This window comes from Rhopalosiphum padi, chromosome 4, assembly GCF_020882245.1.
Source record: "Rhopalosiphum padi isolate XX-2018 chromosome 4, ASM2088224v1, whole genome shotgun sequence".
Taxonomy (NCBI): Eukaryota; Metazoa; Arthropoda; class Insecta; order Hemiptera; family Aphididae; genus Rhopalosiphum; species Rhopalosiphum padi.
The window spans coordinates 14,798,082-15,086,439 of record NC_083600.1 but is presented as its reverse complement, the minus strand read 5'-3'; the positions used below and the strand labels follow the sequence as shown (position 1 = coordinate 15,086,439).

At 27.8% G+C, this 288,358-nt stretch overlaps 17 protein-coding genes and 3 long non-coding RNA genes across 42 annotated transcripts; 8 read left to right on the top strand and 12 right to left on the bottom strand.

Annotated features, from left to right (window-relative positions):
- The first annotated feature begins 23,240 nt into the window (after positions 1-23,240).
- On the top strand, positions 23,241-54,054 carry LOC132928413 (palmitoleoyl-protein carboxylesterase NOTUM). Of its 2 annotated transcripts, none has more exons than XM_060993058.1 (12): positions 23,241-23,689; positions 45,400-45,501; positions 45,593-45,693; positions 46,436-46,488; positions 46,587-46,682; positions 46,757-46,817; positions 47,420-47,584; positions 48,713-48,993; positions 49,471-49,606; positions 49,901-50,241; positions 50,873-50,998; positions 52,674-54,054. In XM_060993058.1, exons 1-12 carry the CDS (start codon positions 23,675-23,677, stop codon positions 52,817-52,819), a joined length of 1,623 nt encoding a protein of 540 aa, XP_060849041.1. In that variant the 5' UTR covers positions 23,241-23,674; the 3' UTR covers positions 52,820-54,054. The 2 variants fall into 2 exon arrangements, with proteins under 2 accessions (XP_060849041.1, XP_060849042.1); XM_060993059.1 differs by lacking the exon at positions 23,241-23,689 and adding an exon at positions 45,301-45,320.
- Positions 54,055-54,275: 221 nt separating this feature from the next.
- Positions 54,276-56,681, bottom strand: LOC132928414 (B9 domain-containing protein 1-like). Its single transcript, XM_060993060.1, has 5 exons — positions 55,681-56,681; positions 55,495-55,606; positions 54,983-55,091; positions 54,754-54,872; positions 54,276-54,607 (listed from the first exon to the last, which is right to left on the bottom strand). Exons 1-5 carry the CDS (start codon positions 55,819-55,821, stop codon positions 54,510-54,512), a joined length of 579 nt encoding a protein of 192 aa, XP_060849043.1. The 5' UTR covers positions 55,822-56,681; the 3' UTR covers positions 54,276-54,509.
- Positions 56,682-56,822: 141 nt separating this feature from the next.
- On the bottom strand, positions 56,823-61,109 carry LOC132928412 (cyclin-K). Its single transcript, XM_060993057.1, has 7 exons — positions 60,732-61,109; positions 59,854-59,985; positions 59,672-59,777; positions 59,530-59,587; positions 59,149-59,321; positions 58,166-58,321; positions 56,823-58,058 (listed from the first exon to the last, which is right to left on the bottom strand). The coding sequence occupies exons 1-7, from the start codon at positions 60,948-60,950 to the stop codon at positions 57,112-57,114; spliced, it is 1,791 nt and encodes a 596-aa protein (XP_060849040.1). The 5' UTR covers positions 60,951-61,109; the 3' UTR covers positions 56,823-57,111.
- Positions 61,110-63,643: 2,534 nt separating this feature from the next.
- Positions 63,644-65,676, bottom strand: LOC132930486 (uncharacterized). Its single transcript, XM_060996394.1, has 4 exons — positions 65,224-65,676; positions 64,387-64,629; positions 63,861-64,079; positions 63,644-63,782 (listed from the first exon to the last, which is right to left on the bottom strand). The coding sequence occupies exons 1-3, from the start codon at positions 65,275-65,277 to the stop codon at positions 63,888-63,890; spliced, it is 489 nt and encodes a 162-aa protein (XP_060852377.1). The 5' UTR covers positions 65,278-65,676; the 3' UTR covers positions 63,644-63,782; positions 63,861-63,887.
- An 11,010-nt stretch (positions 65,677-76,686) lies between these two features.
- On the bottom strand, positions 76,687-80,640 carry LOC132930055 (exostosin-2). Its single transcript, XM_060995709.1, has 10 exons — positions 79,738-80,640; positions 79,467-79,676; positions 79,227-79,404; positions 78,985-79,124; positions 78,694-78,919; positions 78,453-78,633; positions 78,214-78,380; positions 78,016-78,159; positions 77,822-77,950; positions 76,687-77,759 (listed from the first exon to the last, which is right to left on the bottom strand). Exons 1-10 carry the CDS (start codon positions 80,223-80,225, stop codon positions 77,538-77,540), a joined length of 2,085 nt encoding a protein of 694 aa, XP_060851692.1. The 5' UTR covers positions 80,226-80,640; the 3' UTR covers positions 76,687-77,537.
- Positions 80,641-80,715: 75 nt separating this feature from the next.
- LOC132930056 (uncharacterized) lies at positions 80,716-81,921 on the top strand. The gene is made up of 3 exons (XR_009662187.1): positions 80,716-80,916; positions 81,707-81,753; positions 81,834-81,921. It is a non-coding gene; the product is annotated as an uncharacterized LOC132930056 (long non-coding RNA).
- Positions 81,922-95,286: 13,365 nt separating this feature from the next.
- Positions 95,287-106,086, top strand: LOC132928327 (choline transporter-like protein 1). The gene is made up of 15 exons (XM_060992911.1): positions 95,287-95,625; positions 99,622-99,695; positions 101,496-101,579; positions 101,655-101,797; positions 101,863-101,955; positions 102,040-102,130; positions 102,593-102,656; positions 103,077-103,185; positions 103,281-103,383; positions 103,456-103,575; positions 103,659-104,151; positions 104,636-104,802; positions 104,976-105,068; positions 105,126-105,218; positions 105,288-106,086. The coding sequence occupies exons 2-15, from the start codon at positions 99,630-99,632 to the stop codon at positions 105,342-105,344; spliced, it is 1,776 nt and encodes a 591-aa protein (XP_060848894.1). The 5' UTR covers positions 95,287-95,625; positions 99,622-99,629; the 3' UTR covers positions 105,345-106,086.
- A 3,783-nt stretch (positions 106,087-109,869) lies between these two features.
- LOC132928328 (T-complex protein 1 subunit zeta) lies at positions 109,870-114,137 on the bottom strand. Its single transcript, XM_060992912.1, has 11 exons — positions 113,861-114,137; positions 113,191-113,254; positions 112,746-112,880; positions 112,406-112,691; positions 112,236-112,335; positions 112,014-112,176; positions 111,744-111,923; positions 111,512-111,659; positions 110,389-110,529; positions 110,136-110,304; positions 109,870-110,070 (listed from the first exon to the last, which is right to left on the bottom strand). Exons 1-11 carry the CDS (start codon positions 113,995-113,997, stop codon positions 109,998-110,000), a joined length of 1,596 nt encoding a protein of 531 aa, XP_060848895.1. The 5' UTR covers positions 113,998-114,137; the 3' UTR covers positions 109,870-109,997.
- A 159-nt stretch (positions 114,138-114,296) lies between these two features.
- Positions 114,297-115,970, top strand: LOC132928329 (transcription factor MafK). Its single transcript, XM_060992914.1, has 3 exons — positions 114,297-114,846; positions 114,930-115,099; positions 115,306-115,970. The coding sequence occupies exons 1-3, from the start codon at positions 114,814-114,816 to the stop codon at positions 115,502-115,504; spliced, it is 402 nt and encodes a 133-aa protein (XP_060848897.1). The 5' UTR covers positions 114,297-114,813; the 3' UTR covers positions 115,505-115,970.
- A 1,707-nt stretch (positions 115,971-117,677) lies between these two features.
- On the bottom strand, positions 117,678-127,201 carry LOC132929498 (serine/arginine-rich splicing factor 1A). 4 transcript variants are annotated; one of them, XR_009662111.1, is made up of 6 exons: positions 126,629-127,200; positions 124,081-124,289; positions 123,671-123,843; positions 123,122-123,323; positions 119,822-119,998; positions 117,678-117,830 (listed from the first exon to the last, which is right to left on the bottom strand). XR_009662111.1 is itself a non-coding variant. In XM_060994881.1 (5 exons), exons 1-4 carry the CDS (start codon positions 126,787-126,789, stop codon positions 123,141-123,143), a joined length of 726 nt encoding a protein of 241 aa, XP_060850864.1. In that variant the 5' UTR covers positions 126,790-127,201; the 3' UTR covers positions 117,678-117,830; positions 123,122-123,140. The 4 variants fall into 4 exon arrangements, 3 of the variants coding, with proteins under 3 accessions (XP_060850864.1, XP_060850863.1, XP_060850862.1); XM_060994881.1 differs by lacking the exon at positions 119,822-119,998 and having other exon boundaries at positions 126,629-127,201; XM_060994880.1 differs by lacking the exon at positions 117,678-117,830 and having other exon boundaries at positions 119,742-119,998.
- A 1,149-nt stretch (positions 127,202-128,350) lies between these two features.
- LOC132928267 (dynein light chain 1, cytoplasmic) lies at positions 128,351-131,133 on the top strand. Its single transcript, XM_060992818.1, has 3 exons — positions 128,351-128,525; positions 128,672-128,802; positions 129,933-131,133. Exons 2-3 carry the CDS (start codon positions 128,695-128,697, stop codon positions 130,092-130,094), a joined length of 270 nt encoding a protein of 89 aa, XP_060848801.1. The 5' UTR covers positions 128,351-128,525; positions 128,672-128,694; the 3' UTR covers positions 130,095-131,133.
- LOC132928264 (2-methoxy-6-polyprenyl-1,4-benzoquinol methylase, mitochondrial) lies at positions 131,076-134,771 on the bottom strand. Its single transcript, XM_060992815.1, has 5 exons — positions 134,365-134,771; positions 132,289-132,438; positions 131,635-131,965; positions 131,459-131,570; positions 131,076-131,267 (listed from the first exon to the last, which is right to left on the bottom strand). The coding sequence occupies exons 1-5, from the start codon at positions 134,486-134,488 to the stop codon at positions 131,166-131,168; spliced, it is 819 nt and encodes a 272-aa protein (XP_060848798.1). The 5' UTR covers positions 134,489-134,771; the 3' UTR covers positions 131,076-131,165.
- LOC132928263 (U2 small nuclear ribonucleoprotein auxiliary factor 35 kDa subunit-related protein 2) lies at positions 132,447-134,358 on the bottom strand. Its single transcript, XM_060992813.1, has one exon. The coding sequence runs from the start codon at positions 134,310-134,312 to the stop codon at positions 133,059-133,061; it is 1,254 nt and encodes a 417-aa protein (XP_060848796.1). The 5' UTR covers positions 134,313-134,358; the 3' UTR covers positions 132,447-133,058.
- Positions 134,772-135,586: 815 nt separating the features above from the next.
- Positions 135,587-136,699, bottom strand: LOC132928265 (dnaJ homolog subfamily C member 30, mitochondrial-like). The gene is made up of 2 exons (XM_060992816.1): positions 136,532-136,699; positions 135,587-136,364 (listed from the first exon to the last, which is right to left on the bottom strand). Exon 2 carries the CDS (start codon positions 136,352-136,354, stop codon positions 135,734-135,736), a length of 621 nt encoding a protein of 206 aa, XP_060848799.1. The 5' UTR covers positions 136,355-136,364; positions 136,532-136,699; the 3' UTR covers positions 135,587-135,733.
- Positions 136,700-136,888: 189 nt separating this feature from the next.
- LOC132928266 (actin-related protein 2/3 complex subunit 3) lies at positions 136,889-138,876 on the top strand. The gene is made up of 4 exons (XM_060992817.1): positions 136,889-137,175; positions 137,918-138,100; positions 138,187-138,382; positions 138,457-138,876. The coding sequence occupies exons 1-4, from the start codon at positions 137,170-137,172 to the stop codon at positions 138,612-138,614; spliced, it is 543 nt and encodes a 180-aa protein (XP_060848800.1). The 5' UTR covers positions 136,889-137,169; the 3' UTR covers positions 138,615-138,876.
- Positions 138,877-141,209: 2,333 nt separating this feature from the next.
- LOC132929264 (uncharacterized) lies at positions 141,210-253,080 on the bottom strand. 19 transcript variants are annotated; one of them, XM_060994491.1, is made up of 41 exons: positions 252,749-253,080; positions 236,369-236,473; positions 236,169-236,301; positions 235,949-236,112; positions 235,730-235,885; positions 235,535-235,663; positions 235,258-235,455; positions 234,785-235,081; positions 234,447-234,644; positions 234,235-234,381; positions 232,154-232,303; positions 227,738-227,878; positions 226,295-226,450; positions 226,126-226,224; positions 225,686-225,886; positions 224,618-224,789; positions 222,080-222,160; positions 219,703-219,825; positions 219,477-219,582; positions 219,350-219,367; positions 218,722-218,946; positions 218,453-218,613; positions 217,753-217,958; positions 208,204-208,408; positions 204,372-204,561; positions 204,155-204,290; positions 203,776-203,958; positions 203,579-203,705; positions 203,301-203,504; positions 202,524-202,649; positions 201,891-202,454; positions 199,166-199,321; positions 198,941-199,072; positions 160,347-195,706; positions 156,703-157,921; positions 155,672-155,725; positions 147,394-153,171; positions 147,099-147,146; positions 145,770-145,883; positions 143,891-143,927; positions 141,210-142,086 (listed from the first exon to the last, which is right to left on the bottom strand). In XM_060994491.1, the coding sequence occupies exons 1-41, from the start codon at positions 252,776-252,778 to the stop codon at positions 142,044-142,046; spliced, it is 48,072 nt and encodes a 16,023-aa protein (XP_060850474.1). In that variant the 5' UTR covers positions 252,779-253,080; the 3' UTR covers positions 141,210-142,043. The 19 variants fall into 19 exon arrangements, 17 of the variants coding, with proteins under 17 accessions (XP_060850474.1, XP_060850483.1, XP_060850481.1 ...); XM_060994500.1 differs by lacking the exons at positions 147,394-153,171; positions 252,749-253,080 and adding exons at positions 154,553-155,149; positions 247,903-248,441; XM_060994498.1 differs by lacking the exons at positions 147,394-153,171; positions 252,749-253,080 and adding exons at positions 153,562-154,374; positions 247,903-248,440.
- LOC132929266 (uncharacterized) lies at positions 240,409-247,942 on the top strand. The gene is made up of 3 exons (XR_009662089.1): positions 240,409-240,713; positions 246,813-246,879; positions 247,284-247,942. It is a non-coding gene; the product is annotated as an uncharacterized LOC132929266 (long non-coding RNA).
- A 7,362-nt stretch (positions 253,081-260,442) lies between the features above and the next one.
- On the bottom strand, positions 260,443-268,300 carry LOC132929407 (dyslexia-associated protein KIAA0319-like protein). Its single transcript, XM_060994740.1, has 17 exons — positions 267,702-268,300; positions 267,507-267,628; positions 266,578-266,720; positions 265,821-266,067; positions 265,620-265,752; positions 265,356-265,547; positions 265,038-265,269; positions 263,981-264,209; positions 263,759-263,906; positions 263,573-263,684; positions 263,358-263,506; positions 263,045-263,235; positions 262,862-262,961; positions 262,471-262,788; positions 262,063-262,164; positions 260,996-261,160; positions 260,443-260,935 (listed from the first exon to the last, which is right to left on the bottom strand). Exons 1-17 carry the CDS (start codon positions 267,838-267,840, stop codon positions 260,787-260,789), a joined length of 2,871 nt encoding a protein of 956 aa, XP_060850723.1. The 5' UTR covers positions 267,841-268,300; the 3' UTR covers positions 260,443-260,786.
- Positions 268,301-273,377: 5,077 nt separating this feature from the next.
- On the top strand, positions 273,378-275,956 carry LOC132929837 (eukaryotic translation initiation factor 1A, X-chromosomal-like). The gene is made up of 6 exons (XM_060995436.1): positions 273,378-273,538; positions 273,699-273,782; positions 274,366-274,469; positions 275,465-275,597; positions 275,672-275,778; positions 275,850-275,956. Exons 1-6 carry the CDS (start codon positions 273,523-273,525, stop codon positions 275,853-275,855), a joined length of 450 nt encoding a protein of 149 aa, XP_060851419.1. The 5' UTR covers positions 273,378-273,522; the 3' UTR covers positions 275,856-275,956.
- Positions 274,468-278,112, bottom strand: LOC132929838 (uncharacterized). Its single transcript, XR_009662163.1, has 3 exons — positions 278,016-278,112; positions 277,839-277,953; positions 274,468-274,658 (listed from the first exon to the last, which is right to left on the bottom strand). It is a non-coding gene; the product is annotated as an uncharacterized LOC132929838 (long non-coding RNA).
- Positions 278,113-288,358: the final 10,246 nt, after the last annotated feature.

Genomic DNA, 288,358 nt, shown 5'->3' with positions numbered 1-288,358 from the left:
GGACAAATATAATACGAATATTTGACGCGAAAACCGGCCACCTTAGCCATTTGATATCAAATGATGTTTGGTCGTGAGAGAACTGCTCACTGGTCCACTGGGGATTTACAAAACACCGCTGAGCCAAATAATCAAAAATGTACAAAACTCCACCTGTATAGCATTAATATATAATATACGAGTAATACGATATAGAATATAATTATAAGGGAAGCATGTATTATATTATATTTTGTTGCGAGATCCTATTTCCGTGATCTATGACAACCTATAACGTATCCGGATCGCCGCGGTTAACTACTTATTAATAAAAATTATAAGCCCACGAATGAAACGCACTGATTTTTTTTTGTCATCTTATATTATCGTCGGGTTGGTATGACAATCGTAGTTGCTAAATTATAATATTTTGTGCAGATATTGAAATACATAGAAGTATAGAACAACGTTTACTATCTTCTTGGAAATAAAACAGAAACAACAACAATGAACATATCGGGTTACGAGTTGATCATAATATAATATGATACTATACCAAATCATAAGATTGTGAACTTTGTTTTTTTACTTGCAAATTAAAATTTCATAAGGTATTACTCAATAAATGGCTCGTTATAGTGGTGTGTAGTATAGTCATAATCACCAATAATTATCGGGTCAGTGCGTCACGAGAATCAGACAAGGCCATTGCTGCACAATTTGCAAAATAAGTAAATAACACTTGGAGCAGGTATATTTTATAATTTTACTTTACAAGAACGAATAATAATTTTAAGAATCACATTTTCATTAATATATTTACTAATAATATGTACATGAGATAATTCTAAAAATTAAAAAATCTGTTATTGATTGTGTTATAGTCTAAAGACACATATATAATATAAACTATATAAAAACACTACCTATTGGTTATTGCGTATACCTATATATAATAATATGATATAATAAATGTATATAAAATAGTTAATAGTGAAGTACAATTTATTTTATTATAATATAATTAAATACCTCACTACTATCTATATATGTATACTCGAATATTTAAACTTTTATGTTACTGTATTAAATATCCTATAGTACAAACAACTTTTATTTTTTAATATTTGCTACAAAATAATCTTACTTATTACTAATTTTTTTTTACTACTTTAGTCGACCTTAGTCGAACCATTATCGTAATGATAATATTATTATTCTAGAAAATGTTTACCCTACCCTTTTTTCCATGGTATCGTATATTCCTGTATGATGATTACACAAGTACACCACGTTTAAGTGGTGCATCCTACAATAAATTTGCATTGATTACAGTATTATACATAAAATATGGCACGAAAATATGAAATCACTTCAAAAATTAATGGTGAATTTCTCATAACAACAAATGTTTTACCCAAATCATTAAATGAAGTTAAATCGCAATACACTCTGGCCTCCTTTCAAGGTTAAGTTACGGACAAGTTCTTTGTCGATTTAGTAAATTATTAGAAAAATAAACGTTGATTTTTGTATAAACCTCAAAATTACCCAAAATAAATGTATAAACAGTTGATTTCTCATTATTTGAAATCGATTTAACAAATTTTATATTTTGATTGTGTATGACCATATACATAATAATGTATATAATATTATAATATCCGCTACCCTGCAGTCATTATTTTATCAAACTAAAATAACATTTAAATAAAATACTTTAGTTTTAAATTTATAAAAATAACAATATAATAGTTATTATAAAATTTCTAGCGTGAACCAATCAATTTTATTTCATCTATACTAGAATAGGTACATTCAGTAAATATATTATTAATTTAATAACAATTTGCGCCCTATTTCGAATGGTTAGATAACACTACTGACAGAGCTGTCGAATAATATTATTCACTAGTAAAAATCTGATTATATTTTGCATAATTCCATAATTATTATATTATATGTTATCTCGAGAATTAGATATTTGTTATACCATAGGTGCTTATGTATATATTTGTATGTATGTATGTTTCTATCCAGACACATTTATTTAAAAAAGTCACCATCATATAAAAGAAAAAAATTATTTTACTTAATACGATCAAGTTTATTAAAATTGACAATCTATTTAATGGTTATTCGTTGGATTAAAAATCGGTAATGGTGTATATTTAAGGAATTTAGTATAGGCAATATATAAAGTGTTCGCGTGCGTGACTTTTGATTACGTGTGTAGTAAATGATAATAATTAGTGTACTATGTACATGTCCCCCACAAGTTACCACCACGGCGTTGCTGGCGTGAAGCCGTGAACGATCCAGAATGCGTTTTTTATTTGATTAAAATTATGTGTAATTGTTATCCATCCTACAATTCGATCTAAAAATGCAATAATATTTCAGAAAACAAATCCAAATTCGTAATAATGTCTACTAAAAATTGGTCAGTCCACATTTTAAGATTTCTGATTTTAATTACGAATAATTAGCGTTTGAAAATACCTAAATTTTAAAATATTCGAACTAAATTTATATGAATTGGGGGACTAAAATTGGGAAAAGTAGACTGGCCGATCTCAAGTAGGCATAATTATAAATTTAAATCAATTTTCAAAAGTATTATCTCATTACTATAATAGGTCGATCAGTATGATGAACAAAAAACTGACATGTTTTGGCTAAAATAACTTATCGTGCCACCAATCCCCTTAATACAATGGATATTTTCAGATATCGGAAATACCTTTAGAATTCATAAGTAATAACTAATAAGTAATAACAAATAATATGTTTCTTCTTTTTATGTGTGTTGTTTGTGCACAGTAATTGAATACTAAAGTGATAAAAGTTGTTATTGGATATTTCATTAAATATTATTATATTAATGATGCCTAAAAACCATTTAATTATAATTTTTTTATACCAAAAATAGATAGATAAATTAAAGTTTAAAAATATATTAATTTCCCATAAAATTAAATGTTGTTACAAAATACAACTACACTTAGATATATTATACATATTATTCAATCATCATCAAAATACGATACTTTTTTATGCAACAGGTAAACCGAATAGTTATTTAAAGCTACTTACATTACTACGCATATTATACAAATTAAAAATTTGATCGTTACAAATATTTTATAATGTACGATCTCAAAATAATTTATAATACATTTCGTTTGTACAATACATGTAATTATAGTTCACCTACTCTTTGATTATAATACGATGGTATTAACTATTAATGTTGCATTATCACAAATATACAATATATATGCATAACCATTATATTTAAGCCTGGTTTTTAAGAATTTAATAAATATTATGATAATATTATCATCATGATTTATTAATTGTTTTTATAAATAGGTACAGTGAATATTTATAACGTATGAGTACTGAAACATGCGTATAATAATTAAATACTAGTTATATTTATTATAACCATTTAAAAAATAAAAAACATTTAAATATTAACAAAATGGTAGGGATTATACTTTATTAAATGAAATACTTATTATATTTTACAATTTCATACACAATTTAAATATAAATGTATACATATAATATATTATAAGTAGCTAAGTATGTACAATATTTTTCTGAAAATGTTTGTACGAAGATACCCAAACAAGTTACGCATTATTTATCAGCGCCTTTTCATTGCGTTATTTTCAATAGTTTATTATTTATAAACATTTAAAGTTAAGATAAGAACAAGAATAGTGACTTGTGAGGCAGAGAATTAATTATATACCCAACAAATTTTCAGTGTACCAATCCACAACCCTTAACGCTAAATGCTCATAAATAATAAACTATTGAAATAACGCAATGAAAAGGCACTGATGAACAATGAATAACGTGAGCATTCAGACGTAACTAGGTCTCCATTCTTTAAAAGATGTTGAAATGTTTAAATAAACATATGGCTCTTTAGCCATTCTGATTATATGTACAGCGGTTTCTGGCTCATTGGTAAATCTATTATATATTTTATATTTTATTTTGTGTTTTGGTTTTTAAACAATGTAATTTTATTAGCCTGGTCTGGTTAGTGGTTAAATTAAATTTAACAAACTAAATCGAAACGTTTTATTTTCCAATGACTAGTATGTTAAATTGTTAACACTACATTTATAAATACATATTATAATAATATAATTCACAATGTTCACATAATTGCAACACCAACTCGAATTTAACGAAATTTTATCTCGTGCGCCAGACACTGTCGAGTACCTATAACGTGGTTTTTTAGACTATAACCTATTGCGTTTAATAAATCATAATGATAATTTATGATATACCTAATTATATGGTCTAGCCGGGACTCTTTTCATTGAGTGCTGTCACTATATCACTTATCGAGCGATAAATTCAACATTCGTATGATATTTTATGCACTTATACGACATATAGAAACGTATATTATTATATATTCAATATTGTATTGAAACAAAAATCGTATAATATACAAAGAGGCGTGATACACGAAGCGAGTGATGACAACAAATGTACTTATTTGAAATTTTAAAAATCCTGTCAATACTCTTTACATATATGTAATAATAATATTATACGAGACTATACCCCCCCGCCCTAACGAATTAACACGTAAATGTCACGCGACCGTTTTTATATGCATCACCGAGTTATTTCGAATTGGCAATATTATAGATATACAATATTAATATAGGGGTTCACGTGTGCATTCGTTTGATGTGTGTGTGTGTGTATGTGTGTGAATTTGTTACCAACGCGCGCGCTCGCTCGGAATTGAAATCTCCAGGTGGGGTGCGGAATGCGAATACGGCGAACGCGTCGAAATTTTATTTTTTTATTTAGTGGAAAAAAATAGATGACACGACACGGTGCAGCGTGGTATTCTTTTGTTGTTGTCGGGACGTGCAATTTATTTTATTGTTACCTCGCACACTATCTAGCTTTGGAGTCACTTGTGTATACTTTTTTCCACGTAAACGCTTAGAATTATACTTAACACGCAAGTATTCGCTATCGCGGGCGTCTGCGCCAACAGACTGTACTAAAGACGCGCGTGTTTTGTGATAAAGGCAATGGTTGCATGTAGTATTATAGTAGTCCCTGATCACATACATACATTTTTATATATTAATATATTATACATAATATTACAACACACTACACAGTAATATTGGTATGTATATGTGGTACGATCAATGACACCCGCGTTCCATAATTAATATAGTTTTGTATTATGTATTATTTTATTTTCCCTACAAATCGCATCACCTATATCCGGTATTATTCAATAATATTATATCTACATTTACATTATATTTTTATAAAATTAACCATTTCAATATTTACAATACTTGCATTACATTTAGGTTATTCTCTGTTTGACACTAAAAAATATTATCGTCGCCGATGAGTTATATCAAACTTTTGTGAAAAATAATCGTTATCTTTTGGCTATGATTTTTGCATTTTTATAGGAAAGTATTAGTTTTACTATACTATTTTAAAAAGTTTTTTTATATTATATTCACGCAATAATCAAAATTCAAAATAGCTGAAATTAAGTAGAGGGAGCGAGTGTAATGGATAAGCTTAATATTTAAATATTATTATAAATTTAATATGTATAAAATACATTTACTTATTATTTATTTTATTTATTTAGGAGTTAAAACCCATAGGGTTTTATGAAATCATCAACTGTGTACATAGGAAATTTGAAAATAAAACAATTTTACATTTTATATACTTAACTAGATATACTAATAAATATCAATAATAAATTAAATAAAGACCATTTAAAAATGTTCTTTACATAAATACTGAAAGATTCAATAAATCTTAACTAAATTAAAAATAATAAAATAAATATTAAACATAATATAATGAATATAATCCACATACCATGCAAATTTGTACTGAGTTGACTTAAAAAATACAATGTGAAAAAATTAAATACTTTTTTTGTACCCAATATCCATAAACATTGATTTAATTTAAAAAATAAAGTAGTGGCATGAATTCGTGATTTAATTTAAGTTTCTAGAGTTTGATATGAAATGAGACGACCAAGTGGTTCTTATAGCCACAATATTTCAACTATATAATATTTGAAAATTTCATAAAATATAACATTTTGAAATATTTCAGTATTTTGATAAAAATATTATATAATATCTATAACTTATATTATAAATATATACTTGTATTTAGTCACTATGATAGTATAATCATGAAATTATTGCCATTATTATATCTATAACGACGATAAGCCTGGAAAAAAAAACAAATTTCGCAATAAATAAACGAAAACAAGATTCTAATATAGAAATTGTTCGAGTATTGTTGACCACGACACTCATTGCATTAAATATTAATTTAAATTATTAAAGCTACAACTTATGGATTATATTATTATTAATAAATAAATAATTTATTATCATTCATTATCAATATTTATAAAAAAAAAATCATTGTTTTACTTTTTGTGAAATATTTCAGATTTCAAACACTAGGTAATTTCATCATAATTTTATTACCTATTTATAATTTACCGCGATAAAATTCTAAATATGTAGTTATTTTTTATAGAATTTTTTTAAAAACCTTGATTAATTAAAACTTTAAACGTGCATTTTACCAGTATAATAGCCAATTTATGTTTGTAAAAATAATATGCATTTTACGTAAAATAATAAGGTGTTTAGGCGTTTAAAGGAATTCACGTTATTAGCACAAACTACAAAATAATCAATCATAATATTATATTGTTAGAGGTTATTGTTATTCATCGCCGTTATCTCCGTGTAATATAACATTAAAATATGGATGTTTCAGTGTTTGATTTAAACGAAACATCTTAGATTCTAAAAAGGCACGCAATAAATTCTCAAAGTTTTAACGCACATCATATTCAGGCATTACTCTTCCGCACAACTAATTTTATTTATAATAATTAATCATAAAATGCTACGTAAATTTTCAATTCAATTTTAATACAATATTAATGATAATTCAGCATTTCTTTTTTTTATACACATCATCGTTTTTTATAATTTATCGAAATAATATTATAGATAGCATAAAATAACAATTATGTTAACGATATTTAAGTTTCACATTTTGTTCTGTTGGGCGACCAAATTTCATATACCTTATTATAGCAATACACATATCATTTTTGCAGATATAACAATTTTTTTCAAAATGGTTTTTATCTAGTCTCAGCATTGGTGTATTAGCTTTTTAATTAAAAATTTGTTTTATATACATGCATAAGTTTATACATAGTTTAGAATAATTTATCTAATTTTAAAATATGAAAGATGACAATCAGATGTTGTGAGTTGTCCGGGTTGAGTGCTTTTTACAGGATATTGAATTTTTTTTTTTTGGTCTGAGGAATCATCGCGGAATTCAAACCAAGGATATTTGGCTATGCGGCCAACTTAATTAATTGTACCTATTCACTTTCCTCGGCTAACGCCGTACAAAACTATTAACTACAAATAGGTCACAAGGTTTAATGTATTGCTAGTGTAATAATATGTATAAAATTATATTTTTTCCATCATCCGCGGTGACTTTCAAACGAAACCGACAATAACATTGTTACAGATTTATTGTCACAATAATGCGCATATACCTATTTAATATAATACACAATAATACACGATGCGTATTATAACAGTCGTATGTAGGTAGTGTTATTTTATGTAAACCGTCTCGCGTGGTTCAATCGTTTATTATATATACAAAAATCGCATCGCGAAAACCTGCAACACAGAGTCATCCCCTCTGTCGGTATGAGCGTCGGCTTTGATATGACATTATTATTATTATTACTATTATGCCGGGTCGTTTGGTGAGCACGTCTTTTTCGCGGAAATTGTTTATCGAATAAAATTGATCGGAGACCAAAAAACACCGCCCCCCAAAAATTCGTTGGAAAAAAGAATCGTATATTTTCATTATTATTATTATTGCGCATATTCTGCAGTCATGTCGTTCTCTTCTTTCTAATAATATAATAACGCAAAAGTCATCTACGTGACGTGGGTGGTATTTTGTTACGACAACAATAAACGGCGGCGGTTGTATACAAAAGACTGCGGAAAAGGGAAGAGTGTCACCGTCGTCGGAGGGCGATGTTTAACAACATTTGAGCAAATATTTGCGCTAAATTTCACATCAAAGGGACAAAATCCTGTGCCGGCAATACAACTCCTCGGCCCTCGCGCGCACTTATACTGCAGCTCCTCCTCATCGGTCGTCCTGTACGTAGACAATCGTACATAAAACGTTGTTATATGTGCGTACACGCTACGTCACAAACGGACAGAATATTTCGTTCGGAATAGTTACCTATATAATACACACACACACGCATATACATACGCACAAGGCACATGATATTATTGTTGCGGGTATATAGGCACACAGTTGTAGGTAATGCGATATATGTGTACGATAATATAATATAACGCACGTCAAAGGACGCGACAATAATATATAGGACGTTATTTTATTATACCATATATGTATACACACATTATATTATATACGCGTCGGAGCAGTGACGCTACGATGATATACATATTATACATGTGATGCCATCAATAACGCCGACACGTCCTTTTGTCGAGCCGGAAAACGTTTTATCGATATAATATATAGATACCGCATGTCGTGCATTACCTATCGTGGTGTGTGTGTGTGTGTATGTGTGTGTGTACTCGTACGTGTATAATATTATTATGCTTGGGCGATTTTTTCGATATATTAGATTCTATGAATATATTGTATGTGTGTGTGTGTGTATGTGTGTATATATATAATATATATTATTATGTTACACGCTCGCACGTCGGACGCTGCGCCGGAACGACTACGAAAAACACGCGTCTCTCACACGTGGGATTTTCTCTCCTTTTTATCTCTCTCTCTCTCTCTCTATCTCGTCTTGTCGGAATCGAGAACCGATTACTCTCGTCCAACTATACTCGACGGCCCAGTCCTTTGAACCAGCGGCGTGCGCTCGCTCGAGTTATGACTATATAATAGTAACGTTTTCACATTTTTCTAAGGAAAAAAAATACCGTCGGCGTCGTCGGCGACTACCTCCCGCTAGACGGAACGATCGTATCTTGACGTATTTATTTTATTTTATATTTATTTATTTTTATTCTTCCCTTTCGGGAAAATATCCTTGTAGAGGCTCGCCGTCTCTTAGACCACCCAGCGGCCCTCGGCGACATGCGGTGCATTGCAACGAATCCCACCGTTTATTTAGACGGTCGGATAAAGCGAATGGCTATAGGAAGATACGAAAAATTCAAAAGACCTAAATCCCTCCGCCGTTGCCGCCACACACTTGTACGTGTAAAGGGCTCCGCCTTTCTCTCTGCGTGGCTCTTTCGAACAATATTAACGACTGCTGCAGCCTGTAGAAGATAGTGCGATGACAACCGAATAATAATATATAGTACATAATATTATAATATGGTAATGTGTACGCCACAAGTCAGCTATAGAATATTATTTTTATTTTTTGTCAAATTTTAGCGGTTGTGTAAAAAAAGGGTTTTTATACTTTTATATATATTATATGTAGACATGTTAGTTATTTATTTTAAACCGCGTTTTATATATTTGTATTATATTATAAATCTTAGTTCTATGTTATTAGATTAGGTTAGATTTTATTATTTAATTTTAAAAATTTAATTGTGTAGGAATTTCTAGGATAAAAATTTGTTCAACATTAAATAAATTTAAAAAATAAAAATATATACTTTATACGTGTCATATGGTCTCTTTGACTAATAACTAATAAGTAATAGGTATATTAAAATATATATGACTATTTTTTTTAAAAGTACAAAAGTCCGAAATTTCCTATATACTATAATATATCACTTGGTTGAAAACATTGTTGTAACAATGTAGCTGTACGATATACTTCGTTGCACTACAAAACGGTTTTCGGTATTTGTATATGTACATTGTACATATTATATCGTATATATATTAGGTACATATATTTCTATTTTGAGAGAAATCAATACAATATAATACCTACCGCACTTCTCAATTCGACACGATTGGCGATTATTTCGAGTTTCTATAGCAGAATATTCGACTGTCGGTAAATGCGAAGCTCATTCATCATATCTGAATCGGACCTTTTATTATAGCCAAAGATTTTTTTCTTGGCACTTCTAACAGACAGATAGTATTATGAGGGTTATTTACTATTTTTCAAAAACATTTATATTTTGCTTTGAGGTATTGGATGGATTCCAAGGCTTAGCACCCATACATTTAGATTTTGGGTTTTGAGTAGATTAGTAAAATCGAGCAGTTGTAAATACTATGGTTATAATAAATAAATCTGGACAAGATACTAAGGCCTAGTGTTACATGCAGTACATAATACATAATATATATGTATATAATGGTGTATTGTGATGATAAATTATCGTACTAGAAAAACGATTTGGAACGGGACTCGGTAAGACCACAATTACTGACATTTCATCAGTTAACGATAATTATATCTTCAATGTTCAGTTTCAAAATAGATTAACCGGATGTTAGGGTGTAAATGCTGATATTTTATTTATTATTGATTCGGATGTCAAATCTACCCGAGATCAAAATTCTAGGTATATGGGTGGTTTTAATTTATATGGTTGTTAATAGTATTAAGTTCTTAGTTGCGATTAATGCAAAGCGGAAAGAGTTACTAAACATTTTAATGTACTTTTTGTTTTATATTTTCAATATTCACTTTACATTCATTAAACTATTGATCCCGACAAACCACCTAACAACGAAGTAAAATATTTATATAAAAACAAAACTTCGCATTTTTGTATAATAATTATGTCGTTATTTTTCAACAAAACGTTTGAAATTATCCTTGACTTTTAGAAAGACTCGCGATTTATTTGAGTTACACGGCTATACAACTTAAAGGGATATAAAAGAGAAGGGATAAAAGAGAATTCACTAATATAAAAAAAAACTCATTACGACAGCACGTGCTTTTGGATCTCGTTTCATGTCAAGTATACCGTTATCATATCTTTATCGTAAAATGTGTTTTAATATTTTAATATGTATAAGGTATTACATATATATTCTGTATCCAAAATGTAATTTATAAACTAACGTAAATCTATTTTTCATGGTTTTAGTATAAAAATGAATAAAACATAAATAATAAATATATTAATAGATATATATAACAAAACCATTTATTCGTCGTAGATGGAAAAATTAGAAATATTGAATTTATTCAAGTAAAACAATGTTACCTAATAAAAACAAAAAAATCTAAAATTGTTTTAAGATGTTGACTTTCAACTAGAAAACGTTGTACCATTTTTTAAGAAAATCAAACTATAGAGGAATATATTGAATACAAATAGTACTTAATGTTTATTTTCCTGATGTAATTTGTAACAACAGTTTATTCAAACCTATTTATTATTTATTTCCCTTTTATAAAATCATATAAAAAAGCATAAAAACAGTCAACAAATAATGACCATACGACCACTGCTATCAACATTTAAGCTTAATAAAAAGAAACCTAGTACTTTATAACTCCAATAACAGCTTTTTATTGTTTTTTTTATCAATTATCTTTCAATTACTGTCTAATGATACTTTAAAATTTAAATTAAATATTAACTAAATAATATTATAAATATGTTTGTATACTTTGGAATTATCTTTAGGCTCTTATAGCCACGTCTATGCTTTAAATGGTAAATGGACGCATAATCGTATTATTACATTACATTTCGTAATTTAAGACGTCTCGTTTGTCGGTCGCATATTAAAATTAATTTCGATCGTTGCACCCGCGCGTTGATCATTATCACAGTAGTAAGTATATATAGATGTCTAAATGTCTTGTTGGGTATAGATCACTATAATAAAACAACTATATAACGTGAGTCGATTAATGGTTATGCGCTCGATATTTATGTACATAATAAGATACCGACAAAAAATATAAACCTCGTAATAAATTCACTGTCACCAGAGTAGTCGTTCTCCAAGATCGAAGCGAAGCTATCCTACGAAACATTGGCTTGTCCATTATCTGGAAGAAACATCAGAATTATTCGTATTGTTTATCCTTCGACTTTCAAGTTATTATAAGCCCGATAATAATTCGAAGAAAAGATAGAACAAAAATAGTATCGAAACATAAAAACAGAAATTAAATATTATTATCAAAATATCAATACGTAGTCCAAGATGTCGTATCTGTATGTGTTATTCAGTCTTACTTACAAATAATACGGCAAAATTTATGTTCAAATAATCTGTTTCATGCCGTAACACTATTAGTATTAAAGTAAATTGAGGTCAGAGGTATTATTAAATTTAAAGGTAAAAACATTATCTGTATTCTCCCATTGGTGTTTTACGACATTATACTATAATACCCCATACAGCTGAGGTTCCCAAACTGTGGGTCGCGATTATATTTTTAAATAATACATTTCTAATTCACCTATTAAATAAAAAAATTATAAAAATTTATAAAAATAAGGTCATTCATTGATGTTGTGGGTCGCTAAATTTAAATAAAATTCCCAAAATGGGTCGTACAATAAAAAGTTTGGGAACCTCTGTTGTAGAAGTTTTTTTTTGTAGAGCAGAAACGTTGTGTCTCTATTTCTAAAGGTTAAAAAAAACGTTATTTAAGGTTATATGTCACTATTATAGTAAATTATTTTTTTAGTAGTAATACGATATGTTACTAAATTTTCCAAAAATGTGGCATACATATTTGTTATAATAATTTATAAATTATAAATCAATATCGGCATACTTTATAAAACATTAGGACTAAGATTATGGTATAAATATCTTAAAATTAGTCTAAATATTTTTAAATTTCATTGTTCATATAAAATGATAATATAAAATTTAATACCGAAAAATTTTTAATTACAATAATAAGTACATAATTCAATCATAAAATAATTTTTCATTTGAATATCATATTTTGTCAAAATGTAAACTTCTAACTTTTTAACAAAATTCATTTTGTTTTTTTTGTTTTATGTAATTTAAAAATTAATATTTGTAAAAACTTGAAATTTCAACAAAACGTTAATATTAGTATTATCCAAACACGGTGTAAATTTCAAAATATGTCGGCTTTTTTCATTCTGTTAATAGATAATTTAAATATTCATATTTTTTAATTTAGTCTCTGTATTAAGTGTTATTTTTTTTGTGAGTAAAAAATATATTTAAAAATGTTGTTATTTGTAAGTACTTAAAACTTTTGGCCACTAATCACTATATATATTATTATCTATTTACAAGTTTAAACAATGACATTTTCAAAATATTATATAAAATACACATTAACATAGATATCATACATTGTAAGGCTAAAATAGTTCCACTTGGAATAATTTTTATTTTCCAGTTTTTCGAAATACATTATTTTAGTTTTACTTGACCGATACTATTCATATTTTGGTTTTTAGAATAGCCTATGCTTATCTAAAAATAGTTATAATAATTGTCATTTATTTAATTATCTTCAATTATCGAATTATTCAAATAATATTTTATTGTTTAAAAATATATCCCGAATTGTTTTTTATTTTTATAATTGACTGCATTTTGATATATTTTTAAATAACATGTTTTTTCAGTATTTGTATACCTACAGAAAGTCTTCAGTTAAGTTACTCTTCAATCTTTAGTCTATTACTTTTCATAAATATTGTTTTCATTTTTATTGCTTATAAAGTAATAATTTATAAAGCTAATACCTACTTATTGGCTATTTAAAATATTATAATGCATACTTATACGTTTCTAAGTGCTATAAAAATCTCTATACCCTCCTTTTCATTAATGTCTCTTAAATTGTACAGCAATCCCTTTAATAATTGGCTACCGAAGTTATAAAGAACCTCGATTCTTGAAAATACCCAGTTGTAGCATTTTCTATACCTATGTCCTACATGCCGCCCCATACATTTATGGTATGGTTCATTTTATAGCGTTTTTGTAGATATTTGTTCACCAAAGCCTTAAAAAATATACAATAAAAATTAATTGCATACTATTTTTCCAACTAAATAATTTTAAATGACTTAAGAAATCATTTGGTTTTATTCTTTGAACTGTATATGTGTATTTTAAGTATTATAATGAATCTAGTAAATAGGAAAAAATATGATAATGTTTATTTTATAACGGGTAAATGCCTACTACCTATAGCACGTAATTTCGTTTGGTGATAAGAAATTACAATTAATTTTTGTTATACCGTCATAAATATAAGATTTACATTCTGAAGGTGTATACATAAAAACTGTAATAACCAAAAAAGGTATAATATTCTATTATGAAACTATGTCATGAAGCACATTCTCCAATAATATATTATAGCTTTAATTATGTTTCGGGCCTATTATAAATATCAAAGGTAAACTTTTATTGTTAAAAATAATTGTTTTTACGGTCTTTGAGAAAAAAAAAATAATGACAATATTAATAATTTTTAATTGACTATTATACATTACAAAATGCACATCAGTTAACTGAAAACAAATATAATAATAATAATTATTTTACGCTATGTTAATGGGTAATTACTTTTTTGTTCGTTTCTTTTAATTGCTACTCATAAGCGGACCTACGGGGCATGGGCATATCATAAGCAGGTGCATTATGACATATAATTAAAACAAAATGAAAAATAATTAAGAGACGAATTTTTAGTTTTGTAAATTTCATTGTATCTAAGTATTAATAATAAATAATAAATTAATAAAAATCAAATGTACTGGAAAATATTAGTTATAACCATCATCGTAGTAATAATATTTTAACTTAAAAAAGGCCAATCACATATCGCCCATAGGCATGAATAAAGAAATAATAGTTTTGTCCAAATATTGTGGTTTTACCGGAGACAAATAAACACATTCACAAAATGTGCATAACTACAACTGTCTACAACTCAAGTAGGTACACAACATTCAACATACCCTAACACCTACATGATTCAGTACGACCTGGCGAAGACATCACTACAAAAAACAATTTCTTAAAATAATTCTTACTAAATACATTTTTCAGTATAAAAAAATGTATGTAATTATTAACCACTAATTAATCTATGTTAACAAAATAAATGTAATTTTATAGCACCAACAATTCAAATGACACTCATTCTCAAATACAAAAAAAAAATTAAAACAATAGTACTATAAATCTATAATATAGGATAATTCGGTAATTATGTCTTAACGATGGATTTTATATTTTACTTAATTTACAGAGTTATGGTCTTATGGAGCAAGTATTAAACAAATTATGTTGAATTTAAGGAAAAAATCTACGTATAGACTCTATAATATATGATTTAAGTACTAATAAGTAGTATTTATACTATATAAACACTTCTCTGAAAAAAAATGTCTTACTCCCCTATTTATTACGATTTTCGTACTCCATGCATAGAAAACATTATGGAATTCCTCTGAGTAAGCAGGATAAGTGAAAACCTCATATATATATATGTATATGTTTTATTCGTATTAAATATACACAAAGGTGGTAATGAAGTATTATCATAGAAGAAGTTTAAGTGAAATCATTTAACGGCATCCACAGACGACAATCGGCATACCTATATATTTGATTAAGAGACTGTTTTCGTGTCGACCACCGACCACATTTATTAATGATTTATATATATATATAATAACACGTACCAATATATATATATATGATATGTATATATAGTACGAATGCTTGCGTATGCGTCTATGTTTTTTCCTTTCAAAAGGGGTATTAATATATTATTATAATCCGCATACAACGACTACAAGAGATCGTAATCGTATAATTGTTCTTCTATTTCCAGAAAGGCCGCTTCTCTCTGCAGGATTAGTGTCGTCATCGGGTTATTTATTTTATTAACTACCGGTGAGTGCCGGGGACGAGACGGCATATGCTGCGGACGGGCCGACAAAGAAACGTGGAATACGGGACAGGTAATAATCTTAAATATTCTTTAGACCATCCTCTCGATTTACCTTTTGTGTTTAGACCCTGTGTGATGTTTTTTTCCCCGCGCGTATCGGATTTTTTCATCATATATAGGTATATATGTATTATATATTATACATCTACCCGGTTCGAATGTTATGCGTGCCGCGCGGGAAACGACGCCGATCTTATTCACCTGTCCCTCGTCGTAACGCAGTGCGCTTTATGACGACAAAACAAAACGATAAATATTACTGTAATAATATGGTGTGTATACGGTATATACCTAATGTTACGGAGGTCGCGCCACGGAAAAAAGCGCAGCGATTCTTTTGCCGCGAAATCGACTATAATATATAAAATAATATGTGTCTTTTATACAGGCGATTGTCATTACGCCATTGCGTCATCGCGCGCACAGCGATTTGGTATTATAATTTTATTTTTTATTTTATTTTTTAATCAGGTCTTGACTCTCAATTACCAATACATTATGTTGTACAGATGACCACGTCTTAAAGACGTATAGTTTAATATAAGCGTGTAACTCGTGATATATATATACCTCAACAGTCATCATCAAGCACCATAAACACATAATATTACACAAGCTGTGAATTGAATTATCGGCTTTGGTACTATTATTACGCTCATTTTAAAATGGTATACGATGGTGGTAAATATTTCTTAGTTGTATTTACTTATATTAGTTATATTTTATATTTATTTATTATGTATCATGTATGTATTATGTATATGTTCAAATGGGTTTAATTAAAAGCAGGTATTAACTATTAACTTAAATTACAATACAACCCATTAAACCAATACATTTTGGTTTTCAATTTTTTTATAGTGACTCTAATAAATAATAAATAGTACAAAAATAAACTCTAACCACTACTATGGTTTTTGCAGATATAAATAACGCAATAATAATAAAAAAGTATTTTAACAAAAACTTTAGTTCTGATGTTTAACCTATTCGAAATATGTCGTGCAATATATTGGTTTATTATAAATAGTTAATACAATAGTTTGAAATAATGTCGGTCTGCTGTATAGTAGTTGTCGCTATAGTATACGTCGTTCTTAAATAGATTACCGTTTTGATATGTTGAATTTGAATCCAATATCCAATAATGAAGCGGAGACGGTTAAGTTAATCGGTCTACATAAGTCTATATTAAGTAATTCATGATTTTAATGAATTTTGTTTTAAACATTTTAAATGAAAATTGTTATTATGTGCTTATTTTCGATAATTTTAATTACTGTATAAAAGAAAAACTTGTAAGAAATCTTATAGGTATTAAAATTTCAAGCTAATACTCACAAATAACAATGTTATCACAATATTAATAAACAGCACAAAAAAAAAAATACATATTTTAAATTAGATTGTGCTTATATTAAATGTTAATATAATTTATAAATATTTTGTGAACATTTCAAAGCTCTACAGTTATTATTTTTTTATTACAACAGAGAAAACAACTATGTTGGAAACTAATTTTGCATGAAAAGTTCCATTTTTTCATAACCTAAAAGTTTTTCCCGAATACCTTGAAAAGTACTGGGAAATTTTTACTTTTAATCCTCCTTACTCCTTAGTATCAATCAGATTTAATTTTCTACCAGTAATCGCCGTCAATGTTGAAGATTTGAACATTTAAGTAAAAACAAAAATAGTAATAATAAAACATAATATCATCTTAAGATCAATACATTCGTCGCACCGTTCAGAATCTATCTAAAATAAGATTTATTGTCAACACTATTATAATACAATGTATCATACATATACATAGAGACGTGCTCACTTGTATTATACTTATAAATGCCCATTGGAATACATCGCAGAGACTATATATTATTATATAGTATAATATATCCTGCAGTGGCGTACACTGGGCCAAAGGGCCACCCCTCTAACATTTTGTCATCCTATTTTTTTTTCTGAAAAACAGGTCTACTTTGGTTTTTGTGTCCAGTCTTTGATAAAAACCCTGTAACAAAATATAATGCATTTCACTGACAGCCGTATGCCTATATATCATATTATAAATAGTGTATACGCGGCAAGCCTTTTATACTTTAGTGAGCTATTTTTATTTCATATACCAACTCAAACCATAATCTCGATATATTATTTCGTTGAAATTTATATAGGCCCCGAATTCTATACTTTTTCCCGTTATATACTAAAAACTGTCACGCATTCATCATGTTATTGTATTATCTAACTCGAGCGCGCAAAATTTAATCTACCATCAGTCATCACGTACGCGCGTATACATATATTTTATACATTTACATGTTACAATAAAGTGCTAAGTTTTGTCAGTCTTTTGTACACAACTCTCGGAGATAAATAAACTTACGAATTTAATCTCTCAAACATGCGGTTTCCTGCAGTTGACGAATGGGAGGAATGCCTAGTTGTAACTTATTATATGAAACGGCCATCGCTGATGTATCGCAATGTACGTATCAATAATAAAATACTACATAATAATATAGTATATACATATTATTATTTATCGCGGTCGACCGTCGCTGCCGTACACACTACCGCCAAAATGCATAATATCATTGATTATAAATACTAGTATTTATAATCAATGATAGTATGTACAAATGTACAATCATGATAGGTATAATATTACAATAATAATATGTAGACCATTTCAATCTCTTAACGTATCGATATCGCTAATGTAATATTAATCAAGATAATGGTTTAAAAGTCCACATCGTTTAACTATATATAATAACCAGAGTAGATATACTGTATTAATGCACATAGACTGCAATATATAATATATCATAGCGGTGAGGTAACATAATACAATTATATATATATGCCTCTATATATGCGGAGAAAATGGTTGATAAAATATTTCCAAAGATCTAAAACACAGTAATAAGAACGATTATGAGAGTCACAAAAATATTAATAACTGTTATTAAAAAATCACCTATTTACTGCAAAATAAATTAAACTCGAGGCATAAATTAATATAATTTGTATCATACTAAAATATATATCTAAATTAGATTCTTAACAAATGAAAATACAAAATCAATTTTCATCAAATTTATACGTAAAGCAAAACCTGTATTTGATATTATAACGACCATTAGTTCAAAATCATTTCATAATCAATTCTCTGTATCTATATTGTTGTATGCTTTATTAACTACATTTTATAAATTAAAAACGTATAATAAATTATTTATACCGTTTTTAATAAGTACTTCATTAAAAATGGAACAAGTAATTATACGATTTTATTATTTTAAGGAAATACATTTAATAATAAAATTAAGTGTTTTTATATTTTATTTTATTTGTTTCAAAATAATAATATCTTAAATGTAATTTTTAATTTAAATTATACAGAACCATAAAAATATCGTCTATTTTAACTAAATAAATGTTAATATTTATAATAAATATTAATAAACATATTGGTTCAATAAAATACAATAATTCTAAAACAATATAGTTTTCGATAAATATAGATAAATATATCATTTTTAACAACTCCATTTAAATAGAAATTCATTCTTGTATATAAATAAACTAAATAGTCAATATATTAATATATTTTAAAACATTACTCATTTCGCAATAACAGTTTAATCCCTTAACAATGAAACATATAAATAACAAATTACTGGTGCAATTTTACAGAAATGCAACTGGTAGCAACTGGTATGATAAACTTGGATACGGGTAAAAGGGTGAATAGATGTGGCCAGTGTTTTATCTGAAAGCTTCAGAGTAGGTACATATGCTAAATTTACATAGAGTGATTAACTTAAATTGTGCAGAACTTGTTGAAACATTAGAAACCCATAAAAAACCAATAAAAAACAAATTTATAGATACATATTTCATTTTATTTTTATTTATTTTTATATAATATATAAATGTATCGTACATACACTTTAGATTTTGTATTTAAATCTAAATAAAAATATTTAGTATTCAGTGTATAAATTAATGCGACCAAAGTGCTTACTTAGGATTTAAGTTCCATTGTCATAAACAAATATAATTTAAAACGAACAATACAATCATTTTAAAAGCACAAACCCTTTTAACAAAAACCAACGTTTCGAAAGTAAACAGAAAAAAATTATTCAAGTGGCACTCTTTAAACTGCACTGTAAATGTCTTGTGCTAAAATCAATAAGCAATATTTATTTCGTATTCTATATATTATATATATATGTGTGTTTTTAATGCACTTGAAATCGGACAATCGTGTAATTGCGTATATAATGTATCGTGCCTGCTACTTTTAAATGCTCATAAATAGTGTTGTTTGTAAATCGAATAGCGCATTTGGCTTGTTTACAGTGATAAATCGAATCTGACCACTTGTACGAGTATAACAGAAGAATATATATACCGATTTGAAATTGACTCGTTAATACCATATAATGCGTGATAAACTGATAACTAATATGTTATTATTAACATTATAATAACTATAACAATGAACCTATACTTATATCTACTTCATTAAATTATTTATCTTTGTTTATTTCATTCGTTCCACCAGATGAATTTGATATCAAGACTAGTCGTTGAATATATTTTGGCTATTTTTATTGAAACTTATTTTTTATATATATATTTTTTTTTTTTAGAAAATGTTTTTACTTGCCCAACTCCCAATTTAAACTAAATTTATAAATAAGGACCAAAATATCTTTGTTAAGTTAGTATATTAATTAATATAGTTTTATTTTAGTAGTAGTAGTAGCCTAGTAGGTACAATTAATAAAAATACTTAATAAAATTGCCATCATAATTAGCTAGTATTCACTTTTCAATTTTTTTTTTTTTTTCGTATGGCGTATGTAAGTTCGGGAGTAAGCCCGGCGCCTGATTGGCAGAATTTTTAATGGGGCACCCGTAGGTTTCTGCCATGCCCCGGGGTGGGGGGGATGGCAGCACTTGTTCTCCGGATACCGTGACTTACCCGGAGAAAAATGCCGCCCAGTGGCCGAGGATCGAACCGGATCCAGCTGCTCCGCAGCCGACGAATTAGACCGCTCGGCCACCCCGTCCCCCACTTTTCAATAGGTACTTAACATTTAAATGTAAATAATCAGATGATCAAAAATTAATATTAATATTATTTAATATTATAAACATAAAAAATAAAATTTAATATTCTTTAACAAAAAGAACAATGTTAAATTCCAAACAATTATCATATTATAATAAAATAATATTTATTAATTATTTCTCGCATAATCGCATATAAATACAACATTATGCGTACGAAATTCGTTTCTTCACAATGATGACTGCTAAAAGGAGGTTTTCATACCAAAAAAATACGAAAAATCCAACTGCAATAACAAAACGTTATCGATGAATATTCTATTAATCACGTCATATTTTTAGTAAATAATATTTTAAATAATTTGTATGTAAGATAATTTATCACGTTAACCGCGCGTCTGTCGTCAATTATAATCGAATAAACGAAAAATAATACATCTTTCCAAATAAAAGAATTATTTTGTCGATTTTTTCGGAAAATTATAGCTTTTCAGGATATTTTATAAAGATGATATTCAATTATATAATTATTAAGAATTTTATATTTTCACTCATACACTATAATTTTTTAATTAAATTTTAAATAAATTACAAAACTAATATTTTTGGTTATTTTTTTACCTTTTTATGACACGTGAAGTGTTTATATTAGCTTTCATCACTAATTTTTTTGATATTACATTATACTTTTTGATATTTCAAGAAAATTAAAGTTTGGAACTAACAAAAATTTCAGATACATCTTATGCATTGGAAACTTAAGCGAATATTATGTCTAGATATAGCGTTATAGTGTTATACATCACTAAATTAAACCAAACTAAATTTAAATTTTTTTTTTGTAAAATTGTATTTATATATACAAATACAATATAAACAAATCAATATTATGTAACTACTACCTATTGAACATATACCTATATTCATAACGAAAAAATTAACCAAATTTAACGATTAAAATTAAAATTTTAATACTCACTTATAAAATTAATTCATTACGATAACGTCGATAACAAAAATTTACCAGAACAATTATAATATTAATAATTTTATTGTAAAGAAAAAAATTTACAATAAATAATAACGCCCTTTAGTACAAATACAATACTGTAATGAATACATTTTTTGAAAGCATATTAAAGAGAAGGATTATAAAAGTACTTTTATTTAGATTTATACCTACTGCATGTTTCTTACTTATTATTTTTATGGTTTAAATTTATTTCCGGAAAATTATTTATGCTTTTTATTTTATGCTTAGCTTAAAACTTACACGGTACAAATTAATAAAGATATTACTACCTATAAATAGTAAATTATTACATTTTTCTTCAAGTTCGAATAAAATAAAAAAACCATTACCATAAAAGTATAAAGTATAGGCAATTTTAATTTGACGACTATGAAACCCTCCAATAAAATATGTTTTTTTAAATAATAGTTTAAATAGTTTAGTTGCTTGAGTTTTTTTAAGATATACTTATTATTATATACCAGCTGGTGCCTACTTGCTTCAATATTCGTCTTAAAAATAAATAGCTTAGACAATTTTCAATTTTAAAAGTTATTGCTTGTGAAATTCGTTAATAAAGTTAAAAGCTTTTTATTTTATATGGTAGCTACTAGCTACCAACAAAATAATATAGATTCTGACAGAGCCATTGAACAATTTTAAAGTAAAAGTAAATTGCTTCGCACGGAGCTTAGCTATTAAGTGTTTGAAGCTTTAAAAGTGTCCTCTTTGAAATAATAATATTAATTCAATTAAAAAATGCAGTCACAGTATATGCAAATATCATAGTATACTCCGACGTCCTAGTCCTTGTTTTATATTAACGAATTAACGACGAATGCAATCGGTATACGCAGGGTGATAAAGTAAAACGTCCAAACCGGCAGATTTGTGGTTGTATGTGTGTGTTTATACATATAATATCATTACATAATAATATATACTTACACGTACAATATCATTATAATATTATATTATTATGTACCTATGTATAGAGGGATTTGCCGCCGCCACCGCCGCAACACGACGTCGATCGGACGAGGAGGGGGTAGGTTTCGTGTACAGACTCCGCGCGCCCATATGACCGCGCGCGCGCGTTATACCAGTTCGAACCAGACGTCCGCGTGTTCCAGTGGTACGCTGGCATTCACGGTCCATCCGTCATATTACATTATTATTATTATTATTATATTATTACTTTTTAATATACCGACCGCGACTCTTCTCATTTTGTATTTTTCTTTGCGACTGCACATAAACTCAATAATAATAATATTATTATTTTTTTTTTTTACATTTATATCCGACGATTTGCGACGCGTATACTGTTACAGCTACAGTCGTCAACTTTTTGACTTAATATAATTTTATACAATAATAATAGTGCATCGTTAACGGGTTATTTTTATTATTGTTATTATTTTTTTTTTTTTTGTCCCTTGGATTTTCCGATTTTCAACTACGCCTGGCCATAACGACACGCCAAGAGCACGTGCCATTTTTCCGGATGCTTAAATGAGAACCATCGCCCACACATGGATATCACACAAGTAAGCGCTCGTTATAACATACAAAATTACAAACCTAAGATCGGTATAGGTATTATAAGAAATAATTGGTAATCTATAAATATTAGATTTTACCATTGTTTTCCTCAAAACTTTATTTTTATTTTTACGACGCATCGTTTTACATAAATTCAACATTTTATCACAATTTTAGTCTGTTTAAATTTTAAAATAGTAATTTTCTAGAACGGAAACAATACTTTAAATAATAAATGCATGCAAATCCTATTTTTTCATTCAGCTTTCTTTCTTTATTCGTATATTCGAATATTTTAACAATGGTTTAAAACGACTTTAAATATGATAATATGTTTTATAAACTATAAATTTGTTTCAATTTTGAAAAAATGAAGCCGACAATCGTACCAAAATATGCTTATTCTATACATATTTTTAAAACGTTAACAATAAAATTACCAGCAATCATAATAATTATGCTTTTTATCGTTAATTTAATTGTAGGTGTATTATTATTTTATGTTATGTAAGTGGTGGTAGAAAACATTAGTATTATCGGCTTAAAAATTATTAACAATTTAATTTATATAGTGTATAAGAATTTATCAATATAGTAAAAATGTGCACGCAATTTTTCAAAATGATAAATTAATTTTTTTAAGCTAATACTATATTATGTTTATGAATGTAATATTTATGTATTTTTCTGAAATAATTCTATAAATAGACGTCATTCAGATTAACTATAAATAATTTTATATAAAATATTAGCTTTGTATATTTTATGATTTAGTGTTACTTAGAATTTTGAATATGAAAAAAATTAATATATATCTAGTAGGTAATTATATGTATGGTTTTTTGACAACTATTAATTTGTGAAAGTATTTTTTGGTCAATAGATAATCTTTGAGTATTATACTAGACATTTAAAAATACCTATATAAAAAGACATACTCTAATGTGCATATGCTTATTAATAATTAATATAACTTTAAAAAAACGCATTTAATGTAGGCTTCAATTTTTATTTTAGATTACCTATATATTTAACAGTATCAATTTATCAAAATCAATTAATAAAATTAGGTAGGTAGGTGTTTAAATAAATAGGTAATTAATATTATATCATGTAAAAATGTATTATTTTTTCTATATGAAATGTATATATCTTCTGGTTAGATGACTGTACGAAAGTTACACAAATTTTAATTTTATCTAACCAGTGCCATTGCGTAGTATAATTCTTTTAACTGAAAATCTGGCATTATTCATATTCCGTGTAGATGCGATAGATATGGAATACACAGTACATTGATATTTTACATTTTAAATCAACAATAAAAATGAATATAAATGAATATACTTATAATAAAGAATTAAAGAATAGAAGAATAGTAAAGTTATGTGATAATATACGATATAATATTTATTTACAGTAATTATTAAATATTTTAGCACAAAAATCTAAACAATCGTGTGAAAATTCATTCAAAAAAATTATTAGGATTTTTCACATAATAATTAATAATATTACTATTTAGTATTTAATCTCTTTAACGTTATTTTCCAACAATTTTTATAAAATAAGAATTCATTTAATTTTATATATTGAATTGTATTTGTACGGATGTATAAGGTTATGAAAAATATTTACTTTATGTTATGTCTGTTGGAATTATGTCGAACATTAATTATTTCGATCGCAGCAATGTGTATGAACAAGCGTTTTAAATATTTTATAATATATAGTATACGCATGAGAAATGGCATATTTTTTTACGTATAAATATATCAAAATATATTGGTAAATCGTTTGAGACGAGGAGGGATGTCGGTGCGACGGTGCCGGTATGGCATACTTTTACTTATAATATACAAATTACAAAGTCTAATATACTTATGGTTTTATTATTATTATTACTACTACTATATCGTCAATAACTCGGTATATCATGTATATATGACGTGCAATGTACATTATGTTGCTAGTAAATCGAGACGCATACGTACGTATACAGTCGTGTGTTATTATTTATTATTTATTATTATTATTATTATGTAGAGTGGTAATATTTTTAAAAATAACGTTGGTGCGTCTCAAAGAGATCCCGTGGACGAAGTGGCGGGACGGTACTACGTGGGATGACAGGGGGAGAACGAAGGAGAAGCGTCATACTGTATACTATCAAAGCGTCGGCAGCGGCAGCGGCGTCGTCTCCGCGACGGGGCGCCGCCGGTTCCGGCTGGCTGGCGGAAGTGCGTGCGGCGCGCACTCGTTCTCTCGTGCATCGCCTGCAGCTCGCACTATTTTTTTTATCCATCGCATAAGCGTCGCAAAATTCTAAAGCTGTTCGTTTCCCTCCAAAAATTCGTTCGCGGCTCTTTTTCAACGGAAATCAGCACGCGGCGGCGAGTCGGGATATTTGTAATCGACGACGATCGACGCTTAACAAAGCGACTTCATATATACTACTTATTTAATACACATGTAAAGATACGGCACTTTTGACGACAATCCGCTTGTCGCGCCCGCCAGCAGCACCGCCGCACGCTCGTATACACATTATTATTATTATAATAACAGACATACATATACTCGCGCGCGCGCGTGTGTGTGTGTATATACATATATATATATATATATATATATACTTATAAGTTAAGATCTATATAATATATATAAAGATCTTTACGGTGTACCGCCGCCGCCGGGCCGCGCGTCACGGTACAAATTATGTCCGGGGCCGAGGAGATACGCGTCCGTCGTATAATACACTTATTATATGTATATATAAATATATACGTATATAAGTATCTAACCGGCCCCGCTAACACAACTCACACACACACACTCACACACACTGTCAACCGGTTTTCGGGCCAGAGGCAACGCGCTCGGGATCAAAAGCGCCGCCACCGACACACACATACACGCACACGCATATATAAGATAACAGATATATCCGACGCGCCAACGCCACACAAACGCCGCCGCTCTTCTTCCTTTTTACTACTTATTATTATTTATTGTTGTTATTATTATTATTATTGTTATTATTATTACTATTACTATTATTATTATTATTATTATTATTAGTATTATTATTATTATAATCCGACAACCGCGTAGAAAGTCGAAAAACCATATATACGCGCGCCACCGTCCATCCGCCCAACTACAACATAACATTTATAACTTATAAGTTACCGCGACGCAGATAACACTAACGTAGATCGATAGCTGACGTTATATATATTGTTGTTTCCACGAGTTTAATATACCCATAATAATGATCAGTCTCAATACACTCCACAATCATCGTCATTTTTCATTTATTCGTTCGTCTCAAGTCGGATGCGAACTTCGATGACCTACGATTTCTAACCATATAGGTATATGTACTCGAAATTTGATTGTGAATTCGAAAATTATTGCCGTACGGTGTGCAGTACACAAGAATTTTACTTAATCAAAACCACATCATACTTACACGTTGTATGATTTTAAGTATTTATTTTGTTTTATTATTTATAAATTATAACTATACAATGTTCTTAAAAAGTTTAAAAACGTTTATCCTATAGTGACCGAGTTTTGTATGTATTCTATGAATTCCCATAGTTTTTAAATATATACCAAATAAGTTTCATAACATAATTTTGTATAAAATTAATGTAATTGAATATTTGTGTACTTGATTTCTAAATCAAAATCTCAACTCAATCTCTATATCCAACGAAGACGCGATTCCAACTAATAGAAACATAATAATCTGCACATTTATGAACCATCCTGCGAGAAACAACAACATTATAATATTGCTGGTATTAAATAAAATTATTCCATTTCCAAAATGTAATATTAAATTATAAGTTCGAAACTGGACCGAGAAAACGAATGTAGCAGAGCGCACGATAAAATCCTGGTTTAAGTGTGATCCAATTTTGCTCCAACGGCCTACAATTAATAATTGTTTACTACATCATTAGTTATTATGGCTGATAACTAATTTCGTTATTATACAAATTTCAATTACTATATAGATATCACTCAAGAGTTAAGACACTTATTGAACAATTTGCATACAAATTTTCCAGTCAAAAATAAAACTAGTTCTCATAAGTCATTGCTCGTCATTAAGTTATCGGGTATAAGTAGTTAAAGTCTATACATCTGAATTACCTTAATATTTTTTTGGATTTTTTGGCTGGGAAACAATGTCAGTGAATTGAATATAACACTGAAGTTTTATTATAAACTCCGAACTGAAGATTTGCACCATATAATATGCCTTGGTACAATAATTTCACTGGCGCATAGGTACATCGGCATTACGTCAGATCCTAAATAAATATCGTGCACGTTAAATGTTTTATGTTTATAAGGGCTATAAGTTTATAATTAATTGATGATGTATTATATATTTGGACCACGAATAATCGAGTAATTCAGTTGTACATATTATATATTACGTATGAAATTTAATCAGTCGTAGGCAATGCTGATATATAAGCGAACATAATATTTAAAATTTGAAGGGAATGGAGGGAGACTAAAGCTTAAGTTGGTTTAGCTAAGCCCTTAATAAACCCCCCGATATTCAAGCCTATGGGTAAATACAATATTCTATTATACACCATAATATACATAAACGTATATTTTATTCATGTTCATCGGTGTCTGATGCGTTTTCCTCGGTTTTCGTGTGTCAGTTGTGTATTGCCTGTGCGCGTGTATGTACGCGTAATGAGACGACGGACAGAGTGTGTTCACTGGGCGGGGGCGTGTTGTGGGGTCCGGGGGGTCCTCTATTAGCCTCTGCGTCCGCGGGGTTAGCGGGAGATCTAAATTTTGTTTGATGTGAGCCGACATCGCCGCCGCCGTTCTGTTCGTCGACCGGCTGCTGCTGCTGTAGTCGCCGACCGCACGCTCTTTTCTCCGTGTACCTATACAATATATATTATACAGGTGGTATTATCGTCACACGGTGCAGTATATAAGCGCGCGCACACATGACTATATTTGGTGGTTCCCGAGATCGCGTCAATCGATGGTGAATCCCTTTTCTCCACTGGAAGGGGCCCAGAATTGTCGAAGTAATATCAAACGTTCAAAACAAACACACTAATGTCGCACTATAAGAATATTATTTTATTTTAAGCCTCGGATTCACAAACGTCCACATTTCGTCATGATATAATACAATAATATTATATTATTATACTTATCAGTTAGTAGTTACACGCCAACTACGCTCTATAAACGTCTGTGCAGCATGATATGATTATGCATCATATAAAATGACCAAACGCTATACAGCATGTATTATGTATACATGTACAATTTGTACAATAACACGATTGTCGTCATTGGCCGCGGACATGTACAACATTTGTAAGCATATGCACTGTGCAGTGTGTCAGGCATGTGCGTGTGCGAGTGTGTTAATCAGTAGATCGGAACACAATGAAAGACGATTTTCTTTCTTCTATATCATATTATTTATTTTTCCTCTGCAATGTGTATACGATGAAAGTCATTTGTTTTACTTTTTCTTTTATCGTTGGTTTTTTTTTCAAGTATTTTTTCTGCCGGAGGGAACGAGAAAATGGTATCGCGTCATTCATTAAGTATGAGAAGAAAGTACAATATATGCGCGCGCGCGCAGTGTGGTGTCGATCACGATGATTATGACGAGGGAGGGTAGACGAGTGAACCGTCGAGCGGATGTTGGCGGCAAAATCATATAATATTATATTGTTCACAATAGACGTTGCCCGCCGCAGCCGATGATTAATTATTACTATTATCATATTATTATTATTGTTATCGAATAAAACATGTACAAAATAATATTGTAGTCGTGAGGGATGGATAGACGATGGGTGGGGGGAAATTTTTCATAATTGGAGTAATTATCGGCGTCGGTAAAATACAAAAGAAATGTTAGTATTATTATTTATCTCGTCCGACGAACTCTGCGGAAAACAGTGGCGCGGCGGCCGGTCGTCGGAACATAGCCGCGCACGCTTGTACACTTAATACCTACACTACTACACACACATATATGTACACATATATCCAGACTTATAATAGGTATATTACCTTCTCGTATTTTTAATAATGCGTTTTAGCGGCGATTCTATTACATAAATTACAATAATTAATAACAATTATAATAATATATCGTTCGACGCGTATCTCCGAAGTCTCGACAACTTTGTTAATCGGAATTTTACCCCAATATACATATATATGTGTATGCGTGCGTGTGTGTGTTTATATTATATATATTAATAGGTATTTGATATTATTGTTATTATATGGAAACGATTTCGCCTTGCACCGCACAACGCGAACACAGGTGCACGCGTATCATTATTATACATATTGGACGTTTTAATTTTTTTTAACCGTAAATTTAAGAGTGCAGTAATTCTATCAGTGTGTATATAATAATATAGTTGTATTAAAAACTATTTAAAAAATGTCAGTAGATAGGTAGGTATACGTTAACCACTGTGATCGTCACGAGGTAAAAGATCAAAGAAATATATAAATATATTAGACAATACATAAACATGTTGTAAATAACGCACGCAATAATAAATATCAGGTAAACAGAATGATAATTAATAATATTTTATATATTATGCGTTTGAATCCAGCTCGAGAATGCTCATTATTCTTGTAGTGTATAATAAAATATATATTATATAACATAAATAGACTGCACGCACAGACCGATATAATATAATATACGCATTCACAAGTTAAATGGCCAATTATAATATCATTTCATTTAATAAAAAGTATTATAATTCAATTTATGGTTTGTACTTTGTGTTGTACCAAAATCGTTTTGGAAATACGTTCAGTGTATTATTTTATTTTTGCACCACTTGTGCTTTGAAAACCGTTTGAAAATAAATGAAATATTTGGATAATGCATAAAAATGTTGAGGTTACCGGTACATGATTAATGTACTAGATTTATAATTAAGGTCTAAGGATTTATCTCAAAAATATTCCGTGTAAAATTCATCACACAATAGACAATATTATTAATATATATTTACATTATTTTTAAGCGTACATGATTCTAAAACGACAATAAAGATATTAAAAAAAAAAATCTATTATATGTACCAATTAGTATGTGCGTTCGACAAACTAACTCGTAAAAATCAGTTTTTGAACCGCAACGTCGTCGCAGTAGCCACTCAACAAAACGAACTGTATGTTTGTGTAAATATTTGTAGATACGTGTCGAGATTTAAAAAAAAAAGTAAACAATGTATTTTACGCTGCTTCTGCTCCTACCGGTCTCTAATTACCTACGAAAAGGAATTTTTCCCACAATATTTTTAATGATTGATAATTTTTTATTAGTTCATAATAAAACGGCGCTTTTAAAAATCATATATGTAAATCATGTCGATCGCAACCTCTGTTTATAGTTTGTACTATATTACAATAATAATATAATACGATACACGTATACGTAATACCGCCATGCGTATAATATATCTTTACGGTATAACGTAATACAATGATAAATATATTGGGTAATATTATATTATATACTTGGTAAGGAAGAATTGTCGAGTTGCGGCCACAAATTTGAATGACGACGGAGACGTATAGCAGTGTACTGTTATATTTTATTATTATAGCGTACGACTGTTAAGCGTATATACAGAATACAGATAATACTTTACTAGTAATAATAATAATGTTAAAATACCTTACCTAGACTGTTTTTTTATTATTATTATTTATTTATTCTGATTGATGACCGTCGTCCGTACGTCCGAGCCGATACGAATCTCCAAGAGAAACGGAAAGTGTGTATAGCTAGGCGGCGGCGGCGGCGGTATAAACGAACCGGCTGATGCGTACGAGTGTACGGGGCTTTTTGTCTGCAGAGGTTTTTTTTTTCTTTTCCGCCTTGTCGGCGACCGCTATAGACTAAAGTATATACTTCTCTCTTTATATATGTACGACATACGTGCTGTGTACCACAGTGTTTCATATATATACTATTATACTATTATTGTTATTATTATTCTTATAACTACAGCAGTCGGCATGTCTATTATAATCTATCTATAGGTGTATAAATAATATTATATGAAACGCATAATATGATATTTCGATTCCGCGTGTTAAATTATAAAGGGGTACTCGTATTATAGTGTATGTATATTATACATAAGTAATAATAATAATAATGATATACCGTGCGCGCGATCGGAGAACTACAAAAACGATCTAACGATTGCAGAACTGTGAATTCTGTGGAATTTTTTGAAATTTTTATACTCACAGCAGACGTCGATCACGTATTGTTCGTATCATATATTATTATTATTTTATCGTTGATGAAATAAACTGTGCATCGTGTGATATAAGTTCAGTATGGTCAAATTCCGGCGATATCATTCCACATCTCATTTTTACTGTTAATATTTCATCCCCCGACACCACACATATAAAATACGGGTGCTTAAAATTTTTTTCGAAGATTCCACTAACACTACACGCCTCCTTCACATCATGAGGTACTACTTATTGTGGTAATTTACAATGCGAACTGCTACAGTGTAGGGATTTGAGCAGCAGGAGTCAGCTATCATCGAAGTGAAATCGTCGAATATTAACATATTATTATATTGCATATCTAACCCCCTCTCCGCCACACTTGTTTTTAACCACTTTGTAACGCGCTCACTACACCGATGACTGGATTTAAAATATATATATAAATTATAATGATATAATAATATCACGAAGTAGGTAATATACATTATGTACAATAAAATATGTTAAAATATATAATACATATTATACACGTACATATTATAATAAGGTTTTGTCGGCGGCTGCTTTGACGGGCTCTCGGCTCGAAACGGTTTCCCAAAAATATTCGTTTGACGCGGTCCGCTGAGGCGGTGTATATGAATGTGTGTGTGTGTGTGTCTTTTATACATCAATAACGCCCGCGCGATCGACACGATATCGTGTGCGTGGAGGACCGCGATCGTTAACAACAATAATAGTAATTATAATCGTTTTCGGGTCGTCGAGGGTCGCGCGCCTTTGCGCGTGCCGAATCTCGGGCGTCGTGTTACACGTCGCACCGCACAGCGCGCGAGATTCTGTGTGCCACACATTCCGACAGATTATTATTTCGTATACGTATAGTATTTCGCGTTAGGCCCGAGTCCATCATCACATACACACACACACATACACACACATGCTCGCACAACCGATTTTATCGAGAAAATTTCGACATTGAAACATCAACAGGTCTCCTCGTGGTTTTTTTTTTATTGCGCGGTTCTCGATAAAACATTTTTCGAATATCTGCAATGATAGGTACTCGGTGTCTCTTTTACAATATAATATATATATTATATATATATATATGTGTATTTGTGTGTTATGCAGATCAAGCCAATTATTTATCTGCAGGTGTGTATATTATGTATTCATAAACGTAATTAGGTTGAGGGCATGTGAAAGAAGATGCATTTTGAGTCCTACGTCATAGTTTTAAACATAAAACATATATGTTTAGTCTTCTATTTGTATTTATTTTTTATTTATGAAATTATTAAATGTTTGACCATGTTTATTTTATTAATGCATAATAATATATATAATCTATATAAAACACGACTTGATTATATTATATTATATCAGGGGTGGCCAACATGACTATGTACGCGAGTCACATATATTAATGCAATTATAATATTAAGAGCCAAATTATCTAATCTATACTTTTATACCATAAAAATAATAAAGATAGCTAAAATTCGATAAACATATCAAATTACGAAATATGAAATTATAAAATAATAATAATAATAAAAATATTTTTTTTTTATAAATGTATGCAAAAAAAATTAAAATTTTGGTTTTTGTAAATAAGACCGCGAGCCTCATACGTCGATGAAGAGAACCGCAATTTGACCACCCCTGTATTATATAGTGATATGATTTATAAAATCGTCATGCCCTAATAAGAATTTTGCCGGACCTTTGTTCACGTTAATGAATACATAAATACATATGTGCATATATATATATATATATATACCATGTTAGTATAATTCGCCAGATAAAATGAAAAATGAAATAAAAATAATATTGTTATTAGTAACAACATATTTTCTGTTTGTTAAGCATTCGAAGTGGCACCGAATAAATGAAGGATATCTAGATTTCATAAATACTCTACGTCCGTTTCTCCATCTTAAACAAATATGTTTATACGTGCATTGTATATGTTTTGATGTTACAAGTTACGCTTAATTTTAGAAAAAGTTAAGCGAAGGGATGAAAAATTTAAACTGAAAAAAGTAGTGGGATTGCCCGGGATTTGAATAGGTATTCGAATTATTCCACGGCAGATTTGAGCCTAGAGCATCGTTCTTATGCGACGGTCGAACCACAACGGATAGTTACCTCCTTGCCGGGTATGATATACCTATAAAAAACCGGATTTCCTACTTCCGTCAATCGCCGCATCATTCGTCGGCGGCGGCGGCGGAGGCTGTCGCGAGGGGGTGTTTTTCATCACGCATATTTCGTGTTTTCTGTATAATTTAGCAAAAACAAAATAATTCTCGTGCGGATCGCTCGCACGGTGGTGGTGGCCGGCGTACGGTCGAGCGTCGTACTTGTATGCGCGCGCGTTATATATAGTGCGTATATATACTTATACGCATCGCAAACACCGAGTACATATACATAAAGTATATATATATATATACTTGCAGTGTGCGTGTGGACCGTGGAGGGCACAGCTGTCAGGCGGCAGAACATCAAAGGCGCGAGGCGACCCCTGCGGGCGCGTTCGTATTTTGTTTACATAGGCGGCACGCATTCAAAGGCGGCGAACCAATTGTGATTTTGCACGTCCGAAAGGAGCCGGCCGCCGCCGCCGCCGCCAACGGTATACACACACGCGCGCGCGCGTATATTTATTGTTCTTTATATTACACACACACACATGTGACGATCATATTAACCATTATAATATATTTCTCTCTCTTTCACTGGGCCGTCCGTTTTTTTTTTCAGCTCTTTTTCCCATCGCACCCTGCACTGCACACCACACGCACGCACACGATATTATAAAAGGAGATTTTCTTCCCGTACGCGCATAATAATAATAATATATAATATGCCCACGTCCCACATTATATTCTTTTGTATTTATATATATTATATTATACTACAGGTAGAGGTACACACACATATATAAATATATATATATATAATAAAATGATATATCAAACCGTTTATACGCCTCGTGCATATTATAATACTCCGCGGTGCCGACGTCGCGTTACAATATTATCGACGGCACATAATATTATCGCAGGACGTACCGCAGAACCGTGGTGTATAATACACGTGTCCGCGTACAGCGTCTGTCTTTTATGTGGTAGGCACCTACCGATGTGTGTTTCGTATCTCACGTAATATTATAATAATGTGTCATATAACCGCTCGTCGTAATACCCGCGCGCGATATAGTGTTACGCGTCCACACCTTTGTCGCGGCCACTATACCTATTACAGGCATTAATTAATATTATCGTGTACTTTTACGTCGGATTTCGAAGATGTCCCGTGAAACCGCTCGCCGGGCCCACCGATGATGTACGTCACGATCGTATACTTTGACGACGACTTAAATGCGTACACCGGGGTCGTGGCCGCCGCAGTTTCACCCCGTATATCTGATGCGACGGTCGTCCAGGGTGTAGGGGGTGACGTATACACCACCTAAATATACCGTCCCATTATAATAATAATATTAATATGCATGATATACCACCATTAAAAAGGGTGTGCAGTGCATGCGTTGTATATCATATAATATATTATATTAAACTGCAAGTCTCGTGACGTACACAGACGTAAATAAAGTTACGCGCGAGGCGTAATATGCATACGGTATGTAGTATATACACCTATAAGTGTAAGTACAATCTTTACATCTTTACGTACGTGCGTGAATAAAGTGTGGTTTGTGGATCTGTGCGTGCGTGCACTGCTGCAGGATCGACGATGAATGGGAAATCGACATTCTCGATGGTCGGTCACATTAGTGGCGGCAGCTCACTAAAAACGATTACTTACTCGAATTTTTCCATTAATAATGAATTTGTCCAAATTCTCATGCAAGTGCTAGAACGACCGTGAAGTCGTTTAATACAATAATAATGTACATTGGTACATCGACCGTTCGTCGATTTTATCTCTCTTACTCGCTTTGTATACCGCAACGTATCTTCAATAGTAGTCTCGAAGACGAGCGTTGCAGCCCGCTAAGACTTTCTTCTTGCCTGATGCCCCCCCCCCCAATATGATGATCCATGCGTACAAATAATCTATCTATATATTGTATGCGTACAAATTATAAATGTTAAGCATACATTTAGGATATCCGAAATCAGACTTAAAAATTTGAATGTTGCATTGAATATGCCGACTTTAAAGACACGTATCCTTAAAACCCACGAGCCCTAACCTTACCGAACTCAAATAATAATTTCAGCTACGCATATATGTAAGTAGGAGGGATGACTTGTGAGTTATGACAACACAATCCTTTTCAAACCATTTCAAGCCCTAAACAATATAGGTATTAATACTATTTTGCTACATTTAGTATTGATATAGTAATTAATTAGTTTTACGAATAAAATGTATAATATTTATTGACACAGGCATTATGGTGTTAATAGTATTACGCTTATATGTATAGGTGAAGCAATCAACAGTAGTAAACTGTATTTTACTTAAAGAATACTTTTCTATATTATAAAAATTTAATTTTCAAAACTTATATATGTTAACATAGGGTATATTAAACCATTTTCATTTTTTTCGATGTCGCACTTAAGATGAGCGCACATAAATTGTCGGCTCGTAGGCGATTTAAACAGTCCCCGATCCCTGTCAACCTTGCGTCGTCCGTTCGACACGCCGTAAACTTCATAATATATATTATACGCATATCTGGGATCCTCTATGCGTGCGCGGGCGTTTTAAATGTGATCGCGCAGCGGGAAGGCGCCGATGTCCTCCGAGATCACGAACCGTGACAAAACTCGATGGCGAAAACCACCCGCGCTTACGGCACCACATCGAATCGTCCAAACACGCCGAGCCGACCCAGTGTTGTCCGAAACAATAAAAATCCGTTGCACTTATATAATATACCGTTCGGAGTAGATATGACTACCATATTATTATTTATTATTGTCGTTTGAATGTTTGATCTATAGTGTATATAATATACCTAACCGACCGTGTGCATGGTATTATAGGTACTATAATTTTGTAATAAATATTTTATGTATAGTATAGTAAGCATACATGTACTGTACATAATAGCCATCAGAGTCTGAAGTGCCGCCCGAGATCGAAATTTATGACAGATCCCATACAAGTGCAATTTATGTTGGCTATCCATTTGATTTCTTCAAATTAAATTTTTATTCATAAAATCAATAAAATGTTCATTTAACATAGTATGTACCTATTATACTATATATGGTATAATATATAATAGTATAATATATAGTACATACTATAAGGATATGTCTGTATAATAATAACGTCTGTTCAAACAAATTCAAACGCATATACACGTAATTCCAATATAGCTCGTATTTTTTTGTAAGTATATTAATGGAATATATATTTTTAACTAAATTACCTATGTAACAAAAATAATGATGGCTATGTTTTTTAATGGCTTAAAAACATTATAGTGGTGACTAGTGGTACTTTTGATAACAACAAAAGAAAATTATACTGGTTTAGTACAATAGTTTGGTTAAATATTTATCTTATATCACAAAGTTAAAACCACAAGACGATGTAATTAGTTATATATTAAACTCATAAGCAATGATAAAGGCCGTACATTTATATTATACATACATATTACATAGTAATTGCGTGTACGTCGTATCATGCACCTGTATATACTCTACAAAAGGTACAGTGCTTGATATAATTTTTGCTTTTTTTAAAAACACTTTATACATATTGTTACAGACTACGTATTTTTAACATAAAAATTAATAATATGATCATGCCTGAAAGAGGACATAAGGCTATCTATGACTATTATATAATAATAATATATCCATTATACACACCTATAGCACACTCGCCTATACTGATGCGGAATAATACGGATTTCAACTCAGCGGACAACTGCGGGATGCACTGTATAATACTTATTATCTTATGATCAGCACAAAACTTTTTGCGTAGCCACTACTATTTCTACAGGACCATATATATATGTGTGTGTGTGTGTGTGTGTGTGTGTGTGTGTGTGTGTGTATACATAAATAAGATGTATAGGATATATATAAGGGTGACTGTCAAATAATTTTGTCGTAGTTTTAAACGATTTTCAAGCTTTGGAATAAGCAAGACAAGCTTAACCTCCTCACTATTTTTAGAGTTTTGCAATCATAACACCATTTAAAAAACTAAGAAACTTTCCAAGTCTTACATTGTGCTAATATTATTTCAACAATTTTTCAAATAAATACGCTCCGTATTATTTTAATTTCAAATAACTAGTGTTCTGGTGTTCATATTTTTAAACGTTGAATATATGAACGATCGAAGTAAACAGTATATTATATTTTTGAATATATTTTGTATGCCGTTCCTGTCATTCCGAGTACATCCTTAAAAATCTCGACGTTTATTGTCCATATAATAATATTAATATCGACATGGAGCAAAATAACGGGCAATAAACAAATATATTTTCATTCGAGTGTATTTTTTATTATTTCTTTTTTACATTATAGCAGGCGTTGAAAGTCACATTTGAAGTACTAATAAAATATTCGAAAGAGTGAAAAAATATATATAGATATTACCTTATGCACTCGAGGTTTCCGTTTTTACGTCACACGTATATAGCAAATTGTGTTTATTATATCATATTTTTTACGGGAGTATATAGAAAAAAAATGTTTATTACGTCGCTTTCCACTTGAGAAGAAAAAGTAACAATATAACTTATATACGACATATTATATTTCTCTTCTTTTTCATGCCTCGGGTGCAAAATATACTGCAGATATATGTGTACCGGTGTACCCATATAATATAAAATTATTTTAACTCTTTGCGGACTCCTGCAATTAAATTATTACACCTGTTCGGTGAAATTCACATCTGTTTTATATTTTGCTAAATAAAATAGTATATATCGTCGTTGGAAAATCAGATAGTTGTATTTTTATTTAAATTGTACGTATAAATAGAAGAAACACAAAATTTGAGAGGTTGGTATTTTTATTTACAAATCACTTTACTTATATCCAATAAACATTATTTATCACAATATTACTTTATTACTTTCTTTACACTCTATTGTCGAAAAATATCTGGTAAATCTTTGAAAATTCATAACTTTAACCCGAAAATATTAAAAATTGACTACTTGTTAGAATACAACGAAAAACGCTCATCCACGCGCATAACAACATATATACACACAGTACTATTGTGTTTTATGATTATATTTATTGTTAATATAAAACGGTAAAACGGCTTTCGAGTTTCGACTGTGACACGCCGACACACTACTTTGTACATGTTCATTTTTTCCCGCGTTTTACGACCTTTCGGCGGGCACAGTATTAAACACACGTCAAAGGACGTTTCTGATGAATGATGATAAACTGCAGGAGAAAAAAGGCTAAAATCATAATCTCTAGTACAATACAACGTTGCGGTCCAATGTATTATATAGTGGATCCATAAAATTTATTGAACCACATTTTTTTGCGGGACGCTCGGCCTCGCGCGTTTCTTTGACGGACATTTGTAGGCACGCGTGGAATTTTGTAATATTCTTGTTTACGTTGAAACCAAAATTTAAAAAAAAAAATCTTAAACTGGTATTATAATAATACATTTGATTTTACAATAGTGTGCACGTGCACGTGTCGGTACCTATATAGTATATTTTAATATATTTCTTTTGTATCAATTCGTGACGATTTACCACAGCTATTAACAATAATTGGGTCGTATATTATAATATAATCCATATGCCGAAAGAGAAAAGAATAGTTTTTACATGTCCAAAATACGTCGACGAGCTTTTGGGACGACGGCGTATGGGTAGGTATGTACTACGTAGTAAATAAAAGTAAACCAGTAAAATTAATTTTGCAGTTCTTAACCGACCCATGAGGTCAGGACACAAAGAGGAGAGTTATAAAAATAATTTTTTGAAGATTTGATACATCAATGTTTAATATTAATACAATGTTATGACATAGGTAGGTACATACTTCTAATTTTCTATAAATAGTATAAATTTGATGATATTTTTACATAATGTTACATTATATAATAGGTAATTATTACTGTTTTTAATATACGAGTACAATATACCACATGAGAATCGGACGAAGGAAACTTAAAAAACGGTTCGCTTAGGGCAGCAAAATCCTGAACGCCACTGTTTACTCAATGAGCACAGTTATTCAATGTGTAAATGGAATCACGAGTAATTTGTCGAGTTTACACGAAGTCGTTGTTATCGTCATTATTATTTTGTAAAATGTTGACGGTTCTGTGTCAAACAAGTCGCATCGAAATTGTTTTTTTCATACATGACGCACGATATTATTTTTCGTCGTTCTCTCTCTCTTTCTCTTTTTTCCACAGCTGCAATAGCTCGCGTCCGACACAAGCCTGTTATTCTATACCTACGTTATATCCATGAATGCGCTTAATGACTTTGGCGGCAAAATGAGCGTTATACACGTTTCGATTATTATTATTATTATTATTATTATTATTATTTACGTGTATAGTAGTAACTTGGATAGGCCGCCGCCGCAGACGTGTGTTGTGGTATAGTGTATATTATGTATTATATTATACCTGTATATAGTATAGACGCATAATATGCACGGCGGCGGCGGCGTAGTACACGACGGTGGGCGTTACCTCGGTCGGTCCTGTTTGGTACCCAATTAGCCGCTAAATTACGATCTCCCGAGTCTGCTACTGAATTTAACACGACACAATGTACCGGGAGCGCTTAAAAATCGAATGGTTTTTTTCTCCTCTTCGTTTTCTTCTATACCTCCTGCTCGTTTCACCGCTACCACCACCTTCTCATCATCGTCGTCGCCGCCGCCGTCGTAGTCTTGCGGTGGTATTCTCGCTCCTACCTAATTCGTTCGGAATCGGTTGTAAATTACACCCTTTGAAGTATCCGCCGATGTGCGGCCGTGTGTATAGCCGCTACTATAATATACGCTACGTATATATTGTACTATTATAACTATATATATATATAGTATACACCTACAGTGTAATACGACGATTTCGGGTTCCACGTGCAGGGCTGCCGCCGTCGAGTTCACGCAGCGCCCGTGATTAAAGTAACTTAAGACTTAGGAATTATGCGTTTTTGTAAATTTTTGTTTATCGAATTCCGAAACGAGCCGTACTTCTTTTTATTTAACAGTTTTGTTATACATATTATTATTACACAGTAATTTGTATACGGTCGACAGTCGTACACAACTCACACAACTACGATAAATCCCAGCGGTGTTAAGTGTTTAGTGTTTACGGTGTAATTCTTCGTTACTTGTGGCTTACAGGAAAAAATCCACGCCACTTCTAGGAATATTGTAGTAGTCAGTATGAAATAACAACCCCAATAAAAAAAAAAATACAAAAAGGTTCGAAACGAGTTAACATTAAAAGTTAATACAACTACACGATATAATAAAATTTCAAAAAGAAAAAATTTAGTGTCGAGTTTCAAAGAATATGATATTTTATATTATATAATATAAAGTAAAATGTAACCTTTGTTACTATAAACTCATCAGTAACATCGAGTGTATATATATATGTATGGTAAAGTGTATAAGAAACATATTATTATGGTTAATATTACAGCCATTTTTCGAAGAATTTTTTTATTTAAATAATAAAATATATAATAATAACACATTAATACTGTTACAATACTTAAAATAATATGTACACGCTCAAGCAAACCTCAATTATCGACCATAATAATAATAGTTTATTATAAACACAATAGAACTGCCGTACATATTTAATATAAATTATAATTAAATTATATTATACCATAGTAGTGTAGGTAGTGTATTTTTGAAATGAAAACTCCAAATTGAGATTCCAATTCAATTAATTGAAATACAAACACTTTGTTTATTTAAATATTGACAACGCAAATTATTTTTTTTTTAAATTGACGATTTTCCTACTTTTATATACTATACACGAGTACCTATCTACTTGGATTCTCAAGTGACCTATTTTTAAAAAAAATATGTTCTAACAAAAACTATACCTTGTCCATACAGAAATAATATGCAGGCATTATACAGCCTTGGGAATAACTATTTTCGTGTTGAAAATCCTCATAAAAATTATAATTACAACACTGTTGCACATGCGGTCGATGATGATGATGGTGATGATAATAATGATGACGACGATGATGATAATAATAATAAGTTATTATATTTCGGTCTAGAGTTCGTGGTTCTATAATACCTTAAGGATGACTATACAACAACAACAACAACAACAACGCACGCGTGTAGTTACAATATAAAATAAATTATATACTTGCATCTAACATATACCTATATATATTATAATTTACATTATATACAACTGTATACTATCACTATTTTCTAGTGGCGTGCCAATGACATAGTAGAAGAAGATATTTGAGATCTATACCATCATTTTTATTCAATATATTTGTATTTTGATTTTTCAAATGCATGAATGAGGAAAAAATAATGTAATATAAAAGATTTAATGGAATTTAAACCCTATCAGAGTACATATAATAATGAATATTTTGTAAGCACTGGACAGTGTCAACTTCGCGCTTTGTTTATATTGTATTACGTGAGCACTGAGCACCCTGAGATTTGTTCGAATAATTGATGAAAAGTTCACCACACCACTGCAGTCGTGTGCAAAGTGTAATACATATCGTAACGTGTGTGTTTCTTTATAAATGGAACGGCATTAGATGGAAAAAAAATAACAACAAATGACCGTTTTTGTTTCTGTTTTTTATTTTATTTCATTTTTTTTCTTTTTATGTCTTTTAATCGAGTGAGCGCACGCGTGCATGGTTGATATCACGACGGTGGTAGATACGTATATATTATTATACGACGTTAATGATCACCGACAGAGATCTATTCGGTGACATTGCGCGCGCGTTTATTATATTATTATGTTGTGCGAGCAGGTTTTCACTCGTACCGCCGCCACTGCCGCCGGCGGACAAATTACGCGCGTGCACTCGCGTGACCGTCGGTAACGGGAAACGAGGACGACAAATTCCAAAGCGGATGGGGAAAAAAAACACGAAATTCGTTTGCCGCAAAACAAGAGGAGTGCACGCGCGAGCAGTTTTTGAATTGAGAAGGAATAGGTTATAGGTCACTCGAAGTCACGGACTATACAAATTACAAAGTTACACTTAAGTCTAAGAAAAATCTGCTCTTCCCCTCTTATAGGCATTTCTAAGGGATACTCTAAGAGAATTAGTGTTGACCGATCCATTTATGAATTCCATTATCATAATACCCGCGCGCACAAAACGTTTTACTCTCGGGATCGATTTATTCTGAAGGTTTCGTCGAAATCGATTAAATTTGATAGTTATACATTTCGCGACTCTCTCGATCTCCCTAAATGTACCCTTATTCTTACCGTCGACATTATATCGATCATAATATATAAAATTATAAATATATAATATAGCATATATAGCTATTGCGGGCGCCTATTCCTCTTGGTAGATCTAAACTCAATTTTGGGTTGCAAGGGCGAAGGCTGCCCAGTGCCTATACGTTTGAAGGTTAGTTAGGATACTTAATTAATATACATTGAATGAACGATTTATGCGTAGTTATTTGCAAAGGTTATAAACGTGTTTAAAATTCTTACCGGCATAATATTATACCTATAATATATTATTTTACCTAATTTATTATTGCATTTAACGTTATCCGACGTTTTAATAATAATTTAGGCTCGTTTCATAAAGGCTCATTGGAGAACTTACGAATATTACTATTTACCAAACCGAGTGGCGTGCGAACGGAAACAATGAAGTGCACAGAACAATCGAATTCAAAAGACCCCTTTGCCCCTTTTTTCCGAGCTCCGCGGGATACGTCTTGTTGGCAATCCATTTCGGGGCATTCACGTCGCACCTGCACCCAGCTGCACCAGTAATATAATATTATATTATATGATTATAATAACGTGCGTTGTTTTCAAGAGAGTCGGTTGGGGCGCCACTGCAGAGAATTATGTCGAACGCGCGCGTATAAATCGAAATACGCACCGCAGAAACCGCGCGGAGAACTGCAAGCGCGCGCGACCATCACTACGGCGACGATTCGTTTAGGCGTGTAATTAACGGCGGCGGCGGCGCGTCACGGACTCGCGGAGGTCGCGGCGTTTTCGTCTGATGTTTTGCCGCCAGCGCGGAGTCACCACCACTCCTTCACAATATGCATATAATAATAATAATAATAATAATAATATTATAGTTACGCCGTCGCCGACACCGCAAACACATTCGTGTAATATAGCACGCGTACGACATGATAATATTGTAATAAATCACGTTTTAAGTAGGATTCATCTTGTACTTGTTGCAACGCGTCCGCAGCCGTAGAGGATTGTTTATAAAATTCTCATCTCGTATATACGATTCCGGCGGATTTATGTTCTTAATTTTACTGACAGATTTATTTAACCGAATTCCTATACTGTAATAATAATTAATATATTCGTCTTATTCGCGATTTAGATGTACATAAACTGCGGCCGAGCGATCGAGAGTATCCGTGACCAGCGAACCACGGTAGTCCATATGGACGATATACCACGACCGCGATGCAGTGACAGGTCGGCACGTGGTATACCGCGGTGGTATTTGTGTCGTATTGCCGGCGCCTGTCGCGCAATGACCGCGGTACAATGGTAAATACGTAGCATCGCGAAAAGAAAGACAAAAAATAAATTGAATTTTTCCGATACGCGACCGTTCCGTTTGTGTCCGTTGGTTCTGTTTTTTTTTATATACATATTAGAGGTACCCATATTCTTTGCATTCCGCACGAATCGTTTACCCCTCTGGCTGTCGTCGCACGCAATGCTGTAGCAGCAGTGTCGTGTTGGTATACGGCGAAACCGCTCGTTGTCGGTCGAATATAAGAAAAACAATTTACGATAAACAAATCACGCGAACGCGTATTACCGCACACGACAACTTCACTATTGATCGTTTTGTATATACATATTACCTACGTACCTATAGTATATTAACGCCGCGCAAATAATGATTTAAATAGTGTGTACATTTATAATAATATTCTATATATAAGTACTAAAGCGTTTGTTACAATTTACACCGCGCGTCACCTCTACCCTTCGCCACCATCAGAACCAGAAGACGAATACTATTTATGATTATTTTTGCGTTTTCGAAATCCGCATAAATCACGCCGTCTCATTTGAAGTAGAATCTTTACCGTACGAATTACGTCTTGTGCTGTAATATTTATCATAATATATTTATACGTTTGTACATGATTATTTTTTTTTATTTCAGGTATTACTCGTTGTATCAGGCGTTTTCCTAACCTGTGAACCAATCGGCGCCCAAGATGACTCGTCATTGACGTACCGAGTGTCTGCTGACCGAATTGTACAGGTGAATTTCTGAGCCAAAGCTGTATAAAAATAGCAAATCAACATACTGATGCAAATTTTCGTCTGACCCATGTATTTTGTGTATAATATAGGACACCAGTAATTATGTAGAAACTCGGAGCGCGGAGCAAAAGTTTTTGAAAAAGTATATGCTATCGCCTGACGTAACATGCAATGACGGATCCCCAGCAGGGTAAATACTAAAATATTAAATACAAAATAATGATAACAGACTTGATAATAGCACTAATTTAAATAATCATCACTTTTATATTATGTAAATAAAATGTCAGACTTATCTAAAAATCACCGATAAGGAAAAATTAGTCTGCCGGTTAGATAATTTAGTAAACTTACCATTACTATCGTTCTGTGATTGTGCGTTACCTCATTTTTTCACATCAAATTAATATTTGTGTATAAAATCAATTTAATCAACTACAAACCAAAATTTTAAATATAATAAAATAATTTAAATCTACTTCTACCCAATCAATAACAAGTTATCATAACTGTCAATATATTATCTTTATAATAAATATCCATAATCATATAACCAAGTATCATTAAAATCCCATCAACTTTTTAACGTAAAATATAAGACGATTCTTCATTATATTGTACCTAGCTATATATTATAAACTATAATGCGTTAAATTGTATATTTATAAATCAATATATTATTTTTTTTTTCTATGACTATTAACAATTGTATAATACGCTTTTTAATTTACCAGTATACCTATATCTTTAAATTTTGGTAAATAATATTATCTATGACGTCTAAACGAATTTACTTGTATTAATAAGGATTGCGTCGCTATAGTAAAAGCTCTATTTCAAACGGTGTTTAAAAATCTACCAATAGATTTGGACAGAAATGATTAATGAATATCTATTTATAGAATTAAAATTGAATATTTTTATTTCCATAGATTTTACGTGCGCCATTCAAACTATAGCAAAACGTGGATAGTGTTTCTTGAAGGTAATACGCAAATGAATATTAAAATACATTCAAAACACAATAGTTTTAATAATTGCGTTGTATCGTATATTTATATGAATATTTTTCCGTTGTTTTAGAGGGTTGGTGTTGTTATGACAAACAGAGCTGTGACGAACGGTGGTCACGAGCCGAGTACCTCATGTCATCAAAAGAATGGCCTGAAACTCGAACAGGTAAATTTTATTCCACGATAACGAAAAATTTCATAAAATTGTATTAAGCAAAAAAATTTTTAATTGCTTTCCAGTCGGAGGAATATTATCCAATAATGCAGCTGAAAATCCTTACTGGTGGCAGGCAAATCACGTGTGAGTTACCTATGTGTCATTGTATAATATTTACGCATATATGTAAAAATTAAACTTCTAGATATATATAGGTATTAATGTACCTATTATTATTATTAGTGATTAGTACGTAGTACGTATATAGGCACGTTAGGCACGTAGTCACGTATTGATGTATGTATTACGTATATATTGTAGGAAGAAGTCAGTCATTGAACCTTATAAATATCATATTTATTTTCCATACCTATACTTAAAAGTTAATGCAAATATATTAGAATTTAGGTTACTTAATCAAGGATGGTTATAAATATCTAAAAAATAAGAATGAACTAAATTATCTATTAGTTTAATATAGATGTTTGTATCTATTAGTTTTAAATATTATTTTTAATCTATACGAGATAATTTTAAAGAAGGAAAAATGTAGTTATTAAAACAAGTCTATACTTGAAGTAGTTTCAGACATCACATACTGTGCCAATGAGGGGAAGATATTGGAAAGAGATCTTATATTATATAGATGCTAGATTGTAGTCATTTTCGATATTAATATGAAAGTAATTTGTAATATATTTCAATAGTAAACTAATTTCGCTATGTAATTTATTTTTGTATTTCAGTTTTGTACCATATTGTACTAGTGATATATGGTCAGGTCGAAGAGCAGAACCACAACACGGGTCAAAATTCACTTTTATGGGCTCCATAGTGATTAAGCAAGTCATCAGAGAGCTATTAACTATAGGTTTGGCCAATGCCAACGCTCTCATACTCTCAGGAAGCAGGTATTATATTGTTATCTATCACTAATATAGTAGATACCTATAAATCAGCACAACTTTAACAACATGTTATTTTAAAGTTGTATTTCACAAGGAAAACATATAATTTTAACTATTTTATCTGTAAATTATTTTCTAATAAATGTTTTTTATTACACGTGTATTTTACATTTATAGATTTTTTATAGCATTTTAATTTTTATATTTAATAAATAATATTGCAGCACCCACAGATACTAAATGCATACATGAAATAATGTTATGATTTCGAGATTATATAAATTTCATCTGGACTCGAAAAAAAACATAATATATTATACAGACATGCAATACCGTGTTTATGGAATATAGTCATGTATTATATATTTATATAGTGATTGATAATCCCCAACTTTAGTCTAATTTATTTTTACATTTCAATAATTTGTAAATAAATAATAAATTTAAAAGACCGCAACACTCGCATGTGTTGTCTCCGTCTTACAAGTACGTTACGTACGTAACATAGCAAATTTATGCTCAGCAAATCACGTTTAGCTCCGTTAGTTTAAAAATTAGAGTGAATCGACATATTATGAAACTTGATGGTAAGAACATTATCTGTGTTTGTATGTTGGTTTTTTACGATTATTAAGTTTTTAAGTGAGTTATGAGTATTTTTAATTTACTCTATGTTATATACACATAACTTGCTAAAAAATTAAACTATCGTAAAAAACCAACATACAAACACAGATAATTTTCTTACCATCAAGTTTCATAATAGGTCGATTCACTCTAATTTTTAAACTAACGGAGCTAAATGTGATCTGCTAAGCGTAAATTTGCTATGTACGTACATGTAAGACAGAGACAACACATGCGGGTGTGACGCACTCTTAAACATTTTTAATTCGCCACTGATATATTTTATATAAATACAGTATATAAGTTACAATATTAACTATTAGTGTTTTTTTCAGTCATGGTTCTAAGTGGCCATTATACTATTTTAAAATTATAAACTTTTTAAGTGTTGTGAAACTATTTATAGGTTAATTATGTAATAATGATGTACATTTATTGTACCAAATAGAAAACACAGATATTCTTATCTTAAATTTATTAATAACAAATTATATTATTTTTTAGTGCTGGGGGTGTTGGAGTCATGTTGAATCTTGATCCCATTCAAAAGATGTTGAGACAGTATAGCGGTATGTCAGTTCACGGTATCACAGACTCCGGTTGGTTCGTAGACCAACGGCCATACCATTTTGAAGACGAAGGGGGTGCGTCGACATCGCCGATCGAAGCCGTGAAACTAGGCATCCCTTACTGGCATAGTCAGATACCATCCAGGTGCCGGAATCTCTACATCAATGAGCCTTCCAAGTGTTTTATCGGTTACAAGATTTATCCTACATTATCGGGTGAGTACTTTATAATTATTATTATATCTGCATAATATATTATACTATAATATAAACGGCAGGATATACCTCAGCAGTTCAACCTCTGTAAACAAGGAATTTCGCCTGATACACTGTATCTTCGCGTGCAGAGATTCTAATGCAAAGTTATACACTTTTACCTGTAGTGTGCATATTTACATTACCAAACTTAACACTCAAGGAAAGGGGAATCTTTAATGCAACTAAATTGTATCCATATTACATTATTCATAAGCCATTATAATTGAGTCTTCCATAGTGCGGCTAAACATTTTAATATTTTTTCGGATCATTAATTCACCATTATTTATTTTATTCCGCATTTGATCAAATCGATGTTGCCATGATTGTATACGAGGCTGCAGTATGCTCATTATTAATGGTTAATAATCTTTAGAAATTAATTATGTAATAACTAAAATAATCAACGAAAAATCGTTCGTTGTGTTGTTGCAGTCCCGTTGTTCGTATTTCAATGGCTATACGACGAGTTCCAGCTGAAAAATGACGTCGGCACACCAGTCACCAAACAGCAATGGGACTACATACACAAGATGGGCGAAGGGCTTCGAAAATCATTACTAAACGTCACGTAAGTGCCCTACGCATATATACTTACACCATGGGTTAAATATACAACATACAGTATATTTAATGTATGTTCTTACCTATTATTCGGAGCAGCAAGCGTGTACACGTTTAACAGACGAGATGTAATATGTAAAGGTGAAATCGATACACGCCAAACTTCCACGTGTGTCAGTGTCATTGTGACTTGTGGGACCTACTGCAATCGTCTGGCTGCACGTCAAATATACATAATAATATTATACGTGTTATATATATGTATAAGTACGTTTTTACTATTGTGCTCGTGTATACACAGGTCGGTGTTCGCCCCGTCATGTGTTTCGCATACGGTGCTCACGAAGAAATATTGGAAGAACATCAAGATCGACTCGGTGTCCCTCCCTACGGCGTTGCACTGTTGGCAAATCGAAACGAGGTTCGCAAAGATTAACGGAAACGGCAACAACAATAACAACAATAACAACAATAACTACAGCAACAAGTCTAGACCGGGCCGTGCGAACGGCAACGGCAACCGCAACAGCGGTACGGGAGGCCATAACAAGAGACTGACGAAAATAGATAGGCAGACGGCAGCAGATAATACTACCAAGAGGAAACAGAATAAAATGCACCGCAACGATCATCGATCTGGAGGTACATATATTAAACAAATATATAACATAAAATATAATACGTACTTACGTAAAAAAATTCGTTAGGTAATATATTATCTAATTTTTATAATATTATAAAAATGAAATGGGCGAAATAGGTGGGAGAGAGTTGTAGGACCTATAGTTTGTAAATATCGTATTGAAAAGCTCAAACCAAACTGATTTGAAATATTATTAATACTGGAAATGGCATAGGTAGGTACTGCAAGTATATGATGTATAAGAATAATCATTGAGTAATTGACACGTACCTACCCAAGCCCATGTGCAGGATTTCATAATAGGGGGAGGGGAGAATTTTGAGGAAAAATGTATAAAATAGATAAATTAGTAAATAGTATTATATATTTATATTCATTATTAATTTTATTACTATATTAATTATTTATAGAAAATAGTATTGATAATATATATTATGTTATGCATTATTACAAATAAGATTATAAAATATTTAATATAAATATAAAATCGATCAAAAATGAAAAGCACAATTTATATTTTTACGGTAATGGAGAGAAGGGGTTGAAATCCTACCTACTGCATTCACATATGTACATTATAACACGACTATTAACGTGATACTAATACTATAATTTGTTATACCTACGTAGCAATGGTTCATAGAAAACGCAGACGTCACCACAAAAACCATGGTGGCTGCAGGCACCAACACATACAGAGCTGCACTTGGCCGCAATGCAACAACTCATGTCCGAAACTTCAAAATCCAGCAACGGGTAAGATCATTAAATTAATCTGATATAAAATATAATAATATAAATTATAACTATAGTCTATAAAACTACGATTTAACCTTTCAAGGCAGTTAACTTTTTTAAATACGTCATCAAAGAAAAACTCAAACCAAAACCTAAATTAATAAACAATAGATATCGCTTTAACTACATTAATATTTAATATTACCTATATTTATTTAGTACGAAATAATTTAACACAAGGCTATTGATATCGAACAAGTTAAATTTTTAACACTAATATATATTAGGTACATGCTTATAGTTGTACCTAACTGTAACCGTTGATTGAAGACAATTTAACTTAATCTATCAGTATTTATGATTAAAGGTATAATTTATGTCACAAAAACAAATTTATATCTAAGACTTAATACATCAAAAATAGACGTATTACAGTTGAGTCATCTGTTCCTATGGGCCCAAATCTACACTTAATTCAGACCAAAAAAAAACCTATGATTACATTTAAAAAAATAGTACCTTCCTAAGAAGCCTAATTTTATTTTTAACATTTTCCTTCGCGTTTTCCAAAAGTAAACAGTACACAGTTTACAATTAATATAAAAAAACTAATTATGTTGGGTTGCATAAACAATCACTAAATTGTTATTCAATCAATAGTGAGTAAGACAATGGTACCTTAAACATGATTTTAGTGGCCTGTGGGCTGTGATTAGTCCATGAAATGTTACTAGACTGTTAAATTAATTAATTTTTCATGCAATCAAGCATTTAAATATTAAATGCTAAAAATTAATACCTATAATTATTAATAACAATTTAAATACATATATAGGTATTTTATTGCGATTTAATTTTTCTTATTCATCACCATCATCATTATTATTGTTATTATTATTATTATACACTACCCAGTACCATATACTATTGACTAATATTTCAATATTTGTATAGGTACAAATACTACAAATAATCCTTTAATCTTGCGGCTTACGCTATGGCTGCTTGTATCATTTTGTTAGTAATAAATTATATAGATACAATAAAAAAAATCAATATCAACTAGCTATTTCATCGAACGGAATTCAGTCATAAATATAATTCCAAGTCTTCGACTGAAAATCACGATATATTAGTTTTGTATTTTGTTGATTATTCAACTTTATTCATAAAAAATATTTTTTAATAGATTTTTAATTTTTTTAAGGCAATACTTGGACAAAATTATTTGTCAAATCTAAAAATATTTATCTCTATCTATAGGCAATTTAAAGGAAAAATGAACAAATTTGAATAAGCACCTAACATTGAAAAAATTATAGATTTGTTTAGTTTTACTATTTTGCAATACCGCAACTAGCGGGGGTGTTGGGGATGCCAAAGAAGGCTTATCATTTCATGAGAGGAGTCCCAAGACTGACACTAAATTATATTAATATATACATTTTGCCTGCACTTAGTCCCCCTGATCACTAGTTGCGACACTGCTGTTTAATCGATAGACAGATTTATTTAAACTAAATGCCTATATAACTCAACTCTATATGCTTTATTCAAATTATAAAAAATATTATTTATTATATTGATAGACATTTGTGTTTTGATATCGATACAAACAAAATATTCTTCTATCTCCAATACCCGTTAGTTTTTTAATTATTCTAATCGTGCTGCAATTGTATTTTATGTACAGGTGAAGAAGTGGACTTCATCGAATTGCTGCAATCGTTCGGGGTGAATATACCAAACCTATCATCCGAACTGGGAATTGACATGGAATCACTGATCCACATGGATCAAGAAGAGCTGCTGAACCTACTCACCCAGCAGTCCAATTAAACCAGTTCGGAATTGATTATTATTATGATTTGGGATGGGAGGGGGGTTGGTAGTAGTTCGGGGGACGGGGTGTGCATTATGAGGTGGGATAAGGGATGGGTCGACGCGGGATTTTAAATATTATTATATTTATTGGGGTGTTTTGTGTCTAAATTACTGGAACGTGTCAAATTTTACCAAAAAAAAAAAAAAAAAAAAAATAGAAAATATTAACATTAACAAAACCGTTTGTACATATATATATTTTTTTTTTAATTTAGCGTACGAAAAAAACAGTCAATTCCCCCCTTTTTTATGTAAATAAGTTATTTGTACATTTTGTTAAAGGAAACCAAGCTCTAGACTAAAACGTTGAAACAGTAATTACCTGTTTTGAAAGTATATGTGTACTTGAACTTGGTTACTTATGAGTACAATTATTCCTTTTTGGGGGGTCAATATATTTTTTTCCAATACACAACTGTATACCAAACTACCTGTTCCTTAATTTTTTAAACTAGTTTAACACCTAATGTTTTAATTATTATATATACTTAATAGTAAGTCGATATGATAACGTATTTGTACATTTTATAGATGCGGTTTTTTTAAATTTTAAATAACAATTTAAACAAACCATTAAATTAGATTTAACTAGCTAGGTACCTTAAACTTACGCACGTACTTGCACACTGCAAGGTCAAGTCATATGAACCGCATTTATAGAATACCAAACATTAAACAGTTTAGTAATAAGGAATACTACTATTTTAGATTGTTAGGAACTAAAATTCCTAAACTTCTGACTTAAAATAATCCATCAAAATTAATTGAAAAAAAAGTAGTTTTTATCTGCATTTATTTATTCTTTTTATATACAGCAGTTTTTAATTATTATTATTATTATTATTATTATTAAGATAAATTATTGATTAATTTTTATAACTTATAAAATAACTATTACCAACCGAAATTATTACTTTTGTACTTATTAACAATGAGTGAACAATTTTTTATTATAAATTATGAAACAAAACCTATGTAATCATTTTAAAAAAAAAATTACTATTTATAACATTATTAATTTTTATTATGATTTATGAGTGAGTGTATTGTATTGTACAATGTACATACAAATGTAAGTGGTGAGCATACATGTGATTGCACAACATGACTTAAAATAAAATAATTTACATACAAATTTTATGATATAATATACAAATACAACATAAAATAAAGTATTCTTAAAGCCTTGATAGTGTTTTATCATTTTTCATACACTGGCGTGTATTTGATGAAAATTGGAAAAAAAAGTCCCAGAAAAGTCAATATCACTAAATTATGTATATAACTATAATTTATTGTAGTTAATTAACCATTATACAAATATTAATATACTAATGAATACATACAATTAAAAATAATGTAATCACACTTTTTTTCTTTATATTATGAAAAAATCTATACAAAGATTAGGTTTATTTTCTATAATAGTATTTAATGACAATTTTGATTCATTCACAGAAATTTACATTTTTTTTTTTTTTTTTTAAATCCAAATAATTAACTATCATTCAGTCATATTATTTGTTCGGTAAGCTCCAACTATAGTGATTGTATGAACATACTATGAGGAAAATTAAAATATTGATAGTACTTTTTTTCAGTGATTGGGGCTTTTTTTTCACAGACTGTCATTGATAGCAGATGTTTAACTGTTATTATCGTTCTCAAATCCATAATGATGAAAGTCTTTGAACACAACATTAAATTGTATCCAAACACATCCTTGACTTCTAACTCTAGTCACTAAACAAAAAATATTAAATAGCTTAAAAATGTTTCCGTTTTAATAAGTTAATAAGAAAGAAAACAATCTATTTATTTATGAAAAAGAAGGATTTGTGAAAACTCAATGATAACAATTATTGTAGAACTCGACATCAATATTATACCTTCCCTGCCATCACCCCTGGCTAATAACCGTGCGTCCACGTACTCTGGTCTTTTGCCAGTCAACCATGAAGTCAGTTTTTGTAATGTCGAACTCGATTCAGGTACAAACGTAATCATCCTGTAAATTATAATAATTATTGTCCATTTAAAATGTTAAAACAATATTTCAATGCTGACAGTAAAATACGGTTTACTATTAGGCAGTCAAGACTCAAATCAAACACTTACTCTTCAGAAGATTGTCCATTAACAACTGGTAGGTGACACACTCCATAGCCTCTCACAACATCATTCCCAAAAGTGTCCAATCCATAAACACTAATGATTAGTTGTGGCCCTAAAAACGAGAAAAATAAGTCATAATTCAAAATCATACAAAAGTAAGTTGATCATAATATTGTCAAATCCAAATAAGTAGAATACATATAATAAATATGTTGTACATTTTGTTTATAACTGATCCTAAGCCAAATATTCTAGTCAAACATTTTCTGAGTTAACTATTATAATATAATATACAGTAAAAGCCCATCATACTAGATATGCCAAGTGACGGTGACATTGGTGTTTCAGTGTTTGAATTTATGCCTTCAGCGTTACATTCTAAACAAATGGATTTTAATCCAGTGCAGTTGCGTGGTGCTGTTGTGATTGTTGTGAATCACATTAAAACGTTTATGGTGCCCATGAAAGAGAAAAAAACAGATCTAATTTAGGAGTCGCCTGCTCGTAACACGTACACCCGTGAGGATTGGTACTCTTGAAAGAAACGTCTAATGGAAAATTCCAGACGACCTGTTGCCTTTCGTCTTGGCTCTTTTGAGCGATTTGGGATATGCCTTCTTCGATACCCTGTTTTATGGCAAAACACACGAATAAGATACAAAAAATGTCACCTCCGAAATGGAAGAATGTGGAAAACTTACAGTGACGATTTCCCAATCAGGTCCGTAGACGAATGCGTATTTGCAATACATATTGTCGTAGTTTGAAAAGTGGCCTTTCTCGATCTGACCGACGACAGAGACCAAAAACACGCCGCCCGACGTACTATCGTTACCCGACATTTCAAGTTTTAATATTAAACGAGATTTCCAATAAAAATACGAAATTCAAGACAAGAATATTGAGGATTTGGAGTTCCAATTACCAGGCAATATTATTATAGTTATTACATTCGAATATCCGATTTGATATGGCATCAGTGAGCGGATGATATTATCACGATTATCAGTAATCGTGTTTTAGAGGTGTGACCAACTGAACGGCAAGATCTTTGAAGACTGCAGATCTTCCCGCGGCATTCAAACGCGTTCGTCATATTATGTCAGTATTATATTTTTACCATAATTATGAAAAAAAAATCTGTCATTTGTGTCCTGTCCTAATGCGAAAAATATTAATAGTCTATTAATAATTTCATTACTTCATATATTGCATAAGGAAAGAAATCACGCGAAAAAACTACACCGTTCAACGAAATTAAAAACATATCTGCCACAACAATAATTGTGGTTCAACCCAATTTGTCATCCGATCTTCGCGTCTGAACTCCTACGATCAGTACTAACAGTTAGATTGCAATAGGAGTCCTATTATAGGACACGAAAAATGTGTAACTACTGAAAAAGGGCGTACCCGAACACTTAATTACCATGAAATAATTTGAAATGTTTGATTAAACAATCAGCTATCAAGCACTCACTATTCTGATAAAGTCCTAAAAATATTCAATCCATAATTATCATACATAGAAGATTAATACTCAGAATTCAATGAAACGTACGCAATATATTTTCAACTGTATTCAATATTAAAATTCATTACATCACATTCATACTCTACCACCATCAACACGGTTATTAATTATGTAAAATATAATTAATTGTACGTCTATAAACGCAAATGCCTAACTGTAGCATGTAAGATACTTTCAGACTGGTAATAACATTAATAAAGGACGATTTTCCCAATGAGCTTGATTAAAGACAAATATTTCTCTAATCGTGCTCATAAATTACCATTTAACACATATATTATATATAAAAACTGTATAAGAACACAAACATTATAAAAACACCAGTTGTAACTGTATTAAAAATTTATGTAAATTTAACCTATTTACAAAATTTATAATTATAGAATTAAGTCACTTACATTTCAGTCATTAACTAAAACAGAAGTATCCTATAATAGTGAGAGAAAAGTTGACAGATATATTATTAGATATAATATATCTAAATTCCAAAAATCAAAGCACATGCGTTACAGAATACATCTGAAATCTTAAAAATATTTGTCTATGTTAAGTGCTAAATTACCTTTAACTGTACATATACATATATAAAAGAGCAACACTATCGTCTTTGATATGGATGATGCCGAACTTGTCTGTTTTGATATTGTGGTGGAGGAGGTGGAGGTCGATTAGTTCTGGTATTAAAACCACGTTTATTTGGCGTATTTCCCCTGAACTGTAAATAAGCTGGATCTGAATAATGTTGACTCCCACCGTCGACATAATGCTGACCACTTTCACTGCTATAATGTGGACCACCATCAACAAAATGTTGAGATCCATTACCATAGCTACCACCAACAAAGGCACCATCTCGATTGAATGCACGACTGTCGTTGTATTTTTGTCTGTTTTCTTCGTATGTATCTTGCATATCAAATTCGCCAAACGGCTGTGGTGGTGGCTGTGTCATGTTTTCTCTTTGATTATAATTATCACCATAAGGCTGTCTTGGAGGAACAGAATCGCCAATGAACTGAATAGAACCCATTGTTTCATGTGGGCGATATTGCCCAGGCACTGAAGATATCATATTTGGAGGTTGAGAAAACATAGAGTTTGCGAATGATTGTGCTGGATTTTGAAGTGGTGGATAAGGATACATGGGGGGGAAACCAGCGGGTGGTATTGGTGGTGGTGGTTGCATGGGTGGTGGTGGCAATTGAGTAACACCTGGCGGCATTAACATTTGGTTTGGTGCTGGTGGAGGGGGTGGTAATGATGGAGGAGGTGGTGGTGGTGGCATTGTAGGCAGTGGTGGTCTTGTTGATGGAAGTGGGGGAGGTCGTTTTAGGGGCGGCTGTTGTAATAATAATTTTGGTGGTGTAGGAGGTGGTGGTAAAAATGGTTTTTGAGCATTTTGAGGTTTTTGTGGAACATTAGAAATTGACGGTTTAATTCCTGGTGGCATGGGTAATAATTGCTTGGCCGGTGAAGTATTTGGAGTACTTATCAATTTCACATTTTTCGTTATAGCTGCTTGCATTGCTTGTTCAGGTGTAAGCACTACAATAAAAACAATGATACAAATAATACACAAACACTATAGATCTAAAATAATCCATTTAAAGCGTTTTACACAAAATAATAAAAATATATAAACAAAAACTCACTGTATTTAGCAGCCATTTTTTGCAATAATAGTTTCTGATAAATGGATTGAGGAGGTACAACTTTCTTTGGAACAATAAATTTTTCTTGGCATGGAGGTGATGGTGGTGCATTTTTGTCTGGTGTTGAATAAAGATCTAGAACTTGATGACAAATATCTAAAAAATATAAAATTATAAGTTAACTAATAAATTATACATGATATATTGCAAAAATTCTCACAATTGATGACAATACAAAATTGATGCTGATAAATTTTTACAAAAAGGCAAGATTTGATTTTTCTGCTCCTATATCAATCGTTATTTTAAAAATTCAGCTTCATCAAAAAGAGCAGTTAATGCCACTAAAGGCTTGCCACCAGTCTTAAGACTATAGGTTCTAAATTATTATCGTATAAAATGTTTATATTATTTTCAATAAATACATTTTATGTATTTAATATAGACTACTAATTCTAAAAAAAAGAAAGATGGATCACAATTCTCCACAATTGGGGTTCAAAAATAAGGGTAAATAATTTATCATCATTATATTCTACTTAAAAGTAATAGTTCAACATTATTTTTATAAAAGTAGGGTTATTTACAAATAATAAACTAGTAATGAACTAAACAAAGATCATTCAGACTTAATTCAAATAAAAATAGAAAAAATTATATTAACCTAAAAACCATATGAAAAAAAAACTTGAAATTAAATGCACAAACTATCATAAATAAAGCATAACAACCTAGGACGATTTTAATTTTAATTGATGAATTTATAATGCACATGATTATTATTTAATTTTATTATACTTAAAAAGACTGTTTACAAAAATAATGCAAGCTCTAAAATATGATAAACAAAATTAATTTTTTTGATTTTATTTCTAAAACCATATGCATTTAACTTCTTAAAAACATTATACTCAAAATTAAAATTGATTTTATTGTACTCTGACTATTTCAATTTTTTTTTTTAGTGATATAATGTAACAAACCTTCAAGCAAATCCATATTCATTCCTTGGACAAACATATCCCACCAACGTAAATGATTTGGCGTACGACCCTGCCAATCATTGAGTTCAAATTTACTCAGTTTACATGCTAGATATATTAATGAAACTGCTATAATCTCTGGTTCCCACTGAAGACAAAGTGTTGTACATAAGCTGTAATATACAATACTTATTTTAGAAACAAATTTAATTAACTGATTAAGATCAGAGATAGACTGTAATTTTTTTTTGTACTATTTAGTGAAAATATTTTTTTTATAAAAATCATTAATTTGTTTTACAATCAAATTACAAATTATTTTTACATTAAAAATATATGCCATATTCAGTCTATCCCTGAAGTCAAATAGATAGTTTTTACCTATCATTTACAAATGTCCAAGCCATTTGAACCATTTTAGTTAGTTTAGTCTTATCGCCTGTTAAATAAAAAATCAAAACGATATTAAAACTATATTAAAACTATAAATGAAAAAAAAAAAATAATAATAAATATTTCCTACCTTTTAAACATTTAGCATACTTCAATAAAAACTGATATGGATGATCAACTTGTAGATCAAATTTAATTGTTTGCAACAATATACGTTCAAGTACCATTACTTCTTCCTAAAATATTTGAATATTTATTGACAACCAATAAAGTGGTACAAAATACAATATTTATTTAAATAAATAAATTAACCTTGGGATCTAATCCAAGGGTTTCATATTTGTCCTCAGGTAATATTGCTTTAGCCAACTTTATTATGTCTTTACATTTCTTTGGTGTTTCTTCTACTTTGCCCGCAAGAAAAAGACAACAGCAAGCAGTAAGCTGAAATAAAATATGGCACATAATATAGCTCAATTGTATAAGTATTATACTAAATGACAAAAAAATTCTTTAAAACTATGAAAAATAAGACATACTAAAAAGTAATTGATTGTAACACATTGCAGTATACTTTCATTTAATCAATAGTATTATCTCAAGAATTCATAATTTAATAATAAAAATTAGTGCAAACAAATATATGTTAAATAGTGTTCATTAATTGGCATGTATTATATTAAGTTAATAATTAGTGTTATTCAAATGCAACAGTGATAACCTAAAAGAAATTATTCTACGGGTAATGGGAAAAAATTTAAAAACAAACAATGTATGGATACCAATGTAACACATGGTGGTTTACAAAAGCTTTGATAAAAGCATGTACTTAATACACTTTAAGCACTTCAATGTCTTATTTTTTATACTTTTAATCAATTTATCTAAATGTTACATTCTTTACAAATACTGCAACATAATAGTGTAAATCACATCCTCAGTACCAGGACGGCAACAAAATACAGCCGGATATAATTTACCACCATCGCAGCAATGTATGTGGGAGATATTATCGAAGAGAATTGCATTGCACTACATTGATCGTCTTCCTAGTAACAGATAGTGTTGCCGAAACAAATACTATTTACAATCCCCAAAACAATAATCTTTAAAAGTTCTAATCTATTATTTTGACAGCTGAAATATCAATAAAACAGAAAGGTTGATAGATTTACTCAAACATTACTTACATATCTAGGAAATGTTTTGAATGAATGATACATGTAAAAACGATGAAAGTAAACAACACCAGTGGCCATCGTATTGTAGCCCAAGTCCATCTTCGTGCCAGCGTCTATGATGAACCTTGCTCCTTCTTGGCGGTACCTGGACTCCCTCTCATGCGGTATGCCGTCTTGAGCAGAGGCGGTCCGATGGAGCTCGTCCTTGTCAAAATACCAAAAGGCCATTGTCGTTGTATTCAGCGGGTCTGCAAGACATAAATTGTCGATATGCGGTTGTTTACACTACAGATGTGGAACACCGAAAATCAAAAACTTGAGTACAAGTCACAAGTCACCAGACGTACATACCTCGATAGACAAGACGACAGTGCAAAAACCTAAAAAGCGGTTTATATCTCTACAAAATAAACGTTGTTTATCAATGTCATGGAATAGAAATATCATTTGATCCAAAAATGGAATAAACGCGTTTGATTACTTTATCGTCGACCGCCAAGTGTATTTCATTTAAATTTCAACATTTTTGTTTGTTTAACGCACATTATGAATTGTAGTATATTATTATTGATTGATATTCGTTTTTTTGTATAGGTGCACCACGCAAATATACATACTTATCAATAGACGATGTTATTTTTTCAACCGGAAGTCAGTATATATACATAGTACAGTATATATCTATTACCTATTGCATATTATATTTTATGTAGGTATTATTTGTAATCATAAACATATAGTGATGCAAAATCAAAAAAAATGCATCAAACAAACAGATATTCGATCTAAAAACTGTGAACATATTTCACCATGTTTATTAGTTATGATAGTAAAACTTATAGGTAATACTTATTACATATTATAATTATAGTTGACTGTTGGCTAATCAAATTGTCATACAAATAAATTGCTAGGATAGATTTAGCAGTGTAGAACATATACCAGAAATTTATTGTGAAATAGAAATTTTATCGAGCAATAAGATATAAAAAAAATCCTGTTATGTGGAAGCTTGTGGCTCCCTGAGGGTTTCTATAAATGGTTAAAAACTGACTCAACATAATCTTGTTATACATTTAATCATTTTGAATGTTATTTTTATTTTATTTTCATTAATATTAGATAAGTACCCATATTTTATTATTTATTTATTAACGGTTATTGAGTAAATTGACTATACTTATTAATGCAAGTATACCTAATGTCAACAGTTTTAACTTTTATAACATTGTTATTATTTTGTACATTGCGTACATGTGATAGTTATAAAAGTTTTTGGTATTTAAATTGAAAATGTTGAGGTTTTGTATAAAAAAAAATATGTGATACATTTTAGCGATTTAGAATAATTATTAAGCGAAAAAATCAAAAGGAATTTTCAATATTGTAATTTTATTAGTTATAAAACTAATGTAACAATACATTATTGATCAAAGCAACTAAAATTTTTAAATTCTATTTAAATAGAAGATTTTAGCCCCCTTCTCTCTTACTATAATAATTTACCAGATTTAAAACTGAGTTGAGTTCTGAGATTTTCCTAATTTTGTCTTAAGGATAAGGACTTAAATAACTAAATTTTCTGTCTGTATGCCATAAGGACAAAAATGCTACTTAAAACTATCATCAGTATAAATATTAGAGAAAATATTGTGCTCTAAAGTATATAATTTAATACATAACTATGTAATATTATATTATATATATTTTGTTATAGAATGATAGATGATAAATGGAAGTGAGTATTATCAATATTTATACTATATTTTAATTACTTATATTACTTAGAAAGATCAAGTGAAGAAGTCAGTTTGAAAATAGCAAGTTGTTACTTCCTAGTTCCTATGTCCTGACAATTGCACATTAGTACAGTGTACTATTAACTGAATATTTTTCACTTTATCGTCTACAACTATATTATAGAAACTTGATAAACTATATATCTATAATGTAACAGGCACTGAATAATTAAAAACGACATTTTATAATGTATTTATAGTATTATTACTAACATATCCATGTTCTCAACTCAGTAACTTTTCAGGCATATCTGGGTCTTAATATATTAATATCTATAGTTTATTGGTAGGTACTAAATTCTGTTGTTAGATATGTTGTATGCATACATGTAAACTATGAAATAAAAAATTGGTAAAAAAAATAAATCTGACAAGTATTACAGTTTAATCATATTATAGTGTGTACTAAACAAATTAGATATACCAAAAATTTAAGTATACAATAGTTTTAATTTATTGAAGTCAAACAAACATTGAAAAGTATCAATACAAAACAAAAGTTCAATGAGTACTAAAAAAAAAAAACTACAGTGGGTCTTAAATATATAAAATTTAAAATTATTTGCCAAACAAAAAAAAAAAAAAAATAATAAAAAAATTAGAAACAATAAAAATAAATCTAATTATATCACTACGCAGTCTCACTCGTGTATATAAAAATGCTAGATTATTGATAAATCTTCACAATTGCTAAGCATTTAGGTATTGTTTTCCAATTGCAGTAATATAAATAGTTAAAAAAAAAAAAAAAATTATAACAAAATGAGATCTAATACGGTAAATACAGCCTTTTAAATCAATACTTAAAAAAAATGTGTTTAGAAATCTAACATAAACTTATTTATTTGCTGTAATTTTTTTTCTGTCTTGTATTTAACTTAATTTAAAAAAAAAATGTACATAATGTATAGATATTAAATTAAATCAATGTAAGTAAAAATAAATATTATAAAATATAAAACACAAAACTATAAGTCTTGGAAAACAGGTAACTTTTAACTCTACCACTATTAAAAAGGACCCAATACTATAAGCGATGCTTATGAAAAACATTAAATATTGTTTTAATACTACAATTACTATTATTTTTATAATTATTATAATTATTATTATTATTATTATTAAAATTATTAATATAATTATTATTATTAGTATTATTATTATAAAGATAGCACAGACAAGCATCAAGATAGGTACTTTTAGACTGATTTTCCATGAAGACTATTATATGTCACGAGGAGACGTTTAGCAGCACTGAGAACTGTAATGAAAATAAAAATATCATTAATACACAATACAATGTGATTAAATAATGTGTGTGTGTGATTAAAGAGCTTACTTGTAGTGATGCAAAAGATATTAATTGCTATTTATCCATATCAGATTCTTGACCAGCAGAGAAAGTGCCTTTGCCTAAGCATCTTTCGATAACCGAGATGCATTCTTTGGACATAATATAAGGACGTAAACGTGGAGAAGCAAAAATAAATTTGCGGCATTCATTGTTTGCAATGATAACAAGTACCTCACTATTGGGAGCACTTGACAATTCATAAGCCTATTTTAAAAATTATTAATAGTTTTAGTCAGAAAAAAGTATACAACATTCTATATTATAGTTTAAATCAAATAAATTTTTTCTTTTTAAATATCAATCTAATATCTACGAAGATACAGCGTTATTTAAAATCATTGAAGATATTATGTCTACCGAGTTAAATACATAAATCTAAAACGTATAATATTATAGTAAGTATTAACATTCTTTAGATAGTTTATTTGTCAACATACCAAATCAATTTTTTACATGAAGTCAAATAAACCATAAAATAATTAATAAATATACAGATTATACAAAAACTTACATTGTCTTCAACCAAATCAATATAGCGTTCAAATTCTGTAGAAACAAAATCATTTGCAACTGTGCAGTCTAGAGCAGGACGGTATAGCGGTGGACGATTAAACATCATCGAGGTGAAACGACAAAGTTCAGTAGTCACAATAAATTGTTCAAGCTTGTGTGTGCCAAGTAGTGTTGTACCTTCTGCGTGTGAGAACATCATTAATACGACATCCATACAATGATCTGCAGAGAGGTTCCACACCTATACATCAAAATAATGTATCAGAATAAAAAACAAAAACAAACTTTAGTAAGATATTGTTAGTTATTATAAATTAAATAATGAAAAATAATGAAATAAATGAAACAATCGATTTTCCAGTATTAAATTGCTACTACGGTGTAAACTACCCCTTTCTCATCTATCATAATATGTGAACTATGTATGTTACCACATTGGCCATTTTGATTATGAAACATTTACAGCGATAGGTATTAACAATGTAACACAGAAGTTAATAGTTGATTAGACGAACAAATGTATTTAATTTATTTTTACTATTTTATAACTAAAAACTTTCGTTTATCATTCTTATGGCTGTCAGTTTGTTGAAAATTATAATCAATAATTTATATTGAATATGATAATATATTAAAAGTTTTATGATGGGGCAGATATCCAGGATGTCTAGAAGTTTTGAAGCATAATAAACGAAATTCCATTGTGGCGCCTATCTACCTGTTACAGAGCGAGAGGGTACGTTACAATATGATAGGGGTAGTTAAAAGCGGCGGGTCAAGTTGGACACATACATACATGCGATAAGCCGATGAGATCATTTTTCTTTCAATTTACCTTTTTGAACAGTTCGTCCTTGTTTACAGTTTCCGATATGGTTTTCAGCTTCATTTCAACGGTCCAAACACAGCGAACATAAGCCGCAGAATCCGTACGCGGTGTGTGAGTGTGTGCGACGAATGACGATAAATATGTTTTTTATTCCGTTATTATTATTGGCACTTAACGAGTATAAACTTTTCGTCGCTATGGACCCCCGAAGAGCGGCGCTGCTGTTGCACGGTAACTGGCTCTGGCCCTCTGGGCGCTCTGGCTGGCTGCGGCGGCGACAGACAGCGGTGACTGGTGAGCGGCGGTGGCGGTAGCGATACTCGTAAACAATTCGATTTTTGAAACTCTCGCTCACTCACCGGTAGCACAGCTATAGATATATATAGTGTAAGGGGTTGGTGGCGAACGGGGTGGTCGTCGCCCTCCACTGATCGTCCACCCCTTAGCATGGCGGAGACTTTGGGTCGCGGCGGCCGGCAGTCGCAGTGCCGCCGATTTGAACGGCCCGAAAATGTGCGGCCGCCTACTAGATTATTATTGTCGTTATTTTTACGGGCATCACGGGTGCCGGTCAACATTTTAACCGAAATAGCGAAATCGTTGCCTCTACCGCCGCGTTCAAAAGGAAAAGAATTGTGGAGATGTGGACCAACAGGATGGTGTTTAAAGGACTTGTTCACAGTTTGCAGTTGAGGCCGGTTAAATGCGAATTATTTGTGGCGGTGAAAGAGGGTGGGATTTGCTTGGAAAAATGTCACCGACAAGGCGACAACAATTTACAGGACCTGCGCATCCGTGAGATGTCTACTTGTGTACTTGAGATGTGTACCTGACTATATAGCCCCGCACAAACCTGCTGTCGCTGTGCTCTTTAGACATAATAATATTAATATATATATTATGGACGTACATGTATGCTACAGACTTTTATGTGTTCGCTGTAGGCAATCGCAATCTCATGGAGCACCCGATCGTTTTAATCGGATAAAAACACATTTAATGTATTACCTACTATACATTTACTCCTACGGTTACGTTTCTAGGTATATTTATTAGAAATTTCCTGACGACACTACAATATGTATATTAATATTATATTAGGGATAAGGATAACTATGAAAAATTATGTTTTCAATTTTTGAGTATATAAATCAAAAGGTAATCATAATAATTATGTAGCCTTGTAAATAATATTAAAACACATAATAAGTACCTACTTTTATCGTCCAATTATTATTATTATTGAGCAGAGGAGATATATCACAATGGTTGAATCAATCATATAATAACCATGATGGACGACTTCATTTTAATTTAAGCTGCATCCTGCATATAACAAATTTGTTGGTATACCTAATCAACGTTCCTTTTTATGCTTTTCTTTAATACGGTCGTTGGATGTTGGTAGTCAAAAACCGACGTAGAATATATTTATGGACATACTAACTATTTCATTTAAAACCTATTTCTTAAAGGCGAGTCTATTGGTCTATACATACGGCAGGGATTGAAATATTACAATTAGTAAATGCAAATCAGCTTGCTGCTGCAAAAGGCCAGTCAATTTCTCTCCGATTTTTGCATTAAATCCTTTTATCCCTACGGTCCTAAAGGCGCCGAAAATGTATTGATCAGAAGCCGATTATATTATAATAAAAGCACGTCGTATGTATATGTATATACAATATACCTTCAACGAAATAACAAATTTAATTTTGTTATTCAGTTTGATTATACCTGGCTACAACCTTCCAGTCGAATTCGGCTTAAATCAATTATGTCGACGTGACAACGAATTTTCTGTATAAATTATAATTTATAATATTTATGCATATACTTACCTCTATATATAGCTGTACAACACTACAACTATTAAAACTACATATTTATAAGCTGTCAGGCAGCTTCTATCATCTTTACGGCAGAGTGCGTCCATATTATTTATGGGTATATGGGTACCTATTATAATTATATTTATCAGATACGTATATACCGAAAAACAAACGCTGATGGGGAACGAAGTTAAAAATCATAAATTATTACAAGTTAAAACTTATATAATAGGTATTTAAATAAGAAAAAAATCCCTTAACACCCACCCCCCGTTTAATAATACTGTTACGTCAACGTCGGGGATGGGTTGGAGAGTGAGAAAAACAGACCTTAACTCACCTGTACCCCAACACACCTTGAACACTTCTCCATTTTTTTCGGATAAACGTACCTGGTGCCTATATATACTATACCTGTTATATAATATAGTTATTCAATCATTTAATTGTAAGCATTAATGCATTATATAATATACTATTTATATTTTATAAGTACTATACATATGAATATGAATATATCAATATATGATAGTGTTTCAAAGTTTCGATGTTTACCAACTTTAAATTGTACGTTTTTACTTATAATATCGACGCGACGTCTAGATAATATATTTTAAATCTAAACTCTAAACATAAGTAGATTATATATTAATGTGAGACGTGAGTGTATAATATCTACGATAAAGGTAGTTTTATTTTAATAAGCTGTAATCTATCTTGAATCCGGGACATTGTTAATAAATTAATTATATGTATATTTAAAAAAAAATGGAAGGGAGACATTATTTAATATGATATATTTTAATTATTTTTATCTTCACTCTGGTCTCTGGAATTGTGATGCATGCGTGATTATTACTATATATAATTATATATATATTATTAATAATATATAGGTACATCCGTTCACGAACCGCTTTTGTGCAATATATAGGTGACTACTATACTAATTTTCCATAGGTATTATAGGTATATCGAAACGCGATATTCATGTCCACGGCATAATATAGTGTATGATAAATATTATAGAAGATAGGTATATATATATTGTCATATTAGGTATGTTATATATTATTATGTGTACAGTACTATATAGTGTACTGCGCACCTACCTATAGTGTGTTTGTCGTTTTAGTGTGGGTTTATAATACTGTGATGTAGTTATATATTACATATTATATATAGATATACGTATAATGTACCACCCGAGTGTCAATAAGAGAACAAAAACGAATAATATTGACATTTGACAGACTGCACGAACACATACAAATTATTGTCATTTATCGTATTCGTTGCATGATATAGGTAACTGCACACACACACGTATGTATATATAATATAATATATGTATATGTATGAATTATATTACCCTTTTTATTTTATTGTTTTACTTCCTATTAATACGTCGACGTTATAATATATTATAATATACTACTATAGATACGATGTGTGTAATGCACAAATATATATATATATATATATACGATTATACGAATAAAGAATATAGTGTATTATAGTATACCTATATGTAGAGGCAATGTGTGTTTAGCTTCCGCAAGTAACCTGCAGGTGCAGACTGCAGATTAATAAATATATTTTGTATTCGATTCTTCAATTCTGCGCTAAATAGAATCGACTGTATATCATAATGGTATCAGCTATACCTGCTATACATAATATATGTATATACAATATACATAAGTACCAAGTACGCAACAGTATGTTTTATGTATTTGTTTTCATCCGCCAATGCATGCACGGCTTAGTTCACGCACGGTGCACTATTTGTAACTAATGCAAATAATAATAATAATAATTGATAAACAATTCTACAATAAGTTCTGCTTTTTAGTAATAATTTATTGTTTGGTTGCTAATTTGCTATTATATAGCTAGGTTCAAAAACAGCAACGCGCATAACCGTTTAAAATTGTAACTCGGTGACCACGAGTGATTTAGTTAGTATAGGGGTACAAATACATTATGCTAAATATATTCCATAAATTTATTTAGGTAGGTAATATACTAATATATGTTTAGTATACAATATATATCAATACACATATATATATATATATATACTATATTATAGTATAATATCCTTGTCTCGAGTGGCTTTGTGTAAACTACGCTGTTCCATCGATTGGCGTCAAGGACTGTAACTGTAATAATTAAAAATATGCACAGCCACACAGGCCACAGGGGTTGATGTTTTCAATCCTTTTTTTTGTATTATTTAACAATGCTGTTTTTGCAACGTATACATGTTAATAGGTAGGTATATAAATATATTATCACGTATAAACTGTTTTTTTTTCAACACAAACTTCGACATATCAGTATGGCAGTATGTCACTCTTCCTCTTCCTGGCAATGTCAATAAAACGTAATTTAATATACACTGTACTTATACTAACAAAATATCATTTTAAACTGTGGTTCAATGGATGAATTGTGAACATAAAAGTATGCATTTTAGATTCTGAGCGGAGTGAAAATTAAACTTAGTTTGTACTTTTGAGTACAAATTTTAAAAACATAGTGTTGTTTTAAATAATCGGGAAAAACAAACAAATAAATAAAGACGAGATTAATTATACGTCAAACCGTTTTTTTATAAATTGACTTTGTTTTTTGGTTTAATTAAAAACGAATAATAGTAGATCCTTATAATGTTTACAAGTAATAAATGCATTTTCTATAATACATATATTTTTTTTAACAATTAAATAATATTATAAATACAAAGTCACAATATTGTTTTATAAACGTTTAATGTTAAAATCTTTACAACAATTATCAAAAACACGAAAATTTGGTAACTTTTTTGTACTTAGAAATTTATAAACATTTTTCTTTTTAAACCTAAGATTTAAAAAATTGAATACAAGATTCCTTATGAGATGAGTTTTTTTTATCTAAAATAAACAAAAAAAAAAGAAAATTAAAGGAAGTATATTAATTTTTTACGATTTTTCAAGTTTTATAAGATTAGATATTCACCCGTGTTATAACTAATTCTATAGTTAAACGATTTTTGATATTTTGCTGTGATTCAAAAACAAATAAATGAATATATTTGAAATATTGACTAAATGTTTGTATGAATATTTTCTATACATGATAATATTTTCAAAATGTTTTGATTTTTTTTCAGTTATTCTCTTGACTCTTTTACATAATTTTTTTAGTATTATTTCTATAAATGTTGATAAAAATATTTTTTCTTTATTAAAAACTTGAATAATCAATATACAAGTCGAGATCTCACACAAGTTGTTATTATAGCTTTATAAAAATATTTAAAATGCATAGGGAAATTTATTTTTATAATAATTTAAAGTTCTAATACGAAAATACGTAGGTAGGTATATAAACAATGATTAATGATGTTAATTATTAATTATTAAGTTATAGTTCAAAAAACATTATTGGTGGAGAACTAATACTTTTACGTATATTATGACTTTATGAGTGTTACTATATGCGCAATGGAATTTTCAAATATAAATAATAATAATATATAATATGTAGATTAATTTATAGAGTATAGATAATACTTCTTTATACCGCATGAACCTATTTACACTGTTTTTCGATAAAGTAATAATAGTATAAAGTATAATATTGACACAAACGTTAATAATAATAATACAATTAACAATATGATAAAAATTAATATTAATATAAATTAAAATAATTAAATAATAATAATATTTTTAAATTAAATGTTTTCGTCAACAATTAAATCAACACCTACGGGCTACGACCTACCGATACTAGTATAGGAAAATAAATTACTTTAATTATTTAATAGAAATAATAGCCAATAGGTACCTATATCTACAAAAACATTCATAATACTGATATACTTAGTGATATAGGCGTATTCGCGTATTAGCTGACAGACCGTCTCCGCTCAAAATCATTTTTCGTATACAATGATAATACTATGTATATATATATTAATAATTAATATATATCATTGAATTTAAATTTAACACATCTATTAATCTATTACAATTTACAGTGACCATCTCGATACCACCTACTGACAAAAATTATAATACACATAACACATAAAATAAATGAGTTACGTTACTAACTTAGATTTTTCGAGCACAATAAAAATAAAGTATAGGTACATAATACTTATTACATTATAATATCCATACGTGTGTAAATCTGAAATATAATTATGATGCAGGAGGATTCTTTTAAATATTATTAATATTTTCTTTAATTTTATCAGAAAGTAGGTATTAACCTTTTGGCTTTTGACTTTTGTAAATACTGTTTTAATATAATTTTAATTTCTTCATTAAAAAAGTAATAAGTTTAGTCACAGTTTTAGAAAAATATTTTATTTTGGAACATGAAATTAAAAGGATAAGGATATGTTATTATATAATGATGACAATTGAAAAATTTGTTTCGTAAATCGTAATGACCAAATTATTTATTTAAAAAATACTTTTTATGAAAATTAGTGTTTGCTTTTATAAGAATAACATTGTATAGTTGTATATGCAGATAATATACATATAAGAGAGAGAAACGTTAGAAGCGCTGCGACGCAATTGGGGTAACTACCCAATATAATTAAGTACCCACGGGTCATTGCTCCGGCGGCAACTTAATGAATAATGCATTTTCATATTGTTATAAATTAAAATATACACAAAACTACAAAAGTTGATAGGTACTTGATTCGTGCAATATGTATTTTTGCTTTAAAAATAAACACCAATGTTCTGCCTATTATGTAAATATGCATGTATTTAATATTATAATATATGAGTTTCATTTAAATAATCTGTTCCTGGACGAATAACAATTTAACAATGACACTATATTTTACATAATACATATTAATATATACGCTACTGCAGCTAACAACGGGGTACTAGGGCGAACCATACTGCAATCGGGGCTGTTCCTTATATAGATTCTTAATATGTAGGTACTTGTTTTTACAGGATAATAATCAGTTCTCGAATTGGCGGGAGATGCAGGCCGACGGAGTCCGCTTTCATTTTTTCATAGATTTCAGCGTCCCCCTTAATTTAATTAAACAAGAAAAAATACTAGCTTTATAGTACCTTACTATATGTGCAGGAGTGTGGGGGACGAAGTCCACAACGGGTTACTTTACAATTTATCTGCTATGGAACGGTGTTTTCTGGACTAAAACCAGCGTCCGTCCTTAATTTCTTTTCCAATTCGAGCACTGGACTAATAATAGAAACAAAAATATACTATTTAGGCGCGATAATATCAAGAACTGTATCCTGTAATATAACTGTACCTAAATGTATGAGGTACCTACGACGTAGGTATTAGGTATGTATAGTAATAAATAATAATATTCAATACATGAAAAGAGTTAATTCTATACTTCGTGGTGTCTCCTAACAGTCCTAACACATTTATAGTTAGATAATAATATATAATATAATATACCTACAATATAATATCTCATAAGGCATAGGCTGTACATTGAACTATATATGACTAACTAGTAACTATATAACATAACATATGATATCGTGTAGTTCAATGAGGCTGTATATAGAATTACTATAGATATTATACATTGTACATATTGATATTTCGATTACTGATTATATAGTCTTAATCCTTAGACCTTAGTGTTCATTCATAAAAATAATAAATATACACATATCGTATCCGGAAAAAGTGGCAGATGAATGTCGCTCATGAGTTTATGATAATATTGAAATACAAATAATACCATAATATATACCAGCTAATAACATTTTCTGAATATAGTAGGATGCAGAAGTGCAGAACCTATTTTTATTCATACGATAGAAGTTTTATGGTTGATCGGTATGTTATTCGTGTAACTTAGATCGACAGATGGTAGATCGTATCATGATGATAGTAAGTTATAACTTATAATAATAAAATGGATAGTCATTAATTAATGTCTTAATGAATCAAATGCTGCAGGTATAATGGTAAGAATCCATAGTTTAAATGAATAAAAGTTCAATTCGTTTCAAATTGATCGAATTTTTTCTGCTTCCCGGAGTAGTTCAGTAACCTTTATATACTCCACCCAGCGAAAGACTACACAGATTCTGTACATATTATATGGATGTCAATATTTCATGGCCTATGTCCTATAGCAGGGATGGGCAACTGGTAGCCGGTGTACCATTTTTAATTGGTTCGGTGGCCCGTGTTACATTTCAATAACTTACTTTATAAAAATATAAAATGTTAGGATATTTTGGTATTTTATTTTATTATATTTATAAAACCGACATCGTTGATATTAATTCTTATCTATTTAAGCATTTATTGAACTATAAATGTAAATTATAAATTTTATTGACCTTTTTTTGGTTTTTTTTTTTGGCCCACTAGATTTTCACTTTCAAAATATTGGCCCTCTATAGTAGCATTGAGTTGCTCATCCCTGTCCTATAAGGATGTGACACCCTGCTATTGAGATCGGTTAGTTGGGCGAATATGAGTTCCTACACGAGAACCAGCAGGGGAAAAATACATATGTTAGTTCCTACACGATAGAATAAGGTACTTATTAATTATTATGTAAGTTTCTATATGGCTACATTACATGTATTATAATATAATTGTAAAAATATCATATTTTATATAATACTATAATTTATAATTTATCAATCTGATGATATTGCCATATATTTTAATATGATAAAAAAAAATAAAAATAAAATTATATTTTATGTGGTTTATTTCGGAAACTTATAAATGTTTAACATAATTGCATTGGTTATTTTTAATTGTTGAATACTTTACAATGTTTTCATTTGTTAAATTGTCTTTTACGGCATATTTTTAACTGATTTTTGTTGTGTGACTATAGGTATCTGGCAGTTCATATTTTTATGGGTCTTTACTTGAAATAGTTTGAAAATTACAATAAATAGTTTTGAAATATTATATTAAAATGTATTAAAATTAAGTGTATTATGATATTTTAATTTTTTTATTACAGTATCGTCAGTTTGATAACACATTAACACATATTATATAAAATAAAGTTTATCATTCTTTTTGCATATGTACCTTTCTTTCGTCGACCGTCGTGTAAGAACTAACATACGTACCTTTTTTATACCGTATAGAAACTTACACGTCACAAATGTAGGAATGATCGGATTTAATTTTTTACCTGCTTCTCTCGTGTAGGAACAACTTACGATTTCCCGTTTAGGTTTGGTGAGTAAAAAAGTCGATTTTCGTCGGACCACGGCATTTTCATCACCGGACAGATTACCTATAAATTACTACAATAATACCTACAGATTATTCAAGTTATAAACTCACCAGTTCATATTTATAAATCTTAAAAATTCTTTTTTAATCTCAAGATTTTTCGAATTATATAAAAATAAGGCGCATTTTAGTGTAGGTACATACTACAGTACTTATTACATTCAAAATAATTTTAATTAGTAAAAAGTGTACAAAATCCTAAAATTTACCCTTAAATATAAAATCTTCAAAATATGCAAAATAATATTTCATAAATAAATACGGGAATCATTAATTTATGAAACACGTTTTAGTATAAACTATAAATTATAAAATAATAAAATGATGAAGAAACAAATAGGTACCTAAATATCTGACATATATTACTATTATTATATTTAACGTCTTTACCTTTGAAGGTATCATCATGAAATACTTCGATCCAATACTCCAATGACTTCGAATTGTTATAGTGTTTTCAGGAAGAAATAGAGAATACGAATACCTATAAAAATACACAATTTTTGATGATTTAATTTTAAATTGTTAATCCTTTCAATTTGCCGAATCATACTTTAGAAATAGTAACAAGTGTTTTCAATACTATAAATCTATAATTGTAGTGTTTTACTGACTTACACTGTTGTACCTTAGTACCTATATTTACTTCACCAGTATTCTGTCTTGTATAATAACGTATTGGACATTGGTACCTATATATTTTTTATTTTTCGGTGCATATTATATTTGAGTGTTTTTGAAGGTTTACCTCAGGGACAAAGAATGTCAAACCATCCCAAATATATAAATATATATATGTAAAAAAATGATAAAAGCAAGACCCAATTTTATTAATAAAATAAAATATATTTTTCTTTACTATGCTTAAAAATGTGCCAGAAATCATCAACAGATACTGTGATAGTCGATAGAAAATAAATATATAATCTTTAACATAAAATATTATTAAATTAAGTACCTAATGCCATGTTTACATATTAACTATAAAAAATTAATTATTATTTATTTATTAGCTAATTGAATGTAGATGAGTTCTAATACCTAACAACCCGATATAACGTAAACATGATTTGTAAAAATTGGGTAGGTATTATATGTTATAGAATAAAACAATTATACCTACTAAACTTGTATTTTCTCGGTACCTAATTGATATCCGACGATGTCAATTATTATAAGGGCCTTATATACATAAGCAGGATAAGCTATACTTTCAACGTTTCAACTTACTGTTATGAATTTAGTTATAGTAATTTAGTAAATAGATTACTTGAGAAAGAATTTTTTGATTCGAATAAGAAATAATAACTAAATAACCTTATAAATTTCAAAAACAATAAGATATGCATAAACACTAAACAGTACCTAAACACTGATGCTTACAGGAAATGTAATAACAATTTTCATTAAACTAAAATAATTTATAGTTTATACTCGAGTCAATATTAATAGGCAGCAAAAAAGACGATTAATCAGCATTTTCATATACCTAGGTATATAATTTAGTTTTCTACAAAATTATTATTATATTTTCTAAAACCTTTTATTAATTTTATCTTATATTTGAAATAATTTATGTTATAATAGTATTATGGAACTCAAGGCCGGAAGTAGGTACTTATGAAATATGCATTATGCATAGGTAGGTATATAGCTATATAGTAGGTAGATGGTAGGTACCTATAGGCTATTCTATTTTAAACACGATAAAATATACCATCACTGATTAAAAGCTTAATTCTTATCACAACTTAAATTATGTCCTTATAACATAATATACCCATGTAATCTGTATTTAGATACTTTTATATAATTATAATCATTTGAATATTGAGATGTCACAATAAATATTTATATGTTTTGCATATAGTTTAATAGTTAGATACATGGCTTAAATATTTAAGCCATGGTTAGATACTAGTTGGGTTGCAACCAGAGTACTTAGATACCTGTGTTAAATACAATTGCATAGGTATGTTATACATTATACTTTATATACAGTTACCTTTACCTAATGCGATATTTTGTTAAAGCAACTAGTTACTTTTATTTAATATTTTATAATGATGTTCAATAATTGAGATAAAATGTAAAATATGTTTTTTGAATAATATCTACTTAATTAAGTTGTTAAGTATAATTATAATTATAATTGTTATGAAAAACAAGTGACAACAGTACTACTATTAATTATTATTATGATTGGTTTGATCAAGCTATTATTCAATTTTTAGTTTAGTCCTTGATTGAAAATTAATAATTAATATAATAATTTATAGCTGTTGGACAATATTGATTAATAAAATACGGAAATTCAACTATTATAAATAATTAAATAACATAAAAAAAACAATTGTTCTGTATTAAATTTTTAACTTACATTTTTTGCTAAAATATATTATAATATATTTCTCATGGCCAATATTTAGTCTTGTTTACAAATTATTCAACAATATAATCTTAAACATAAATAAAAACATTTTTAAAACAATAATAGCCTAATTATAAAAAAATTTAAACCTGTACAAATACTCATTTTAAGTTTGTGATAGTTTACATGGAATGACATTTACAATTTTAAAATTATTGTATTATATTATTTATTACATAAGTCGTTTTTGTTTCATTCATATATAATTACATATTTATGCTGATTAAATATAACACAGTTCTTCAAAAACAAATTAAAAACAATTTATTATCTAAATAATCTAAATAACATATTGTATAAAATAGGAAAACAATCTAGTGATGGCTGAATAATTGAGACAGGAATTACCATGGTATTATGTAAAAAAAATATACACAACTAAAAACATTCAAATAAATAACAAATGAATTATTTCAATGATACAACCAACAAGGAAAGTAAGGCTATGTATTCTTTTTAAATAAAAAAAATGTTATAATATCAATAAAATAAATCTTAATGGTAACATAAGTCTATAAATGCTAAACTCATTAAAATTAAAATACAATAATGCATAAAATTAATTCATTTACAAATTTTAAATAATATCTAATGTTGATCGATTGAATATATTAATAAAATATATAATAATAAACATTTAATATATTATAGATTGACTTTAAAATTATGATGGAAAAAAAAGAAACAAAGAATAAAAAACTTAAAATAATAAATGTCACATGATTTGATCAAAAGTCTCAAAAGTCGATATAGCACAATAATGATCACAATTCTCCAACATTGTTGTATCTCTTCAATTTTTTTGGAAATATATCTCTATACAGAACTGGATCAACTCTATACTCCACAGTCTTTAACGGCATTCTACCATAAATAGCGGCAAACATGTTCACACATGATGTTCTTGTAGCCATGTGTCCTTGGTCGGCTGATAACATTTCAGTGTTTTTACATTGCGGACACTTAAACTTCTTTTTAGGAGTTACCTAAAAGAAAGTTTGAATAATAGAAATTAAAAGTAAAAATAATTTATGTATGATAATATTACTTTAATTGGAGCTTTGTTTGTAGTGTTAGACACTAAAAAGTTCATTGCAATATCTTCACAGTTCATATTTTCATCAACCCATTGTTTGATATTATTAGGCATGATATATGTGTAAGCTTGATTCCAATACTATAAATGCATTTAAAAAATTTTAAATAATGGTTTTTTTTTTTATCAATAACAAATGTTTTTACTTTATGGTAAAATGCTGCTCCAGTCAATACCATGGATATTTCATTTTTCCATTCTGATTCATATTTCCAAGTATTAGTTTTATTATTCCATACATGAGTTCTAGATGGAAAACCTACTATGTGATCAGGAAATTCTTTCCAAACCTAAAGACAGCAAATGTTAAAAGATTTTACATGAAATTCTAAATAGTTATTTACCTGAAATCCAAATTCAATTTCATCTAAAGTCAACATAAGTATATCATCATCAAGAGATAAAATTGCTTCTGTTTCAATTTCTTTATATGGGAAAAATCTATTTGATAGTTTATTTGCTGTTGTTTGTACAACCTTGAGAGATACATCAATTTTTGGCCACTCTGAAACTTTATTAAGTAAACACTTTATAGATCAGTAAATCATTATTTTTTAAATATGTTGAAACTTCAAATACTTACAATGTGGTGGAGATTTTAATTGATTATTCCAAACAACAATAATCTTTTGCAGACTTGGTGCTTTACTGATCATATTTATTAGTGTAAACAAACTATCTATTCTATCATAAGATAATATTATTGCCGTGAATCCTGAAGAATCTGACATATATGGAAGGAATAATGGATTTCTAGCAGATACCTAAATAAATTAAATATGAAAAAACTGCTGATAGCTATTAAATTATTAAATTCAACATACAGGATTTGGTCTTAAATTCCAATTTTCATAAAAATCTGAACTATGTGGATGTAGTCTTTGGCTTAGTATCTTAAGAGTAGTCATGGTAATTATTTGTAACGATGATAAATATGTCTGATATAGCCAACGGCCTTGAGCTGACATATCTTTTCGTCGGTCCAAAGGAATACCAGAAACTACGTCTAGTAAAGTATTCAATTCAGTTTCACTCCACATAATTATGGCTCTATCAAAGAAAAAGAAAAATTTTAAGTTTTATTAAAATAATAATTTATAACAGTAAATACAAACCTTTTCCAGTCTATAACTTCAAAAAATGGTAATACAACATGATTAATAGCTACTATTGGTATACATCCTGCAGCCAGTGCATCAATTAAAACTGTATCCATTAACCGTGGACCAGGTAATATCAAACAAAACACACTGTCCTGAAATAAAAAACACAAAATTAAAAACAAAAATCAGCAACTAAAGTTAATATATTTTTTTTTTTTATACAATATAAACATTTTTTTTTAAGTAATACTAACAGTGAAAATATCTGCATAGTTATAAGTAATATTTTTATGGCAAACTATTGTTTTGTTTTGTCCACTATGTGAGCAAGGTTCTATAACTCTAATCATTGATTTTTGTTTCTCAATTGATTTCAAAGAAGTAATGAAATCATTATGAAGATTTGTTTGAACTGTGGTGATAAATGTTGTCCTGAAAAATATTAAAAATCTAAATAGTTTATTGTATTTATTACAATTAATTTAATTATTTACCTGTATTTAAAGGTATAGTTATTACTTAAAAAAATTGCTAAGCTGCTGTAAATTGCTATTGAAATATCAAAAGATGATCTATATGTCCAAGAATCAAAACCCACACCAGCAACCATGGCTTTACCAATGGACAATTCAACAACAGTTTTATAGTCTGGTGCTGTTCCTGGTACCATATTAAATATTAAATGGTTCTGACCATCATTCCAACTAAATAATATAAACAAATTAGTTGAATAGTTATTTTATTATAATTATAAATCTAACTCACTGTGGTAATAATGCAAGGGCCTGTGATGTTTCTTTCACGCGAAACCGGTTTTGATTTAATGTATCGATCGATGACACAAAAACACATGCTTCTTCCGGATTATTTGTATAGTACTGACTTTCTACTATTGCACTCAGTATGTTATGATATTCTTTGGACATTTTCCCCCCAATAGGTATTAAATCTTGGTCAACGTGTCTGGCCATAGGATAAACGTAAACTTTAAAATCTCCATTAAACTTATGGCCACACCTGTATATATTGAAACAATCGTAGAATGTACAACGAGAGTTTGTTGGAACAATCGGACTATCTTCGGGGATAACATACTGATAGACTTCTTGAATTTTAGGAGGTTTTTGGAGGAGCTTAACTGCATGTGGTAGAACAACTACATACACAAAGGACAGAAGAAATGAAATGAATATAGAAATGTAGATCAACTTTCGGTGTCTCAATAGACGACAACATGCTAAACGAATGAACATGATTTTGTCAGTGACGGTCGTGAGGCAGACGCCTCATGGAGTAATACGAGCGTTGGCTCGTTGATGGTATTTTCATCATTGCAAGTGGCTCAGCCATTAGATGGTCAATTTGTTTAATGACATATTTGAATAAGGTATAAATTAAAAAAAAAAAAAAATTATAAAAATAAACACTTTTTAAGTAAACACACGTTATAATATTGCTTTATTTTCCGCGCTAATTGACCTGTTAACTACGAACGCATTAGATTCAAGTTGTGGTATCATTTTATGTAAACAAATAAAATTCACGTCTAACAATTAAAAACATTAATTTTTAATTTAAGTAAATAGTAATATTATTATATAATTTAAAAAAATTAACAATAGCCATTTTTTACTACATTTCAAATGCGTCCTAAGAGAATAATATCTTATTATTATCTTTATCAGTTATCATACTCACGGCAAATAAATAATTCCAACTTGATGCACTGCGGATCCCCCAGTGCATGCCAACCATAGATATTTTAAAACATTTCAAGTCGTAAAACTATTTTGTTTTTGTTTTGAGTTAAATATTTCATTCCAAAGTACGAATGGCAAAAGTCAAATTGCATAGCTATAATAAGATCGATTGTTATTAATCTGAATATAATAATCATAAGATATCAATACATTGGTTTGGACGGTTTGGTTCAAGTAATGGACGGTATGTACTATCACTATGACCTATACTACTGTATAGCATAAAAATAGAATAAAACTATAAAAGTAGGTACCTTAGTAATAAAAGAAAAAGAAAAATCTTATATTTTAAAATTTTATAACTATTTCAGACTTGAAGCATGATTTTGAATTTAATAATGTTAATTCGGAAAAATTACTGAAAAATATAGGTACAATAATAAAATTTTAATTTTTCATCTTATATACTCATATCTAGGTGATACTAACAGCCGATAGGTGCATATTATAAGTAAACGGGTAAGTAATAAGTATCTTATTAGTTTTATCCTTTTATCATTGATTTAATTGATAGAATATTCTAAAATCAATGGTTTTATCATCAAATTCCCATTTGAAATTATAAGCGTACTGCGACTACTGCGTACACCTACACTCTAAGTCTAAGATAGGGGTCACCAACCTTTTTTTATAGCTGGTTCGTGAATCAAATTTTTTTTAAATATTATAGTTACTACTTACTAGGGCATAGTGGGCATAAGTATCTAAGATAGAAGTATATGATCATGGCTAGTTCCATATCCATAATATTATAGTCATGTTATAGAGACATAGAGTAGATACAATAAGGGGAATTAAGTAGCTTAAGTCGCCTTTACTACAAATTAATACAATACAATAATATAAATGCATTTATTGATAGAAATATATTTTTTTAATAATTAATTATAATATTCGAATAATTGAAGTAGGTATTAAAAACTTTGTATAATTTGTAGTATACATTTTAAAAATTAAATTTTTTTTACTTCTAGATCCACAACGCTTATAATAGCCAGTAGGCTGCCAGGCACCAGCATTGGTATATACTTTATGAATTTACGTCACAACAAACTACAAATAGTTATTACTTATTACATGTTTTTACATTTATACCCATAGGTATACTGTATACTTACCTAACGAGCATTCGAGCAGCTTATAATTTATATAGTAATATACTTACAACAATGATATATAAACAGCGAATTGCAACAGCTATATACGAAGTAAGTACCTATACAAAATAATAACTTCTATATTGTAATATAGTAAACCTAGGTAGTAGGTATACGTCTTAATAATAAGCCAATTAGGTATTTAGGTACATACAATTTGGACAATATTTTTGAATTTGTAAGTCAATTATATGTGACATTTGGTCAACACAATATTCAAAATGGATCAATATACGTATGTACAAGACAACTACCTATACTAGTTACTACATACAACTATACAAGACACAAATATAGATTTACTAACAAAAATAAGTATATTGTGTGTCTAATGTCTATATATGTGCCGCTGTGACGCTGTCCATTAGGCACTAATATACAATATGTATATATGCTCTTAATTTTTATAGTTAAATACATTATAAGAATATAAGACTATAAGAGTATTAGTTATATAATTTCGTAAGATTATTTACAACATTCGCGTGGAGCTGGTTTAGACTTATGGCTATAGTATCTAAATTCTAAGCAAATAGTATTTATAGCACACAAAAAAATTAAGTATACCCACCGGTTCCTTTATAATAGTTATAACTTATAACTCACAAACTCACATAATACTAAAATAATCACTAAATTTGATACTACACCTAAAATTTTAGTTTCTAAAATGAAGATATTCATGTCCCTAAACATATATAATATATTAATATATATCGATACTGTTAAAAGATAGATGCCTAAAATTTGCTTTCCAAATGCTTACCCTAAAAATTTCCTAAGTTGGACGTTTCGTAAAAACCATAATACATTTTATATTCTTAATATAATAATATAGAACGCAATAATAATTTCTTGCCATATATTTCTCAATTATTGTGCAAGACTAATTCTTTAACGAATTTCTACAAACATACTTGTTAGTACCGAAGTCGATAATTTACGATAGTAGGATCTTTATTATCTAACAATTTTCCCCGCTATACTGATATCGGTTATATGCAGTGTATAACAAATATAACATGTAAGTTAGTTCAAATGTGAATCCCCGTGCGAACAATACATAATAACTATTAAGTATTATCTACTATTAGAAACTCTATTGATATTTGCTAATTTATAAGTCACTCTAATTCTAATACCAACATGGACAAACAGGATATACCACTATGATAATTTACTTAAAATTAAATTTAGATAAAATTCAAGTATTTCAAAAGATAAAACTCCGCAAAATAATTAACGTTCCACCCTTATTGTCTTTAAAATAACCCTTCACAATGAATTGTCTTATGAGTTATGACATTTAATCAATTGAGAATGAAGTTGCGCATTTTTACAAAAGACCGAACAAACCACTTTTTATTTAGTAAAAATTTTAAAATTGTAATAATTCTGTTTTTTTTTTAATATTACTAATAAATAATAATACTATTACTATTTTTTTTTTTTTTTTACTTAACATGAACAATTGTTTTAAATTGTTATCTAAACTTCAATACTTTAAACTTTTTTTGGTTGCCTATAACACGCGTGCCCCAAAAACCCTGTCAGTTTCGGCCTTGAAAAACTGAACATATTACACGAGCAAGTTATCGTATATATTCACATTAATTTTATAATATACGAGTAAACAACACGCCATGGGTGGGCGGGTGGTAATAATAACCGTTTATGTATGTTTATCTATTGTATATACAATTTATGAACTGTAAGTTCTACAATCATAATTTCTAATTTTTAATTAGTAATTAGTAATTACACATAGACCAATTCTATTAGGTTATTAGGTAGGTATATAGTATATTAGAAATTAGGGTGTTTACATCTTATTATCTTGACTACACAATTGCCTGGCTCGCAATACATGAGTGTCCCAGGGGGCAGTGACCGTTCGGCGTCATATGATAGTACCTAAAAACAGTAAAAACCTTTTTTAAAGAAGGTGAATCTAACTCTTTTATTTTTTTTAGTTATGGGAAATTTAACTTTTTTTAAAACAAAATCAAACCATGTGGTACACATTTGATGATGTATCTTCAAACATTTATTTCAAATTTTTTTTTTTTAATGTTGAAGGTGTTTAATATATGCTATAAACTAACATACACAATTAAACTACAAGTGTAAAAATTATATTTACCTATTAAGTTAAAAATATTAAAAATAAATTGTCAAAAAATTAACATTTTTGAAAGTAAATCGCATCATAAATAATAATTCTACAAAATACAAATAACGCCGTATTTACTATACCTATAATAGTTTTCATATTTTATATTATTATTCCATTAAATAATACCTAAAATACCTTAAAAGTTTTGTTTACATATTATCTTCTAATTCATCTATGATTCTCCTCGAGGCTCGAGTCACACGCTGCTATTATGTGTGATTAGTTTAGAAATCTCAGAATCGTTAATCGATTTATGGACAGGGTAAATTAGACATTTTTTATTTCGTGGTTGGTTATGACGTATTGATATCATATTATCATAATTAGTTAATACTTAATTTTGTGTCGAATGTTTGTTAAATTTTAGTTGGTCTCCGTTAGACAATAGTCAGCAATTAATATGCGGTAATAAGTTCGGTTTTGTTTAAAAAAAAGTTAAAATGCCCATAATTAAAAGAATAAAAGAGTTAGACTCCCCTCTTTAAAAGGTTTTTTTCATAACTCAAGGTCTATTATCGTCTATTGGTCTATCATAAAATATTTTAACGCCGGCCATTAATTTCCTGTTGGGGAAAATTGTATATTAAAATACTATGCGCATAAGCGTAATTTGAGGGGATCTTGGGTGGTGGGCTAAGCCCCCTTAAAATCAATCATAACCCCCCCCCCAAAAAAAAAAATGTTTTGTTTATATCCTCTTTCACTTTTATATGTCTGCGCCTATGTGTAGTATCAAATTTAGTGATTATCTTAGTATTATGTGAGATTGTGAGTTATAACTATTATTATAATATATTATTATTATAACTATTATATTGCGATAAAAAACTCAGCGAGAAGAATAACACTTGGTACATGTAATGTTGTGATGCGTAGGTAAATTTAAATATTATAATAAATGTACTAAGTATAGTGAATCATTTTGTTGATTTTATTTTATCATAATATGCAAGTCCAATTATTTTTGAATACCCTCTGATAACCTTTGACCCACCTTGCCACATTTATTACGTTTTATTATTATTATTATATATAGATTATACTATATATAGTGGTATTTTTTATATTGTACCTCTCGTTTCCATGACTGCATTAAACATACATTATATACTTACAAATTACTAGTACTTATACTAAATAAAAACATACTATATAAACTGTGTTTTGTGAAATTATATTTAACTAATATAAAAATACTATTGTTATACTAAAATAGATATTATATTATATTAATAACACGAAAAAGTAGTGGTGCAACTATGGTGGGGGTATAATATTTTATAATATTCATTATTAAGGGGTTTTAAGGTTTTAAATATTTTTTTTTTTTAAATTATTAATTTTTGATAGATATACGATATACAATACAATATTCTATATAAATGTATAATATATATGGTGTCTGATGAATGAACTATGAAGATTGGAATATAAAGGAAAACATAAATTTACATTGCAATGGCGATTATTTAAGTGATATATTTTTTGAGAATTGTTAAAAAAAGTCATATGAATATAATGTAAAAAATGTAGGTATATATATTTATAATAATATTATGTGTATTATATAATATATGCCAGCCGTGTTAGGTGAATAATAATTTATAGTAAAATGTATTATAATTTACTATTAATAATAATAATTATTATTCAACTAAGTAACGATTTTTAGCGTAGTGTTATTTGTTTAAAATTGATACATTTATTTATTTATTATAAATGTCTGAAGTTTAATGTTTACTTTGCATTAGTAGATTTTGTTTTTAAGTACTCAATCCATATATGATATAATACTAGCCTTGTGATACAGTCTGTTTGTAATATAATATAAGCATATGGAAAGAATACTTCAAAAATGTCATAATATACCCACTCTAACGATGGTAAATTGAACACAGATGGTAGCAGCTCGCATAGGGTAAGAGTATACTCTTATATATACTCTCTTTCTCTCTCTCTATATATATATGTATATAAGTAGTTATATATTATATGTCTATAGTTAAAAAGCCAAGAGGTATAATTTATATTTTATTTTAATACCATATAGTTATTTTTGAACAAAGTAGCAAGAAATAAGGGAAAATAGGTAAGATATAAAAATTAATATTAAAATTATTTACAGTACAATATACTAAGTACTCAGGGTTGGGCAAGATACTGAAAAAAAAGTATCATGATACATGCATTTAGTGTATCTAGATACAAGATACATTGTGAATGTAGAAAAGATACAAGATACAAGATACATGTATCTTTATGCTTTTTGATACATGATACTTTTATATTTCCAATTATTATCATTATTGTTTCATTTATCTAAGTTTTGAAGGTCGAAATCGAAATTCAAATTTCTTGGTACTATTCAGTACAAATATATACAATAATAGTATCTTCTAAAAAATGTATCATGATACAAGATACAAGATACAATTGTATCTTTGATACTGCCCAACCCTATAAGTACTTATAACAGTTATAACTACATGAAATAAACGTTTTCGGCATTCTCGTCATATTTTTATTATTGAAAAAATATCAACTGACATATAAGTTCAACCTGCAAGCATCCCGAAAGTGGAATTTTGGATTTTTTTTTTATTCATTAGTAATCAATTTGTAAAAATTTGTGATTCTGATTTTATGGTTACAAATTATCACACATTGATTACTAATTCAAAAAAAATTAGTAATTACGAAATTTGACGAACTTACCTGACGCAGTGGTGCCTTACATTATTAATTATAATGTGCAGACATTAGAAACTTTAAAAATACATATTAAACTAAATAGTATAATTTGTATTAACTAAAGGTATTAAGTTTAATTAATATTACATTAGTTGCTATATAGTTAGTTACTACTAAATTATCTTAATACGTATTCAAGACCGACCAACAGTGTTGATGCAACAAAATATAATTTAATTTTTAATATTTATCGACTCATATTTTTATCTTTCGATAGAAGTGAGTAAGTAACAGAAGGTGGTTTATTAAATTATTCAGCAATGTAAGTGACTTATTTTTTTGTATAATATATTATATACTAAACCTAATAGACCTGTTATAGTAATTAAAAAATCATAGTACAATAATAATTAGTTTTAATGAGGAAAAATCAGTCAATTACATTAATTAAAATAAATTATAAAGTAATTTTATTATTTTGTTACAATTCAATAATATTATTTGTGAGAACTTAAAACCATTATTATTATGAATTTTACTATAAATACCGCAATGATATTTTTATTTTTTATTTATTTAAGATATTATTAATTAATTAACTTTTTCTTTTTCCCTTCTTTTAAAATACAGATACAACTAAAAACTATAAAAAATGTAATTTTATTTATTCATTTGTCATTATATTATACTTCTAAACATCTACTACTATTTATTAACTCATAGTTATAAATACAAATAAATATAAATATACAATTAAAAATTTATTTAAATCATTGTAAAAACCATTGTGCCATACTGCCATCACATGTTAGTGTGTCACTACATAAAAAAAAAAGAAGTAGTTTTATACATTTATACTAACTATACCTGTTGAATACCGGTTAACCCCCCCCCCCCCCTCCCGAATTTTTTTTTTGTATACGTGCCTGTGTGGTTGTACCTATAACTTGCAGTCGGGATCAAATTGGTAAAAACAAAATCCAAGTTGCTAGCAACTTTTTTAATTTATATTTTATTGAAATTATAACTGGTATTATTATACATTTTGAAAATAACAATATTAATATATTATATTATTTATGATAAGTTCCAAACTCAATGAATAAAAATATTTTTATTTATTTATCTATGTCAATCATATCTCTGTTTGTTAATGTATTCAAAAATTAACATCCTTCTCTATTCTAAACGAATTACTTTTCTTGGCCTTTCCGAAATGATAATTCATCAGCTTTCCTTTTTACAAAGTAATTTACATTCTATCTAATTAATATTTGAGTACTTATCTAATTCGTGGTTTGTATGATCATTTGTCGTTTTTAAAAATATATGTTTTTCGCCAATAGTGTATAGTTTTATACATTACAATTTTTATTAGTGCAACTCGAGGATACTTTTTCCGTTTTTAGACGACGATATTGTATAAATTTAGAATTATTTAATAAAAGTGAATATTTTTCTTTTTCATTATCAATTTTCGAAAATTACATTTTTAAAATTAAAGTAAATATAACAACGTCTTGCTACAAGTTAAAAGATATAACGCTGACTGACTGAAATTTGAATAAGCGTTCATTGGATACAAACTGAAATTAAGATGGTAATTTTTCTTTCAATAATATCATAATTGCGTGACTAAAAGACGGATACAACGGGTAAAATGTTTTATATATTTTACTAAAAACATGTCACCCTTTTTGACCTTATTGAATTTTCAAAATTTAGTTTCTCGCAGTAAGGAAATACAATACAATTTTCCATTTATTTTTTGTAAATTTAACATAATAATATTAGATTAAATTATCTATTATTTATTATACTAATTCATATTAGATTTGTAAAATCATTTACAATATTCTAATGACTATTTATCTAATTGAAAAATGTTGTTAAATTTGTTAGCCACATATTTTATTACTGCATATTACATATTTACACACTTATTGAAAAAAATATTTTAAAAAAAACAGTTGGTAAGCCATGAACGTATTACTCATTATCATTTTTCAAATACGGTTATTTAGCATAAATGTGTGTACTAAAGTTAGTGCGTCTGTACAACATTGGCTTATATTGGCATTTGGCAACCTTAATCAATTAGTTTTTAAATCTATTTAACATTGTACAGAGGTACCTACGGTCAAATCGATCAATGATGGTAAATTGTACTCGGTACATTTTTATTTTATCTTGAATGATATAGTCCATTAAAGTTATTATTTATTATAATTTATGATATATAGGTGCCTACGCAGTATTGCAATTTGCAGTATAGTATATTATTATACTACTGCAGTATGCTGTTTACCGTATATCGACTAAATCTGACATCGCATATACTTCATCATGATGACAAAGGCTGTCTGTTCAAGAGTAGGTATATAACTATAATCACTTGTATGTAGGTTATAGGTATTTTATGATTTAAACCTTTTTTGGTCTAAAATAAACAAATAAAATAAAATATGAATTGTATAAAATATATCTATACATATTACATATAGTTTATAATTTTATATCATTCAACGTTCAAAATACGTAATGAATATTTTTTAAAACTAGTTAATTATATTAATTATATTATATTTTAACTTCAGCTAAAAAAAAGTTTTGTACAAATTATTTAATGAAAAACTTTTTATAAATCGAACGTTTATATTACAATAATGAGTATGTAAGCAGTAAGCACTATGTACATTATAATACATATTAATACCTATATTTTAGAGAGCCTTGATCAATAAACTGCCTGTCTGTCTACCTCATATGGTCTACCTGTAAATATGACCTATGTACAATAGACTATAAGTACACATACATGCAATATTGCAGTGAGCGGGAGATGTATCTATTATCTATTGTGCCTATACTGTACAGTATAGGCACAATGCACTGCTAGACTGCTATAATATGACGTATAAATGTATAATGCACATTATACTATTTATACTACGTTCACATTAATTATTTATAATTTATAACGTTTTAACTAATAGAGAGCTTTCTGTGCATATTATTATTAATTAATTATCTTGCAAATTCTTCTGTAGTAAATTATATTATTAAAATTATACTTGATAATATCAATAATACTGCAATTCTAATTTTATAATAATAAAATCATTTTTTTTTTTAATTAATAGGTATTGTAAAATTATTATTCATAATAATTTAGTTTGTATGATCAAAAAAGATATGTTTAAATTAAAGTTGAATATTAATTATTTTCTAAGTGTTACTCAAATGATACTAACAACTAACAGGTAATAAGTATAACCATCAGTTTATAGGTGAGTGGGTATATTACCGCTATTATACCTATAGGTTATAGTCACTAGTCATTAGTCAATAGAAAATTAACGAATTTGACTATTTTAACAAGCAATAAGCTTAAAGGTTATGTTTCAGAACATTGACCCTTTGTATAAAAAAAATAAATATCATAAACACCTATATTGTATATTCGTATATCTTCATGTATAGTACTTTTACTAGACTTCACATTGTCATTATGCTTACTTAAAGATATCATTAATCATATTAATCATAAATACATTTATGGCAAATAGTTTATTTTGCATCAAATATATATATATATATATATATATTATATTTATATATGTTTATTATAGAAAACATTTTGTTTAAAGTTTAAAATTTATCTAAACATGTATATTCTTAGGAAGTGTGAACATAACATTTATTAAGATTTAATTTTTTTTAGTAATATTAGTATACTTACCTATATTATTTTTTTTTCATTTTAAATTTTGTTAATATAAATGAATTAAATAATTTCGTTTGAAGAAAAAATGAATTTTACAAATAAAATACTCGATTTATATTATATAAAGATGAACCCGCAAACAACCATACAGTTTCGACAAAATAAATTCTATGAGTTAATATTTAGTAAAGCCAAATTAAATAAGTTAGTGTATTTTCAATATAATTCAACAGAATTAGATCATTGCACATCATAATAAATATTTTTGGTCCTAAATTGAAAAATAATATTAAACTATATATTTTACAGTTAGAAATAAGAAAACGAAGCATAAATATTATCATTTGGAAAAAATTGTTGTCTTAAACATTGTTAAAATACAGTTCATGATAACTAAACTTACCAAACTAAAGGACAAAAACAACGAGGAATTTAAGTAGGTAAATACATATTGGTTATTAATTATATCACGAAAAAAACTATTAACTCTATAAATAACCTTATATGGCTACATAACAATAGGTACTATAATCATCAATGAATCTTTATATTTTAGGTATACAGTTGCTTAATAGTAAAAATTATATGAAAGGATAAATGATTATCATTTCGAACAGCTAGGTCATGTGGAAATGTAAAGTTGTGAATGTCTCTAGGTAGTCATTAAATACTTAATACACTATTCCAAAACCCACGATTTAATTTTTTTTAAATACATAATAATTTGTTTTAAAATACCTATTTGTAAAATATTTTCTTAAAAATAATAATAAAACTAAATTTGTAAAATTAATTATATATATTTTTAGTTGGATAGATGGAATAAAATTTAAAAGTATAACTATTTAAGTATTTTAGATCGTTAATAAGGACATGCAAATGACGGTACAAGTTTTCCGTTGACGACGGTTTAGGTATCCACTTCACGAAATTTTATCCATATTGGGTAATTACGCGTAGTAGAGAAGCCGCAGTTCCATTTCGTAAAACATTAAAAAACACGATAAGGATGCAACATATATATATATATTATATTTTAATACATACTTTCAATATATGAATATCATATTAGACATTAGTATCTCACAATTACTCACATATAATGGTATAATAAATAAATATACACTCGTTTAAAATATTATTATTATAATAAACAAATGATTATTTGCACTTCGCGACCAATCTACTCCAAGAAAATTTCAATAGAAAAATATTACTTACAGTGGCGCACACTCAAATATTAATAGGGGTAGCACGTTCAATGGAAAATATACAACCCACCCAACAAATCACTTTCAAACATTAAAAATAAATGGAAATTAGTGCAATAACGCTTCTTCTAATATGCTGCTATTATTGGGAAATGTATTAATTATAGTGTTTGTGTAGTACTCAATGTGAGTATCATTTTTGCACGAAAGTACCATTACACTTTCAAGTCAAAAAATTCAGGGTAGCAGACTAGCAGCTGATACAGCGATACCCTAGAACCCTCTATAGTGTGTGTCACTGATTACTTATATCGGCTGTATCTCGCCATTGAAGTAAAATGTTATGTATTTTAACTTTTAAGTAAGTATTACATTACTAGGGCCCGGAACTTGATGAATTTGCATCTTTTTTTTTCTAATGCTCACATAGTCACGCATTACTCACATTCGAGGCTACTCTTTATACAGAAATTTGATTCGTAAAGTATAGAATTTAATGGTACAAATGGTACAATTTTTATTTTGCATTTTTTGTATTTATAGGGAATTTTATGCTTTACGGTAATTTTTTAGTATTTTTGATGAATTTTATTCATTTTTGTAAATTTTTTACAAATCTATACATTTTTCTTGTTGAATGTTACATTTTATTGTAACGCATTCAGTTTCCATTAGCTTGTCGATTTTCGACTTCATTATCTTTATCGTTTGTTAACTTGTTGTCACAATCTACGGTTATTTAATAAACTGTAGGCAGTTACTATTTTAAGCCCGGTGCACACGTGTGTTAAAATTTAATTAATAATAATTACGATTTATGATAAATTAATTGCATTACACATGAATTTTGTAAAACGTAAATTTTTAAAAATGTTGAATCATTTTTTGATCTTTATAAATAATTTTAATATTTTTTTTGTGTGCATTTTTAAAAAATATTTTTAGGTCATAAAATTCTGGGCCCTGTACATAGTACATTACTATATTTTATAAATGATAGATTGATAAATATAATAAATGTTAAATAATCATATTATATTATTATAAATTATGTCTACATTTTAAAGTAACCCAACCAACACGGTGTATATTAGCCCAGTTGAGTAGTGAAATAGTGAATATGAATCTGATAATTATTATTTATTTCAAAATAACAACCATTGAATGGAAAAAGTACATTCGTTCCATAATAATAGTCAAACATAGTGTATAATATATACATTAAAAAATACCTCATACCTATTAGGTACCTACTTCCCTATGACCCTATACTATCCCAGCTGGAGCAGGTTTAAATATTTTGATACTCTTTTCAATTTTAATATCGTAATACTAGATCTAAAACATCTCAATAAAATTGAATTTTGGAGAAACAAATTTTATACCATTATATTTACAAACAATGCCCCTGTTGAGTATCAAAACCGAATTTACTTTACTGAATACTTATTACTTACCATACCTTAACATAAAAATAAGTAGGTAATAACTAATAATATAATATTTAATCACGGTACGATGGCCGGATGACATAATAATCCACTGAAATGACAAATAAGGCGCATCTAAACTATCCATACGTCCTGCGCGTTTCCTGTTTGTATATGATATAGATAATAACATAAGTCAAGTACTATAATGACTAATGACTACATAATATGTAGTGGTATGCATAGTAATATGTCAAATAGGCACCATTATACATAGCTTAAAAATAATTCCACATGACGCGAGACGCACGAAATTCAGTCATCAAATATTAGGCATATTATATAGTCTATACTCTATAGAGTAGTCGTGGTTGAAACATAATAATATAAACGACACTGTAATAATGACATGTTTCGGCCGGCATCTATCTTCCATCCCTATATTTATATTCATCATGCATGGACAAGTCCTTGTATAAAAAGGGTGAGCACTGAATCGTAGCTAGTATAGATATACAATTCTAGATTTATTTGCCTCTTTAAATTCTAAGGTGACTTTAAATATCTCAATGTTTGCAGCAAATATTAATCAGAACACGAAGGTCATAATGTATATTGAATAAATGTATTATATCATTATAATACTATGCGTGTTAGATCAGATTATTTAGCGATCATATATTATGTAATATGTGCAATGTGCCATCACTTTAACAGTTTAACTGAATAAGATTCATTTTTATCAACTTTATTTATTACAATTTCGAATTTTACTAATTTAGACTAATTTTAGACAATGAATGGGGATATTATATTATTATTTTATACATAGTAGGGTGAGGTTGTCATATTTTATTTTGAACAAATATTATATGTGAATGCATTTTACGAGAATAGTTGTATACTTGTATACCTTTATAGGCTTTAGGGCTATTGGGCTATAGTACACGTCCATACTTTACACACTGATCAATGATCAGTACACTTTATGATTCAAACTGAAACAAAATTTTCAATCATATCATAATATTTTGTTGTTAGCTTTAATATTAGTCAATATATCTATTATCAAACATAAAGATAATAGTATAATACTATTATCTAGGGCATCTCATAGGCTTTTATTGATATTTTAATTTTTAAGTGAGTTATGGTTAAGTAAAATATTAAAACTTTAAAATGCTTGTAACTTACTTAAAAATTAAAATATCATTAAAAGTCTATGAAATGCCCTTGACAATAGTATTATCTTTAAGTTTAATAATAAGTAAACAGGTAAGTTGACAACATTAAATTAATTTTGATGAACGCAAATTTGCCATGTTTTATGTTCGTAAAACGGAGACACATACCCGGTTATGAGGTCCTTTTAACGATAAGCGATGACAAATAATGTTGTGGGAAACAGGAAAACAATGTATACTATATTATAACCATGCGTCTTAAAAGCAGGGCCAAAAATACCTATTTCCAAACGAGAAATGAATAATGTATAATATTATAATATCGTGTGTTACAATTTTACAAGACGGGCGGACCCGTTTCAAACAACTCGGGGCGTCTTGAAGATTTCGCATCGTTGTTAATATTATTCATAAAATACGCGTCTATATTATGTTTGTCGACACGAGACGTCGAGACATCATCGAGGCGATCGGCATGATATCCAACAATTCAATATAGGCATTATATTCATAGTGTTAGTGCACAATATTAAAATATCACACGTCGTTGTTTAAGGCTAAAATATGTAAAAAAAAAAAAATCACCAAAATAATTATTACAATAGTTATTTCATGTTACGCGTGTGCCGCCCATAGCGTATACTGTACGGTGCCGCCGCGGCGTCTATTCGAGGTCACCGCTCACCGCGGACGGGTTACAGCACGTGAACAGACTATTTTATTGTATTTTGGACTGCATACTATAGTAGAACACAATGCATCTCTCGGACGCGCACCAACTCGCGAGCAATGTTTTTTACTCAAATCTTTGACTGGGAAGGATGCGTAAGGGGTGGCGGCGGTCTGTCTTCGTTGTTTGACGAATTTCTTGTTGTCACGGCCGCGATGACGTCAGTGGCTGATGGGCGGTCTCGTTTTCCGCGCCGTCGCGTCGCGGTCGGCTGTTATTATTATTATTATTTGTATTTTGTATACAAACCGCCGCGGCCGTCGTTACTCGCGGGTCGCGTTTTCGGTTACTCCGCGGTACACGCGCGAGTTCCTCGTGGTGGGAGACGTGGACGCCGCCGCCGATTTGTTTTTATTTTTTCGACACTGTGGCACTGTGGCCCAGTCGCACTGTTGCTGCCACCACGCCCTGTCCCGTTGCCCTCACGCCGTGTTCTATCCGTTTTTGTTTTTGTTTTTGTTCTTGTTCTGCATTAGTTGTTGACGTTGTCAACCGGTGTTTTGATAAAAAAAACCGGTTCGCCGTCGATTTACGGGGATCACCTCTGAAGCCGTCCTCGTGTGTGTGTTTGGACGTGTAGTCCAACGGTAAGCGAATCATGTTATTATTTAATTCAATAAGCATTAAATAGGTATAACTGTGTTACTGTATTTCCATTTCAATTTCCCGTATGGTCCTCTCATACACGCATACAACACATATTTTTGTTTTCAGTTTTTACACGTTTTTAAGCATTTTAATTTCGCGATTGTCGTTTTCTAAGATCGATTTACTTCAGCAAAGTCACCTAGGTATAACACAATACACTGAACAGATAAAATTTCATTATTTTCAAATTTCATCTATATTATATAATATTATTATATTTATAATACTTACTATCATATTATTATGAAACATCGGTGCCTATATTATGATGATAGGTCTTAACTGTTTATTTAACACAGGCAACTCATAATTATTAATATGATATCGTCGACAGTTATCTGTAGTCAACCCAGTAAATGAAATTTATTTTACAGTAAACTAAATTGTACGTTGTTTATAAGCATTATTATCTTTCGAGGACGATCTGTACCGTGAAAATCTTTTGTCGGTCACTGATTATAAGTGTATCACGATTCGATCTTTAAAATTCTGTGGACTTATGTTTACAGTTTATAATATATGTTACGAGACTTAATGTCCTAAGGATGTTGTGTTGTGGCGTCGGATAAATAAAAAAATTATTCATGGCCACGTTTCAACGGGCTGATCATCTCGGATGAGGGTGAGGGAGCATTGAACAGTTTTCGTCTCGAACCTCAACGATTGCATGCGCCATGACACTATACAAATGTTATTATTTGGGTTCCATCAAAGGGCAAAGGCTATAGAGTTCTCAAAACATATAATTATTCTTATTTTCGTTTCGACGCCACTGCAGGACGTACAGGTATTTTTCATTTTTACTTCATAAGCTATTCGACGAGTTCCGACGCTAACTTTCTACTCGACTTTCTATAATTGTACCTACGTGGTTAGGTTCATGTTGACTAGTTTATTTCGAGACACTTTCGATTCTTAATATAGATATGATTATTATTATAATGATGGTCCTTGCGTTTATCGTTACATGCATAATTGCAGTTAATTTTAGACCTACCTGTTGACATATACCCGGTATTATTATAGCTGCTGTCGATGGTAGGTACAGAAAATTTACTGAGCTCGGCGTCGTGTCCGTCGGGACTCGGGACTGTAGTTAAACAGTGAACAGTTGAATAACACGGTGTCATGATGCCGCATTAGAACGCTTATATTATAGTGCTTACTATTTTAGTATTTTGTATGTTTGGAGTGTTCGGACCGATAGTTGACGCTACAGGAAAATTGTACCTTTATTTACGAATATTTTCTGCTCACACGATTGTAGTTACAATATAATATTGTTACAATAATATTATTCCCCGACATTTACATATCTGTATATTTCTGCACAAAGGTTGACTGTTGACACTTAACAGCCACTTTTACTTGGGTTTCATATATGACACGCCGGTAGTTAAACTATAAAGTATTTGAAATCCTGGTAGGGTTAATGGCATTATAATTTATAACGATTAGCCATTAGCGTGTATTTAGTATTTACCTCCAAAACCTAATCGGTAATATTAATTAACATAACAATAATATTCTATTTCATTATACATTGTTCTCGATGATGCACTTTTTAGTTTTTTGTCTACCCTTTGGCCTTTGTTTCCAAATTTCCGATTGCACAGTAGAAAATCTGATAATTGTCAGCGGATGTGGTGCAACCAATGATGGGGGGGGGTTAAGTGGTTGTAACCCCCCGAAATTTATCCGAGGCTAGTATAATAACATTAATAACCTATATACTTATCTTCTGTATATATTATATTGTAATAATGTACCCCCCTCGAATTTTTTTCTAAAAAAATATTTACGTTCTACTCATTCCAGTAGTATAATTAATAATTATGATCATATTATTGAAGTTTTTTTTTTTGGTGGGTTAAGTCTGTTAAAAATATTTACAAATACAAATCCAATCGTAACTTAACTTCCCCTTACTTTTTGCATTATGTATTTTTTTTTTTTTTTAGAACTGTAAACCCTAATTTATTGTTTATAATATTAATAAATAATAACTAAATACTAATACTACTTATAATATACTTATGAACATATGCTCTAGGTTAGCTTTAATATAAAACCACGATGATGTATTATGATTTATGATATTGATATATTATTATGTATTTATCTTCTGTGTACAGTGTACCGGTCATTAATCGTATATAGAAATTATCTATTCAACTTGTTAGGTTATAGGTGATTTCTAGTGTTTAATTTTTAACCAGGGTGGCAGGGTTAATATGATTTTTCAGTGTGTAGTGTCGTCACTTTGATAAGGGATAGGGTTAAATTGGATTATATAATGTTTGCATCCCCTTACAAGAAGCTGAAAAATAGCGCGAATTTTATGCGAATTTAATACCATCGTCCATGTATCAAATAATAAAAAATATTTTTTATTTGAATTTTTTGTGGGTTATATCAATAACATTAATTTGATAATTGACCACTGATATATAATTCATAATCATTTTATAATAATAATAATAATTGATCCTATAAAATATCTAATAAATGGTTCTTAATGTTTATCTTTAATATGTATTTAATATTATAAATTATAATTATTAATCTAATAATAAATAATACAATTTTAGAAATGTCAACATTTATCAACAGACATAATAAATCAATGTGAACAGCTTATCTTTTATTTTTATGTCACTATTAAAATAAAATAAATACCAAGTCATTGAAAAGACATATAAATTATGTTTATAATTCACATATATGAAAGTAGATAAAGTCTTATCTTTTATATATAATAGTAATTGATAAATATTCTATATTTTATCTTTTATTCTTGTTAATTAATTTGTGAACAGAAATATTTTTATTATTTCTTATACTTGCAAACATACTATATAAATATAATATTAGTTATTACCATAAATGATCAAATTGAAGATCTAATCAAATATTAATTTCTATGAAACATTTAGTTGTAAATATATACAAGAAGTGCTTTGGTACCTACTGAAGTATAAAACTAGGGAGAGTCCAATAAAATAATAAATAAACCATATTGTAAATATTATTTTAGTTTAAAATAATATAAATTAATAATATGAACATATATTATGGCATAAATTAAAAGTTAGTTACTATGGAAAAAGACAATTAAAAAAGTTAATTATTTAATTTTTTAATCACCACCTGAGTTATATTTGGTGACTGTGAAATATTTATATTATGTAGATAATAATTAGGTAACCATTTTGATGAAATACTGTATTTGTGTATATCAAGCATGTCAAACATGGCTAATAATTTATTTTTATGCAACCCAACCAAATTGAAAACAATGTGAAAACATTAATTATTTATAGGATTATATATATTTTTTGTTTACAGATATATTGTCCTAAAATGCTTTGAATTTGACATACCTGTTATATACTCACTAAATTATTAACTTGAGAAATATTAAATAACACAAAAAAAATAGTTTGTTTAATTAAATTAGTTTAATTTTATTTAAAACGGTTATATATGGGTTATATAATATATGTGGTTAAACAAAAAATATATTAAGACCATTTTAAATTTATTACCTACATAGCTATGATTATTGCTTAACATTATATTAGACTTAAACTACTTATCCAGTTATCTCTAGTGTTTCCCTCAGTGATGAATTCCTACATTTTTACATTAAAATTTCATATTATAAAATCAACATTTTATTTAAATTTATTTATTTTATAATAAAATAATTGTATTTCAGAATAATTTAGTTTAAAATACTTCTCATCACTGAAAAAAATAAGTTTAATATAGTATATATCAAGGATATGATTGAATTTTAATTATTTAGACAATTGAGTTATGAAACATTTTATCATTAATTTTAGAGTGGTAAACTAAAAACTAGGTACTTTCTTTATAATTGTAATAAACATTTTAATGAAACTAATTATTTTTTGTTTTTATTGTTTTAGTTCATAAAATGGGAGACTTATTTAGTTGTTGCAGTTCTTCGGACAGAGTTGAACCATCGTCACCTGATGCTAAAGTATGTATATAATATTATAGCTGTTTGTTATACTGGTATAATGTAGCTAAAATGTGAAATTTAACATCTATAGTTTTGCACACATATTACAACTATCCCTAATAACTATCAGATTTGAGCTGTTGAAGTAATGCATGTAAATCAAATTCTTCAATTTTTTTTTAAAAACTAAAGGTAGAGTGACATAGAGATCACAAATCATAAGTATTAAGAGGCCGCAATATATGCATGTATTGTCTCCGTCTTACAAGTATGTAACATACCAAATTTATGCTCAGCAAATCATGTTTAGCTCCTTTAGTTTAAGAATTAGAGTGAATCGACCTATTATGAAACTTGATGGTAAAAACATTATCTGTGTTGGTATGTTGGATTTTTACGATTATTAAGTTTTTAAGCGAGTTATGAGCATTTTTAATTTATGCTATGTTATATACGCATAACTTGCTAAAAAATTGAACTATCGTAAAAATCCAATATACAAACAGATAATTTTCGTAATAGGTCGATTCACTCTAATTTTTAAACTGATGGAGCTAAACGTGATTTGCTGAGCATAAATTTGCTATGTTACGTACTTATGTAAGACAAAGACAACTCATGCGGGTATGACACCCTTTTAATTTTAGAAAGTCTCCTGACTCTAATTTTTGAGCTACTGAAACTTAACACTACACAGATACTACTTATTCTTTTAGAGGAGGAGGAAAGCGTCACTTTTCACGTACTATCACTAACCATTGATATAATAATACTATATAATAGTATAATTAGAAACAGTCATGGTGCCAAGGGGGCCCTAGCCCCCCCAGAAAACAATTCAGCCCCCTCGCTAGCCCCCCACTGAAAAATATGTACGATATATAATAAAGTCATAAAACATTATAAATTACGGAATAAATTGAATTTATTATAAATTATTATAATAATTCGATTAATGAGGTTTGAACAAATGACATCTTTGGTCTTTTTATCATGGATTAATCTACTAGTATTGCCTTATAAGGAAAACATCTTTTATTTTTTTATTATTACCTTTATTGAGTACTAATTACTGGATGAAAATAAACAAACAAATGTATCCCATTGCATTAAAGTTGAGTCAAACAAATTCATCTGCTCATTACTAAACACAATTACTTTAATTTATATTTATGAAATGTAAGTAAAAAAACATAATCATTCATTCACAAAGGTTTGTAATATTGAAGTAATAAAGAAATTGTCATTTTTGTACATCATTGTTAATATAGTTGTTGAAGGTCTGTGATTAAAAATATTTGTCATTATTTTTAAAACATTTTTAACTATTCAAAAGTTTGTACTGTATAGCTAATAGCTATATTATGTTATGTTATATGATAAGAAAATATTTATATTTTATTTAAATAACTTCATTGATAGCTGAAAAAACCTTAGCCCGTGTAAAAAAAATATTTGCCCCACTCTGCCCTGCCTGGAAAAGAATTCTAGTACCGTGCTTGATTAGAAATATACTATATTACTATTTAGTTAATGCTCTAATCTGAAAAAAACAAACAGAAATTATTTTGTTCATTCTATTTTTTATTCTTACATAGTCCTTTAAATGTGATATATTGTTGAAGTTTCACTGTGTTGTGAGTTTGTGACTAATGCAACTAATTTATATTATTATTATGGCTGAACAAAAAATGTTTTTATTTTACATTTTAGTGGTACCTAATATTTAATTAATTTCAACAGAATAAGATTGAATGATTAGTTATTTGATTCAATTTAAACTTTTTGTAGACTGATATTATTTTTACTTTTTTATAGGCCAATTTTAAAGGTCCTGTGAAAGGAAGATCTTGTACAGATTGCTCATTTTTGGTCCTATTTTTGTTTGTATTGATATCTGTGGTAAGTATTCATATTTTATATTATTAACTTTATTGTTGCTTAATTAAAATTATTAATTTTATGTTATTGTATTAGTTTGGATTAGTCATCTACTGTACTTCAAATGGGGATGTAAATCGCTTATTTTATGGATTTGACGAATGTGGTGACATTTGTGGATTTAAAAATAAAAACTTAGATCCAAAATTTTGTACTGGTAAAGACATGACTAGTAAACCGTAAGTTAAACAGTATTATTTTAAAATTATCACTATTAACTACATGTGAATTACTTTATTTTTAGATTCTTAAAAATTGATGCTCCTATTTATAAAGTAGCTGATTTGAAATACGTAAAAAGAGAATGTGTTGAAAGGTGTTCAGATTATAAAGATTAGTATGTATTAATGATTATTTTAAAAATAACATAACTATTTTATTATTTTTAATTTTAATTTTACTATTTAATTTATAATTTTAGCCAAGAATTCTTGCATAGATGTATTCCAAAAGGTAATGAATCAACCATCAACAATATTTTAAAAAATTCAACAATTGGTAGCCTGTTTACAGTAAGTTTTATTAAATTATGTAATTTTTCAATTATTATCTATTATCTATTATTTTTAAGTTTTAATTTAATTTTAATTATGAAAACAGTAAATTATTCAGACAATCCAAGCTTAATAATGTCTTTGTTTCTATTTATTTGTTGAAAAAAATTATACTTGTAAATATTAATATAATTTCAGGACTGTAATTACAAAAAATGTCGCCAGGGGCAACATATAATTTGCTGCCCTCCCCCCCCAAAAGGAAAAAAAATATTTTAATATTTTGTTGCCCCTAAACCTAGTTTTAATGTTGCCGTCAGGGGCAATTGCCCCTCCAAGCCCTCCCTTAAATATTGGCCTGTATAATTTACAAAATACAATTTCATTAACATGGATAATTAATCAATGTTTTGATTTTTCTGTATTTATAGTTTTATTTAGTTTATATTAACAATAAATATGAATTGTTTTATTTTACAGGAGGTGACTCAAGATTTACAACATACTAAATGGGATATAATATACCTTTGCATATTTGCTTTTAGTAAGTTAATATGAATAATATTTTTCTATAATTTTCATACAAATTTTATTTTATTTCTAAGATTTTTTAATAAAAAAATATTTTTAAAAAGTTTTTCCATGAAGGACCTAAATTTTTGGATAATTAACAAAATATTGGAATTAAAAAAAAAAAATGTTTTTGTGTGAAAAAATCTAGGATCAATCAAAAATAAATATAAAAACCAAACGATTTTTCTTAACATTGAAAAAATGCAATGTTTTATAATTTTAATGTGAAAACATTTTCCTTGATTTTTTAAATTGAGAATAATTCAACTATATTAATATAATATTTATTTCATTTTTGTGAATTTTTCTATTGTTGTACATTGTTTTTTGTTAGTTGACCCAATTTTTAATATGATTACTAAGTTAAGTTTTGTATTTTGATTACTTGCAGTCACATCACTTGTCATTGTTTTTTTGATAAGATTTGTAGCTGGTATTGTTGTTTGGTTTGTACTTATTGGCGTTGTTGTGGTCAGCATTTCAGCATCTATTTTCTTATGGTAATATATTTCACATTTAGGATGAAATAAAATCCACCTATGTATTATCATTTTAATGGGTTTATTTTGACTCATATGAACATTTTATTATGTAGGGTTACCTGGAAACAAAAGTCTGATTCCGAAATTAAAGACCAAGTTGCACAACAAGACGTTAATACTTACTTTGCATTTGCGTTAATCGCCACAATATCTACAGTGAGTACATGTCTTTGGATACAATATTTTTATTATTATTATGTAAAATGTATGACTTTTTATTTATATTAGATAATTATCTTATTAATCATTGTGGCTATGAGAAGCCGTATTGCTCTTGTCGTACAATTGTTTAAGGAATCTGGTAAAGCTATACAAAGCATGCCATTGTTACTCATCCAACCAATAGTGGTAAGCTTCAAGTCAATTATAAGTATTTTATTTGTGTAATAAATAAAAATTACTTATATTTAATATTATGTTTATCCATACAGACATTCTTATTCCTGTGCTTGGCCATCATTCTGTGGAGTTATTTTGCTGTTCTCATTCAAGCATCTGGATCCCCTGCATTTGAACCGTTGAGCCATAATGTCTACTATAAAAAGGACCAGTTGATGAAATTTGCCAGAATTTATAATATTTTGGTATTAGTTTGGGTTATTGAATTTATCATTGGCTGTCAACATATGATTATTGCTGGTTCTGTTGCTACATGGTTCTTCACTAGGAACAAAGACAACATGTCATCTCCAATTTCAACATCTATTAATTACTTGTTCAACTACCATTTGGGATCTGTAGCTTTAGGATCGTTCATTATAGCCATTCTCCAAATAATTAGAGCTATTTTAAATTTCATTGATGAAACCCTAAAGGAATCTAAAAATGAAGTAGCAAAGTCGCTGTATAATGTATTTCAATGTTTATTCAGTTGTCTGCAGCAATTTTTACAATATTTGACAAGAAATGCTTACATTGAAATCGGTAAGAAATATTTAGTTTCATTCTTATCATTGTATGAGATTTTAGTTTGCATTGAAGTTTTTATATTATTAAGATGCAAACTAGAATATTGAAAACATTATGCTTCACTTTTTATGTTCTAATTAAACTTATTATATATTTACATCACATTAACTTGTAACTTGTGTGTGTGTGTGTATATATATATATATATTTGTTGTTGAATTTCAACAAATAATATTCATTTTATAATTTTAATCTATCCATTTTTCACTAAAAAAAATATATAACAAACAGTTTTTACAATTTTTATGGTTGAAGACCATTTAAGTATGTTACATTATGTAAAATTGTAATTTATAATAATAATTATTGTTAGACATGGTTTTAAAATTTGGATTATTAAAATATACTTACAGCATATAAACGTTTAAATAATTATTATTATTATAAGTCTTAAATTTATTATCTTCAAGTAATTAATTATTTAATTTTTAATTTTTAGCTATTTATGGTGATAACTTCTGCAGATCTGGACAACAAGCTTTTAAAATGATAACTTCAAATGTATTACGTGTTGCTGCCATAAATTCTGTTGGAGACTTTGTGCTTTTCTTAGGAAAAGTACTTGTGGTCACGTCAACTGTATTATTAGGGTTCAAAATGCTTGAGGTATTGTTTTGTATATTGAAATTTATTAAAGTCTAAGATTAATTAGAAATTTACTATAAAGTTAGTTTAAATTTTATAATTAATTTATTATTTTTATGATATTGTTAATAAAGTTTAATGACTTTTTTATTTATACCAATGGATTATTATATTAACATTTTAAATTTTTTTAGACTAAACCTGGAATCCTTCATTTGTGGGTTCCACTTACAGTTGCTGGAATTTTTGCTTATTTTGTTGCACATTGCTTTATTTCTGTATATGAGGTAAGATATTGACTAAATTGTTATAATGTGTGTACTTAAACATTATTAAATGTGTAGATGGTGATTGACACAATATTTATGTGTTTCTGCGAAGATTGTAATCTAAATGATGGAGTCACTCAAGAATATTACATGAGTAAAGAACTAATGGTGGGTTAAATTATTAATAGTGTTTACAGATCAATACTAATAATATAATTATAATTTTTTTTTAAATAGGATTTTGTTGAGAGCAGCCAAAAGGTGTTAAGAGTCGGCGATGGAGCTACAAATTAATTTAAAACCATGAATCTGCAGTTACATTAATAATAATCTATTTATTCATATTTATCAACTAAGGAAAAGTAAAATTATTATTGCTTCAAGTTGAGCATGTGTATTAAGTAAACTATTTTATTTTATAATTTTTTGTATTGCCATTATTATGTATAATTTTTAAACTTTAAATTTTACTAAATGCTAAAAAATCATTAGAAGGACTAATGTCTTTAAAAAGAACAATTTTTTTTCATACATTTATATAGTTTTTTGTTATCTAAAGTAATTTTATTTTTTCCGATTAATGATAATTTAAATAATATTTCATTTAACTTTTATTAAAAATGTTTTATTCCTTTTTAAAGTAATTTAACAATGTTATACAATTTCCTAATTACAATTTTTAAATATATATTGGTATTATTTAATATTACTGTCCTTTAGTGTTCTAATATTTATTTTTGTTTTATACTTGAATTTAAATAATTATATACATGTTTATTATGACCAAAGAATATGATATTTGAACTTATATTTATAAAAAATAGATTTCAAGCGGTGTTTAAAATGAATCAATTTTCTAATGAAAACATTCAAATTACAAACTTAATGATAAAATATTTACTATAATTTATATTATATTATATACTTTGGACACTACATAAACTATTCCATAATATTATGTGCTTTTTATATTAAAATTTATTTTTATATCTTTTTTTATTTATATTTACAAATATATACTATTTATGATCTAAAACTATATTATATTTTTATATTTTCTTATGTTTTAACGAAATTATTAAATTCTTAATGAATTTTGTTTGGTTGACAAACATATAACATACATTATACATAGCTCAATACTGTGTAGTTTTATTGGAACTAATTATCTAAAAAAAATATGTATTACTTATATTATCAGTATTAAGTATTTAAAAATATTTCAAGTAGTAATTTCATTTTCTATTCGATCAATTAAATGAAGTCTTGTAGTATTATACTTTTCTTATTAAGACCAAATAAATATTTTTTATCATGCAATATGTATAGTTGATTGTAACTATACTTGAAATATTTTATTTGTTGTAAAGTAAATAATATTTTAAGTCTAATAAAAATTGATCACCATAAACGGTTTAAATACTTAAATGCCAAAAAAAGAAAAAAAATTTTTATTTATTTCATTTAAAATAATTAAATAATTTAAGTGTGGTTTTAAAAAAATTACTGCTGTATCTTGGAAAATCATTGTCACAATGTCACTTAAATAAAATAAACAATCAAATAGATGGTTGTTATAGGATTACAAATATTTATTATATTATTATATTATGTATTTATTACATAAGTAACATAAAATATATTAAATAATATTAAAATGTTATTTTTGCAATGAAATTTATTTGCATGTAGCAAATTAATTTTTTTTTTTTAAATGTGTATTAGAGAAATTAAAATATATCTGTGGCGAAATCATTAATAACTCAATTTTAAAATAATATACAAGTCCTGTCCAGTGTAGTGTGTATATAATTATAACCTAGTTTTTCGTTTCATTTATACATTTTTTTTAATACTCCTCCCTCCAAAAAATAAATAGCTGGATATGCCGTTGGTGTAGAGAAGAGTAAAACTTTTAATAGGTTTGATTTGTTAATCATTTGGTAGCAGTGCAAATGAATAATTTTTTTATTTTACTAGCTTAAAATATTGGAAATTTGATTTTAACCTTGGGCAGGATTATAGTTTGGAACAAAAATACAAAATTTAGGTATACTAAAAAAATAAGTTTATATTTTAACATTTCACAATGAATTCATTATTAAGATACATACTGGAAAAAAACAACTGTTAATAAATTGTACAAAACTAAAACAAAAATTGATATTTAATTTAATTCTAAAGAATGAAAAGAGTTTTTCATACGGTTCAAACTATTCAGTATAGATTCAACATCATTTGGAGAGACACATTTCATGTTGGAGAGATCTTTTTCAGCTTCATGTACAGATGGTCCTACTTTGGAAATAACCCACTCTGCTAGAACAGTGTCAGTTTTCAAACGGCTCTGCAATGCTAACAGACTTTGAAGACGTTTCGTTCGCTCAGCAACCTTTGTTTTCAACTCGTTTAGTTTATCACTTGAATTCCCAACAGGATTCTCCACATTCACAGATAATATGTCTGACAGCTTTGGCTCTAGACGTTCGATGTTGACCAAACCTTTTTCTAAGTAGGTTAAATACAGCTTGCACAGCCGTTTACGATACACTTCGACTTCTTCATCGGTTTTGCAGTGTAATTTTGTCTTACGGTACATACCATCAATGATAGCACGAATCGACGTGTCCATTATGTCTGCTATGGAACCGATAATAATGATGTGTGAGAAACCAAATACCTTGTACGTGTTCTCAGACTCTTGCAGACGCTTAGCAAAACTTTCACATATGTTGTCGTCTTCCATTTCGTAGTTACAGTAAAATAGTAAAATAAAAAATGTGTAGATGAAAAATAACTGATCAACACTTGCAAAATACAATTTATTAGACCTACGATCGAAAAATTTGACAACATCAACAACTTAATATTATGATATGATTTTTTATGATGCTAATGCCAATTGCTATATTTTGTCGAACTTCGTTATTTTAAAAACTCTATGACGCCATGTCTGATTGATTATCATTTATCACTTATTGTTATCAATAAACCATATTCTTATTGTTGATACCATGGTTACCAACTGATGATCATGGTGATTTACTCTAACAAGACTTCAGAACTGTGGATTCATATTGGTACGTCGTCACTGACGGCAAATACCTACTAAATATTAAAACTATCCATATCAATATTTAATAGAATTTTTAAACATTTTTGACATCATGACCGAAACTTTAAAAAATGTGTTGATATTATTAAAATTTAAATGTAGGTAATTAAAACCACAGAATTAATAAAATGTAAATAAATAAATCACAAATTAAGATTCTTAGTGTATATTTTTATTGCCTTCAATATTTGACTATCTTAATTCAGAAGTATAAAAGGCGAAAATTAATAAGTGTTTTTATGCGAATATTATTTTATACAATTCTGTACTTGAATAGAAAAAAAAACTAAATTGTATTACGTTTGTGCATACCGGAAGGATTAAGTTTTAAATTTGTCTAAAAGTGTATTTTTCTAGTTCATTACTTACTCTTAACGGTCCTTTAAAAATTGCAGCATATTTATAGAAGTCTAACAATCACCGTACACTCTTGAAAAGTATATAATTAGCTTTCTTTTTTAAAAGCTGGTCTGCAATGCTTTTAGGCTTACCATTTTAAATTGGTTGGCTTATGTTATTACTAATTATTCATCAAATAATGAAATAAAAGTACCTAACTAATTCTCTTGGGGGGGGGGGGGTAGATAAGATCGATAAATGTATTATATTAAATGATTACCATTGACTTTAAAAGACACAATATAGTTATAAAATTAAATATTGACCATGTCAATTGTTTCTTTATTCTAATATGCTAGATTACTAGGGTAGTTCTGATAGTTTCTAAAATAATAGTACAGCAAAGTTGACACTTAAACACTTAAGATTATCAATGTTTTAACTGAATCAGACAATCAACTATTTATAGTATATTGTCATTATATTATTGCTGGTATTATTATTATTATTATTATTGTATATTATTGTTGGTTCTAAGTTTATGGTTCATGTAATTAATATAATTTAATTTGAGAATTTCCAAATAAGTATGTAAATTTAAAGTAACTTAATATTTTAATATAAATTGTTTGATATTTGAGTAATTCAAGAAATAGTTACTCAAACTTAAAAAGTCGCTATAATTAATGTTGACTCAGTCTTACATAGCAAATTTATGTTTAACAGTTCACGTTTAGCTTTGCTACTTTAAAAATTAGTGAATGTGAATTAACCTATTATAAAAGTTACGGAGAGAACATAATCTGTGCTGATAAGTTGAGTTTTTATATAGCTTAATTATTTAAAAGCATTAAGAATTTTTAATTTTATACACACAAAGGAGAAGCCTAAAACTGATATTTTTTTCAAAACTTTAACAGTATTAGTTATGTTTAAATAAGTATTAATAATAAATCATGTAAACATCTCTTATGTAAAACAATATGGCAGCATAATTATTCTGGTCAAAGATTCCAAACTATTGATGTCACATATATACAGATGATTACTATTTGATGTAGGGGTGATAAGAGATAATTGTTTTGAAAAAAACAAACTTATTAGGATTTATTTTGGCAATACATAAAAGTATAAAAAAATATACCTTTTTTTGTTACACAACAGTGTTTTATGTTTGAAAAAAAGATTTGCAACATTTTGTTAATTTTTATGAGTAAAATTTGAAATTTAAAATTGAGTATTATATTTTATCTATCTAGTAATAAATATATTTCATAAGATTAATCAATTTTGAATAATACGATTTTTCAAATAAATATAACACATTTTTCCAAATTATTATAAATAATGACATTAAAACACAAATAATGTTTTAGAAAATTTATTAGAATTAAATTGTAATCAAAGTAGAAACTTTATGTTAGAAACTTTTTAGTAATATAAAAATTAGGTGTGTATAAGCATAATGGAAAAAAACAAACAAATAAGCATTATTATCCTTTGAGTGATGACATACCAGCTCTCATTATTTCATCAACAAGCAACAAATTGCTAGCGATAATAGTACTAAAAAAATAATAAATAAAATAAATTAGAAAATTTAAACTTTATATAAAATATTATGATCTTACCAAGAGTTCAGGATTTGTTTTTTAACACAGTAATTATCAAATATTCCAGCATCAACTGGTTGAAGAACTTCACCGCTATCAACATTTACTCCTACTGGACCTACACTTTCTCTACACTCTTCTTGTAATTTAACAATCATATCTTGAGCATCAAAACCACTGTTGATTGCTAAAATGTTTAAATCATAATATTAAAGGCTAGGTAAAATAACCAATCAACATCAGGCAAAAAGTTTGTCAAATATATACTTACAAATAGTTTTAGGTATGATTAACAAAGCTTCGGCGTATGCTTGAATTCCTAAACGGCTTTTGCCTTTAATTTCATCTTTAAATTTTTGAAGTTCTTGCCAAGCAAATATTTCAAATGCACCAGCACCTGGTACTACAGCACCTGCAATTTAAATAATTAATAATTATAATATATATAATTATATTTGTTTAGGTGTTTGTAAAAATATTTATTTATAAAAATATGTAATTATTTGTAGGTATTATAATTTATAATATATAATATTATGAACATTATTATTAATTATTTTAAAACCAATAAAAACAAAAATCAGAAGTAGCTGTATGCACTGTGATAACTGTTGTTCAGAACTTATGAATACAAGATATTTTTAGTCTAAAATACAATGATCACAAAAGATATATAATAGTATAAAAACAAGTAAAAGTATGATGTTAATATAATCTTTTAAAAACCTTATATTTATAAATTATAAATATAAAAACCAAACAAATATGAAATACAGATACATTATTACATTAAATCACATGGATAATTTATTAATACAAAGTAGTTTAGAGAATAAAAGTATAATAAATTCAAATTATTATCGAAGCTAAGTTAAAGTTTACATTACAGTAATTTTGAGTATTTAAAAAATATTCAAATATGTTAAAGAAACTAAATAATTCCCTAACTCCTGAAATAATAGAAAAATCAACTTTTTCTACTAAACTCCTCTATGAGATAATTTACCACTCATAAAATGCATAAACTGTATACACTTGGTTGATACTAAAAACTTAGTCTGAACCCTACTAAATTTTTTTTATCATCTTTCTATTTTAAACCGGTTTAATTATTAATTTATGTTGCTCATTTGCTGCTCACCATTAGAGTAATATGTAAATTAATAATTAAAAATTGGAATTTATTTTATTATTATTAAAATAAATAAAGACATTAGATGAAATGTACTGGAAATAATGGATATATGGAGATTGTGTTCGTTCAATGTTACAAATAGATAGTCAATATAGTATTGAAAAGCCTAATAGCAAATTCTACTGTTATGAATCAATAACAAAACCTTACTTATTATTTGAAACAATTCATAAATAAGTCAACAAATATTAATAATTACCATCATCAATGGAATTCTTGATTGCTCTTAAACCATCATGAATGGCATCTTTGATCTGAGTTAATGTGTACTTATTAGGAGCTTTTATTAATATGGTGACACTAAGAGGATTCTTACAATCTTCAACAAAAGTGTATTTATTTTCACCCTAAATGTAATTATTATTGAATTAATTTTAAATATACAAATTACATAATAAATAATAATAATAAAAAAAAAAAATAATACATACCAAAACATATTCATAAACAGATCCTGCATAACCAAGTACATCTTCAGTTAAATCATCAACACTGTTGACGGCAGATCCTCCACATGCTAATGAGAGACGTTCCATATTACGCCTTTTGGCACGCCTTAAGCCAATTATACCTTCTTTTGCTAACATATCCAAAGAATATGGATCAATACCCTAAAATTCATATAGTAAAACACATTAAAGTAAGACAAATATACATATATTATTTTACAAATTAATTAGATTCAACATATAATAAAATACCTTTTGATTTATGACAACAAATGATTTACCAGATCCAGGAGGGCAAACTTTCCGTTTTAATTCAATAACTTTTTTAACTCTTTGTTCAATAAAATCACGTTCAGCTAATGCTAATTTTTCTCTTTCTTCGGCAGTTTTGTAAAAGAACCCAGAATTCACTTCACTGAATAACAATATTTAAATATAAATAAAAAATTAAAATAATAATAAATTATCTATTACCTTTTTTCATATTCCATACTAACATTACAAGTTAATATATAAGCGTTTTCAACTTTTCTTGGCATATCTGGATGCCTAGAACCATGATCAAGAACAAGGCCTAAGACAAGTTAATTTTATTAGTACATATTATTTATAATTTAAATTTTAAATGAGTAAAATAAATTTACCTCTAACAAGAGTAGTTGCAGTAGATGTCTTATGTTGCATTTCCATTAATTCAACCATGTGTAAATCAATTCCATCTTCACGTTGCACATTTAATACAGCATCAACACATATATCTGCCATTTGATCAGCTAATTTTCTATCAACTTTAGTACGAAGAGATGTAGTAGCTACATCATACAGTCTTTGGCGATCTGGTTTTCCTTCAACTTTAATTTTCTCCAAAAGTTCCAATGCCTTATCTCTGGCTTTAATCATGCCTTCTGTCAACACTCTAGGATGTACACCCTAAAATAAAAGTTTAATTATTTAAAAGTTTTATTTTATATATCTAATATATACCTCAGAGATCAAGTTTTCAGCTTGTTTAAGAAGTTCACCAATGATAAGAACAGTTGAAGTCGTACCATCACCAGTAGCATCATCCATAGCAGTAGAAGCTCTGGCAATGAGACTAGCAGTTGGATGTTGAATTTGCTAGTATACCAATAAATATAATATGTTTTAAATACAATGAACATAACTAAGGTTGACATTTTGGGAGGGCTACAACTCTAACCAAAATATTTTACTTTTAAGATTGTAAAGAGGTTTGAATATTAGCTGTTTAATTTTCAGTTATACTAATAATCAGACTATAAATATTATCAAAAAATATGTATTTAATTATCATCTAAAGTTTGGAAAATTATTTTATTAAATATTATTAATAGGTATAAGATATTAATGTTATAAATAATTAATTAAAACAACAGATTAAAACTTAGATTAAAAGTATTTATATTACCATTTCATGTAAGAGCACATTACCATCTTTGGTAATTTTAATTTCTCCAGCTCCAGAGACTAACCTATAAACAAATAATTAATGTAATTAAAGTTTATTTAAAATTTTAAAAATACTAATGAAACAACAAATCTAGTTCATAAGATACAATTCCTCATACCTCAATTATTAATTTAAATTCATAACATTTCATCCACTTAATATTATTGCTTTTAGGTTAAATAAGTTTATGGATTTATCAATCGTTTACTTTACACCAAACATACATTCATATTTTTATTATTAAGCATTTATTTAAATTCTGATTTTTTATATAATATACTTAATACCAAATTTTGAATAGGTAAATAGATACTTAACTTCTTTATATTATACACCTGTGTACCTAACGAGTGTCATATTATGGCAAAAAAAATTAATTTTATAAATATTGATATAAATTCAAATTAAAATTAAAAGTTTCTAAGATTCAAGCTTTATGAGCTTAGGATAATATTTGCAAGTTTAGCAGATAATTTATATGAGGGCTATTATGATTTAAAAACTATTGTGATTAACCTATAACTAATTTTTAACTGTAGAAACTATATGAATATAGGTAACGACATCCATGAGAAATTTATGGTAAACATAATGTTTAGCAAATCATTTTAAAATTTAAGGGGCTTACATTTTCATTGTTCCTTTTGGTCCCAAATTGGTTTTCATCACATCCTGTATGCCCCTTGCAGCCGAAATGTTCACCGCCAACGCTTGAGCGGCACGAGCAAATTCCGCCTTGGGATTTAACAAGCTTATAGCAGACATGGTAGATTTTCAAAAATGTTCGTAAATAGTTTATAAATTATAAAAATTTCTTTTCGACAGGGAAAAAACTCGTGTTTAGTAAGTCGGATTTGAACACCTGAACACTACGGCAGTACGGCACTACCCACTACAAAATGAAGGTATGAAATAATCGGAATAATTGTTACTAACATCAGTTCACAAGGAACTTGTAAGTTTTACTGTGAACATCTGTAATCTCATTGTCTTATATTACATTTGATAAAAAAGATAGGTAATAGCATGATTAACTAACTAGTTAATCATGGGTACATAATTTATAGAATGTGGTAAATGGTAAATGCTATTATTACTACACAACAAAGATAGTTAGTCCGCGATTTATGTTCATTTTGTACTTTCTATTTTTCTGTTTTTTTTTTATTTCGTCTAACACTAATGCAGTAAAGTTACTGTCACCTGTCACTACGATTATAGATAAACCTTATCTATGTTTGCAAATATAGCTATTGTAGTAATAACTATTTACCATTATAATATTGTTCACCACTCCGACTACAACCACATAAGGAATAGACAATACACAATTGAGTATAATTCTTACTCTATGGTATAGACCGCGATATTGTGTGTGTAATGATAAAGACTATAAATTATGTATAGAGTATAGACGAAAAATAGAAAGGAAAAATTAGGATTACTTGCAAGTATAAAAACAAAATTATTAATATTTCGTATTTGCGTTTAATTATATTTCTGTTTCCGCTTAAGTTAGTCATTTTTAAAAAGAAAATTGTCTAGTAATTATTATTTGTAGTCGAATTAATTTCAATTTTAATGAGCATGTCTCCTTTAAAAAGAGAATACTTGGTGAGTAACCTATTGACAGATCCAAATTTTACTTGAATAATATGCACAAAACTAAGTTTGTTACCTTATGCATTGGTTTACAGCCACCACCGCTGTCGCCAAGTCCAGTTTTGGATATAAGCGACGATGAGTTGGTCACAATATCTGTACGTGATTTAAACCGTCAACTAAAGATGCGTGGACTAACTAGAGATCAGATAGTACGTATGAAACAGCGCAGACGGACATTAAAAAATCGTGGATATGCTGCTAGGTAATTTTTTTTTTAAGTCTGTAAGATAACATAATATAATTTTATACTTTGTTAAAAAATTCAACAAATTCATTGTTAGTTTATCTGTCTAGTTTTTATATTTTGTTATCATTTATAAAATTATTATTAAATAGTCATACACTTTATCTAAGCATTGATTTTTGTTACCTACTTTTGACACAACAATTACTTCTTATGTATTTCAGTTGCCGAATCAAGAGAATTGAACAAAAGGATGAATTAGAAACAGAGAAATCTCAAGAATATCAAGAGCTAGACGATCTGCAACATTCAAATAATATGATTAGGTCTGAAGTTGAAAATACAGTTAGACAATATGAAATGCTAAAAAGATTTGCTGCTACTAATAAAGTAATGTTACCTCTAGAACTTCAATCATTATAATTGAAGTAATTTATTACTTGTGTATTAACGTGGGCCTAACAGTATTCTTATTTAAAAATTATTGTTCAGTAAAATTATAGATATGAATTATTTATGTTTAGAACTTCAATTGATATTAATCATTATTTTTTAACTAGGTATTTGGGAGTATATTATATTTTTATGGTATTTATCAATATATTATTTTAATAGATAAAACATAAAATCTTGCATTGTTTTTAATATTGAGTATTGAAATAGATATTTATTTAATCAATAAATGTTAAATATTAAGAAAACACAAATTATAGAATATTCTAAAATGTATTATCTAAATATATTTTTTCAAATTTACATATACTATGTTCCTTAAACTATTTTGTATACTATTAGTATGATGTGTAAGATTATATTTTTAATCTTAATTAGATTTATTTATATGGTTTAATTACAAAGTGGTAATAAATAATAAATTATTTTTCTTAAATTGTTTTGATATTATTTTTAAGATTACCTCTATTACAAGAAGAAAATAAGTTTAAATTTAAAAAGGTGGGCAAGTGGATATCGCTCTGATGTATAGTAGACATGGAAATGAGTTGGTCACTATATAATGAATGTGTTAAATTTGAATTTGAATGAAATGACAGGTATCATTGTATACGAAGAACGATTCTGTACGGAGATGAATTGTAAGTCTAGGATAATTAGTAAAATATATTATATTATTTTCTAAATTGTAATATATCATTATTTTATTCAATTTCGTAAAAAAATAAATTTCATACGCTCATAAATTTTTTTCTATATTGACGCTGGAGTTTTTTTTTACTATAACAAGAACAACATATAATAAACCTTGTATTAAATTTTAGAAAATCAAATTCAATGGCCAAAAAATAGTTTAAAAAAATTCTAAATATTTTGAAAATTTAAATGTTAATAGATAACGCTAATATAAACATTTGGTGAAAATTTCAAGTATTTACAATGATTCTTTTTTGAGTTACAGCAAAATCAAAAAATTGATTTTGTCAAAAAGTGGTCATGCGTAAAAATTCCCGTTCTTCCGTTACTTTTTCAGGGTTTTTCCTGACGCTTTTAAAAACTACTGGACATTTTTTACTTTTGAACCCCAAAATATCGACTAGATTCAATTTCTTTTTCAAAGAGGGACAGAAGTCAAAAATCAAAGCACTATTACTACTCCAAAACATGATGACAGACAAAAAAAAAAAAAAACACATTGTTGTAAAATCAATACATTCATCACTCTGTTCAGAATCTAAAATGTACATCTGATTATGTTTTATGTATATCTAGAACACGTTCAATATTAAAATTCTTATTCAATTTCTATTGGTATGCGATTTTCATAAAAAAATAAACTTTTAACATTGTTCAAATGTATAAGGTTTTCAATAATTCTAGTATTACTGTGGAATATTAAATCTATTATGGTCTATAATAGTGTTAAAATGATTTGGTTCCATTAAAATAAATAAATATCTATATAAAATGGACTAGTTGGTCCACCTTAAAATAACTTAAAATTTGATTGTATACGTGATAACTGAAAATTAATTATTATGTTGAGAAGTAAAAAATATAAAACAATTTATTATACAATGTGTGCATAGGCATGCGCATACTTTAGTATTTATTTGGAGGATATGCAAAAATTAAAAATAAATAAATAAATGAATCCTCTTTAAAAAAAAAAAATACCATATTTTAATCACAAACTATTGTTATTTAAAATATGTGTACAATTTTGTTGGTTAATTTTTATAAAAAATATTAATAGCGGTTTGAACTTGTAATTAATTTCTTTAGTATCTATTTCTGTCTTTCAAGGTAATTATTTGAAGACTATAAATAAGTATTATGTGTTTAAAAAAAGAGCCTTCAATTTGATGTACATTTCATGGAGTATGCTGTGTTATATCCTGCTTACTTCAAGTTCAAGCATACATATGTGAATTTATAGGGAATCCAGTTATAAAAAAGGACATTCATAGTTCTAAGATTATTTTATTACTGTAAATTTTTAAGATAAGTAAATAATTAAGATGTTTTCATATAATAGGTAGATATTTTTAGTTTTCTTGGTCAGTATTAACACTTAGCCACTTGTTTTTAAACTAGATGATTTTGATATGATACATAATAAATGTTTAATCAAAAGATAGAATTAAACCAATTTTTATAAGTTATTTTTATTCAAAAATATATAAGGTATAAAAAAAAGAAATTTATAAAATAAAATTTTAAAATATCAATATTGTTTGAAGATAGCTTCTTCTGTTCTTGCCAGATGGTATTGTGGTAGCAAGTAACAACAGAGCTGAAAAAATAAATAAACTATATAAAAAAGGTGCACATATATTTTGGTTTGTTATAAGTAATATCCAATACTAAAACTCACGAAGAAAAAGAGGAAGTAATCAAAGATATTTTAATTTATTAGGTTAAGACAGAAGCATAACAAATCAGTAATAAAACTTTTGTATATATAAATATTTATAAGGTTAATAATAGGGAGATTTGAAATAGAAGAAAAGATAGAGTAGTACCATGGTATGTATATTATGAATGAAATGTGAATAATAATCAAAAATTCATGTTCTTAATATTAATAAGATATATTTTATCAAATGAAATAATAATTTTGAGAACAGAAATTTAAAAAAAAATTGAGGAATCAGCAGCACTTATTACTTTAAACTTCATCCAGATTATTAGAAATATTACTCTTTTATTATTTATGCTAGTATCTTCTAAATTGTCTGTACTTATTAAATAAAATATTTTCTGTAATTAACAATTTTAAATTCCATATAGTATTTAAAAATAATTACTAAAATCTAATATCAAACGATATATGTTTACACAAGTTCTTTTGTCAAGGAAGGTATGAATATGGAAGTCCCTGGGCCTACTATAAATTTTTCCTTGCTATAATCTTGATGTGTAAACAACCTATAAAATTAATCCTAACAAAATCATGGATGTAGTTTTATTAAACCTTTTATCATATATTAATTATAATTTAAACAGTTAGGTTTAACAATAAAATATCTACAGTTTTTATTGCATCTCATAAAAAATAAGAAAACAAAAATAAAAATGTTCAGATATTTAAATTGTATAATATGTGTAATTGAATAATTTATATGGTTGATTATGTCATAATTTTCACAGAATAAAACAGGTGAAGCTTTCAAATTATTAGTAAATATATATTATAATACAATATAATTTTAGTATTTAATTTGTATAGTACATTTTGATTTTTTTTAAATATATATTTTGATAGAAAATCTTGTACATGACTCTCCTGTGTGCACATGTATATCTATTTAGTTTTTTAAGTATAAGTAAAACAATTTAATACATTTTAAAATTTAAAATTAATATACATATGTCATTTTAGTTTATACAAATAAATTTTAAACAAGATAGTGAAGATAATTACAAACAGTTAAGGCCTGTGATACAATATATAAGTAGGTATTTATTTTATTTTTAATATTTGAAATTTTAATACTGAAATCATGTAAATTTTAATAATCAATAAATACTTTTATATTATGAATCAGGGATCAGGAATAAAGTAGCTAGATATATTATCTATAAATATTTTATAAGAGTTAAAATATTTAAGTGAGGCAAATAATGCATTGGAATATATTTTTAGATAGCTCGTTGGAATGACCAAACAAAACCACAAATCTACTAAAAATGGGTTTTAGAAAATATTGATTATAATTTATAATGAATGTAGTATTTTCTAAACATCAAATGTTGCTTTATTATGAACAACTATGAATTAATCAATTTCAGGCAAAAATCATTTAATTAAGTTTACTTAATTTGTAGTCTTTCCTATTCATTGTAGGGTTTTATCTGGACAAATAATATAAGTTAAAATGATATTTAATAATGCAACAAAGTTTATAATAGATAATTATTTATTAACACCCATAAACAATTTTAAATTCCAAAATTTATTTAATATTATTTTAACATAAGTGATATAAAAAACATAAAAGGGTAAGTGATCAAGTATAACTATTAATTATCCTACAATTACAATTATAATTTGTGTTCAATTTTGTATTATAATTTAAATAATTATGAATCTTCATCATAGTTTCCCAATGTATGTTTCAATATGTATAAGTAATATCACATATTATGTCTAGATTAGGTAAATTAAAATTTATAAAAATGGGTTTGTATGATTATAACAGTATTCAATATTAATAATTAATATATTTCAAAAGGAGGTTTTATGATTGTATCATGCAAGATATGTTTATAAAAGAAAAATACCAATAAAATTATGATGTATTGATCAAATGGCCAGTGTATAGTGATATTCATCGACACAGTGAATGGATTGTTTTTGTCCACCGATTAAAAACAAGAGGACAAGGATGTTGTCCAGTATAGTAAGCAATACATTTTTATCATCAGAAAATTGTTTGCCAATGAATTGAGACAGGCAGTCTAAAGAAACATAATTAATTTAACCATAAACAATTAAACTTATAAGAACATATTCAATATATTTTTATTTCACTTGAGAGTTTTGGTATCATATAAAAACAAATATTCAGTTGAAGTTGGTACATTAACTCTACTTTTTCATTATCTTTTACAATGATTTTAATTTTTTAATAGATATATTATTGATATAGTGTAAATTTTTGTATCTTTTAACTGAAAAATAAATGAATATTATTATAATTTTAAATGCTATTTACAATTTAAAGTAACCAACAAAATAATAAAACAATTGACTCATGACAAGTCAAATTTTATTACTTGAAATTTTCAATTTCTCAAAATAATAACAATTTCTTCACACTTGATTTTTCTTTGAATCAAAATGTTCTATAATTCAATTTCTGTTGTATTCCATTTGAATTTTGAATAACCAATTAACAGTATAATATTTATAATAATATATTATTAGTAATAAAATAATCTTATACAAAATTAAAACTTATTGTATACTAGAGAAATTTAGCTTAATATATAAATATTGGTTTTGTAAAATTAATTAATTTTAGTACATTCTGCCATTAATGTATATAAAAAAAAATAACATAAATATATTTTAATTATTTAAAAACTAAAACACATTTCATTATTTAAAACATACTTACATAATACTTACATAATATAGACGAGAACCAAATAAACACATTATATGTAATGTTTAATGATGTTGTTAATCTAAGTATAATTTCATTTTATAAACAACACTACTTTCAATTATAAAAGCATATAAATCATAATAATAACTGATAACAAATTTTTTTTAAACATATTTAAATTTTATTTTCACTTTATTCTTCATTTGTAAAATTACAATAATTTGAATAATTAGTATCTACATTAAACACCAATATTATTTATATAAATAAAATAACAAATTCAACTGTATAAACTGCAATATTTTGTTTGAATATTTAAAAAATATTATTTTTATTTACATACCTAAAAAAATATTTTTGGATGATTTTTTTAATTTTTAAAATATAACAAAACTTACCCAAAATAATTATAGAAGAATTTTAATTCAATAAATTAATGATTTTTATTTTAGGTATAGTATTATTTATTATTTATTTATTTAATAGTCTGAAATTTACCAAATGTTGTCTTTTGTTTTGATTTATAATAATTATCAATCAACTTTAGTATACATTTTATATAAGTTAACAATTTTTTTACATACAATAATATTATCATATATAAAATAATATAACATAATAAATTTAATTGATTATATTATTTTCTGAGCCAATTACCAATGCTTATTAGTTAAAATAAGTTTTAGTTTTTAGAAATGTTTTACAAGTAAATATACAAAATTAATATTGATAGGTTCTTATTCTCATACAATTTCAATCTTTTTTATTATTATTATTATGTAATAAATATTTTTTTGTTTTATTGTTTAATAATTCATAAGTATTTATACATAATTAGTCTCCTGTATTTAAATAAAATCTAATATTTGAATAAGATGTCATACCTGCATGCATCTCCATTAAACTATTTCATAACATAGTAATTATACGTTTAGAATAATTCATTTTACTATGTTAATTAAAATATTATCATTATAGGGACAAGTTATACTAATATTAAAAATTACAGTAAAAAGATTATTTTGTATCAGTAAGGTGGAGATAACACATGCAGTTACAATATCCTTTTAATAATTTGGAAACCAGAAAAATTATAATCATAAATGTGATTTTTAATTTATAGAGCTATGTTTAGATTAATATTTTATAAATTGAATCACATTATAATACAATTTATATGCAGGTTTTAATATTATATACAATATATATGATACACTTTGAAACATTAACTTTTTGAATTTCTAGTTAATCAGTATTTTTTAAATAAAATCTATAGTTGTATTAATTAGAATTGTGTATAAGTACTAAACAATAGCTTTATAAAATATGTATAATTATGCCATTACATAATTATTATATTATTGTTAAATATTTCAACAATTAGTTAAGCAGAACTATGTAATGCCTATACGTAGAAATTTTTCAGCATATAATCCATAACAATTCCTTTTTGTCCTATGGTCCAATATTCTCCTTTTAATAAATCCACTTGTAATCCATTATTTATGCACTTTCAGAATAATCCATTTTAACTATAATGCTCTGCCCCGATAGTTATACTTCCTAGGTCCTGGATGTCCAAATAAAAAGATGTTCCAAATTCTGATCCATCCAATGAATAATGAATATCCACCAATGATAAAATAATTCCATTTGTTAGTTTAAAAAAAAACTATAAATCCTACGTTTGTGTCCTACATGAATGTGTTTCCTGAATGTCTTCGTTTTCAACAGTTTTTAACAAAAGATCCAGGGTAGAAAGTCCATTTGAGTAATGTTTTTAATTCATAAAACAAATACATAGTACTTAATATCATCCATCTTTTTTTAAATATATTGTGTGTTTATATTCCTACATGTATCATTATCACGATAATTAGTATAAGGAGATGAATTTGAATTTGAAAATCCAAAATCCAAGTATTACATATAGAAGATTTCACACGTGTGTTGTATGCATTGTATTCCTAAATAAGGTTGTTTCCTTCACATTCATGCCCTTTGCATCCATCATGTGAGGCAAACGGGACTAATTCCATTTAATCTAGTAAATATTATAATAGTAATGTTATTTTTCACAATAGTTATGTCTTTTTATCCATAACAGGAGTTTTTTAAACTCATAATAATGGTCCATTTTGTTTCACATAATAAAATAACATTTTCTAATTTAAATCCATTTGATGAGCATCTATTTTCCAAATTTTGACGACAATAGGTGGCAAATAAAATCAATTAGATATCCTTTGTAATTAATGCTATGTGTCCTTTATTTGTGTCAAATTTTCAATCCAGTTAAAATCAGCTACAATATTAATGTTATAAAAAATGACAAAACACTTTTAACTTAGTTTAACCCTCGTATTAAAATTTGTCAAAAAATGTTTCTAATCAAAAATAAAAAAAAATAATAAGAAAAAACACTATAATAATGGAATGAGGGTCAATTATGTATTGTAGCATGCTTTACCATTTGGTTATCCTCAATATTATGAACGGGAACGAGATCTTGAATAACTACGACTTTTTCTAACTGGAGAATATGTTGGTGTTCCACGATCTCTAGGTGAATAGCTTGCGGAGCGACTACGACTACGACTATTATAATCACGACTTCGACGACTGCTTCCACCGCCATAATCATCTTTTACTCGAATATATGTTACTTCACCCTAGTCAAATAAAAAAAATTACTAACAAATATTTATATATGTACATAAATAGATAAATGATATTATTCTATAGAATAAAATTCAATCAGTGTTATGATAAAATATTTATTTTTTCATAGTGTTGCAGAGAAATATTATTTAATATATGTGCAAGTTGTACGCCAATAAGTTTGCTAAGAGCCAAAAAATGCAAAAAAAAATAGAATTTTAACACATGTAAACTTGTATACAATTGATTTACAGTAAACGTGTTAAAACCATAGTCACAGAGAACCATACTTCAATACTCTAATAGGTTTGACACACAAATTTAAAGTAATATTTAGAATAATAATTATTAAACAAACCTCATGAGACCTGAATCTCGAATCATCAAGCTTACGAACAGCATATTTCATATCATCATAACGTAAAAACTCAACAACCCCAGATCCATCTTTGTATACATCTGCATAACACACATCTCCAGCTTCACGCATATGATCTTTTAAATCTTGCCAACTTCCTGATGCTGGTAATCCTTTAAATGTTTAGATAATATATATTTTAAAATTAATAAATAATAACTCAGGTTGTTATGTAAGAAAAATAAATAGTTTTACTCTTCAAAAAGAAATTGGAAATTTAAAATAGATGAATAAAATCATTAAATGTTGATAAGTTTTTTTTTTTTTTTAATAGTCAATATACACAAGGTAATTTAATCACATAAAAATTAAAAAAAAAAAAAAATAATAAATCCAAATTAAATACTTACCAGTAACAAGTACTCTATATTGAGAACGCCTCGCCGGTGGACCTCGGCTTCTTCCACTTCCACCACTAGCACCTCCTCGATTGTAACTTCCACCACCACTACTACTGCCACCACTTCTATGTGGACCGTTACCACGTGGAAACTCTACACGTAATCTATAGCCATCATAATCATAACCATCTCTTGCATGAACTGCATCTTCTGCATCTCTAATTAAAAAAGATTAAATTATCACTAAAAACAATTTAATCATAATGACATTATAAAAGTTGTTTACAATTTATTTTTTAATAAATCTTTTGAATACTCAATATACTATGAAGTACCTTTATTATACATAAGTTATATTACAGTAATAATCGTCCTTAATACAATAATACAGCATAAAACCAAAAATTTGTAGAAAGAACTATTTATACTATTTTAAATAAGAATATACCAGTATTAACTATGTACCATAAAATTAACAGTAGTTAGAAAGACATTTTTTCATCCCCATGCAATAAAATTTAATTCATAACTTAGTTTACAAATTGTTGATAGTAATTAATAACCACAGCAGGTTGGTTAGTCAAAAAAGTAAAGATTATGAAAGGTTATGTAATGTATAACAAAATCTTGGAATTATCTGGTGTATTATTTTTATGGTTAGGAGGTTAGGTATAAAAAAAAGTAAACCAATAATAATTTTACTAGAAAAATATTTTATACTACTTAATAATACAAAATACTGTTTAAGAAAATTAAATAAATATGTTAGATTTTTGCAAAACATATTTTAAGAACTGAATAAATTAAAAACACAAACCATTGATATAAATATTTGTAGTATAGGTACTTCAAAAACAAATAAAAAAAGATGAAAGCATATTATTTTTAAATATTAAACTTTACCTAATTCAATTTAATTATTCAAGTTTTAAAATTATTTTATAGTGTAATTAATTATTATAAAGGAAAGTTAAATCTATAAGAAGAATGCTTAAAATTAACTGTAATATCTATACAGTAATCCTTACTCAATTGAATAGTATTTTGATTTGTGTATAATAAATGTTCTGGTAAAAGTATATTTATTAGTTTGAATTCAATTACGTATAGTAAGTTATCATTAATGTGTGCCTAATACAGGATAAATTAAATAGAGGAGTGTATGTTCTCTAGTGGCATATGTATTGATAAGGTTCTACCCCTTCAATAAAAAAAAATTACTTTACTATTATACTAAATACAGAACAAAATGGATTAATCGCAATACATTAAAATTTCCATAAAATCGAGAATTTTAGTTTCAGACGTTTCAGTTTACTTTGATTAGATTAAATAACATTGCATTTTTTCTTTCATAATCAATTTTTTAATTATTACCATGCTAATAACCGCCTGAAAACTAGATGACTAGCTAGGTTAAATACTCTATAAACATAGGATACATTTGAGAGTAACTCTAATTTGTTATAACTAATTAAACAATATATGTTTTGAAAAAATAACATAAATACAATTATAAAATAATTTTTGTTTACATTTTGAATAAGTAAAATCTATTTAATATTAAATTATATGACCTATATTCATGTATTTATGCTTATTTTGATAAGTTAATTAACACTTTTAAATTTTTATTTTTTTTTCAGATTAATTATAAAATATCATAGTTAAAATGAGCACCAAAAATAAGCATTTCAAATAATTTTTGAATTTTAATGTTGATGCTATTTATTAGTTTATCCAGGGTGTGAACTTCTATACTCAAGGGCTTATAATCAGTGGCATCAAACCCTGTGTTAAGGTCGGGCCATGGCCCGACCTCTTTTTTAAAAATGTGGCCAGTTAGCCACATTATATTAACATCATAACTTTATTATGAGTAAATGTATATTTGTACACCCCTCCCTTAATTGAATATTTTTTTTTAAGCCGATGGGTAATGATGCCGAGAAGTATTGAAATTGCTCGACCACATTTTAAAAACTTTGGCACCACTGCCTATAATTAATATTAGATCAAAACTCTAAACAAACTAAAATCCTGCATAATGTTTCTGGTAATCCCAAGTGCCAAAAGAGGGGGACAATAGCGAATACCTGGTATTTTTTCTTGAGAAAAAAATCAAGTCTATTAAATCTTCTAATACCATAAAAAATTAGCTCTTGGTTTTCTGAATTTAATAGGTATGTACGAGTTTATTTTGAATAACAATAAGTAGTTAACATAAATTGTCCACATAATAATGTATTATATTCTATGTTTTAGTTTACTAAAAATGTTATAATGTTGAACAAGTTAAAAATTATTAGAATAAATAGTATTTAATTTAAAACTCAAAGCATTATGATATAACCTATTATTGTACTTATTAAAAATCAAAAACATGATAAGTAGTAAAATAGTTATAATAGGTATTTGTTTTAAATTTAACAAAAATAATGATAAATGTAGAAATTTAGTTTTAATATAATAAAATAAGCAATACAAATGTACATGCTAACAATAAACTGAAATTGTAATATAAATAGGTATTTTATATAATTCAATGAAATATTACCTAGGATCGTCGAATTCGACAAATGCAAACGGTGGTCCTCTCTGATTTTTCAAATCCACAAACAACACTTTACCGAATTTGTAGAATAAATCTTGTATGTCTTTCGTGCGTATGTCAGGCGGCAGGTTTCCCACGTAAATTCTACAGTCGTTGTTGGACATTTTCCCAAGATGGAACACAAGTTGTCAAAATGTATCACTTGTGCCTTGTGCGATTTATTAGATAAAAACCGTTCCGATATTGGTTATGCACGGAGGAATGTAAAAACCTTATGAATAACTAAAATAATAATTTTAACGCCTTTTAGAAGACGATAATGGATATTGACACTTGACAGTAGCAGCACTGCAGCAGTCGGTGATGCGACTAGGCGAAGTAAACGTGCGCGGTGCACTTGATAGAGATAATGCCGTAAAAGCAAATTGCAAAACTGAGCTGAGTATTGACTAAAAAAATAAATCAATTTCCCGAAAATAGTTTTAATATTGTATAGCAACAATAGAAAAACTGTAAAAGTATAGGACTTATTTGATACACTATTGTCAATTACATACATAAATTAAAATCTACAACTTTACTTATTATTTATGACGTTCGAACAGTTATCGATAACGATCGTTGGCGATATTTCAACATCGATGTTCATAATGAAATTTTTAGGGACTTGGTGTAATCATGTTCGATATATTATAATCGTTTTACGCTTCCACTATTAGTGTCTAGCTTAGCATTAAAAAAATTTCATGTTCAAGGAATATAATAATTAATAATTATTGTTTTTACTTTGGAACGTAGATACGTAATTACTATTCTTTCTAGTTTTTAGCCACGATAGGGTATTACACTATTAATTGTATATAGATTGAATATAGAAATCTGTGGTTTGAAGTTTGAACGAATAAACGATATGCCTAAAAGTTATACTGGTAACCGGTGAGCGAATGACTGATAATTTCAACATCGATGAAGAATAAATGGAGATTAAATTATTGATTTATTTATTAAACTCCAAATGGCAATTTTTTGATGTGTGTGTATGTGTGTAATATAGGTACAATAATTTTTAAACAAAAATATTCATAAATTATGTAATTAAAACCAAGGGGAGAATTTGATTCTTAAGATTATAGCGTTAAAACCACAAACTAAGACCATCTCATTCCGTGGTTAAAATGGTTTGAAATTCCTAGATTCTATTTAGATTTTATTAGCTTTCCTATTGATAGTTATTTTATTAACTATTGTAAAAATCACGGTCTTATAATATATATATATATAACCGTGGTAAAAATATTAAATATTCGTGGATATAAAGCAAATTTAACGACATAATTTAAATTATAAATGCATATTACTATATTAGTGTTAAACTACAACTATAGTAGAGTAGTCAGTAGATTTGAATATAATAATTAATTTTATTAATCCAAAATGGCAAAATTATATTTGATAGAAAATGATATACTATAAAACTGTGTATCGATATTCGATGTTCGATAATTATTACAACTTACAAAGTTCATGTTTTTTTGACATGCGTGCATTCATTCGATAATACTATGTGGTCATATAGAAGAATTGAGATTTTGTTTTTTTGGAGGCGTCATGGAAGAAAAAAAACTTTATCGATTCGCTGGGTCGATGGTTCGACGATAGTAGAATGGCTGATAGAAACCGCCGTCTCCCAACCAATGAAAGCCGAGAGTTTTGCTCAAACAGAGTTGTTAACATTACTACTCCGACATTCATTTTATCGGCGAAATTTGGGAGTTATTGTAACCGAACGATAAAATATATTGGTGTAGCAAACAGTTTCATCTAGGATTTTCAGCCGTTGAAGGAGTTCATCGAATTAGTGCGAAAGCACCAAATAGTTCCTTGATTTTTTCGTTTAAAGGTATGTTATTGCTAAGCGTTCTGAATGTTCAATTTGTTTTGTAAATTATCTAATTTTTAATGTAACTAATAATATTATTAAAATTGCTAATCGTTTGAAATGGTTTTCACCACTGAATTTTTAAATTAATCATTATTTTTTTTTAGTTGATTTCTAATACATACTAAAGATGTCTGATCGCAAGGCAGTAATTAAAAATGCTGATATGTCTGAAGAGATGCAGCAAGATGCTGTTGATTGTGCTACCCAAGCACTGGAAAAATACAATATTGAAAAGGTAAGATTTTATTACATGAATTAAAATGTGATATATGTCTGTTGATATTTCATTAATTTTAATTTTCTGTACTGTATTTATTATATTTAATTTTTTTGTTTAAATACTGATGTTGTTTTTAGTCTGGAGTTTTATTGATATTGATATTTGTTATTATATAGTTGGAATCATTTAATTATTTAGATACCTAAATAATAATACTGATCTACGTATACTTTTAAATTAAATATATTAAAATGACATACCTAATTTTAATAGTTAAAACATATTGCTTTCTATGAATACAATTTATCTATCATAGTGTATTTGTTTTTACCTGGAACTTTACTTAATATTTATTCAAATTGTTGAAATGCAAAATTACTAATCCAAGTTCAGGGTGATTATTGGTATTTAACATATATTTATTTGAGAACGTATTAAATAAAGAGACACTGATAAATCATTTAAATTAAAAATTTTCTTTAACTAGTTATTACAATTAAATTGTAATAAATTAAAATATAATTAACATAATTTTATTTTGTGTTTGATTATGATAATTTATACTACAAGCTTGTATATTTTATTAATTTTATTGGTAAATATTCAGTTAATTTATGTAATTGTGTTATTGTTAGGTAGAATTTATATACATTTAAAAAATATTTTAATATTTCTACTCAAAATTTGTAATTTATGTTTGCATATAGAATTTCTCAATTTATCTATTAATGTTTAATAATTTTATTTCCACTAGATAGATGATTGTACTTACCAGATTGACAATATATTGAAGAGTTAGTAGATTTAAATTATATTTATTAGCCACTTTTATTAAACTATCCAACAATCGGAACTTTTTAAATTATAATTATCTGATTCAAATTATAAAATAAAGATATTGAATGATTATAATTCATATCCAAGTTATAGATATAATTTCTTATAAATTTTAAAATTTAAAAACTATTTGTTTAAACCCATAATTAATATAGTTATTTATAACAATAAATATACAATTTAGTAGAATGTGTAAAATATTAAGATATGATGTCTTAATGTTTTAATTTAATTTTAAGTATTCTTCCTTAAGTAAATCAATTGTAATTTCTTGATAGTAATAATAATTAACTTTCTTGTTAAAATAGGACATTGCTGCGTATATTAAGAAAGAATTCGACAAAAAATATAATCCAACATGGCATTGTATCGTTGGCCGCAATTTTGGAAGTTACGTCACACATGAAACGAGGCACTTCATATACTTCTATTTGGGCCAAGTGGCCATACTGCTATTTAAGAGCGGTTAAACTTTAATTGACTATTGCACATGTCCCCTTCCAATATGCAAAAATTAATTAAAAATAAAACAAATATTTCACCACCTACTCTTACAAAAATAAATATTTTTATGTGCATTAGCCACTCGTTTTATTTTTTTTTTTTAATTTTTGATTACCAAAATTATACAATATTTATAACATTCCCCGTGCATTTTTTAAATTTATTATTTATAAGAGTTAAATGACGATATTTATTGGAAGGGCTTGACAATTTTTCTCATTACTAACTATTTTTATTATTTTTTTTTCTAAACTAAAATGTGCGAGTAGCTTTTAATATATATTATATATATATGAGTGTGCCATCATCAACAATGGCTTATACTCTTTTTATTCCCCTCGCCGTTTTTAACTCCCTTCATAACAGGCTACTCTCATTCTTGCATTACTATTTTATTAAAAATATGTTAACTACACAGTAAACAAATATTTTATTAGTATTTTCATGTCCTCAAGTATATTATTATTGTAATTATTTCTAGTCCATTAAAAAGCAAATATGTAATGAAATTTGGGACTGTATTGTGTATAATTTAAATAGTTACTTAGATTATGTTGGGTTGCATGTATATTCATAATATTAAGAAAACTTTTGTAACCAGATAAACAGTTTTTAAAATGTTTTGTAAATTATATGCAGTCCAGCATTACAAAGATAATAATATAACATTATTTTCAATGGAATGAGAACACGTCACCGACATAGATAACAGTTAAAAAGTGGATTATGTTGTTATTGTTTACTTATGTATAATTTTTTTTTTTATTAATATGTTTATGATACTTATAGATCTTTGAAAGTTTTTTTTTTTTTTTAAATAATTGGTTTATTTATTATTATTTTTTTTTGCAACATAGATATATGGAAATTATTTTGTGTTCTTTGACTGGTGTAAACAAGAATGTTTCAAGTAGCGTCTTAACATTAATGATTAATAAATTCTAAAATAAAATTTTAAATTAACAGTTCTATATTCTCACTTAATTATAGTATCATAATTAATTATTTCAATATTGTTTTTAATTTAATTATAAGTTTTATAATTTGAACCCTGAGTGAATTGCTACAACACCAAATGTTAAGTTTGAGTATGTGACACATCTAAAGCCTGCTGATTCGATCATATATTTGAAATCTTCCTGTAAAAAAAAAAAAAATAAGAATATGAATAATGAAGTGTTGTATTATATTTGAATCTATAATGATTTCAAAATTAAATCATAAATTTAAGAGATGTATGATTAATAACTGGATTCAATTAATTTTAATACATCTAACCTATATTCATATTTTATGATTTGAATATCTTAATGTACAAACAGATTATTACCTGAGATGGAAATTTTCTAATGCTTTCCACTAAGTATTGGTAAGGTTTCCACTGTCCAGCAACTACATGGCCCATAACAGGGATTACATTAAATGAATATTGATCATATAACCTTAATAAAAAATGTTTATAAATCATAATGTCAAAACACACACACAAAAAAAGAAATATTTTACCATCTTAAAGCTGCTGGATTAACTTGACTGAATTCTAAACAAAGAAATCTGCCACCTGGTTCAAGTACTCTATATGCTTCATCCAAAGCTCTGTCAATGTGTGTCACATTACGAATACCAAACGCTATTGTGTAAGCAGAATAGGAATCCGATTCCATTGGTAAATTTTCTGCATCACATTCTACCCATGATATACTGTCTTGGTTTAATTTCAAATTTAATGCTCTTTTTTTTCCTTCTTCCAACATTGAACCATTAATGTCAGCAATTGTCACATGTCCATCTCCTTTCATATCGGATATATATTTTAAATATCTAAAAGCAATATCTCCTAAAATAATAATGTATCAGGTTTATTAAGATAAAAATAGTTTTAATTAAATTATTTAATTTAAGAATTCATTTATGTAAAATTAAACTAAATTTTTGTACTTTAAAATAGAGTATATTAATTTATTTTAACTTTTGTACAGTCATATTTTTTTCAATATCTTACCTGATATCAAGAATTAATGTATATTCAATGAAAAAATTGGTTTAAATAATGTAACAATTGTTTAATTTTAGGTTATATAGACTCCCTAAATCGGTTTCAGTTATTACTAGCATTTATTAAAATAAAAATAGACTATTTGTATTATGTAAATATAGTACCTGTTCCGCCAGCCACATCCAGTAATCGTGTGCGTGGACTTGGATCCAATGTTTTCATCAATTCATCTTTCCATAATCTATGTACACCACAACTCATAACATCATTCATAGCATCATATGAATCCGCAACACTTTTAAAAACTTGATGCACTAAAACCATCATTATGATTTTTAAGTTCCATAATTAATATAAAATTGTTTAGTTAATATTTACTAAACTATTTATTCGTCCATTTTAATTAAAATATAAAATATATTGAAATACAAAATATGATTTACTTATATAAATAAAAAATAATTTATTTAAATCTATTCTTTAAAAAAAACATAAGTTTCATGTTATATTACAAGGTAACTAATGAAAAAAATGTAGTTTTATATTATTTAAATATTATCAAAAAATATGGCAGTCAATTTGATCATATTAGATCATAACTAGATATTTGGAATTTTAATACAACAAATATTAATCATTTACTTAAGATTATAACTAAAACCACAAATATACAATTTTTATTCATATTACAATAAATTGATTAAATTATTGGTACTTTGTTATATATTTAAAAAACTAAATACATAACTTACATAATATAATATACTTACATGTAAAATATTATATTATAATCTTTAATTTAATTACTTGTTATATAATTCAATAAGATTTTAATGGACCACCAAAAATTTACTAATTTGAAACATGTAAGATCAACAATTTTATTATCATATGACTTTAAATTGGTCGATTTTAACAGATCAAATAAAATTATTCAATCATCATCACTGTCCCAGTTAAGTGATCTATAACTTTTATTTTGTCGATCTGGAGTGTTATCCCATTTTGGTGTATTTAATTTTTCTCTTTGAGACGAGCTATCTATTGATCTCTTCTCTCTTTTTGAACTGTTCATTTTTTCTTTACTTGTTCTTAGCTGTGGTTCTCGTTCTGTTTTAATAGAAATATTTTTATTTTCTCTATGACTTGAGTTTTCATTTCGATTTCTTTGAGGTTTTGATTGATATTTACCCCCAGGATTTTTATATAAATGCAAATAATTACAATTTTTTCCTTTTGGACACATTTTTCTAAAAAATAACCCACATACCGCTTCAGACCATGAAGGAATATTACAAAATTCAGCAGTTATCTTGCGGCCACCATAGAAACGACCACACAAGTTTCTATATGCTTTTAAAGAATGTCGTCTACTTCTATATTGGACATAAACATTGCCCATTAGATGTATTTCTTGATTTCTACAAACATTAAGTTCGATTATCTGTCCATAACTTCTTAGTTCAACTAAAATATCTTCAAAAAATTCATAAAATTTTTCATATGCTTCTTTTTCATCACATTCCAAACTAATATCAATATCAAATTCACGTTCATAGCGCATGTTCAATTCAAAATTTTTATAAAAAGCAGGAATTAACAATGTGTTACTAATACCTGGCCGAACATGATTTCTGGAACAATTTTCACGGAAGCGACAAGCTGCAACTTTTGAAAAAAAAGGACAAAGTGGTTGATCTGGTCTTGTACTTGTACTAACATTAATAGATTCAGGAAGCGGACCTAGATTGTTTATATACATTTCAATTTCTTCAATAAATTTAGCATTTTTTTCTTCTCTGAGTTCTTCTTCTTTTTTTTTATTTTCTTCTGTTTCTTTAATTTTCTTCTGTTCTCTTTCCCATTCTAGTTTAATTAATAATTCTTTTTGAGCTTTTTCTTGTTTGATTTTTTCCAACTTATTTTGTAGAGATTTCCATTCTTCAATAGCTTCACGCTCTCGTTCAACCCATTTATTATATTGTATAATAACAATCCGTTCGTTTTCATTTCGTTCAAACTCCTCAACCTCTTCTTGACTTTTTAGCCATTTTTGGTATGTTGGAGAATTTAAACGATTTTGTTCTTGTTTTTTAAATAATTCTTCTCGTTTTACTGCTTTTTTTTGTCTTTGAAGTTTACGACGAATTTTTTTCCATTTATTACGTAATATCTTATGTTTCTTCATAACTGGACCTAGATGATGTGAGAATTAACACTTAGAAAAGATTTTTAAATACCTTTTTTTGATTTTTCAGCTTCGTCGACTGTTTGAAAACCAAAATGTGTTTGAGTTGAGTACAGTGCTGTGAACTTAAAATAATGTGTAACACATTTGTTAAATCTGTTAAATATAATACTCATTTTCAAAAATTAGCTAAAAAATAACGATGAAGAAATAATAATTCAAACCACTTTATAGTTCATTTCACTTAAGTTAACGCGTACTGCTGAATAATTAGTAGTACTTAACAGTAAACACAAACTTGGTTCTATGATAACGGTGACTAAGTTTTTCAGATTTAGCATATAATTGCCTATTAAAGTACTAACAGACAACGTACAGTTAACAATTTTTTTATAGTTATTATTTGTTTGCTAGTGTTTGGTTGGTTTTGTAATGTAATTCATTAAATTTAATCAATGGTACAGATTATCTGTAATATCTATTAATCTATTCTGTGATAATATTAAATATTACATTTCTTTTTTTTTTTTGATAATATAATATGTCGTCATTCAAACCATTTATATTAATGATAATGTTTATCTATAGTACTAATTAAAAAAATAGAATTATAGAAAACTTAGACCTTATACTAGTAGATAGAAAATGACAGAAATAATAATTACCAGTTATTATTTAGTATTAATAATTACTTATAATCATGACAATAATTGTCATGTAAATAATAATGATTGTCTTATAATTGTTTCTGTGATATTTTCTTGATTTGCGTCTTAAGCCATAACATTTTGCATCTAAGTGGTTCTAGAAACAATTTAATAATAAAACTAAGAAAGTTTAATTTTTGAAAATAAAGTTTATGTAACCTTGGAGACAGAAAGTTTAATGAAAAGCAGTTCCTAGTATACGAGAGCATCATAATGTCCATTGACGTCTCGAGAATAGTGAATTTTTATCACGGGTTTAGATAGAATTTATTCTATCTAAAGCCACGATTCATATTGCCCAAGAAAGATAGGAGTAGCAATAATTTTTTTTTTGGATTTAACAGTTGTGGGAGGGTTAGGAAGCAAATAATGAAGAAAATTTGAGCAATAAGATGTATTATCTAAAACACAATTTAAATTCATAGGTTTATAGTGAATGTGAATGCATCAATTTTTTGACAGATGAATATCTCCAAGGCCCAAAGCATTAAGATATAAATAATTTACTATTTATAATTTTAGTAATAGATTGAAACCAATTAGATAATCAACCTGGAATAACAGATATGAGATAGGTACACACAATTTAATTAAGACTCAAAATAATCACATAACAATATTAATAAATATGTATACAGAATTTATACTTGATTCTTCAATCAAATTTAATAAACTAATTTAAGAACTATTTGAAATTTAAAATAAATTATTATGTTAATCATCTTGTTCATCTATTTTATTAAATTCATTTATTCTTTTACGTTCAATTAGTACTTTTTTCACATGATCAAACATTGTAATTAAAATAAAAAGACTTGAAAAAACCATAATTGTTAATAAATTATAAGAATTTAGACGTGTAGCATATTCTTCATTCTTTTTATTTCTAGTATGTCTTTCTCGAGTTTCATATTGTTGCCTAAATGCATTTGTATAATGAAACTTAGACCACTCTTCAAAATTATAGTCCCTGCTACGGACATTGGTTTTATAAATATCATTTTTTGTATTCATTGTTTCATAAGGTTGTTGTTTGGTAGTAAATTGAGAAGATTTTTGATTTAGGTTAGCACCACTGTCATATAATTTTCTTTGACGCACATTTCCCAAGACTTCATATGCTGAAGTTATATCACGGAAAATTTTTGCAGCTTCTTCACTTCCTTTATTTTTATCTGGATGATATATCATTGATAGTCTGTAATAAGCATCTTTTATTTCTTTGTGTGTGGCAGTTTTAGAGATATTAAGTGCTTCATAATGACTTTTGTAAGCTATACAAATAATTGTATTTACACTAAAACCATTAAATAATCTTTTGTAATTGCTCCACATAATACTACAGCTATAAAAAAAAAAAAAAACAAATAATAAATGTACAAAATTATAGTAAATGTAATACTAGGTATATATTATAATAAATACAACATTATTAAAAATATATTAAAACTATTAATGTAAAAGATGTCTGTGTAAATAAATATACGTTATTTTGTAAGTTTGAGAACTTACTATGTTTCTTGATAACATTTTGTAATTTTAAATAATTGTATCACTTTAGAGTAAAAAGTTCAAAATCACGGCCTATAGATATAGCTATGGCCGTGTTCAAAATAATTCCTACTTTTTCAAAAAATGTACTTAAAACCGTGATAACAATTTTTTAATTATCAATTTGTATCATTTTTCTGGTATTTTGAATATTGATATAGAGATAACAGATATGAAAATTGTTATCATATAAAAACATGTGTTTTCTATATTAATCTAGACTGTGTTTTAAACCGTGGTAAGCTCTTCGTCCATAGAGGTAATACCCATAGAGTATTTAGACTACAACTTACTCTATGGTAGTACCACAGAACAATATGATCTAAGGAGTAGTATATAAATATGGTGTTTGGTGATAACTGATAAGATTAAAGATAATATACAATTTACAATTTTATAGTGAGTACTGAGTTCTGTAAGTTCTGTTAACTTATATATATGTTATTGATATTAATATTAACTTAATAACTTAATTATTTATTAGCTATGTTCATAAAATATAGTTTGTGTTAGTCATAACTCATTTTTATTAGTCATCAATAGTCACCCAATAATATTGGCTTGTATATTTTCATTTGTCTTTGAAGCGGTGTAGCATCATGCCAGTAAGTATAACCAACTAATTTTTACGTAGGTGCTATCTATCATTTTTTTGATACCTAATGTTATACCAGACAGATTAATGTCATGGACTGTTGAACATATTGTATTAAGTATAGAGAGTTTGTTAACTTTTGGTTGTATTCTAAATATTACCATTATCTTCTTTATAATATCTTATTAAATATTTATTAAATGTATATTGCAAATATTTAAAAGAAATTTAAAATTATTAACTAAAAAAGTTTTACACAGGCTATTTATGGCATGACTGTTAATTACTTATAAAACAAAATCCCATCCTGGCGTGAGTCGCTTAAAATAAAACATTTTGCTTACACTTCTATTATGTATTAAATATGCTTTCTAATCTGAAGAGAGTCAAGAGTTTTTAATATTAATTATATATGAATAATTGGTTAAATTAAATTTTAAAATGTTTGTTAGACTAATAATTTTTTATTTATATTATTGTAGTACGATTGTACAATAAGTATATAATTTGTTTATAGTTCATAAACTTTCAACTTCGTTTTATGTAAGAAGATCGTTAATTATGTTTCCTTATCTATTTATACAATAATAGATTATCAACTCCATTTAATAAAGAAAAATATCAACAAAAACTATAATTTTAATGAATAATATTATGTTAATTATTATAAATATTTTAAGTATTCAGGATTATTGAAATAGAATAGAATACAATTAAATAATCATAAAATTATTTGTTATTTCTTTTATCAGGCCTATCATTCAAGTATAAAAGATTACCAACAACTAACTGGAAATATGGCAATAGTTCCAATAAAGTCACAATACAAAGGTCCTGCACCTTTGCTCAGCCCAACAATTGCAGACATGGATATAATTGATGAGGCTTTATCTTTTTTTAAAGCAAATGTATTTTTCAGATCCTATGAAGTTAAGGTATTCTATAATTTTTATGGTAAAATATATGAATTAATATAGTATGAATTACAATTATTTATTTAATGAATTTGATTATATTTTAGAGTGAAGCTGATCGTGTTGTGATTTATATTACTTTATACATAACAGAGTGTTTAAAAAAACTTCAGAAGTGTCAAAGTAAAGATCAAGGAATGTCTGAAATGTATTCATTGGCACTTTATAGATTTGATATACCTGGAGAGGCTGGGTTTCCATTAAACTCAGTTTATGCTAAACCGTCATCAACTGGTGAAGCAGGTACTTTGATGTTAAATCATTTATTTTTTAAAATATAATCATTTTTGAAAATTGTTTTTAATATTTTTAAATAGATGTTATGCGTCAATATTTGGAACAATTACGAAAGGAAACTGGGCGAAGAGTTTGTGAAAAAGTATTTTCAACTGACGATGGAAAACCATCTAAATGGTGGTTGTGTTTTGCTCGTAAGAAGTTTATGGAAAAATCATTGCTTGCTCCTGGACAATAATCTACTCAACATTTAACAAGGGCTAGCGTCATAATTTTTATTGGCTGAGCAAACTATTGATACACATTTTATTTTTGTATTTATGTCTGCTCTTAATCAATAATTATTTATATTTTTTTATTTTTAAAACATAATTTTTATTAATTTATCTTAATATAATTTAGTAATTGTTTAAATATTTAATAAATACATTTTTTTTAATACAAATATTAATCTATATTCATTTTTATATACTTTAATAAATATATAATATACCTTCTTATGTGCAGTTTATAATTATTTCTATAACGTTTTGTAATTTAAAAATGTTTTAATTAATACTGTTACTGTTAATGAATTTACTAAACTTAAGAGCATTGTAATTAATAAAATTAGTGAACCACAATTTATGGTTTCACTATCAACATTTTCAGATAAAAAAGATCCATTAGTATCCATTAAAAATTATACATAGTTGTTACCATTTAAAAACATTAAGTCGATTTTGCTGTTGGTACAACTACATACTTCAATATTTTGTAATAGTGATAAATAACTTACCACTTCAAATTAAATATTAACCTTTTCTTTCTAATGCTAGAACAATTGCTATAAAACTATTTTTTACAGCTTATTCAATATTCACAGTTTCGGTACCTGAAATTTCAACGTGTGTCACACTCATTTAACTTAGAGATTGCTAATTTTTGTATTTCAAAATTTGTCTGTATTTAATTTAATTATATTATTTATATTTGTTATTTATGCTAGGTTTTGAAAAATACACATACAGTGCCCAGTGTCTCTAAAGTATTCAAAACATTTCACCACTAACGAGTGAGATTATAACTAAAAACTATATATTTTGTAAAAAATAAAACTGAACAGAACGTACTATTTTTTTTTTATTAGTGTTTCAATTAATTCAATTTACACTCATTTCTCTTCTCCGATAAATTGTGACGATTGCCGTTTGCCATGCAGTCCCGTGCCGTGGGGGGGGGGCTAGGGGGCATGCGCCTTGGTGCACGGTTAAAAGGAACGTCAAAATTTTTTATAATGTATAATATATATAATAAATAAAATAGGGGGCGAATATTTTTAATTTTGCCCGGGCGCCAAATATTAACGGCACTGCTCTGTTGCCTGGAGTACCTACTACCTACTAGATTTAAGATTACATTGTAGGTAGTGTATAGGTAGACCATCTGAATAATATATAGATATTATATAATATTACATACCTATCGAAGAATTTAAGATATAATTTTTCATACTATTATTATTAAATGAAGTTCATTGATAGAAACCACTTATACTCTACAAAAACATTTATTCATTTTTCTAAAATTATCATTACTTAATGTCTAATGTGATAATATAGATAATACTTAGGTATAAAGGAATAATTCCCAAACTACAAAGTTCTTTATGAAGAAGGTCGAGAGGAAGGTCATAATCAGGGTGTGGAACAGTAGGTGAATGCGCTCAGAGAAAGCACCGTGGACCCTCCAGTTCATACCGGATGTTGCAAATTGCCTGGTGCCCTGGTGGATAAACCGGACGGTCCTCAAGGTGCCCTGGACATACCAGATGACACAGGACCTTTCCGGCCACGGTTGCTTCCAACACTATCTCCACCGCATGGGCAAGGCTCCCAGCCCAAGGTGCATGTCGGACACCGCTGAGCGGCTGAGCACACCCTGTTCCATTGCCCTACATCCTCTATAACAGACCAGTTTCGAGGACCTCCCTAGCTGTAGACCAACAGGAGAGGTGTCTCGCACTAACGGGGGTGGAAGAAACGTTCAGGATCTTCTATAAGATGGTGGTGAAGATGCTGACGCTTAAAGAGCGGGAGGAAAGGGTGCGGCAAGCCACCGAGGCCAATGGACGGTGAAGATTCAGAACGTGCGTCGAGGGTGGCGGGCTCAGGCCGACCCGAGAAGAGGAGCTCAGGACGAGACATCTATAAGACGGCTGGCTTAAGCCGGTCCGCGAAGAGGCTCTCCGAACGAGATCTCAAGGGCGGCGGACTTAGGTCGGCTCGAGAAGACAATGCTGCGCAGCCGTTGTATATATTTATTTTATCATTGTTTGTTTGTAAGGGGATAACGCAGAGCATGTCCCGTGTATTCCCATTTAAGTTGTAATTTCCTGTTCACTCTTTTGGGCCGTGTTCTACATATACATATCAGCGTTCGCTGAGGAAGGTAGTTTCCGTACCCTCGAGAGCTTACCATATTGTATAAATTGTATGATTATTTTCATTTTCAATAAACGATGCTGCATGGGGACTAAGCAATGTGAAAACAGTTCGGCCCTCATGTAGTGATTTACAAGGAAAAAAAAGATATATAGGAATAAACTTTAACAGGAAAATTGCGGTCTTTTTAAATTAATTAAGAAAAAAAATTTTAGTATAAAAATACTTGAAAGAAAAAGAGGTAGCTGCAACTTCTTGCACTTCCTATTGTGTATGACTATGTTATACGTACCGATATTATACTATCCACTCACTTTTTTGGTATTTATTTAGTTTATTTAATTATTTTCATTTGATTTATTTAATTTTTTGATGACAGGATATAGGCATAAACAAAATAAATAAACACATTTAATGATTATTAAAAGCATCATATTCATTCATCAAAAATAACGCACAGCCTATATAGATACAATAACAATATGTTTTTGCCTATTCATTTTAATTGCAATGGGCTGTCATTTTATTTAAAAGTAAATTTTATACAAGATGACAAAATTTTATTAAGTATGACATAAAATAGGTAACAATGAATTATTTTGTAGTTCAAATAAAAATATCAATAGTAAGTTATAATAATGGGATAATATGAATAATAATAATATGTATATATATTATTATATATACATATTTATTATATATATATAAAATTAAGTATAGGTATAATAGGTTTGACTAACTTCTATATTATGTAGCCATGTAGGTAGGTATATATATATAGTAAAGTATTTGTAAGACAAACGAGACAAATGGTAAGCGATATAACATAAATAAAAATTGTTAATTTCAATGTCATATGAAATACTCGAATACATATAATAATAATTATCTAAATAATAATTCATTATTTTAAAAATAAATATTCAAAAATATGCAAATTATGTAGGTACAAACAATAATGTACCTATTCTTAAAATTAATTAAATTGCAAAATGAAATGAAATGGTATTTCTAGGTAGGTATAGGTAGTACTGGTAGTAGGTACCTAAATGATGATAACTTATTATATTTATTAATGTTTTAAGTAAGTACATGTATTCAAATATTCATTGGAATGTAGCTTTCCATTTACATATATTTTTCAGATTGATCTACTAAATGTTTTTACATTATTAATAATATTTTCTAATAATAATAGTGATGAACAATTTATTATTAAAATTCAAAATCATATTACATTGTCTTCACAGTTCAGATACATTTTCTTTCGGTTTTGATTTTCCAGTCCTGAAACAATAAAACGTTTTTCATTACCAAGTTTTATATTGTTAATACAACAAGTCAACATAAAGTCATAAAATATGGTCATTTATTTATGAATTATTTTTGTATGTTCATATTTTATTTGTATCTAACATAATAATACTATTTAATACTATTTATTGATCGGTGACGTTGCATCGCGGTTTATTCTAAAAATATTTCGTTGTATTGTACCCCTGTTGTGCCTCGTATCAAAATTATGTGTAGGACAGGCACGTAAACAAAAAAAATTATGGAGGGAGGGGTTGGGGGGTTACAAAATATAGCAATAAAAATTGTGCCATAACATAATAAAACAATTTTTTCCTCGTTACTCGAAATTATTTCAGCGGGAGGGGGTGGTTGACCCCCCCTTTGTATACGTGCCTGGTGTAGGAATACGGTTTAACATACTATTATTTAAATATATATATTAGGTTTATAATTATTATTATATCTTTATATTGTTGTGAAAATGAAAGATTGCAATGTCTACACGATTATACAAATGGGTATCGTGATTCGCGATGTTTTGGTGATTCTAAATTTATAAATAGGATAGGTAGATAATTATTATAGATCGCGAGTGGTGACACCCAGATAAAGAATTATTGGGGTCTGCTTTAAAGTTAATTGTCAATATCTTTATAAGGGTACTGGGTACTGGGGATTGTCGGTAAAAAAGGCTGCAGAAAAAAAAGTATATCCTGGTAAAAATAATCCCACGGAAATAAAAGTCCGTTAATGACATAGAATAACAATGATAAAATATAATATTTTATGCAAGCTGGCCAAGCTGTATTTATGGGTAGAACCATGGACATATATTATATGGGTCGAACACGATTGAGATTTGAGAACATTTATATATACGCTAACTTTTATGTAACGTTGGCGCATTGATTAAAAATACAAAATAGTATATCTGATATTAAATTTTCATATAATATATTATTATTAATATTTGATATAGATTTTTTTTGTCATTTAAAAAATATAGGTACAAATATCAATTATTTGTCAGTTTAAGATACAATTTAAATTTTTTTTCCAAGTATTTATTTCCGGTTATTGTTAGATACTGCATGAAGTCATGATATCTTTAGTTTGTTCAAACGCTTAGTAAGAATTTATCGTAGAAATAATATGATCATAGTCATTAGTCATTACTGGCCATGGTTTTGATAATATTGTTTTCGATCTATTCATTATTGTCACGGTTTGTGTTTGAGTTTTCTTCAAAACAGAAATCATTACATGAAGATGTTTGCTAAACAATTAGATAAACGACATCGTCGCTCAAAAAATCGTTCTCAATCGTTTGAAAATAAGGTATGTACAAAATATTATTTCTTTGATTGGTCGAAAATCATTCTCAATCGTGTTACTAAAAAAGTTCTAAAAACGTTCTCAATCGTATAACACCGGTATTTAGTAGGTAACACTGTAATATAAAACCTCTATTTTTTTCTTATTACCTAATTAAATAATATTAAACATAAAAATTAAAAAAATAACGTGAATTTTTAGAAATTAGAACATCAAATGTTGAAAAATTGTACTACCAATTATTAAGGGGTAATAATTGTGTATTTGTGTTTAATGTTTAATCCATATAATTTTTTTACTTGAGTTTAAATGTTGGTTTTTTCTGTGATTCCTTTATAATTTTAAATATTATGCATATAATGTGGTAATAATAATGGTAAGTGACATTGTTTGTATTTTAGGTATTATTTTAACTAAGCACCAATTTAAATATTGTATTATTATACACTTGTATACATACCATCCAGATGTACTTGGCTTTGTTATATCATCAGTTTCTAAAACAAAAATTATTTATCTTCAGTTTACAGTTTTTACATAAATTTATGTATCAATTGTTTATATATGACCTATACTATTAAATAAATCTTCAAATTATAATGTGTAGGTATAATATGTATATTGTGGCCAAGGTTAGTTAAAAAAAACATTATCTATTTATAAATAAATAATTAAATAATTTCAATAAATGCTTAAAAGTTTATTTTAATTAGTCGTTACTAGTAAGTATGTATAGGTATGTATAGGCATCTTTTCAATTCAATCTAATTCATTAATTAAGTAAATAGGTAATATATTTCAGCACTTTTGTTGGCAGGTACCAATGTACCACAGTAAGTTGTAGTTAGCATTAAAAAAATTAATTAATCTATACCTATATATCAGAAATTCTCAACGTTTTTATATTCAAGTACTTCCTTTGAAAATGTTCATGTACCTACCACTTAAGAACTTTTTATTTTTTGCTAGTCAAAAAATGATCATTTGAACAATTTTTTTATAAAGCAAGATCTCCTTAGCATACCACCTATGAGCTATCTGTATATTACTAGGTGTTATTTTACCACAAGTTATAATCTATGTAAAATTGTAAAGTAAGAATATATGATTATAGTAGCTATCTACAACTACAACCAGGATTAGTACTACCTATAATAGTAGGTACTAGGTAACATAAAATTATAAAATAGTGTTTCTTTTGTAATTAATTTATAAAAGCTACATTGTATAATAATAGCAGTACAGAGCAGTAACTGGTCTGAGGTACCAAGGTCTATTGATTATAAAGAATCATTTTAAAACAGAAAATAAGAAACTGTTATAGTTCTTTGTTAAACTAAGGTAAATTTACTAGTTAATTTTTTTTTAAACATTTCTTATTATCTACCTATGTACCTATTATAGGTTTCCTTTTTTTTAGTCAAGGATTATAGTGCTGCTATTTATTTTACAATCATGTTATATGTTGTATAGGTACTATGTATCAGGGGCGGCGTTTCCCCCTAAGGAACATCCCCCCCACCAAGACATCTTACTCTTTATTTTGTCAAATATTTAATCGATTTGCAGCATGAAAAATAGAAATTTATATTTTATATTCTAAGTAACAAAAATTAAGGTAATCTAAATGTGTAATATAAATCTTATGACATTCAAAACTACAAGGCAAAGAACTAAAGCTGCCCCCGCTATGTATAGGTATTATAGGTAATAGGTACGTGTGTATGACTTATAGTTATATGTTAAATACTATAAAATATATTCAAGTTATAAGTGCTGATATAAGTTAACTTATATAAAAATACTAACCCAATTAACATAGATATAGATTATATTTTTAGAGAATAGAAGTTTGTATTATCATCAGTATATCTTAAAATGCTATAAAAACGGTATGCTAATTAAAAATATTATGTACCGATACCTATTTAAACCTATAAAATTCTCAAATTAGGTAAGTACTAATTACAAAAAAAAAAAAACTCCTGTAAGAACTGAATTTAAGCATACAAATGGGTTGAGCATTCTAAAAAAATTAAAAAAATAACCCTTATGTATACAAAAGTATTTTTAATCTCTTAGGTTAATTATATTAATTGTAAGTATACTTTATACAAAAAATATTCTATTATGTTTTTAAGAATTTTTGTAATAATAATTAAGATAATATAAAATGTATGCGCTTGATAAGTATTATACTTCTATGATATTGAGTTTTTAATAATATAATTAATCATAAAGAAAATTAACTTAGGTATTGTTTGAAAATTAGGTAGGTAATAAATGTTAAAAATATTTTTTTGTTTTAAATCTTATTATTTAATAATTTGATTATTAACCAGTATTTATTTGATGTTGAAAGCGCCAGTCATGCTCGCGTAGATCTATTTCTGTATCGTCGTCCATACTAATTTCACACTTCAATTCCGGTTTTGATGCAGCCACTTGCAACTCTACCAATCACCACAAAAAAGCGTCTAAATCTAATTACTAATATAAGTATTACTAATATCTAAGTACTAAATACTAACTTATATTAGATTTTATATAGTTTCATTATCTAATACTGTTTTTTTAAATATTTATATTTTATATAACTTAATATATACATGTGAATACTATTTATATATTATACTGTACTAGATATTTTTCAAAAATTATATCATACAACAGCGCCCCCATATTAATTTGTATGTTTGGAAGAGAGAGAGAGAGAGAGAGAGAGACGAAAAGTAATGATTTAAACATAGTTTTTGCGTTTACCTAGTTTTTATTTGCTTATTAGTTATTAGTTATTATAGTTATTTTAATATAATTATTATAATTTATAAGTAGGTCATAAGTGTTTTACTTACAAAAAACATGGAAAATTGTATGTTAAGAATAATCCATTTTACTTTTACTCCGTTATTTTAATCTTTTAGTATTATCAAATTTAAAGTTAAAGATAATTCTACGTAGGAGTTTGTTGATATTTTAATTTTAAAGAGAATTATGAGTATAGAAGATAAAAAAAATTATAACTTTAAAATGTTATCATAATTTGTTTTAAAAATAAATAAAACATAAAAAACATTGTGTGTGTCAAAAATAATATTCATATACCTATTTAGATTTTATAATAAGTCAAATTAATTGAGTAATAAAACAATAAAAGCAAGTGTTAAATGGGTTATAAGTTATAACGTAAAATATTTTGTGTTATGTGTTAGTAAGATAAAGACCATACATTAATAGGTATGTTGTCCTTTTAAAAGGTTGTGGATAAACAATTTATGTAGTTACATATTAATATATTATTAAGATATCAAATATATACGCCTAATATCAATGTATCAAAAATTATCCATTTAATTTATTATTAGTAATTCATAATTCATTTGTAGTTTTATTAATATTAATTTAAGAAGAAACATTTCATTAACAAAAAAATGAACTATTAACAACAACTAAGAAAATATGAAAATATTTTAAATAGCTACTATGTCTGGGAAAGGCAACTGACCTCTTTGTCTCTCTTGAATACACCCCTGTTTTTATATGTATAACTTAGTGAGCTACACATCATGAATTATAAATAAAATATACTTTAATTTTTATTGGGTATTAACTAAATTTTTTGTGAGTTATTTTTGATTCATGCATTTGTTATTAGTCAAATTATTTACCTTTTCTTGTATCATTATTTGATGCTTCTGTTATCTCTTCAGACGAACCTATAACATTTAAATTATATTATTTATCTAAAATATCCATGTTTTAAAGTATTAATAAAAGTGTTTTATTTTTGAAAAGATGTTATTAAAAATTCAAACATTCAATCGAAGTTTTGTTTTAAAGGCATGCAATGGTTATTAAAATATAGGTTTATGAAGAAAATAGTACTGGAATAGTAGAGAAAAATACAATGAGTTTATGTACAGATGAAGATGACCTATATTACATATCTAATGCACATAATACCTGAAATATGTGTTGACGTTTTCTTACTGATTTCAAATCCACTAGGGGCATCTTTAGAAAGTTTTCTCAAACATTCGTTTAATTCGTCTTCAGAAACACCTTTATTTGCTAGTTCTTCAGTATCAAAAACCATTCGTTTTTGTACAATTCGTGTGACAAATATATTTCCATGCTCATCTGTACGTTCTATATCCTCTTGGAATTCACCAGGTGTAAAGTATTCTACAAAATCTTCAATAATTTTTTCTTTTTCGGGTCCTTTTGCCGTTACTTTATGTATTTCAGCAGGCAATCGTATGATTTTGTGAGTGAATTCTGTTCCACCTGAATCCTTTTTATATGTTTCAAAAGTTTCATTTTCGTCAAACCAATCGTGTTTGTTTTCAGTTTTGTCTAGGCCTTCCATACTAGATACCATAGTATTGGAACCTCCACTTGTGAAACTAGAAGACATGTTAGATCCGGTTTCACAGTGGTAAGTGGCATTCGTCGATGTGGAACTTATTGGTCCTAGTGAATCATTACTACCTAAAATTAAACTGTTTCTGTATGATGACTCTTTAGAATGGTCATCCATAATTGGACTACTAAAACCACGACTTGAAACACTTGAGTTCATGCAGTCATCATAATCAATTTGTTTTCCTTCAACACACCCAATATTTGGCATATGCTCAAGAGAAGCTGACACTTTCATTTCAGTAACAATTGTTTTTAAGTCAAGAGATTCTGTACTAGTTAAATTATCATCTTCTGATATATGTTTTTCAGAATAATCTTCGTTTTGTTCTAAGTTTATCTCAGCTTCTTTGATTATTTCATTAATTTTAAACATCCCCTCTTCGTCATCTAATGATTTTTCAGTAGCTAAAGCCTTGTTTTCAATCAACTCAGTTTTAAAACAAGCTGCTTCTATTGTTTCAAAATCTTTAAGAGAAGTTAATGATAAATCATCCTTTCTACTATTAGAAGAACTTGTAGTAGATGCTAAAGATCCCGAAGACTTAGCTTTCATTGATTCAATTCTTACCAACTGCTCTAACCTTTCAAATTCTTGTAGGGAATTCACAGATATATTATCATTTTCTAACGATTTTCCTAAGTATTTTTTACTTTCTGGAGTGCTGCTAAACGATTCTTTCATGCTACCAAAACTATCAATTGAATGACTGACTTGACTGCCAATACTCCCAACTTTACTGCTTTGCAAATCGTCTGTATCTTCTTCTTTGATATCTTCAAGAGGGGGTCTTTCATACTCTATATTATATCCATATACTTCATTTATAGTGTTGTCATCTTCAAATTGAAGTTCCACCCATTTTTGATTTGTAAATTCCAATTCAAGTTGACTTTTTGATCCTGGACTTTCAGAGTCTGATTCATGTTGAGGTGAACTAGTGATGCTTACATTTTTATGAATGATTTTAGTTTTTCTTTCAATTTGTATTGCTTTTCCTTCAGAATCTTCTTCTTTAGCTTCTTTTCCTATTTCTTCTATAACTACAAATTCATCTTCTGAGCTGTCTACAAGATTTTCTTCAATATTATCAACCAATTCGAAAGATTCACTTAAAGAAACAGATTCTTTTTCTTCTATTTCTTCAACATTTTCAAGAACTGTTTGTTCCTCACCAGTCCATGAAGGTTCTTCGTGTGGGTCATACTCTTCATTTATTATGTATTCTCTACCCTGATCTGTATCTGATGATTCTTTACTACTAATTGATGCAGGGGTTTGTGGGGTTGATGATTTAATTTCGAGTTCCTTAGCTTCTAGGTCCAAGTCAGGGTAATGAAAACCTCGATCAATCAAAGGAGCCATATGTTCTGTTATCATAATATTAGGAACCGTATCTGTAGAATTGTCTATTAAATCATCCTCATCTTCTGAAAAGGGATCCTCTGGTATTGTGGGAGGTAAAGAAGCGGGTATTGCTGGTGATACATGAGGTACCATTTGAAAAGCGGCATCTGATTCGGCAATATCATCAATATGATCAAAACTATGTTTATCAGATATATTTCCATGCATATCAAAATTGTGTTTATCATGTATTAAAGGAATTTCTTTTTCTAAATCCAAAATATGTGCATCTTTTGATGGTATATTTTCAATTTTTTTTTTAGATACATCTTGAATATGGTCTGAATGTTGGTTATAAACTGTACATTCTTTTAATGCATCTGTATCTACAATTTCTTTGTTTTCGATAGTATCCAAATCTTCCATCAGTATCTTACTAAATGAACTACTATTTCTTCGGTGTCCTTTTTTTTGTACATCTTCTGACTTTGTAGTCATTTGAGTACATACATTATGATTAATACCATATTCTGTTGGTACTGAGGATGATAGAATTGTTACACATTTGTTGTCATTGTCATGATATTCATCTTCATTTTGTATAGTCAAAGTTTCAACAGATTTTGTATTTTCATCACTGAAACTAAAACTGCATGTTCCAGATTCAGGAAATCCATTCATTGCTTCAACAACAGTTTGGATTGCTTGGCCTTCTGTACTTGATATACTCATACTAGCATCTTCACTAGAAAATAATTTTTCTTCATGTGATGATGAATCGGATAAGCTGTCACTAGTTATATGTTTCGGCATAGGATGAAAAGTCATTTCATGTGATCTTTTCATTTTTTGCATATTTTTTTCACTATTAATAGCTGGTTGAGAAAATGGTTGAGTTTTATACATGCAACTGTACTTCATTTCAGTTAGCTCTGCTATTATTGGTAAGGATTCTCCTCTAATTATATGCATAGGTATTTCTTGTTCGTATGGTTCTATTTTATCTTCATCTTCTAAAATTGAGTTTGTACCTTCTTGGTCAAAATCTAAATCTCCAGTTGATGCAATAAGTGTTTCAGATGCTTCACTGTTTTCCACTGAAGCAAGGTTTCCAGAGCTTTCTGAATCTAGAGATTTCATTGATTCTCTTGAGCTCAGCGAACTTATTGCTGTGTGATACTCATTTGATGGTACTGAAATTGCAGATTCATATTCAGAAGATCCAGCTAAAAGCCCATCCACGTCTGACGAACATGGTCTGCTAGATGACGTGAGATCAAATGAATGATAATGGCTATCACTTGAACTGGAATCTGCAGGTTTTTTTGTTGATAGTTTATTTATATTAATAGAATCAGCTTTTCTTAAGACAACGGTGTCAAAATTCACTCGTTTTTCTTCACGAATATCAACCGAAGATGATGATGGGGAAGTTGGTGAGTGTACAGAATTTTCTTTTGAAGGAGAAGATTCCGTGCTTAATTGTTTGGTCAGTGACTTTGATGAACATGGCTCGAATTCTTTTATTAATGTTACTTCGTTTTTATAATCGTTCACAGTTTCTTTCAAAATACAAGATGTTGCTCGGTATTCTTTTCTGTCTATATTACAGATTTCCAATCCATCATCTGTGATTTGTTCTGAGTGCTGTTTTTCTTTTATCAATTCATCATCGAAATCTTTTATCAATGTATCAACGTGTTTTTCATTGTTAATAATATTTCCAGTCTTCCCATGTATCACTTGTTTATTTTTCACTTCAAAACATTCTTTAGAGTGAAATTTATGACTATCATTTTCTACAAAATGTTCTTTGACTATTTTTCCTTTTTCAGTATCTGACGTTTTACTCGTATTAAGAATATCGTGTACACTATTATCATCATTGGAATTGTAATATGACCCAAGCTCCTGTGTTTCTATTTTTTGATCATTTACATTAATTATTTTATTTTCAAGAACATCAGTTTTAGTATCTTTGTAGTAATTACGAGACATTAATTTATGATCAACCTGTCCACTCGAAAAATAATCTTTTTGTTGAGATTCTATTCGTTTATCGTTTTCATTTTGTTGTTCTTTTATATAAGCTTCAATAATTAAATTATCGTTTGCCTCTTTATAATAATTTTCTTTTTCATCATGTGAAGATTGTCCATATTCATTAAACATATCCGGGTCTTTATTGGAGGGATTTGTTTTAGATTTTTCGTAATCACTTTCTGGAATAGTATGCTCAGTGATATGTGATTTTGTTATTCCTTCGTATTCTATTTCAAAACCACTGCTTTTTAAATCCTCGTCTGTAATTTCAATGCTTGAAGTAATTGTATCATGTTTTGATATACTTTTTAATTGGTCCCTGGATTTTTTTGCTAATACTGATTCCATAATTTTTAATTGCAAATCTTCTCCTTCCATATCTAAATATCCACTATTTTCTAGTTGTTGAAATTGATCAGGTGACATCATTAAATGATGTAAGTTGGCCAACACATCGTGACGTTTTGTAAGCTCGATTTCAATTTCATTAATTAATTGTTCAGCTATAGTTCTCGCCAATTCTCCAGTCATTTCTTTTTTTGTGTTTTCGAGAGATTCTATAGAATCGACTTGTTGAACAAAATTTTGATGGAAAAGACATTGATCTTTGATATCAATGTTCTCTAAATCTTGTTCATCCGTTCCGAGTTGTGTAACTTCCCATATTGTGTCTGGAATGTGTTCTTCTGGAGTGTGAATAATACGATCTGGTATGATTTGTGAACTCATTTTTTTTTCGTTTTCTATTTCATGATGTAATTCGTCATCAATCATTGAAGAGTCAATTGATTCAGTTTGTAAAATAGATTTTTCTTTTTCTTCAATAAACGAACAAGTGTCAGAAGGAATTTCATCAATATGATCCTGAGTTAAACTTGATGAATTTTTGTCTTTTGATTGTTTTGAAATGACTTTGTTTAATTTAATTTCTTCCGGCAAATCATCAAGAACAGATGATTCAGCAGATTCGGTTTTTGTAATTGATTTTTCACTTGTACTTCCAGAAATTTTATCAGATGACGAATGTATTGAGTTTATTGAAATACTTTTTTCACATTTTAAGCCTAAATATTTTTCTTCTGGTATTAATGAATCTATTTGCTCGTCTAATTCATTAGAAAAAATGTGTTTATGAATTTGGCGATTAATAAGAACTTCTTGGCTTGGAGATTGTTGATGTGTTGTAGATTTCAAAGATTTATGTTCAGGTGAGGATTCTTGTTCCATTTGTATACCTTCCATTTGTGGTTTAATTTGCTGAATATACTTTTTAGAGGAAACATGTTCAATTTGATGAGATGGTAATGACATTGATCTATTTTTTGTGTCCATTTTTTTTTTATTTGAAAACTGAGAATTTTCCGTTTTAGTGGAAATTTTATCATCAAAAACATCTTCTTGAAACCCTTCATTTTCAAATGCTAATGATTCTTCTCCATATTTAATAATATATTCTGTTTCAGAATCTAATCGTTTAGTTTCTTTAACATCATTTGTTTCTAGTTGTGGTATATGTGGTTGTTCATCGAGTAATTCCGACTTCAGACAAGTGAACTCAGAAACTACAGTTTTTTCTGTAGTTTGGTTACTTGTCATTGGTTTGTTGATCATTTCAGGCACTTCTGTATTATCAGAAGCACCGAATGAATTTTCGAAGAGTTCTAAAGAAGCATTTTTCGTTACAGTTATTTTTGAATCTTTTATTGGTAATGAAATACTATATCTAGGTTTTGGTAGAGGAGGTTGATTAGTTTTGGTTATTTCTTCCCAAAATTGTTTTTTTGTAGTATAGTTTACATCATCTTCATCTAAAGAAGCCGTAACACTACTGTCAATGGAATGTCTAGGATTTGGTTTAGGTGGGATTTTATCTATGGAGTTTTGTAGTGCTAAGTTGTTGGCGTTAGTTGTTAATTCTGGGCTGCGCTCTGTACACACAAATACATACAAACAAAATACAGGATTAGAATATTGGTTATTTATACAACGGTTAACTAACTAACACAAACTCGCCAAAAAGATCAAGTCCTAGGATATTTATGTATTATGGATTTCTATTTAAATTAAAAAAAAATTGTTGGTAGATCAAACATCTACAAAGAAGCCTGAATTTATAGTGCTTTATTTTGTTTTGTTATACGTTGATTTATATTTTGATATAAAATAATACAAATACATAAATTAATTTATTTCATAGAAATCGTAGTACCATGAGATACATTTTACTGCCAAGTTTAATATACCTTTATTTTTATATATTGTTAGTATTGAAAGAAGCGTTATTATTCTATTTAGCTTCTAAATGTAATTAAATTTACCAGCTCCATCCCATATTTGATTAGCAACATCGACCTCTTCATTTGATAACTGAGAAATTATTCTATGATATTCGCCTTCGACTGCTTGTTTAGCGATTGGGCTATCTTCTAATGTTTCCGAAGCCATGCGTTCAAATCTTCTCTCTACCCTTTTTAAAGTTTTTTCTCCAACATCTGTATCCATTTCAAATTTCATTTCTTCTATGACACTTGTTTGATTAATAGCTGATATTGACATATTACAGTCGTCTATGTCGTTATCACTGTCACTTTGTCCCGGATAAACAATTTCATCATCTTCTGATTCCAAACGAAATGTAACTTTTCTACCCGGTAATTTCTCTGGAGGTTCAGTTACTATGTATTCATAATCATTATCAGATTCACTATCATCTTTGTGAATTTCTCTAAATGTTGGTCTTTGATGTGTTGATAATCTTTGAGAACCACCGACTCCATTTCTTCGAATTTTTGGAGAGGATATTATTGGGATAGGAGAAGGGCAATCTGATAATTGTTCGACTTCAAGAGTTTCATGAGGATCTGAATCAGAGGACCCGGAAGATAATTCTCCAGAAGCTGCTAATTTAGCAGTTTCTTGTTCAATTAACATATCTATGAGCAAATTAGTAAGAGTTTCATCGTGGTTACCAGGATCACTCAACATTGTCTTTAACTTTTCTTGTACAGTATCTGGAGATATTTTTGAATAATCAACCGATTTCCATTCATCTAAGTGTTCATAATCGTCAGGTACAGTATTTTCTGAAGGGGTTCTAACCATTAATGGTCTTATTTGAGTACGATCGTTTTCTGAAAACGATTATTTCTCAAAAAATTTATACATTAATTATACATCAATTTTATAATTTTTATTTTCTATTTTATTTTTTTAATGTGAGGAATTTTAAAGGAAATAGGGAATTAGCAGTTAGTAGCTTATTGTTATAAAAAACAATCCAATATAGTACTCGAAAACAACACACCTCACCTGTTTTATTATGTGGTAGCCATATACAATAACCAGAATTTTGATTCTTTGACATTTTTGATACTGATTTTTTATTCTTCTTAGGAGTAAAATAGCATATTTGAAATGATTCAGTCAATGATTCTTGCGAACCTGATAAAAATATATGTCGTTCTGACAATGGCAAGCAAGGCATAGACCTATTCCACCATCTATATGGCAAGCTCGCGGTATTAAAATTACTACGGAAACTTGGTCCTTGAACTTCTTGTATGTTATCGGATTTTGGAAATCCACAATGATTTATTGTTTGCATAATGTCATTTAACGAATGTCGTATTTGGTTTTCTTGATTTTGAACATCATTTAATAGTCGATAGATTCTTTTTTGTACATTTTCTATGCAACCAACTCCATTAGACGAGCTTTCTGATTCTAATACTTCGGCTTGTAAACTATTTGTTAAATTTTCTTGTTTTTCTACTTTATTTTCCAAAATTTCCACAGCCTTTACTAATTTTGCTAGTTCTTCTCTACTATTGCTAATTGCGGTATTGATCAATACATTTTCAAAATAATCTGACCTTTTTTGACTGAATAATTCATTTGAAATATAATCTATGGGTCATGTTATGTTCATTAAATTATTTACATAACAAAAAAACAAAAATCAAACCATTTATACATAATTATATATTATATTTTACCATTATATAATACATTTTTATTATTATTTAAATACAAATAAAATATATTACATAAAAATCGAAATTTAATTCAATTCAATTATAAAATAATTGCAAGTATTACGTAAATATAATTTGTTATTTTGATTTATTAACGTTTTCATTATTATCTATTGTTAAAACAACGTATAACAAAACATATTAGTGCAAAATTTTACATTTTTAATATTTATTTTTAAGCATTAATAGTGTTTTTTATTCTAAAAAAGCCTTTTGATTATATTAAATAAATACCAGTAAAATGAGCAAAGCAGGGAATTGGCGGTTAGTTAGTATCACTTGGAAATAAAGTTTGTATAATCTTTTTTGCAAGTTTACATTAAAACTGTGTAATCTTGTGTGGTATCTAATTTTCTTTAATCTAAAAATTATATTTAATTAATTAATTGCTTACCAGAATTATCTATAGACTTTGCATTTTGTTGTTGAATTTGATTAGCTTCATTCCCTACAAAATGATTAAAATTAAACAATATTTACGAAAATCAAAATATAAAAACAAAAATGGTTTTATATTAAATAATATTAGTATATTACTGTAGTAAATGAATGTAATTATGTTGGGTTGCACAATGATTTAATAAATATTTAAACATTTAAAATTTCATTAAATACAAAGTAGTTATACATTTTTATTGACAATTAAATCTATTAAATTTTGTACAACCCATTATTAGTAGATTAGCTATTTTATTATTATTAATTTTTATTAAAACATTTATTATAATATTTATAAATGCTTTTCATACATTTTTGATTATTTTGTGACTTACTTATTTTTTATTTTGTGTCTTACATAATATTTATTTAAATGTTAGTTTTGACCGTCACCTTTAATATACTTTAGTTGGTAATTACCTATAGGGGTTTTTTTTTTGATACATTTACAGTTATTTTTTTGATTTAAATCACATAATGTTATGTTACTATCCAAAGTTGATAATGGTTTGAAATTGAATTTTCGTTTCAATTTTGGACTACCGCACATACTTTCAAAAATATTTATTACGTCAGAGACATGTTTTGTAGGTTCAAATTCAATTTTCTTCTGCTCTGGTTGTTTTTTTGTTTCTTTTTGACTAAATATTTTGAACGCCGATAGTCGTGTTATAGGCGAAGGGTATAATCTTTCTACACTTGTAAATTTGTCTTTTAGGGAGTATACTTTTACCAGAGGTTTTTTGACCATTATTATTTGTGTTTGAAATGGTCTATTTATATATAACTGTACTATGTTTACAGGTTGAACAACAGTATATACAGCAATATACGTAAAATATTTATTTTGAAAGGTTTTAGTTGTTCCGTACGTAAATAAATCTACTTCAAATTGTCGTTTTGGATCATATAAGCTACTCTTAATAAAATAACCGGGTTCTAATGGCTCTAAAATATTTTCATTATTATAATCCGATATAGTCCTACCTGTCATTATTCCATCATTAAACCATCTCATTGATAAATTTCCGTAATCCCTACCAACGCTTAATAATACCGAATTCTGACTTTGAAAGTCAATAGAAATACTAAAACCATTTCTGTTGTCATGTATTATAAATGTATTATTTTCTTGGTTTTTGATTTTATTTGTCTTAATATTTTGATCTTGTTTAGGAATTGCCACATTGCTTAAAGTGGGTTCAGACATGTATTTTGATAATGTTTTTTTTTTATTTTCTTCCGAACGTTTTTCAAAACTTTCTTCTATTTCTGAATTACATCGATTTTTTAATCGATATCGTTTTTTACCAAATTCTGCTTCAGGTGTTATATTTTTTTTTGATGCCATTACTCGATTTCTATATTTATGTTTACATCGATCTTGTTTGACAGTTTCTATAGATTCCACTACACCTACATCTATATCATGGTAATATGTATTATTTTTATTAAAACATGATTCTGTGTCTCCGTGTTCTTCAACTGTTATAATTTCTTCTTCGGATTCAAAACCTTTAACTTCTTCGTTTGGGGATTTGAGCCAAATAGGGTTTGATTGTTCCGTTGATGATAATGCACTTATTGTCCCATCTTTTGAGTGAAATAATATTTCTCTATGTGGCTGTGGAAAATAAGGTATTGATTCTAAAGAGGGTGCTGTGTGTTCGACTTCATTTATTATACCTTTATCATCAGTGAAATGTTCAATATCAGTAAGTTCATCTATAACCTTATTGTTTTTTTCATATCCTTCATCTTCACTTAAGTCTTCGACATCTGTCAAAATGAAATAATCTATAGGTCCTGGCGAAAGATTAGGAGTTCGAATATAATACTTTTCATCATCTGAATCAGATATAACTTCAACATCTGTATAGCTATTCAAATCTGACAAACAAGGAGAAAGTGACTTTTGTAAATGTGTTGTAATGGGTGATTTCAATATAATTCTTGATTTATGTTTGTTCGGTTTAGGAGAAACTGATCGTGGTTCTTGTATCTTAGTATTATTTTGCTCATTAGCTCCATTTAATAGATTCGTCACTTCAATATCTTCCTCATTAGACTCATATGCAGTTATTGCAATCTGGGGTAAGTTTATTTTGCTTTCTTCTGACATTTCATTAGATAATGAAAATTGAGTTGAATTGTCCAAAACTAAATTCAATTCTATTGATGAATCGTCAAAAATGTTTGAGTTTATCTGTGGAAATAATGTGAGGTTAAATGAAATCATGAGTTTAAAAAAAAAACACTTGGAATTATCAAAAGAGATTTTAAAGCTTTACCACATTTTTTAAATTTATTTCTTTTTAATTGGTCCCAATCGGTCATCATAGAGCCGTAATTGTTAATATTATTGTCACGTATAAGTTATACAATTAAGAAAAGGCTATGCTAATAATTGTTAGGAGAAAATATAACTAAAACATTTAGATGATTTTGAAAATGTGGATCTAGATAAATTTGGTTTTGTTTGGATTTTTTTCTAAAGAAATGTTGTTTAATGTTCAATAAATACTTACTTAGTTTTTAAAAATAGAAGAAATAAATACATATTTTTACAACATTTTAATTGCGTAATTAATATATTAAGGCAATAATATATTTTTTAGATATTTTGTTTATATATTATGTTTCTTTTTCAATAAATGTTAATCATTTACAGATTAAATTCAGAGAAGTACTAAAATATAGGTTCAGGGTAGTTTATTTTTTTTTTTTCGTATGGCGTATGTAGTTCGGGAGTAAGTAAGCCCGGCGCCTGATTGGCAGAATTTTTAATGGGGCACCCGTAGGTTTCTGCCATGCCACGGGGTGGGGGGATGGCAGCACTTGTTCTCCGGACACCGTGACTTACCCGGAGAAAAATGCCGCCCAGTGGCCGAGGATCGAACCGGATCCAGCTGCTCCGCAGCCGACGAATTAGACCGCTCGGCCACCCCGTCCCCAGGGTAGTTTATAAAAATAAATCATACATTAAATAATATGTTGAAAATATATTGATTTTTGAGTATTTTTTTTGTTTGTTTGTTTCTATTTAGTATCCTGTATTACCTATGATTTTACATTTTTCAAATGTATACCTTATATATTCTCTGCGATTACGATACTTTATTATGTATCACATCAATTTTAATATACAATATATACGACATATATATGAATTATCTTTTGAATCATTTTTTCACATTTTTGAAGATTTTAGGTTTAATACTTGATTTAAAAACAATTCTCTGTACACACTTTTTAGAAACAATAAAATCCAATTTTATGTGTTTAACCAACATATTTTTAAAATGGTTTATTAAATTGCATTTTGTTCTAAACACGTATAGGTAAAGACATAAATAATAATCATAATATTAATACGAATACGATTGTCCATTTAAATAGCCATTTTTTAATCCTAGTAATTTTTAAAATCTGAGCCTACGAAAGTCAATTAAGTGGCGTGCAATTTCATTCTCTTGAAAAACCGATAGGGGTCGAGGCGAAGTGATGCGAAAGTAATCCCGACTTAGTACTAGGTTCTTTTTAAAACAAGTTAGAGAAATAGGCAATAGCCATTTGTCAATACATTAAGGTTATATTATATTTTTGTTTTTTTATTGTCTTGAAAACAATAGCAATTAAGCAGTAAGCAGTACCTATAAATTGGAGGTACTTGTACGACGAACATTCACCTAGCATAGAATTTTTTATCTTGCATATTCAAGAGGAAAGTACCCATATGTTGAAAATTGTGATGTATTATATAAAGGATTGGTGTAGGAGTCAAAATATTTTATTACTCTGAAGTTTTTATTTCTATTCTGCTCTTCTAAACTTAAAATATTATTGATTAGTGATTACTAATACGTCTTCAATTATACATTTTACTATTTTTGAAATGTACAATACTGCAGTTATATCTTTAAATACATAGTATAAAATATGTTAATATTTGTACACTAGAGATTGTTTTATAAATAGTGGCATTACTATATTAGGTTATAATTATTCGGAAATTTAAAATTTATAGCTATATAAAAACAATGAAGTTTTCAATTCCTATTTATGTATGAATTGCATGTATGTATGCATGTATGTATGTATGTATGTATGTATGTATGTATGTATGTATGTATGTATGTATGTATGTATGTATGTATGTATGTATGTATGTATGTATGTATGTATGTATGTATGTATGTATGTATGTACGTATAAGTATGTATGTATGTGTATGTATGAAAATGTAAAATTTTTTTATTATTAGAGAAAAGAAAAACATTCTATACACACAATTTGTACAATAAGTTATTATGTTTTAAAAAATACGTGTATCGTAGTATGAACGTTAGGGAATGGAAGTTGATGATAGAGGAAGTTGCGAATTTGTATACTCCCCTAATTTTAATTTTTACAGCAGTTTTGTACACTTTACATAGTGTACAACTCTAAATTATGTATTTAAACCTAATTTAAATAATAACTACATACCTACAAGTTTTTACGTATTGTAAGTTTTTTAATCACTATTTTTTTTAAACAAAATCATTTTAATCGTATATTTATGTAAATTGAACATTTTGTAGTAATTGTGTTTACTTGTTGATTTATTTTAAAAATAATTGTGTATATACCTCGGAATCTCGATTGGTGTCTGAGGTTGAAGAATGAGTAGTTTCCTCATCATCTAATGATACTGATTCTGTTATAGAAGCAGGTTGTTGTTCGGACATTGATGAACAAGAAGAACGTTTTGGTTGCTCATATACTAATTCTACAGATGAAACACGATCTGAGGAGCTTGAGAAGACTTCTGATGTAATTAATACTGAACTGATTTTTTTATCAGCCTTTAAACACCTGTGAGCCGGACTTACTGGTAATGATGTTGGACTTATTTTTCTAGGTGAAGACATAAAGTCAAAACCACTTCTTTGTGACGGAGCACTTAAGACTCTTGGGTCCGAAACAGATGCTGATCGTGTATCCAAAAGTGACAAATTCTTTTTAGTTGTAATTTTATTTGAATTATCTTTAATAGGTATTTTTGACGGAGACGTAGGAACTTTCTTTTGTTTATCAGATATTATACGCTGATATTTTGTTGAAACATCAGATGTTTTACTGTGAAAATGAGAAATATTTTCAAGTTTTCTATTGCGAGATTCAGTAGACGCCATATAACTTTTTAATTTAGGTTTGGGAGAAGTTTCGGGTACTTCCAACACTTGTTTATTTTTTAATTTTTCATTTACAGTTGTTTTACGATATTTATCTATTTCTGGTTTATTAAATTTTTTATTTAACATTTTATTTGTGACTGATAATTTATTATTCGTACCTTGTGATTCAAGTGGTGGATGTAAAACACTTGTCAAAATATTACTTGATGAACGTTTTGCATCTAATAGCTTAGTACTTGAAAGTTGATCAATTTTTGAATAGTTTTTTTTATTTACGGTGGTAATTGATTTTGTTGATGATTCGTTTGATATTTTAGTTGAAGTTGAAACTTTTATTGAAGTTACATTTTCACGTGTTTTTTGATTGTTTTTAATTTCAGGATTAAATTCTTGACGGATATTTGACTTTTTTGTAAATGACTGATTTAAAGTTTGGTTCTTAGATATGAAAGTTGAAGATTTGCATTCACTGTTATCTACGGTTTCAATTTCAGATCCAAGAGATGATACAATATTTTGCGTTATTTTTTTAGAAGAGTTCAATGATTTGAAATCTGTCAATTCAGTATCAGCTTTTGTTCTTAAGCTACTTGAAGATTTTATTAAATTGGATTTGGAATTAACAAATCTTCTTTGACTCGATACACTAACATTATGCATCGATGATTTGGATTCAAAAGATGAACGAACAGTTTTTGTACTTTCAGATCTCGTAACTTTTGATTTATTAGATGCCATAGATGATTTAGATATTGTAGATGTGTAAGAACGTAATGAAGAACTACGTGTAACTCCAATACTTTCGGGTTTGATAATTTCTTTTAATTTAGTATTCCTTTTAATATATTCATTTTTAACACTATCTAAATCTTTTGATTTTTTAGAAGAACTGAAGCTTGACATTGTAATATCTGATTTTCGAAGTCCATACGATTTTTTACTTACATATTTCTCTTTTGTATTACTATCAATAACATTAACTGAATTATTTGATGGAGCACTATCAGTTTGAGGTGTAGTACTACTGGTGGAGGACTTTTCAAGAAAGTCAACATTTTTCAATTTATGATGTATTAAAGTATTTTCTATATATTCATTACTAACGTTAGAATTATAAAAACCAGTTTTTTCCTCTGTTTTAAGCTTCACACTTCTATTTTCACCATTCTCGGAATCATTCAAGCTATGATCAAACTCAAAATGATCTAAAGTTGTAGATGTTACGTTCATAAACTCGCAAAGATTATCACTTAATTCAATATTTGACTTTTCAAAAAATGTATCTCTTAAATTATTTAAGGATATATCTCTACCTACAGAAGTTGATGTATCAACTTCTAAATTATCCAAACAACATATTTCAGTACTACCATGGTCATCATTAATAATAAAGGAATCATTATCATATTCATTAGTAGATAAATGAGATGAAACAGAATTATTGATCTCGGGCAATAGAGATGTGTTATTAACTTCGGAAATAGTCTTAGTGTCGAATTGGTAAGAATTAGACGAAGTAGCTAAATTATCGAAATAAGACACTTCAAATTTATTCGTAAGACTATCAAGTGATATGTCAGGGTCTAAAGAATCACATAATTTGAGATTGGAGCTCAAAAAATTCTCAGGCTTGCTTCTTACGATTTCATCAAAACTATTTTCACTACAGATTATTTCATTAGAGTAGGACTCTGTTACAGCAGTAGATTCAGATAAAGGTTTACCGGTAATTATTTCATGTGAAAATATTTCTGTAGTATTGGTTTCAATATTTATTAATTTTCGAGACTCATCGAAAGTATCAAATTTAGAAGTGTCAGATTTTTCGAATATAGGTTTAATCACCGTAGCGGAGTCTGATAAAGTTTTAGGTAAATTAAATTCAACTGGCTTAAATTGAATAGATTCATTTGAGTCAGATTTAGTTAAATCAGTTAAATCAGCTGTTGGTATTTTGGGATCTTTATCGTCAGTTAATAATACTGTCAAATCTTTTTCACTAGTAATTGATTTAATCGAATCTTTCGAATCAGATTTAGTCAATTCTAGTATATCTGTTATCGGTTTGTCAGTTATTATTTCATGTTTGATAATTTCAGTAGTTTTGGATTCAATATTTATTATTTTTTCTGATTCATGTTTTGAATCATATTTAATAGTACCAGATTTTTCGATTGTTGAATTATCTAGAATAGGTACATCTTTTAGAGTTTCACGAATGTCCTTCTCAACAGGTGTTAATTTAATTGTTTCTTTTAAATCAGGTTTTGTTAAATCAGTTTTAACAGCCGTTGGTTTTTTGGTATCTTTATCGTCAGTTAATAATTTTTTCAAATCTGTTTCACTAGTTATGGATTTAATCGAATCTTTCGAATCAGATTTGGTTAAATCAATTTTATCAGTTGTTGGTTTTTTGGGATCTTTATCGTCGGTTAATAATACTGTCAACTCTTTTTCAGTAGTTAAAGATTTTATCGATTCTTTCGAATCAGATTTACTCAATTCTAATATATTACTTATCGGTTTGTCAGTTGTTAATTCATGTTTGATAATTTCAGTAGTTTTGGACTCAATATTTATTATTTTTGCTGATTCATGTTTTGTATAATATTTAATAGTATCAGATTTTTCGATTGTTGGTTTATCTAGAATAGGTACATATTTAAGAGTTTCATGAATGTCTTTCTCAACAGGTGTTAATTTAATTGTTTCTTTTAAATCAGATTTGGTTAAATCAATTTTATCAGTTGTTGGTTTTTTGGTATCTTTATCGTCAGTTAATAACCTTTTCAAGTCCGTCTGACTAGTTATGGATTTAATCGAATCTTTCGAATTAGATTTGGTTAAATCAATTTTATCAGTTGTTGGTTTTTTGGGATCTTTATCGTCGCTTAATAATCCTGTCAACTCTTTTTCACTAGTTATTGATTTAATCGAATCTTTCGAATCAGATTTAGTCAATTCTATTATATCTGTTATCGGTTTGTCAGTTGTTAATTCATGTTTGATAATTTCAGTAGTTTTGGACTCAATATTTATTATTTTTGCTGATTCATGTTTTGTATCATATTTAATAGTATCAGATTTTTCGATTATTGGTTTATCTAGAATAGGTACATCTTTAAGAGTTTCATGAATGTCCTTCTCAACAGGTGTTAATTTAATTGTTTCTTTTAAATCAGATGTTGTTAAATCATTTTTAACAGCTGTTGGTATTTTGGGATCTTTATCGTCAGCTAATAATCCTTTCAAGTCTTTTTCACTAGTTAAAGATTTTATCGATTCTTTTGAATCAGATTTGGTTAAATCAATTTTATCATTTGTTGGTTTTTTGGGATCTTTATCATCATTTAATAACCCTTTCAAGTCTGTTTCACTAGTTATGGATTTAATCGAATCTTTCGAATCAGATTTGGTTAAATCAATATTATCAGTTGTTGGTTTTTTGGGATCTTTATCGTCAGTTAATAACCCTTTCAAGTCTGTTTCACTAGTTATAGATTTAATCGAATCTTTTGAATCAGATTTGGTGAAATCAATTTTATCAGTTGTTGGTTTTTTGGGATCTTTATCGTCAGTTAATAATAATGTCAACTCTTTTTCACTAGTTAAAGATTTAATCGATTCTTTGGAGTCAGATTTAGTTAAATCAGTTTTATCAGTTGTTGGTTTTTTAGGATCATTATCGTCAGTTAATAATATTGTCAACTCTTTTTCACTAGTTATTGATTTAATCGAATCTTTCGAATCAGATTTAGTCAATTCCAATATATCACTTATCGGTTTGTCAGTTGTTAATTCATGTTTGATAATTTCAGTAGTTTTGGACTCAATATTTATTATTTTTCCTGATTCATGTTTTGTATCATATTTAATAGTATCAGATTTTTCGATTGTTGGTTTCTCTAGAATAGGTAAATCTTTAAGAGTTTCATGAATGTCCTTCTCAATAGGTGTTAATTTAATTGTTTCTTTTAAATCAGATGTTGTTAAATCAATTTTATCAGTTGTTGGTTTTTTGGGATCTTTATCGTCAGTTGATAACCCTTTCAAGTCTGTTTCACTAGTTAATGATATTATCGAATATTTCGAATCAGATTTGATTAAATCAGTTTTATCAGTTGTTGGTTTTTTGGGTTTTTTATCGTCATTTAATAACCCTTTCAAGTCTGTTTCACTAGTTATGGATTTAATCGAATCTTTCGAATCAGATTTGGTTAAATCAATATTATCAGTTGTTGGTTTTTTGGGATCTTTATCGTCAGTTAATAACCCTTTCAAGTATGTTTCACTAGTTAATGATATTATCGAATCTTTCGAATCAGATTTGGTTAAATCAATATTATCAGTTGTTGGTTTTTTGGGATCTTTATCGTCAGTTAATAACCCTTTCAAGTCTGTTTCACTAGTTAATGATATTATCGAATCTGTCGAATCAGATTTTGTTAAATCAATTTTGTCAGTTGTTTGTTTTATGGTATCTTTATCGTCAGTTAATAACCTTTTCAAGTCCGTCTCACTAGTTATGGATTTAATCGAATCTTTCGAATTAGATTGGGTTAAATCAATTTTATCAGTTGTTGGTTTTTTGGGATCTTTATCGTCGCTTAATAATCCTGTCAACTCTTTTTCACTAGTTATTGATTTAATCGAATCTTTCGAATCAGATTTAGTCAATTCTATTATATCTGTTATCGGTTTGTCAGTTGTTAATTCATGTTTGATAATTTCAGTAGTTTTGGACTCAATATTTATTATTTTTGCTGATTCATGTTTTGTATCATATTTAATAGTATCAGATTTTTCGATTATTGGTTTATCTAGAATAGGTACATCTTTAAGAGTTTCATGAATGTCCTTCTCAATAGGTGTTAATTTAATTGTTTCTTTTAAATCAGATGTTGTTAAATCAATTTTATCAGTTGTTGGTTTTTTGGGATCTTTATCGTCAGTTGATAACCCTTTCAAGTCTGTTTCACTAGTTAATGATATTATCGAATATTTCGAATCAGATTTGATTAAATCAGTTTTATCAGTTGTTGGTTTTTTGGGTTTTTTATCGTCATTTAATAACCCTTTCAAGTCTGTTTCACTAGTTATGGATTTAATCGAATCTTTCGAATCAGATTTGGTTAAATCAATATTATCAGTTTTTGGTTTTTTGGGATCTTTATCGTCAGTTAATAACCCTTTCAAGTCTGTTTCACTAGTTAATGATATTATCGAATCTTTCGAATCAGATTTGGTTAAATCAATATTATCAGTTGTTGGTTTTTTGGGATCTTTATCGTCAGTTAATAACCCTTTCAAGTCTGTTTCACTAGTTAATGATATTATCGAATCTGTCGAATCAGATTTTGTTAAATCAATTTTGTCAGTTGTTTGTTTTATGGTATCTTTATCGTCAGTTAATAACCTTTTCAAGTCCGTCTCACTAGTTATGGATTTAATCGAATCTTTCGAATTAGATTGGGTTAAATCAATTTTATCAGTTGTTGGTTTTTTGGGATCTTTATCGTCGCTTAATAATCCTGTCAACTCTTTTTCACTAGTTATTGATTTAATCGAATCTTTCGAATCAGATTTAGTCAATTCTATTATATCTGTTATCGGTTTAGCAGTTATTATTTCTTGTTTGATAATTTGAGTAGTTTTGGATTCAATATTTATTATTTTTTCTGATTCATGTTTTGTATCATATTTAATATTATCAGATTTTTCGGTTGTTGGTTTATCTAGAATAGGTACATCTTTTAGAGTTTCATGAATGTCCTGCACAACAGGTGTTAATTTAATTGTTTCATTCAAATCAGATTTAGTTAAATCAGATTTATCAGTTGTTGGTTTTTTGGGATCTTTATCGTCAGTTAATAATACTGTCAACTCTTTTTCACTAGTTAAAGATATAATCGAATCTTTCAAATCAGATTTGGTTAAATCAATTTTATCAGTTGTTGGTTTTTTGGGATCTTTATTGTCATTTAATAACCCTTTCAAGTCTGTTTCACTGGTTATGGATTTAATCGAATCTTTCGAATCAGATTTGGTTAAATCAATATTATCAGTTGTTGGTTTTTTGGGATCTTCATCGTCATTTAATAACCCTTTCATGTCTGTTTCACTAGTTATGGATTTAATCGAATCTTTCGAATCAGATTTGGTGAAATCAATTTTATCAGTTGTTGGTTTTTTGGGATCTTTATCGTCGGTTAATAATAGAGTCAACTCTTTTTCACTAGTTAAAGATTTAATCGATTCTTTGGAGTCAGATTTAGTTAAATCAATTTTATCAGTTGTAGGTTTTTTGGGATCTTTATCGTCGGTTAATAATTCAGTCAACTCTTTGTCACTAGTTATAGATTTAATCGAATCTTTTGAATCAGATTTGGTTAAATCAATTTTATCAGTTGTTAGTTTTTTGGGATCTTTATCGTCAGTTAATAACCCTTTCAAGTCTGTTTCACTAGTTAATGATATTATCGAATCTTTCGAATCAGATTTGGTGAAATCAGTTTTATCAGTTGTTGGTTTTTTGGGATCATTATCGTCAGTTAATAATATTGTCAACTCTTTTTCACTAGTTATTGATTTAATCGAATCTTTCGAATCAGATTTAGTCATATCCAATATATCACTTATCGGTTTGTCAGTTGTTAATTCATGTTTGATAATTTCAGTAGTTTTGGACTCAATATTTATTATTTTTCCTGATTCATGTTTTGTATCATATTTAATAGTATCAGATTTTTCGATTGTTGGTTTCTCTAGAATAGGTACATCTTTAAGAGTTTCATGAATGTCCTTCTCAACAGGTGTTAATTTAATTGTTTCATTCAAATCAGATTTATCAGTTGTTGGTTTTTTGGGATCTTTATCGTCAGTTAATAATACTGTCAACTCTTTTTCACTAGTTAAAGATTTAATCGAATCTTTCGAATCAGATTTGGTTAAATCAATTTTATCAGTTGTTGGTTTTTTGGGATCTTTATCGTCGGTTAATAATAGAGTCAACTCTTTTTCACTAGTTAAAGATTTAATCGATTCTTTGGAGTCAGATTTAGTTAAATCAATTTTATCAGTTGTAGGTTTTTTGGGATCTTTATCGTCGGTTAATAATACAGTCAACTCTTTGTCACTAGTTATAGATTTAATCGAATCTTTTGAATCAGATTTGGTTAAATCAATTTTATCAGTTGTTGGTTTTTTGGGATCTTTATCGTCAGTTAATAATAATGTCAACTCTTTTTCACTAGTTATAGTTTTAATCGAATCTTTTGAATCAGATTTGGTGAAATCAATTTTATCAGTTGTTGGTTTTTTGGGATCTTTATCGTCAGTTAATAATAATGTCAAATCTTTTTCACTAGTTAAAGATTTAATCGATTCTTTGGAGTCAGATTTAGTTAAATCAGTTTTATCAGTTGTTGGTTTTTTGGGATCATTATCGTCAGTTAATAATATTGTCAACTCTTTTTCACTAGTTATTGATTTAATCGAATCTTTCGAATCAGATTTAGTCAATTCTATTATATCTGTTATCGGTTTAGCAGTTATTATTTCTTGTTTGATAATTTGAGTAGTTTTGGATTCAATATTTATTATTTTTTCTGATTCATGTTTTGTATCATATTTAATATTTTCAGATTTTTCGGTTGTTGGTTTATCTAGAATAGGTACATCTTTTAGAGTTTCATGAATGTCCTGCACAACAGGTGTTAATTTAATTGTTTCATTCAAATCAGATTTAGTTAAATCAGATTTATCAGTTGTTGGTTTTTTGGGATCTTTATCGTCAGTTAATAATACTGTCAACTCTTTTTCACTAGTTAAAGATATAATCGAATCTTTCGAATCAGATTTGGTTAAATCAATTTTATCAGTTGTTGGTTTTTTGGGATCTTTATTGTCATTTAATAACCCTTTCAAGTCTGTTTCACTGGTTATGGATTTAATCGAATCTTTCGAATCAGATTTGGTTAAATCAATATTATCAGTTGTTGGTTTTTTGGGATCTTCATCGTCATTTAATAACCCTTTCAAGTCTGTTTCACTAGTTAATGATATTATCGAATCTTTCGAATCAGATTTGGTGAAATCAGTTTTATCAGTTGTTGGTTTTTTGGGATCTTTATCGTCAGTTAATAATACTGTCAACTCTTTTTCACTAGTTAAAGATATAATCGAATCTTTCGAATCAGATTTGGTTAAATCAATTTTATCAGTTGTTGGTTTTTTGGGATCTTTATTGTCATTTAATAACCCTTTCAAGTCTGTTTCACTGGTTATGGATTTAATCGAATCTTTCGAATCAGATTTGGTTAAATCAATATTATCAGTTGTTGGTTTTTTGGGATCTTCATCGTCATTTAATAACCCTTTCAAGTCTTTTTCACTAGTTATTGATTTAATCGAATCTTTCGAATCAGATTTAGTCAATTCCAATATATCACTTATCGGTTTGTCAGTTGTTAATTCATGTTTGATAATTTCAGTAGTTTTGGACTCAATATTTATTATTTTTCCTGATTCATGTTTTGTATCATATTTAATAGTATCAGATTTTTCGATTGTTGGTTTCTCTAGAATAGGTAAATCTTTAAGAGTTTCATGAATGTCCTTCTCAATAGGTGTTAATTTAATTGTTTCTTTTAAATCAGATGTTGTTAAATCAATTTTATCAGTTGTTGGTTTTTTGGGATCTTTATCGTCAGTTGATAACCCTTTCAAGTCTGTTTCACTAGTTAATGATATTATCGAATATTTCGAATCAGATTTGATTAAATCAGTTTTATCAGTTGTTGGTTTTTTGGGTTTTTTATCGTCATTTAATAACCCTTTCAAGTCTGTTTCACTAGTTATGGATTTAATCGAATCTTTCGAATCAGATTTGGTTAAATCAATATTATCAGTTGTTGGTTTTTTGGGATCTTTATCGTCAGTTAATAACCCTTTCAAGTCTGTTTCACTAGTTAATGATATTATCGAATCTTTCGAATCAGATTTGGTTAAATCAATATTATCAGTTGTTGGTTTTTTGGGATCTTTATCGTCAGTTAATAACCCTTTCAAGTCTGTTTCACTAGTTAATGATATTATCGAATCTGTCGAATCAGATTTTGTTAAATCAATTTTGTCAGTTGGTTGTTTTATGGTATCTTTATCGTCAGTTAATAACCTTTTCAAGTCCGTCTCACTAGTTATGGATTTAATCGAATCTTTCGAATTAGATTGGGTTAAATCAATTTTATCAGTTGTTGGTTTTTTGGGATCTTTATCGTCGCTTAATAATCCTGTCAACTCTTTTTCACTAGTTATTGATTTAATCGAATCTTTCGAATCAGATTTAGTCAATTCTATTATATCTGTTATCGGTTTAGCAGTTATTATTTCTTGTTTGATAATTTGAGTAGTTTTGGATTCAATATTTATTATTTTTTCTGATTCATGTTTTGTATCATATTTAATATTATCAGATTTTTCGGTTGTTGGTTTATCTAGAATAGGTACATCTTTTAGAGTTTCATGAATGTCCTGCACAACAGGTGTTAATTTAATTGTTTCATTCAAATCAGATTTAGTTAAATCAGATTTATCAGTTGTTGGTTTTTTGGGATCTTTATCGTCAGTTAATAATACTGTCAACTCTTTTTCACTAGTTAAAGATATAATCGAATCTTTCAAATCAGATTTGGTTAAATCAATTTTATCAGTTGTTGGTTTTTTGGGATCTTTATTGTCATTTAATAACCCTTTCAAGTCTGTTTCACTGGTTATGGATTTAATCGAATCTTTCGAATCAGATTTGGTTAAATCAATATTATCAGTTGTTGGTTTTTTGGGATCTTCATCGTCATTTAATAACCCTTTCATGTCTGTTTCACTAGTTATGGATTTAATCGAATCTTTCGAATCAGATTTGGTGAAATCAATTTTATCAGTTGTTGGTTTTTTGGGATCTTTATCGTCGGTTAATAATAGAGTCAACTCTTTTTCACTAGTTAAAGATTTAATCGATTCTTTGGAGTCAGATTTAGTTAAATCAATTTTATCAGTTGTAGGTTTTTTGGGATCTTTATCGTCGGTTAATAATTCAGTCAACTCTTTGTCACTAGTTATAGATTTAATCGAATCTTTTGAATCAGATTTGGTTAAATCAATTTTATCAGTTGTTAGTTTTTTGGGATCTTTATCGTCAGTTAATAACCCTTTCAAGTCTGTTTCACTAGTTAATGATATTATCGAATCTTTCGAATCAGATTTGGTGAAATCAGTTTTATCAGTTGTTGGTTTTTTGGGATCATTATCGTCAGTTAATAATATTGTCAACTCTTTTTCACTAGTTATTGATTTAATCGAATCTTTCGAATCAGATTTAGTCATATCCAATATATCACTTATCGGTTTGTCAGTTGTTAATTCATGTTTGATAATTTCAGTAGTTTTGGATTCAATATTTATTATTTTTCCTGATTCATGTTTTGTATCATATTTAATAGTATCAGATTTTTCGATTGTTGGTTTCTCTAGAATAGGTACATCTTTAAGAGTTTCATGAATGTCCTTCTCAACAGGTGTTAATTTAATTGTTTCATTCAAATCAGATTTATCAGTTGTTGGTTTTTTGGGATCTTTATCGTCAGTTAATAATACTGTCAACTCTTTTTCACTAGTTAAAGATTTAATCGAATCTTTCGAATCAGATTTGGTTAAATCAATTTTATCAGTTGTTGGTTTTTTGGGATCTTTATCGTCGGTTAATAATAGAGTCAACTCTTTTTCACTAGTTAAAGATTTAATCGATTCTTTGGAGTCAGATTTAGTTAAATCAATTTTATCAGTTGTAGGTTTTTTGGGATCTTTATCGTCGGTTAATAATACAGTCAACTCTTTGTCACTAGTTAATGATATTATCGAATCTTTCGAATCAGATTTGGTTAAATCAATTTTATCAGTTGTTGGTTTTTTGGGATCTTTATCGTCAGTTAATAATAATGTCAACTCTTTTTCACTAGTTATAGTTTTAATCGAATCTTTTGAATCAGATTTGGTGAAATCAATTTTATCAGTTGTTGGTTTTTTGGGATCTTTATCGTCAGTTAATAATAATGTCAAATCTTTTTCACTAGTTAAAGATTTAATCGATTCTTTGGAGTCAGATTTAGTTAAATCAGATTTATCAGTTGTTGGTTTTTTGGGATCTTTATCGTCAGTTAATAATACTGTCAACTCTTTTTCACTAGTTAAAGATATAATCGAATCTTTCGAATCAGATTTGGTTAAATCAATTTTATCAGTTGTTGGTTTTTTGGGATCTTTATTGTCATTTAATAACCCTTTCAAGTCTGTTTCACTGGTTATGGATTTAATCGAATCTTTCGAATCAGATTTGGTTAAATCAATATTATCAGTTGTTGGTTTTTTGGGATCTTCATCGTCATTTAATAACCCTTTCAAGTCTGTTTCACTAGTTAATGATATTATCGAATCTTTCGAATCAGATTTGGTGAAATCAGTTTTATCAGTTGTTGGTTTTTTGGGATCTTTATCGTCAGTTAATAATACTGTCAACCCTTTTTCACTAGTTAAAGATTTAATCGAATCTTTCGAATCAGATTTGGTTAAATCAATTTTATCAGTTGTTAGTTTTTTGGGATCTTTATCGTCAGTTAATAACCCTTTCAAGTCTGTTTCACTAGTTAATGATATTATCGAATCTTTCGAATCAGATTTGGTGAAATCAATTTTATCAGTTGTTGGTTTTTTGGGATCTTTATTGTCAGTTGATAGTACTGTCAACTCTTTTTCACCAGTTATTGATTTAATCGAATCTTTCGAATCAGATTTAGTCATTTCCAATATATCACTTATCGGTTTGTCAGTTGTTAATTCATGTTTGATAATTTCAGTAGTTTTGGACTCAATATTTATTATTTTTCCTGATTCATGTTTTGTATCATATTTAATAGTATCAGATTTTTCGATTGTTGGTTTCTCTAGAATAGGTACATCTTTAAGAGTTTCATGAATGTCCTTCTCAATAGGTGTTAATTTAATTGTTTCTTTTAAATCAGATGTTGTTAAATCAATTTTATCAGTTGTTGGTTTTTTGGGATCTTTATCGTCAGTTAATAATACTGTCAACTCTTTTTCACTAGTTAAAGATATAATCGAATCTTTCGAATCAGATTTGGTTAAATCAATTTTGTCAGTTGTTTGTTTTATGGTATCTTTATCGTCAGTTAATAACCTTTTCAAGTCCGTCTCACTAGTTATGGATTTAATCGAATCTTTCGAATTAGATTTGGTTAAATCAATTTTATCAGTTGTTGGTTTTTTGGGAACTTTATCGTCGCTTAATAATCCTGTCAACTCTTTTTCACTAGTTATTGATTTAATCGAATCTTTCGAATCAGATTTAGTCAATTCTATTATATCTGTTATCGGTTTAGCAGTTATTATTTCTTGTTTGATAATTTGAGTAGTTTTGGATTCAATATTTATTATTTTTTCTGATTCATGTTTTGTATCATATTTAATATTATCAGATTTTTCGGTTGTTGGTTTATCTAGAATAGGTACATCTTTTGGAGTTTCATGAATGTCCTGCACAACAGGTGTTAATTTAATTGTTTCATTCAAATCAGATTTAGTTAAATCAGATTTATCAGTTGTTGGTTTTTTGAGATCTTTATCGTCAGTTAATAATACTGTCAACTCTTTTTCACTAGTTAAAGATATAATCGAATCTTTCGAATCAGATTTGGTTAAATCAATTTTATCAGTTGTTGGTTTTTTGGGATCTTTATTGTCATTTAATAACCCTTTCAAGTCTGTTTCACTGGTTATTGATTTAATCGAATCTTTCGAATCAGATTTGGTTAAATCAATATTATCAGTTGTTGGTTTATTGGGATCTTCATCGTCATTTAATAACCCTTTCATGTCTGTTTCACTAGTTATGGATTTAATCGAATCTTTCGAATCAGATTTGGTGAAATTAATTTTATCAGTTGTTGGTTTTTTGGGATCTTTATCGTCGGTTAATAATAGAGTCAACTCTTTTTCACTAGTTAAAGATTTAATCGATTCTTTGGAGTCAGATTTGGTTAAATCAATTTTATCAGTTGTTAGTTTTTTGGGATCTTTATCGTCAGTTAATAACCCTTTCAAGTCTGTTTCACTAGTTAATGATATTATCGAATCTTTCGAATCAGATTTGGTGAAATCAATTTTATCAGTTGTTGGTTTTTTGGGATCTTTATTGTCAGTTGATAGTACTGTCAACTCTTTTTCACTAGTTATTGATTTAATCGAATCTTTCGAATCAGATTTACTCAATTCTAATATATCAGTTATCGGTTTGTCAGTTGTTAATTCATGTTTGATAATTTCAGTAGTTTTGGACTCAATATTTATTATTTTTCCTGATTCATGTTTTGTATCATATTTAATAGTATCAGATTTTTCGATTGTTGGTTTCTCTAGAATAGGTACATCTTTAAGAGTTTCATGAATGTCCTTCTCAATAGGTGTTAATTTAATTGTTTCTTTTAAATCAGATGTTGTTAAATCAATTTTATCAGTTGTTGGTTTTTTGGGATCTTTATCGTCAGTTAATAATACTGTCAACCCTTTTTCACTAGTTAAAGATTTAATCGAATCTTTCAAATCAGATTTGGTTAAATCAATTTTATCAGTTGTTAGTTTTTTGGGATCTTTATCGTCAGTTAATAACCCTTTCAAGTCTGTTTCACTAGTTAATGATATTATCGAATCTTTCGAATCAGATTTGGTGAAATCAATTTTATCAGTTGTTGGTTTTTTGGGATCTTTATTGTCAGTTGATAGTACTGTCAACTCTTTTTCACTAGTTATTGATTTAATCGAATCTTTCGAATCAGATTTACTCAATTCTAATATATCAGTTATCGGTTTGTCAGTTGTTAATTCATGTTTGATAATTTCAGTAGTTTTGGACTCAATATTTATTATTTTTGCTGATTCATGTTTTGTATCATATTTAATAGTATCAGATTTTTCGATTGTTGGTTTATCTAGAATAGGTACATCTTTAAGAGTTTCATGAATGTCCTTCTCAACAGGTGTTAATTTAATTGTTTCATTCAAATCAGATTTATCAGTTGTTGGTTTTTTGGGATCTTTATCGTCAGTTAATAATACTGTCAACTCTTTTTCACTAGTTAAAGATTTAATCGAATCTTTCGAATCAGATTTGGTTAAATCAATTTTATCAGTTGTTGGTTTTTTGGGATCTTTATCGTCGGTTAATAATAGAGTCAACTCTTTTTCACTAGTTAAAGATTTAATCGATTCTTTGGAGTCAGATTTAGTTAAATCAATTTTATCAGTTGTAGGTTTTTTGGGATCTTTATCGTCGGTTAATAATACAGTCAACTCTTTGTCACTAGTTATAGATTTAATCGAATCTTTTGAATCAGATTTGGTTAAATCAATTTTATCAGTTGTTAGTTTTTTGGGATCTTTATCGTCAGTTAATAACCCTTTCAAGTCTGTTTCACTAGTTAATGATATTATCGAATCTTTCGAATCAGATTTGGTGAAATCAATTTTATCAGTTGTTGGTTTTTTGGGATCATTATCGTCAGTTAATAATATTGTCAACTCTTTTTCACTAGTTATTGATTTAATCGAATCTTTCGAATCAGATTTAGTCAATTCTATTATATCTGTTATCGGTTTAGCAGTTATTATTTCTTGTTTGATAATTTGAGTAGTTTTGGATTCAATATTTATTATTTTTTCTGATTCATGTTTTGTATCATATTTAATATTATCAGATTTTTCGGTTGTTGGTTTATCTAGAATAGGTACATCTTTTAGAGTTTCATGAATGTCCTGCACAACAGGTGTTAATTTAATTGTTTCATTCAAATCAGATTTAGTTAAATCAGATTTATCAGTTGTTGGTTTTTTGGGATCTTTATCGTCAGTTAATAATACTGTCAACTCTTTTTCACTAGTTAAAGATATAATCGAATCTTTCAAATCAGATTTGGTTAAATCAATTTTATCAGTTGTTGGTTTTTTGGGATCTTTATTGTCATTTAATAACCCTTTCAAGTCTGTTTCACTGGTTATGGATTTAATCGAATCTTTCGAATCAGATTTGGTTAAATCAATATTATCAGTTGTTGGTTTTTTGGGATCTTCATCGTCATTTAATAACCCTTTCATGTCTGTTTCACTAGTTATGGATTTAATCGAATCTTTCGAATCAGATTTGGTGAAATCAATTTTATCAGTTGTTGGTTTTTTGGGATCTTTATCGTCGGTTAATAATAGAGTCAACTCTTTTTCACTAGTTAAAGATTTAATCGATTCTTTGGAGTCAGATTTAGTTAAATCAATTTTATCAGTTGTAGGTTTTTTGGGATCTTTATCGTCGGTTAATAATTCAGTCAACTCTTTGTCACTAGTTATAGATTTAATCGAATCTTTTGAATCAGATTTGGTTAAATCAATTTTATCAGTTGTTAGTTTTTTGGGATCTTTATCGTCAGTTAATAACCCTTTCAAGTCTGTTTCACTAGTTAATGATATTATCGAATCTTTCGAATCAGATTTGGTGAAATCAGTTTTATCAGTTGTTGGTTTTTTGGGATCATTATCGTCAGTTAATAATATTGTCAACTCTTTTTCACTAGTTATTGATTTAATCGAATCTTTCGAATCAGATTTAGTCATATCCAATATATCACTTATCGGTTTGTCAGTTGTTAATTCATGTTTGATAATTTCAGTAGTTTTGGATTCAATATTTATTATTTTTCCTGATTCATGTTTTGTATCATATTTAATAGTATCAGATTTTTCGATTGTTGGTTTCTCTAGAATAGGTACATCTTTAAGAGTTTCATGAATGTCCTTCTCAACAGGTGTTAATTTAATTGTTTCATTCAAATCAGATTTATCAGTTGTTGGTTTTTTGGGATCTTTATCGTCAGTTAATAATACTGTCAACTCTTTTTCACTAGTTAAAGATTTAATCGAATCTTTCGAATCAGATTTGGTTAAATCAATTTTATCAGTTGTTGGTTTTTTGGGATCTTTATCGTCGGTTAATAACCCTTTCAAGTCTGTTTCACTAGTTAATGATATTATCGAATCTTTCGAATCAGATTTGGTGAAATCAATTTTATCAGTTGTTGGTTTTTTGGGATCTTTATTGTCAGTTGATAGTACTGTCAACTCTTTTTCACCAGTTATTGATTTAATCGAATCTTTCGAATCAGATTTAGTCATTTCCAATATATCACTTATCGGTTTGTCAGTTGTTAATTCATGTTTGATAATTTCAGTAGTTTTGGACTCAATATTTATTATTTTTCCTGATTCATGTTTTGTATCATATTTAATAGTATCAGATTTTTCGATTGTTGGTTTCTCTAGAATAGGTACATCTTTAAGAGTTTCATGAATGTCCTTCTCAATAGGTGTTAATTTAATTGTTTCTTTTAAATCAGATGTTGTTAAATCAATTTTATCAGTTGTTGGTTTTTTGGGATCTTTATCGTCAGTTAATAATACTGTCAACTCTTTTTCACTAGTTAAAGATATAATCGAATCTTTCGAATCAGATTTGGTTAAATCAATTTTGTCAGTTGTTTGTTTTATGGTATCTTTATCGTCAGTTAATAACCTTTTCAAGTCCGTCTCACTAGTTATGGATTTAATCGAATCTTTCGAATTAGATTTGGTTAAATCAATTTTATCAGTTGTTGGTTTTTTGGGAACTTTATCGTCGCTTAATAATCCTGTCAACTCTTTTTCACTAGTTATTGATTTAATCGAATCTTTCGAATCAGATTTAGTCAATTCTATTATATCTGTTATCGGTTTAGCAGTTATTATTTCTTGTTTGATAATTTGAGTAGTTTTGGATTCAATATTTATTATTTTTTCTGATTCATGTTTTGTATCATATTTAATATTATCAGATTTTTCGGTTGTTGGTTTATCTAGAATAGGTACATCTTTTGGAGTTTCATGAATGTCCTGCACAACAGGTGTTAATTTAATTGTTTCATTCAAATCAGATTTAGTTAAATCAGATTTATCAGTTGTTGGTTTTTTGAGATCTTTATCGTCAGTTAATAATACTGTCAACTCTTTTTCACTAGTTAAAGATATAATCGAATCTTTCGAATCAGATTTGGTTAAATCAATTTTATCAGTTGTTGGTTTTTTGGGATCTTTATTGTCATTTAATAACCCTTTCAAGTCTGTTTCACTGGTTATTGATTTAATCGAATCTTTCGAATCAGATTTGGTTAAATCAATATTATCAGTTGTTGGTTTATTGGGATCTTCATCGTCATTTAATAACCCTTTCATGTCTGTTTCACTAGTTATGGATTTAATCGAATCTTTCGAATCAGATTTGGTGAAATTAATTTTATCAGTTGTTGGTTTTTTGGGATCTTTATCGTCGGTTAATAATAGAGTCAACTCTTTTTCACTAGTTAAAGATTTAATCGATTCTTTGGAGTCAGATTTGGTTAAATCAATTTTATCAGTTGTTAGTTTTTTGGGATCTTTATCGTCAGTTAATAACCCTTTCAAGTCTGTTTCACTAGTTAATGATATTATCGAATCTTTCGAATCAGATTTGGTGAAATCAATTTTATCAGTTGTTGGTTTTTTGGGATCTTTATTGTCAGTTGATAGTACTGTCAACTCTTTTTCACTAGTTATTGATTTAATCGAATCTTTCGAATCAGATTTACTCAATTCTAATATATCAGTTATCGGTTTGTCAGTTGTTAATTCATGTTTGATAATTTCAGTAGTTTTGGACTCAATATTTATTATTTTTCCTGATTCATGTTTTGTATCATATTTAATAGTATCAGATTTTTCGATTGTTGGTTTCTCTAGAATAGGTACATCTTTAAGAGTTTCATGAATGTCCTTCTCAATAGGTGTTAATTTAATTGTTTCTTTTAAATCAGATGTTGTTAAATCAATTTTATCAGTTGTTGGTTTTTTGGGATCTTTATCGTCAGTTAATAATACTGTCAACCCTTTTTCACTAGTTAAAGATTTAATCGAATCTTTCAAATCAGATTTGGTTAAATCAATTTTATCAGTTGTTAGTTTTTTGGGATCTTTATCGTCAGTTAATAACCCTTTCAAGTCTGTTTCACTAGTTAATGATATTATCGAATCTTTCGAATCAGATTTGGTGAAATCAATTTTATCAGTTGTTGGTTTTTTGGGATCTTTATTGTCAGTTGATAGTACTGTCAACTCTTTTTCACTAGTTATTGATTTAATCGAATCTTTCGAATCAGATTTACTCAATTCTAATATATCAGTTATCGGTTTGTCAGTTGTTAATTCATGTTTGATAATTTCAGTAGTTTTGGACTCAATATTTATTATTTTTGCTGATTCATGTTTTGTATCATATTTAATAGTATCAGATTTTTCGATTGTTGGTTTATCTAGAATAGGTACATCTTTAAGAGTTTCATGAATGTCCTTCTCAACAGGTGTTAATTTAATTGTTTCATTCAAATCAGATTTATCAGTTGTTGGTTTTTTGGGATCTTTATCGTCAGTTAATAATACTGTCAACTCTTTTTCACTAGTTAAAGATTTAATCGAATCTTTCGAATCAGATTTGGTTAAATCAATTTTATCAGTTGTTGGTTTTTTGGGATCTTTATCGTCGGTTAATAATAGAGTCAACTCTTTTTCACTAGTTAAAGATTTAATCGATTCTTTGGAGTCAGATTTAGTTAAATCAATTTTATCAGTTGTAGGTTTTTTGGGATCTTTATCGTCGGTTAATAATACAGTCAACTCTTTGTCACTAGTTATAGATTTAATCGAATCTTTTGAATCAGATTTGGTTAAATCAATTTTATCAGTTGTTAGTTTTTTGGGATCTTTATCGTCAGTTAATAACCCTTTCAAGTCTGTTTCACTAGTTAATGATATTATCGAATCTTTCGAATCAGATTTGGTGAAATCAATTTTATCAGTTGTTGGTTTTTTGGGATCATTATCGTCAGTTAATAATATTGTCAACTCTTTTTCACTAGTTATTGATTTAATCGAATCTTTCGAATCAGATTTAGTCAATTCTATTATATCTGTTATCGGTTTAGCAGTTATTATTTCTTGTTTGATAATTTGAGTAGTTTTGGATTCAATATTTATTATTTTTTCTGATTCATGTTTTGTATCATATTTAATATTATCAGATTTTTCGGTTGTTGGTTTATCTAGAATAGGTACATCTTTTAGAGTTTCATGAATGTCCTGCACAACAGGTGTTAATTTAATTGTTTCATTCAAATCAGATTTAGTTAAATCAGATTTATCAGTTGTTGGTTTTTTGGGATCTTTATCGTCAGTTAATAATACTGTCAACTCTTTTTCACTAGTTAAAGATATAATCGAATCTTTCGAATCAGATTTGGTTAAATCAATTTTATCAGTTGTTGGTTTTTTGGGATCTTTATTGTCATTTAATAACCCTTTCAAGTCTGTTTCACTGGTTATGGATTTAATCGAATCTTTCGAATCAGATTTGGTGAAATCAATATTATCAGTTGTTGGTTTTTTGGGATCTTCGTCGTCATTTAATAACCCTTTCATGTCTGTTTCACTAGTTATGGATTTAATCGAATCTTTCGAATCAGATTTGGTGAAGTTAATTTTATCAGTTGTTGGTTTTTTGGGATCTTTATCGTCGGTTAATAATAGAGTCAACTCTTTTTCACTAGTTAAAGATTTAATCGATTCTTTGGAGTCAGATTTAGTTAAATCAATTTTATCAGTTGTAGGTTTTTTGGGATCTTTATCGTCGGTTAATAATACAGTCAACTCTTTGTCACTAGTTATAGATTTAATCGATTCTTTGGAGTCAGATTTAGTTAAATCAGTTTTATCAGTTGTTGGTTTTTTGGGATCATTATCGTCAGTTTTTAATATTGTCAACTCTTTTTCACTAGTTATTGATTTAATCGAATCTTTCGAATCAGATTTAGTCAATTCCAATATATCACTTATCGGTTTGTCAGTTGTTAATTCATGTTTGATAATTTCAGTAGTTTTGGACTCAATATTTATTATTTTTCCTGATTCATGTTTTGTATCATATTTAATAGTATCAGATTTTTCGATTGTTGGTTTCTCTAGAATAGGTACATCTTTAAGAGTTTCATGAATGTCCTTCTCAATAGGTGTTAATTTAATTGTTTCTTTTAAATCAGATGTTGTTAAATCAATTTTATCAGTTGTTGGTTTTTTGGGATCTTTATCGTCAGTTAATAATACTGTCAACCCTTTTTCACTAGTTAAAGATTTAATCGAATCTTTCGAATCAGATTTGGTTAAATCAATTTTATCAGTTGTTAGTTTTTTGGGATCTTTATTGTCAGTTAATAACCCTTTCAAGTCTGTTTCACTAGTTAATGATATTATCGAATCTTTCGAATCAGATTTGGTGAAATCAATTTTATCAGTTGTTGGTTTTTTGGGATCTTTATTGTCAGTTGATAGTACTGTCAACTCTTTTTCACTAGTTATTGATTTAATCGAATCTTTCGAATCAGATTTACTCAATTCTAATATATCAGTTATCGGTTTGTCAGTTGTTAATTCATGTTTGATAATTTCAGTAGTTTTGGACTCAATATTTATTATTTTTGCTGATTCATGTTTTGTATCATATTTAATAGTATCAGATTTTTCGATTGTTGGTTTATCTAGAATAGGTACATCTTTAAGAGTTTCATGAATGTCCTTTTCAACAGGTGTTAATTTAATTGTTTCATTCAAATCAGATTTATCAGTTGTTGGTTTTTTGGGATCTTTATCGTCAGTTAATAATACTGTCAACTCTTTTTCACTAGTTAAAGATTTAATCGAATCTTTCGAATCAGATTTGGTTAAATCAATTTTATCAGTTGTTGGTTTTTTGGGATCTTTATCGTCGGTTAATAATAGAGTCAACTCTTTTTCACTAGTTATAGATTTAATCGAATCTTTTGAATCAGATTTGGTGAAATCAATTTTATCAGTTGTTGGTTTTTTGGGATCTTTATTGTCAGTTGATAGTACTGTCAACTCTTTTTCACTAGTTATTGATTTAATCGAATCTTTCGAATCAGATTTACTCAATTCTAATATATCAGTTATCGGTTTGTCAGTTGTTAATTCATGTTTGATAATTTCAGTAGTTTTGGACTCAATATTTATTATTTTTGCTGATTTATGTTTTGTATCATATTTAATAGTATCAGATTTTTCGATTGTTGGTTTATCTAGAATAGGTACATCTTTAAGAGTTTCATGAATGTCCTTCTCAACAGGTGTTAATTTAATTGTTTCATTCAAATCAGATTTATCAGTTGTTGGTTTTTTGGGATCTTTATCGTCAGTTAATAATACTGTCAACTCTTTTTCACTAGTTAAAGATTTAATCGAATCTTTCGAATCAGATTTGGTTAAATCAATTTTATCAGTTGTTGGTTTTTTGGGATCTTTATCGTCGGTTAATAATAGAGTCAACTCTTTTTCACTAGTTAAAGATTTAATCGATTCTTCGGAGTCAGATTTAGTTAAATCAATTTTATCAGTTGTAGGTTTTTTGGGATCTTTATCGTCGGTTAATAATACAGTCAACTCTTTGTCACTAGTTATAGATTTAATCGATTCTTTGGAGTCAGATTTAGTTAAATCAGTTTTATCAGTTGTTGGTTTTTTGGGATCATTATCGTCAGTTTTTAATATTGTCAACTCTTTTTCACTAGTTATTGATTTAATCGAATCTTTCGAATCAGATTTAGTCAATTCCAATATATCACTTATCGGTTTGTCAGTTGTTAATTCATGTTTGATAATTTCAGTAGTTTTGGACTCAATATTTATTATTTTTCCTGATTCATGTTTTGTATCATATTTAATAGTATCAGATTTTTCGATTGTTGGTTTCTCTAGAATAGGTACATCTTTAAGAGTTTCATGAATGTCCTTTTCAATAGGTGTTAATTTAATTGTTTCTTTTAAATCAGATGTTATTAAATCAATTTTATCAGTTGTTGGTTTTTTGGGATCTTTATCGTCAGTTAATAATACTGTCAACTCTTTTTCACTAGTTAAAGATTTAATCGAATCTTTCGAATCAGATTTGGTTAAATCAATTTTATCAGTTGTTGGTTTTTTGGGATCTTTATCGTCAGTTAATAATAATGTCAAATCTTTTTCACTAGTTAAAGATTTAATCGATTCTTTGGAGTCAGATTTAGTTAAATCAGTTTTATCAGTTGTTGGTTTTTTGGGATCATTATCGTCAGTTAATAATATTGTCAACTCTTTTTCACTAGTTATTGATTTAATCGAATCTTTCGAATCAGATTTAGTCAATTCCAATATATCACTTATCGGTTTGTCAGTTGTTAATTCATGTTTGATAATTTCAGTAGTTTTGGACTCAATATTTATTATTTTTGCCGATTCATGTTTTGTATCATATTTAATAGTATCAGATTTTTCGATTGTTGGTTTATCTAGAATAGGTACATCTTTAAGAGTTTCATGAATGTCCTTCTCAACTGGTGTTAATTTAATTGTTTCATTCAAATCAGATTTAGTTAAATCAGATTTATCAGTTGTTGGTTTTTTGGGATCTTTATCGTCGGTTAATAATAGAGTCAACTCTTTTACACTAGTTAAAGATTTAATCGATTCTTTGGAGTCAGATTTAGTTAAATCAATTTTATCAGTTGTTGGTTTTTTGGGATCTTTATCGTCGGTTAATAATACAGTCAACTCTTTGTCACTAGTTATAGATTTAATCGAATCTTTCGAATCAGATTTGGTTAAATCAATTTTATCAGTTGTTAGTTTTTTGGGATCTTTATCGTCAGTTAATAACCCTTTCAAGTCTGTTTCAATAGTTAATGATTTAATCGAATCTTTCGAATCAGATTTACTCAATTCTAATATATCAGTTATCGGTTTGTCAGTTGTTAATTCATGTTTGATAATTTCAGTAGTTTTGGACTCAATATTTATTATTTTTGCCGATTCATGTTTTGTATCATATTTAATAGTATCAGATTTTTCGATTGTTGGTTTATCTAGAATAGGTACATCTTTAAGAGTTTCATGAATGTCCTTCTCAACAGGTGTTAATTTAATTGTTTCATTCAAATCAGATTTAGTTAAATCAGATTTATCAGTTGTTGGTTTTTTGGGATCCTTATCGTCAGTTAATAATACTGTCAACTCTTTTTCACTAGTTAAAGATTTAATCGATTCTTTGGAGTCAGATTTAGTTAAATCAATTTTATCAGTTGTTAGTTTTTTGGGATCTTTATCGTCAGTTAATAACCCTTTCAAGTCTGTTTCAATAGTTAATGATTTAATCGAATCTTTCGAATCAGATTTTGTTAAATCAATTTTGTCAGTTGTTTGTTTTATGGTATCTTTATCGTCAGTTAATAACCTTTTCAAGTCCGTCTCACTAGTTATGGATTTAATGGAATCTTTCGAATTAGATTTGGTTAAATCAATTTTATCAGTTGTTGGTTTTTTGGAATCTTTATCGTCGCTTAATAATCCTGTCAACTCTTTTTTACTAGTTATTGATTTAATCGAATCTTTCGAATCAGATTTAGTCAATTCTATTATATCTGTTATCGGTTTAGCAGTTATTATTTCTTGTTTGATAATTTGAGTAGTTTTGGATTCAATATTTATTATTTTTTCTGATTCATGTTTTGTATCATATTTAATATTATCAGATTTTTCGGTTGTTGGTTTATCAAGAATAGGTACATCTTTTAGAGTTTCATGAATGTCCTTCTCAACAGGTGTTAATTTAATTGTTTCTTTTAAATCAGATGTTGTTAAATCATTTTTAACAGCTGTTGGTATTTTGGGATCTTTATCGTCAGCTAATAATCCTTTCAAGTCTTTTTCACTAGTTATTGATTTAATCGAATCTTTCGAATCAGATTTAGTCAATTCCAATATATCACTTATCGGTTTGTCAGTTGTTAATTCATGTTTGATAATTTCAGTAGTTTTGGACTCAATATTTATTATTTTTGCCGATTCATGTTTTGTATCATATTTAATAGTATCAGATTTTTCGATTGTTGGTTTATCTAGAATAGGTACATCTTTAAGAGTTTCATGAATGTCCTTCTCAACAAGTGTTAATTTAATTGTTTCATTCAAATCAGATTTAGTTAAATCAGATTTATCAGTTGTTGGTTTTTTGGGATCTTTATCGTCGGTTAATAATAGAGTCAACTCTTTTTCACTAGTTAAAGATTTAATCGATTCTTTGGAGTCAGATTTAGTTAAATCAATTTTATCAGTTGTTGGTTTTTTGGGATCTTTATCGTCGGTTAATAATACAGTCAACTCTTTGTCACTAGTTATAGATTTAATCGAATCTTTCGAATCAGATTTGGTTAAATCAATTTTATCAGTTGTTAGTTTTTTGGGATCTTTATCGTCAGTTAATAACCCTTTCAAGTCTGTTTCAATAGTTAATGATTTAATCGAATCTTTCGAATCAGATTTACTCAATTCTAATATATCAGTTATCGGTTTGTCAGTTGTTAATTCATGTTTGATAATTTCAGTAGTTTTGGACTCAATATTTATTATTTTTGCCGATTCATGTTTTGTATCATATTTAATAGTATCAGATTTTTCGATTGTTGGTTTATCTAGAATAGGTACATCTTTAAGAGTTTCATGAATGTCCTTCTCAACAGGTGTTAATTTAATTGTTTCATTCAAATCAGATTTAGTTAAATCAGATTTATCAGTTGTTGGTTTTTTGGGATCTTTATCGTCAGTTAATAATACTGTCAACTCTTTTTCACTAGTTAAAGATTTAATCGAATCTTTCGAATCAGATTTGGTTAAATCAATTTTATCAGTTGTTGGTTTTTTGGGATCTTTATTGTCATTTAATAACCCTTTCAAGTCTGTTTCACTGGTTATGGATTTAATCGAATCTTTCGAATCAGATTTGGTTAAATCAATATTATCAGTTGTTGGTTTTTTGGGATCTTTATCGTCATTTAATAATTCTTTCAAGTCTGTTTCACTAGTTATGGATTTAATCGAATCTTTCGAATCAGATTTGGTGAAATCAATTTTATCAGTTGTTGGTTTTTTGGGATCTTTATCGTCGGTTAATAATAGAGTCAACTCTTTTTCACTAGTTAAAGATTTAATCGATTCTTTGGAGTCAGATTTAGTTAAATCAATTTTATCAGTTGTTGGTTTTTTGGGATCTTTATCGTCGGTTAATAATACAGTCAACTCTTTGTCACTAGTTATAGATTTAATCGAATCTTTTGAATCAGATTTGGTGAAATCAATTTTATCAGTTGTTGGTTTTTTGGGATCTTTATCGTCAGTTAATAATAATGTCAAATCTTTTTCACTAGTTAAAGATTTAATCGATTCTTTGGAGTCAGATTTAGTTAAATCAGTTTTATCAGTTGTTGGTTTTTTGGGATCATTATCGTCAGTTAATAATATTGTCAACTCTTTTTCACTAGTTATTGATTTAATCGAATCTTTCGAATCAGATTTAGTCAATTCCAATATATCACTTATCGGTTTGTCAGTTGTTAATTCATGTTTGATAATTTCAGTAGTTTTGGACTCAATATTTATTATTTTTCCTGATTCATGTTTTGTATCATATTTAATAGTATCAGATTTTTCAATTGTTAATTTCTCTAGAATAGGTACATCTTTAAGAGTTTCATGAATGTCCTTCTCAATAGGTGTTAATTTAATTGTTTCTTTTAAATCAGATGTTGTTAAATCAATTTTATCAGTTGTTGGTTTTTTGGGATCTTTATCGTCAGTTAATAATACTGTCAACTCTTTTTCACTAGTTAAAGATTTAATCGAATCTTTCGAATCAGATTTGGTTAAATCAATTTTATCAGTTGTTAGTTTTTTGGGATCTTTATCGTCAGTTAATAACCCTTTCAAGTCTGTTTCAATAGTTAATGATTTAATCGAATCTTTCGAATCAGATTTTGTTAAATCAATTTTGTCAGTTGTTTGTTTTATGGTATCTTTATCGTCAGTTAATAACCTTTTCAAGTCCGTCTCACTAGTTATGGATTTAATGGAATCTTTCGAATTAGATTTGGTTAAATCAATTTTATCAGTTGTTGGTTTTTTGGAATCTTTATCGTCGCTTAATAATCCTGTCAACTCTTTTTTACTAGTTATTGATTTAATCGAATCTTTCGAATCAGATTTAGTCAATTCTATTATATCTGTTATCGGTTTAGCAGTTATTATTTCTTGTTTGATAATTTGAGTAGTTTTGGATTCAATATTTATTATTTTTTCTGATTCATGTTTTGTATCATATTTAATATTATCAGATTTTTCGGTTGTTGGTTTATCAAGAATAGGTACATCTTTTAGAGTTTCATGAATGTCCTTCTCAACAGGTGTTAATTTAATTGTTTCTTTTAAATCAGATGTTGTTAAATCATTTTTAACAGCTGTTGGTATTTTGGGATCTTTATCGTCAGCTAATAATCCTTTCAAGTCTTTTTCACTAGTTAAAGATTTTATCGATTCTTTTGAATCAGATTTGGTTAAATCAATTTTATCAGTTGTTGGTTTTTTGGGATCTTTATTGTCATTTAATAACCCTTTCAAGTCTGTTTCACTGGTTATGGATTTAATGGTATCTTTCGAATCAGATTTGGTTAAATCAATATTTTCAGTTGTTGGTTTTTTGGGATCTTTATTGTCAGTTGATAGTACTGTCAACTCTTTTTCACTAGTTATTGATTTAATCGAATCTTTCGAATCAGATTTACTCAATTCTAATATATCAGTTATCGGTTTGTCAGTTGTTAATTCATGTTTGATAATTTCAGTAGTTTTGGACTCAATATTTATTATTTTTTCTGATTCATGTTTTGTATCATATTTAAAATTATCAGATTTTTCGGTTGTTGGTTTATCTAGAATAGGTACATCTTTTAGAGTTTCATGAATGTCCTTCTCAATAGGTGTTAATTTAATTGTTTCATTCAAATCAGATTTAGTTATATCAGATTTATCAGTTGTTGGTTTTTTGGGATCTTTATCGTCAATTAATAATACTGTCAACTCTTTTTCACTAGTTAAAGATTTAATCGATTCTTTGGAGTCAGATTTAGTTAAATCAATTTTATCAGTTGTTGGTTTTTTGGGATCTTTATCGTCAGTTAATAATATTGTCAACTCTTTTTCACTAGTAATTGATTTAATCGAATCTTTCGAATCAGATTTAGTCAATTCTAATATATCACTTATCGGTTTGTCAGTTGTTAATTCATGTTTGATAATTTCAGTAGTTTTGGACTCAATATTTATTATTTTTGCTGATTCATGTTTTGTATCATATTTAATAGTATCAGATTTTTCGATTGTTGGTTTATCTAAAATAGGTACATCTTTAAGAGTTTCATGAATGTCTTTCTCAACAGGTGTTAATTTAATTGTTTCTTTTAAATCAGATGTTGTTGAATCAATTTTATCAGTTGTTGGTTTTTTGGGATCTTTATCGTCAGTTAATAACCCTTTCAAGTCTTTTTCACTAGTTAATGATATTATTGAATCTTTCGAATCAGATTTTGTTAAATCAGTTTTATCAGTTGTTGGTTTTTTGGGTTTTTTATCGTCATTTAATAACCCTTTCAAGTCTGTTTCACTAGTTATGGATTTAATCGAATCTTTCGAATCAGATTTGGTGAAATCAATTTTATCAGTTGTTGGTTTTTTGGTATCTTTATCGTCAGTTAATAATACTGTCAACTCTTTTTCACTAGTTAAAGATTTAATCGATTCTTTGGAGTCAGATTTAGTTAAATCAGTTTTATCAGTTGTTGGTTTTTTGGGATCTTTATCGTCAGTTAATAATATTGTCAACTCTTTTTCACTAGTAATTGATTTAATCGAATCTTTCGAATCTGATTTAGTCAATTCTAATATATCACTCATCGGTTTGTCAGTTGTTAATTCATGTTTGATAATTTCAGTAGTTTTGGACTCAATATTTATTATTTTTGCTGATTCATGTTTTGTATCATATTTAATAGTATCAGATTTTTCGATTGTTGGTTTATCTAGAATAGGTACATCTTTAAGAGTTTCATGAATGTCCTTCTCAACAGGTGTTAATTTAATTGTTTCTTTTAAATCAGATGTTGTTAAATCATTTTTAACAGCTGTTGGTATTTTGGGATCTTTATCGTCAGCTAATAATCCTTTCAAGTCTTTTTCACTAGTTAAAGATTTTATCGATTCTTTTGAATCAGATTTGGTTAAATCAATTTTATCATTTGTTGGTTTTTTGGGATCTTTATCGTCATTTAATAACCCTTTCAAGTCTGTTTCACTAGTTATGGATTTAATCGAATCTTTCGAATCAGATTTGGTTAAATCAATATTATCAGTTGTTGGTTTTTTGGGATCTTTATCGTCAGTTAATAACCCTTTCAAGTCTGTTTCACTAGTTAATGATATTATCGAATCTTTCGAATCAAATTTAGTCAATTCTATGATATCAGTTGTTGGTTTTTTGGGATCTTTATCGTCGTTTAATAATACTGTCAACTCTTTTTCACTAGTTAATGATTTAATCGATTCTTTGGAGTCAGATTTAGTGAAATCAGTTTTATCAGTTGTTGGTTTTTTGGGATCTTTATCGTCAGTTAATAACCCTTTCAAGTCTTTTTCACTAGTTAATGATATTATTGAATCTTTTGAATCAGATTTTGTTAAATCAATATTATCAGTTGTTGGTTTTTTGGGATCTTTATCGTCATTTAATAACCCTTTCAAGTCTGTTTCACTAGTTATGGATTTAATCGAATCTTTCGAATCAGATTTGGTTAAATCAATATTATCAGTTTTTGGTTTTTTGGGATCTTTATCGTCAGTTAATAACCCTTTCAAGTCTGTTTCACTAGTTAATGATATTATCGAATCTTTCGAATCAGATTTAGTCAATTCTATTATATCTGTTATCGGTTTAGCAGTTATTATTTCTTGTTTGATAATTTGAGTAGTTTTGGATTCAATATTTATTATTTTTTCTGATTCATGTTTTGTATCATATTTAATATTATCAGATTTTTCGGTTGTTGGTTTATCTAGAATAGGTACATCTTTTAGAGTTTCATGAATGTCCTGCACAACAGGTGTTAATTTAATTGTTTCATTCAAATCAGATTTAGTTAAATCAGATTTATCAGTTGTTGGTTTTTTGGGATCTTTATCGTCAGTTAATAATACTGTCAACTCTTTTTCACTAGTTAAAGATATAATCGAATCTTTCGAATCAGATTTGGTTAAATCAATTTTATCAGTTGTTGGTTTTTTGGGATCTTTATCGTCGGTTAATACTACTGTCAACTCTTTTTCACTAGTTATGGATTTAATCGAATCTTTCGAATCAAATTTAGTCAATTCTATGATATCAGTTGTTGGTTTTTTGGGATCTTTATCGTCGTTTAATAATACTGTCAACTCTTTTTCACTAGTTAATGATTTAATCGATTCTTTGGAGTCAGATTTAGTGAAATCAGTTTTATCAGTTGTTGGTTTTTTGGGATCTTTATCGTCAGTTAATAACCCTTTCAAGTCTTTTTCACTAGTTAATGATATTATTGAATCTTTTGAATCAGATTTTGTTAAATCAATATTATCAGTTGTTGGTTTTTTGGGATCTTTATCGTCATTTAATAACCCTTTCAAGTCTGTTTCACTAGTTATGGATTTAATCGAATCTTTCGAATCAGATTTAGTCAATTCTAATATATCAGTTATCGGTTTGTCAGTTATTAATTCATGTTTGATAATTTCAGTAGTATTGGATTCAAGATTTATTATTTTTTCTGATTCATGTTTTGTATAATATTTAATAGTATCAGATTTTTCGATTGTTGGTTTATCTAGAATAGGTACATCTTTAAGAGTTTCATGAATGTCCTGCACAACAGGTGTTAATTTAATTGTTTCATTCAAATCAGATTTAGTTAAATCAGATTTATCAGTTGTTGGTTTTTTGGGATCTTTATCGTCAGTTAATAATACATTCAACTCTTTTTCACTAGTTAAAGATTTAATCGATTCTTTGGAGTCAGATTTAGTTAAATCAGTTTTATCAGTTGTTGGTTTTTTGGGATCTTTATCGTCAGTTAATAATATTGTCAACTCTTTTTCACTAGTAATGGATTTAATCGAATCTTTCGAATCAGATTTAGTCAATTCTAATATATCAGTTATCGGTTTGTCAGTTATTAATTCATGTTTGATAATTTCAGTAATTTTTGACTCAATATTTATTATTTTTGCTGATTCATGTTTTGTATCATATTTAATAGTATCAGATTTTTCGATTGTTGGTTTATCTAGAATAGGTACATCTTTTAGAGTTTTATGAATGTCCTGCACAACAGGTGTTAATTTAATTGTTTCATTCAAATCAGATTTGGTTAAATTAATTTTATCAGTTGTTGGTTTATTTGAATCTTTATCGTCGGTTAATAACACTGTCAACTCTTTTTCACTAGTTAAAGATTTAATCGATTCTTTGGAGTCAGATTTAGTGAAATCAGTTTTATCAGTTGTTGGTTTTTTGGGATCTTTATCGTCATTTAATAATACTGTCAACTCTTTTTCACTAGTTGCGGATTTAATCGAATCTTTCGAATCAGATTTGGTTAAATTAATTTTATCAGTTGTTGGTTTATTTGAATCTTTATCGTCAGTTAATAACCCTTTCAAGTCTTTTTCACTAGTTATGGATTTAATCGAATCTTTCGAATCAGATTTAGTCAATTCTATTTTTTCAGTTATTGGTTTGTGAGTTATTAATTCATGTTCGATTATTTCGGTAGTTTTGGATTCACTATTTATTACTTTTTGAGATTTTTGTTTTGTTTCATATTTAATACTATCAGATTTTTTGATTGTGTTTTTATCTAGAATAGACTGGTCTTTTAGAGTTTCAGGGATGTTCTTTTTAGTGAGTGTTAAGTTAACTGATTCCTTTGTATCATATTTAGTTAAAGCAGTGTTACTTTGTAATGCTTCTGTTGTGTCGTTTTGAATATCTATTAATTTACTTGAATTGTTCGTTTGAGATTTTTTTAGATCAATTTTAAAGATATTTAGTTTTTTGTTATCTTTTTCGGGCATAATAGTTTCATTCGATAATTTTTTATTACTTTTAATTTCGATTATTTCATTTGTTTCTGTTTTAATGAAGTGAATTTGATCTTCTTGTTTCGTTTCAGGAAATTCGTTTGGAGTTTTTTGTTTTTCAACTGGTTTTGACTCTATGTTTATCTGTTGGACTATTTCGAATTTAGTTATTTTTGGTACCATCATTGGTTCAAATGTTACTGTTATTGGATTATCTTTTACATTTATGTATTTTTCATTTCCATGTACTACATTGTTTTTCATGTTTGTGTTATTCGGTTCTACGCTTTCGCTATCTTTTTTATTTTGTTCCGTTGTTGATCCGTCTTTAATTGTCTCAACATTTTTTGTTAAATTGCCTGTTTTTTTGTTTTCGGTGATCACTTTACTTTTTGTTTTCAATATGGTAGCAGTTTCTGTTATTGTTTGTTTTGTTTTTGGTTTAGTTGTTGTTAGTATATCTTTTGGCTCTTCATTTGAGTATTTTGTAATGACTTGATTGGATATTAATTCTTTAACTGCATTTGATTCGTCTTCTATATGTTCTTTGTCAATGGATGCTGTTCTAAGTGTTTTAAATATTCGTTTTTTTATGTCTTCGTTTTCTTTATTTATTACATTTTCATTTTTTTCTTCTACTAACTTATCTACCCATTTATAAAACTCATCAAAATGTATTTTGTCACTTTCAATACTTTCTATATAAGGTTTTGATTTGTTGTTTTCTGTTTTTGATTGTTCATCTACTCTTTCATTTTGTTGCGGTATAGATTTTTCTTCTGGTATTTTAAGTTTTCTAGTTTCGTGTGTTATTATCCCACCTCTCTCATTTATTTTAATGTTTTCAAAATCTGTAGGTTCAACCTTTATTAATTTTTCCTTGTGATGGGTTTTGTGATTATTATTTGTTGTTTTTGTTTCTGTTTGTTCGATTTCTGTTTTTTGTATGAATGTTTTTGTATTTGTTTCAGTTTTTTCGTACTTTTCATAGGAACATGAAGTTGTACTTTTTGTTTTATTTTCGATTTTTATATTTGTACCAATTTCGAATTTCTCATTTTGATTTTCACTATATTTTTGCTCAAATACTTTTTGATTTTTCGAATTATTGATAATTGAATCATAATTTTGTTTTACTTCATTTTGATTTAATGGTAATTTTTTTATGATTGTATTTTTATCGGTTTTTAATTCTTTATTTTTATCTGTCAGAGTTTGGTCAATATCTATGTCTGTTTCATTATTTTTTGTTTTATAGTTTTTATTTATGTTAGAGTCGTCTGTTTTTAGTATGTTTTTGTTTATTTCTTTTACTGTGTTATTAGTCGAAATTATAAGTTCATTATTTTCAATTATATCTTTATTTATCTTTAATTGTTCATTATTATCGGTTTCCTTATCAACTAGTTCCCTTTTAATGTCTTTTTCTGTATTATACTTACAAGATTCTATACTGTCATTTTTTAAATCATCATTTTTTATTTTGCCTATTGCTAAAGTATCTCTTTTTAAAATTGGAGTTTGTGGGGTTATATTAGGTTTTAGATCTTTTTTAGTATTAGTTTTTTTAGTATTTTTATGTTTATTTGATTCTATTTCTCCACTCCCTTGCTTTGTACTTTCAATTATTACTTTAGTTTCTTTATCTCCTCCTTCACTCTCATTTTTCTTTCCTGACATATCATTTACATCCATTTTTTTTACAATACTTGTTAGTGTCATCGTTATATCTTTTAAACCTTTTTCTATTGTTTTAGGAATAAATAATATTGATTTATCTTTTTTAGTGTTGTTTATTTCATTTTCTTCATCTACAATATCAAAATCTTTATCTTTTGTATCATTTTTTCTATCTTTATCATCATTTTCAATGTCCATATGTGATAGATCTATAGACTTCTTTAAATGTTCTCGAGTAAATTTTTCAAAAATATCTGATTCTTCTTCATCATCTTCTTCATAAAATATTTTATTTTTTTGGTCATTTGTATTTTTTTTTAATACTTCTTTTATTTCAGTTTTATATTTTTCTGTATTTAATTGTTCATTCTCTTTTAAATTTGGATTTTTAAAATTAAAGTTTATTTTTTCCTTTGTTGATAATATCGAATCTTTAGAATTTGTGGCAATCTTATTGAATTCAATATTTTGTGAATCATCTATGGTATTATCTTTTTTGGTAGTTGATTTTACACGTTTAGGAGTTATTATTTCTTCAACTACAGGTATTTTATTGCTATATATATTTTTATCTGTATTATTTTCATTCATTAGTACTCTATACATTCTTTCTTGTTCTTCTTCTTCATTATCAATTAATTGTTTTAATTCTTTAGAAATACCTGTAACTTTAATTGGTTCCATAATACTTTCTTCTTTTTTATATCCCGTATCTATATATTTTTTTTCAATTTTATCTTCACTACATTTTTTGGGTGATTGTTGTAATGCATCCAACATAGTGTCTACTTTTTGAAGCTTTTCATCAGTTTTCTCAATTGGTATAATATTTTTTTCTAAGTTTTTTAAACATGAATTATTAACACTTTCATCGTTTTTATCTATTATTTTTTCGAACTTATGCAGCATACTTGTTTCTATGTTAACAATTTGCAATAATTTTCTTTCTAGCTCTGAATTATTTTTGGAGGTATCTACAACTTTTTCTAAATGTTCCAACACGCATTTTTCAGTTTTAATTACTTCATCTAGTTTTGATTGTATATTCATTGTATTTGTATCATTTTTCTTATGATTTTTGTCAATGTCAATGTATAAAGTTTGATGTTCCTCTGGAAGTACTGATTCTGATAGAAGTGTTTTCACTGGTGGTTTTCTTTTTGGTGATTGTTGGAACGTCGCGTCTTCCACTCCTGCACCAGATTTTTCCAATTGCATTATCATTTTTTTTACGTCTACTGTTGTGTCTATGTTTCTTTGAATTTTATTTGATTCTATTGGACTGTTTGCTACATCAATTTTTTTCACATCATCAGTAATAGTAGATACATCACTTGTCACTGTTTCGAAAGGAGATAATGCTATTGACTCCATAAATATTATTGGGCTATTTCCAGCATCATACATTCCAATTTTCTTTTTTATTTCTATTATTTCATTAGCTGCAAGTCCGACTTCATCAGGTTGAATTGGACTTAATCCATTATCAGTGAGTTCTGCTTCTTCATCAAAAGCTGTATCTGTATGTTTAGGTTTTGTTTTTATTCCTGAACTAGTTAAAGTATCAGAATATTCTCTAGTTAGACTTATTCCTGTATCGTGATGAGATACACTTTTATCTGTCAATGGGCTATCAAATGCAGGTGAATCATCATGATGTTTTACAAATTGTACTTGTTCGTAAATATCTTTTTTTGGTTGATCAAAAAAAGGATGCAACACAACCGATCGTTCCTCAAATTCTTCATCAATGTCCGCCAACGATTTATGAATTTTTGGCTTCGATAAATTTGGCGTTTCAATGCCGTTGAGATGTTCACCGAAACCATGAGTGTCCAACAAGTCATCATTGTCCTGTGACCACAATGCTACGACCAAAATCAACATATGACTAATTTTTTTTTTTTTACTATCTAACATTTAAACTGTCAGTCGGTCCATAACAAATTGTTCCAAAGGATTTGACGTGAAATGATAAATATATAAGTTTTATGTTTGTGTGGATGTTTGTGTGTATTTTTGTGTAATTAAATAGAAAACCGCGAAAAAGCGAGACAATATAGTATTATAGCTCTTCATTCCCAAGCAAGGTTCTACTTAACAATGTAGCATCAGCAATTTTGAATGTGCAATTAATATACTGTGGTTTGTTTGTTCACTTTTCTGTTGTAATCTTGTGTGCCGGTGGTGCTTTGATTTCGATGAATATAGGTAATAGATAAATAATTTATCATAGCAAATGTTATTCTTAACTTTTTTTAAACTGCTTTACTTACAATTGAATAGTTACGTTTTTAAATTCTCCAATTTTTAAATAAATAAAACCTTAATCATCTTATTTTCAATATTTTTTAAATTTTTATTGTTTGTGCATATGTGTAGGTGCTTGTACCTAAGGGTGTATGAGTTAGTGTACATATTAACGCTTTCTGTTAAAGAAATAATTTAATTGAATTTATTTTTTTTTAAGTTTAAAATGCTTATCTTGTATAAATAACGGGAGTATTTTATTTCAATGATACCTATCGTATGTATGAAAAACAAAACACGATATTAAATTGGATATTTTAAAGTTAAACATCTTAGTTACCTATTTTTTCACTAAAAGTAAGTTTTTTATATTTTAAAGTATTTAATTTAAGTCAAAACAAGCTAATTGGCAACTTTAATTTTTCTTACATTGCATCAAAGTATAGAATCAAATATAAGTTATATTTGTATTTATTCAATAGTATTTTATGAGAAATGAACATTTTTTAATTATTTTCTTTTAGAACAAATCAAACATTTTTTTAATAAAATAATTAACTTTATTATCCAAATTTATATTTTTAACAAATTAAACTTATTTTCAATGATTTATAATTTATAATTGACATTTTAAATTACATTTTGAATAAACTTGTTTTAGAATTTTTTCTTTTGTTTTATTTTGAAATATATTATTAACATTTGTAACTAAATCATAGATAAATTTAAAAAAGTTCTAGATTTTATATTTTTTTTATGTATTAAAAGTAATTTTCTCAGATAAAATAATAATAATAATAATAATAATTTAATATTTGTTATTTTTCTGTATAATATAATTCGTTTATTACTTTTATAAATTTATATGATTCAAGTGATTTAAATAAATTATAAAATAATAAATATTAATATTTTAAATTATAATAAAATAATTTTAGTTAAATATTGTATGAATTAAGTATCTTTTTTAAAATAATCATACTTGAATTGCAATACTATATCGGATATTACGTTAATGATTCATTGCTAAAATAAGTATAACGTATTTTTATACACTTTAATTAATAATTAAGAGAAAAAAAAATTTTTACATAGATTTTAACTACTGTTATTTTAATGTTAGTTTTACCGTGATATGTTTTAATATTCTACACAATATATGGTAGGTATAGGGTTATAATCATGCATTTAAATGTATTAAATATTTACTCTTGTACAAATGAAATAAAATATGAACATAAAATAAATTGTAAATTTTAATCAGTTTTTCTAAAATAACCAATTACATCGACGACTATTTCTTTATTCATGATTTTAAGTCCATCTATTTAAAAAAAGATATAAATTATAAAATAAGTTGTAAAATTTTTTTTTCCCATTAAACCATGTGCCGCTTATTTAATCAATACATACCCTGCAGTTAAAGAGTTAAACTTTTTGTGCGTTTTGTTTATGAAATTGGCTTATTATTATTTACGATTAAAAACAATAGAACAAAAATCAAAGCACCTTAAAAAAGTTTAAATAAATTTAAAACAGAAAAGTTATACAAAAATATATAATATAAAAGCGGTTTATAGAAGGGCTCTAATGTTAGGTTTAGTACAATTTGGAGACTTATTTAAAAATAAAATTCAATGTAGGTCATTTAAGTGTTAGTACAAAGCTTAAATTCAGTATCTTAAAAAAAAATTAAAGCCAACGACCCTTTTCACCGCGAAAGCCATAAAAAATATTAGTTAAATAATAAATTCAAACATAAAAGAAAAATATTTATTCTATTTATTTTATTATGAGATCGATATGAATAAACCCATTTGAATGATGATTAAATGGATCAAAGGAAAATATTGTGCTGCAAACAACTATCATCGTACCCTACTGACGATATTAACACAAATTAATTTAAACAAGAGAAGAGTGATAAATGAATTTATTTGATTGGATTTGTTATGAATCCAAAACAATTTAAACATTTATTAGTAATAACTTTAACTTATTACACGTGTCACAATTTAATAGAATTTGTTTTTACTCGTTTTCGTTGTTCGCAGCAATAATAAATAGGATTATTTATCACATATTCAAGTCACTCATACACAAAAACATAGGCTATGTTAATTATTTTAATTGAAACTGTTTAAACTTCAATCTATATTAAAATGTGTATCTAACAAACGCAAGCCGATGTACAGTTTATGTTTTTTGGAAGATAAAAATTAATTTTTCTTTTAACGAATTTAGCTATGTAGCTATACCTAGTTATCAGTTTGAAGTGAAATAGACAATATATTATAATTTATAAAAAAACCTAACGAAAAATAAATAAAATCGAATACCTATTTATTCATTTTTTATTATCTTGTGAGTTGTGATTTAATAATGTGGTATAGCTTTGATCTCATTTTTATGTTTTGATATTAATTACAAATACAATATCTAAATTAGTACTTACAGCCTTCTGACAACTTTTTGTATATGAATTTTAAACTTAAATTGTTGTTATATTGTGGGCACACAAAACTAAGCTTCAAGTCTGTTCCGAAAAAGTAAATGTAATATTTGTAGCTATCCCCGTTACAGGTCGACTGGTGCTCCCCCACCCTAACCATAACATTTGTTCCTGTGTAATGTGATTATCTCGTTAGCGAAGAATGAAGCCATTGTTTTAAGAAGAAACCTTAAACGATACCTTAAACTCGTGTCGACCTATTTTTGTGTATATTTACACTGTTAATATTAATATAAAAATAATATAACCATGACAAAAAAAAACCAAAACTTTTACGGCTTGCGTTTTTGTACACTTTCAATACAGTAAAACGGTCCAATACAAAATAATTTTCACTAACCTGTTTGTGGTTCTTTTTCTGCAGACATAGATTCTGTCTGGCGTTGTTTAGATTCATTTTGTTGCTCTATTTCTTTGAACTCCGCAGGGCTAGGTGGAGGAGTTCTAGATGATTGAGGTGATAATAATTCAGCTGAAAAATTATTATTAATATTGACTGTGTAATTATTGTTAAATATTATAATATTATTATTGATAGATATTAATAATTCATTCTATAACTTACATTTGTCTTCTACTTTTGATCCATTTGAATCTAGTTTAACCAAACCTTGAGAAACTTCTTCAAACAATATTGAATCGCGTCTTATTTGCTCATCTGTGTCTTTAGTCAATTCAATACTAGGTTTTGGTACTGATTTTGTATCGGAAAGTTTTGCGTCTAAAAACATTATAGGGATTATAGAAATATTATAGACAATCATAGTAATTAACTTATAAAACACGTTAACATGTTAGATTTTTTTTTAAATTATTATAACTATTACTTTATTACATAAATTATAAATACATAATTTATTTTTAATAATTACATTTAAAAAAATATGTACTATAAACATTATAACATTATATATTTATAAATATTTTTATTTTTCAGTACAAGTTTTATTATTTTATAAACTGATTGGTGTATTAAATCAAAATTAAAAAATATACAAAAATTATGAAGGTACTTTGAATATTTATTTTTTCTATATTTACTCAAAATTGTAATTTTTATATTTAGTATACTTATAATTAAAATTGACGAGTAACTGTAAGAGAATACTACTTTCCCATGCATTGTCTTCGTCTTATAAACTATATAACTGTATACAACATAACGAACTTGCGTTCAACGGGACCAATTTTGTGTAATTAGCTTTGGATACTTGAAATTTTCGACTTTTTAATATTTTTTTCAATTAATATGTGTACCTATCATAAAATGTTTTTAAATTTTGAACGGAGTGATGAATGTATTGATTTTACAATAATGTGTGTTTTTTTTTTTAATTTAAATTTTTTTTTCTGTCAACACGTTTTGGAGTAGAAATAATGCTTTAATTTTTGACTTCAGCCCCTCTTTAAAAAAGAAATTGAATCTAGTTGGTACTTTGGGGGATCAAAAGTAAAAAATGCCCATTAGTTTTCAAAAGCGTCAGGAAAACCCCTGAAAACGTAACGGAAAAACGAGTATTTTTACACATAACCACTTTTCGACAAAATCGATTATTTTGATTTTGCTGTAACTCAAAAACGAATCATTGTAAATACTTGAAATGTTCACAAAATTTTTATATTAGCATTATTTATTTACGATTAAATTTTCTAAACTTTTTTTCTTGAAATGTTGATAAAAAAAAATTTGGCTTTCCAATACATCTTTAAAATTTAATTCAATGTTTATTATAAGTTGTTCTTATTGTAGTAAAAAAAAATCAAAAATCGTTAGTCACAATTTTTGTTTATAAACATTAAAAGTTCAAATGTTTACGAAATATGTCAAAATTGCGAATATTTGCAAGGAATTTTAAAGTTGTAAATTCATAAGATTTTTTGTAATTTATATCTAAAATTAAATAACTCAACACAAAGTTTTCCATAACTTTTTTCCAAATAACTGTAAAAAAAAAAAACTCCAGTGTTAACATAGAAAAAAATTTATGAGCGTATGAAATTTATTTTTTTAGGAAATCGAGTAAAATAACGATATATTACAATTTAAATATAAATAATAATAAAATATATCCAACTAATTATCCTAGACTAACAAATCATCTCCGTTCAAAATCGTTTTTCGTATACAATGATACCTATCATTGCATTCAAATTTAACACACCCTTTATAGTGACCTACTCCCCATCTCTATACTATATACAGAGCGATACCCACTTTCCCACCCTTTTAAAAAATTTATAATCACGATTATAAATGTGTAATTATTACAGTATATTTATTTGTATAATTTGTATTATCAAATTTAGCATCTTTTTTTTTTTTTTTGATAAAAAGCTTAAAAATTTTACACAAAATCTTACATTAATTATTCTTATATTAGTTTAAAATTATTAAAAATAAATAGCACGATTATTTTAGATCATTCTAGTTAAATTTGTTTTATTCTTAAATTTTCATAAAGCTAGCACAAAATTACGAAAATTTGAAAATTAAAAATGTATGAAACTTTCAATTTTAATAATTGAGTATTAAAAATTAAAAAAGTATTTTATAAAAACTTCTTATAGAAACTTAACATTTTCAAACGTAAATTAATATACGTAATTTATTTTATAATATTTATTATATTTTACTATACACAAAAATAAATATGACAGTGATATTAAAAAAATATTTAGAATTACTTAGTTATAGCCAACTTATACCACAAACCTATCGGTAAGTCGATATTGACTTAAAGTTATTAATTATAACATGATATTGTATTAAAATAATTATTAATATAATAAATGCAATAATGTGATGTTTTTATCAAAAATTAGTTAATTTACCGTATTACTATATTAAATAAATCACTAATAGCAATATAAATATAATATAATAAAATAAGCAAAGTAATATTGACCGATAGACTGTTGATTTAAGGACAACGTCCACTCGACCCTACTATACGGCAAAGTGAATTCTTCGGTTTTTTTTTTAGTTTGACAAATGCGTTATTTTTAAACAATACGTGATAAGTAAAATTACAGCTATATCATAAAAATGATTTTATCATTATTATTTTAATTTATACGGTGAAATTATTTCTACTAAACTATTTCCTACACTATTTGGATTAAAAACATGTTTATTGTTCGCCTTAATTATTTGCTATATTTACATATTTTTTCTCGCTTATTATTTTATATTAAAAATAAGCAACTAGATGTCATATCTGTATATAATTTAACGGTTTACGTCTAAAATTATTAACTTGTACTGCAGCATGTAGTTTTTATGATATTACCTTCTGCCAACGTTGTATCGCTCTTTACGGCTGACTTTTCGGTTTCAATTACCGTTGTTGATTCTTTTCCGTGTCCAGGAACAGTGGTGGTATCCTCCACCTTTTTTTGAATGATTTCCTTGACAGGTATGCCTTGCTCGAACGACAATCGCTTTTCATGAAACGTTAAACTCGTTGCGTCTACATCCATGTCTACATCGATAGGTTTTTCGTCGATCGACGTCATCTTTTTCTCTTCCAACATGAATGATTTGTCTTTAATCGGGATGTCTTCTTGGAGTACCTGTTCGATCGACACGCCTCTCTCGAATGACATACGTTTGTGTTCGAATGACACCTCGGTGGGTTCGATTGGTTCAACAGCGGGCATCTCCGTAGGTTTAGATGTCATCTGGACCACGTCGTCTCCCCTGGCGAATGGTTCATATTTCTTCTCGATGGTCACCGGTTCACCGTTCAACCGTTGTTCGATTTCCATTCGTCTCTCAGTCACGGTTTTAACGATCTCATCTTCAATCACAGCCTTCTCTTCGGCAGCGTATTTGTTGTTCGGAGATTGAGAGCCTAAGTATCACATTTATATACATGTAATTATATGGATGTATTTTACAATCATTATATAATTATTAATACTTTGATGTTTCTCTGATTCTGCGTAAACGCCATTTTGCGAAGGATAGTGCCCGATCTCCGCAAAATTACACTTTTCCACAACATCAACTCTACCTATATTGTTTAAAGCTCTCTCTAAAGCGATGACTGTTCAAAAAAAAAACAAAAATTTAATATTAATAGAAATAATAATATAATAAATAAAATATCAATCACATGTACCTATTGGACCTACTATAAATGATAATTTATTTATAATTTATTATAAAAATAAGATATAATTGTAACTATCGATCAGGCTGAAGATTTTTTAATACCATTTAACATTTTTATCTACAGTATATTTTATATTATTAGGTATAATCACCAAAATGAACCAACAATATTTGTCTTATACTAAAATGGTATTTTTATTAGCATTAAATAGTATCACATTTTGCAATCAATAATCGTTTATAATATTATACATTCAACAATAATATAATTTTATAAAATGAGAATGAAAGTTATTATTTTATTTGTAATTATAGAAGATTACTAATATAATTATTTTGAAGTGAAATTAAGTTCATCTAAACATTTGTGTTTATTATTAGGTTTATACTTAAGCACGTTAATTGTCCATAAGTTATTATAAATGGTATATTAAATATTTTAAAGGCAAAAAAAAATTTCATAAATCTTCCTCGGACAGTTTTGTTAAAATTAAAGCCTAAATATTTTATTTATTTGTATAATGGACAAATGTATAAAGATATTGAAAAATTATAAGTTAGGTTTAAGCGAATTTTAAATTACCGGAATCTTGGCCAGATATTTCGTTCATCCATAAGTTAAGCATACTCATACACTGTTGACCGCTACTATCTGGATATTCTCTCTGGATTTGAGCAATATCTGTCGATTGGAAACCCAATTCGTGTGCCAAATTAATCCAATCTTCAGACACGAAATTACTAATATCGGTTATTCTCAGTTCAGCACGTTTGTGTGTCTCGGTGTCTAAAATACGCAGACAAAAAATATTAAAGCAATATTATTAATAACTATTGTAAAAATTATGTATTAATATTTACTTGAATCATGGGTGTATGTGTAATTGTAATGTTCATCAACATTGACATCTGTATCGTGTACAATGTTTTCGGGCAATCCGAATTGTAAAACACAAACTGGCGTTTGAGCGGGTTCATTTTTAGAAACCTGTATAATATAAGTATAATAATTTTATTATAAATAACGTTAATTTTATTTTCCGAAAAAAATTGTATACTTTTGGTTCTTTCATTATTATAGTCCACGAACGTGGTTCGGCACTGGGGTCTTTTACGCGCATAGTGAATGGTAATCTGTTTTCTTTGAACGCCCGCACCACCAATCTGAGCTGTTCGCCGGACTTGGTGACTGGCACGAGATTTCCTGCAAATTCCACGTATACGGGCTTGCCTTCCAGAACCTATGTTAAAAAAATTCACGTCAGTTGGATATCAAACATAATCCATGTATAATAAGAAAATATGATTTTATTTATATATATATATATATATGTATGCTAAAATAATATATCTAAAAATAACAAATTACATACGTGATACGTGCATATATTTTATCGTAAACAATGTATGTATAATACATTTTATTTATTAACGTACCTCAACGTCTCTACTATTTGAGACTTCGGTAAAATGTTCTTTGTGTTCTAAGGTTTTGTCTTCCCTATCGTCCGTCATACAGAACAACCGTATTCTAGCTTCGTTCGTGTCTGTTCGTTTAGCAAACACTACAAATCTGAAATATAAAAAAAACAGAGGGGGTCATTATAAACGAAGTCATTACACCGTCCACCCCGAAAAAAGCGATTTTCGTTACTTGGCCATAAATGGTACGTGTATAGCTTCCCGGTATAGTTCGGTAGCCATTTTAGACGCGTCCGCCACGTTTCGACAATCCATCAGCCAAAATCGTGCCGAAACAGTTGTAGTGAACGATACGCAATCGTTGATAAATGTAAGAGGCGTCGAGCCCGTAACATCCTCCCATTGTGCTCTGGATGTTCCGCCTACAATAGCAATATGTACGCACGCGATAAGAAATGTCCAACACTCGAATATTTGCATTGTGTATTGTGAAAAATAATTTTTGAAATTCAGTAAGAGAAGTTAGATGTCACAGAAATAATGAGATAATTTGGGTGAGGTCCACAAAAGCCAATATTTCTACCACACATAAATCTTCATTCCACATCATATACAAAGCGAACTTGAAACTACAAGTTTTTAAGCAAAGCAGAAACTAGTGTTGTTTTATTTGTTTATTCGTTTAAGCTTAAATTATTAATAATTTGTTTCAGAAAAGATCACGTTTCTTAAATATTTAAACATAGAAATTATTTTTATATTTTTTTTAAATATACATTTTCAAAAAGAATAGTTTTTTTTAAAAAAAATATCGAATAAATCACATCTAAAAATTGTTGTGTGGAATAAAAAGAAAAAAGAAAAAACGAAAAGAAAAAAGATGTACAAAAAATACAAAACACGTGCCCACTACGGCTATCAAAATTAAAATAGGTGTGATTAAATATAAATTTAAATGTATATACTATGCCGATTAAGTGTATAATTTATAGGTATATATATATATAACCAAATGACATGAAAAATTACCGTGATCAAAAACACTCGAGTTTAATAAACTTTTTATATAATTAAAAATCTAAACGATAATAATAATAATAATAATAATAATAATAAAATAGCGTCAGCTTGAAGAAATAAACAAAATAAACGAGAGTGACATTAAGAAAAAAAGATCAAGTGAAATCATTTATTATTATTTATTTGATTTCTAATTCTTTACCTTTGCGAGATCTTTTCCGAAACAACCCTGTCAAAACAGTGCAGTATTGTGTTACGCAACAGTGAGAGCCAAAAAAAAAAACGGTTTTAATCGAAAAAATTCAAATAAAGTTGATTTTATAAAAATAAAAAGTTATGTAAAAAATAAAACAAGTCAATTTTTTTATTTTGCTAATTGATATAAAGTTTTAAGTGTCGTACCACCACAATACAGATGGGTACACGACGGAAAGAATAATATATTTGACGACCAAAGAAATGTAGAGATGATATAGATCAACAGCGGAAAGTATAACAATAAATAAGAAAAATAAAATAATAAGAGATGTATATCGATTTAAAATTTGAAAAAATTTAAGTTCTGCATATCATATAAATTAATAAGAAATAACTAATATTATTTTTTGAAAGATTATTGCTGTATACTAATTGAGTCCCAATACCTGCACGAGAAAAAATAATATACTAATTGAGTCCAAGAATTATTTTGAGTAAAATATAAAATCAACCTTAGTATACGTATATAAACAGTATACTAACAATTGTGAATCGTTCCATTCAAAATTTAATGCTATGTTTTATTCAACCCATCCCAACATTTATCAAAATTAGAAGTACTGTATTACTAATACAAGAAATGATATTATCAAAAACAAACAAAAATAAATCGAAGAAAAAATGTAGCTGTTGTGCAATCAAAGAAAATAACATGATTCGAATATATATATATATGTCGTAGGGCGTAGGCCATATGGAAAATTAGTTTTTTTTCAAAAAGACTAGGCTCTTTGCAATGAGGTAGCCCGTTTGAGAACTACTTATTATTTTTCCAAACAGCCTGCTGTTTTTCAGGCTCATTGCATACAGACTAACAGCCATTAGGCCTTTTAAGAACTACAATCATTTTATGGTAAAAACCATTTTAATTATTTTATTTTAAGGGTTATTGATAATAAAACAGTATAATATATGTAACATTATTATTCATTACTTATTAATTTTGTACAGTTGTTGACTATTTGACTAGTTGTTTGATTGTTATCATATATATTCATGTGCAAAATCAATTATAAATATTATTACATTAAATTACCATTATATAAAATTCTATTTTTATATAAACTTTTGTAAGATCATCTTACTAAGATGTCATCTCTACTAGCAGTACTAAGTCATCCTGTTGTAGAAATTTGAACACATTCTTTTATAAAACTTCAAATCATGAAAAATATGATTATAAAAATATACGAGTAAATTATGTAAGAGTAAGTGAATATTAATATTATACTATCATAGTAGGGTCAATAGGGATTTATATTGTTATCATCGCATTTATTGCAGTAGGTATAATATTGTAGTATATTATTATTCAGTCTAATTAATAATCATATTTGAATTTTAAAACATTAGTATTAGACTTAGTATTCCCTACATATAGTAAGTTATACAGTTTTGAGATATTATACTACTATTATTATAATACCTCCATTACTAAAATATTGAAATAGTTACAGATTTTAATTTATTATAGATTTATTTATTGATTTTCTTGCATAGGTAATATTTTATAAAACTGTTCTTTTCAAAGTTGTTAATAAACCAAATAGATACTAGGTACCTAACCAGTTTAAAAAATTAGTATGTATTGTTCAACTTAGTATGATAGCTGTCGCTGTTAGCTCTGACTTTTATAAAACCAAATTAGTGGGTGTTATTACAGCTAAGTAATATGTGCAAAAGGTGTCAAGTCAGATATTATTTGTGTCATTAATGTCAAGTCACTTACAAAAGTCTTAAAATGATTTAAAATTTAAAGTTAAATGAAAATCTAAAAATTAGTATATCAATGAGATAGAAATAACTATTTTACAAAATTAATAAGTAATGAATAATAATGTTACATGTTACATATTATATTGTACTGTGTTATTATCAATAACCCTTAAAATAAAATAATTAAAATGGTTTTTACCATAAAATGATTGTAGTACTTAAAAGGCCTAACTGCTGTTAGTCTGTATGCAATGAGCCTGAAAAACAGCAGGCTGTTTGGAAAAATAATAAGTAGTTCTCAAACGGGCTACCTCATTGCAAAGAGCCTAGTCTTTTTGCAAAAAAACTAATTTTCCATATGGCCTACGACATATACATTATACAATATTTATCACTTACAGTTTTAACAATATAGAAAATGTAATTTTATCATCGCCAATATTAATTTAGTTATACATGAGTAACATTTAAATTATTCAAATTATATTATAATTTATAACCATAGGTACATTATTAAATTATAAAAAAAAACATTTTTAATTAATTGTGGCATTTTTTTGTTACAGACAATCTGTAAAAATTAGAAGGAAGATGTTTTTAAGTTTGATAGGACTTAGTATTAAAACATACACTCAATTAATATTATACTTTAAATTTCGCAAGACTCAATTAGTATGTATAACATACAACAACCCAAGACTCAATTCGTCCTAAAACGTTTTATTGGAACCCAATTCGTTTGCAGCCGATATAATAAAAGAGCGTAACATTGATATTAATTGATAATAATATAATATCATTATTAAAAATATCATGTAATTTATCAGACTACTCAAATTATTAAACTTAGAATTTAAAAAGAAACACAAACTTTTAATTAATGTAAAATATAAATTATAATGTTCAACCTAACATAACAAGTGTTATGGTGCAAATTTACGGTAAGTTTGGTCGTCGAAATACCATATGTGTGTCTGAGAGAGAGAGAGAGAGAGAGAGAAAGAAAGAAAGAGAGATATAGAGAGTAAACCGTGTTAGTTAGTCGCATTTTTAAAATTATTTTTGCTCACCTGTGATGCTGCATAAAAGCCTGAGTGTGGGCGCATCGCCCGTGTAGTGATTGATCATCCCCTTAGAAGAGGCCTGTGGTAAGGGCAACGTGAGCGTGATAGGCTTGTGAAACTTTCGCCTTCTAGGTTCGACGGTGACAATGGGTGATACGGCCACTCTGTTACCCAGCAATTTGGCTGTCAGCTCAGATGGGATTGGTTGTGCCTGTAGTAAAAAAATGCCATTTTTTAAAGAAATTCGATCATGTAACATTACTATCTGTACAGCAGAGGCACCAAAAATGGTAAAATTGTGTTTCAAACAAGGAATAATTTTAGATCATTCAAAACACTTTGATAAATTAAATTCTATTTTGTCGTATGTGCGTTAAATTCAAAGCCACTAAATAAGATTTAAAATTGACTAGTGGTACGTCATCATTAGTATTAATATATTCGTAATACGTCATTATATTATCATTAAAAAAATCTTTTTAAATTGCATGAATATATCTATACAGAAACTTTACATCTGTTAAATAAAAAATTATGACTAGTCAAAAACTTAAGTAATGTACATTAATTTATTATTAAATGCAGAAATAGTATCGTTTATTACTATTATTTAATTGAACGCCATCGATTTGGTGATTATGGGGGGAGGGGTGGTTGTGGTGAATGATAGGTATTTGTGTGTGTTTCTGATAACTGATGTCTCAGGTTGTGTATATATAACTGAATACTTCCAGCGCGTACTTGTCTTATGCTACTACGTCTCGAAAACTCACTCACGACTAATTAAATTGTTTTTCTCTATTGCGAATTTAGAGTTATTATTGTTATGTACGCGCAGAAAACAAATGTACTGGCTATTCACTCAGTGGAGAAGTTATACTAAACACCGTTTGATGAAAAAATAAAACGCATTTAAACTGAAAATATATGTTAACCCTTAAATGTTTTATCGAAACCTACCTTAAAACGTAGGTACCTAATAAAATATGAATAAAGGTTATAGGTATGTATTATATGGTTTTAACTTTTAAGTAATAATTTTAAAGATGTTCCATTTTATGACAATATTTTAGAACAACACTTAATTCCTTCTTGAAGTTAATAAAAAATAATTTGTATTTACGTTTTTAGGATCAGTATTATTTGTAAATTTAGAATATATAATTATAATTTAAGCAAATTCGATATAAAAATTGACTGAAAAAATTATATCATATATTTATAAAAATGTAGAATATATTCTAACGAGTATTTCAATTATAACAAACAATTGTGCACTTAGTGAAGATCAAACTTGAATTATAATTATATTATTTATTTACCTATATATATTATAGATTAAAATTATAAGACGATATAGAATAATAATAAGAAGAAATCGGTTACAATGGATCTCAAAGGGCTATACATATTTGTCCATTCCAATCGATAATTCATTATAACCAATTAAAATATATGTAAAAATCAGCTAACAAAAATATCTTTAATTATTTTTTTACTAAAAAATTATCATACAGCACACTTGATTAATATTTTTTTCTATTTTCATAATTTATATTATTAGATTCTGAACAAAGTGAGGAATGTATTGATTTTACAATGATGTATGTTGTTTTTTATTTTTATGTCTGTGATCACTTTTTGGAGTAGAAATAATGCTTTAATTTTTGACTTCAGCCCCTCTTTAAAAAAGAAATTGAATCTAGTTGGTACTTTGGGGGATCAAAAGTAAAAAATGTCCAGTAGTTTTCAAAAGCGTCAGGAAAACCCCTGAAAACGTAACGGAAAAACGAGAATTTTTACACATAACCACTTTTCGACAAAATCGATTATTTTGATTTTGCTGTAACTCAAAAACGAATCATTGTAAATACTTGAAATGTTCACAACATTTTTATATTAACATTATTTATTTACGATTAAATTTTCTAAACTTTTTTTCTTGAAATGTTGATAAAAAAAAATTTGGCTTTCCAATACATCTTTAAAATTTAATTCAATGTTTATTATAAGTTGTTCTTATTGTAGTAAAAAAAAATCAAAAATCGTTAGTCTCAATTTTTGTTTATAAACATTAAAAGTTCAAATGTTTACGAAATATGTCAAAATTGCGAATATTTGCAAGGAATTTTAAAGTTGTAAATTCATAAGATTTTTTGTAATTTATATCTAAAGTTAAAAAACCCAACACAAGGTTTTTCATAACTTTTTTCCTTTTTTCCAAATAACTGTAAAAAAAAAAACTCCAGTGTTAACATAGAAAAAAATTTATGAGCGTATGAAATTTATTTTTTTAGGAAATCTAGTAAAATAACGATATATTACAATTTAAATATAAATAATAATAAAATATATCCAACTAATTATCCTAGACTAACAAATCATCTCCGTTCAAAATCGTTTTTCGTATAAAGTGATACCTATCATTGCATTCAAATTTAACACATCCATTATAGTGACCTACTCTCCATCTCTACTATACGCAGAGCGATAACCACTTGCCCACCTTTTTTTAATTTTAGTATTACATTTATAAGTTTATCAAATAATCAAACATTTATTTTGTTACATTAACAAAAAATATATAGTGTTAATTTTGAATAACAATTTATTACATTTATATTATAAATTTCAAATTATTTTCACCAGGACACGAATTGAACGATTTATACTTTGTATCTCAAACACGCATTTTTCATCAAAAAACAATTTTAGCCATTCAGTGACATTTTCAATGATTTAGTAGATTACTATAATTGATGTGTTAAATTTGAATGCAATGACAGGTAACATTGTATACGAAACACGATTCTGAACGGAGATAATTTTGTCAGTCTAGGACTCTTGGGGTCCTAGGATATATTATATTATTTCTTATATTTAAATTGTAATAAATTTTTTTTTTTTTTTACAAATCATTTATTTTTCTCAACACTGTTGAAAGTTTCAAGTTTTTACGACTTATACTTCTTAAAAATAACAACAAATAATTTTAATCGTTATCGTTATATCGATATATCGTTATTTTACGTGATTTCGTAAAAATTTAAATTTCATACTTTAAAAAATATTTTTTATATTGACACTGGAGTTTTTTTTTACAGTGACTTGAAGGAAAACTTATGGAGAACCTTGTATTGGGTTTTTTAACCTAAGTATAAATCACAAAAATGTTATGAATTTTCAACTTCAAAATTCCTCGCAAATTTTCGTGATTTTGACACATATTTCGTGAACATTTGAACTTTAAATTCTTATAAACAAAAATTGTTGTCTGTCTTAAAGCCAATAATTTAAGCCAATTTCTTAGAATATTATGACTACAATATACAACTATATTGTCTATAAAAAAATCAAAGAAATCTTGAACTTAAGCTAGAAACGTTGAAAGTATGTTTATGCGTTTTTATGCTTTGTGTTAAATTACACATCATTAAATTCGAATTAATCGCTTTGATTATTTACGAGTAAATCGTAAATTAATCATATTACATTATCATGGCGAAGATCGCTATACAATATACATATTACCATAAAGCGTATGAGCGGAAAAAATGAAAATAATGCGATCAAAAGCAAAAATTATAGTAAAAGATCTTAAATTGCTAAACTGGATGATTATAATGACGATATTGATTTATTTGTGGGTGGAAATTTACTATTTTTAATAATATTTTCAACGTTAAAAAATGACAAAGTTACTAATGAATAACAATTTATACCGTGGATAAGAAAAAACCATATATTGTTGATAATAGAATTTAAACTGACACATTACATAAAAAATGTCTTAACATTTTCTGCGTTGATCCCCAGTCTAAAAACATAATTATGTCGAAAAAAAACATACAATCAAGCATAGGCACGATCGATATGAAGTTGATATAAAAAAATAAATTCTGATTCATAATTTTGAAAAGTTTTAACTGTAGGATTAATTGGAATATTTGTTAATTAGTGGTAAATTTAATGGAATTGATTTACTATTTATGTTATTATAACATATTATTTGCTTTGTTCCATACGTTTACCAAAATATAAACAAACATTCAACAAATATCAGGTATGGTGTACGTTATGATGGATCATAAGCTGAATAACTCCTTGTTCCTTTTATACATTGTCAATTAATTTTTAAAGGTTTCCATTACATCTATTTGATTGATAACAAATTAGTATAAAATAATTTTGTCAAGTGCACTTAGCAAGTAAATCAATATTGTAATATTTGACATTGATAATTAAAATTTTATTTTATTTTTGATATTTTTAATGTATTATTATATTATATTATATATTTTTTTAGATAGTAGGCACCTTTGTTTCTATAATTAATACAAACATTATTTTGATAATTTAATCTTGGGCAGATGATTTAAAGCATTTATACATTTTTATTTGTCGATAAGAGAATTAATTATAATGATCACCAATTAGTCGATATAGTTTTTAAAACTTTTATACTTATTTTATTTTTTTTATTCAATTAACAAAAAATACAGCATAAATAGCATTTAATAGTCGATTATCAGAGTCAAAATCCGTTGACCGTTCCACTCAAAAAAACTTCATTAAAACCAAAAGCTTTGTTTAATACAATATCGATTATAAGTAACTATACTGAAGTAAGTGGGTTAAAAATAGATGTTAGGGTCATTTTTAGAATTGTAACCCATTTTATTAAAAACAACTAATGTATCAAATAATTCACACAAATCTTTAACATTTGAAGTATTAAAATATTTTGGTTTATTTTCGCTATATGTACTGTGCATTTCTTTTCAAAGGTAACAATATATTTCTGTTCAGTGACTTGACACATTTTTTCACGACTTACACATTTTTAGCCTTTTCATTGTGCATATGTACAATACAGCATGCATTTTTTTGAATAGCAACATGTCTTTTCAACACCAGATTTGGATCAATTTTTTAAAATTATTATGACCTTTTAACCATAGTTTTAAAACCAAAATTAAATAAATTATAATAAGTTTCAATTTAAAAGATTAAATTATTGAATTATTATTCTACGATTTTGCCGAATTTCCATGCTATTTCGCGTATTTTTAAACAAACTTTAACTGGTTGTAATTTGTTCGATTTTAGTTTCCAAGTCACCGTTAATGTTTAAAGGTAACTTTAAAAATAACGGTCTACTCAAACCTGTTATTAAAAATACGTGTTCCCGTTAAAAAAATGGAAGTTATATTGCATATTCGTATTTGAAAAAAACTAAACACCTGAAAATCGTCGAAAAAAGTGTATTTTTGTATTTGTCAGAAAGGCCCACTTCAATTTCGATGTCACTGGATAGAAATATTTCGTGTTAAGTACCTTTAAAACGATTATTTTATTTTTTTAACGGTAAGTGCAGTACACCGCCAGTCACCACCAATCACATTCTTCTGATCAAATCCACTCTTGAAACAATTGCGTCTTTAATAATATTCTCGCACCACGGTCACCAGAGCGTGGAACACGCGAATTGTTATATAGTTACTTCTTACGTGTGTAATAATATGATATTACACTTGCTCCGATATCGTATATAATATTATGTAACATAATAATATGTTGTATACCTACCGTTTTCACATAGGTACCGGCATAGTGTCTACGATTAAATCCTCTGTTGTAAAAACGCGTTAGCAGCAATGTAATTCTTATTAAAATTCATAAACATTTTGGGTGTAGGTTTTTTATTTCGTTAATTTTTACGCGCAGGAAAATTTTAATTATTCGCATAGGCAATATTATTAAAGTTTATAGCGTGTAGGAAAGAGCGACAGATTTACCTACACTCCGCATGATGTACAGTAGGTGTTATGTGTACTTCATCATTGATTGATGAGTCTCTGTTATGGATGTAATCAATTTGAATTTAATGATATACATATCGTGATATAGGTCAATTATTTTGATAATAATATTAAAATTTTAACAATAATATTGTTGTACCTAAACTCTGAGCTGAGCGAGAATGTATTGATTTTTACAATGTTGTGTGTTTTAATTTCTTTTATAATTGTGTATAAAGACAATATTTTTTAGTAAAAAAATTCTCTGATCCTCAACTTTTATAAATATTTTTTGTAGAAAATTGAATCTAGTTAATACTTTAGGTAGGTCAAAATTGAAAATTCTAAGTACTTTTTAAAATAATTGAGTAAAAAATATTTTAAAGATTTGTTAAAATTTTAATATTATATTATTACAATAATTGATTAGTAACCAAGGTAAAAGTTGGAGCTTCTTAGACCTTCGTTAGAATCATTTTTTTCATCGTATACAACAATGTATCATTGAATTAAAATTTAACATATCCATTATAGCCTACTCAATGACAAGGTATATTCGTCATTCCGCATTCGACTCGTATATATTGTATATAGCAAAGAGAATCTTAATGAATTTTTTTTGTAAATTATTTTAATAAGTATATTGAGAAATTTCTACTTTTAAGTTTTGACCCACCAAAGCATCAACTAGATTCAATTTGTTATACCAGAAACTTCTCTCAACATTGATGATTGGTACATTTTTATTAGAAAAATGGCTTTAAACAAAAAAATTAAAAAAAATTAAAAACAAAATTGTTAAATCATTACATCCATCGCTCCACTCAGAATCATACATACGCATCTGATAATAAAACGCGTATCGATTGGGATTTGGGATCGACCTCGCTAGTATCGTTGATGCAGTACGTATAACCGATGTAACGTGCAGTATACTCGTAACGCGATTCTTTGGACTTGACAAAATCACAGTGCGATGTATACAGTTTGACCGTATAGGGTTATTTCATAGATAAATGTTGCTAATATTAGCACGGCAGTCACTAACCGTCATCGAACATCACCGCGGACGCGTATAAATACTGACGTGCGGTTTCGGACGCCGCCGACGTTTTTCACACGCATTATACTCGTTCGTATTTTATTCGTCCGATTGCTATTATTTATTTATTTATTGGGGATAGGTATTCATTCATACTTCATAGATTAAGTTAATTAACTAAAATTGAATGCTTACACAATAATATAAAAGCTCAAACCACTACACTGCACACCAAGTTTTTTATCAGTCTACATACCTACACCCAAAAAATGGTTATTTCCATACTTATCGATCGACATTGAGTTTTAATTTATCTTTATGTGGAAATTAACATTTGAATCGCCTTAAAGTACAAAATCCTATTAACTTTTTTTTCTACTTGAAAATATTACAATAATATTATTATATATTTAGATACTATTATAGTTTTTTCGTTACGTTATATTAACGGTATTATAAACTAAAAGGCTAATACATTTATTTTACAATTTTTGTTACACTACTTACGGCGCTGTAGTATGCTATTTTAATGTGTTAAGTGTTAAACGGGGGATGATTTTATTATTCATTATTATTATTTTATATTGTAATTCTAATATTTTTATGATTAAAATTATCTCAATAACCATTTAAGTATAATATACTCTAATCATGTTTTTATAACTATTAAATTATTTTTTTGCATACATTATTATGTTATAGCAGACAATTTTTATATTAAATAATTAAAAGTTTAATACAAATATCCCATATTTGTATTTTATATTTTTAATCTGGGAGTCCTGTGAGATCGGAGAATGTGACGAATCAATATATTTAGTTTTGTTCAATCATTAGTTTTCAATAATAATTATACGGACTATTTGCGCCAGTAGACTACGCAAACAGCTACTACAGCACTATAATATATATATATATATATATATATATATATATAGGTACTGTTTTACCGAGGGCCATCACAAAACATAAAAAATAATAATCAATAATAATATAAAATAAAATGATAATCTTATAGGTATATGTAGTACAACTGCAGTCGTGATGTCAACAAATATAACGTCAGCTAGCGCCTGGGTGGTGATGGACGTGTGCCCGCGTGAGCTCGTTGCAGTAGTCGGTATAGGTGTGGTCGGTCGTATTCGTGAGTTAGCAAATTGTGTTCAGAAGCGGTGTGTCCAAAAGCAGAATATTATATTATGACGGTAAAGCAAAACAATAAAAATAAAAATAAAATCGGTTGTAAAAGATTACTAGGTAAAAAAAAAAAAAAACTAAAACAAACTAAAACAAAATGATGGCCCAATAAATAGTAGCTTTTTGATTATAGCGATTAATTACTTTACTATAATATATTCTATAGACATTATTATTATATAATTTCTTATTTTTATATATTTGGTTAGTTGGATTGATTAATAAGACAAAAGGACTGAGCTGAGCTTATGAGGTTTGAACTCGTATAGTTTTATCCGACACAAAACAATTTTAAATGTACTGAAATAGAAATATAGTCATGAACAGCATATATTGGTGACATTTCATGTACATGATTAATGATTATTATGTAGTGCATTATGTTTGAACATAGTGTACACATATATTTTTTCTTTATGTAAAAATAAAACTATCTGAGCTCGAAACAAATTCAAATGACAAAAACATGTTAGTTTGATAAAAAAATTATTTATACTATATTTATTGGGCATTTAAAATTAAATATTTTTTTCTCAAATGATAAATAAAACATTAAAATAATAATAATAAAATCGTGCTAATCGTATACAATATCTGTGTGAGTGAAATGATATTATAAGCTATAACTTAATTTAAAAAAATACATTTACAATTTTAATGAAAAAAAAATATTTTATAATATTATGAGTACACAAATAGGATGTTTAGTAACTGTACAATATACTTTTCAGCCACGTTAAAATGTAATGAAACTCTTGGCATTAAACCAACTGTGCCATCAAAAACTGAACTTTATTGTATAGAATTTAAATATTTCAAGAACAAACACTTATAGAACACAAAATATTTCTTAGAATAAATAGTAAAATATTGATTTTTTTTAAATTTATTAAAATAAAATATTAGTTTTTAAAAAAAAATCGATATTTTATAATAATAGAATGTATAATATAACATCTATATATACTTTAATAATTCGATTGTAAAATGTGGTACGTGTTCTATCGAGTATTGATTATAATTAATATAGTAAATAACGTTATATACTTGAGAAAATAAGTAAGTACAACGAGATAAAACAAGATTGACTAGGGGGAAGACTAGATTGGTTATCGAATATCAATGTGGATATTAGTTAGTGACTAGAAATGTTAGAAGTGTGTATAATATTATATATAAATTAATAATTATCAAATAAAAAAATTAAAAAAATAATAGTAAAAATAACATCAAGAAATCGCAGTTTTTTCTTTTTTTTTTTTAATGTGTTATGCGCAATATGTGAGTGTGTTTGAAGCGTTGGGTAAAAAAAAATATGTAAAGTCTTGTGTAAATTCCTCGTTCTTTCATTTTTTTTTTCGAGACGAGACACAACCACCACCGCCACCGAAATAATTGTGTCAGGGGTGCATTCACCACATTAACGAGAACCGTTTTTTTTTTCGGCACATGGTTAACGGAGATTTTCTTTAGGCACGTGCTGGCCACATTTCTTCGCGGTTTAAACAAGTTTACCTGTAGGCCGACTTTAATACGCTTGGTGAGCGCTCCCTGCGGGAATACCGCCTGCACCTGTGGCACCACCGTCGAAGAGACCATTCCACCCTCCGGCCCGATAGCGTGTACTTCTTGCTTGACTCTGGACACGATGGCAAAGTAATGCGGAAATTCCGTCGTCACGATCCGCGTCAGACGGTTACCGGAATGCCACGGGTCGCGGTCTGAAAAAACGAACATAATTCATTATTAGTTATTACTTAAGTGCCATTTTTTCATTCGTCAACTTGATGTGTATACAGTTATAAGTTATATCAGACTATTCTATTTATATAATACTCGTATACTATATAATATGTACTCATAATATTTTTTCATAAATCCATCCAAGTTCTCTACAGTGTGTTACTTAGTTAAGTGTAAAAATGTGTTTCGTAGACTATATATTTTTTTTTATTATTATAATTATAACTGAGGTAATATATTTTATATAATTGAAATGTTTTGTTTTCAATCAAAATTTGTATGTTCTACAAAAGTTTAAAAATCTTCATAAACAGTATTTTATCCATTCAAAGTTTTAGGTTTTTAGTCTTGATTATTTGTATTGTTGAGATACTAGCTATATATCTTTGGTTATGAATTCAATAATGATACCTAGCTGTCTCGACATTTCGTATATTTTTAAAATACTTTTGAGTTATAAACTTATAAATACCTTCTTTTTCAAAATTCGCTCCGAGTATGTCTTTGACGACTTCGTCAGTCACTTCAACCGTGTGTTCCCTCCACGTCTCGCCATTTTCCGATCTGAGAACAACGATTTCTCTTTCAGATCCACGGAGTGATCCGAAATTCGGTACTTCGATCATAACCGGCCTGCAAATGATAAGCAATATTGTTTCATTAAATACCATCCGATGGTAGAGCATCACCACATTATTAAATAGATCTATCCCTAATTATAGTAGTGTAGGTTATAGTTACCCCAAAAACTTAGCTCCCACAGGACCGAGTTCGAGTATTCTGCTGGCTAACGATTCGCCTTCCATTAACGGTGGCGGGTGCACCATTTTTTCACGTCTTAAATATCGGCAAGTTACCCTTGTAGGCATAGAAGCTCGTCGGGGTGGAACGATTACGCGGACACCACTATGCCGGCATCCGCGCATCGCTCCGCCGCGAGCGTCTACCAAGAAGCTAACCAAAAACCTGTAATTATTCCAAATAATACGTTATTGATGCTAATAAAATCGAATTATTACTTTTGAACAACTATGCAATAATAAAAACTAGCACTGAACAACGTCGATGATCATTCAGACATTCAGTGTGAAGAGTGTGGTGTGATTGATAGATCAAACGATGTGCAGCATTAGTTGGTATAATATTATAATAGTCGTTCTCAGGTTTTAATTAATAATTATTATGGATTTTCTATATTATATCCTTATATCTAAAACTATATTATTTTATTTAACTAAGATGCTTTACTATATCTTTGAAATATTTATTATAAGCATTCAAAACATCACTACTGATAAAAATCTATAAGGTCATGAAAACATTAAACTGTATTATAACATCATAATATATAGGTATTTAAAAGCCTTACGTTTTCCATTGCAAACGTCTGTCCGAAAGCACGCATATAGAAACAATAAACAATTTTGTTAGATAATTGACGATAGTTTTGTTAGCCGGCTTAAACGGTAAAACACGTGTATTTACTGTCTACTTACCCAACATGAGGTGGATATTTAACAATGTCGACATTATCCACAGGGCCGCTGTAACTGTCATATACGGTCTGTGGACTGATGGCTTCGTCGATAGATGTGGGGGGTACTAAAATGTAAACAACAAAATATTAATAAAATGAATCACACGTGTACCGTCGCCAATTTTCACTCATCCAACACAATACCCATTTATTATAGAATGAAATAAACCAATGTTTTTCATTACCAGTATTCACGTCACATCTCTCATCCCGCGTGACATCGATAGGAGCTGATTCGTCGCCGAAGCCCTTCATTTCCTCTCCTGTTAAATACCTGTATGACTGTTCGTTTATCATTGTTTCTTCGCCTGTTCAATAAAATAAGATTTAAATTACAACATATAAATATGTAATTAAAAACGATACAAAAAAAATAAATAAACCAACGTTTCTATGAATAAAAATAAGTGTGTTTCTACAATTTTAAATTTCCAAGAATTATAAAAGCACATGCTTTTAAAAATAAATACATGCTTTAACTGTACATGAAATAATAATAATTTTATAATTACATATTATTTATTATTTCATATTGTATAACAAAAATGAACAGCACAGTATTAGATTTGAATAATATCCAAGAAACAAGCAGATGAAACGATATACGACGGCCTGAATTGTATTTTTAAATTATTTAAATAAAAACAATAGAATTAATTATGTACAGAAATATGATTTACTTCTAAAATATAATTCATTTACACAATTTCGTTAGTTTTTAAAATTTTAAAAATAAATATTTTTTAGATTCTGTTCTATAGTGTTATTTTTACTTATATATATATTTATTATATTTATTTGTAAAATAGTATTAAAGAATAGTTTCTTTATGCATATGATCTTCATGTCATTTTTTTCTGTTTTGAACAAATTCAATTATCGTGTTACTTAAAATAGATTGAAAATAAAAACTTTTAAAAAAAAAAATCTCTTCTAACATGAATTGGCATTCTGCATAAATTACACCAATTTATAAGATTTATATGATTATTTTCAGTAATTTAAACTGGTTTTTTTTTTTTGCTTAAGCTTCTATTTATAATTTTGGCTCTATTATATCATGGTTATAACTTATAGTTAAGACAATAATTTTAAAATAACCAATAAATAGAAAAAAAGTAATAATAATTAAGTACCTATAATATTAAGTAACAAGTATCAATTTATCACCAACAGTGAGAACTGAGAACCAAGCACCTTTTCAACAAACCCATTATGCATTATACGATAAATTAAGTCAGGATTGCAGAAACCCAAAACAGAAGAATCATACTAAAACTAATAAATCAAATAAATAAATAAAGTGCCACGAATATTACTTATTTGATTATAAAAAATATATTAATTAAATTAGTGCATAAAAATAAAAATTTTAATTTATTTATCGTTTTTTATGTAAAATTATACATCGTTTTACATTTTAAAGTCATTATATTATGTTATACATTTAGTCAATACAAATATGACTATTAAATGGAAATAATGTTAAAGTTTTCCTTATTTATTCGATGATAAATTTCCAAAACTATAAAATGCTATAAATGTATGTGTTTTTCTAACCTGGAAGATTTTCTTCTTCTTTTTGTTTTTTAAAACAGCAACAACAGCAAAATCTCCGTTTACACATGGTGACAATTTTTTTTATTTTTTTATTTTTTATTTATTGTTATAATTTTATAATTAATTTAAAAAAATTAAGATAGACGAATACAGCGACCTAGTTATGGTACCGTCGGAATAGGCAGACAGCCGACAACTAAAACTTAAAAGTTATTTTTATCAATTTTTTCCTCTCTAAAGTTGATCCATTATTATGATGCTGGTGAAGCCAAAGCGCGAAAAATCCGAAATGAGGAAAGCCAATGACGAAACGATCGGCAAAGTGCCAAACAGTAGTAAGTTAACTGACCAGATGGCCGGTCATATTTAATTTTAAACGGACACTACAAGTACTACTCGGAAAAACTGGAACATTCGACATTTATGCATATAATAATATCTCAGTCGACACTCGGCGCTCAATATAGTAATGGCATACAGTATTAATGACCCTTAAATCCATACAATGTAATATCATATTTATGATTGAACTAAAAAAAACTTTCTATAATATGTAACGTACGGGACTTAACAAAAAAAAAAAATAATAAAACAAATCATATTTAGGTGCGCGTATAGGTGTACTACACACTACCATTACTCGCATGCAATGGTCATTCAACGTAACATTCGTTCTACACTGTGCAAATGTTATCGTTTGTTTTTCAACACTACAGGTAATAGCTTTGATGATGATGGAAGCACACTGATGGTAAGTCTACGTGAATCCTGTTCATTATATACTGACACCGGGTTAACCGGGTAGTAGGTCGCGTGAAACGATTTCGTTTTCTGCACGACCCGAGTTCAATATATTCCGAATGGACCGTGACTGTCTAGAGGCTTTTGGGTGACAGCCAATCATGAATTTTGAACTTGGCTATTAATTCATGCATGTTGACTAATACCTTAGGTCCAAATTTTGTTTGTTTATTATTTATTTTTCTACTATACAAAACTCACGTGACGAAACGATAACATTTTGTGTTAGTTGAGCTCTAGTGTTGAGACCATACTCGACGCTTCCGCTTTGCAAAACGTCACCTGTGTGCCAATCATCATCCCAATCACATACTACAAGCATTTGTTAGTGAAACCACGCTCGCGCAACACTATATATGGAAGCGGGCACACTTTCTAATATTGTATTGTGCTGTAGCCAGTGGCGCAACTAAGAGGCGGTGGTGAGTCTAAAAGGGTTGAGCCCTCCGAAATATTTGTAATTCTTTTTTATTTACATTTTCAATGCCGTAAAAACTTATTAACTAAGAACAGATTTGTTTGTTAAAAAATCATAATATAGCTATAAATTTGGTATTACTATTGATATCATAGAATTTTTATTTCATACTTTATACTGTTGTTCTATTTTAACATTTATTTCAAACTGATATTAATAGCTCGGAGGCGGAAATGTTTTGTTGCGAAAAATATATTAACGACAAAGTATGTTCGCCAACGCCCAACAAATATATTATTTGGTTGGGGCTGTAGTTCCCCACCCCTAATAAAATTATAACTCAAGTTGCGCCTATGGCTTATTCCACATATTAGTAATCATTGAAAAAGGCAAATCAAAATACATATAAAATCACTTGTTTTACAAATGGATATTACATTTCTGTAATATAATTTTGGAACAAATAACTTTGTGAAATAAAATTTAGAAAAAAAAACTTTAAATTTTATTTGATTGGTAGAAATAATTAAATTAAAAAGTTATAAGAATTCATGAAAGTAAATGATTTATTTGATTTTTATGTTAATATGAATAATATTTTATTTAAGGAGCCACATAATATAGGAACAAAAGCACCTATTATATATTTTATAAAAAAGAGTATTTCCTGTGAATTAACCGTATAGGTTTTTGATATTTACAGTTTTGAATAAATTATTAATGGTTAAAAATAATCGAAATTATTTTAAATTAAAACATACTTATATTTATAAAAAATGTAAATATTAAAAATCTATCCAGTCAATATACAGGAAATACTCTTCTTTATAAAATATATAATATGTGCTTTTGCCCTAAACTGAACCAGAGAGTCGTAATCGTGGAAATATGGAGTATCTTTGTTGCTATATTATATGGGAGATAAACAGAGAAAACAAATGCTGGTGTAGCGGCCCCTTAAAGTATTTTTGAACAACAATATTTACATTATTTGTTATTTTAAATGTATTAATATATTGGCCTTTTTATTAAATAAAATACACCAATATAAATATTATGTATTTTACTTATACATATATTTTAATTATAGTTAAAACTGAAATAATATTTTTCTTTAAATACTTAATATTTCTCGTATTTTTTTAAACAGAAAAATGAGCATATTATAACCTAACCTTTCATAGTAGAAAATTAAATGAAAACAAAAATACAATTAAGTGAAATAACAATGAAAAAATATTTTTTATTGAATCAACATCTGAATTGCAATAATATATATAAACGATAAAATTATCATTATAGCATATCCTGAAAATAATATTGTGCTTGTATATTCGATTTTAGCCAGATCTATTTATCTATCTTTTTATTACCTATTTTATTATTTAATAGTCTGGCGTGAAGTATACAATTTATTTTTGTGTTAGTAGATATGTTTATGTTGAAATTAATAACTGTATTTGTTTTTTATCTACGTATACCTAATTCATCTAAAAACAATAGTAATAGCGGTGTATATGAACTTTTTACTTAAAGGAAATATTGAATAATTAAATTTTATAATTACATTTTATTATACTTGTTATTTTCTTTGGTGAATAATTTACACGTTACATTAATGATAAATGTACAAATTATTTTACAATATCTAATAAAACAAATAATATATGGGGCTTTAATTTATCATTATTTTCTAATAGTATCCAACACATTTAATATATTCTCTATCATTTTAAAATTATAATACATATATTTATGACAATTTCTAATTAAAATAGTTGATTAAAGATTAAAAAGTATCGTAAGATATGTATCGTTTGTATGAAATCATACAGGATGAAATTGTGTTTTAATTGTTGCTATTGTAATTTAGTGACACTAATGTTGTAATATATGTACCTACTATAAATAAATAAATTGTGTTTAAATACATATTTAATACTTATCGAACATATAATATGGTATGACAAGTATCCTGATGTAGATATACATAATTTCAAAAGAATTATTATCTTCTTAAAGGTTTTCTTTTATAAAACCTCGATTATAATTTTTGTGCCAATAGATTTATGGTTAATATTTGATACATTGAATATTGATACACGTATGATATTTACCCAATATAATGTATATATATTTTCTCAAATTAAAAGCCTTTTTTTAATTGCTTGCAGTACTTTTCTACAGTGAATTCGAATTATTTTATTCTTAATTTTATTATTATTTATTATTAATACAGTAATACATAACCTGTTAAAATCACCCTCAGTAATATATTTAATTTTAGATTTTATATTATTACTATAATTTTTTTTACGTACCTCCTTCATCTTCTGAATCTGACATAAATGTTTCTTGCATAGTTTCTGGAGAAATTACTTTGTATTTTTCGTCCGTAGTCGATGAAGGTACTGCTTTAGTAACATTCTTCAAAGCCTCTACTACACTTATGTAACCCAATTTCTGAGAAATTGACAGAGCCGTTTGTCCTTGCTGTATAAAATAATAATAAAATTTTTAAAACTCCAAACATTTTCAAAACACTTAAAAATAAATTTAAAAATGTTGTGTTATTGTTATTTTATGGTATGTTATAAATTATAATGTTACACGTTTATAACATTCAATTAATATTGTTTTCATTAATTTTTTCAGTACCTATTATCTTACTGCAGGCATTACTTTGATGCTTTTTATCGAAAATATAAGTAAATAAGCTTATTTTAACTTGTTCTAAAAATTTATAATTAAATACCTACCTAAATAAACATTTTTGTTAAGAATAGTTTTCAAATGTATTCATAATATGTTTTTAATTACTTGGTCTTGAATTCATTTGTATTTGAACCCTTTTTTTAATTATTTATAAATATAAATACTTTTTTTCGGTTAAATAAATTCGATATTGAAATATTTTTCTATTTTATATATTTCTATATATTTATGTAAATTATATCGTTATATATTAAAGAAATGCGTTGAAATATTACAAGAATTTAATTATTTGAGTTATTTGACATACTTTATAACTAACTTTTGCTTAAGTAAGTATTAGATTTTTAATCCGGTTTATGACATTTATTGTTTAATATATTTAAGTAAGCCATTTTTTAATTAAATTAAACCATTACTTTAATTTATTAATTTTCCAAATATTTTCTTTCGTTTATAAAAAATTATTTTTTCAGAATATTTTGAATTATATTATAGTTTTTGATATACCCTTTTCATAAATCAAAAATTGTACTCTTATTATAAGATAGATGTATTTTAAATAAAAATTTTCATTTTTCATAGGACCACGTTTACTCTTCGGTGACTTATTACAAGTTATAACCAATTAAATAACATGTTTATTACAACATTAAATATAATAAATATTTACTTACACTTGTCAATAAATTTGGATCAGCTCCTTTATCCAATAAATGGCTTACAATGGTAGAATGGCCTTGTTGAGATGCTTGGTGAAGTGGTGTATATCCCGAAGCTGTAGTCGCGTTAATATTAACTCCTTGGCGAGCAGTTATGAATCGAACCATGTTTAATTGACCAAAATGACAAGCGACGTGTAAGGGAGTAAATCCAGCCTAATATTTAAATATTTTATATTTATATACATTTAGTAAACTACTTTTTTTTAGTCATAATTAATAACTGAAAGAATAAACAAAATAATAACGTTGACTTTTTAAGCTTATAAAAACAAAAAAAAATATTAATTTATAGATTTGTATTAAAATATTACAATTTTATTATTCTTTAGTTTACGCGCTGATCACACTAATATTTATATTAGAATTAGATAGGCATATTAATAAATTATTACTTTAGTTTCCGGATTGATATCTGCATGATAATTATCCAACACAACAGCAACTTTATGTTTGTCTTCTTGTGCGGAGAGATGCATTGGTGTTAAACCGTTCTGTTAAATACATTTTACGTTTAAAAAGATGATTTTATTATTCATATATTGTTTTATTTGTATAACTTACCTTTGATTTATAGTTAGGATCGGCATTATGGTTCAAAAGTAAAGTAGTCATCTCGACGTTACCTTCCTGAGAACTAAGATGAAGAGGAGTAAATCCTGCTTTTGACTCAGCATTTGCTTTTGCTCCATAGTCTAATAATGTTACTGCAATATCCATCTAAAACACATATCCCTTATATTATATGTATTTCATATTTAATTATTAAATAGAAAATATTTTTGAAACGAGCAACCTAATACAAAATAAATATTGATTCATATTAAATAGCTCAGAGTTATTTAAATTATATAACTGAACTAGTTCTTTAAAATAAGTTTAGTTGGACAGAATATTTTTCTATTTCAAAACATTTTTTTTTAATGTAATATGTAACTTGACTAATTTGTATAAATACATATTAAGTATTATCAAAACTATAAAAAATGCAAAATTGAAGTATACTTTTGCATTTTTTAACTTAATATTATAATTTAAGCTTTAATATTCCCAATATTAACTAAAATACGAGTTGTAGTTTAATTGAACAAACAATTAATGATAATTTATTTTATATAATTATATAATAAATTTATAAAAAAATTTGGCTTGTTCACATTTGTTTTTTTTATATATATTGAAAATACCTAGGTACAATTTATTTTTATAATTATTTGAAATTAAATTGATTTAGTATCAATATCACAAAATTATCATGAAATGTATTTAATGATACAGGCTGATTGACCGTCTTCGATCAGAATCGTTGTTTCATGTTTGTATACAATGATATTTTAACATTAAATTTAAATTTAACACATCAAACCTAACCCACTCAACACCTATTATACAGCAAAGAGGTAAGTAGCCAAACATTTTTTTTTGAAATCATAAGAATATATGTATTCATTAATGCAATAATAGTTAAATGTAGCTATGTATGTAATGCCATATGGATATAATACACTTAATACACCATAAGTGTAGGTAAAAAAATAAATCATACTAGAATGTTATATATATTTTGATTAATTAATGATTTTTGGAGAAAATAATTTATATATAGCTAGTCAAAATAAAACAACTTATGAACAGTTGGAGATATAATAAAATGTATTTCTATTTGTAAAATATTTCGGAAAATCCCTTCATTATACTAAAATTATTTTAATTATGTATATTACATTAATAAATGATAATGTTATCATTTTTTTTTGTCTATCTAATATATCATAATGAATTCAAATTTAATATATCCACCAAAGTGACACAGTTGACATCTACCGTACAGCAAAGCGGTATTAAGTATTAACCCACCCTTTTCAATTTTATATTATACAATTGTTACTATAGCTCAATATTAAAACTAAAATTATTTTACCAGTGATATATAATATAGTAATTTAGTTATAATACAAACATGAAACTTTATAATACTTGTATTAACCATGAGATGTAATAAATTACCTGATTCTTTTTTGCCGCTATATGAAGTGGTGTGTGGCCATTCTTTGCTATGGCATGAGGTGATGCCTGTTTGTCAAGCAACATTAAAGCAACAGCTTGATTGTCATAATGACTTGCTACATGTAATGGTGTTACGCCGTTCTAAAGATTAAAATTATTGGAAAAATTAAACTAATATAAGCTAACATACTAATTTAATATTATATCTTTATTTTTCTTTGGTTAAAATAATTATTACTTGGCAGACAAAGGAATAATTTATAGCTGCATTCGATTTGTTGACAAATGTTTTTGTTTCAAATACATATATATATATATAGTATAGATTCGAAAATTAAAAGTTAAAACATTATTTTTATTTTTTGAATTATTAGGTTTTTGATTTATAATGAAACAATTATTGAAAATCATAATGATTAATTAAGATAATAAATATTTATTGTTAAAATAAACTTTTTTATAACTACCTAATTCGTCAAATCATTTATTTAACTAATTACGTATTTATTTATATATTTAGATCAATTTATTAAACACAAAACAGTGAAATTCATGAATAATTAAACTTTAAGATATTATTAATAATTTAACTATAATATTTAAATAGTTATTATCATTATTATTATTAATTAATAATAACTATAAGACATAAGCATCTTGAAGTCTTATTTGTGTTTGATTTACAAGTACAAGTTTAACATTCACTTTCTCTTTCAAAAATGTATGTATATTAGTTAATTAACTAATTAGCTTCTTATACTTATCTTTGGATTTTAGAATTAATAATATATTGGTTTTATGTAAATATTTTACAAGAATAAAAATATTTGATGGTTTATAAAAGAGTCGACTTCGTCCTTGGAACAACTTTTAGCACACCAATATTACTCGTAAAATTATTTTTTTTGATTATCAACAATAAGTAAAATAATAAAAATTAAAAATAATGCATGGGTACGCATAATATCCATCTAGTACCTATGATCTATTACTTACTAGAATACAATCTAATAATAGTAAATCTAGTTAAAATAATAAAATGTATAGTACAATTCTTTGTAATTGCAAAAATGTTCTCAATTTTTGAATTGTAAAAAAAATAACCCTTAAAAAATATATTAACGTTATTACACAATATAATATACTGTGGGTTTCGCCTAATGTGGACACAGGTTAATATGGGCATCCGCTTATATGGGAAAAATGGTCTAGTCCCAATATAAATGTAATATGTATATTAATAAGGTTAAAAAAAACCGCGTAATATAGGCACTCAATTCGGTTTATGTGGGAAGTTTTTATGGGCGTGTACCAGTTGCCCTCAAAAGTACCTATTTTTATACCAAATCCCCCAAACTACCTAGAGCAAAATGCACCAGTTGCCCTCAACTAAATGTACCAGTTGCCCCCAACTAAATTTATCAGTTGCCCTCACATGTTAATATATACACGATTACAATATATAGCCCGTAAAATAGAGGAGGTAAATATACAAACAATAAATAAAATTATTTATAAAAATAATGTAAAATAGTATAAAATAATAGAATCAAATTTTGATATTTGCAATTATATATATGATGTTGTATTTTGTAATAAATAATAAATATAATATAGTAATATACAATTTTCATTTTATCAATATTATTTGTATACTATATTATATTTATTATTTATTACAAAATACAACATCATATATATAATTGCAAATATCAAAATTTGATTCTATTATTTTATACTATTTTATACTATTTTATACTATTTTTATAAATAATTTTATTTATTGTTTGTATATTTACTTCCCTATTTTACGGGCTATATATTGTAATCGTGTATATATTAACATGTGAAGACAACTGGTATATTTTTAAAATACCGATAAGAGCCATTGAGGGCAACTGGTCAACACCCGTTTTTATTTTATCATAGTGTTAAAATATACACATATGTATTTAAAAACGACTAACTTAGTCGGGTTTCGTCATATCTATGAGATTGTGTTTATCGAAAGTAATAAGAAGCATTACCATTTAAGCCTTAAAACCCTTTTCTGCATATTATACAAAAACGACACAAATTAATTTTTCGTAGTTTCTATTGTTGAAAATAAAGTTACAACGTTACTGTATATAGATTTGACACAAAAAGCACAAAAAGGCGAACAATTTTGATGCGAGGTACATCTACCTAGCGGTAATATTGTAAACTTCAGATTAAAAATAAACGACTGAAAATATTATTGTTGTTCAAAATGAAAAACTACCCATTTTATGTTACAACAATAACAATTTGATACTAATAATACTACCGATCTTAGGTAAAAAAAAAAAAACCATTTTTTAGTACTTTTTATCCGGAATATTTTAAAAATAAGTATAGATTTTTAAGTAGAATACTTATTGAAATGTATCATAAACTAATTAACTCTTGATCAACTTTTAGGGATAGTTTCACTTGAATATTTATTTAAACATTTTCCCCATCATCCTGGTGTTTTTTTACATTTTAATCGGAAAAAAATAAAAATTCATGCAGAAAGGGATTTTGTTGACTTTTTTTGATATTATATTTTTTTTTTTTTTTACCAATTTTGGTTTTTATGGGCAACCGCTTAATGTGGGAAAACAGGACTGATTCCAACGTATCCACATTAAGCAGAATCCACTGTATATATATATATGTCGTTACTTAAACGTCGATTTAAACTAGATGTTATTTATAATTCGTGGAATGAATAAAATGAATAAAATATTAATTATCTTCGTAGAACAATATCTCCTATAAAACTAAAAATATGTGAATACATTTTTAGACTATAAAATATCTTAAAGTTTGTTAGATAGGTACCGAACTAAATAAGATGGCAAATTAGTTTTATAACTTTATTTAATAATACGGTTATTTAAATAAAACCATAGACCTTATACTATACTTTAAGGTCTATGAATAAAACAATAAAACAATGAGGCTTATCATGTGGATGTAATTCAAAACAATCAAAATAATATTCCTAAAGAATTAAAATATGATTATTTTAAATATTATTTATAAAAATTCCAGTCTCGGCACTTCCATTTAGTTACTTTTTTTAACCAAATCTGTAAATAATCACTTTTTTAAGCTACAAGTTTCTATAGTTAATAAAATTATCTACAAACGTGATTAAAAATTACACCCAAACCGCCAAAATGAGTTATTTATAAAATGTTTATACCTCCTTACATAAATTAATTTAACGCGAACATTTTATTCATAATTTAATTAAGTTTTAGGATATTTCTAAGATTATTAAATTTTATACAACTATTTTTTATAATACCGTATTATAATATATGAAATAGAATCTAAATAATTATTTTAATAACAATTAAATACTAAATAGTACTGTTACATTATAATAAATATTTTTGATATTGTTATAAGCTTATTTGTTGGTGGACAATGAGTAGGAAAAATAATAATATGGTAGTAAATTTATTTTATAAATTTTCATTTATAATTGGTCACTATTTTACAAAAAACAGTATCTTAAGTACTTAATCTTAAATTTTAGTTATACCGGAAGCACTGAAAATCGTATAGTCATAATATTATACTTCTATAAGACGTGCTGAGGCTATCTAATATAACGAAACAGGCACAATGAGTGCTCAAAACCTGATATTTGTAACCTTACCATTGTTTTTAACACAACATAATTTGGGTGTAACTATCCAGTATAATTTTTGAGATAAATATAATAATTATATATTTTTATTAGTTACCATTTTCAATTACAAAACTTAAAAATATTATTAAATACACTACCTGATCATATTATATCATATTAGAATATCATAATATATCATTTATAATATGATTCTAATCAAAAGCCAAACAATCTAATTTTTACAATAATGTTATAAAGTTATATATTTTATTTATTGGTTCTTATCATTAAATTATATGAAAAATATAAGTAACTCATCTATATCAGGGGTGGTCAGCGAGAAAAGACTCGCAAGTCGCTCAACATATTAATAAATAGCTAAAATAGGTAATATCCAAAATTAAAAAAGGTCATCATTTTAATATATATTATGTATAAATGTATTATATAATATTTATATTTTTATATGTTTTGTGTCTTGCGGTAAAATTTGAGCCGCTTTTGACCACCCCTGCTCTATAGCCTCTTTAAATTGTAATTAGATTAATAAATCAAAATCGAGCTACCTTAATGGAGGAGTATCATTTACACTTAAAATTATAGATATGATATCTTAATCACATTCTATTACATATGTATTTATAACTTATACTGAAACTTTTAATATATATATATATATATATTTATGTTGAAATGTAGTATATTTTTCCAAAAAATTTCAAAAGTAAATATTCTAAAAATAATTTGGTTATAAAATCATTACTAACCTTTCCTTGTGCATCAACTGGAGCTTGTTTTTGTAATAGCAACTTGGTGACTTTAATGTTGCCATATTTTGATGCCAAATGTAGTGGGGTAAACCCTTTTTTAGTGGTTGCTGTCACTGAGGCTTCATTCTCCAACAACACTGATGCAACCTGCCAACAAAAAAGTCCAGTGTTTCTCATTCATTATCAGTCATGTCAACTTATTAATTTTTGTACAATATTTTACAAAGTTAAAGCTTGTTAAAAGTAATTAATGCTGTTAGATATTTGTTCTATAATAAATTCAAGCTTTTAAAATATGTTTATACATTGCATCAGTGTTGTGAAGCTAAAGCCTGTGCCCATGATAAATAGTTTACAGCCAATAAGTCAATATAAAGTCATAGTAAATATATTATTGCGTTAGGATAGTTAGGCTAATAATATTTAGCCACATTTAGATATGGTAGGAAAAATGGAAAATATTTATAAGAATAACAAAATTTCAGGACTTACCTAATCAATGAATATCAATTTTACCAAGTACCAAGTGACTTGCTTGACTTTTGAAGGTAAAATAAATTTAGAATGGAAAAATAACATTTTAATTGCGGTGGCTTGACAAAAAAAAAATAGGCAAAGCGAACAAAAACGTGTTTATAAATATTTAATTTTTTTTTTTTAATTTAAGAAAACAACAATGACAATGATTAAGCATAAAATATTCACATCCATATTCTAGTTTTGTTTTTAACGGTGATTAAACTATTATAAAAAGATGTCTTTTGAATTTTAACAACGATTAAGAGATCAAAATAATGCTATAATATAACATTTATGTCATGTAAACTTTTATGAAACTTAAAAAAAAAACTAACAGCACTATATTCAATATATTATAATATATCATCATCATCTAATATGACAACATTTTAAAGTTATAAATGTAAATCTATTATATTTTCTAAATTCTAACATTCACAGTAATAGTAATTAAACCGTATAACAATTATTCAATAATTTATAAGTGCAAATTTGCTAATAATATAATATAATCATATTATATAGTTTAATTATTTATAAACAACTCTTAAAAGAAAAAAATATTTATTTTGAACTTAGTTTTGGGTCTACGTATAATATAGTGAATCACTGAACCATATTATACAATTATGTAGGTGGTTTCATTTAATTGTAATTTGGATCAAAATATTTTAGCAAATTTTAAAGTATTAAATTATACATCGAAATATAGACTTGATGATAAATATATTGAATCTCAAATCTTCTTATTACATAAAAAAAGGTTAGGATTGACGATTATTATGACACAATTAATACGATATAATAATACTGATTTATAAATGTCATAAATTAAAAAAAAATGGCTAATTTGGCACAGTAGGTACGTATATTTTCCTCATTTTTTATTGCTTTTTAATTTATATGTATTAAAAATTAGATTATTTATTTTTATTTACGAAGAATACGAACACATTTCGATGAAAATAATATGGCAGTGAATCCTTTGTTCAGAAATAAATTACGTCATTCTCAAAGTACTTATTCGACGACATTTTAGAAGGACACTTTAATTCATATTCTTATAACCGACGAAAATTAAAAAATGTATTTAAAGCTTACATAAATCATTATTGGCACCGAAATTTGAATTTGAATACGTAATTGCTTTTAATTTACAAAGTAAAATTATTTTAGAATAATTATATTTGTAGCATATTTTCAACTCGATTATTAAAATTACTCGAGTAACTTAAGAATTCTTTTAGACGTAATTATATTGATAAAATTATTATGGTCTAAATAACTGATTGGTCAAAATTTAATTTAAACAAAGACATTAGGTATTTCCGACAGTGATAAAATATTTTACCGATTAAATATCACCAGATTTTCTCGATCCAATTATAATGACGTACGTTGAACTCTAGTACCAAATATGATATAAAGATATTAAAAGGAAAGACTCACAATATTTAATGGTTTTAAATAAAATATTCTCTTCTAACAGACCAAAACTTATCAAGCAAATATGTTGTGTCCACGTGATCCATAATGCGTTTCATAATCAGTGCTCTTACCTCCTCCTGGCCTTCTTTAGAGGCAATATGTAGAGCGGTGTATAGATCTTTCGTGGTCGAATCGACTGCCGCGCCGTGGGCTAACAGTAACATTACGATGTCCACGTTACCCAATCTGGAAGCTATGTGAAGCGGTGTTTGTTTCTCCTGCACAACAAACAAATATAAATAACGCACATGGGATCAGAAACCAGCATACGATTCACACGTACTCTAGCCCTGGCATCCACTTGAGCTCCGTTACGGAGCAATATCCGTATGATATCCGTCTGATTGGCTCTGGCAGCCAGATGCAATGGCGTTTCTCCTCTCACTGTAGGTAGATCCGGATTGGCTTCATGTTGCAACAGGAATATTACGATGTTCATACAGCCCATGAAACTGGCGACGTGCAACGGAGTGAGACCGGACTGTTTATCAATATAAAAACAATAACCGTTATAAATATCGATAATATACTTATTAGTATTTTCGATCTGTCGAATCGACTATTGTTGATCAGGCAGCCGTTTATATTAAATGAGTATGTATAGGCTATGTGTATACTCACTTCCGTAGTAGCTTCTAAGCTCGCGTTGTACTTGAGTAACAATTCCACAACTTTAATACGGTTCTTCTTGCATGCGATGTGCAACGGCGTAAAACCATTTAACGCCCTAGCATCGGGATCCGCATGTTTCTCCAATAAGAGTTTAGCCACCCTGATGTGTCCGCAGTGGGCGGCTACGTGAAGACCGGTTAAATAATCTACGGTCACGTCGTCAACGGGAGCATTATTGGACAATAACACTTTAGCGGCTTCCACGTGATCTCCCTGTGCCGCCATGTGCAATGCCGCCAAACCGTTCTACAAACAAAAAATATAATTGTATAGATACAACTTTAATTTTTATTTTACTTCAAATTAAATAAAAAATCATCTAAAAACATTTTTTTAATTATTATTTTATATAATATTATGCACTTAATTTGTATAATATAATGTATTTAAAATAACTAATAAAGGGTAGGATCCACACCAACCTTGGTCTTTGAACTAATTGGAGCATTTCTTTGTAAAAGCATGTCAATAACTTGATCGTGTCCAGATCTTGCAGCACAATGTAAAGCCGTTAAACCATCTCTAGTTTTAGCTTCAATATTTGCGCCGCTCTCAAGCAACAAAGATACCATGTTACTTTTACCCCATTTCGCTGCCACATGTAAAGGAGTTATGTTGTGCTATTGTAAAATAAAATTATGATTAATTTATGTATAATGAATATTCATTGACGCCTAAATAATTAATAGAATTTCGTACTTTAGCAGAGTAGTTGACGTCAGCACCTTTAGCAAGGAGAAGTTTAGCAATACCGTCGTTTCCATAATGCGAAGCAATATGTAATGGAGTAAATCCACTCTTAGATGTTACGTCTGGATTATGATCATTCTGCTCGGAAAATATATTATTATTATTCTAATTCGATTTTATGTAATAATTTAAATCAATATTTACTTGAAGGAGTAAATCTGCGGCCTTGCAATCGTCTTTTTTTGCTGCAATATGCAATGCTGGGAGACGCACTTTACCTTTGGTATCATTTTCTAATAACACAGTTACTACCTTTTCATGACCTTGCTGCATTGCAACAGCGCATGGTGTAAATCCATCCTAAAAAAAAACCGTATATCAGTTATTAAATAGCTTATTCATACCCTTTTTTACACGTCATACCTCAGTTGCCAGATTTTGATTGGCCCCATTTGCTAATAAATACTTAACAACTCTGTCATGATTTTCTTGCGCAGCCATGTACAAAGGGGTGAAACCATTTTGACTCTGCACATTGACCAATGCGCCATGTTCCACGAGGGTTACCACCACATCATATTGCCCCGCTAAAAATACATCATTTATGTTAATTGTTGAAAAAAATGGAATATGTATTATATACCAAGAGAAGCAATATGAAGTGCAGTATTTCCTTTTTTTGTTGCCGAATTTACGTTAGCGCCCCTTTTCAATAACTCTTTTACGATTTCCAAATGCCCATCTTTTGAAGCCAAATGCAGGGCATTTAAACCGTTCTTAAAATAAACAATATTGTTGTAGTATTAAAATATACAAGAGGTACAAATTATTCTAAATACTTACAGAGTTTGATGTATTTATATCGATTTTATTTTTCAAGTGTTCAATAACCTTATCAAGATTCCCGGATCGTGCCGCTCTTAAAAACGAAGAGGTATTCCCCTCCGCCTGTAAAATTATATACGCCATTATATATTTATAAATTGTATAATTGAATATAACTACGAATATAAATATTACAAAGAAATTAAATACCTAGTTATATATTTTAATTATGAATAATAACCTATTGTATAATGCATAATATTGTATATTTTGCATACTATTCATGTTTATATTAAATTAAATTTGGGTTATTAAATCAATCTACAAATATGTATAATATACATTTATACATTTTATATTAATGAAATAGATAAAAGTAAATAATAATAGTAGTAAAAACATAAAAAAAAATACTGGATAATTTACTTAGGTATATTAAATTAACATAGAAAATACATAGAATGTTATAAAAAATGTTCTTAATGATAAAGTGAATAACAAGAAATGTATAAATTATGTTTTGTTTAGTAAAATAAGTCAATGTTTATAATTTGGTAGTTCTATAAGTGTATAATGTTGTATAACTTATATCTATACTTACTAAGTATATGTGTTTAATTAATAATTATTATTATATGTAAAATTATTTAATCTTATGTGTAATATAACACGCTACACTACTACCACAAAATCAGGTTAAAGGTGTAGGTAATTTTTATTATTTTAATTAATACTTTGTTTATTATTGTGTTAATGTAATAATAAACTTTTCTCTAAATAAATAAATAAAAAAAATTAAAGGTCTATAAAATATTTCATTCAATAGAAAATGTATTAACATTAATTTTGTTAATAAGACATTTAGACGCAATTATATAAATATTATAACATTTTGTTTAGTAGTATACTACATTACTATATAATAGTTTAGGATATAGAATAAATTATTAACTCTATAAACAAATAAACAATACTAGCTAAAACTTATTTTCAAATGAATAATTAATAGACTCAGAAATAACTGCCCACTAAAATAGTAAATCATATATAACTCTCTTATAAAATTATGATCCAAATAAATAATTCAAAATAATTTTAATAAAATATTACAATTTTGTTTACAAGAATACGCTTTTTGAAGCCGTTACATTTCTCCAAATGTCTACGCTTCCATATCAATTGATTAAAAATTGAACATAGTTATCACTTATGTAAAAATACATCATTTATTTATTTTCAAATTAATTAAAAAATACATTCGTATAAAAACAGCGAAAAATTTTAATTCTATGTAATATTTTATAAATCAATTAAATATTAATTTATTTCTTGTATTATAATAACATTAATGAACATAAGAAAAATAATGTTTATCAACAGTTTAATTGTTAGTGATAGGTAAGTACTATTAATCACAATAGTCCTATTATTGTTATATGAGATATTAAATATATAATAATATATTATTTTACTGAATTATGATAATGACAATAGTGTATAAGTTATTTCTGCGATATAACCAAACGATTTATAGCAGTCATTAAACGCGCGTAGTTTTGATTTTTGTTTCTAATTTAATGTTAAGCTTTGTATATAGCTATGTAGGATGTGAAGACTAATGGCCATTATAAGTACGTATTTATTTCATGCCGAAATCTTAGACGTTATATGTTATTAAACATAAGTCGCACCCGACTAGTATCACCATCAGATGATAAAATAAAATATTAAACATGTTATGAGGATGTCAATGCAACACTATTGTGCAATTATTGTCCTTCCAAAAAAAGCCTTCAATATCCAAATTAATAAAGACACTATAATAATCATTATCTATCAGTTAATCATTTAAAAATTCAAATATCAAAAATAGCCTAGCTGTACGCCACTATAATATGTTAATACAAATTGTTTGTAAACGGTAACTATTACTCGTATTATTTACCTATAGTTTGGCTACAATACTATAAATTCAGAGGGTTGTTTTTAGCATTCGTATATTAGTGTGTGTGAATAAAATATATGGAGAAATAATAATAATGTTACGTCAATATTCTTTTAACAAGATACACAATCAAAATTCTTACTTGTCCGGTTTCGGTGACCATGTCCACCCACGCCGCGGACCGCGGTGCTTAACTACTTAACGAATTGTTTTAGTGCAACTATATTAATAATATTATAACAACAAGTAAATTGTGTCAGAATTACGCCATTTACGTGCCGGTGTTGCCGCATACGGCACCGATACTGAACTGGCCCCTTCGAGCTTATCGCCGGCGACGAGACGGCAAACACCTCCCTTGTACGACGCCCTCACCCAAATGTCATTATTGAAAAAGCCCCTAACTGGTCAATGCTGCCAACCCCCGCGGGCGTAACTGGTGCGCGCACTTGCTGCAAATGCCACATACACCTGTGTGTGTGTGTGCGCGCGCGCGCGCGTATATATGACCTGCATAATATATAAGGAAAGAATATAATATACAATATTTATTATGTATATATACGGGTTTAACCTATTGCTCACGTATGAAAAACTAGAAGAATTAAAAGAAAATTGTCAAAGAATAATACAAAATAATTTGGAAGAAATTGAAAAAATAAATATTATTATTATTGTTATTATTATTTTAAACTTCACTTTTAAAACGTTTAACTTATCGATTTAAACGTGAACACAGAGGCTATACGTACATTTTTATTTAGTTTCACTAAAACAACTTACTTAATTTTAAGATAATTATTTTTAAAATGATATAACTCACCCCTAAATACTCACAATGATTTATTTATAAAAATAATTGTATAACAATTAAATCTATATTCTCTGAAGAAACTTAAATTACTAAACGTTTGATATCTGTTCAAAAATATCTTCATTTTTCGTGAATTATATTAGAAATATAAAATTATTAACTTATTAAACAACGTTAAAAAAAAAATATGATATATGAATGCGACACACTTAAATGTATTATGTCTACTTTACCGAAATAATTTCATAAAAAACCTTAATAATTTCAATCGCAATCAATGTCCGTTCATTTCCACAGTAGCTAGAATTTATGAAATAGATACTTACCTACCTTTAATTCAACTGGAATAAACCTACGAGTACAAACCTACTTGCAATTTAATATTGTTAATTATAGTACGTAAAAACGGCTTATTTAAACAGGTCTAATATTCTCCAGTAAGAATTTCGAGATTTCAATAACAAATTTATAATTTTCGTGTAAAAATGAACTTGAGAACTTAACGTTCGCAATTTTACGATGATCTTATACGAATTGCATATTATTATAGGTATATTTCGTTCGTATAATAGACTTATATTATACAAATACGACCATAATATAGGTATACTATTACACGGAAATATTCCATAGACGACACGACGGCGTTAATAATAATAATAATAATAATAATTGACACCATATACCAGGTATGGTATATTAAATATTATGTCGGATGACGTCGTAGCAGTCATCATACCGCAGTCATACTGCAGTCCATATGTTTTTAATACATCAAAACGTTAAAAATATTGAATTAATAATAATAATAAATTTGATGATAATTCGTATTATAATATTGCGGAGGTACCCCCTGCAACGATGCGCAATCAGATTTATCACGATTTCTGTTATAGATACGACAAAGGTTGCTACACCGCGAGTTCGATTTAATAATTCCTTTCGTTCTCCTTCACGTATACCAATTAATAATATACCGTATCTCAATGTCGGTAAAATTGTGCAATAATTCGACAAACGGTTTCCGCCGTTTTACCAGTATGGCTATACGTATATATACGTGTACCGTATGCCAGTGTGGAGGTCGCGTGCTTTTAAGTTGGTAATGCGTGCGAGAGTACAATAAAAAACACGAAACCAGTGACGTTGACGGTCGGGGTGTAGGTGTGTAGCGCGGCGTTTATATATCGAACGGCGGCGCCGCCAGCCGCGGCGGACTGTGCAAAATCAATACGCACCGCCGCCGCCGCCGCCGCCGTCGCTGCCGCAGTCACTGCAGCCGCGCGAGGGGTGTGCAGATTAGATCCGGTGCGGCGGCAGACCCCCGGGCCCGGGGAACGAACGAAAACTTACCCTACTCTCTTTATTAGCACAAATCTGGCAACGTCGGAGTGCGATTTTTCTAATGCCCGCGTATATGAGCTATGTACACATAAAATATATAATATATGTGTACAATACGTAATTTCACACACACGACCAAAGTGCGCGATGGCTTATAAATATTATAACTTGCGATAAATAAACAACGAATTTTCAAACTCCATTAAATTGTGAAAACGTTGAATTTTCATTGCCGCCGTGGTTTTAAAAATATTAAAGCTGTAAGTACCTACACAAGAGTCAAATACTTATCGATGTTTTTTTCCCGTGAAGGCGCTTAGGGTACGCGTTAAAATATAATAATATAGCTTATCTATACTTTGTAATGGCCCTTTCGTCGGCCAAGCCTTTGAACACCATATACCATGGGTCACCAAATTGCGGCCCGCGAACACATTTTATTCGACCCGTAGACAAAGAATAAATAACACATATTATACGACATATATTATAATATATGTGTTATTGTTGTAAATTATTATTTTTGCTAAATATTATTGGTTTTTAAATAATATAAATAAGTAATTAGAATTTTGATGGCCCGCGAAAAATTTTAAGATTCCCAATGTGGACCTTCAAAAATATTAATTGGTGACCCCTGCCATTTACCAATGTCTACTATATATTAAATATTATGACAGGTAGCGTCACAGCGGTCTCACAGTCTTTTATATTTTTAATATACTAAAATATTAAAGATTGTTGTGAAATTTTACCGAAAACCCATATACTTGAGTTAATTTTATAATATTACAAAATGTTCTAATGTCAGCAATATTTTCAATCGACGTCTAGGGAAAAACATCAATACTTATTTTGAGCTCAGTACGATTTATATAATATAATATCAGCGTAACGCTCCAAAAAAATTGAATTTTATTCCATTTACAAAATTACAAAATATAAGTTTAATGTCACCTCATGTCAAATAAATATTGTTAGCACTTTGCTTCGAAATTTTGAGGTATACAGTATCGGATATAGTAGGATATCAATAGGAGGTACACCACTTAGAAAAATTACATTTCATTGTAATATAATCGGCGATAACGAACTACGTTACCTGATGATTCTTCATTGTATCAACTATCTAATAATTCTAATACGACCTGTATAGAATAATCATAAACAGAAGGCAAATACACATCATAATATGTATTTAATTTGACGATTGTCATAATAATATTGACGTGACCATTTTAAAATCCGATTCGTGTGACTGTGGGCATTCGACTTTAATTATGATAAATTAACGTCGTAGTCTTGTTTCCTATGTCCCATTATCATTATGTTCATATGTTCATGGATTATTTTACTTACAACGCAGACTCACATTAGAAATTCAATATTGCATTATAGATAATATATAATGTTCTTGTAATAAAATTAGTATAAAAGCATGACGAATTTGAGATAATTTAAGATAAGTATAAAAAGAAAACGTATCATATAGGAAACCTGCATGCATTTATTCAAAATAAATATTAAATACCATATTTTCCCCTTAATATTCGAATATTCAATATTATATATTTATGTGTAATATGTATTGTATTTTCGTTTAAACGGCTAGAGCAGTACTTACATACAATTATTTGTTAATCGGAAAAACTGTTTAAACAATAATGATTTTTTTCTCAGTAAATCTAGACACCAAAATAAATGTAATGAATACATATTCATGTTTTATTTTCGTGTGATTTTTAGTTTAACATAACTTTTAAGTTATTATTTGTAAAAATCTAGATTTTATATTTTCAATTTACACATTTTAAACTAATTTCAATTTTGTTTACTGCAATTTGTATTGCATAATAGTTATACCTTGACAAACTCAAGTATTATTTAAAATTCTACATATTGTCGTTGTTTGGTGCGAGTACTTGGAACTTATTAAAAACAAATACACTTATTGAGACACTAATAATAGATGGACAAAAAGTGTTAGCCAAATATCTTAACTATGGATTACAATTATTCACGGTCAAGTGTAGACCTGAAGTATATTTAATTTTTCACGTAGTCTTAGTTTTTGAATAACAATGAAAAAAATATATTATATATATTATGTTCAAAACCAATAATGTTTAACGAATATACAATGTTGACAAATTTTAGAAATGTTTAATGAGAGAAATTTATATGAATAGATATAAAAATTAGAACTAGGTATTAGATTTTATAATATTATATGTATGTAGTAACACTAGAAGTCGAAATAATATTTTCTAAAATTGTGATTTATATAATGTTTTAATGTGGTTAAAAATAAATTATATTATATTTTCTTTATATTATTTCAAGACATGAGATATAGGTAAGTTTCTAGTGCTCGAACACTAATTAAAATCAACTTTTATTTTAACCCGTGTTTTTCTTTATCGGTGAATTAAGTATTGACTAATAAATTAGTAATAAATAGGAACTAAATGTTTTTTGTAAAAATAATGTTTTACGTGCTTTACATTTTACTTTATGGGTACATAAAAAAAATTGCGTTAAATTCAAAATTCAAATTTATAAATTCGTGTAATACAAATGTTTATAAGACCTAGTTTATTGATACACTTCACCGTTTTGTAATTTGTTTAACTCATCTCTAATAAGTCGTCGATACTTGAGTGTCATTTGTGTTTGAAACTATATAATTGAGGCTAAGTAAAATATATTTTCTATATTTTGGAAAATAATATTTATATAAAAACAGACATCACACATAATTTTTAAAATAAATTTTTTCTTTCGTTCAGTTTGGAATCTAAAACATAACTGTAAGTACATAATTCTGTATTCAAACTTATGACTAAAAAAATTATTTATAAATTCAAATCAAAAATACCATTTTACCGTCAGACTACAGCAAAAATGTACATGATATCATCATAAAATATATTTCGGCGACAGTTGGTGTTTTCTCAACACGCACAGATAAGACTTTTAATACACTTGGAAATACAATAATAGAAATATAAAAACTATAGATATTTTAGAATTAGGTAACCTAACCTTTTAAAAAAATTAACTGATAATTTTTTGCGATAAATGTGCACAATTAAATTTATATATGACGTTGATACTAATAAATTTACAAATTTCTATTAAAGGTTAATGTAATATTAATTAGTCATATCACTGTAGCAACCCGCGTATAGTTTTTGATTTTCAGTCACTATAATATTACTATATAATATCTACGGGCTATGATTATAAGTTTTGGTTAGTGGTTATGTACTTAAATTTCAAACTTACTTAATACATGTTTATCTAGCGTAAACTAAAAATTTAATATTCTGTTATTAAAAAATTATTTATTCACCTCTCATGCCAGTATACTAAAATGTTTTTGTCTACATTGGTGTATTAAGGCAAACTCGCGTTTACTTTTAGTGGAAACTATTGATTTCCTTAACAAAACATATAAAGGTCAAATGGGACATACGAGCGGTAATTTACAGCTGCGTCTCGATATACCTAACATCCATTTATATTTTTTTTTTATATATAATATTTCTGTTTTACATTTATACCCATATTGTAAGTACCTAGATGCAATTGGATTAGATCCAGGGTCACTGTATAGAAATATTAAAACTTGCGAAATCCATTTAATTAATTAAAAAAAGAGAAAATTGAAATTATAACAAATAAAAATATTTCATAAACAATATTATTTTACGAGTAAACATAATAATAATAATAATAATAAGTAATTGCGTTTTGTTAGTAGATAACATGAATTAACGAGCTTTATTAAAATACGAGTATGTTCACTTAAATGTCACTACAGCATCATTCGTCACCTATTAACAGTTATGTGTTTCAAAGCCAAAATGCCAATTGTTTTCCTATATTCCAAAATTAGATACACTACGAATGATTTTAAAACGGTATAAAATCAATATTCAGATTTTTAGTTTATCCAAATTTTAGATAAAATCATCAATGATAAATAAATTAAAACATTAACTCATTGACTTATGAGTTGAATTGTTTTGTAGACACTATTCAGAATTTATTTCTTATTACTCGTAGTTTTAAATTTTAATGTTTTTCTATAATAATTAAACTATTGTATTTAATAATATATTTATAATTATACAGTATACAGTACACTATAGTATCTTTATCATACATACAATATACAAAAAAATCTAAATGAAATCTACAAACATTAATTTACTATTTCAAAAATTCAAACACAATAAACTATAAAATTATAATATTATTAGGTGTAAGTATTGAGTAACGTGGTAGTTTTTGTGAAAAAAAAATCGCTTTCGTGTTTTCAGGTTGTAAAATACATTCAATTCTATTATAATTTAAAACTAACGACATTTTTTTCTTGTTAATGTTTTCTGTGCTTAATTTCTCCAGAGAATTTACCTATATTGTACTTTGAAACATACGTGCTCGAAACCATTATAAAATGTATTAAAATACTATTTATGTTCTAATAAAATATAGTTTTATATAAATTATATATAAACTGGATTGATCTTTAAATGATATAAACATAATATGTAAGAATGTTATTGTTATAATATTTCTAATATTCTTACTTATAAAAGTAAATTATTATATTTCGTTAAGTTATAACTTATAAGTTTATTTAAATACATAAGTAATTAGTAAATTATTAAATTATTTTATTTTATTATTATTAAATTATTATAATATCCAAAAAAAAAAATCAAATATATTATCTTTTTTTTAATCATGCAGGCTTTTTAATTTAGTTTTGTACCTACATTATTCCCTTTCTTTTTGTAAATAACTTCTATTTAATATTATACCTTTTATGTTTCTCAGTTAAAAAATATATTTATATTGTAATGTATAATGTGTACAATATGTATATTGTAATAAAATTATTCTCGATCAAGTATATATGAGAGAATACAGGAATTTCATATTTTTTTTACCAAGTTAATTCCATAAAATTTAGTTTGTACCTACTTATAAGTACCTACGTCACGGTATCACATATATCATAGGGTTAACTGCCACTACTTGAGGGTAAATATAATCTTGCGTGGGAATCTTAAGATCGTTTGAACAAAACACAACAAACACTTACGTATCAAGGCTACTGCGGCTCGATAATAAATCAATACGTTTTATATACAGACGACTGGTAAATGTACGTAGAGTAGACATCAATATTTTGTTTCGTGTACAGTATTAATAAAATATTATATAAATAACATATTGAATATTGATAATAAAAAAATATACCTAATATAATTATTATATTATATAACGAATGTCCTAAACGTTTATCTACTTTAATGACCTATTTTTTTGAATTTATTTTTTTGGAATACAATTTTCGAAAATTATCAACGTATTATATTGAGCCTCAATTATTGTTAATAACAATTTGTAATAATAACATTTTTAGTAGTTTCTAGTTTACCTTGACTTAATATATAAAAAAAAAATTCTTAACACTATATAGAATAGAAAATTAATCAAACTATAATTAATTATTTTAAAATTTGAACAAATTCTAATAAAATTCTAATCATTTTAAAGTTTATATTATATGGAGAACTTATTAACAGTCAAGTGTGTTTACAATGATATAAAAAATATAATAATACATGTATATCCTCTGCATAGCTAGATATAGTACCTGTATGTTTTGTATAATTTAAAATTATATAAATATAATGCATGCCTAAAATGTATCAATTAACAAATTCTTTGTATTCATAGTGTACGATATGTGTATACAATAAAAATGGACCAAATTTGATAAGTTGTAAAGAAAACTTTAAAACATTACTTTTAAATTAACAACTATAACTTCCCTCACATGTCACATTAAGCTATATATAATATATTATATACTCATGTGTACCTCATATACCTTATATTTTGATAAAAAACCACAGAAAAAAATTAATTTTATTAATTTTAACATTGTAGATTGTAATACTGTATATTTAATTAAAGTATAGTTAAATCATTGTATTTTACATGTTTAAGAATTTTCTCTTGTTCATAAATAAATCGTTTTAAAATAAATTATATCGATTTGAATAATAATTTTATATATATTTATATAAAAAAATCATCAGACAATTCTATAGTAGTTTTATATTTACTTAATAAAATGCTTATTGCGCGTTAATCTATAACCACTATGAATATTAGACGAAAATATGTTAACAGTATTTAAAGAGCGTAATGACTCATAAGCTATTTACAATTTGATATCAGTAATATGATTTTGTTAAAATTTTCGGCATCATATCGTTCTAAACCATACTTTTGTATAATACAAATCTAATCAAATTTTCCTTAACGAATTGCAGGTGACAGTCAATAATCTTTATAACAGTACCTACTCCAAAACAAAAGATTATTACCTATGAGCCACAAGTAAGATAATGTTGTTTTTTTCAAAATGTTTATATCGTTGAACGTTTGTTACGTAAATTAGTATAATATAATTATGTGTAAAATTAAAAACGCTTTGCTTATCTCCCGTTGTTTTTGTCCTTCTTAATAATATACAAGAATTATATTAATATTCATATTTTTATTCCTATTAATTATTTTAAATAAATGCGTTCAAAATAATGTAAATAGGAAAAATATTAAAATAAGACATTAAAACCTTTTGAAAAACCATTTGAGTACATTACTATAGAAATATGCATAAAATGTGTTAAATTCAACGATATAAACATGTATACTACATAACGGACTAATAAATAAATTAATAATAAAATAATATTATATTATTATTGATCAATATAGATGTATGTTTTGATTTATTATAGAATTTCAAAATCATCACATATATAGCTGCTGATTGCTGAGCCATATCTTATTACTGCACGCACAGTATAATATATCCGATATACATATAATATCGTTAGATATTAGCCATTATAAGTGAGGTAGGAACACATCAATGAAACATGATATGTGAAAATCGAATATTCAACGACGTACAAGTGCACGCACAAAAAATTCATCAGGTGACTATACGATGAGTATTGTCGGCGGAATTCGAAACGCATTAAAATTACACGACTCAACACAAAAACACGAGCACGGTGGGCTTGGACATATTAAATGTGTAGGTTATTTAGTTAACATATTTTTTACATGCGTATACATAATAATGTTCAACTGTTGCGCGTTTTCGGTGATGACAAAATAGTCGTACGGACTAATGCGTATAGACACAATATACCGTAATACATTGTGATAGTGCTTTTACACCTTGTATAACGTGTTAGGTTAGTATACTATAGTATATTAGGTATATTAATTATCAAAATTAAAAAAATGTATCAAAACGATCTATAATACGCGTAAACATGTAATAAACAATAATATTATAATATCATTATACAGGTAGGTATACTGTATTATTGTGGTAGGTATACTTACGTTGACGTTAAGAACGGATGGGATTTTCTTATTGTTGCTCATAATAATAATAATTATTAATATTTAATCGCCCGGTCAATGTCAACGCCCGCGTGTGCGGTGTATATCCGAGCGCGCTTGTATATATTATTATTATTATTATTACTATTGGGTGTATGTACGTCAGAGAGCGACGCGTGACAGTGAAAAGAGGGCGGACGGTCTGAGATTGATGAAAAAACACGAAACGGAACGAAAAATTAAAACCGAACAAAACCACTTTCGACGGGAATCGATTTATCGTCGTTTATCTTTTCGCCGATTCACTATCAAAAACAGTTGCAGGTTAGCTGCGAAAATAATAATGGTAAATAATATTACGTGGTTCGCGACAATCGTTCAACGCACCCGCGGCATGCGCATTTGATCGTTTGGTCGGTCCGGCGACAGAAATCTCAGGAGTCCGAAAGATGATTCGTGTAAGCGTATTTGACGATAATAATATATACACGTACAACGACGATATTCCTCTCCTTGATATTCGTACGCGCGGATATAGCCGTGTCCGTGTGTGCGTGAACGCGCGCGCGCGACGCTGGTGCACGCAGGTCCGTAAAAATAGACCGATAAATATAAACTTTACGCCTTAGGTATTCGGGGACCACGTCGGAGAGGAAGACGTGTCCGGCCGCCGCCGAGACGAACACAATAAATTATAATATTATATGCACGCAGACCTTGCTGCAGATGTGCGTATTAAATAATAGATATATAGGTAGTATCTAATACCTATATGGCTGTTAAAGTTTTAGAGTACCTAGGTAGTAGGTACTATATGATGAGGCTATAGTTAGGTGCTCTACTTAAAAGAGTATAATTGTCAATCTCCAACGGTTTATGGACCCCGATGAGAAAAATCAATATATTGTGGACACATGCAATTATATCAAAAATCACTTTCATCACAATCTATAAGCTCCACGGCGAAAAAATGGAAAATTACAATGATGACAGTAGTGCAATCTCAGAATAATCGCCATTAAAATAAACGAAAAACAACATACACGAAGGTGTTTGAGGAAATTTTAATGTTTATTTTATTAAAATTGAATATTGTAAATTGTTTAAACGTGGTCGCCATATATATAAGCTTTATACCTTATGTGTTCGAGGACCTGTTCACGTCGTAAAAGAAAACGTGCCCGACCACCGCAGCCACCGTCTAGGTCCTTAACGAAGATTGTATTACTGCAAGTCTCCAATTATAATATTATGCACGTAGATGCAAAAGATATACATATTTTATTATAATATATAGGTATTCGGACGAAATGCAGATTTCTTTTTCTTTTCATAATATCTACTCTACATGTAAGCGAGTATAGACGGACTGATCGATAAACGACAAAGTGGGTCCAAAAAAGGTTAATAAATAATTTACCCATAGCTGCATCAATCTATACAACGATTATGTCTTTCGTTTTCGTGATGTATATTATAGTATAATATAATAATTATTATACTGTTATTATAGTAATTATTAATAATCGACTGTATTCCGCCGCCAAGTTAGTAGTTACTTGCTGCAATAGTGCAATGCTGCAATTATTTTCCGCAGGATATGCAGATTTCGGATAAATTAATTTTGATTTTTCTACATGTGGCCAAGAACACTGAAAAACTAAATTGTTATAGTTTGTATACTGCACGTGAAGTCAATTTTCCAACATATCGAGAGTTCATTTTATCAACATTTGAAACTTGATTCATACTTAAATGGTTAAAAAAATATCTCATCAGTAAATAATATACAATATACACGCAGTTCAAAATCATGTAAGATGAATAACATATTAGAAATTGGTCATTAAGACTACAGCCGTGTATACCGTTTGGTTGTTACATCTTACATAATATGGTCCATGTTCATCATTGTCAAGTCTACCTTTGACGGTTTCACATCGATCTCCTCGTATTATACATATAAATAATTTTGCGTTTGTATGCGTACGTACACGTGTACGATGTGTCTCTCGCCGTCTGCGCGTTTCGTTTTTATTATTATTATTATTATTTAATAAAAAAAACATATTATTTCCGACCCTCGCTATTGTCTATTTTATTGTTTAGTTCACGTTGACGCCACCTGCAACGATCCTTTTTTCCACACATCGTTTTTTGACGTGAATTTTTTCGGTGCGTTGTCATTGTAACCAAACGATTTTTGTATAACCTCCCCTTAAACAGTATACATATAACACAAAATACCTATTGATAAACTTAATTAATTTAAAAATGAATACAAATATTAATGATAATTTCTAGACTATTATTTTAAATCGATGTAATAAGAAAGAATTAAACAAATAAAAGCACAACTACAAAAGACGGCAACATAACTTTTATGATCATTTATTAAACTTATTTTTATTAAAAATCAACAGATTTTCCTATAACTAACATTAATTCAATTATAATAATAATATTTTATTGACTTATTGTGTTAATAATTTTTCAACTTTGTCTTGGACCATATGTAGAGTTATAACTTATAACTTATAAATTGTATAACTATACTATTTTATTCTTCTGTCTTTTCATTTGGAAAATAATGACATAAACAATCATATTTTCCTAAGACCGACTTAACCGTACAATAAAGATTAGAGCGATTACCCGATCCCAAAAGTAGATATACAATCGTGTATATACTATAATATGGAACCGTAATGGTCGAATTTTCCTCAACCGCCGTCCATAAAATAAAAATTCCTTGGATAATCGTCGTTAATACAAAACTCGCAAAATTAAAGATATTTATTATAAATTAAGATTTTTTTTAAATTATTTATTAATTTATTATACCTCTTCTATATTTTAACTTAACGAGTCCAACTCGTCATTATGTGTTATAGTTAAAATATGCCGTTATATACGATTAAAATCTTAAAATAATAATCAATAACACATTGTAAATGTTATTGTTATAAGTTATAACTTTACATGAAATAATAATTATCAATAAATGTATACCTATAACCTAACCTAGGTATTTGTGTACAAATAGCCATACTAGCTGTATTAGCTATACACACATTACATTATATTTTACTCGATAAGATGAATACATAGTAGTGTTATATAATGATATGTATTTTAAATAAATAATAATTTTAAATTTAATGTTATAAAGTATATCTAACTGTTAATCAAAAATGCAATCTGTGTATAGTATACGTGTTGACATTTCTACATTTGTAAAAAAATAATAAGAATTCAGTAGTGGGCGAAGTTATATAACATATAATAATAATCAATAAAACAATATAAAAGCTTATACGACCTATATAAAACATATTATCTACATCTGTTTTCATGTATATATAAACATTTATATACATTATGCATTCAATTTGAATTGAGGCGGCCATATATAAAACAATATATTATATACTATATAGGTTGAACCACTCTGCAGTGGTCTTATTACCGACCGTTGAATTCTAAATTATTTTTTTCTTTAAGTCTTACTAAGATTTATCCTAAAATATAAACAGCAGTTTTAGACTTCTCCAAAACTTCATTTTCACACTCTGAACTTTTATTTACACACGATTTTACAGTAAAAAATAGACTTGAGATTTCGATAAAACGATTGGTACAAACAGAATGTGAAAAATTCAAATTATGTATGTTTGACGATTCTTCATCCTACCTAATTTGATTAAAGGTTTTAGTACTTCAATTTTCATGTACAAATGAAAGGCATTTTGACTAGAACGGAATTTTCCGACAGGGAGAAACCGCAATAGAAATGAACCCACTCTTTCTACCTATATTATAGGTACTTATATATCACTGCAGTAATATCAAAGTTTTTCAATCTTTCGGATTTTAAAAATAGCCTAATCATGGTCCATCTTGTATAAATATAGGTCACATATATAAAATAATATATTATACATGTTATCTGGATAAATATATATCTAATACATAATAATAATAAGGGTAGACCATGTACATATATTGCTATAATAATAGTGAGATGACAAATACTGATATATTTTATATGTGATGATTACTCAGATTACTATTATTATAGCCACGCAAAAAGAAAATTATTTTTTAATATAATATATTTATTTCTACTAACACTCTCTTTACATAATATAGTCTTTAAAAGTTTAAACAGAATCGCGAACAAAAAAACTTAAAATAAAATCTTATCGCAATCGGATCCTATGATTTACTTTATAAACTACAGAGTTAAACTGTAGTATGATACTCATTGTTTTGCTTGTGTAGTACTTTTATAATGAATGTACAGCAAGACGTGTACCTAAGCGCATAATATTGTACGCGTGTGCAGTACATTCAATATTCGTATTATTAATTAATAATACTATTTCATTTCGATGATTCAATTAATACATAATATGTACAGAACTGAAAACTTTAAATTATTTTAATTAAATTACTTCGCATACACAAACGGTGCCTAAGTCGTTCATTACAATATATGGGTAGGTCGTTTTCGCGAATACGCCCTATATAGAAACGCGCCCGCGCCGACGCTGTTTGTCATAAATATTAAATACACACTATGTTATTTATTATTTCTTATAATTTATTCATAACGATAACGCAAGGGATACTATACATGATGCTGAATGTCCAACATCATATCGAGTGTGTAGTAATTTTCGCTCATTCGCTGTGCAAATATAGTACCAATATAATATGCCTATAGCCTACACGCCAGCTGATGGTCGTGTAGTACGAACACATACGTACATAATATCTAATATAACACTGCAAATACGCGCGCACATGACGCACATGATTAATATTATAATAGTTTACTCACTTTTTTCAGCTTTTCCGGTTCTTGTTCCATAGTGGGAACGGAAGTCCGCGCGGCGTGCCTAATATATAATAATATTATATATTATGCGTTCAAGCCATGACTGCGCCGGTCGATTGGACCGATGCTGCTACAGATTGCCTGAGTGGAGTACGATCCGTATACGATTTATCACGTACCTGCGACGACGATAATAATATGATATGTATGTAAAATAATTGTACTAGCAAAAACAAACTCGCACGGCGGGCGTGCGGTCTAGAGGTGGCAAGCGATAAAGATACGCGAACGCGCATATACACAACGGGCGAATTAAACCACCAGCGGGGCGGTGTATCCGGTGAAGAAGCGCCACCGCCGGTGATCGATCCCGAGAAACGGTATAAATATTATTTGTACAGGATGTCTCAAGAGGAAGTTCGTCCTCACTCGTGAACATTACCTACTATATAATAATACCTATACGACTATAAGTCATATAATATTATGTCGTCTCAATAACCGCTTTCTGTCTGTATATAATCTTTAAAACTGCTGCAGATGCCTATATAACCGTCATTTAAATATTACTCGCGGAAATCGGCGATTTAATTCTCGAAGTATCTATACGGATTTAATACTATAATACAGATTCCGGAAATGCGAAAACGAGTATTTACTATAAATCATATTTAGGTGAGTATTCGTAGATCACCTACATAATTATAAATCACCGTAGCTATATATGGCAATGACAAGCGTCAAAACATCGTTTTTCAAAAATGTTACTTCGAAAAATACGGTTCCGAACACGTCGACGGGTGATACACCCTGTATATATTCTATAGGTATTCACCTCCGCTGTATACGGTATGCGGGTTTAGGGGTGGAGCGTGCATGCGTGTAGTGTAATACGCGATCTCTGCGGTTGTCGTATCCAATTTTATTTTCATTTTCCCTCTCATTTTCTCTCATCTGTCTCATCTCTCACACTCTCTCTCTCCCTCTATTTCCTCCGTCTATTACTTTAGCGCCAATGCGTCTGACCGATGGTGTAATAATAATAATAATAATAACGATTTCGTCTAGGGGGCGGAATCGTTATTATATTTCGACGTATGCTGTGTAGGCGAAGAATGAGGACGAACATAGGTACACTTATATAATATATTTATGTGCAGTCGTCAGTTGATTAATTAAAGCCTGATGTTTTTATTGACGACTTGACAGATTGATAAATATTAAATCGGTGTAGATACTGTAAATTTGTTAAATTGCAGCACAAAGTATCTGTGGAATTTTAGGTTTTCTTATAATATATTTATTGGGAATTGGGATTGAGCTTAGTGGAAGTAAAAAATGTAGACGCTTTGTTGGTTACAGAATTCGTAAAAAAAAATTATTTTTTATAATCTTTGATGAGTATGTTTTTGGGATTCAGATGAGTAATATTTTAAATTGTATTATTGTTTATAAATAATATCATGATTATTCATTTCCCGAGTGGGATCAATAAGTAATAACTTGTATAAATCATCAATATTTAATGTATATCTGTATCTCGATGGTTTGTTTACTTTGTAACTAAATCGATAAACTTTGTCACTCATGCAGAACTGTAGACATACATACACTTTTCAACTACCTTAATGGTTTTTGAATGACCTAATATTCAAACCAGGATTAACCCAGGAATAATATATAGAAGTAATATATAATACTTTAATTAGGTACATAATTAAATAATAGTAACTCAAATACTCAATCCAAAACATGAATGCATATTTTATGAGTTTTTAAGAAAAATTTTAAGATTTTTTTTGAGAACCAATGGGTATTATCTTTATGGCATCATATTTTAAACTTTTGATAACTTAAAAGTCCACTCTTTAGACCTATAATATTGTTATCTAATGGATTTTTCTGAAACCGATGTAGGTACTTTTAGTATAAGTATACCATACTTGGTGTACTTATATATAAACGTAGAAGTTGAGTTAAAAAAAATGTAGACTTTCCTATACCTATAGCCTGCAGCAGCTATAGGATACGACATAATAATATGAGACGAGACAAAATACAAATCACTCGTTGCGTCGGTGTAATACGTATACATCATATTATGTGTACACTCCGGTTGGCGATCTATTATTGTAACGATGGTAGACACATAAAAAATAATACGAGAAACCTTGTCGGCGGGTCTCGATCCGACATTCGATATGATTGTATAGGTATATAGGTAATATAAGTACAATAACACGGTCCGTGATAAACGTCGACGTTTATTTCGGTGAAATACATATTGCGATTCGAAGACGACCAACACACACACTAAACAGAGTTAAAAAAAAATATAGCTAGCCTATTTTGATTTTGGACGACAATATTGTAGCCACTACGTGCGATGGCGCGGACGCGATAAAAAAATATTTAAAAAACCCTAGAGTGTTACGCAGCATAGTCGTAGATATACAAGTCGATATAGGTGCCAATATTGTACTTTCGTGGACTATAATAAGCGAGTAAAAAATATCCGATTCTTTCAAAACCGCATAAGTCGATCGACCAACAGCAGCAGCAACCGAAATATTAATAAATTTATGTACACAAATACAATATTAAACGGATCGCCGTCAACACGGTAAAATATTATAATGCGCGTTATTTACTTACCTACGTCCTACACTCCTACGCCGTGTGCCCGTGTTCAATAATAATAATAATAATAATCGCATACGCACGATATGATTAGATACCTACCATATATTATATCACACGACCCTACTGCCACCGTCACCACACACGACGGATATTCAAGCACAATATTATAACAATATAATAGATATATATCGTACAGCCGGCTTTCCGCGGGATTATAATCGAAAGGGTCTGTTTTCGTTTTACGACGGTAAAGTGATAAATATAAACGCATATAATTATAATAGTATGGTACACTAGCTACGTTAATGTGTACGCTATAATAATATTAATAATAACGATATGATGATGGTATAACAACATGACGAGGATTTCGTTTTCATTATTATGAATATAATATAGTCGCACTACGACAACGCCACCGTAATATTATCTCCACAGCCGCAGCGGTACAATAATAAATAATAATTATGTCATGACGACAATAATATAATAATAATACGAGAAGGTGTATAATATTATATTGTATAATACAATAACTACGGAGAAAAATGAAAATAAAACAGACGACACTACGACAGTGGCCGCTGATCCCTGCGCAACATTAATCAACGTTAACAGTTTATATTACTCGGCCTAGACACATCAGTGTTGATTATATTAATTGTTCCTGCGTATGGTATACAGTGTATGCACTCATCTCTACTATTGTCGTATGTTTATTATAGGCGCGAACGCAGGAAAAATTTGTGTGTGTGGGGGGGGGGGGGTGCAAGGGGGTTGAAAAAGTATTCATAAATATCATACTGATCATTTATAGGTAATTTTTAATATATAATAATTTTTTTTTTGTTCATGATATTTCGGAAAGGGCTTAAACACCCAATCCCCCCCTGCGTTCGCGCCTGGTTTATTATCATTACCATCAATCTATGGGAAACGTATCAGGGAGGGGTATAATATAATCGAACGCCAAAAAGTGCATTAAGAAAAAAGTTTATTCTTTGTGAACTAAAAAAATTAAGGCAAAAAGCGCATTAAAATAAAAATAATCGACAACTAAGTCAAAATATCGATGAAATGTCTATTTAAACAATAATAAAGGTTAATATTTAAAGTCCCGGGGGGGAGGAATAAATTCCCCGTCTATTTATTATGGAACGAGAGAGCGAGTTGGAGAGAAGTATACATAAATAGATATTGTATTAAGCGCGTACAATACTGACTAAGGGTAGTCACCACTATTCTTTCCGGTCTAGAGAACTAAATTTCGGTTAACGTCCTATTTTATACGTATTGTGGTTATGGCTGCATACGAATTGCGTCCCAAAATACAAAAATATATATGGCGATATTCGAGTTGCGTCCGCGATATTTGCACAACACATACGAGTTGCGTCCGCGATTTTCTCGCGACATATCCGAGTTGCGTCCTGGTTAATAATTTATTAATTGGTTAATAATCCACATAATAATATACATATTTTCCTTCCCACTTTTACAGACTGAGGACTGTCATTTATATAAATGGTGTGGTTAAAAATTGTAATAATATAAACTGTGTGGTGGTTAAAAATTGTAATTGCATATTATAAATTATTTATTGTTTTAAAATGTTTGGTTGATTTAAAAAATATGATATAGCTAAAAATTGTAATATAAATATTTATGTAGGTATCATTTATGCATCGGTAAATTTTTATTTGCCAATTTTTGAACAAAGTCAAGACATGTTATATTTTTGTTTTCAAACTCAGTCATAGTTTTTTTAATAAATTCTTCTTTTTCCACATCCTCTCTTCGTTTATTACGTTTATTTGAACTTCGCATTTTAATATAAATATCTGTTTGGACATTTTTCAGTACTTCAACAAATTGAAAAATATTGGGATACGACGAATAAAACATGCTATTTAATTTTGAGTGAAATGATTCACATGCGTTGGTGGTACGCATTAACGAGTTTGAAAACTCGGCCCATAATGACGGTTGAAATTTACTTTCCAGCAAAATATAATTTTTTTCAAAATAATTCAAAAAATTATCAACTCTTTCGTCGTTAGGTTTTATAGCCATTAAGTCTTCATAAAAACAGTTATTAACCTCATCGGGTTTTAAAAATGAAAGACCAAAGAATAATTTCAAAAATTTTCCAATTTCAGATTTATTTTTAAAAACTGTAGATAGACCAAGACTTTGAATTTTTCTCCAGATTGATTGTCCGAGATGAAATCTACAACCTTTGCGTATGACATCAGGAAAAATATCTACAACTGCAGAGTGTATTGCTTGTTCAAAGTCTGCATAAATTATATTGGGGGCAAAATTTAAATTCAAATCGTTCATTTTTTCTATTAAACTATAAAACGCATCTTTATATATTGATATAGTCTTGCCTGTTAGTAAAAAAAATACTAAAGGAGTATAAGTAGTATTTTTAGCACCATGAATTATAAATAATTGATAGAAAAGCTTAGGGCAACTTTTAAATGTGCCATCGATATATAAAGTTTTACACTCACTTAAAAATTTTAAATTTGTTGTCGTTGAAAATGCTACAATATTTTTTTCAGTGTTATTTATTAATAAAAATATTTCGTCTTTATTAGTTTTTATTTCGCCTAAATTGGTTAGTGCCAAATGCAACTCTTCTAAATCTGTAGGCAATTTTGGAATAATGCTCGACCGAGCATAATGAATATTTTTCCTTATACGGTTTATATCTGTGGTAGTTAATGTACTTACATCTCCTTTACGCAACTCCCGATGTAAAATTTTGCATGGCTTTTCACATGGGTCATCTAGAGCTTTACGCTTTAATTTATTACCAATTTTTTGACGATTTAAGACGTTTTCGTCGTCTTTATCATGTTCATGATTTAAAGCACTAAAAATTATTTCATTATTTTCGTTCATTTTAAAATAACACTTGCACAAACGTTTAGAACACGACCACCTCTGAACATTATTATTTAAAAATTTTTGGAAAGCAAATTTGTATCCATTAACACAATATAATAATTTATTTTTTTCACTGGTCATTTTAACTACTTTAAGATTTTCCATTGCAAAGTTAAATTAATATTAAATTATAAATATAAATTTAATAAAAATAAATTAAAATGTATAAAACGCTAATGTTTTGTCGAACAAATGGAGTATCGAAGTAAGACTAATGCTAACACGAACAAAATTAATTTCCAACAATAAATTTAAGGTGATACTTACAGATAAGATATCGATAATCGAGATTATCTACGAGTTTATCACCAAACAATATTCTCAGTTGCTGAAAAACCCATGGCCCGATAAAAAATACCCCGAGTAAACCGCGGACGCAACTCGGATATGTCGTGAAAAAACCGCGGACGCAACTCGGCTGTGTCGTGATAAAACCACGGACGCAACTCGGACAAAATATCATTTAGGGACGCAATTCGTATGCGCTGGTGGTTATTACTGGCTGAGTTGCTAATATTAATTGTTGTATAACTTATTTGGTAAGTGGTAACATAATAGTATACTACGTTGTATATCGGAGCGTGTTAGTCTTCGCGATACATACGCCCACCCTCAGATGTTAGACTTTAAACCCGTACTTTTAGCTATTATTACGGTGACCGTCCGACATTATGCACTCGTGACAACACGATATCTATGTATAAAATATAAATGTATAAATTAGCCAAATTAGGTACAAATGAACTAAGGTAAAGTATAGAAGGGACTAAATTCGCAAAACATTAGTCTAAAATTAGTAAAATTATAAACATAATTTGCGCAATAGGTAGGATTGTAGGAACCACTTTTTGACCAAATCGATTTAGTTATTTTGTCGTACTGAAATATTGGTAACCGTATTACCGTAAATGATTTAACATTGAAATTATCACTAAATATCCAAAGGGATCCATTTTTTATACATGATATATTTTTCAAATGTATGATTCTTTTTGGGTTCCATATTAGTTACAATTTTACAAGTAAAAACATTTGAAACTGACAACTGTCATATTTTTTTTTATTAGTTCTTGGCTCTTGGCCTTGTACTGTTGTTCAAAGCTTTTATTGATCAATAAGCTTGATCATTTTATACTAGGGTAATTTTAAATTATTCTAATAAAAATATAAAAATTAAAAAGTATCTGAAATGTTACTATCTTATTATTTCAAATTTTTGTTTTTTTTTAATAGCACATCACATCCACCGTGTTTAAAAACTTACCAACAACATTGCACATTTTAGTTCGCAATAATCAAAATTCACTGGTGAATTCAAGTCTTGACAAAATTTGAACTTCAAATGAATGTGATCAATGATCATTGAACCAGTAAACTTTATTTGTATAGGTAAAATTGACCTTATGAAGAATGTTGTATTAAGTTATCAAATTTTAGATACAAAAAGAAAATGTTAGAAATTTGGAGAAACTTTAAATTTAAGCGCTTATAAAAAAAATATTGTGTTAAGTATTTTTGATATTTTTTATTCCGCAAATAAACACCATATTATAAGGAACCTTGTATTACATTTTTAAGCATTTTTAACCAGTAAAAATGTTGATAAATGTTTCTAAAAAAAGCATTACAACTTAATATAATATTCTTCATAAATCATAGGTACTTACGTTATTTTTACAGAATCTTTGTATTATGAAAAATAAATAGACAATAATTTTTATTATGGTATTTAAACCAATATGAATAATTATAATTATATTATATTCAAGGAACTTTTTCTTACAAATGTAAAATGTAAATTGGTAATAATATATTATCATAATTTATTTTTTTAATACATATAATAAAAAAATCATAACTAATCAAAAAGGCTTGTAATTAGGAATTTAATAATATAGAATAATATTATAAGTATTTTTTATTTTTGTACTAAATAACAATTCTAACTAATGTTGTAATATTTCAACTTTCTTTTCAATTTTTAAATCAATATCATTAATTAATTGTTTTACTGTTCATTAAGATTACACTAGTAAATTCCATAATACAATTACAGCCTTGCTAGTGACAATAATAAAAATTAAAAAAACACAATGTTTAATAGATGTGAAAATCACTTTACTTTTTATCCAACAAACTTTGCAATTAAATAAAACAAGCATGACTAGAAAATAATGGTATAGATCAGAATACACTATATAACGGTTTTGTTTAAAATATAGTATTCAAATAATTTAAATTTAAATAAGAAATATGTGTGTAAAATATCATCAGTTCGTCAAATTAATAATTTTTTTCACAAACTTTAAAAATAATTTGTCATTTTTAGTTTTTCTATGAATTAAGCTCATATTATATTGTATAATTGTATGAGAAGCTATTGATGTTCTGAAATTCCGTTATGAATAGTAGAAAAATTAGAATAACAATTTATAGCAGTTCAAGCATTTACTCTCTTATTTTTCTTGTATCGAGAGACATTTAAAAATTTGTTTGACATACTGTTCTGATTCATTTTGGCCTTTCTCACATCTAATAGTACGTCTGAATCCGAATCTGTGTCAGATAATTCCAAGTGTGACATTGAACCTAATAATATAACCAAATTATTTAAGTTAATAAATAATAACAATAAATCATAAGACTAACTTTTCATTGAATGATTATCATCATCAACTCCAACTAGCTTGTATTTTTTGATTTTTTGTTTAGTAGTACAAATCCGATTGCAGAAACAAGCAATACTCCAAAAACAAAATACTGTAGTTACAAACATAGCAGCTAATATGATAACCACATATACAATACTCCATTCTATCAAAAAAAAAAAAATATACATAAATTATACTTTTACAATTCAAATAATAATATATAATGTATAGTAATATAATCAATATCCTATAAATAATAACAATCATAATATTCTTTTATTATATTGATAATACGTCCTTTATAATTTAATATTTTTATAGTGTCTACAGCATACATAATGCACATACAAATTTAAGTCCACGATGGATATAATAATTTAATATATTTAAATGGGTAAGTATACTTTAATAATTCAAAATATTGAGATACTGCCTAACTGCCTCGTTTAAATATATTATATCATAGAGACACATTTATACGATAAAATAGTAGCATTTATAACTTTACTTTGATAAACTATAACATAATCGCAATTTGAGGGGGACTTGGGGGCTAAGCCCCCTCAAAATCAATCATAGCCCTCCCCAAAAAAATAGCTTTTATATATCCCCTTCCACCTTTATATATCTTAGGGAGCATACACATAGTACATATATCAATACATACAAATTATAATAGCCCCTCCAAATTTAAAACTCAAATTGCACCTATGTATAACAAGCATATCGTAGAAACCCGACACAATTCAATATATTTTTTAACATCAAATCTTAGGAGATGATATAATTTTGTATTACGGTTATATTGTATATGTGAATAACATATAATATATATCAAAAAATAATTTATAAATATTATAATTTACCATTCAATTTTGACTTATGTTCAATTTAATATAACCTAAATATTATTTAAAATAAAAACAATTAATTAGTTATTATAAGAATTCCTCTTCTAATATAAAATAATTTATTAATTAGTTCAAATACTATAAAATAAAATATTTTAAGAAAATATGACATCTTTAAGATGAATAAATATTAAAATTATATGTTTAAACTTACCACAATTGGATTCACCATCTCCAAATAAAGCTCTGTACAAATTGTGCATCCAAAATGCTTCACAAACGCATATACGTGTTTCTTCTTCACAGATTCCGTGGCCTGTATAAAATATAAGTAACAATCAAAATAACAATTTAAAATAATTAAAATTTTCATGCTGGATGCATTCTTCTTTTTTACAATCAGTACAGTACTACAGTATAAATTACTAGAGGTGAAGCGTTTTTTGAGACAATATACCCAATTTATAAAAAAAAAATATATTATATTTTTAATAAATTTACAGGAATTTCAATGAAAATATGAGCAAATTTATAACTACACCATTGATAATAACTAATAAGTAATAACACTAATAAGATTTAAGAATCTTTTTTAAAAAAAAAAAGTAATTTGTGCACAAACCTGAACAATTATTTTGACAAACTGTAGTTTGAATATTGTCAACAGATAGTTGTAAAAGTGAAGAATCTTGTTTGAGTTTGGATTTTAACATAGAGACTACATCTGGTCCTGAGAGTGTTTTATTTTTATTATCATCAACGAAGAAATGTAACTGGGCCCTTTTAGAATTTTGTTCTTCTGTCCATTTTCTAACCTTTAATTGACTGCCAGTTGGCAATAACATGCCTAGTTTTAATTTCACCTCGTCTGCTTGATTTTGTGTTAATCGGCTTGCTTCAATGTAAAGTGTTAAACAAACAATAGACTTTGCAATAGGATCTGAAAATGAATACAGGCTTATATTAAATAAATATTCATGTCAGACAAAAAAAAGATCTGTAAACTATTATACCAGGCTTGACGTTAACCGAAACTATATCTTCACTGGACGCTCCTTGGTCATCAGTAACTTTTAAACGAAATACATATCGTCCTTCAACAATGTTTGTTACCTAATCAAAGAAAATTTTAAAATAAATAAGTTATAATTTAGTTTAAAATATTAGGTAAATATAAAATATATAAATTTACATACAATTAGAACCGACGAATGGTCTGAATTTAAAATTATATTTCCAGCAGCTAAAGAATTTGGTTCACGAATCCAGTCCCATTTTACAATGGCTAAATCATCCCATGACAATGAGCCATTGAGAACAATAGCACTGACTGGCAATACAATTGTTTTATCTCCACCAGCGTTAGCTTTAGGTGGAGTATTTTTGTCTAAAAAATTTATATTTAGTATTAGACTATCGAAAAAATGGGTAATATAAATTAAAATTGTTAAAAATGTTTAAATAAGATTCAATTGATTTGATTGTATTTCACAATAAACATTATCTTACTTTGATATACTGTAATTTTAACAATGTCTGAAGCGTTATTTCCATTTCCATCAGTGACAGTTAAACCAATTACATAAACACCTTTCGTCAATTCAGTAACATTTGTTCTAGATGCGTTGTCTTTATTGAAACGCACATTCGATGGACCACTGTAATAAATTTATTTATATGGTAATAATTTATTAACAAAATTTAACAAAAGATTTTCTTTGTACCTAATTTGATACCACTTCCATTTTTCAATTCCAATATCATCGCTACTTTTTGAACCATCAAGTAATGCCCAAGTTTGAGGCAATGATAATGTTAAATTTTTACCAGCAATGGCTAAATAAAAAATGTAATCATATACATAATAATTGTATTAAGTCATAGTCATACAAAAATATGAATAAACATACCAACAGGGGGTTTATTGGTTGGTGGTTTGACAAAAACATGAACTTCTGATGGACTTGATGTTTGATTTGCATTATCAGTCACTCGTAATACAAATGTGTACAAACCTTCTTCCAAATTAGATAACCTGGGATATGGTGTACGTGTATCCTAAAAGGTTTTTAAACATAAATTAAACATTGTTAATTTATATTATAGTAATTTTATTTTTATTTTTTAATCACTTGAATATCGACAGCTTTATTTTGATCTGAAGAACTTTTTGTCCACTCCCATGCAACAATACCATGATCATCTGTACTTAGACTTCCATTTAGAGTCACATTTTTTACTGGTAAATAAACAACCATATCTTGACCAGCATTTGCCTCTGGCGGATAGTCAGGTACTCGCATAACAGTAATATTAGCTGTAGTTGAGTCGGTAGCATTCCACGCATCCATAACGGTCAATCTTAAATTAAATTAAATTAAATTAAAAATATGTATAATAATTCATTTTAATGGTTTTTTTATTAATACACATATTTTAGATAGCTTGATGCAATGGTATACTTAATATATTAATTATAAAGATCACAAAGTTTAATAAAATCAGTAATCACTACATCCAAAATATTTACCTCGTTTAAGTTAAATTTGTAAAATATAAACATCTAGTAAAATTAAACAATAATATTAAATAAGTCACAATAACTCAATATTTACTATAGATCAGGGGTCTTCAACCCATGGCCCTCCTTGTCATAATGTGAGGCCCGTGATTATATTTGAAATTTAGCAAGTATCTTTTCTATTTCGATAAAACTATAAAACACATGTTTTTACTACGAATGTGGCCCGCATAATTTAAAAAAAATAATATGCGACCCACTGCATAAAAAGGTCAAAGACCCCTGCTCTAGATGAATTCCAACTACATGAGAGAAATTTTATTGTAAACAAATGAAAACAAAAATATATTCTAATATTAATTCCATAATTATCAATTAATATTGATGCACTAAAACTGTCATAGATATATGATAATAAACTTTTAAGTTTAGGTAAAATAAATAAACTCTAAAAAAGCATATTTAAATTACATTTGCTAAGACGTTCTTAATATTATACATGTAAAATTTCAGTAGTTTCTCAATATGTAGAAAAAACCATGATTTTTGAACTATCTGTATATGATTTTCAATCTTTAAAGGTACAATATGGAACTTTTAAAGATGTTTTAACAAGTAATAATGTCTAAAGAAAAAAATATACTAAATTAAATAAAAATATTATTTACTTGAATGTATAGTTTCCAGGAATTTGTAGAACATTTAACTGTAAAGTTGGAGTATCAGGGGGTAAATGAGGTCGATATCCTAGTTGACCTTTTTGTAACTCCCAACGCCAATGCACAATACCAGTATCATCACGACTACTTGAACCATCAAGCACTGCTACTGTATTAGGTAACTTTACCACCAAGGAAGATGGTAATATCACAGCTTTTGGTGGTGTATTGATTCTTTGTGCTTTAAAAAGAAATTTTAATATAAAATATATTTTTAGTTAAATAAACAATTTTAAAATAATATATTTTAAGACTTATAAGACTTACGTAGTAATACCGTGACATTAGCTTGTGCTTCTCCAAAAGCACCTGTACCGGTAACAGTCACCTTGAACATATATAAACCTTCAACTAAATTAGAAAGTTTCAATGTGCTTCCATTCTGATCATTCATTGATACAGTTTGTCCAGAGCCCTGAGTTTTTGAAATCAGTGACCATTCATATTGATAACTATGACCTAAATCATTATAGAATTATAATGAATATGTCATAACAATAAACTGATGAATAGTTAATAAATAGAATATACCTGTGTCATCTGCTGGTACAGTATAAGCAGAAAGTGTAGCTTCGTTTTCTGGTAATCGTACAGTTTTTGACAAAACTGAAACAACTAAATGTTTAATTTCAGGTGGTTTTTGGGATTCACTTTCAACTGATACCTGAAGATTTAAAATTATTTTTTCAAAATAAATATTGCAATAAAAATTAAATAATTTTTACTATTTACTTTTTTTAAACTGTCAAATGGTTGTTGTTGTTCTGGTATAGCATTGTTTACATCGTCTACATCATAACCAGATATATTTGATCCTAATGCTAAATTACCGGTATTTGAATAGCAGAATTTCTTAGTATCGTCTAATTGATAACCCTCAGAACAAACACATATACCAATTTGAGGGTCACATAATTCGTTATCAGAACAATCATTGTTCACTTCGCATATTTTATCTAAGGATACTACTTTGGCATCCCTAAAATTTTAATTAAATAGATATATATATTATTAGACATAAAGAATAAATTGGTATGTATACAATAATACTAGGTGATTCTTTTAACATTAAAAACTAATTATCACAAAATGTATAAACAATTTAAAAAATATTTTTTTATCTACTTAAATAAGTAATTTGTTAAAAAAAAACAAAACTTTTGAAAAAAAATGTTGTAGATTCAATAAATTAGTTATAAGTAAAACTTATTTTTAACAGAAGGAACTTGAAAAGTAAATTATACCTACAGTTTATAATACAAAGAATCTAAACAATTTTTTTTACACACAAGTGCACAATATTTTGTTGTTAAAAGAATATGATCAAATTTTGGCTATTTTAAAGTAACATTTTCTAGTTACATGTAAGTATGTAAAGTTCTTCAAATATTCCATAAAATATTGGTCCATAATTTATTATTTTTCAAAATAAAAATTCTCGGTTCTTTGACAAAAGAATCACCTTATAAAAATTTATATTTATATTTACTCAGGCTCAGAGAAACTGTTTCCTTCCAAAATGTCAGTCCAATAATTAGCAGGTGAAAGTGGAGCTACCAAAATCATTTTGAAATCTAAGACATGTTCTTTAGCATAAACTGGAAAACAGTCATCGTTTGTTTTACACGACAGCTAATATAAAAAAAAAATATATTAACATGCTTAATCATTTACAAAATTTGATACAGATATTGAATAAAATATTATCGCTAAAATATATAAAATAATATTGATTATCAATAATATTGAATAATAGTAAAAATGTGGTACAAAACTATATACAAACTATAATATATCTTTTTTATACTTATAATGTATTCAATTCATACCATATATTTAAACTTATCATTACAGTGGTTTGTAGAGTGTATATTTCAATTAAATCGATGAATCTAGAACTAATGTTATTGAGTTAACAAAAGGTTCTTTTTGTAATTGGTTAACTAGCACTAATGGGAATTGAAAAAAACACTGAAAATTTAGAAAATAATGTAAAAACAATAAAACGGTTTAACATGGATACACACTTTAATACTGAAAATTTGAGTTATTTTATTTACCAGTAAAAATACAATCACCTGTAAATTTAAAACAATTTAACGCAACCTTATAAATGTATTAATCATTTAAATGATAGTGTTCCGAAGTAAGTTAATGTTTAATACACAGATTTATAAGACAGTGGTTTAATATAAAATACTATCAAAAGAAATATTGTTTATTTTAATATATCTATGTAGTAATTATTATCTATCATTTTAGTTAAATATAATTTAATATATTGAAATTGAACTAAATTGCATTATTATCAAAACAAAATTACATAACAATGTATTTAAACCTTAAATTTTAATTATGAGCTTGTTTAGTATTTACTCACCAGTGTATATAATCATAATAAGTAAATGTAAAAGTTACCGTATAACAATCGTTTTTGTTCATGAAAACCACATTACAATTATCAGATTCACAGCATTTCATGATACATCCATTCAATGTAACATTTGAAATTTTTATATAGAGACCAGCGTCTTCTTTACCTGAAACATTCATCAATTTGGAAATTAACACTAATCTATCCCATTCAATACTTTGATTTTTTATCATATTTACTTAATGGCCTGTATCCAAGGAACACCCAAGGGTTGATTTTTGGACATAAATCTTTGCGGTCACGCACACTTGCATAAAAACAACGACAATATACAAACATAAGAAGTACACCGAATAAAATACTCTGTGAAGACTTCATTTTGACTGTTGTTAGTTTAGACCTTCAAACAATATGGAACTAGTTCCTTACTGAATTACAGGACTACATGAATTTTTTTTGTAACATTAACGTTATGTTATTAAAACATGATATCAATAACGATTGACAGAAAAAAAAATTATATCCACCGCTTTAAATACATATTTTTATAATTTCATCAGAAAATAACATAAATTCTAAGTTCACAAAATTAGAAGGTACTTCACTAGTATCGATTGCTGATGACTGACGACTGTCGAATGTCGATCGAGGTTTGAGCCCAGAGGCGAATGAGACAATTAAGAGTCTAAGAGTCTAAGACTAACCAGTAACCACTGACGTCTGACCATGACGGTAAATTAGCATGTAATAAAATAATTGTAAATTGTAATAAATAATTATGAGAATTTGAGATACTAGCATTATAAAATCATTATAGTTCTGGTAACCATAGATAATGAAGAATTCTTTAGCGGTTACTCCGGATTTCAGTTTGTCGAACACTGATAACGTCATAATGATAAAACGTCGTCGGTGGGCGATTATTTATCGCTGTTCACCGTAATATTAATAATATTATACTTGTATAATGTATATAGGTTGATTCGCCAAGCAACGGCCAACGAGCGTGTACACCACCATTTTTCTTTTAATAATGAATTTATTCAAATTCTGATTTTGTAATTTTTAAGTATACCTATAAGCTATTAGGACCATAGTTTTACTACCATTGAATTTTTGTTCATTAGGTGAAAAAAAAAATGAGGTGCTATTAAATAATAATTAATTAAAATCTTATATTTGTTTAAAAATATTGTACTTAAACTTAAGAAGTTAAGACTAAACTAAATATTATACATTTATACATTATATTCTATGTTAAGCCGTTATACGAAAAATCTGTGATTAAACCAATTATTTAGAACTATTAAAATATTATAATATTATCCATATAAATTGATTATAATAATTATAAAGTTTGAATTTTAATTTAAATTCATAAATATTTTTTAAAAAATATCTGCTTAACAAATTACAAAAAAGCGACTGTTCTTATTTCAAAAAGTTTTAACCACTATAGAATACTCCTTAAGTTTCATAAAAAATCTAGATATCTGTTTTAATATAATATGGTTTTTAAATATCTACTTCTTTAAAAATTTCAGTCAGAATTTGAATAGGTAATTGAGTTTTTATTAAGGATAATAAGGAGTGGGTGAGCCGTGAGTATGCTTGGTGAATCATTCTGTATACCATTAATTTTTAAAATTATAAATAATAAAGTGAACAAACACTCAAACTTTAATCTTCATATTATAATATATGTAGGTAGTACGACATTCATAGAATAATACTGATAAATAGGTAATAAGAAATAAGGCAATTGCTGTTGAGTGACGTGTTGACAAAGGTTATGTACTGATTATTATCACAACATGATATAGAATAATATTACCTATTTAATATTTATTATACATTTTTTTTTCAGTTTCTTTTATAGCTTAAGTACCTATTCATAGACCATTAAGACGTTTAAGTACATTATATTATTGTGAACACTGAACTGTGTGATTGATGATTTAATATACATGCACAATCTATAAAATATTAAAATGTTTAAATGTAATTAACAAATTAAAAATATTTATAATACGAGTATTTTACTTTAAATTATAGCCTATGATTGTAAAATACTGCGTAGGTATGGGATGCGATAACATGAAATTGTTGAATATTGTATTATATAATATTATCGACTATCGTGCATTATGGCCTAGTTTTATATTTATAACATGACAAAATATAATATATTATATATTATATATACGGGGTGATTCTTTTATCACGAACCACTCATTATTTCAAAAAGTAATGAAAACATTTTTTTAATAGTTTCAAGTTGTTAAAAAATCAACGTTTTTATTAAAAAATTGTATTTTCAAATATTTTTTAAGTTTTTTACTCTTTTGAATGACAACATAATTTTAATTTCATATTCCAAAGCAGAATAATTTGTTGATAATTTGATACATACAAATCGAATTTAGGACAAGTAGTCTATGGGTTATACGCATTTAAAGTTTAGACAAGCGGCGTAGTGGACAAACATTTTGCGGGGTAACCCCATACATACTACTCTACTCCGCGCATCGAAACTTTAAAGTTTAAATACTTATCTCATCATAAACTACTCGCTGTAAATTCAATTTTTATGTATCAAAATACTTAGAAAATGTTTTGCTTTGGGATATGAAATTAAAACTATGTTGTCATTCAAAAAAGTAAAAAACTTAAAAAAAATAAGGATAAAAAATATTTAAAAATATAATTTTTTTAAAAAATGTTGATTTTTTTAACAACTTGAAACAATGTAAAAAAATATTTTCAAAAACATGAATACTTTTTATAATAATGAGTGGTTCATGAAAAAAGAATCACCCTGTGGCCTGTATACATAATATATAGTTTGTCATGATTTATAATATAATACTCATTATTGTACGAAGTACAAACCGATACACAGTAGGTACACACTACACATACAATATAATATGGTAATTCTCGGTTATTGTTATTATGCTACTAAATAGGTATCTACAATGGCGTGATTACGGGGTGGGGGGGATTTGGGTGTCGTATCCCCTCCCCCCCCATGACCATTTTTAAAAAAAAAACTTGTTGACTACGTTTATTTATTGATTTATCAATAAATATTATTATAATATATAGTTTAATTAGTTTATATTTTATAGAAATAAAACAAAAAAACCCGAATTCCCAATGTTAGCTGCACATAAATATTTTTTTTTTTGAGAGAGGGGTATATGTAAAAAAATAAAAATATTACCAAATTACGCCACTGTGCAAGTGTTAAAATCTACATATTAGGTACAAAAAAAAATAAACAATTCATTATTATAATGGTAATTGGTAATTGATATTATATGCTATTGACCTTTAAAAATAAACGTGATTTTATTATACCAATTTCTAAGTGAAATATTTTTGAGCTCTTTGTACATGTCTATTTAGTTTTTAAATCAAAATATTTTGAAATTATAGCTTTTATTAAAACAGTTAAATGATTTGTAATACAACCATTGTCAAAATTATGGAATTGTATACTATTAAATACAGAAGTATTATTGATAAAAAAATTATAAATGTTTTATTTTGAATTAATAATTTATGCATTCGTTTATATTTATTACACTGATTTTGAAACGATCATTTTTTCAGATTTTGTACAAATAAAAATCACACTGTCGCTTGGGTGTGATAAACCTCCTACATATTTAGTATTAATTAAAGAATTAAAAAAATCGTCTTTAAAAACAAAAAGAGCTCCTACAGTAGTACAGTCATACACAAATTTCACATTTAATTTTAGAAGAAAGATGATGAAAGACGAACCAGTAATATAAATAATAATTTTAGTATAAAAATCACTGAGAGTATTTGTAACAATGTACCTATACATTACTATAGTCATGATCATGATCATGTAAAATTATAGTTTCTGGGTCAAGCACAATGTGTCAATGTCTATATAAATTTAAATTAGTACTATTAATTAAGTCTTCAGGTTCCCTATTTGTTATGCTAGAACAATTTAAAATAGTTATATTATTATCGAGAGAAATGCTAATGCAGTTACCAAGAGCACTATTTTTAATTCCAATTCCAGCATTTACTATTAATTTCTAATAAATTTACTTACTAATAAAAAAAAGTTTTACTTAATTTATTTAAAGATTCAAAACAAATTAAAATCCCTAAGAATCCAATTTTTCTTTGAGATCCAATAATAAGTTACATATACAAATTTTATCGATAGTCGATACCAGTAGCGTAAGTGGGAAAAAATCTAGGGGGGGCAATGTATAATGAATGTAATATATTTATTATTATCAAACCCTGACACCCCTCCCCCCGGTTAAAATATATACCTTTGGCTTTCAAAAAATTGTCAGGGGGGGCAACTGCCCCCTCTTGCCCCCCACAATTACGCCAATGGTCGATACAATTTTTAACTTCTTCATAATTCCTATTGCATAAGGCAGATTTTAAACCATAATCATTGTATTTTCTAAAGTTGAGTATATCAAAAGCATTAATAAATATTTGAATAAATATTAAATTCAATACTGATAGTCGCACTACAATTTTGAAAAGCACCAAGTTTCAAATTATTTTTGCAAAAAGTTAAACAGATCTGCTCAAACGCTGTGTTGCTACTTGCTAGCTCCACTTTCATTTTTTGTCGGAAGAAAAAACATGATTTTTTTTTTAATTTGTTTACCAAATGAAACCCTTCGTTTTATTGAAGAACTAACATCTGTTTACTAAATTTGAAATTAATTTGCTCATTTTTACTATTCAGAAGAATCTGTTTTTCGCCAAAAGTATTCCGAACTAACTGTATCATGTGTACCCGGGTCTGGTAAGATTACAATAGATTCATTTATATCATAAACACTAAAATCTGTTTTTATACTTTTAAAATTTAAATAACAACCTAAAATTGTTATCATATTTAAATTAGTAAGGCCCCTGTCAAATGGAAAACGTCAAACTAATAATATTTACTTTTGTTTTATGAAGAAGATTTAATGCTTGTTTGATCAACTCGAAAAACGACTTAATATACAAATATATATATGTGATATACTGATATGCCATGGATGGTTCATATTTAGTTTTATTATATTTAATTAAGGTACATACCTAACTAAAAAGATTTATTTATGTACTTACTACTTGGACATCAACCGCCGAAAACTGATTATCGTTGACCGTTGTTGATTTTTAATTTACAGTTAATTTCTAGTGTGAATGTATGATATTGTTTAAATACGAGTATCTTTGTTCATTAATATTCCTTTTCATTATAGTATAAAATTGTGCAGAATGATTTTTTTTTCAATGTCTTCCCGACATAAATAGTCAATACTAGTATATATAATTACTTTTAATGCAACAAATGACTTATAAATAAGTAATTTTATTAATAGCACTCATAAATTTTCCAAGATTTAGATCCGGCACTAAGACGTGTGTCTTAAATACCTTTACGACTATACCAAGGAATTCATCATAAATAAATATTTTAGTCGTTTTTGTCTTATTTTGCCAACATTCAAGATTTACCCCGCTGAAATCAATGAAGACGGTTAGACACGATACCGTCGACAACAGATTATTCCATAATTAGAAGTTGTTGTATGGTACAAGTGTTGAAGTGTACAACACTATATTGAATCCTGTGAATTAGTGAATTATATAAATTTTTCCTTAATAATTGATTATCATATATTCCTATTTTAGATTTACTTACTACTTTTTTGGAACCGGCATGAATAGAATAAATGACAGACGGCCTAAAAAAACAATTTTGGCGGGAAGAAGAAGGTATTAAATGGTTACGATTTCTATACTCTTTGGTCTGCTTATCATTCTCGTGATTGAACCCATAGAAATTATGTCTAACCACGCCGGAATAACCAAACACAATCGAACTGTACCGATGTTTTTTGATAACGCGTTCTTTTCACTTTTCTGTATTTCTTATATCTTAAAAACGTGTTATAAATTTTTATTAATTATACAAAGTAATTAATTTTCCACTGTAAAGCTCTAAACTGGTGAGTTTGCAACTACAAATCTTCAAATAAATACACGATGCCTAAGAATAAAGGTAAGTAAATCGTTTGGAAAGTCAAACTTATAGCAAAAATCATTTGCTTTGTTTCATCAATAGTTAACGGATATATCTATATGATATATTATCTATACATAAGTAAAAAACAACTTTTTTTATTCTACTTAGTACTTATTGTTTTTGTTTGAATCCTTAGGAAAAGGAGGTAAAAATCGTAGGCGAGGTAAGAACGAGAATGAAACAGAGAAACGTGAATTGGTATTCAAAGAAGATGGGCAAGGTAATAATTTAGTTAATAATTATTCAGTACCTAGTACTTTATTGGATGATCTTAATTATTTTTAAAATGATTTATGAACCAAGAGAGATAAAGATTATATTAATTAAAAGTTAGAAGTTGATAACTATAATGTGTATATTACTGCAATATTGTTGAGCCAAAATGTAAATGTGCACTAATACCACAATTTTATTTATGAATCATGCGACAATGCATGATCTAAATATTAAAGCATTGTTTCTATAAATATAATTTTATAAAAATATAACCAATTATTGAAAGTTTACATTAAAATTATATTTTCAAGAATATCGAAGAATGAAAGATTTAATTTATTAAATGTAGTATATTCAGCAGACACTGTGATTAGTGTACCTGAAGATAGAAAAGTACTATCAGCCCTATAAATTATGAAGTTGATAAACTTTACTAGAAATGCGTAGCCATATAACATATCAAAAATTTGTTATCAAATAAAAATCAAAGTTAAATAAATTAGGTATTTTTTGTGAGTTTATTTAGTTCTCAATCAATATTTATTATTTATTATATATACATTACCTCAATTCTTTTCCATTTCTAGAATATGCTCAAGTTACCAAAATGTTGGGAAATGGACGTCTAGAAGCAATGTGTTTTGATGGTGTAAAACGACTTTGCCACATTCGAGGAAAACTTAGGAAAAAGGTGCTCAATTTTAATAAATATGGTAAATATATATCAAGTATAAGTCTCACAAGCTCCAGGGGTCCTTTTAATTCGTTGATTGCTTTCTGACACAATTTGAGGTTTGCTTAGGTCATTCAGTGACACATTCAACACAATTTGGTGTCAAATATACATTTGAAGTAAATTGATATTATTTTGAATGTTTAGCTGAAATATTTAATCATTAATTAGTGTGGTTAAATAAATATTAAATATATGTATTCATACACCTTTGGGAAGTATGATCTTATGAAAGGTATTTCTATAAATTAGAAGTTTTTATTATATGGAGTGGACTTAAAAAAATATATATGCATTCAACGTGTTAATTTAATTTAATTTTCTATTGTTAGCTTTAATATTAGAGTGAATTGACCTAAGTTGATCAAACTTAAAGGTAAAGAATATTATCTGTGTTCTTTTGTTGGTTTTTTTATGATATTTAAACTACCAAGCAGCTATGAGGATTTTTTTATTTTGTATACACATTAGTTATTACTCACTTAAAAATTAAAATATATTATACAACGAGTAAAAGAACACAGGTAATATTTTTACTTCTAGCATGATTATAGGTTAATTAATTTTTAATTAATTAATATTTAATCTAACATCACAAAATTGGTTCTGCTGAACTTAAATTTGATGTTTTACATTTGTTAGATGATAACAACACTATTTGGTTTGGCTTTCTCTTAGTGAAAAACTAAACTTATGTTCAGTTATGTTTAATTTAAAGGTTAATAAACATTTTGTATAGCTTTATATTTAATATTTTTAATAGTATAAATAAAATAAGCAATTTTAATTAAACTAGTGTTTCAATTAAATACTTAATTATTTTTCTAATTTGTTTTATAGTGTTGTTATTTTGTAAAAAAAAAAAAAACCATTTAATTGTATTTAAAGGTCTTAACAGTTTTTGAATACCAATTGAATTTTGTTATTTTATATAATATATTTTGTTATTTTAGGTATGGATCAATCAAGCTGATATAGTATTGATAGGATTACGTGAATATCAAGATACAAAAGCTGATGTAATTTTGAAGTATACACCTGATGAAGCTCGTAACTTAAAAACATACGGAGAATTTCCAGAAACTGGTAAAAATTATTCCACTGATTTAATCATAAATATATCAAAATTTTATTTCAAATAAAATTTGTATTATTTTTAGTTCGCATCAATGATACAGTCACATTTGTTGACGATGGATTGGATGAGGATATTGAATTCGGAGATGATATTAGCGATGATGAAGAAGCAGACAATGCTGTTGATAATGTAAAATCATAATATCTATAGTAATTTTGTTAGATAATGATATTTTAATGTTTAATTTTTTAATTTTTCAGATTTAAAGTTATTTCAAAAAGTATCCAAGCTGTATGGTGACATAATAGTTGCCTAAGTTCCAACTTATCTAAAAAAATATTGAAATAAATATATACTTAAATAATAATTATTCTTTAGTTGTATTTATTTTGTTCTTCTGATCTAATCTCTCCACAGTCTGATGCAAATTTGTATTAATTTAATTATGCTCAATATCGGTAATATCTATGATCAGTTAGTTATGCATACCGAATGAGATTATACGTTGGTTTGACATAGTTAAGTAGGTGTATAATTAAATTATAATTTGGGTCCAGGCGACCAGGTTAACACAGATTAAAATAGATGTATATATGGTGTCATGTTGGTTCCATAACCAGAATTAAACAAATACACTCGATTTGTTTTATAATATTGATTTGAGTCAGTATTTGGCAAAACTATTCAATAATGTTTAAAGTTAATAAGAGTTATACTTATTATTTGAAATTCATGAATTTAAATAAATAGGTATTATAATACTATAATATTATTATTATAATTATAATAAGACGTATTCATTGAATTAATAAAATGTAATTTATTATTAAAAATTATTTATCATCTATGATGTTTATTTCACTATTATTTTTATAATTAAACTAATGTAACTAATAATTCATTGTAACATTAAAATGTCATTTATCAATTATTATCATCACTATATGTAGTTAATGAAATTATAATTAATTTTTATTAAAATTTATTAAATTCCGTCCTTACTCCTTGTGTAGGAGGTACTCCAAAACCACAGGCACGGCAGCAAGGTGGGGCTCTATCCCCCCCCCCTCCCCGGAAAAATATATATGATATATAATGAAGTCATAAAAAGTAGTCATTATAAATTAATTGCGGAATAAATTTAATTTATTATAAATTATAATAACAGAATTAATGAAGTTTGAACAAATAACATCTTTGGTCTTTTTATTATGAATTAACCTACTAGTATTGTCTAATAAGGAAAAAAATCTTTTATATTTTAATTATTACCTTTATTGAATACTAATTACTGGATGAAAATAAACAAATAAATGTATCCCAAATAATTGCATTAAAGTTGAGTCAAACAAATTCATCTGTTCATCACTAAATGCAATTACTTTAATTTATATTTATGAAATATAAGTAAAAAAGTATAATCATTCATTCACAAAGGTATGGAATATTAAAGTAATAAAGAAATTGTCATTTTTGTACATCATTGTTAATATAGTTGTTGAAGGTCTGTGATTAAAAATTTTCTTACATGAGGTACATAAAAAGTATTTGACATTATTCTTAAAACATTTTTAACTATTCAAAAATTTGTACTATATAGCTAAATAGCTATATTATGTTATGTCATATGATACGAAAATATTTATATTTTATTTAAAGAACCTCATTGATTGCTAAAATAAACCTTAGCCCATGTAAAAAAAAATATTTGCCCCACTCTGCCTCCCCTGGAAAATAATTCTAGTGCCGTGCTTGTCTTACCATCGCGTTTTTTTGTTCACCGACGATATTATTTTTCAGTGTATTGCTGTGTTAGGTATCTATAAAAATCCATTAAAAATTTAAAACATTTATTTTTATTCGAACGCGGCTGTTCGGCCATTTTAATGGTAATGCTAAAGTATAATCATATACCTAGGTTTAACAATTTAACATTAATAATAAATGGAAACGACGACACAAAGGCATTCGATTATCTAACACAATAATCTATGACAAACGGCCGTCCTTGAATTTCGATAATAAACTCGAGTCCGAGGATGTTATGAGTACTCACTATAATACCTGATAGGTACCTATCTATAACCTCCTACGATTTATATTTTACCTATGTGTATATTATATTGTATTAATGTCGCGAAGGGGTAATTGTCTACCCATTAGCACGGTATTCCACCGCGATCGTCGTCTCAAATGTAATAGGCGGACGAATATCACTACTACCATAATATTGTTAAGTAGATACTTACGCTTCTGGCATGTTTTCAGTTTTTCACCACCCACTCGCGTGCGATTTGAGTGTTGATTTTTATTGATATCAGACGTTCGGCGCTGCCATAATACAGGTATTGGTTATACATCTGTCTACAATACATACGTAAAATGTAGTAAGGTAGGTACAACATAATTTATAAATATGTATATACCTATATAATATTAAGACCGTGTAAAGCAGAGGTCGAGAGGTGTAAAATATATGATGATGATGATGATGGTTAAGTAAATGTGCATTACTGTTTTATGATCTCTTTGCCGAAGTTAAGATAATATTTTCGCGTGGGTGACTTTGCAGCCGGAATATTATAATATCTATAGTCACTAGTCGCAGGCTGTAGTTAACGTGTGTGGTGGTGTGGTGTGATTGTGTGACATTATAGAACCAACTATGTACTTATATATTACATACAGACATAATATAAGTACCTTATAGGCAATTATAGGTCTTGTACGAAAAATATTTAATTTATAGGTATACCTATTATACTGTATTACTGTGTGTCTATATACCAATTTATCTAATAATTAATGTGTTGTGGCGACTCAAACTTTTGGGGTCCAAGGTCAAACATTTGGTATTATGATTTCCCTCCAGTGTGTAATAACTAATTAGTAAATAATATTTATTTTTAAGGGCCACCGCAATTTATTATCCGTCTTTGAATGTAAAATTATTTTCACCATTTGTTTGAATTAAAATATTTACCTATACAAAAACAGAACGTATTATAATTTAGAGTGGTAGAGGGCAGAGACTAAGCTACTCAGTGTCACAACCAAGATATTTTTAAGGGGGGCCAAAAATATAATTATTTTAATTTTAAAATAGCAAGCAAATTTAATTATTATTATTTTATTGTTTGATTAATGTAAATATTGTAATTATAATGTAAAATTGAATGATAACTAAATGTAAAAAAATAAAGGTATTTTGTCAAACATTTTAATTATTTTAGAAAGATACGACATGGTTCAAGGGGGGGGGGGTCCGGACCTGGGACCCCCGCAGGTTGCGCCACTGACATTACTTACTATAAAATATAACATAATATTATCTACACATCATGAGTAACTATATAAACGTACATGACTAGTGACTACATGCGATTTTACACAGACACACCAGTAGATATAAGTAGGTAATAAATATAATGTAAATATGTAATAATATTAAAGTCTAAAGGAACATAAGTGTATTATAATAATATATACGATATCGGTACACATAATAATATCGTCTATGGCCTATGCCCTATATATAGTTTTTTCATAATAAGAGACAATGGCACGATAAATCGCGACAATCGCGTATAGAAATACCTTCAGGATGATAGTTTTGGTAGTAAACACTCTTAACAATATAGTACCCGTTGAAAGTTTTAAAAATATGTAATTTTTTTTTATTAAATTTTAAATCAAAAAACTACATTTTTAAAAAAAAATTATTTTTATTAACAAAAACAAATTACACGGTTTTAATATTTTTTTTCATTTATCATATGAGTATCGCGTCAACTATAATAATATTATATTGTTTGGCGTTTGCAAGTGAAGTGTTGGCGTCCGGCACCTATTTTAGTTATTAGTGCTGTTTACTTTAGAGAATAGATTTACTGGATTTATAATATGCAATAAAAAGTTTAATATATAAAAAATAAAAAGTTTGTTATTTCATGAATCATAATCATACATTCATTTTTTATTTAATAATAAATAATATCAATGGTCAGAGAATAGAGATCTGAATCGATATTGTCTTATCTTAGAAGATGTACCCTTATATTATACTGGTTACCGTTATCTTAACTGTAATTTGTGAGTCATAACTGAAAAATCCATCCTTTTATTAATTTATTTCAATATTAATCAAAAAATATGAAACTAAAATATTCAAAATAAATATAAATTTGTATAATATAACCTCGAGGAGAGCGATGGATGTATTGATTTTAAAATAATGTGTTTTTTTGTGTCTTTCATTACCTTTTGAAACAGTAAAAATGCTTTAGTTTTCAATTTTGGGGTGGTTTCTGATAGAAAATTAATCTAGTTAGATAGGGTTAAAATAAAAAGTTCTCAGTACTTTTAAAAATAACTGGAAAAAAATAAAAAATAAGGAAAAGCTAAAAATTTTATGCTAAACGAGAATTCGACAAAATTGATTTTATTTATTTTTTCATGTAATTCAAAAACGAATAACAGAAGGTAATTGAAATTTTCACCGAATATTTATATTATTATTTACTGATTTTCTCAACATAATAAAATATTCAAAATATATTGAATGTTTAAGCTATTTAACTAGGTATTCAAGTTGAAATTTAATATTTTCATTTTTTTAGTCTTTTTTTAATTGTCAATAAAAAAATTATGTATTGGTAGGAACGTTTAAAAATTTAATATGAGGTTTCTAATAAATTGTTTATTTATCAATTAAAAAATATCAAAAATTTCACAATATCAAAATATTTTTTTTATTATTGTTTATAACTAAAATTTTGACTAGGGAAAATTTAATTTTGTATATAGAATATAGATAATATATTAATTATTAAATTTAATAGTAAAATGTGACTCATGAGATGATTTTTTTTTATTGTTGAACGATATTTTATATCTTATACAACATACTACAATCGTGAACAAATAATCATTTTATGTACTTAACAAAACATGTACTGAGCAGGTCACCCTAACAACGCGCATTTTTATATGTATTGATCATATCCTGCTGCAGACCTAATAATTGCTAACCTAACGTAATCGCTATCACGCGGCAGATACGCTTCGAGTGTCCTCTCTTTTCGCTATTATTATACTATCATGGTGTATATGCATATGAGTACGATAGTAATAAATTATTTTTGTCCCCAGGTAAATATAATAATTATTTAAAAGGGGATATGTTTCACAACAATTAAATGTTTTTTTTTTTATCTTCGCTTTTATATAAGTGTAGTGCTCAGATCAACAGCTTTTATCACGGGACACGTTCTTACATCACGAGAAATTTGAGGTCACAAACTCACAAATCCATTTTCAACAGATTTTTAAGATGTTACGTAGTAAAAAAAATAAAAATTAAACCAATAGTTGTTACAGGGAGTAGGTAATCAGGGCGATTGTCCCTCGTCTTATAAAACGCCATCAGTAGTCTGGCATTAAATTTTAACGCGATTAATTCAAAGGTAGAAATTTATGAAACAGCATTCTTTAGCGTGGTGTAACTAGTAACATGTTATCATTTTTCTTTATTATTGTGACTTGTGAGTCACTATATCGTCTATCATGTTAAATATTCGTAACCATGTTTATTATTTTATGACAACGCTACTACGTTGTGCTAATATGAAATATATGAATAGTTTTGAACAAGATGGACTATGGAGTTAATAATTTACAAAAAGACGTAAAAAAATAGAGTAAAATGTTCATGTTTTAATCATGCGCTTAATAATTATCAATTCTTTTATAAAAGCTTTTAATGTACAAAGTATTTATAACGAGTTTCGAATAATTTCTGAAGTAGGTATATAGGTAGCATTTTTAAATTAATTTTTCAGCTTACGTGTTGCGACGAATTTAAAGTAACTTTGCATGTTATTTCTAATATATTTTCTATATTTCTATAACTTCATCAATTAATCGTTTATAACTGAATATTAAAAACATAAGATAAAATTTCTGTGACGACTGTAACTTATATTATTAAAAAATAAAAATATATTATCAAGATTAAAAGCAATGCTAGTAAACGATTATTTTTCTCAAATTGTTGATGTGTTGTGTAAAAGCATTTTTGAAAAGTTAAATATGTAATTGTATTATAAACGCTAAAATATTGTGAAGCTTATTGTATCCATGTATTACAGTTTTTTTAAAATTATTATCAACTTTACCAACAAGCACTGTGTTTGTAAAGTGTATTTTTTTTCCCTTCGTCGTCCTGGATAAGGACAAGAATGACGGACTAGCTCTTACATACACGCACACAAAGATTTAGAAATAATTATTATTTTTCAAAATCTTTAAGAAGATTATAAATTTATAATTTACATATTATAATCAGATTTATATCTGTAAATGAAATTACTATCATAGTTGTTTTTTTTTTACAGTTAACAATAACATACATATTATATGCTGTATATTATTGAGTATAATTTACTCCTAATCCTAAAGTTTAAGCGATGCCGCCTAATTTATGTTGCCTTCAAAGCTACTGATGTATGTTTAATTTTTTTTGTTTGTAGAATAATTATTGATAGTTAAGTTTGTGTATCTAGTTTAGTTAATTCCGGACTCCATCTGCCTCATTTCTTACACGATCTAAATTATTATCAACCACTTGCAAACTCATAATGTCATAATCTATAAATTACCAGTCTTGTCGTACAGAATTCAATAATATGGCCATATGGGGTTTAGCTAAACTTTCAAATCTTTAAACGCTTCAGGCTTTACAGTCCATTATTTAGTGGCACTACTAATTTCATTGAAAAAATCATATAAATTGATAATCAAATGTCACATCGTGAGGATAAGTATTTTTCCGTTTCAGTAGTTTGGCGTGCTCGAACTTTTAATTATTTAGCCCTCTGCCACATTTACTTAAAATCACGTTTAGTTATATTAGGCACATAATAAGGCTACACGGGTTTATCTGTAAATCTGTCATGCCCTTCGCAGTGTAATATATAATCATGTCATAGCTGATGACGTTTTTAGCTGATAACTAAACAGTTAGTTAACTTAACTTACGTCGCTTATTTTTGGACGTACCTATATCTAGTTTTTTTGGTACCGTTAAATTGTGTTATTTGGGATAGTTAAACTGAATTAGAAACACGCAAAAAAAAAAAACACAATTATTTGATCATTTTATAAGGTTACCTATAATAAAAATTAGGTTTAATTAGTTTTATAGAAATGTATCAAATTTAAATATAGACAACATATAGGTAAAAAGGAATAATTCAAAAACAATACTTTTTAAAGAACAAAAATAATAGTCTCATGTACTTGCCGAATTGTCTTTCTATATTTTATAGTTTTAATTTAAGTATATAAAAATCAAACATATTTTGATAATTTAAAATATTGTAACTAGAGAGCCTAGATAATAATTATTATTTAGGCTCTCTAACTATAACTATCTATATCTACGTATTATATTTTTGTCCATACAAAATAATTATTTAGATTGTGTAATAATCGAAAAATAGTTAAATTGATTTTTACTTTTCAACCACATACAAATACATAATATTACATATATTATAAGAAGTACTTCATACTTTTAATTATATTTTTAATAATTCACCTGTTAGCCGTCACCCTAGCACTTAGAGGCTAGGTAGTATGAAACTTGAGCAGTTATAAATCATAAGCATAATATATAAAATTCAATTTTGCCATGATGCCAAGTATTATTATTTTTTCTATAAATAAATAAAAAAAAAATTAATACATTTTCTACTATTAACTATTAAAGAATGTGAATCATGACGACAAAAAAGTTAAAGTTTACTTGAAAGTTGAAGTAAACTGCTTTTATCTTGCTAAGAAATTATTTGAATAAAGACGACAAAGATAATGCGTGATATACTACTGACGCGAGAAAAATCTATTTTTTCTCCTCGAGCCAATGGTAGTTTATAACGCCTACACAGTAGACAGTTTTTTAAGTATAAGTAACAAGTAGTTATCTGCTATTTTTTTTTTTATTGCTATGCTAATTGCAAAAATAATAAAACGTTGATGGTTTACACATAGGTAGTTTAAGACAGCAGTGCAGACACATCGGCAATTTACTATATAATTGAATGTATTTATACAGACAGACGCAGTATAATAATATAACTAACACCTACGCATCGATTTATCGAATGCTTATATAGATGTAAATATCTAATAATAATATATTGTATAGAAGAGAGATCGTATACATAGATCAACGCGTGTGGTGTACGCAACCGCGTAATGCAGTGATGTGCCTGTAACGATGATGACAGGGGCGATTCTATAGCGCGGGCCCAGAGAAGTTTTTCGGTCGTTTTACTTCTTCCCTTCGTTAAAAATTAAAATAACACGAGGTCAACAATCCGAAATCGCTACATTAGTATAAACAACTTACTACACTGCTGTAGGTTATTGCGGCACGGCCGACATCCGGTTATATACAGACACCTAGCGTGATAAAGTGAACATCAATATTCAATAATAATACTATTAATGTTATGTCAAATATGTGGTATAATACATAAGTGTAACCAGTAACCATCAACTTATTTTAGTCAATGTGTTGTACTGTTTTACGCGAAAGATTATTCTAGAATTGCCTACGGGCTACGAGCAAGTGATGCGGTTCAACAATAATATGTCACTATGTCAATATTGTCAGTGGCATAATATATATAGTTTTAAATTTATAGTTTTATCGAAGTGCTAAAAGAATACCAGGCAGAAGTTTACTAAAAAATTCAATCAAATGGACGAAAAACTACAAATCGCAACTTTAAAGTCAACTCTAAGCATGGAAATTGTACATTGAAAAAAATTTCGCGGTTCGACTACTATTGAAAACTGTGAACTTCAAACCACAAACTACTCTAATATGTAATTTTAATTTTAATTTTTTTAACCATTTTAACATCATAACTGTAAAAGCTTAATTATTAATTACCTATATGATTTTGATAAAATACACTTTATACATTTTATTTTTGTAAAATTTATGATATGTCCCTCCCTCAGGATAAAAGGTTTGAAATAAATACTGATAATGTACCAAACACAAGATTAATTCTGCTGAAGGAAAACGATTTCATAGTGGGTACTAACACGAGTAATACGTTTACAAGACCAAGACAATACATCTGTGGGTGTGGCATGTCCTTAAAATGCCGTGAATTGAAAAACACAGAGTTTTTTTAATCTTATTTAAGTATACAATTTTTATGTATTGCTTATAATTAAACTATAACTTGTATTCATATATTATATACATAATTATGCAAAGATTAATCATTATGTTCAGAAACCGTTATAGTGCCAAACAGGAAATTAAGGAAATTGATAATATTAATAGCTAGCTGTATGTAAAATGTAGGTATATATTGTATAGTAAAAACAATATATCAAATACCTGACTGAAAATGCTATTATTTATTAAACAACAAACAATAGGCATTTGATAAAACGCTTTTTTTCGATTGTAGACTACGACATAATACACTTGGTTAAACACACGCAAATGATGAGACATAATAATACGTGAAAAATAAATTTTGGCTCAGATTTTGTTGGCATTATAATAATGTTACGTTAAAGTATACATAATATGTCTAGTTCTTGTTATGACAAATATTAAATTAACCTTTAGACAGACTAACTATATCCAGTGCCATACAAATCCATTTCATTCATAGTGCAACTGAGAAAATTTAATTTTTAATTTTTACGTGTGGATTCATAATTTTAATTTTGATAATATATATAAATTGCATTTTATACTACTACCTAATCAAATGATTAAATTAGAATGTAGTTAGCTATATTTAGTGGCAAGATTTGTGGGGGTGGGAATTTTTCTCTCCTTGTCAGACGTCAGTAGCGAGCCGGCTCGGGGTATGTGCTAATTTTGGGCCGCAAGTCCACAAACATGATTAATGACATTCGTGACATTGCTAAATAAAATTAAACCATGATTTGTGGCTCATGCTAATACGTAAATTATTATAGGGTATCTGTATGATTGTATCTTTATTAGTTTATTAGTTATAGTTGTGGAGAAAGAAACAGCTTCACTAATAGATTTAAATCAAGCTGTTTGGAGCTATGAAATCTAGAAGATACCCTGTTATTGCCTAGCATCTAAGCAATTCTTGAAAAACATAAATTAATAATAACTACTTAATAATTTATTGTATGTTTAGTTTTATTTTTTGTAAATACCTTTGTACTCATACTTGGCGCAAATAGGACATAAATTGGGGTAAAATTCCACTCAAATAAGTCATTATACATAGTAGTTAAAGAGTACAATATATACAATATATACAATATACTCAATGCTAATAGGTAATATTGGGTATCCCTCATCTACATAATATTATATATTTATTATTTAGTCATTGTTATCTCTCAGCAAAATGTGTTATTTATGCCTAGAGTAACCACAGTTATTATCTCAGATAACTATATGGTGGTAACTATATTAGTTACTAACTAGTATGTATAAAATTATGTAAGACGGCTGTTTGTATTGAGATAAAAATGTAATTGTAAAGTAATTGTTAGCAAGTGGTTTCTTTTTTTTTATTATTATGGCCGGTCAAAACTTTTGCCCCCCCCACCCCTTTGCAAAAACTGAAATGACGCCACTACCTATACTTACTCATGCTCAAGCGAAACTGCACTGCTCGAATTCGTATAGATATTACGATGACTGTTAAATACTATTTAATATTTCAGTGACTTTAGTTGTGGTCCTATTCTCTTTATCGCAGGTGAATAAAGCAAAATCACTTAACATCACCATAAGATAATATAGGCGCCCAAAGTCACAACAGTATTGTTTTATTTTATAAATTGTAGTACGAATTGTGAAATACCTATATTTTTATATACAAGATCTATTGTATATACTGTAGACAAAAAAAAAAAATGAGAAATAGATAAATTATATAATATAGTGATTATAATAATGTAATGTATTGCGTTTAATTATTAAATGAAAAATGATAAATAATTAGGTTGTTTTTGAACAATACATTTTAATCATAACGCAATGGTCGAAATTGGTACACTTATAAGTGTCTGCAAACAAAAGAGTGGTGCCTGCGGTGTAAATTTCATTAGAAATACATTCAATTTAAAATTTAAAATGTTCGTGACCTAATCCAGTGTAATCAATTTATTTTTTGTTACCTTAAAATGTTTGAAACTATTTCATAATTTAAATCAATGTATATAATTGTAATTTATTATAATATTTATGTCACAATTACACGTTTTTATATGAACATAATATATAAATAAATTACGATTAATATAATAACAATTAGTTACAATACATTTAGTAGTACTTACCAGTACTTGTAAAAATATTTATAAACTAATAAAAAAAAAACTAATTAAAAACTAATAAAAATATAAATTAATAATTTTCATTAATTAATCAATTTTTCTGGCTCATCATATTAATTTGTATGTAAACTTGCCTAAATTTATCTTTTTTTTTTTGTTATTTGTATTTTTGATATAATTGCCTATAGTCAACCCCTTAAACATTGTGCCAGCTATAATACAAATTCAGATTAATTCTAAATAAATATAGTACGAAAGATAAATTATCATCAGAATAAAATTATCATCAATATGTATTTGTTGATCGTAGACTAAAAATATCTATATAATATATATGTATTTATGAACGTAATTTTAATTGAATTTCGTTTATCAATTATATTATCGCTCAACGTATTATTCAAAGTTCAAAAGTATACATAGTACATACACAAACATAAATTATTATTATTTAAAAATGACGATATTATATTCTATTGATTTATCTTAATCATTATAAATTATAATTAGATGTATCATAGTATACTAGGTGTAATAAGTATATTACAATAAGGTATAATCAATATATATGTATTATATTTATATAGGTATATATTAATATATTATACCTCGAAGTATTGTTTGATCATATTATTCAAATAATAACCGATAGATAGTGTAAAACTAATAGGCAAGTACTTACTTAATAAATCCAGATATAATCGTGTTCAGGTTAAACAAATTCATGGTTCAACCACTTTAATCACCTTAGGGAAAATTGTATTCGTTTTCAAAGAGCAACATATATTAGCCGCAAAACAATATTCGTCGTAATAAATAATGACTCATACCAAATACATATTTATTAGAATCTTAAATCCATTAATTATAAGAATTAAATGTTCGGTAAAAACACAGTAGAATTTTCGAAATTGTAATACCTATATTGAATATTCGTGTATTTAATTATTAATTTAAATAAATGCCTTCCGGGTATCGCAAATATTGTATACGTACGTAGTAGGAAAATCCAATATTGTTTAAAAGTTATAGTTATTCACTGAATATGGTTTATAAATTTGCAAGGAAATATTCAAACATAATATATTGACAGGTACTATTTATTTAATTTCTTATTAATAAATAATAATATTATTAATAATAAAGCTAGTAGGTATTTATTATTTATACGATATATATATATATATATATAATGTGCAGTTTTATTGAATTCCATCGATACATGGGTAATGGGTATAATAACTTTATACGTATATTGTTTTAAGAATAACAATATTGCATGATTACGGTTTCTTATGAAATAAAACATGTGTGCTAGATATAATATATCCATATAGTTTTTATTGGCAGATATTAATTGGAATTTAACAGGAAACACAACATTGATGTCATTTGAAAGCGC

Excerpts from the sequence above, each read along its gene's own strand:
- LOC132928413 (XM_060993058.1), top strand. Across the intron at positions 45,502-45,592 it reads CTGCTGACCGAATTGTACAG|GACACCAGTAATTATGTAGA; the intron begins GTGAATTTCTGA and ends TGTATAATATAG. Across the intron at positions 50,242-50,872 it reads CAACGATCATCGATCTGGAG|CAATGGTTCATAGAAAACGC; the intron begins GTACATATATTA and ends ATACCTACGTAG.
- LOC132928414 (XM_060993060.1), bottom strand. The coding sequence starts at position 55,821 with ATGTCGGGTAACGATAGTACGTCGGGCGGCGTGTTTTTGGTCTCTGTC. Across the intron at positions 55,092-55,494 it reads GAGTACCAATCCTCACGGGT|GGCCACAACTAATCATTAGT; the intron begins GTACGTGTTACG and ends TCTCGTTTTTAG. Across the intron at positions 54,608-54,753 it reads CAGGGGTGATGGCAGGGAAG|TGACTAGAGTTAGAAGTCAA; the intron begins GTATAATATTGA and ends TTTTTTGTTTAG.
- LOC132928412 (XM_060993057.1), bottom strand. The coding sequence starts at position 60,950 with ATGGCCTTTTGGTATTTTGACAAGGACGAGCTCCATCGGACCGCCTCT. Across the intron at positions 59,986-60,731 it reads TCAAAACATTTCCTAGATAT|CTTACTGCTTGCTGTTGTCT; the intron begins GTAAGTAATGTT and ends ATTTTATTTCAG. Across the intron at positions 59,322-59,529 it reads TGGACATTTGTAAATGATAG|CTTATGTACAACACTTTGTC; the intron begins GTAAAAACTATC and ends TGTATATTACAG.
- LOC132930486 (XM_060996394.1), bottom strand. The coding sequence starts at position 65,277 with ATGAAGCTGAAAACCATATCGGAAACTGTAAACAAGGACGAACTGTTC. Across the intron at positions 64,630-65,223 it reads AGGACGAACTGTTCAAAAAG|GTGTGGAACCTCTCTGCAGA; the intron begins GTAAATTGAAAG and ends TTTGATGTATAG. Across the intron at positions 64,080-64,386 it reads TTGATTTGGTTGAAGACAAT|GCTTATGAATTGTCAAGTGC; the intron begins GTAAGTTTTTGT and ends TTTTTAAAATAG.
- LOC132930055 (XM_060995709.1), bottom strand. The coding sequence starts at position 80,225 with ATGTTCATTCGTTTAGCATGTTGTCGTCTATTGAGACACCGAAAGTTG. Across the intron at positions 79,125-79,226 it reads ACTATGCAGATATTTTCACT|GACAGTGTGTTTTGTTTGAT; the intron begins GTTAGTATTACT and ends TTTTTATTTCAG. Across the intron at positions 77,760-77,821 it reads CAAACAAAGCTCCAATTAAA|GTAACTCCTAAAAAGAAGTT; the intron begins GTAATATTATCA and ends ACTTTCTTTTAG.
- LOC132928327 (XM_060992911.1), top strand. The coding sequence starts at position 99,630 with ATGGGAGACTTATTTAGTTGTTGCAGTTCTTCGGACAGAGTTGAACCA. Across the intron at positions 103,384-103,455 it reads TAATCGCCACAATATCTACA|ATAATTATCTTATTAATCAT; the intron begins GTGAGTACATGT and ends TATTTATATTAG. Across the intron at positions 105,069-105,125 it reads GCTTTATTTCTGTATATGAG|ATGGTGATTGACACAATATT; the intron begins GTAAGATATTGA and ends TTAAATGTGTAG.
- LOC132928328 (XM_060992912.1), bottom strand. The coding sequence starts at position 113,997 with ATGTCTGCTATAAGCTTGTTAAATCCCAAGGCGGAATTTGCTCGTGCC. Across the intron at positions 112,336-112,405 it reads TGCAACTACTCTTGTTAGAG|GCCTTGTTCTTGATCATGGT; the intron begins GTAAATTTATTT and ends AACTTGTCTTAG. Across the intron at positions 110,530-111,511 it reads CAAGAATTCCATTGATGATG|GTGCTGTAGTACCAGGTGCT; the intron begins GTAATTATTAAT and ends TTTAAATTGCAG.
- LOC132928329 (XM_060992914.1), top strand. The coding sequence starts at position 114,814 with ATGAGCATGTCTCCTTTAAAAAGAGAATACTTG. Across the intron at positions 114,847-114,929 it reads CTTTAAAAAGAGAATACTTG|CCACCACCGCTGTCGCCAAG; the intron begins GTGAGTAACCTA and ends ATTGGTTTACAG. Across the intron at positions 115,100-115,305 it reads AATCGTGGATATGCTGCTAG|TTGCCGAATCAAGAGAATTG; the intron begins GTAATTTTTTTT and ends TATGTATTTCAG.
- LOC132929498 (XM_060994881.1), bottom strand. The coding sequence starts at position 126,789 with ATGTCCAACAACGACTGTAGAATTTACGTGGGAAACCTGCCGCCTGAC. Across the intron at positions 124,290-126,628 it reads GTCGAATTCGACGATCCTAG|AGATGCAGAAGATGCAGTTC; the intron begins GTAATATTTCAT and ends TTTTTTAATTAG. Across the intron at positions 123,324-123,670 it reads CGAGATTCAGGTCTCATGAG|GGTGAAGTAACATATATTCG; the intron begins GTTTGTTTAATA and ends TTATTTGACTAG.
- LOC132928267 (XM_060992818.1), top strand. The coding sequence starts at position 128,695 with ATGTCTGATCGCAAGGCAGTAATTAAAAATGCTGATATGTCTGAAGAG. Across the intron at positions 128,803-129,932 it reads AAAAATACAATATTGAAAAG|GACATTGCTGCGTATATTAA; the intron begins GTAAGATTTTAT and ends TTGTTAAAATAG.
- LOC132928263 (XM_060992813.1), bottom strand. The coding sequence starts at position 134,312 with ATGAAGAAACATAAGATATTACGTAATAAATGGAAAAAAATTCGTCGT.
- LOC132928264 (XM_060992815.1), bottom strand. The coding sequence starts at position 134,488 with ATGAGTATTATATTTAACAGATTTAACAAATGTGTTACACATTATTTT. Across the intron at positions 132,439-134,364 it reads AGCTGAAAAATCAAAAAAAG|TGCATCAAGTTTTTAAAAGT; the intron begins GTATTTAAAAAT and ends TGATGGTTTTAG. Across the intron at positions 131,966-132,288 it reads GGATGTGGCTGGCGGAACAG|GAGATATTGCTTTTAGATAT; the intron begins GTACTATATTTA and ends TTATTATTTTAG.
- LOC132928265 (XM_060992816.1), bottom strand. The coding sequence starts at position 136,354 with ATGTGGAGCAATTACAAAAGATTATTTAATGGTTTTAGTGTAAATACA.
- LOC132928266 (XM_060992817.1), top strand. Across the intron at positions 138,101-138,186 it reads TCAGATCCTATGAAGTTAAG|AGTGAAGCTGATCGTGTTGT; the intron begins GTATTCTATAAT and ends ATTATATTTTAG. Across the intron at positions 138,383-138,456 it reads GTCATCAACTGGTGAAGCAG|ATGTTATGCGTCAATATTTG; the intron begins GTACTTTGATGT and ends ATTTTTAAATAG.
- LOC132929264 (XM_060994490.1), bottom strand. The coding sequence starts at position 247,944 with ATGAGCAACAATAAGAAAATCCCATCCGTTCTTAACGTCAAC. Across the intron at positions 226,225-226,294 it reads ATCCTAACTATAAATCAAAG|AACGGTTTAACACCAATGCA; the intron begins GTAAGTTATACA and ends TGTATTTAACAG. Across the intron at positions 208,409-217,752 it reads GTATTAAAGTCGGCCTACAG|GCACAACCAATCCCATCTGA; the intron begins GTAAACTTGTTT and ends TTTTTACTACAG.
- LOC132929407 (XM_060994740.1), bottom strand. The coding sequence starts at position 267,840 with ATGAAGTCTTCACAGAGTATTTTATTCGGTGTACTTCTTATGTTTGTA. Across the intron at positions 263,507-263,572 it reads TGGAAGTGGTATCAAATTAG|TGGTCCATCGAATGTGCGTT; the intron begins GTACAAAGAAAA and ends AATTTATTACAG. Across the intron at positions 261,161-262,062 it reads AGATGGTGAATCCAATTGTG|AATGGAGTATTGTATATGTG; the intron begins GTAAGTTTAAAC and ends TTTTTTTGATAG.
- LOC132929837 (XM_060995436.1), top strand. Across the intron at positions 273,783-274,365 it reads ATTCAAAGAAGATGGGCAAG|AATATGCTCAAGTTACCAAA; the intron begins GTAATAATTTAG and ends TTCCATTTCTAG. Across the intron at positions 275,598-275,671 it reads CGGAGAATTTCCAGAAACTG|TTCGCATCAATGATACAGTC; the intron begins GTAAAAATTATT and ends TATTATTTTTAG.